General features: G+C 60.6%; 14 protein-coding genes across 41 annotated transcripts in view; 10 read left to right on the top strand and 4 right to left on the bottom strand.

Moving 5' to 3' along the window:
- The window catches only part of BAZ2A (bromodomain adjacent to zinc finger domain 2A), a 33858-nt gene extending 1323 nt beyond the window's left edge, over positions 1 to 32535 (top strand). The window contains exons 1-29 of one of the 4 annotated variants that reach the window (XM_073318969.1): positions 6301 to 6408; positions 11795 to 11932; positions 13668 to 14195; positions 14895 to 15080; positions 16192 to 16413; positions 17232 to 17420; positions 17533 to 17593; positions 17704 to 17812; positions 18021 to 18122; positions 18464 to 18680; positions 19322 to 19383; positions 19514 to 19579; positions 19684 to 19890; positions 20243 to 20497; positions 20708 to 20922; positions 22198 to 22272; positions 23263 to 23425; positions 23790 to 23849; positions 23984 to 24122; positions 24215 to 24768; positions 25303 to 25513; positions 25944 to 26099; positions 26182 to 26339; positions 26678 to 26961; positions 27333 to 27465; positions 27700 to 27846; positions 28121 to 28353; positions 28483 to 28626; positions 29090 to 32535. In XM_073318969.1, coding sequence (XP_073175070.1) covers positions 11797 to 11932; positions 13668 to 14195; positions 14895 to 15080; positions 16192 to 16413; positions 17232 to 17420; positions 17533 to 17593; positions 17704 to 17812; positions 18021 to 18122; positions 18464 to 18680; positions 19322 to 19383; positions 19514 to 19579; positions 19684 to 19890; positions 20243 to 20497; positions 20708 to 20922; positions 22198 to 22272; positions 23263 to 23425; positions 23790 to 23849; positions 23984 to 24122; positions 24215 to 24768; positions 25303 to 25513; positions 25944 to 26099; positions 26182 to 26339; positions 26678 to 26961; positions 27333 to 27465; positions 27700 to 27846; positions 28121 to 28353; positions 28483 to 28626; positions 29090 to 29258 — 5181 coding nt within the window. In that variant the 5' untranslated portion in view covers positions 6301 to 6408; positions 11795 to 11796 and the 3' untranslated portion in view covers positions 29259 to 32535. Of the gene's footprint in view, positions 1 to 6300; positions 6409 to 7221; positions 7321 to 11794; positions 11933 to 13667; positions 14196 to 14894; positions 15081 to 16191; positions 16414 to 17231; positions 17421 to 17532; positions 17594 to 17703; positions 17813 to 18020; positions 18123 to 18463; positions 18681 to 19321; positions 19384 to 19513; positions 19580 to 19683; positions 19891 to 20242; positions 20498 to 20707; positions 20923 to 22197; positions 22273 to 23262; positions 23426 to 23789; positions 23850 to 23983; positions 24123 to 24214; positions 24769 to 25302; positions 25514 to 25943; positions 26100 to 26181; positions 26340 to 26677; positions 26962 to 27332; positions 27466 to 27699; positions 27847 to 28120; positions 28354 to 28482; positions 28627 to 29089 lie in introns of those variants that run through there. The other 3 variants (XM_073318971.1, XM_073318970.1, XM_073318972.1) reach the window with 3 other exon arrangements.
- Positions 32536 to 37237: 4702 nt separating this feature from the next.
- On the bottom strand, positions 37238 to 64071 carry RBMS2 (RNA binding motif single stranded interacting protein 2). Of its 4 annotated transcripts, none has more exons than XM_073318974.1 (14): positions 63964 to 64071; positions 51674 to 51849; positions 49331 to 49389; positions 48788 to 48879; positions 47588 to 47745; positions 46922 to 47001; positions 46384 to 46493; positions 45217 to 45263; positions 44914 to 45007; positions 43687 to 43737; positions 42376 to 42486; positions 42214 to 42294; positions 41682 to 41768; positions 37239 to 40750 (listed from the first exon to the last, which is right to left on the bottom strand). In XM_073318974.1, the coding sequence occupies exons 1-13, from the start codon at positions 64027 to 64029 to the stop codon at positions 41688 to 41690; spliced, it is 1206 nt and encodes a 401-aa protein (XP_073175075.1). In that variant the 5' UTR covers positions 64030 to 64071; the 3' UTR covers positions 37239 to 40750; positions 41682 to 41687. The 4 variants fall into 4 exon arrangements, with proteins under 4 accessions (XP_073175074.1, XP_073175075.1, XP_073175077.1 ...); XM_073318976.1 differs by having other exon boundaries at positions 47588 to 47739; XM_073318975.1 differs by having other exon boundaries at positions 51674 to 51846.
- Positions 64072 to 79166: 15095 nt separating this feature from the next.
- Positions 79167 to 82838, bottom strand: SPRYD4 (SPRY domain containing 4). Its single transcript, XM_073318774.1, has 2 exons — positions 82667 to 82838; positions 79167 to 81174 (listed from the first exon to the last, which is right to left on the bottom strand). Exons 1-2 carry the CDS (start codon positions 82836 to 82838, stop codon positions 80627 to 80629), a joined length of 720 nt encoding a protein of 239 aa, XP_073174875.1. The 3' UTR covers positions 79167 to 80626.
- A 7091-nt stretch (positions 82839 to 89929) lies between these two features.
- LOC140901032 (aquaporin AQPAe.a-like) lies at positions 89930 to 93123 on the top strand. The gene is made up of 6 exons (XM_073319199.1): positions 89930 to 89944; positions 90974 to 91333; positions 91783 to 91947; positions 92035 to 92115; positions 92421 to 92516; positions 92908 to 93123. The coding sequence occupies exons 1-6, from the start codon at positions 89930 to 89932 to the stop codon at positions 93121 to 93123; spliced, it is 933 nt and encodes a 310-aa protein (XP_073175300.1).
- Positions 93124 to 96847: 3724 nt separating this feature from the next.
- Positions 96848 to 101274, top strand: MIP (major intrinsic protein of lens fiber). Its single transcript, XM_073318326.1, has 4 exons — positions 96848 to 97219; positions 99548 to 99712; positions 100295 to 100375; positions 101089 to 101274. Exons 1-4 carry the CDS (start codon positions 96848 to 96850, stop codon positions 101272 to 101274), a joined length of 804 nt encoding a protein of 267 aa, XP_073174427.1.
- A 6495-nt stretch (positions 101275 to 107769) lies between these two features.
- TIMELESS (timeless circadian regulator) lies at positions 107770 to 130275 on the top strand. Of its 5 annotated transcripts, none has more exons than XM_073318392.1 (30): positions 107770 to 107876; positions 113801 to 113941; positions 114443 to 114596; positions 115082 to 115196; positions 115735 to 115797; positions 116018 to 116119; positions 116509 to 116664; positions 117070 to 117203; positions 117626 to 117713; positions 117990 to 118166; positions 118445 to 118662; positions 119059 to 119162; positions 119603 to 119772; positions 121548 to 121676; positions 122208 to 122359; positions 122510 to 122607; positions 122977 to 123103; positions 123521 to 123722; positions 124144 to 124295; positions 124692 to 124777; positions 125340 to 125463; positions 125924 to 126006; positions 126187 to 126329; positions 126946 to 127153; positions 127597 to 127665; positions 128060 to 128178; positions 128387 to 128579; positions 128725 to 128782; positions 129132 to 129214; positions 129562 to 130275. In XM_073318392.1, exons 1-30 carry the CDS (start codon positions 107777 to 107779, stop codon positions 129663 to 129665), a joined length of 3852 nt encoding a protein of 1283 aa, XP_073174493.1. In that variant the 5' UTR covers positions 107770 to 107776; the 3' UTR covers positions 129666 to 130275. The 5 variants fall into 5 exon arrangements, with proteins under 5 accessions (XP_073174493.1, XP_073174492.1, XP_073174495.1 ...); XM_073318391.1 differs by having other exon boundaries at positions 117067 to 117203; XM_073318393.1 differs by lacking the exon at positions 107770 to 107876 and adding an exon at positions 108088 to 108183 and having other exon boundaries at positions 117067 to 117203.
- Positions 130276 to 130357: 82 nt separating this feature from the next.
- APOF (apolipoprotein F) lies at positions 130358 to 133280 on the top strand. 2 transcript variants are annotated; one of them, XM_073318397.1, is made up of 2 exons: positions 130358 to 130957; positions 131984 to 133280. In XM_073318397.1, exon 2 carries the CDS (start codon positions 132018 to 132020, stop codon positions 133140 to 133142), a length of 1125 nt encoding a protein of 374 aa, XP_073174498.1. In that variant the 5' UTR covers positions 130358 to 130957; positions 131984 to 132017; the 3' UTR covers positions 133143 to 133280. The 2 variants fall into 2 exon arrangements, with proteins under 2 accessions (XP_073174498.1, XP_073174497.1); XM_073318396.1 differs by having other exon boundaries at positions 131670 to 133280.
- Positions 133281 to 134929: 1649 nt separating this feature from the next.
- Positions 134930 to 154042, top strand: STAT2 (signal transducer and activator of transcription 2). Of its 3 annotated transcripts, none has more exons than XM_073318198.1 (24): positions 134930 to 134953; positions 139524 to 139687; positions 140088 to 140238; positions 140342 to 140440; positions 140749 to 140841; positions 141020 to 141098; positions 141621 to 141706; positions 142860 to 143020; positions 143578 to 143736; positions 144104 to 144196; positions 144459 to 144518; positions 144748 to 144768; positions 145242 to 145335; positions 145610 to 145666; positions 147239 to 147322; positions 147419 to 147517; positions 147779 to 147914; positions 149447 to 149496; positions 149562 to 149674; positions 150028 to 150167; positions 150551 to 150739; positions 150992 to 151049; positions 151378 to 151562; positions 151918 to 154042. In XM_073318198.1, exons 2-24 carry the CDS (start codon positions 139557 to 139559, stop codon positions 152055 to 152057), a joined length of 2478 nt encoding a protein of 825 aa, XP_073174299.1. In that variant the 5' UTR covers positions 134930 to 134953; positions 139524 to 139556; the 3' UTR covers positions 152058 to 154042. The 3 variants fall into 3 exon arrangements, with proteins under 3 accessions (XP_073174299.1, XP_073174297.1, XP_073174298.1); XM_073318196.1 differs by lacking the exon at positions 134930 to 134953 and adding an exon at positions 136102 to 136199; XM_073318197.1 differs by lacking the exon at positions 134930 to 134953 and adding an exon at positions 137251 to 137292.
- On the bottom strand, positions 154036 to 157743 carry IL23A (interleukin 23 subunit alpha). 2 transcript variants are annotated; one of them, XM_073318200.1, is made up of 4 exons: positions 157546 to 157743; positions 155188 to 155280; positions 154723 to 154866; positions 154036 to 154464 (listed from the first exon to the last, which is right to left on the bottom strand). In XM_073318200.1, exons 1-4 carry the CDS (start codon positions 157717 to 157719, stop codon positions 154312 to 154314), a joined length of 564 nt encoding a protein of 187 aa, XP_073174301.1. In that variant the 5' UTR covers positions 157720 to 157743; the 3' UTR covers positions 154036 to 154311. The 2 variants fall into 2 exon arrangements, with proteins under 2 accessions (XP_073174301.1, XP_073174302.1); XM_073318201.1 differs by having other exon boundaries at positions 154036 to 154461.
- A 7609-nt stretch (positions 157744 to 165352) lies between these two features.
- Positions 165353 to 188796, top strand: PAN2 (poly(A) specific ribonuclease subunit PAN2). 8 transcript variants are annotated; one of them, XM_073319155.1, is made up of 27 exons: positions 165353 to 165557; positions 167177 to 167289; positions 168598 to 168898; positions 171606 to 171775; positions 172162 to 172282; positions 172830 to 172907; positions 173649 to 173916; positions 174188 to 174530; positions 176464 to 176560; positions 177304 to 177423; positions 177977 to 178096; positions 178186 to 178314; positions 178603 to 178802; positions 179317 to 179459; positions 179960 to 180063; positions 180556 to 180654; positions 181343 to 181419; positions 182260 to 182401; positions 182895 to 183032; positions 183246 to 183305; positions 184208 to 184298; positions 185395 to 185552; positions 185757 to 185900; positions 186167 to 186346; positions 186642 to 186735; positions 187183 to 187380; positions 187679 to 188796. In XM_073319155.1, exons 3-27 carry the CDS (start codon positions 168617 to 168619, stop codon positions 187711 to 187713), a joined length of 3591 nt encoding a protein of 1196 aa, XP_073175256.1. In that variant the 5' UTR covers positions 165353 to 165557; positions 167177 to 167289; positions 168598 to 168616; the 3' UTR covers positions 187714 to 188796. The 8 variants fall into 8 exon arrangements, with proteins under 8 accessions (XP_073175256.1, XP_073175253.1, XP_073175254.1 ...); XM_073319152.1 differs by lacking the exon at positions 167177 to 167289; XM_073319153.1 differs by lacking the exons at positions 165353 to 165557; positions 167177 to 167289 and adding an exon at positions 166139 to 166181.
- An 83-nt stretch (positions 188797 to 188879) lies between these two features.
- CNPY2 (canopy FGF signaling regulator 2) lies at positions 188880 to 199956 on the top strand. Of its 3 annotated transcripts, XM_073319161.1 has the most exons (7): positions 188880 to 189599; positions 190294 to 190416; positions 193465 to 193589; positions 193957 to 194072; positions 194764 to 194961; positions 195377 to 195473; positions 198951 to 199956. In XM_073319161.1, exons 3-7 carry the CDS (start codon positions 193490 to 193492, stop codon positions 198992 to 198994), a joined length of 555 nt encoding a protein of 184 aa, XP_073175262.1. In that variant the 5' UTR covers positions 188880 to 189599; positions 190294 to 190416; positions 193465 to 193489; the 3' UTR covers positions 198995 to 199956. The 3 variants fall into 3 exon arrangements, with proteins under 3 accessions (XP_073175262.1, XP_073175260.1, XP_073175261.1); XM_073319159.1 differs by lacking the exons at positions 188880 to 189599; positions 190294 to 190416 and adding an exon at positions 191918 to 192003 and having other exon boundaries at positions 193388 to 193589; XM_073319160.1 differs by lacking the exons at positions 188880 to 189599; positions 190294 to 190416 and adding an exon at positions 191945 to 192003.
- Positions 199957 to 205443: 5487 nt separating this feature from the next.
- CS (citrate synthase) lies at positions 205444 to 221395 on the top strand. 3 transcript variants are annotated; one of them, XM_073319042.1, is made up of 12 exons: positions 210056 to 210213; positions 214454 to 214589; positions 215350 to 215400; positions 215704 to 215811; positions 216740 to 216805; positions 216891 to 217027; positions 217209 to 217392; positions 218233 to 218432; positions 219083 to 219212; positions 219305 to 219406; positions 219521 to 219730; positions 220116 to 221395. In XM_073319042.1, the coding sequence occupies exons 1-12, from the start codon at positions 210071 to 210073 to the stop codon at positions 220284 to 220286; spliced, it is 1638 nt and encodes a 545-aa protein (XP_073175143.1). In that variant the 5' UTR covers positions 210056 to 210070; the 3' UTR covers positions 220287 to 221395. The 3 variants fall into 3 exon arrangements, with proteins under 3 accessions (XP_073175145.1, XP_073175143.1, XP_073175144.1); XM_073319044.1 differs by lacking the exons at positions 210056 to 210213; positions 214454 to 214589 and adding an exon at positions 205444 to 205634; XM_073319043.1 differs by lacking the exon at positions 214454 to 214589 and having other exon boundaries at positions 210073 to 210213.
- Positions 221368 to 234467, bottom strand: COQ10A (coenzyme Q10A). Its single transcript, XM_073319049.1, has 5 exons — positions 234284 to 234467; positions 227885 to 228037; positions 227287 to 227479; positions 227044 to 227145; positions 221368 to 226447 (listed from the first exon to the last, which is right to left on the bottom strand). The coding sequence occupies exons 1-5, from the start codon at positions 234361 to 234363 to the stop codon at positions 226280 to 226282; spliced, it is 696 nt and encodes a 231-aa protein (XP_073175150.1). The 5' UTR covers positions 234364 to 234467; the 3' UTR covers positions 221368 to 226279.
- A 4183-nt stretch (positions 234468 to 238650) lies between these two features.
- Positions 238651 to 259575, top strand: LOC140900969 (uncharacterized). Of its 3 annotated transcripts, XM_073319046.1 has the most exons (10): positions 238654 to 238838; positions 245233 to 245316; positions 248272 to 248350; positions 249976 to 250046; positions 254758 to 254958; positions 255782 to 255869; positions 257434 to 257576; positions 258252 to 258464; positions 258671 to 258749; positions 259457 to 259575. In XM_073319046.1, the coding sequence occupies exons 1-10, from the start codon at positions 238812 to 238814 to the stop codon at positions 259573 to 259575; spliced, it is 1104 nt and encodes a 367-aa protein (XP_073175147.1). In that variant the 5' UTR covers positions 238654 to 238811. The 3 variants fall into 3 exon arrangements, with proteins under 3 accessions (XP_073175148.1, XP_073175149.1, XP_073175147.1); XM_073319047.1 differs by lacking the exon at positions 258671 to 258749 and having other exon boundaries at positions 238651 to 238838; positions 258809 to 259548; XM_073319048.1 differs by lacking the exon at positions 258671 to 258749 and having other exon boundaries at positions 238653 to 238838; positions 259457 to 259539.
- Positions 259576 to 269255: the final 9680 nt, after the last annotated feature.

Genomic DNA, 269255 nt, shown 5'->3' with positions numbered 1-269255 from the left:
CCTTCCTCAGTTTCCCCACTTGCACAACTGGGAGAACATTTGCCTGGTTCCCGGGGTAGGGGGTTAAAGTGGGAACCGTGGATCAGTGTGTGTTGAGGGCCCGGTCCGGAGGCTGTAGGGCTCTGGCTGGGCTGGGCTCTCTAGCTGGGTGGTGCCCGTTGCCTGAGCTAGGGTTTGCAAAGCACTCTGGTCCCGCTGGGTGGCAGGGGGAGGCCAGAGTGGAGGGTCTTGGCAGCTGGAGCGAAGCCTAGGCCTGGCTGTTTCTCCTCTTTCCCCGGGCGCACGGTGCAGGCGGCTCCCGGCAGCGTCTGGCTAGCCTGGGCCAGTGGGGACTGAGGTGCCGGGCAGGGCCGCAGGTATACGGTAGGGGAGCACCAGGGTCTCCGCTGGGCGCAGGGGGCTGGCTGATCCCCTCTCTCCAGCTGTTTCGTATTGACTGGCGAGTGATGCTGGAAGCTTCCTCCCTTGTCCTCTGCTGCTGCCTGGCAACTTGCGACCTTGTTAGCCTCGACCTCCACACTGTGAGAGGGGGTCTGGATGGGGGAGTGGGGGGCAGCATTTCTGGGGGTCTGCGTGGGGGGGTGAGCTAATGGTGCTGGGGTCCTACAGCCACGTGTTGCCCAGCAGGGAGATTATCCTGGGACCAGTGAAAGCCCTTTGCTCCCTGGAGATGCCGGTGGGGGTCAAATTTCTCCAGCAGGGAAGCTGGGTCCAGGGGCATGGCGCCCAGGGGGGTTGGGTGAAGTGGGAGCTGGGGCGAGGGGCAGAACTGGGGAGGAGGCATTGGAACCTGGGGCGTGAGAAACTGGCCTGGTGAAAGTCTTTGCACGGAAAAGTTTTGACCCACCGTGGCTCTGGGGGCTGGGGTGAGGGGGGTGAATCTGCCCGTGGGAAAATATTTTCACAGGAAAGCAAAGTTTCCGGGGGGGGGGTCAGCAATAAATAAATAAATACCCACACACACCGTGAAAACGCTTGTGCAAATTGTCCCTGGGAAGCGTGAGCTGCTTTGGCGCAGCTGTGGCAGGCGGGGGGGTGTTCCTGGGCGCATGGGGGTGGAGGGCGGGCGCGGCGTCTGACTCCTCGCGTGGCATCGGGCCAGGGCCTGCTGCCCGGCCTCGCTTGATGGGACCCCTCCGGGGTCTCCGTCTTTGTGGCTCCGTGCTAGGGACGGCCCGGAGGGGGCCTGTGTCCTCTTCCCCGGCTCCGCGTCCTTGGGAAGGAGAGCGTGCCGAGGCTGGAGGGGTCCGCGAAGGGCTCGCCCGGCCTGGCCTGGTCACGTTTCACGCTGCTGCTGCCCTGGGTCCCGTGTCCCTGATCGGTGGTGCCAGGAGTTGTCTGGGCAGATCGGTAATGGGGGAGCCCTGTCGTCCACCCCCCCCCTGCCCATCTCTCCCAGGGCCTGCCGGGACACAGTCAGGCGTCCCCCCTCCTGACTGGGGACGCGCCCGTGCTTGTCCTGGTGGTGATTCACGGGCAGAGCCAAGGAGCGGGCTGGCGAAGGCTTCCCGGCTGCCTGCTGATCACTGGTGGGAGGGGAAGTGCAGGGTGCTCTCCAGGGGTTGGGCGGGGGGGGGCTCCCCCCCACTGCCTGGCACAAGCGTTCGCCAAGCTTAGCCATCTGTTCCCCCTGCACCTTGCAGCCGCCTGGAGCGGCGCCCAGACCACAATGGCTCCTGGTTTTGTCTCTGATGGGGGGGGGTGTGACATGGGAGAGAGGGGAGGAGTTGGCAGCCACAGGCCAATCTGGAGGCAGCCCCCACTGCCTCTCCCCGCCCCCCATGCCCCTTGGACTTGTTAGCATCCTGCCCCCCACCCTGAACACCAGCCTGTGCCTTGCCCTGTCCAGATGCTCCCCGGGGGGTACAGGAATGGGGGTGGGGGGCAGCCGGTAACTTAGGGGGCAGGAAAGAAGCCCATGTGGCCAGATCATCTGATGGTTCTTCCCTGCCCCCCCTTGGGTGCTCCCCCAATCCCTCCTGGGGCTGAGCTGTCTCCAGCAGAGCATTAAAAGCCCCCTTGGCTATGGGGTGGTGGGACAAGGCCCTGTGTGTATTTGAGGGGGCCAGGTGAGAGTAGCTGGGGGGCTTGCACTCCTCCCCCAATCCTGGTCCCTTCTCCCTGCTGGGGGGGCCGGCGGCACATGATTTCCCCCCCCCCTTTCCAGTGCTTTGGCTGTTGGAGCCGGCTTGTGGCATTTTCCCCATGACAGAGGAGTTGGGGTGTGACGGGGTCCCCCACTCCGGCCTTCATCTGCTGCCTCCCAGGGTTGTGAGCTTGTCTCTGGGTGGGCTTGGCAACTGTGGGGGAGTCAGGGGGACATTGGGCAGGGGAGCTTGGGGAGGGGTTCTTGCAGTTGGGGCCACTGGGATGGTGGGTTGGGGGGCACTGGGATGGGGCGGAAGGTTCAGAACTGGCTGGAATTGAGCAGGAGAAAAGCAGAAGGGTTTAGAAATAGACCATCTCGGCAGCAGTGGGTGGGGTGGGAGTGGGGCCCTGGGCCGGCTAGCGGGAGCGATCCAGCTAGCCCCTCTTGGGGGAGGGCAGAGAGCCAGACCAGGCGCATGCAGGGTCCCTTCTCTCCCCACCCACTTCTGATTCCTACGCCTGCTTGGAGACGTGGCCAGGACTCCCCGATGGAGGGGGCGATCTGCACCCTTGGGTGGCACGGAGGCAGGAGAGGCGAGGGATGCTCAGCAGGCAGCCCCCCCCTCCCTTCTTCAACTGCTTTGGCTTCTGAGCCTGGAGGGCTGGAGGCTTCCCACAAGAGTGGGGATGAGATGGGGTGTGGGGGTCCAGGGAGAGCAGTGACGCAGGTGGGAGGGGCTGGAAGCCTTTCGCGGTGGGAGGGGAGCAGAGGTGGGAGTCGTCTCGTCCCACAGCCCTAGAGTCAAGGGGAGCTGATTGGCACCCCCTCCCTCAACGCTGCAGGTTGGAACCCCCCCGCTCCTTCCCCTTCAGCCTGTGGCCCTGGGAGCAGACGGGGGGAGCGGGGGGCTGGCTCAGTGAGGGATCCCCTGAGCGCTTGGGGGAGTGGCCCTGCTGGGGCGGCTCGGGGAGCTCGCCGGGCAGGACCATGTGCCCAGCTCTGTGCTTGGCAGGGCCCCCGCGCGTGAATGCGGAGGGGAGATCCCCTGCACCCCTCCCCGCCCAGATTTGCTCAGCCCACCAAGCCATGCTGGAGGCCTGCTCCATCCATCCACCCACCCCCCTCCCATGCTGGAACGCCCCCCCCTGCTTGGGATTACCACAGCTTCTCTCCTTAACCTACTTACGCCTCTGGCATCGGAGGCGAGCAAAGTCCCCCCCCCCCGCCCCCAACGGGAGCTGAGCACGGCTCTCGCTAATGGGGTTGCCTGGTGCGTCCCTCACCCCCGCAGGGAGGCAGGCTGGGGAGGGGAGGGGGTCTGGTTGAGCTGGGCTCTGCATGGCGATGGAGAGGGCGCTGGTGCAGCCCTGCCGGGGGCTGGGACCCCCCCCAGGGGCTGCGGAAAAGGGCAGCTGAGTGCCGCGTTCCTAGTGAGAGCTGGGGGGGCTGCAGCATGTGCTGGCCGGGCCGGCAAATGCCCGTGAGGCTCGGTGGCCTGGCCTGCTTGTGCCCACCTGGATTGTATTCGGGCTCCCTTCCTGAAGAGGGCAGGTGAGAGGGTGGGGGCGCAGGGGAGGGGAAGTAACTAATTGGCCATCGGGGGGTTCAAACTCTGTGTGATGAGTTTGATGTTCTCAGGTCCAGTCCCTGTGGATTCAGGAGCCGTCTCCTCCTCACTGTGTGACCGTTCCATCTTCCCCACTGTGTGTACCAGGCTGGTCTAGGCCAGTACGTAGACACCCCACCACCCAGCGGGTCTTAAGGTTCACGGGCCTTGGACTCGTCCTGCATCCTCCTGTCTGCCACAGGAAGCAGAGCTCGGGATGCAAGGCTGGGGGGCTGGGTGGGGTGGATGTGCTAGGACTCCTGGGTTATTTTCTTCGCCCTGACCTTCTGTGCTGCCTTGGGGGGGGGGGGGATGAGTCATTTCCCGGCTTGTGCCTCGGTTTCCCCACTTTGTAAAATGGGAGTGATGCCTGCCTCCCAGAGGGGCTGTGCTGATGGATTAGCTGGTAGCTCAGTGGAGTGCTTTGAGATCCTTGGGTGAGAGGCCTAGGGGAGGGCTGATGATGTTACCTAGCTGTCTGGCTGAGTCAGCATTCGGCACTGGGAGGAGCGGCTGAGGGGGGGGCTTGTGCCCGCTTACACTGTAAGATTTCTCCATCTCCGGCTGCCCGCTCCCTGCGTCCTCCCGGATCGGTGCGGCCGGTGGCTGTTTTGATCCATGCGTGTGCCCCTCCTGGTCCTCCACTTTCCCCCTGGAGCTGGGAGGGAGCCATCAGCAGCCCCAATCTGCTGACGCTACGGCAGATGGAAAGCTCAAGTCGCTGGCGTCTGGACCCGGCTCAGCAAAGCCAGGAGATGCATCCACTGGCCTCTCCCCAGAGGTCCAGCATCCATGCTGTCTTGCAAGGAGCTAGTCCGAGCTCCCACTTTGTGGGGCACGTTAGATGCAGGATGGGGCTTCGGATCCAGATTCTGATCCACAATGGGGGGAGCTAAACCCACCGCCCACCAAGGCTGGTTCCCGACTCTGCCCCTGGGGCTCATCTCTGACGTGGGGGTGCGGGGTCTGGCCTGGGGTTAGCTATGGAGATGAGCAGGCTGGGTTTGGGATTGATCGCTGTCCTGGGAGCTGGGCAGTGGGAATGAAGGATGCACCAGGGAGAGGCTGTAAATGCTCAGCATCTAGCCAACTTTCGCCCTCCCTGCTCTGCGCTACGCTTCGAGGGGCATCTTCTGTGCTTTCCTGAGCTCTGTGCGCGAGTGAGAGAGAGGTGAAAGGCGAACAGGGAGGCTCCCAGGGGGCCACGCATCTGGGAGTCTGGGGAGCTCGGATTTGGGGAGGGTGGAGTGAGGAAATGTAGTGCTGCGGAGGAGGATGGGTGGCATTGCCTAGTGATTAGAGCACAATATGGGGAGCCAGGACTCCTGGGTTCCGCTCCCAGCTCTGGGCAGAGAGCGGAGCCTAGTGATTAGAGCAAAGGTGGGGGGTTGTGATCCAAGACTCCTGGGTTCTGTTCCCTGCTGTGACTCCCTTGAGTGCCTCGGTCTCCCCTCTGCAAGGTGGGGCATGCTGGCCCTGACCCACTGTAAAGCGCCATGAGCTCTATGGAGGGGGACAGGGGGTCCCTTTGGGGGCAGGAGGGGAGCTGTGAGTTGGAGCTGAGTGGGGGTGTGTCTGAATAGAGGAGGGAGCTGAAGCTAAGAAGATGCCCCTACCTGAGGGTGGGTGGGGACTAGAGCTCTTCTAAGGAAGGGGAGATAACACCCCAGCAACCTGGGGGGAGGGGGCTGCCCCAAAGTCTCCCAGGCTGGCATCACACTGGGGAGTCCTACCATGGTGCCCCCCAACCCCCTTCTCCCTGTGTCCTCAGTGCCCTCTGCCCTTCTCGTCATCAGGACCTCTCCCACCCCGCTATCCGCTCCCTCTCTGTGTCCCTAGTGTCCTCCCTGGCACCCCCTCACCGTATCCTTGGGGACACCCCCATTCTCTTGTACTGAGCTTAAGGGGCTCAGCACTGGCACAGCCTGCCCCCGGGCAGCTACTGCCCCCCAATCCCTGCGGGAGGGGGGAAGGCAGTGCTAGGACCCAGCCTGGCCCCCCAATTGGGGGGGCGGGGAACAGGGCGGCGCTAGGACCCGGCGCCCCCGCCAATCCCCGAGGGGTGTGTGGGGGGGGGAACAGGGCGGCGCTAGGACCCGGCGCCCCCGCCAATCCCCAGGGGGGGTGTGGGGGGGAACAGGGCGGCGCTAGGGCCCGGGCGCCCCCGCCAATCCCCGGGGGGTGTGTGTGTGTGGGGGGGGAACAGGGCGGCGCTAGGACCCGGCCCCCCGCCAATCCCCGGGGGTGGGGGGGGAACAGGGCGGCGCTAGGACCCGGCCCCCCGCCAATCCCCGGGGGTGTGGGGGGGGGAACAGGGCGGCGCTAGGACCCGGCCCCCCGCCAATCCCCAGGGGTGTGTGGGGGGGGAACAGGGCGGCGCTAGGACCCGCCCCCCCGCCAATCCCCAGGGGTGTGTGGGGGGGGAACAGGGCGGCGCTAGGACCCGGCCCCCCGCCAATCCCCAGGGGTGTGTGGGGGGGGAACAGGGCGGCGCTAGGACCCGGCCCCCCGCCAATCCCCGGGGGTGGGGGGGGAGCAGGGCGGCGCTAGGACCCAGCTGCCCGCCCGGCCCCGCTTCCTGCCCAGCGCGGCTCCCCGGACCCGGCCACGCTGAGTCGGCCCCGAGCCCGGAGCCCGCAGCCCGGCCCGGGCCATGTGAGCGGGACCCGCCGCCGGGGCGCCGAGCCGGGCCCGGCACCGCCCGTCGCTCCAGGTCCGGGGGGGGGGGGCAGGGCGGGCGGGGGAGTGGGAGAGCCCCCCCCCGCAGCCTGGGGAGGGGATCCCCCCGGTGGCTGCTTTGGGGGGGCAGGGTTATGGGGGATCCCCCCGGTGGCTGGTTTGGGGGGGGCAGGGTTATGGGGATCCCCCTCTGGCTGGGTTGAGGAGGGCAGGGTTATGGGGGATCCCCCCTGTCGCTTGGCTGCGGGGGGGGCAAGGCTATGCGGGATTCCCTCTTTGGAGGGGGGGGATTCCCTGTGCGAGGTGGGTTTTGGGGTGCGGGGTAGAGCCCAGGAGCCCTGGCTCCCAGTTAGGGATCCCCCTGCGTAGGAAGGGGGAGGGGTGCAGCCCCCTGTGCCTGGCTTGGGATGTGGCTGTTGCGGGATCCCCTCGTGGTGTGGCTGGGGTGGAGGGGGGCGGGGAATGGATAGCTGGGGGGGGGTCTCCTATGTGTGGTTGGGGAGGGGGAATCTATGGGTATGTCTGTTGGGGTGGGAGAGTTCTGTGGCTGAGATCACAGGATAGCCAGGGGAGTCCCCGCTGTGTGGCCTGGGGGGGGATCCCCCAGCATTTTGGGGGGGGGGAATCCCCTGTGGGGTCCAGGGCTGTGTCACACATAAACACGGAGCCCCCGGTGCCAGCAGCCCTTTTCCTCTCCCCCCTGCAGGAAGTGGCCGGGAAATGGCAGCCGGGTTTGTTGCGTCTCTTGTTGTTTTTGAAATGTCCTTTTTTTTTTTTTTTTCTCCCCAACCCTATTTGGTTTCAGTTTCTGGACTTCCTGGAGCTTGGGAACCTGGGCCACAGCAGCCCCTTTCTGGCCGGCGGGGTCCATCTCTGCCTGTTAAAAATTACCTTCCAGGGTCCAAGGCAGTGTAAAAGCCCTATTTCAGAGCTCTCCCTTCCCCGAGTGAGTTAAAAAGCCCTTGGGGACAAGCCAAAACAGGGGGGAGGACCTTAAAACTGAACTCGGGAACTCGGGGGCTGCTGACGCTGGGCGTGTGTATTCGACGCTCTTGACTCCCCTGACTAGGCCTTTCTCACGCTTGTGTTTTATAGTTGGTTTCCCTCTTTCATTCGGTTCCCTTGTGGGTGAGGGAGGCCCAGACCCTGTCTGCACTGAATCCACCTCTGGCGGACCTTGCTGACGGGTAGAAGGCCTTGTCTGAACACACAAGACGTACCGCTTTAACTAGACCAGGAGAAACGTACAGTTCCCCTAGCGTCAATGCGTTTATCCCATGTAAACGGACAGGAAGGGGGGTGGACTATGCTGGGGTAATGGGGTTCATACCAAGGCTTGTACTGGGGTAACTGGATAGTCCCCCTACAAATCATGCACCCCTGACCAGACTTGGTTGTGCCAGGACAAAAGCCCTGGGTTGGCTGGGCCTAAAGCCATCTATTGTTCCTGAGCAGGGACCAGTTTTACAGGCTTGTCTAGACACAAGTTGTCCCAGTTTAATTTAAATCTGTGTAAACTGGTTTAGCTCCTGTGTGTGGACGCGGGTAATATATCGGTTTCAAACTGGTTACGTTGGTTCATTTGCGCCCATCCAGTTACCGATGTGAGTTATAAACGGATGGGAACCAATATAAGGAGGTGTGCGTAGGTTACGCTGGTTTAATGAAACTGGTTTAAAGAAACTGGTTTAAAATCACACCTTCGGTTAACCCTTTGTGGCTAGATAGGTCTGAAGTGGTTGGGGAAACACAAAGCAGGTGGTTGGCGCTGCTGCAAATGTCTCAATAGTCTGTTGCCATGTTGGCTTGGCTAAACCCCTGTGTTGGAGAGGCTGAAATCGAAAGCAAAGAACCCCCCTGTTTTTAATCGAAATGAAATCAACACAACAAACCACCCACCTGCGTTTCAATCGGCGTTGGGTTTAGCAAACCGGTGCTGCCTAGAATAATATAGGGCCTAAATTCTCGGCTGCCGTCTCTTGAAAGCTTCTGGCTGGTTCCGAGGTTCTGTGAGCGGCTCCGTGGGTTTCTAAGCATCCCGGTTCCCTGCCCACTGAATTGATCACAACTGCCTCCTAAGTACCCCCCACGCCCGTTCCTGCCTGTGATGTTTCTCATTTGCTCAGGATCTCCGGCTGGGTCCAGAATCCTCCTTGTTCTTGTCGCCACCTCTCCTGTGAAATGGTCGGCTGCAATGACAAGCCGTGGCCTAATTCTGTCTCCTGCCCAGGTGTGGGGAGGGTTGCTGGCCGGTTGGGGTGAGCGGCTCCCGCCCGGAAATGAGCCAAGGCCTGGGGTTGTTGGGATGGGATTTGCGGGTGTCTTGGGGTGTGGTGGGGAAGATACTGTTTGTTTCAAGGGAATCCGATGCTGCCCAGTCCTGTCCGTGCTGGGCTGTCGGCCGGGCTAGGCCCAAGGAGATGTCTGCTCAGCCCCCGCGCAGACAATCCGTTACCGACGGGGGAGGTCAGGGAGAGGCGTCTGGAAGCTGCCGGTGCCGGTACTGGCCTGCGATCAATACCCCATCGGGAGAATGACGCCCGCTTGCCTCCAGTGCTGCTCATCTGGGGAGGAGCTAACAAAGCAGCCAGCTCACGGCTACAGCCAATGTTCTCTCGCAGCCGCGGCTCCTGCTTTCAAACCCTGACCCTATTAGTCGAACCGCTCCCATCCTATTCATCTCCCTCCTCCCTCGCTGTAATTAATTCCCCATCTTCCCTGCTTTTATTTGGTTCCCTCTCAGCCAGGCTGCACTCACCCTCCTCCTCCTCCTGGCTGCTTTCCTAAGGCCAGGGTTCCTCCGCCCTGCGGTTAGCTACCTCGCCCTCCTGTCCCCAGCACCTCCCTTCACCTTGGCACCAGCCTGGCTTGTCCCCATGCTCTCAGAGCTGACCCTGCAGCAGTCACCTGTCTGGTTCCGGCTTCTCGGCTCCTCCTCTGGCCCTTAAAGGGCCAGAAACAGGTTTGCCAGCTAAAAAACTGCTGCCGGAAAGGGGTGGGTGTGTGTGGTGGTTTTGGGTTTTTTTTTTTGTTTTTTAATAACTGTCTGGCCCGGCTTTCCCAGTGCAGGCACAGGCTGGAGCCCTGTTCTTGTTGTGGCTTGTAGGAGCAATCAGAGCTAGGCGGTGATGCTCTGTGCGGTGGGGGACTCTTGGTGTGGCTGTGAAAGGGAGACGTGCCTCTGAAGGGGGGTGGGAGGGAAGGTCACTTTCTCGGCTGATCGCTAGTGAATGTGACCTGTGCCCCAGGGAGCAGCACGGACGGGGCGTCACGAAGCAATAGCGAGGGGGGTCCCCCGCCTGCGAGATGAGTTGCCTGCCGCTGAAATTTCCCGAGTTGGTGAATCAGACGCTGTTGTTATCCTGCGCTGACGGGGAGCAGCCCATCGGGCTCCTCCGGCCTGGGAGCATTGCAGCGAATGCCGCAGAGAGTGACGAAATCGCCGGTCTCTGTTTCGACACTCCGCGTCTGGCCTGCTGCTGCTTGCAAGGCCGTGGCCTCGGTGCGGCCCTTCGAGAACGGCTGCCGCTGGGCTCACGCCGTCCCTCGGCCCTGCTGTGTTAAACTCTCGCCTTGTAACTCAATGAGGCGGAGAGGAATCCACCGTGGCCTGCGTGGGGAACTGAGGTGGGAGACGTGGGTTCTCAACTGTCTCTGCTGCAGGATGACCTCAGACAAGTCACTTCCCCTCTCTGCGTCTCCTTTCCCTGAGCCCTGAAGGGTCCCCGGCCAAATCCTAGGCACACGCCCCATCTATAGTTGGGGTCTCTTGGGGATACCGTCATTCACATGCTAGAAAGCTACCGATGTCTGGGAGGGGGTTGGCGTTTGCTTTCCTTGGTGGCTAAGGCTGGTGCCTGGGTCAGGAGGGTTTTCTTCTGGAGCTGGGAGGAGGCAGAGACCAGAGCCGAGCGGCAGATACCCTGGAAGGCTTGTTCCAAAAGCCATCAAAGAGGAAATGAGCTGCAGTGCCGGAGGAATCGGTCGGGCTGAATTTCAGGGTTTTTTTCCCCCTGTCTTTTGTTTGCACCGCGGGTTGTCGGGTGTACGAATCCCCTGGAGACGCCCATGGGGAGTTGGAGATGATGGGAGGCCGGTGATTAGAGATGGGCAGGGGACTAGGACTTCTGGGTTCTCTTCTTGACTCTGGCTTGCTGTGTGGCCTTGGGGAAGCATGTCCATCTCTCTCTGCCCTGTCTGTGAAATGGGGCTAATCCACCCACTTGGAGAGAAGTGGTCTAGTCAATAAAAGGCTAATAGAAAGCAAGTTTTATTACTCTGCCCCAGACTTGGGGGCGCGGGGTGGGGCTGCCCTCCCTCTGGCAGGCCGGGGGTGGGCAGAGTGATGCATTTACTCCTTGTCCCCGTTCCTTTATACGGGGAGGCACTGGGGCAGCCGTCCAGACGTGTGGTTAGCCCTGGCCCTTTGTGTCCGCGACACAGCAACCGAAAGATACGACCCACGCGGGCTGGTGTGGTGGGTAGGTGTGTCTGGGAGGCGCCACTCAGGCAGGAGTGACCCGTCAGAAAGACGAGCGCCGAGCTAGCTGGGCTCTATGCCCTGGGATGACGTTCCCTGGCTTATTTCGGCCGGCTCGTCTCTTTCGCGTGGATCTTGGCAACAGGAAATGCTGTTCTTTCCCAGTGGGGCGCGTGAGCCCTGTGAAATGGGCAAACAGCTCCCGGCCTGGGAGGGGGGCGAGGATCTGTAACCGAAACGTGCCGGCCCGCTGGTGGGAAGATGCTAGAAGCAGTCCCGTGGGATTGCTCCAGCTACAGCCGAAAACTCTCCGCAGCCCTCTGCCGGACCCTGAGCCCTGGGAGCAGAAGCGGAGCGGCTGAGTTTAATGCAAAAACGAATCCGGGGCCGGGAGCACGTGAGATCTCTCGGTAGCCCCCTTCCCTCGGCGAAGCTCCCAACACAGCAGTGAAACGCCGTCTTACGCCAACGTTGGTTTGTTTGCCGGAGGGCTGCTGGCTGCTTGGGGCTGCTGCAGGGAGTTTTGTAGCCCTGAATGTTCCTGGTGATGGGAAGTGGGGACATGGCCCCTTTTCTCAGAGCCTCCATCTGTCAGCGTCACGCAGGCCGGGAACTTGCACCGTGGTTTCCGCGTCCACTTTCCTTCCACCGATTTGAGATTCGGTTGCTTTTGCACCCGTTCTGCCCCCTTCTGGGGGACGCGGGGGGGGCTCTTCATGCGCTGCTCTCCGGCTCAGCTTGTTTTCCATCCAACCTTCCCTCACCTCCACCCCCCTGTCAAGGAGCTTGGGTACAATATCCCCCACCTGGCCTTGATCCCTGCCTGGTGTCTGGGTGCATTATACCCAGTAGGCGGGGGGGGAGATCCTGTCCCCCCCGGGCAGCGGTTCCAGGTCGGGGCACTTTTAACCCTTTGGTGTCTCGTCTCTTCTCTCCTCAGAAATGGAAACGAACAACCATTTTAACTTCCCTGGCCTCCCCTCTGTCCCCACTGCCTCAGGACTGAAGCCCGCACCTTCCTCAGGGGACAGCCCCTACACTAACGGGTCTCCTATCAACTTCCCCCCGCAAGGGAAAGGTGAGTGCACGGAGGGGGGCTGGCCTCTGAGTGGGCTTGGACCCTTTGGCCTGTCCACCCTTCAGAAATAACCCTCTACTGGTCTCTAGCACCCTGGGGTGCTTAACAAACCGCAGTGACCACCCCCCACTCGTGCCAAGTCAGGGATCTCCACTGGCTGCACAGTGAGTCAGTGTCTGATGGGGGGGAAAAGAACCCAGGAGTCCTGGGTTTCAGGCCTGCTGCTCTCGCCCACTAGATCCCACTTCCCGCGCAAACCCTGCATCATTTTGACTGGTGCCTAGCGTCCTAGCAGCATGTGGTCAGCGGGTTCGCTGGGGGCTGGGATCCTGGACGCAGGGGCTGAGCCAGTCCCCAGGGAGGAGGGGGTGCACAGGCTAGGGCAGGACCCGATCCGGCCAGGCCATCCTCTGGGTGGTGATGCTTCCCTTGAGAGAGCAGGGGGTCCCAAGGAGTTTGGGGGGGAGGGGGTGCTGAGGGCACCCCCTGCTGGAGTGGACGGAGCCCCTGTGCAGCAGAAAGAAGGAAGCCGTGTCTAGACTCCTGTCCCTGGTCCATGGCCAGCCAACATGGGGGTTGGCGTTGGGTTCGCTTCAGCGGGAGCAGGACTGGACCATCTGGCTCAGGAGACCCAGGAGCTGAGAGCAGCAAGGTGGGGCTTGGAGGGGGCCGGTCGCCCGGTCTGCCCTGGGCCAGGGGATCCTCCTCCCAAGGAGGCAGCCACTGGAGAGGAACAGTTATCCCGGTTTGAAGGCAGCTGTGCCATGGGGCAGACACTGGGCTGGGCGCAGGAGAGGAACTCGGGTGGTGTGGGGGGGTGGGATTCTGGCTGGGTTGGAGTGGATTAGCGGGGGGGATGGGGCTCTGTTTGGGATTGCTTCATCCTAGAAAAGAAACGACTTGCCAGAACGGGTCTTTGCATGGATTTGGCTGGTCAGCTGATCTCGCCAGCAGCCCAGCCAAGGGCCAGCTAATCCCCGCGGGACTCCAGCGCTGGCTCGGACACCAGGGCCGCTCGGCAGGTTTCACCCGGACCTCCGCGTTCTCCCTCTCCTGGGGACGTTTGCCGGGGCAAGAGCCCCCACCCCCACCCCGGCTCGCAGCCCCCTGCGTTTGGAGCCAGAGCTGCCAAACTTCCCGCGTCCATGGCTCTGGGTGGCTCGGATGCCAACGGGCGGCTGGCCGCGTGGTTCCTGTCTACGGCGGGTCTCCGAGGCCTGCTGCTCCTGGGACAGAGAGGGTCCCAACATACGGGGCATAGTACCCTGCCGCAGCCCATGGGGAGACACCTGGGCAGCTGGGGAGAAATCAGACAAACCCTCCTACCTTCCCAAGGCCCCGCTTTGGGCTGGGTGACTTGCTTGCATGGGGCTGGGGGGTCAGTCTGCAGCCGGCCTCCTCAGCGCCCTCCACACTGTGATCTCTAGGGGGCTGAGGAACTGGACGGCAGGACCTCATCTGGGTTGGGCGAGGTGTTCCCCGTGGACAGCCCTTCTGTGGCTTCCTGTTCCCAGTTGCTGTCCCAGGCCTAGAGTTTCCGGGGTGGGGGGGTCTGTGCCCCACACGCTTTAAGCTCTCTCTGGGAAGATCCTTCATCCCTGCTGCACGCCTGCTGGCTTCCCGCCCTCGCCTAGGCTCTTCCCGCGGAGAGGAAGGCCGGGATCTCCCCCCAACCCCCCCAGTCCGTGTCCTCAGCACAGCCAATTAACCAACGGCTCTGCCTTTCCCTCGGCAGGCCTGAATGGCGACATGAACGGGAATGGCTTATCTACTGTATCTCACACTAGTACTTCAGGGACCTTCGCTTCTGCCGGGCACTCCCTCGACGCCTCCACCCTGCCCCACCCATACGACTATCTCTGGAACTACCCGCCGTACCAGCCCGGCGGCCTCAAGGAGACCCCCGGCGTCTCCCAGTTCTCCGGCCTCGGACAGTATCCGCTCAACGGCATCCTTGGGGGCGCCCGGCCGGCGTCCCCGGGGCACAACACTAACCCCCGGGGGGGCCAGGAGTTTTGGGCCAACGGCACCTCTGGCTCCATGGGGCTGAGCTTTGATTCGCAGGAGCTGTACGACTCCTTCCAGGATCAGAGCTTCGAGCTTGTGCCAAACGGCGCCAGTGGTTTCTACGCGGCCTCCCAGCCCTCCCCCATGCTGGGCACCGGCCCGGAGGGGTCCTTGGCGGCAAAGGAGATGCCGCCTGCCGGCGAGGAGACCAGCGCCGCACTCATGGGCAGCAAGGAACTGGAGGAAACGCAGCCGGGTGAGTGGGGGCAGGGGAGGGTCATGGTTAAATCAACCCCCCTGCCTCCCCCGCAAATCCCTGCTGTGGTGTAGAGCTGCCCTGAGACTGCTCCGAATTGGGCCCACTGCACTGCGTGCCAAGGGCTTTTTCAGCAGTGGTGGAGGGAGCCCAGCAGTGCTGCCTGGCTCCCTACCCACGTTCTGCACTTGCAGACACACACCTTCCCTCCCCCCCCCAACGTGCCCAGGGAATTCCCCAAGGGCAGGGGTTGGAGATCAAGCCCATGACCTGGGAGAGGGTAAGGAGGGGTGCGCCGGGTGGGAGGCTCCCCCTCCCAAAGGAGGGAGGAGACGAGTCGGCAAACTTGATGTGTTGCGAACAGGGCTGTGGAAAGCACGGTCTGGGGGGGTGGGGACCAGCAATTGTGCCATGGGGGAGGCTGTGGCATGAGCCCTGCTGAGCTGCCCATAACCAACATCCTGCCCCAGTCCAGGAGCTGCCCAGGCAGCATCTGCCTGGCTTGGCTGCCCGGGACCCAGGGCTGCTTACGGCAGCCCTATGCCAGCACCGGGGCCGCCCGGCGCTCCGCTCCTGAAGCGGGGTCCCTCCTGGGGTGCTGGGACTGTGGCGGGTGCCGACACCTGTGTCGGGAGGGGGACGGAAGGGTTGTGTTAACGTGTTCTCTTTGGGGTCGGGGGGGGGTCCGGTCGTGTCTAGACCTGCAAATGTGCAGCTACAACAGGTCCGGGACAGGTGTGGAACCGCTCAGCCAGGAAGCTTCCGTCTTGTCCCCGGACACCGCTGGGAGCTGCCTGGGTGACACCTCTGCCATCGCCGGTCCCCTGGCAGACCCTCCTCTCCTGAGCGAAGACCCCCTGGAGCCCTTCGAGTCGCTGGCTAGAGGTAGGGAGGCTGGCGGCCGGCCCGAGAGGGTGGACCCCCTTCCCCGGGAGGTTGGCCTGGGGCGTGAAATCGGCAGAGGGCGGGCGGGTGGGGGCGGTGATCTGGAGAGGGCGGGGTGGGCATCGCGGGTGGGCGAGTTTGCAGGTAACGTGAGCTGCCTTTTTCTCAACACTGGGCCCACTGGCGCGCCGTGCCCCGTCCGTGGGGAAGCTCCCAGGCCGGCCGGCTGCGGGACCAGAGCGAGCCGCTCGCTCGGGGGGCGTGAGGTATTCAGAGAGCCTCTTCGATCTGGGGTGAGGGGTGGAGGAAGTAAGGGGGCAGGTTCGTGAAACGGGCTGGATCTCGACCAATCAAAGGCTCTGTCGGCCTGCGCCCTGTTGCCCCGCTGGTGTTGCGGGTCTGGGGGGTCAGGCCGCTGGGAAGTCTGGCGCCGAGGGCGTCGCTGAAGCTGCTGACTATTTGCTGGGCCCCATCCCGGTCCTTGAAAAATGTCCCTTTCTGGTGCTGGCAAACTCTTCCCACCTCCCTTTGGCCCGCCAGTCGGCCCCAGCAACGGTGTCTGGTGTGGGCTGTGGGGCTGAGACCCCCAGGGACAGCGCTCCAGGTTCACGTGGTTTCTAAGTGCAAACTTCCTCCCCTAACCCTGTCAGGTCAGCACTGGGGACACACACTGCCTCTTATACCCCTCTGGCTGTGGAATCCCGCCCACTCGTAGGCGGAGTCATGAAATCTCTCCCAATAGGGGTGGGGTTACCGGGCCTGGCTTCCTTGTTTAAAGGGCCAGGCTTCCTTATACATAGTCACCCAGCCCAACTCGCTTCCGGGATGGTTATTACACAGCCATCTTGGGTTTCGGTTCCCAAAGGAGCCGGGGGCGTGGCTGGAGCCAGCGAAATCCGTTAACCCCTGGTGTGCTGGAGCCAGCGAAATCCGTTAACCCCTGGTGTGCTGGAATCACGGGAAGTGCGCTCAGTGTGGGTTTAACTTCCCAAGCAGACACCCACCCCACCCCAGCTGCTCCCCGGGCACGACCCTAACCACAATGGGGTGAACACTCGCCCCCCGGTAGGACGCGCCTAAGGCACCTTGCTCCGATTTCCCCACCCCGCAGACCCAGGGACCGGAGATCTCTACGAGATGGACAACTCCCAGCTGGTGAACGACAAGTCTTCTCTGGAGGCTGCTCCGGACATCTCGACCCTTGACTGCTCCGAGAGCCCCTCCCTGAACAACTCCAGCTCCTTCAGCCTGCTGCCGGACGACAGCCAGGCCCCCTCGTCGCTCTTCGTTAGCCCCGTCTCGCCCCCTGTCCTGGGGGAGGCCGTCTTGCAAGGTAGGGGGCGTCTCTGGTGCGGAACCGGCTTACAAGTGGCTGTAGGGCCAGACCGGGCTGCTTTTGCAAAGCGCACAGCTGGTGGGGACTACGTGTCCCAGCAGACGCTGCGTCATCTCCAGCCCAGTGGCTCAAACTTTCTTCCGGGGAGGTGGGCGCACGGCGTGGGGGGAATCCTGCCTAGTATTGTGTGTTACGGCAACGCCTGGGAGTCCGAGACCGGGGCCCCATGGTGCTGGGCGCTGTACGTACCCGAAAAAAGACAATCCCTGCCCCACAGAGCTTCCAAGCTCCGGTTAAGAGGTGGATACAGATGGCCGGCGTACCCCCAGGGAAGTGGGCCTGTGGAAAGCCGGGGGGTATTGAGTGGGGGGTTGGTTCTAAGGGCTCCAGCCAGGGGAGAAAAATCCCAGAGGAACCATGAAAAGCAGCAAGGCTCGGGGTCAGGATTTTAGCAGGGGGCATATTGGGAGCCCCAGTCTGGCAGCCGGCCTCTCCAGTTCTGCAGGGAGCGTGGCTCAGCGGTTACAGCAGAGGTGATGCGGCACCGGGGCTGCCGTCCCGGCTCGGCTGCAGACTCGCCGCATGACGTGACAGGGTTTGTTTCATCCTGTCACCCCCCTCCGCCCCGAAAGGGGAGTCCCAGGGCCTGCCCATGGGTGGGGGGGCAGAGACGAATCACTGGGATTGCCTCGAGTGGGGGGACACAGCATGGGGTGGCAGCCTGGCAAATAACCCCAGCAGACAGCGTATCCCCCGCTCCACCCCAGCTGGGGTGGTCCTGCCCCACGAATCTCTGTCCCTCCCTGGTGTTGCAGACAGCAGCTTAGACCTGCAGGACGGGGGCGACCCAGGGGAGGAGGATTCGGAGTCTCTGGAGCGCAGCCCCCCGCTGGAGCCAGAGTCCCCAGCCGCCTGTCTGGAGCAGGAGGAGGAGGAAGAGGAAGAAGTGGCTGAGGACAGCTGCCTGGAGGCTCCAGCCGCCCCGCTCAGTGCGTCAGCAAGGGGTAGGTGAGAAGCTGTTCACCCCCGGCTGTTCCAGCCCCTTCCCCTGCCCCCACCCTGGCCTGTAAGCGAGCAGCTGGCGCGCAGTGAGTGACTGGCCCCCTGTCTTGGCAGGCGAAGTCCCCCGCAGACGGATTGCCACGGTGGAGGAGGTTCGCTTCCCCCTGCAGCACGGGTAGGTGACGCCCCGCGCCCGGGGGCTGGTCCTGGAGCAATGCCGGGGTGGGGGACGGCCAGCGCTCCGCCCAGGTGGGGGACGGCCACTGACGGGCCTTTCCCGCGCAGGTGGAGGAGGGAAGTGCGGATCAAGAAGGGCAGCCACCGCTGGCAGGGGGAGACCTGGTACTACGGGCCCTGCGGCAAAAGGATGAAGCAGTTCCCGGAGGTGATCAAGGTAAACCTCTCTCCCCGTCAAGGACCAGGGTGGAATCCCTCGCCCGTGGCCGTCGGGAGGCTGGCGTGGCGGGTTGGAGCGGGCAGATCCCTGCTGCTGGGTGCCCCCATGACGATGCCCAGTGTCGGCCGGGGGGGGTTGCCCGTTGTGCTGCAGAGGGGGGTGTCCCGGTGCCTGATCAGCCCCATTTGCCTTGTCTCTCCCCCAGTACCTGAGCCGGAATGTGGTGCAGGACGTCCGGCGTGAACACTTCAGCTTCAGCCCCCGCATGCCCGTTGGCGACTTCTACGAGGAGCGGGACACGCCCGAGGTGGGCACCTTCCCTGGGGCGCAGGCTGCAGCCAGCTCTGCCTGGCCACGGGGCCTGTTCCTCTCTTGGGAGCGGGGTGGGTAGGGGCGGAGGCGAGCGCCCGTTTATTGGGGATGCGCCCGAGGCGCAGGGTTTGCAGGGCCCGGGGCCCCATGGCTTTCCCAGCTGGCAGGTCGGAGTCCCTCCCATGCTCCCCGGAGCCGCCCTGCCCGGCTGGTGCCCTCGCCACGGGCGAAAAGGAGACTTCCCCAGGGGCCCAGGCGAGCGGGCATTGGGGGGTCGGGTCAGGGCTTGGTGCGGAGACCCAGTGGTGATTTGCAGCTCCCCCCTCTCCCATGCAGGGCTTGCAGTGGGTGAAGCTGACCCAGGAGGAAATCCCCTCGCGCATCCAGGCCATCACGGGCAAGCGCGGGCGCCCCCGCAACGCGGAGAAGGAGAAGGCCAAGGCCAAGGAAGCGCCCAAGGTGAAGCGCGGCCGGGGCCGGCCCCCCAAGGCCAAGATGGCCGACTTGCTGAGCAAGACCGATGCCCGGCTCCTGAAGAAACTGGAAGCCCAAGGTACCCTGCCCCGCGTGTCATGCGGCCCCTTTGCTCTAAGGGAGCTCATCTACTGGCCCCAATGTGCCGGCCCATTCCCATTGATTTCAGAGCAGGGACGGGGCTGCTCAGCATCACTCTGGATCCGGCCCCACCCTCAACCCGCTGCATGCCCCAGCTGCAAAGGCACCATCCAGGGAGGAGTCCGGCTTAGACACTGCCAGCTGGAGGGCGTGAGCTTGGGCCTGCTCATTGCTGGGCCTAAAACTTCAGCCTCGCTAGTTCTGCCCAATCCGTTCCATTCAGTGCAACCCCTGGCCCGTCTCCCCCCCCCCCCGCAATTTGCTCCTGTCCCCCCCATCTCGGCACACGCTGCCGAGTCGAATGGCAGCTTCCAGGCAGCGTGCGCTCCCAGTGCCGCGTTTCTGGCCACCAGGAGACACGAATTCTCCGCCAGGTGACACCCACAGCTCGGACCTGCCCCCTCCAGCGGGGCGAGGGCCTGGAGAGGCCTGTGTGGCTGCTGGGGCACGGGAATCCAGGGCCAGGGAGCTGTGCCCAGCCTGGGAGTGGGGTTAGGGGTGCACGTTCCCCCCTGGCTGTGCCAGACTCCACCCTTGAGTCTTCTCTCTCCCCCGCCCCCCGCCCCCTCGAATTTGCAGAGGTGCTCAGCGACGAAGAGAAGCTGAAGATGAGCAAGATCAAGAAGAAGATGAGGCGAAAGGTACGAGCAGCACTGGGGAGGGCTCCCTGGTCCGTTTCCCCTCCATCTGGGGTACCCAGTCGGAGCTGGGAGGGTATCCCCCTCAGTCTGGGACTCCCCTCCCACCTGAGCTGGATTTCATCCCTTCTAGGCAAGGAACAAACAGAAACAGGAGGCCAAAGTGCCCAAGCCCAAGGAGGCCAAGAAGAAAGCCAAGGTGGGTGTGGAGGGCCCTGTTTGGGGGGGCAGGGGGGGACACACAGCTGGGGGAGGCTGCATCCCTGACTCGCCCCCGTGCCGGTCGCTCTGTCTGTCCCCCAGGCGAAGAAGGAGAAGGGGCGGCCGGAGAAGCCCAAGGAGAAGGGGCGGCCCAAGGAGAAGGGGCGGCCCAAGGAGAAGGCCAAGGCTGTGCGGAAGGTGGACAAGAACCTGCTGGCCCAGCGGCGGCTGGAGGAGCGGCGCCGGCAGCAGATGATCCTAGAGGAGATGAAGAAGCCCACGGAGGACATGTGTCTGGGCGACCATCAGGTTGGGTGAACCCCCTGGCGGGAGGGGGGAGATCAGGGCCCCACACCCCGAGGCTAGCGCCCGTCTGGCTCTGCAGCTTTGTGGGGAGCGTCCCCCAGCTGCCCCGGGCTCCCACGAGTGGGTCAGGTGTGGGCTCCCCGCAGGGCAAGGGCTGAGCGAGGCCCCCGCCATGCGGGGCATGGGGCCTGGTGCCTCTTGCGCTGGCCCTTTGGGGGTGGGGAGGCCAGTATCACACGCCTGTGTGTTGGGGGGCCGGGGGGAGGAAGAGAATCCATGCTGAAACCTGGTAGGGTCCTTGCTCCACCCACTAGGCCCCGCTGACCAGCCGCTCGTCTCTTCCCACCCCCCGCAGCCCCTGCCAGCCTTCTCCCGCATCCCTGGCCTGGTCCTGCCCAGCGGGGCCTTCTCCGACTGCCTCACCATCGTGGAGTTCCTGCACTCCTACGGCCGGGTGCTGGGCTTCGAGGTGCCCCGGGACGTCCCCAGCCTCTGCACCCTGCAGGAGGGGCTGTTCGGCGTGGACGACAGCCTGGGCGAGGTGCAGGATCTGCTGGTGCGGCTGCTCCAGGCCGCGCTCTACGACCCCGGCCTCCCTTCCTACTGCCAGGTACGTGGCCGAGCCCCCTGGACTCTGTCTGAACGAGGCGGGCGTGGGGCCGGGGAAACCCAGGTTCCGTTTCTTGCCCGGCCCCACTCTTCCTGCATGAGCTGGGGCATTGTGCAGCCAGGATCCCGCCTCCCCCGTATCCCAGCAAAGACCCTCCCCTGGCCCCTCCTCCGCTGCTTTAACGCCTCTCCTTCTCCTCCTCCCCCCCAGTCCCTGAAGATCCTCGGGGAGAAGGTGTCCGAGATCAGCCTGAACCGGGACACCGTCTCCGAGATCCTGCGCTGCTTCCTCATGGCCTATGGGGCCGACGCCGACCTATGCCACGGCCTGCGGACCAAGCCCTTCCAGGCGCTGCCCCCGGACCGCAAGGCAGCCATCCTGGCCTTCCTGGTCAACGAGCTCAATGGCAGTGCCCTCATCATCAAGTGAGGAGCGGGGGCTGGGTGGGGCCGCTTATGCCCTGCAGCCTTGGGGGGGTGGGGGCTAGAACCGGGAGCAAAACCCAGCTGTTGCCTCTCACAGGGTGATACAGGCCAGGGAGACCACATATCCCAGCGTGCATTGGGCCGCCGTGAGCCTAGGGCCGGTGCAGGCCAGGGAGACCACATATCCCAGCGTGCATTGGGCCGCCGTGAGCCTCGGGAATGGTGCAGCCCAGGGAGACCACATATCCCAGCGTGCATTGGGCCACCGTGAGCCTAGGGCCCGTGCAGGCCAGGGAGACCACATATCCCAGCATGCATTGGGCCGCCATGAGCCTAGGGCCGGTGCAGGCCAGGCAGACCACATATCCCAGCGTGCGTTGGGCCGCCGTGAGCCTCGGGAATGGTGCAGGCCAGGGAGACCACATATCTCAGCGTGCATTGCGCCGCCTTGAGCCTAGGGCCGGTGCAGGCCAGGGAGACCACATATACCAGCGTGCGTTGGGCCGCCGTGAGCCTCGGGAATGGTGCAGCCCAGGGAATCCACATATCCCAGCGTGCGTTGGGCCGCCGTGAGCCTTGGGAATGGTGCAGCCCAGGGAGACCACATATCCCAGCGTGCATTGGGCCACCGTGAGCCTAGGGCCGGTGCAGGCCAGGGAGACCACATATCCCAGCGTGCATTGGGCTGCCGTGAGCCTTGGGAATGGTGCAGCCCAGGGAGACCACATATCCAAGCAAAAAGAAAAGGAATACTTGTGGCACCTTAGAGACTAACACGGCCGCTACTCTGCTACATATCCCAGCATGCATTGGGCTGCATTGAGCCTGGGGAATGGTGCCGGATAGGGAGACTACATATCCCAGCGTGCATTAGGTTGCCTTGACCCTAGGAATGGTGCAGGTCAGGGAAACTAGATATCCTATCATGGTTTGAGCTAAGCGCTCAGTGGGCTTGTAGACAAGAAGTCCCAGAATGCAGTGCTGCCATCTGGCTCTGAGTGGGAAGCTTTGCTTCAATCCAGGTGGGAGTGTTGCATGCTGGGACTCGTAGTCTATGGGCTGTGCTCCGCCCGCCCCAGCCGTACACGCTCTGAACCGTTCCCGAGCACGTGATGGGCAGGGACTCAACGGGCTGGGCCTGGAGGTGAGATCCGGGCCTGGCACCCTGGTGGGTGTTGCTCCTTTGCCTTCCCCAGGGGGTGCGGGGCGGGGAGAGGTCTGGACGGGACTACTCTGCGGGTCTCCCCCTAACTCAATTCTGGGCTGTCCTTGCAGTGAAATCGACAAGACTCTGGAGAACATGTCCAACTACAGGAGGAATAAATGGATCATCGAGGGCAAGCTGCGCAGGTGGGTGCTCCTGAGGGCTTCGGGCGGCCGGCTGGGTCGGGGAGGAGGCTGGGAGCTGGCTGGGGGCGGAGTTTCTGGGCAATTGATTAACCAGATAATGTCAACTGACTGCCTATTATTCGACCAGAGTTAAATATTCCAGCGAGATGCCCTGAAGTAGGCGCTGACCTACCCTTGCGATTGCATCTTTCATCAGTTGGAACTTCATTTCAACACATTTTCCGTTCTGAGCTCGAGTAGCTCATCGTTTGGAATGAAGCACCAATGTCTAAGCTGGGATGCTCAGACCTCAGTGGTTCAGGAGCCAAATTAGCGCTCTGCATTGCCCAGCAGAGCCACCGCCGTGTGAATTCATTGGTCCATGGACTAGAGCGCTAGGTACTCCCTATTTAAAGAGTATCTAGTTTTTATTTCTATATGATTCTCACCCAGTCCGTCATTCTGCTGTATTATTCTTTCATCAACTGCAGTCGGTTAAGAACATAACAAAAGCATCCTGACGGGCTGATACTTTAGACGGGTCAATAATTAAGTCACACGGTGTTTTAATGTCGTGTGTCGCAGAGAGACGCGGGGGAGACACTGAAGAGCCACTTGCGGCTCTCGAGTCTGTCTGGGGATCGCTGATCTCGGGCGCAGCCTGCGGGAGGCCATGAACGCCTGTGGTTTATAGTTGGAATAAGTCAGTGCTTTAAAATATTGGGCAATTTTTGATTGATGAACTGACCGCCTATTTTAGGATCAGTTAAATGCCCAGCCTTACTTCTGGCAGAGAAATGTATGGGGTGGGGGCAGAGGGGCTCCAGGCGTCTTGGTGAACTGGAAGGAGGCTGTACGCTGCTGAATCCGCTCTGCGAGGGCAAAAACTGAGCTCCCGGCCTGTTGGATCCAAACTGTGCACCTGCCCTCCGCCCACGTGGGTACCCGAGGGGCGGAAGGGAGTCGGTGTCCCCGGCTGGTGCTCAGGACGCTCCCTGTGTGGCTCGGCAGGTTGAAAATCGCCCTGGCCAAGAAGACGGGCCGCCCGGAACCCGAGATCACGGGCCTGGACGAGGGGCCTAGGCGGCGCAGCTCCCGGCTCCCAGAGGAGACCAGGGGCCTGGAGACAGAGGAGGAAGAGAGCCGGGGCCGGAAATCCCGCAAGGATGAGGAGGTAGCTGCATGGCAGGGCCAGGCCCCAGGCGAGGGGAGTGGGGATGTTCGCCTCTGGCTTTTGGAGGCAGTGTCATTTTTAGGGGTTCAAGCAGAGGCAATGGGGGAGACAGGACTGCTGGGTTCTTGTCCCAGCTCTACCACTGGCCCGTGCAAGTCTCGTTCCCTGGTGCCTCAGTTTCCCCAGGGGCACCATAGGGGCGACAGCACGAGGGTGAACCAGAGCTGCTGATGTTGAAGGGGTTAAAGGAGGGACTGTCCTCTCTCTTCCCCCCCCCCCCATCCGCATTGGGGTCCCGTATGCAGAGCCGGAGGAAGGGGGTGGGCATTCACTCCTCCTGACTGTCCCATTTTTTCCCGCTCAGGCCAGCATTCCCGCAGCCAGCGTCCCCGAGCTGGAGAGACAGATCGAGAAGCTAGCCAAGGTAAGGCTGGCCAGTGTTGGGGTGGGGAGCTTCCGGCCTCTGGCTCTGGATCCCCCGGGACAGCCCCCAGCAGACGATACCTCCCCCCGGTTCACCCTCTCTGCCCTCTTTTCCTCCCCCCCCCACCCCCACAGAGGCAGATGTTTTTTCGGAAGAAGCTGCTTCACGCTTCGCAGACGCTGCGGGCCGCAGCACTGGGCCAGGACCGCTACCGCAGGCGGTACTGGGTCCTGCCCCACCTGGGCGGGATCTTCGTGGAGGGCTCCGAGGCAGGTGAGCTGAGTCGGGGGCCTCGTGGGGAGTGGGGGCTGTTGGAGCGGAGGGGCTTGCATGGCTCTGATCTCTTCCCACACCCCCACCTGCAGCTACGGAGGAGGGGCCCAAGGACACGGAGCAGGAGGAGGAGAAAGAGGTGGCCCCGGCGATCTCCCCAGTGAAGAAGGAACCGGTCACGGTGCCCATCCCTGGCCGGCCAAACTGCCCAGCCTCCCGGGCGCGGGGCCGGCCGCGGAAAAGCAAAGAGGAGCCGGCCCGGCCGGGCGGGCCCAAGCCCCCGCCCCTCAATGGGCTCCTGGAGGACTCAATGCCCCCCTGCCAGAGCCAGCACGACCTGAGCCAGTCGGCCTTCCTGTCCTGGCTGAGCCAGACGCAGTCGTCCCTACTCAACGGCTCAGTGCTCACCCCGGACAGCAGCCCCGGGAAGGGGGACCCCAGCCCCCCTGCCCCCGAGGTGCCCGCCCTGGAGGAGAGCTTCCCAGAGACAGCGGAGAAACGGGGGCCCTGGTTCAACCTACTGCCCAGGACTCCCTGCCATGCCGCTGCCCCCCTTGCTACCTCGGAGGAGGAGCCCCACTTGCGAGCAGCCCCCCAGCCTCACAGCCTTCACCCCGGGGACCAGCCCAAGGCCACGGGCAGGCAGGTGAGAGCTGGCAGGGTGCCTGGGGCCACTGCTGGAGTGGGCGCGAAAAGAGTTAATGGAATGGGACACGGGTGGGGGGGCCTAGCAATTTCCTTTGGCAGGCGCCTGACTCACTGTGCCCACAGGGTCAGCTGGCACTGCCAAAGGGACCCTCCCCTCTGGCCCCTGTAGGTGTCGCTCTAAGCAGGGCTGAAAAGCTGCCCCATCCTCTTCCCTTAGCCCCTGCGGCAGGATCTGGGCCCCAGGGAGGGGTCAGGGGAACTGGCTGGCGCCTGGCGGATCCACGGGGTGCCTGGGCTGAGGGTGTGGGGCTGAGTCCAGGGAGGAGTAGGGTGGTGGCTGTGAGGGGAGGAAGGGTGGGCAGGAGCACAGACGAGGCCCGTGGGAAATGAGGGGAGCCCTGTGACATGGGTCACTTGGATTCCGAGCCCCTGGGGGGCTGGAGGGACTGGCTCCGGGGGGGGGGGGGGGCGGCAGGGCTGGGGCGAGGGCTGTGCACCCGGCACCTCTCACCTGCGCTCTCTCTCCTCCCAGCCAAATGGCCCCGCGTCTCCCCCCTTCGCTTCCACGCCCGTCCACGCCAGCCCCAGGGTGCCCAGCACGTGCCCGAGGGGCCGGGGCGGACCCGAGAATGCCCAGGAGCCGCCGGGGCAACCCAAGCGCCGGGGCCGGCCCCCAACCAAGTTCTTCAAGCAGATTGAGCAGAAGTATCTCACCCAGCTGATGGCACAGCCCGTGCCCCCAGGTGAGGATCCCCCTGCAGCTGAGCAATGCCCCCAGCCCTGCTCTTCTCTTCTCCCCCGGGGCAGCCCAGTTCCCCACCTGCCACTTCCAGCATGGCTTTTTCCCCCAGTGCCACCCTCTCTGCCCATCCAGACTTTCCTTCCTTGCCTGGGGGAGGGTGGGTCTCCCTCTTGTGTCTTTCCCTCAGCCTGCCGTTCACTGGGGGCACCCAGCCTCGGGTGAAGCACAGGGTGGCAGGAGACCACGTTCGCCCACGTCTTGACAGAAGGCAGGGAGCTGGGTTTCGGTGCCAGCCAGGACTCCTGGGTCCCGTTCCCTGCCGTGCTGCGGGGTGGTGGGGATTGTCGGATCGTCTCCCGTTCCTTGCTGGGGTCCCCTTCCCCTGGGGTCCCCCCTCCCCCGGCTCAGCCGGCTCCCTCGCTACCTTGCAGAGATGCAGAGCGGCTGGTGGTGGCTCAAGGACCCGGAGGAGCTGGAGGCCATGGCCCGAGCGCTGCACCCGCGGGGGATCCGCGAGAAGGCCCTGCACAAGCATCTCACCAAGCACAAGGAGTATCTGCACGAGGTCTGCGCCCGCACCTCTGCTGGTGAGGCCGCGCCGGCAGGCGGGGGGAGGTGGGGGGGAGGGGGGAGGATGCCGGGCTGTAACCCTGCCTTTCTCCTGCTCAGATCCCATCTTCCAGCCCCAGGCCGCCGGCCCCCCCGTGTCTCAGGAAGCCTTGGCCCGGTGGTCCGTGACGGAGCGGGCCTACGAGATGGACCTCGCCCTCCTGCAGTGGGTGGAAGAGCTGGAGCAGCGGGTCCTGATGGCGGATCTGCAGATCCGGGTGAGGAGCCTGGCCCCCGCCCTGCGCCCCCCGCTCTAGCTTGGGAGAGCTAGAGGGTGCTGCGGTTTGCATGCCTCCTGGGTGCTGCAGGGTGCACCTGGTGCAGGGGATGGGGGCCCTGGCCCAGGCGGCTGCCCGGTCATTCCCGCGAACTCCTTCCCCGGGTCCGGCTGCCTTGCCCAGACTCCAGGGTCCCCCCGCGGGGCTGTGAGCTCAAGAGGTTGGCACCTGGACGAATGACCCCAAGGCAGCCCCAGGTGCTGCTGGGTAGCTGGTAAAGCCGGCTGGCATCCGTGCAGGGGATCCCGGCCCCCCTCTAAGGCTCTCCCTCCCCCCAGGGCTGGACGTGTCCGAGCCCCGACTCGGCCCGGGACGACCTGCAGTACTGCGAGCACAAGGTGGGGGCCCTGGAGGACATCACCCTCAAGAACCGGCGGGAGGGGTTGCCCCCGCGCCGGGAGGCCACCAACCCCCTGGACCTGGCCGTCCTGCGGCTGGCTGCGCTGGAGCAGAACATGGAACGCCGGTACCTGAAGGAGCCGCTGTGGCCCCCGCATGAGGTGGTGGTGGAGAAGGCCGTGCTGAGCAGCCCCGAGGCGCTGGACCTGGGCAGCACGGAGATGTAAGTGCCTGGCCCGTGAGGGGGCAACAGGGGCCTCCGGGACCAGACTCCAGAGCACAGGCTGGGAGCCCGGACTCCTGGGTTCTTCTCCTGGCTCTGGGATGGGGGTGGGGCCTAGTGGGTTAACGCAGGGAGTTGCTGGGTGCCAGGACTCCTGGGTTTTCTTCCTAGCCATGCCATTGCCTTGCTGTGTGGTTTGGGCGAATCCCTGTCTTTCCATGCCTATGTTTCCCTCTCTGGACAACCTGGTCAGTAGCCCCCTCCCCAGGGCTGGGTGCGGGGTGGCAGTGAGGGGTTACTTAGCATGTGACCAGCTCCCCGTCAGGGCATCCTCCATGTGCCAGACTGAGTGTCCGTCCGTGCCCCCCCAGCGCCTACGAGATCACTCCCCGGATGCGGACGTGGCGCCAGACCCTGGAGCGGTGCCGGAGTGCGGCCCAGGTCTCCCTGTGCATCTACCAGCTGGAGAAATCCATCGCCTGGGAGAAGTCGGTCAACAAAGTGGTAAGGGGTTGGGGTGGGGTCATGCAGGGAAGAGGTGGAACTCCCCGCTGCAGGAGGGAGAGTCGGGGCTGGAACTCTGTTGGGGGAGCCATGCTCCCAGTGCAGAGGCAGGGAGGGGGTCAGGGCTGGATGGGCCTAGTAGGGTGAGACATAAATGCCCGGCTGGGCTGGGCTCCTGTCGGGGGCTGGGGGCCTCTCTCAGCCTGCCCACCTCGCATTCCCCTCTCCCCCTAGACGTGCCTGGTGTGCCGAAAGGGGGACGATGACGAACACCTGCTGCTGTGTGATGGCTGCGACCGCGGCTGCCACCTCTACTGCCACCGGCCCAGGATGACGGAGGTGCCAGATGGGGACTGGTTCTGCTCCGTCTGCGTCTCCCAGGTACGCTCCCGTGGGAGCCCAGCTGGCCTTCGACCTGTGCATGGGCTGAGCCTGGCTGCCCCCCTCACTGAGATCTTTCTGAGGCCAGGTAATGCCCCCTCTCCCCTACCCCATTCTCAGCACGGTCCCCTGCTGGGAGCCAGGACTGCTGGGGGGTGGCTGTGTGACCTCGGAGGAGCGCCTCCCCTTGTGCCTCAGTTTCCCCAATGTGCGGGTTGTGGGAGGGAGTGACCGGTCCCAGCGGGTGACTCCCCCAGTCTCTCTTTCTTTGCAGGCAGGAGGCGAGTATTACGACGACCCCAGTTCGCCCAGGCGGGGCAAGAAGCGGAAAGGCGGGCGTCTTTTTGGGGGGGGCTTCCCGGAGGAGGAGGAGAGCCCCGGGCGCCGGGTCCTGCCGCGGAGGCGTGACACCCTGTCGGTGCCCCGCTACTCAGGGGAGGGCCTGTCCCCCTCCAAGCGGAGGAGACTGTCGCCACGGGGCCAGAGCAGCGACTTGACCTTCTGCGAGTACGTACCCTGGGGTGTGCCCCCCAGCTGGGGCGGGGCCTGATGAGGGGGGTCATGTGCATGTCCCAGCTGGGGGGCGGGAGGGACACTGTACACCCCAGTTTGGTATATGTCCCTTCCCTTCTGCAGGATCATCCTGATGGAGATGGAGTCTCAGGAGGATGCCTGGCCCTTCCTGGAGCCCGTCAACCCCCGGCTGGTGCCCGGCTACAGGAAAATCATCAAGAACCCCATGGACTTCGCCACCATGCGGACGCGGCTGCTGCGGGGCGAGTGAGTGCTGGGGTGGGGGGCTCTGCTCTCCTCCTGGGGAGCGGGGGACTCTCTGCGAGGAGCCAAAGGGAAGCATGGAGCTTGTGGGCTGGTGCTGTGCGACCCTCCCTGGGCCGCTTGGCCCCAAGGACTAAGAACCTACCTGCACCCATCTGGCTGTGTGGGGCTGGCACGGGGGCCTCTCCTCCTTCTTTCCAGGGGCTTGCAGGTCACTGCCCAGGTGTCGCTGGGCCAGAGGGGCAACTGCTGTTGTGGGGGGAGGATAGAGGGAAAGAGCCAGGATGGGGGATGGGGTGGGGGGTCAGGCAATGGGGGAGGGTGGCGGTTGTGGAGTCAGAGGGCAGGAGATCTGATCCTGGGAGCACAGGGGACCAGACACCCCGAGACTCTGTTCCCTGCTCTTGGAGGCTGCTGTGATCCGGGCGGGGGGCACTTGGGGGTGACTCAGTCCCTCTCCCCCCAGATACGTGAGCTGCGAGGAGTTCGCTGCCGACGCCACACGGGTGTTCGACAACTGCCAGACCTTCAACGAGGACGACTCGGAGGTGGGCAAGGCCGGGCGCGCCATGCGGAGCTTCTTCGAGAGCCGGTGGGAGGAATTTTATCAGGGAAAACACGCTCCTAACCCGTGAAGCGGGAGCCCGGGGCTTGTGTGGGGGGACGGAGCCCCCCTCCCTCCACGCTCCTGACCTGAGACCTGTCTCGTGCGGGGTGGGGTGGGGAGAGACACCCCGTCCCCCCTGCAAAAGAACTGACTCCCCAGGAGCCGATCTCGCTGCCTGCTGAATTCCCGACGGAGGCTGGTCCCGACGTGGCGTGGAAAAGGCCCCCCCACTCCCCCCACCACCAGGGGGCTTGGGGTAACGGGGCGTCTCCACGGTCCAGCTGCTCCCTTCCCCCCCACCCCACCCCCCAGCCACCCGGACTCACGGACTGTGTAAGCCAAAAAAGAAAGAAACCGGGCGATCGCTCGTCGGGTTCCTTTTCTACTTCGCCACCTCCCGACCCGGCAAACGAGGAAAGACCCCCCCCCTTGGCTGGGAGTATTTAATATAGCAATAGTTCGTAGTGAACGTGTATGAGGACAGTACCGCTGTGCGCTGTCCCTGAGGCATTAATGGCCAGTAAAGTGAACTCAACTCCTCGAGATTCGCGTCGAGCTTCACGCCCGGACCCGCTCGCAATGACACTGAGACGTGCTGCTTCCACACACCCCTCCCCCCTGCCTCGCTGCTTCCCTTCCGGGACCTTCCCATGCCTTCCTTCCCTCGCCCTTACCTTCCGGGACCTTCCCATGCCTTCCTTCCGGGACCTTTATACTACCTCCTTCTCTAACCCTAACCCTCTTCCAACCCCCCCCCCCCAAAAAAGGCCCCTCCCTCTCCCCCATCAGGCCCTACCCTGGCAGACCCTTTAGCAGCGGGTGTCCCTCTGTTGTGTCCCCCACCCACCCCCCTCTGGGTCAGAACCTTCTCTCCTGTTGGACTGTCCCTTCCCCCCACCCCTATTATCTGTGTGTGGGGGTCGGTGTCTGACACACCCACAGGGCCCTGGGCTGGGCTGGGCTGAGCATGGCCTGGAGCTGGAGCTGGGGGGGGGGCGGTGGTTCTGCGGGGGGGTTCCTTCCCTGCCTCTGCTCCTCAGCAAGAAACCCCCCAGCCCCAGTGCCCTGGGCTTGTTCATGGGATCCCAGCCTGACCTCGGACCCTGACTGTTTGTGCCCCTCCCCCGGGTGTAGGGCTTGTGGTGTTTCCTCTTCCTTCAGCCCCCCCTCGCTCCCCAAGCTGGTGGGTTTGCACTCCATGGGGGGGGCCCAGCCCCCCTACCCCCCTGTGTGCTCTTCGCAGGCAGCACGCATCCCCCCCTCGCCGTAGCAAAGAACCGGCAGGGGGAGCAGGGCAGGACCCCTCCCTTTGGGCTGGCGGCTGCCCCACAACGGGATGCGGGGGCCAAAGGGGTGGTCGACACCCCCCCCCCCAAGCCCCTGAATGGCTCAGCTGGCACCAAGGACTCCGCTGCCCCCAGTGTACAAGCCCCGCCCCCAGCTCATGGGAGGCCCCGCCTCTACTCAAGGCTACATTTCCCCCCCGCCCTCCCCAGCGCCGCCGCTCGCTGGGCCTGGGGGACCTTGGGGGGCCTTTGGTGAAGGTGCACTGGGGGCGCTGGCCAACCTCGCAACCTGCTCAGGGCAGGGGAAAGGCCCCTGGCTCCCGACACTGCAGGGAGCCCAGGCCCCTGGGTCCAAATGGAGAGTCTCTCCCTCTGCCCCGTGACCCCGTCCTTGGCTCGGGTGCGGGAGAGCTGGAGGTGAAGGCTTGCTTCTCTTCCCCCCCCCCCCCCCCAAATCCTCCCCAGCTGCCTAGGGGGGCTAGGCACCCAGCTTAAAATGAAGGGGGGTGGGCACTCGGTTGCTGCATGGATTAGCTGCAGCCTGCGCCCCCCACCTCCCCAGTATTGAGGGTAAAGTCTGCTGGTGAATGCTGGGGGTGGGGGCAGGGGCCGGCCAGGCCTTATCTAGGCAGGGGAGGCTGAGCTGGGTTCTGTCTAACCCCCCCGGCCTGTTCTGTTTGGAAATAACTCCCCCCGCCGATGGCCCCCATTAACCCTTTGCTCATTCACTCTGCGGCCCTTGCTGGTCTCCCCCAGGCCTTTCTGGAAAGTGGGGTCCCTTGCCCTTGCCCTTCCCAAGTCTTAAGCCAAGTCTGGGGATGGAGAGTCACGGAGCTGGAGTGATGGTGTGGTAATCAACCCCCTGGCTGCCCCCCAGCTCCTCAAACCACGATATTACGGGTACTCGCTTTGGGGCAGCTGGCGGGCGGGCCCCAGGGGAGCCCCCTTCAGAGTCCAGTCCGGCTGTGGGACAGCTGGGGCACCCCCCCCGCCCCCCCAGCCTGTCGTCACTCACCACAAGCACTGAAATCAACCAACCTACCTTGGGGGGGTGGGAAGCCCTGCGATGGAAGCAGCCTCTGTCATGCATTCCCCCACCCCCTGCCCCTCGTCTTTAAAAAGTAGCCTTGTTTCTATCAAATAACCTCAAACCCTTTTTATGTTGTTTTTTTGCTTTGAAAGAAGAGGTGGATTTGAAGTCTGTTTGAACTGACTTTATATTATGCATAAATATTTATATTTTATCTAAATAACGGCGCGGTAACAAACTTTTTTTGTTTTTTTTTGGGGGGGGGGTTGGTTTTTTTTACTATTTGGGAGCTGTCAGGTTTCTGTTTTGGTTTTTGTCATGGGCGAGTTTTAGAGTCTCTGTAAGGGTGTGGTGGTGTTGGTTTTTAAAAAAATTTTTTTTCCCTGATAAGACGCCCTGAATTGTAAACCCTCACCCTCCCTCTTAGCCCCTGCCATCCCCCCCCCCCCCCAAATTAATCCAGACGTGTCTGAAATCCCGCCAGTCCATGCTTCCTTACGGGGGATGCACCAGCGGGTAGAAATCCGTTCTGGACTAAGTAAGAGAAAGGGTAAGATGTGGAATATATTTTATTTTTTAACCCTTAATGAGTTGGCTTTGGAAATTACATTTTTTTGAGGGGGGGGGAGTCTAGAACTGGCCCTCCCTCTTCTCTCCCCCCCCCCATCTCTGTCTGATCAAACAGGAAGAACCAGCCGCCCTAAAAGAAAGATATTCTCACGTTCCCGGTACAAGGATCCGGACTGGCTCTCTTTTATATAGCCCAGCGTGGTGGTTCAGTGGCTTTTTGATAATGTACAGGTTTTGTGAATTTAAATTTCTTTCTTTCTATATTTTTAGGACCAATCTCATTTTTAATAAGGTTTAAAGGAAAAAAAAAATATTCTAGATTAACTCCTGTTTGTTGCCATGTGATGTTCCCACAAGTGCAGCCGTAGAGAGTGCTTGTCAAGTTGCGAGAATAAAAACAAACCCACGTTTGATAGAGACGGCGGCGTCAGGGGTGTTTCTGGTGGGGGCGGGCGGATGGGGGTGGGGGCAACAGCTCGGCTGGCTTTTCGGGGCCGAAGTTTGGCCTTCGTGTTGGGAAGGCGGAACGGGGATTAGGCAGAAGCCATGCCTAAGAGAGTTAGGAGCATGGAGTCAAAGGGATGTGAGCTGTAGGAAAAAATTCCTCCTCTCCCTGTGGTTCTCCCCCCCCCACCCCCCCCCAGTTTGGTAGGAGTAGAAGCTCCCTTCCCTCATTTTATTACAGGGCATTTAAAAATTCCCCGGGAGCCCCCTTCCGCGCTGAGCCATATCCTCCCTCTCCAGCCCCTGCTGGAAAATCTCATCCCCAGGCTTCACTAGCCGCACAAGGAAGCAGGCAAAGGACCATACGGCGGCCTTGCCCAGATCTTGCCCTGGTGTAACGGCTGGGGCCCGTTTTCTTCGCTCCTCCAGGCTGAGCACGGTTCCACGGGGTGCAAGGGGTGCGTAGCCCCGTCCCTAATTCCCTGGGGTGGGGCTTGGAGCACTCCCAGGGTGGGGCCTTGCACCAATACGCAGCTGGTGGGTAAATGAGGCTGTTACCGTTAGAAAACTCAGCTCAGCTGCCTAGGGGATTCAGGCACGCAGTCCAAGGAATGGAACGCAGGCCTCTTGCCCCCCCCCCCAGCTTCCTGTGCCCATGCGGCCAGGCGTTGGTGGCTCCCACCCATGTCCCTTTCGACTAGCCCCCGGGCCACTGGCAGGGGAGCTGCTGCTGCTGCAGAGGGGGCTGGCGGGCTGGCTGGCTGGCTGCCTGCACCCGCTGAGTCATGCCTGGGCAGCTGCTTCTGACGCATCTCCGCCGGCCTCCCTACCCGCCCCCTCGGCTTGGGAACGCAGGGAGGGAGCCTGGCAGCTCTGGTGCCGCAGGCCCCAGCTGCAGCCCCCTGGGCCGCGCGAGAAGGGCCTGGTTCCCGCTGCGGGCTCCCGTCTCTCCTGTGCTGAATTAACCCAGCTGGAGTAGGGGTGAGCCTGGGCCCTGCTGTGACATGAGCACGTTCGGTCTCAGACCGCTTCCAGAACAGCACCCGCTGCAGCGTAGCCCCAGGGTCCCGGCTGGTGAGCGCTGCCCTGGGGCGGGGGGCAGAGCCCATGCCGGGCTGCAGAGGAGTCTTGAATACACTGTCCCTAACCACCACCACCTCCCCCTCCTGCCAGAGTCACTGGCGCCTATTCTCAGCCTGTTCTTGGTACTGGGAGCATCGCCCAAGCAGGGGTGCTATGCAGGGCACTGCGGGGCAGCTCAGCATCTGGCCCTGACGTCCTGGGCTTCGACAGTTGCTCTGCCAGGGTTAAATGGTTTGTTTGTTTTCCTGGGCAAAAGATCCAACCGAAACCGCTGAGGAAACGGACACGCCCAAGCTAACGGTGCTCCAGCCTGGACGCGGCTGGGGCTCCAAGTCCCAGGCTGACTTGCTCACCCTGGGATGTGTTTCCTTACTCTGGACAAACCCTTTGCTGATAAACTGGCCCTGAATCCCTCACCCCCATGGCTTAAGAACAAAGAAACAGCCTCAGTGGATCAGCCCAATGGTTCAGCTAGTGCTGTATCCTGGCTCTGACAGCGGCCGGTGGCTGATACAGCGTCCCTTGGCAATGAGTTCCACAGGTTGTGCATCATGTGACTAACGTTGCCAGAGAGCGCCCCCTGGTGCTGGAAGCCAGAATTGCTGCAGCTGCACTAACCTACCGGGCCTTTCCCAGGCAACCGCCAAACCACAGAGGAGACTGAGCCAACTTTCCTTTTTTTTCTTTCCCACCTTTTTATTTAAAAACAAAAACTTCCCCATGAGCCGAGTGGGAGCTCCATCAGAGGCGGGGAGGGTGTGGGGACACAAGCCCGGCTGGAGCACAGAAGCGGGAAGAATACAAAACTAGAAACCTCGAGATTTTTTTTAAAAAAACCCAAAACTTAAAAACCTGTACAAAATGCTCCTTGGTATAAATTAAAGGGTGCTAACTCCTGGGGGGGGGGGGGGGGGCGGCGGGGCGGAAGCTGCACAGGGGGGATAGCAAAAGAGGTGGTTGGTTTAGTGTCCCCTTTCTCCAGCGGGACCCAGGCCCCTGCCCAGCAGTTATGGCCCCATGCAGGCACCTCCCTGCCTCGAGCCAGCGCTGGGGCTAGCCTGCAGCCCTCTGCTCAGCCCAAGCCGTGGCTGTCCTGGCGCTTGGCCCCCCACGCCCACACGTGTGACTTGGTGCCTGCGACGATGCCGAAGCAGGTGCTGGGATGCCCGCGGCCGCAGGGGTGGGGCCGGCGCCCACAGCTTGGGCAATGCGGGGCGGCTTCTGGGGCTCACAACTGCTGCATCTCAAGGCTCGGAGCTGCCAGTTTCAATCGGGGGGGGGGAAAGCAGCTGGCACAGGCTCAGCCCCGAGGCCTCACGGCTCCCCACCCTTTAACCTCAGGCGTGAGCCTGTTTTGTTTTTGGCGGCCCCTCTGGCCAGCATCCCCGGCCTGGCACCCAGCTCCAGCCTGCGCGGGATCTGCTTCCTCTGCTGGGATTAAACCCCAGACTGGGCTGGGCCCGAGGCACCAGCCTCCCGGCTGTGGCTTGCCGTCCCCAGCCGCCAGCCGCCCGGCTGTGGCTTGCCATCCCCAGCCGCCAGCCATGCCCATGGCCTGGTCTTTAATGCAAAAGGCTGTTTTATTCTCGCCCCCCCCGCCCCCCCCACCCATGTGGCATCCCAGCACCAAGGTGTCTCCCTCTCCCTCTTTGGTTAGCTCCCAGGGTGTGGGCCCAGGTGGGCCCCCCACTCCCCGCCCCAGGGAATGGAATAAAAAACAACCAGCGGGGCCCTGTCTGGCGACCAGGCACCCCTGTAATTAGCAGCAACATGAGGTTTGTGAAACCATGAATGCTCCCCCCAGGGGCGGGGTGGGGGGGGCCGGCGGAGCGTGGGGAATGGGCCGCGGCGTTTCACCGCCCGTCGGGGTGCGATGCGCTGGCGACGGGGCGAGGTAGCTGTGTAGCCAGGGGCAGGGAGCGCCGGCTGTAACAGCGAGCCGCAAGTGGGCCGCGGAGCCGGCTTCAGGAGCTCCCAGGGCTTCACTGGCGGGGGAGGCCAGGAATCCTGGGGGTGGGCTAGGGGGAGCCATGCTGGGGGGGTGCTAAGCTAGGAGCTGCCAGGCCTCAGGGACTGGCACAACTCACGGATGTGTGGGCAAGGGGTCGGGGGGGGAGGGTGTCTCTTGAGGATACAGGGATCCAACGTCAGGCCCAGGCTGTTCCTGGGGGAGATGAACGCTGGCCGCCCCGCGCTACACCCCGAAGTGCAGGGGCTGGATCTCAGGCAGGGGCCCATCAAGGCACAAGGCTCAAAATCCAGCAGGATTCCTGCCCATCCGGGTCCCTGCTCCGGCAGTGGGGCGGGAGGGGGCGAATGGCCTCTTAGTGCCCTGGCCTGACCACCAGCCAACTGGCCACCCCCCCTGCCTGCGCCAGGCACCCAGGATGGGACCCACCTGCAGGGGCCGGCCTTGGCCCATGGCTAGGCTAGGACTGCAGGGCCCTGTGCCCCCCAGCAGCCTGTGCCAGGGGAGACCCCACAGCCTGGTGCACCCCGAGGCCTGGAAGTGCTGGAGTGTGGCAGGGCCAGAGCTGAGACTAGCCCCCCCCCACTCCCCAACTGCTTAGACACCCCCCCACACTGCTCCCTCCCCCCTTCCTAGATACGACATGGGTCTGCCCCAAGACACCCCCCCACACGTCCTCCAATGAGTGGGCGAACAGAGGGGTGGGCCAAAGCAAGGCAAGGGGGTGGGGGGCAGGCAGGCCAGCCAGCAGCACCCCCGCACCCGAGGGGGCAGGAGACCCAGCTCAAGGCAGAGGGGTTGCTTTTAGGTTTCACTGCACTTTTTGTGGGTCCTCCACTGCTCCCCCGCCTGTTGAGGTCCATCCTGTTCCCTGACCCAGGCCTGGCCTCAGCTGCTTTGGTTGACACCTAGCATCTCCTGCTGCCTGGAGAGGGCCTGGGTGGGGGGGGCGGGGGTGCTGATGCTGCCCTGATGCTGTGGGGCGGCACCGGGGGGCCCGGGGCTCTTTGGTTAACGGGACAAAACAAAACACTGAACCTGGCTTGCTGGCCACCCCGCAGCTGGCCCAGGGCTGCAAGTCCCAGGTCTGGCCTGGCAGGGACTGGCAGGGGGTGGGTGCACACAAGGGGGGGCAGGGACAGGAGGTTTATTGACTGGGGGGGACTGGCTGAGGTGTTTGGGGGAGGTAACTAGCTGGGGAGGGTAGGGGGAGGTGTTACCAGGGCAACATATTGGCCTATTTCTACGAGCCCCTGCTGGAGGCGCCAGCTGCTCTGGGCACTTGGCAATTCTGGGGCTTCCCCCCCGGGCCCCCATGGACAGGACCCCCCCCCATCTCAGACGCAACCCGCAGGCCTGCGAGCTGGCAGGCAGGGGGTGTCCAGGGGCTGCACAACCAAATCACCCCAAAAAAGCAACTCCACAGAAAAAAAACCCCACACTTAAACCTTCCTCAAATCACCCGCCCCCCCCATGCCACACCAGTGCCCCCCCCATGCATTCACGTCACAAATCAATAAAATATTTTTAAAAAACCTGCATCAAACAATTTCAACCGAAGACACCGTCACGGCCAGCAACGCCAAACCCCCCCCCAGCACTAGTGTCAGCAGGACCCCCCCCCAAAGGTGGAACTTAACGCCCAGAACATGAGCAGCAAAACCCACAGCTGAGCCCCCCCCCCCAACCCCCCTGCACCGGCCAGGGGGCTGGGAAACGACCAGGGAATTTGTCTTCTATATTTTTTTTAAAAAAAGGAAACTTACCAAAAAAATTCATGAAAAAGAACAAAAATCTTCAAACGCAGCCATTGTGGGAGGGGGGCAGCCACAGCCTGCGGCTATCTTGGGGCTCCCCTGGGGCTCCAATCCCCCTCCCCACCCCGGGGGCCGAGATCGGCCCAGTGTGTCGGAGCCTGTCGGATTTCTGCACCGTTCCTGAGGCCCAAGAACCGGATGCCGCCAAGTCCCAGCGTGGCTTTGCTGCGCCCACGGGGCTCCCCGGGTCCCGGGTTCGAGCCCAGCAGCACCAGCACCAGGCACCGCAATGCAGATTAAGGCACCGCAGTTTGCACGGGGCGGGGCCAGGCGAGGCGCCAGACGCCTGTGGATTTGGGCATTTTGGAGGCCAACCCCCCTTGCCGATGGGCCCAGCGGGAAGCCGGGGCTTTTATTTAGAATGGGAGGGGCCCGTGGGCAAGAGCGGGGCTCAGCATGCATTATGTGGGGCAGCCTTTCTGCCCCCCTTTCCTCTGTGTTGGCACGTTTGGGCCTTAGTGTCTAGGGAGGAAAGAGAGAGCCAAGCTGCAGGGCCCCTCACCCTTCGGGGCTGGGGCTTGCCAGGCCAGTGCTGGGCCACCCCCAGGAACCTTGCAGCTGGGGGGGCGGAGGTAGCGTCTGCTGTTCCCCGCCCCACCCCAGGCTGGCTGGATGCCCCCCTGGCTTCCTGCTGTAGGGACGGCCATGCGGGCAGCCAAGGGGTGAACAAGAGATGGGGTGCTGGGGGGAGGGTGCATTGCCCCAGGGAGGAACGAACGGATCCCACCCTGGGGGAGATTGACCATTAAAGTCGGATCTCCTGGCCCAGGCCCCCCCAACCTTGCGGTGGGGACGTGTGTGCGCAGAGGAGCTTAAATTGCTCTCAGGTGCCTGTGGGGGGTTAACATTCAACTTGCCAGGCCCCAACCATTCTTCACCCCAACTGGAACAGGGAAGTGAAAACCCCTAACTGGTGTCCACCCCTCCGCCCCGCCCAGAATCGACTGGGAGGGGAGAGATGCGCTTCCCCCCCCCCCCACACACACACCATCTGCATAAATCGTCCATTGCGCCCTCTACAAACCCCTTGGCCGGGGCTGCCTTCTCCCTCCAACCCCGCGCCCCCCCATTCGTCTGCTTCTCTCACTACAACACAACTCACTCGCGCGTGCGATACGAACATCACTGATTGTCAGCTGCATAAGAGCTATTTTCTCCAAGGGGCAGGGCGGGCCAACCCCCCAGCCCAAGAGGGTTAGGACTGGGGTGGGGGGGTAGGGGTTCTGAAGGGGAGACGAGCAGGGATGCGGGGACCCCAAGTATGTCCCTCAGAGAAGGGGCCGGCCTGTCTGTTTCACAGTCTATCCAATGTAACAGATATTGGGGGGAGGGCAGGATTGTGCCAGCCTGGGGGGGGGTCTATCCAGTGGGGCAGGGGGAGGGTTTAGCACCATCTGGGGGGAAGGAATCACAGCAGAGCATTTCACAAAGGGCGGGGGCCGGGGGGGGGAAGTTGTTTTGAGAACGTGCGGATGAGTTTAAAGTGCCTGGTACCTTTAAGAGCTTGGTCTCCAGGTAAAAGAGATTTGGGGGTCGGGGATCGGGAGTGGGGGCGCGGCATTCTGGTTTATTGCACTTGTCCTGCCTCCTGCTATGGCGTGCGTAGGGTGGGGGGGGGGATCCAGGAGGGGCTGGGATGTGCATAGAAATGAGATCCCCATCTGCAGCAAGGGCAGCATCAGCTCTGCCCCCCCAACCCCCAAAAAGCCACCACCCAGCCCCCCCTTTTGGGAAGAAGGGGGGCAATCCAGCCACACCCAGAATCCAACCAACCCCCCCCACAAGCTTGGGTGCGGGGTGGAGCCCCATCGTCCTCCTGTGGCCTGTGCCGACCGGCTGTTCCTACCGCAGTGAAGAGCAGCGGGGGGGGTTGTGTGTCACCAGTCGGCTGTCCCCCCCCCCGTGCATGGATCCCAGTGGTGGGGGGGGCAGGGAGGTCACCACGACGGCAGAGTGGGGTCTGCTGGCACGGTCTGGAACGCGGGCAGCGAAGGCACTGTGTATCCCACAGGGCGGACGGGGCTGAGCCGGTGCCGGGTCCCCTCGGGCTTTCGGTGCGTAGGGAGGGGGGGCAGACCGTGGATTCCGTCGCCGGGGCGGAGAGTCCGGAAGCACAAGACGTCACTGGTGACGCAGAAAGCGGCACGAGGCTTTTGGAAGGGGGGCGAGGGCCGAGTCCGGAGTCCTGACCCAGGCGCGGGGCGAGTCCACGTCCGTAGCATCCAACAGGAAAGGACAGGGGCCGGAGCAGAGACCACGAATCCCCCCAGTCCAAGCTGGAGTCCAACACGTGCAGTAATCCTGTCCGGCGAAGCTCAAGCAGGGAGAAGATTAAGGATCCTAGAGGTTTCCTGGAGCTGTGTCCTGGCCCAGAGTTTGCGGCCAACTTTTCCCCTGCCCAAAATCCTGCCAGCCAGTGCCCGATGCAGCGTATCTCCCGCCTCATCCTCCCATTGGAAAGTCACGGATTCCTGCCAGGCTTGTCTCATTAGATCCTGGGTTTTTTTAGTGTTTCTTTTTTCTTTTCTTTTTTTTTTTTTAAAGACTTTTTCCTTTTTTATAAAACCCGGGAGAAAAAAAGCAAAAAAACAATACAATAAAACGTGGGGCTTTTTTTGTAGGTTTTTGCGGCGTGTTTTTTCTTTTCTTTTAAAGCAACCCCTTCCCCCCCCCGGGAAAAATTCTTTATCCTACAGTGGCATTGAGGCGTGGAGAAGCGTCCAGAGGGGAGCTGCGGGGGGGGTGGGAAACGGGCGGAATCCGTCGGGGAGCAGTACAACCAAAACCAAACCCCCCTCAAAATAAACCTGTTCAAACGTTGCATATTTTCCCTTTAAAAAAAAAGAAAAGAAAAAGAAAGGAACAAAAAAGTAATCCTTAATTGACAAAAGAAAACGACGATTGTCCCAGAGAGTTGAATCTGCAGCCTCTCCGCTCCAGGGCAGCCAGATCCACCCACCTGGATCAACCCTTTCCTTAAAGAACCACCCAGAAAAAAGGGGTTTCTCCAAAACAACAACAAAAAAATAAACCAAACACATTTGTTTTCCTCATATTAAAACAGGCCTCAGTCCGTCTGTCCGTCCGCATGGAGTGGATCTGGTGACCCAGCCCCCCCATTCCACTGCTTTGGTTCCTTGGTGAGCAGAGTCTATTGCCGGGTTTTTTTGTTTGTTTTTTTTACAAAACTGTTTTCTTTGCAAAAGAAAGAAACGAACGAAGAAAAAAAAATGGATTCGATCTTCTAGATGCAGCACAAATCAAAGAGGAGGTGGCGTTCTCCCTCGGGGCGAGTGCTCGGAGCAGAGACGCCTGGTCCAGCTGAAGAGGGAGAGAACGGTTCACTGATACGGGGGGTTGCAGTGAGCCGAGGGGATAGGCCCCATGTCCCATCCCCCTGAGCCAGCCAGTGTCCACCCTGGGGCTGGATCAGACCTGGCACCCCCTACAGGGGAAAGGCCCCGTGCCCCATTCCCTGACCCCAATGGCCAGCCAGCCTGCCCCCCTGGGGCCAGATTGGGGCTGGTGCCCCCTGCAGGGGAAAGGCCCCATGTCCCATTCCCTAACCCCAATGGCTGGCCAGATTGGGGCCAGCGCCCCCTACAGGAGAAAGGCCCCATGTCCCATTCCCTGTCCCCCATAGCCCACCAGTCCCCTGCCCTGGGGCCAGATTGCAGCCAGCGCCCCCTACAGGAGAAAGGCCCCATGCCCCATTCCCTGTCCCCCAGAGCCCACCAGTCCCCTGCCCTGGGGCCAGATTGCGGCTAGCGCCCCCTACAGGAGAAAGGCCCCATGTCCCATTCCCTGTCCCCCATAGCCCACCAGTCCCCTGCCCTGGGGCCAGATTGCGGCTAGCGCCCCCTACAGGAGAAAGGCCCCATGTCCCATTCCCTGTCCCCCATAGCCCACCAGTCCCCTGCCCTGGGGCCAGATTGCAGCCAGCGCCCCCTACAGGAGAAAGGCCCCATGTCCCATTCCCTGTCCCCCAGAGCCCACCAGTCCCCTGTCCCGGGGCCAGATTGCGGCCAGCGCCCCCTGCAGGAGAAAGGCCCCATGCCCCATTCCCTGTCCCTCATAGCCCACCAGTCCTCTGCCCTGGGGCCAGATTGGGGCCAGTGCCCCCTACAGGGAAAAGGCCCCATGTCCCATTCCCCCCCCCGCCAGCCAGTCTCCTACCCTGTGGCCAGATTGGGGCCAGCGCCACCAAGAGGGACAGGCTCTCATCCCTTGAGACCGCCCCCCCAGCCCTTACCTGCCGTTACTTGCTGTACTGATAGGAGTAGGCGGCGTGGTCTGACGGAGACTCGACAGCCACTTGGCTCTGCTGGCCGCTGTTCTCCTGAAAGGCAGCCAAGCCCAGGGAGCTTAGGGGGGTGGGTGGGAGTGGCCTCCCTGTTTGGCCCCTGCACCCCCTTCCTGACCAGCCTCTTTGCTCCAAGCCAATGCCCCGTGCTGACCTGATGCCAGCTGGAGACAGGCGTCCCCGCCACTTCCTGTCCTAGCCTGCCAGGGCAAGGTTGCTGTGTTGGCTGCTCAACAGCCGTCATACCCCACCCCAGAGGTGGCTGCATTTCAACGCAGGGTGCGTGATCCCCGGGTTCCTTACTGCTGCGTCAGCTGTCCAGCGGCTGCCACGTCCCACCCCAGAGGCGGCTGCCTTTCAGAGGTGGGTTGGGAGGCGTAGTGTGGCGAAGGGGGGAAGGGGAGATTAGAACCCGCAGCTGACGGATGTGGCAGGGGCTTGCCCCTCCAGCTGCGCCCCCGGCCTGGAACAGGGCCCTTACCTCAACTGAGATGCTGGAGGAAGGCACGGGCGTGTACTGAGGGATGTAAGCTCCTTGCAGGGCTGCTGCCGCTGGCATGTACTGGGGAGGGAGAGAGGAGAAGTCAGGGGGCGGCTGGTGCCCAGAGGAGCCCACGCCAGTGCCGGCGGACGGGGGCCTTACCGTGCCAGTGCTACTGAGGGAAAGGTGGCCCAGCTGCTGGGTCAAGGGGCCCATCATGGAGGCGGGCTGGATGGAAATGGTGTGGTCCATGGTCGGCGTCAGCACCGTCCCCTGAGGCAGAGAAGAGAGAGGTTGGAGAGCGGCCGGCGGGGCTGGGAGGAGAGAGACCTGGCAACAGGGGTGCTAAGCGCTACGGGAGCCGGTACGGCCAATCAGCACAGGGCCGGGGGCGGCGCCTGGGGCCACGGGAGCCGGTACGGCCAATCAGCACAGGGCCGGGGGCGGCGCCTGGGGCCACGGGAGCCGGTACGGCCAATCAGCACAGGGCCGGGGGCGGCGCCTGGGGCCACGGGAGCCGGTACGGCCAATCAGCACAGCGCCGGGGGCGGAGCCTGGGGCCACGGGAGCCGGTACGGCCAATCAACACAGGGCCGGGGGCGGCGCCTGGGGCCACGGGAGCCGGTACGGCCAATCAGCACAGCACCGGGGGCGGAGCCTGGGGCACGGGAGCCGGTACGGCCAATCAGCACAGGGCCGGGGGCGGCGCCTGGGGCCACGGGAGCCAGTACGGCCAATCAGCACAGGGCCGGGGGCGGCGCCTGGGGCCACGGGAGCCGGTACGGCCAATCAGCACAGCGCCGGGGGCGGAGCCTGGGGCCACGGGAGCCGGTACGGCCAATCAACACAGGGCCGGGGGCGGCGCCTGGGGCCACGGGAGCCGGTACGGCCAATCAGCACAGCACCGGGGGCGGAGCCTGGGGCACGGGAGCCGGTACGGCCAATCAGCACAGGGCCGGGGGCGGCGCCTGGGGCCACGGGAGCCAGTACGGCCAATCAGCACAGGGCCGGGGGCGGCGCCTGGGGCCACAGGAGCCAGTACGGCCAATCAGCACAGGGCCGGGGGCGGAGCCTGGGGCCACGGGAGCCGGTACGGCCAATCAGCACAGCGCCAGGGGCGGAGCCTGGGGCCACGGGAGCCGGTACGGCCAATCAGCACAGGGCCGGGGGCGGCGCCTGGGGCCAGCTGAGAACCGGGCACCACAAAGGCCCTTTCCCTGGTGGGAAGGCTGTACAGGAAATGATGTCAGAGACCACACAAGGGACAGGAAGTGATGCGTATAGTCAGTCAGTATCATTTCCTGTTGGCAATGAAATCCCGGTGAGCAACAGGAAGTGATGCATTTGGGCCCCACGGCTACCAGGAAGTGATGTCAGAGCATTGTCATTGGCCCCGCCCTGCAGCTGCCCCCCTCCCCGGGCCCGGAGACAGGGGAGCCGCCCCGAGGGGTGGGGGGCTGGGCCGGGCCTCACCGTGGGCTGCATGAGGTACGACTGGTGGTGCATCCAGGACGGGCTGTGAACCTGCGGGCGAAGAGGGGTGTCAGCGGGGCCCAGCTGGGGGGTCTCACCCCGACACGGCCCCCCAGCCCCCGGCGTGGCCCCCCCAGCCGGGAGTCTCACCCCGACACGGCCCCCCAGCCCCCGACACAACCCCCCAGCTGGGGGGTCTTACCCCGACACGGCCCCCCAGCCCCCGGCGTGGCCCCCCCAGCCGGGAGTCTCACCCCGACACGGCCCCCCAGCCCCCGACACAACCCCCCAGCTGGGGGGTCTTACCCCGACACGGCCCCCCAGCCCCCGGCGTGGCCCCCCCAGCCGGGAGTCTCACCCCGACACGGCCCCCCAGCCCCCGACACAACCCCCCAGCTGGGGGGTCTTACCCCGACACGGCCCCCCAGCCCCCGGCGTGGCCCCCCCAGCCGGGAGTCTCACCCCGACACGGCCCCCCAGCCCCCGACACAACCTCCCAGCTGGGGGTCTCACCCCGACACGGCCCCCCAGCCGCCGACGTGGCCCCCCAGCCAGGGGTCTTACTCCGACACGGCCCCCCAGCCCCCGACACGGCCCCCCAGCTGGGGGTCTCACCCCGACATGCCCCAACAGCCCCAGACACAACCTCCCAGCCAGGGGTCTCACCCCGACACGGCCCCCCAGCCGCCGACGTGGCCCCCCCAGCCGGGAGTCTCACCCCGACACGGCCCCCCCAGCCCCCGACACAACCTCCCAGCTGGGGGTCTCACCCCAACATGCCCCAACAGCCCCAGACACAACCTCCCAGCCAGGGGTCTCACCCCGACACAGCCCCCCAGCCGCCGACGTGGCCCCCCAGCCAGGGGTCTTACTCCGACACAGACCGCCAGCCCCTGACATGCCCCCCCAGCCCCCAACGTGGCCCCCCAGCTGGGGGTCTCACCCCGACATGCCCCAACAGCCCCAGACACAACCCCCCAGCCGGGGGTCTCACCCCGACCCAGCCCCCCAGCCCCCAACACAACCCCCCAGCCGAGGGGTCTCACTCCAACACAGCCTGCCAGCCACTGACACGGCTCCCCAGCAGAGGGATCACGCCCTGACAGGCCCCCTCAGCCTCAAACACAGCCCCCCAGCCGGGGATCACACCCCAACACAGCCACACAGGCCCTGACACGGCCCCCTTCCCCCTTGGCCAGGCCCCCAGCCGCCCCCCCGCGCTGGTACCTGGTAGGAGGACATGGGCGACGGGAGGTAAGGGGCGAGCGTGGTCTGAGCAATCATCCTATTGGGCGCCAGGCTGTAGGGGGTCGGGTAGAACCTGCGGGGGGAGGAGGGGGACGGGCGTCACGGGGTTAAACTCCACGGCGGGCGGCACAGAAGGGGGGAGAGGAGGCAACCCCCCCCCAACACACACAGGAGAATGGCCCTTACGGGGTTAAACTCCCCTGTGGGATGCACAGAAAGGGAGTGTGGCCCCCCCCAGCACACATAGGGGGGAATGAGGGGGGGAAGGACACAGGGACTCACCCGTTCTGCAGAGCCGTGGTGGGGTCGTAGGTCAAGGTCATGCCACTCTGTGGGGACACAACACCTGGCTCAGGCCTGCCCAGAAGCGCAGCCCCCCACCCCCAGTTACAGGAACCCCCCCATCCTGCCTCCACGACCCCCAAGGCAGCCACTGCCCTGCCACAGCATCTCAGGCACTGACCCCCCCACCACACCCCCCAGACGAGAAGGGGCTTATCAGCCCCACACACACGTCCATGTCTCCCCCCAATATGGTAGAGAGACCCCTCCGCCAGCTCATGGGTTGGGGGCACACCAGAGTTGCCAACTTTTTAGTTGCACAAAACCGAACACCCTTGCCCTGCCCCGCCCCTTCCCCGAGGCCCCGCCCCTGCCTCGCCCCTTCTCTGGGGCCCGATCCCCCATTCACTCCAGCCCCCCTCCCTCGGTCGCTTGCTCTCCCCCACCCTCACTCACTTCCACTGGGCTGGGGCAGAGGGTTGGGGTGCAGGAGGGAGTGAGGGCTCCGGGGTGCAGGAGGGGGCTCCAGGCTGGGGTGGGGAGTTAGGGTACAGGAGGGGTGTGGACTCTGGGAGGGAGTTAGGATACCGGTTCCGACATGGGAGCAGGGAGTTCAGGATGCAGGCTCCAGTCAGGCAGCGCTTACCTCCGTCTCCCCACCTGCCCTGGCTCTGCGCTGCTCCCAGAAGCGGCTGGCATGTCCGGCTCCTAGGCGGAGGGGCAGCCAGGCTGTGCACGCTGCCCGTGACGGCAGACCCCGCCCCCGCAGCTCCCATTGGCCGCAGTTCCCGGCCAATGGGAGCTGCGGAGCTAGCCCTGGGGCAGGGGCAGCACACGGAGCTTCCCTGATTGCCCCTGCGCCTGGGGGCCGGACATGCCAGCTGCTTCCGGGGAGCTGCGCAGAGCCAGGGCAGGTGGGGAGCCTGCTTAGCTCCGCTGCGCCGCCGACCAGACTTTTAACCAGGGTCCCTTTTCGACCGGGCGTTCTGGTCGAAACCCGGGCACCTGGCAACCCTGGGGCACACAACTGAACCCTAGGGAAGGGTTCCTGCAGCCCCTCCTCGGTCCAGGGCCAGAGAGCGGCGGGGGATCTCTCTGGAACAGGGGGAAAAGGGGGCCCCAGGCTGGACAAGGGGCCGATTCCCACCCCCCGGGAGCCGGTCTCACCGAGTCGCCGTCCCGCGGCCAGGCCCGCCCGTTCTGCACGTATTTCCCCTGGGGCTGGCGCTTCTTCTGCCCCCCATCGGCAAACTTGCAAAGCAGCGGATCTGAGGGGGCTGCCCAGAGACAGAGGCAGGCGTCAATCCCGACCCGCAGCCCCCCTGCTAGCCCAGCCCTGGGCTCCCCCCACGCTCTGCCGGGGACCCCCACTCCTGAGCCGCAGCCTTCCCTAGTCCCGACCCACAGCCCCTCTGCTAGCTGAGCCCTGGGCTCCCCCCACGCTCTTCCGGGGCCCCCAATCCTGACCCGCAGGCCCCCCTGCTCCCGATGCACAGCCCCCGTTCCCCACCCCCAGCTCTGCTGGTGCCCCTCACTCCCAACCCGCTGCCTCCTGCTGTCCCGAGTTCGGCCTGGCAGGAGTTAAACCTGGAAGGGAAGGGTCCCAACCCCCAGGAGAGTCACTATATAACAGCCCCTTGCCCGGCTCCCGCTGCCCGGGTTCCCTCTTGGGTGCCCCCCATCCCCGCAAGGCCCTGCCGCCCACCTGGGATCCCCGGGGGGGTCTTGATGTATTTCCCGTTGAAGTGGGTGATGATGGCTTCACACTTTTCTGTGGACTCCATTCTGGTGATGGGGGGGAGAGAAGGCCTGAGCCCAGCGCCAATGCCCCCCAGCGCCAACGCCCCCCTCCCCCTTCCGTGCCAACGACCCCAGCGCCAACGCCCCCCTCCCCCTCCCGTGCCAACGCCCCCAGCGCCAACGCCCCCCTCCCCCTCCAATGACCCCCAGCGCCAATGCCCCCCTCCCCCTCCCGTGCCAACGACCCCCAGCGCCAACGCCCCCTCCCCCTCCCGTGCCAACGCCCCCCAACGCCAACGCCCCCTCCCCCTCCCGTGCCAACGACCCCAGTGCCAATGCCCCCCTCCCGTGCCAACGACCCAGCGCCAACGCCCCTCCCCCTCCAATGACCCCCAGCGCCAACGCCCCCCTCCCCCTCCCGTGCCAATGACCCCCAGCGCCAACGCCCCCCTCCCCGCTCCCGTGCCACTCCAACAGCCACCCCCAGTTCCAACATCCCCCTCCCCATCCCACGCCGACAACCCCCAGCGCCAACGTCCCTGCGCCCACTATCCCTCCCCCCACCAACATCCCCATCTCCTCCCGTGCCAATGACCCCCCCCCAGGGGTGCCCCGGGCTGGGGGCTCTGACCTGGCGAAGCCAACACCGCGGCTGGTGCCGTTGGGGTCACGCAGGACGCGGGTGGAGATCACCTGCCCGAAGGGTTTCAGCATCCCTTCCAGCTCCTGCTCGTCCACGCTGAGCGGCAGGTTGGAGATGTACAGGTTCGTGGGGTCCTGCTCCTGTTGCTATGGAGACACAGCAGTGAGGGGCTGCCCAGCACCCCCCAAAGGGGCCCCCCAGGGTCTCCCCTCCCCTGAAATTGGCTTCTGTGTGGGGAATTACCTCCTCTCCCCCTGCCCCATGGGGCTACGGGTCAGGAGTGAGCTGCAGAGCTGGGGGGAGCCCAGGGCTGGGCTAGCAGGGGCTGTGGGTCGGGAGTGAGGGGCACCGGCAGAGTTGGGGGGAGCCCCGGGCTGGGCTAGCAGGGGCTGTGGGTCGGGAGTGAGGGGCACCGGCAGAGTTGGGGGGAGCCCCGGGCTGGGCTAGCAGGGGCTGCGGGTCGGGAGTGAGGGGCACCAGCAGAACTGGGGGAGCCCAGGGCTGGGCAGGCAGGGGGCTGTGGGTCGGGAGTGAGGGGCACCGGCAGAGCTGGAGGGAGCCCCGGGCTGGGCTAGCAGGGGCTGTGGGTCGGGAGTGAGGGGCACCGGCAGAGTTGGGGGGAGCCCCAGGCTGGGCTAGCAGGGGCTGTGGGTCGGGAGTGAGGGGCACCGGCAGAGTTGGGGGGAGCCCCGGGCTGGGCTAGCAGGGGCTGTGGGTCGGGAGTGAGGGGCACCGGCAGAGCTGGAGGGAGCTGGGCTCCCCGTCCTGGGACAACACCCCAAATTTCAGAACTTCTCCCTGTCCCGGGGCAGGACGGAAAGTCCAAATCTGGCCTGGGAAGAATCGTCCGCAGCTCCGGCCTGGCCTGAGATCAGGCCCCCCCCGCCCCCCAACCCTGGGCCGAGAGAGCCCCATGGCCCCAATTCTCCAGTCGACTTGGCGCCCCCCCAAAACCACCTGGGCAAAGCTGGTGCCCAACCAGCTGCAGGGCGAGTCACAAGCCTGCAAAGCAAGTGTCACATCCTTGGGGGGGCAGGGGACCCCCCAAGGTGGTGGGGGCCCGGGAAGGGAGCTCCTACAGCTGGAACCATTAACCCTTTCAGTGCTTTAGGAGGAGGCCAGTGGCTGGAACGCCCCCCCCCCAACACACACACACCCTCCACACCCCCTAACATCCGGGGCCCTTACCTTTGCCATCTGGGCCTGCACCCCGCTGGCCTTCAGCGCCGTCACAGCCTTCTGCGCCGCCGTGGGGCTGTCGAAATCGACAAAGCCGTAGCCTGCGAAAGAAGGAGGGGCTGTGAGGGGGGACCCAGATCTGGGGGGGGGGGCAGAGAGGGGGACCTAGCAGCCTCAGAGCAGAGTGTGTCTGTTGGATATTGAGGATATTGAGGAAGTTTTTTTGTCTTAAAGGGCTTTATGGGATATTTTGCTTCCCACCACCCTGCAACCCCCTCACCCAGCGCTGAGAGGAGGCCCTTTTGGGGTGGGGGCAGGCGCTGGGTATATGGGGACCCCTCGCCCAGCACTGAGATGCAGCTGGCTCTGGGGTGGGGCGCAGGGATAGGTTATACAGGATCCCTCGCCTGGCTCTGCGATGTGGCTGGGTCTGGGGTGAGGTGCAGGGGCTGGGTACATCGGGACCCTTTGCTGGAATTTATCCAGGGCCCAGACTCCAGGGGAAAGCAGCAGGGGGGTTCCCAGGCGCCGCTGTGGGGCACCGGGCCTCACCTTTGCACTTGTTGGTCGTCTTGTCCAGGATGGCTTTCGTGGAAACGATTTTGCCGTATCTGGGGGGGGGGTATGCCAAAGAGAGGAGTTACCATGGGCATGGGGCAGAGCGGCCAGCGGGACCCCCTAACGGGGCATCCCACAATGCCTGCCACCCCCAAACCTCACCCGGCATGGAGCCTGTGGCTGCCTCTGCAGGGGCTGGTTATACAGGGATCCCTCGCCTGGTGCTGAGATGCGGCTGCCTCTGGGGTGGGGCAGGGGGCTGTTTAACAGCCACGCTGATTTAGGCCAGGAAGTGAAGGCGAATCCTGCAGCCAGGGTGGGGACTGCGGATATTGGGGGCAGAGCTCGGGGAGCTTCAATAAACTTGGGGCGAATTCCCACTGGTGCCAGCTAAGAAAGATCCCCCAGCTGGGAAAGGGTTAAACGAGGAATTCCCAGGGGGCAGCCCTCCCCCTCTCCACAGGCCCCACTGAGCAGCTGCAAAGCCAGGGGTGCCATGGGCTGGGGATCCCCAGCAGGACAGTTTCCAGAACCCCCCCTCCAGCACTGGGGGTGAGGAGATTTCCCCTCCCCCAGGATGCCACAGCCAATGGGGGGGGCCTTTAAAGGGCAGATGCCTTCTGAGCCCCCCACCACCACCACAAGGCAGGGAAGGGAAACAGCCCATCCCCCCTTCGGGTCAGCCCGGCCGGATTTCCTGGCGGGGAGGGACCTGAGACAGGCAGGGTGGGGGAGGAAATCCGACCAGCTGCCGGACTGACCAAGTCCCTGGCGCTGCGCGGCACCGGGGGACCCCCTGAGCCCAAAGGCAGGGCAGAGAATGTGGCAGGGGCCCATGGCCCTGGATAGACACCAGCCATGGAAATGGGTGGTGGGGAAACTGAGGCGGGGGGGGAGGAGGAGTCAACAGCACAGTTGGGAAGAGAACCCAGGAGTCCTGGTTTCCATCCCTTCCTCCCCCTTCACTCTAACCACTAGCCTCTGCCCCCCTCCCATTTTACCTTTCCCCATGCCTCAGTTTCCCCATCTGCAAATTGGGGCCCAATTAGGGAGGCTGAATTAACCCTTCACAAACTGTGCGGGAGCTGGCAACCCCGCGCACCACAAGGGGGTGAAGCCATGTCACAGCGGGAGGAGCCAGGCCCTGGGAAATCAGGGTGTGATGTGAAACACCCTGTCCGTCCCCGTTCCCCCCCCCCAAATCCTGACCCATCCCTGAAGGAGTTACCCCCCCACCCCCCGCAGCTGAGAGCAGCTCCCAGAGCCCCTCCCCCCGCGAATTCCTGATCGGAACTGCACGGGCCTGCCAGGGCTGGCGTGGGCTCTGGGCCCCTTCCAGCATTCCCGGCCGGGGTGAGCTGAGGTTACGGCAGCGACAGCCCCCCCCGGCCCACGCCAGCTCCTGGGCCACTGCAGGGCCAGATCCACCCCCCATGGGCTGCTGCCCAGCAGGGCCCCCCATGCCCTCCGGAGCCCCTCATGTCCCCCCACCCCCGGCCAATGCAGAGATCCCGGGGGACAGTTTGACCCAGTCCCTGCTGGGCACTGGACTCAAAGCCCTTCCCAAAATGGGGCGATGGCCCCACGCCGCTGGGCCCAATCCCAGCTCACCAGGGGTTTTGGCAGAGCTGGGGGGGAGCCCAGGGCTGGGCTAGCAGGGGGCTGTGGGTCGGGAGTGAGGGGCACCGGCAGAGCTGGGGGGAGCCCAGGATGGATTCTTGTTCCCAAAGGAAACCAGTGGCTGCGGTGATCTGGGAATGCTGGGGGTGGGGGGGGGGAGACGTGTGGGGGGGTGTCTCTGGCTCCGTTCAGAGCCCCTGACAGAAGCAGCATTGGCGGGGGGGGGACGAGCCCCGGGGTTGCGGCCGCATCTCAGCCTCTGGCTAAGGTCTAAGGGAGCGTCCAGGGTACCCCATGTGCCCCACGTGGGACACCCCCTTGTCAGATCCCCCATCTCCCGCCCACCCCATTTGAGATAACCCCCTATCTCCCGCCCCCCCATGTCAGCTCACCCCCATCTCCCGCCCCCCCCACATCGGACACCCCCCATCTCCTGACCGTCAGACCCCCCATCTCCCGCCCCCCCACGTCAGACACCCCCGATCTCCTGCCCATCAGACTCCCCCATCTCCCGCGCCCCCCCCACATCGGACACCCCCCATCTCCTGCCCGTCAGACCCCCCCCCACCGTCCCCCATTTCCGCACCCTATCAGGGGGATGTGTCGGCCCCGTATCCCGCCCTGATGCCCCCCGGGGGGAACCCTCCCTCAGGGGTTCAGACCGACCCCCTCCCGGGAAGCAGCCAGCCCCCCGCCCGGCCCCTCCCCGCGCCGTACGGCTGGCACAGCTTGACGAGGTCCTGGTCGGTGGTGCCCGGGTGCAGGCCCCGGATGTACAGGTTGGTTTTGCTCAGCTGGTCCCCGCCGCCCCCGCCGCCCCCGCCCCCGCCGTTGTTGTTGCTGCCGCTGGGACTCGGGGGCGCCATCTGCTGGGCCACTGCCACATAAGGCTGCTGGGAGACAAGAGGGGGAGGAGCTGGTGAGCGGGGGGCGGGGCTCCCGAGGGACGTTGGTGCGGGAAGTGGGATCCGCGGCTGGCTGGCTCACGTTCCCCCTCCGGCTCTTTGAATCTTTCCTCCTGCCCCGGCCTACTTTCCTAATTCCCAGGGATCTCAGGGAGCCGCAGAGAGAGGCTAGCTGCCCCCTCCTTAGCGGGGAGGGGAGAGGGATGGGGTGGCAGGTTGGGGGCAGTGGACAGAGAGCAAAGGGAGCTTCCACTGAACCGAGGCCGGATTGTAACAACCCCCTGCCTCAGGCTGCTTCCAGAGCGCGCCGTTCCCCCCCCCCTCCCCGCGGTGCTGGGGACATGCAGCCACCCCTGGGGAGGAGCATGGCGGGGGGCTGAGATGCCAGGGTGACCCCTCACTGCGTTCCGTGACGCTCACAGGGGGGAGGGCAGGGCTGTGGGTTTCAGGGGCCAGCTTGGGCGCTGACTCTGGGGGTGCTCCGGGGCTGGAGCACCCACCGACAGCCCCCGCGATCTGCTGTTCAGCGGATCGCAGGAGGTGCTGGGGGGGGTGAGGGAGAAGACTGGGAGGATCAGGGCTGGAAAGAGGCGGGGGCTTGGAGGAAGGGGTGCAGTGGGGGCGGGGCACGGGGCAGAGCAGGGTGGGAAGGGGCAGGGCTGGGGCTTGGAGGAAGGGGTGGAGTGGGGTGGAACAGGAGGCGGGGTGGGGGTGGAGTGGGGGCTGGGTGTGGGCCAGAATGTGGGACGAGCACCCCCAGGATCTGAGTAAGTCAGCGCCTATAGGGGCCAGTTTAAACCATCCTAGGTACAGTCAATGGCATAAGGCTGGGGGGGGTCTGTGGGGGCTGAGTCTGAGGGGGTCGAACCTGAGGCTTCACCCCCCAAAACCATCCCCCCACCCCCGGAGACAAGTTCTGGGCTCCCCCCTGCAGCTTTGCCAGTGCCCCTCACGCCTGACCCACAGCCCCTCAGCCCTGGACTCCCCACACCCCGCTCCCCCCCCTTTGGTTGTCAGGACTCCTGGATTCTGATCCCAGCTCTGCCATGGCCCCGCCGTGCAACCCTGGATGAGTCCCTTCCCCCACCCGTGCCTCAGTTTCCCCATCTGCCCGGCTGCCTGGGGGAGTATGTTATTAGCACGGCCCTCGACTGGCTGGACCTGCTGGCTCCTCAGGTTTATCTCCCGGCGCAGGACGGCACGGGGAGGGAGGAAGCTGACTCAGCTGCGGCGGGAGGTTCCCCTGCGGAAACCCAGCCGGATTCCTCCAGGGCCACAGCCCCAGCCTCCAAAGCGCCCACCGGCCCCCAGCCCGGCCTCAAACCTTCCAGCCACGCTGAGCGCCCGCCACGAGCCCCGGGCCGCGCTCGCCCCCAGGGGGCGCTCTGGATGCCGGTGGAACCAGCACCCGTTTAAGGCGCCCGCCACCCTGCACAGCAGAGTCAACTGAGGGACTAAGGGATGGGGCCAAGGTCACCGTCCAGAATAGGCACCAGGAGCCCGGGCTCCCAGCCACCGGCCCACGTGCTCCTTGGGGTTCTGGTGACGCTGGTCGGCCGTTGCCCCGGGCCCCACCAGGACAGAGCCAGAGGGATGCGCCTGTCAGCACCTGGGGCGGAGGGGGGGGGCAGGATTCCTGGGGTGGGGGGGGATTCCTGGAGCAGAGCCTGGGGGGCGGGAACACACACACACACCCCTTGCTGAACTGCAGGCCCCGTGTTCAGTTCAGCCACAGGGCGAGCACAGGTGGGGAAATGCCCCCCACACACACACCCCCAGCTCCCGCCTGCCTGGAACCAACCCCAACTCTGGCCTGGAGGGAGGGCTCAGCCCCTAACCCCTGGGCCGCTGTCAAAGCCCTTCGCAGCTGGAACCCTATCCCCCGCCCCAGACCCAGCAGGGCAGGATGTGCACGGGGGGGGGAATGGAGGGGCCGTGCGATGCACGAGGAGAGCCAGAACGCTCGTGCCCCAGCGTGCAAGGGGCGTGCAATGCACATGTGGGGCCAGGGACAGCAACTCCCTACTCCCCAGGCTGGGCTGTGATTTGCTGAGTGAGGTCACGGGGGCGGGGGGGGGGGGATCCGCTTCGCCCTGTGTGGGCGTCGCTCCACATTGCAAAACCGCTGCAGTGTTCAGGAAGGGCTGGCTCAGAGCTCAGGAGAGGCCCAGGGTTGGGAGAGCAGGGGCTGCGGGTCGGGAGTGAGGGGCACCAGCAGAGCTGGGGGGAGCCCAGGGCTGGGTTAGCAGGGGCTGCCGGTCGGGAGTGAGGGGCACCGGCAGAGCTGGGGGGAGCCCCGGGCTGGGCTGGCAGGGAGCTGCGGGTCGGGAGTGAGGGGCAGAGCTGGGGGGAGCCCAGGGCTAGGACAGCAGGGGGCTGAGGGTCAGGAGTGAGGGGCACCGGCAGAGCTGGGTGGGGGGGAGCCCAGGGCTGGGCTAGCAGGGGGCTGGGGGTCGGGAGTGAGGGGCACCAGCCCCTCCCTGCCTCCACCTCAGCCCTCTGCCCCTGCACTCTCAGCCCTTCGCTCTCAGGCTCTGGCTGCTCCTGGGGCCATTGGACCCATGTGATCAAAGCTGCTCCGGTCAGCAGGAGGCCTGTGCTGGCCACGTCTGCCCAGCACCCAACGCTGATCCCACGGGAATGGTACCCCCGGCTTCCCTGGGCCCAGGCGCCGAGAGGCGTGGGACACGGCAGGGCCGCTCACCGTGAGGATCTCCCTCTGCGGAACCCGGCTCCCTGCTGGCAGCGGCACGGGGGGCTGGCCTCGGGGCAGAGCTTGGGGCTGGTCCAATGCTCCTCCCTGGGCAGCCGGTACCAGCCCAGCCCAGCCCGGCACGGGAGCGTCTCTGGGGCGCTCACCCCACTGACAGACGCGGCGTTGGAACTCACCCCAGAACGTGCAGGGCCTGCGTGCATGAGGCCCACAGCATTGGGGCCTCACGACAGCTACAAGTCTAGAACTCAGGCCCCCCTGCTCCGAAAGCCCCCAGCCCCACTGCGTTAATGGGGGACTCTCCAGCAGCACCAAGTAGTATGGGGTCTATGGTCCACCCGTGAGCAGTTCTCGTGCCATCCAGCAGAGGGCAGCGCCAGAGGCCCACATGCACGGGCTCATCAGCAAAACTTTGCTCTGCCCAGGGAGCCCAAAGCCCTTGGCAAATACTAATCTATCAACTCCTCCTTGTGAGTTACTGCTGGGGAAACTGAGGCACGGTGTGGGAAGGGGGTGGGAGGTGCCCGAAGTGAGTCCAGGGCCAGGTGGGAGCAGAGTCGCCTTCACAAAACCAGAGACAGAAATGAGTCTTTCTCAGGACACTAGGAGGGACCCCAAATTGAACAGGATCAGGGCCAGCGCCAGAGACCTGGGATGGGAAAGGGGCCCAGACAGGGTGAAACAGAACCAGGTCAGGGACGAATGTCAGAGGGGAAACGCCCACTTGAGTCTCCCTGACACCCCTTTCCTCATTTGAAGCTTTCCCGATGCACAAGAGAAGGTGATCCGTTTACTGAGCGGGGCGGAGAGCCAGGACTCCTGGGTTCTCACCCCACTTTGCTGCAGGATCTTGAGCAAGACATGTACGTGCCTCAGTTTCACACACACCCCCGTCCCAAGGATTTCTGCAGCCAGCCCACACCTTGTGGTTGAGCTACACCCAATCTTTGCGAAAGCCCCATCTCGAGGTACAGCCTTCCAAGTGACGGAGAAACCCCACATGCCTCGGGCAGCGGGTCCAAGGATCAGTTCCCCTCCCTGTTCACAACCTGGGCCCTACGTCTTGTTCGGGGGGGCTCTGGCTTCACCTCCCAGCCACCAGCTCTTGCTCTGCCTTTGCCGCCGAGACTGGAGGGCGGAAAACCCCCAGTCTCGGCCCAGCCAGCCACGAGGGGCAGGACACAGGTCCACGCAGGCAAGAAAAGAAACACGCTTCAAGCACATGACTTGGCCCCTGCCACGTTCTCAGCATCATGTTTGAACCTGGTTATTCTGAGAGGGTGGACGGGACACGAGCTCCTCTCCCCTCCGCTGCTCATTTCACTCCCGGGCTGCGGGAGCCGAGCACACGGTTTCCCCCAAAGCTGCCGGTGGCTTCAGAGAAGCCCAGGTGGTATGTCGGGGTGCAGCAGCGAGTGGACGGAGACAGCTGCCAGGGGAGGGGCGGGAGGTATGACTGAGTTGGTAGTTAAATGGGATGGGGGGGTGCCTGCGGGACGTGGAAAGCAACATGGTACAGCGGGCTAGTTTCACCCACATGGGGGGGCGGGGTAGTTCAAAAAGCCCAGGGGAGTTAGGTGCCAGACTCCTATTGTGTGTCTAACTCCCTTAACCCTTACCAGAATCCTGCCCTTAGGCCCCAGTATTGCAGCACCGTCCCCATAAAGCCGACAGGACTCTGCATCTGGGGGGAGGGCGTGGCCCAGAGACCCCCGGCCACGGCAGATCTCCCCCGTGCCAGAGACGCGGCGTGCCCAGGGCAACAGGAAGCATTAGAGGCGGGTGGGTTTGGAAGAACTGAGGCCACTAATGTAGGTGGGATTGAGAGCAACGGAGGGGGTGGGTTTGGTGAATCGAACGTTGGCAGAGGAAGGGACGTGTCAGGACACCTAGGTTCTCCCCAGCTCCAGGAGCAAGGTTGGTTTAGGGGCCTGGCTGTGAGGCTACCTGGGTTCTTCTCCCAGCAACACCATGGCCCCAGCCTGTGACCTCAGGCAAGTCCCCGCAGTCCCTGGATTTCCCCTCCCTTGTCTCTTCAGACTGGAAGCTCTCTGGGGCAGGGACCCTACGTACAGCGCCTTGCGCCACCAGCGGTTGGGCTGCTACCGCAATACACCCAGGGAAGGAGCGCCAGCCGGACAGAGAGTCTGAAACGGCACAACTTCTGCACCAGAGCTGCTCCGGAGTTTGTCAACCAAACCAGGGAAAACACCGGTTTGTGGCAACCGAAAGCATCCGTGGAAATGCGCCGGTTTTGATGCCGCGGGCTCCCGGGCCAGGGTAGGATTTCAGGTCAGAACCAGAGATGCGCCTCCGCCCCGGAATAGCCAACAGCCCAGTGATCAGAGCATGGCAATGCTGGAAACCCCGATTCCACTCCCTGCTCCGCCTGATGCAGACCTCTGCTTTCCCCAGGCGAGGGCCTTGACCACCAGGCCGTCGGGCCTGTGTTTGCCACTGGCCCAGCCCGTGTGTAATTATTGTACAAAGTGGAACAGCTCCAAGCAGGCAGCTGGAGAGAGGGCTAGCCTGGTGGAGCCCTAAGCTGGGATGTGCCGGCGAGATCGTCAGTTTTCCTCTGAGACGGTAAGAGCTTAACAAATACACGGTTATTGAAGGAACAGTCACCCCCTTGGCTTGGGTTCTTGGCCCGCCCCAGAGGTGAGTGGAATGGAATGATCTGAAGTATGTTGGTACAGCGCCGAGCTCGTAGGCACAAATTGCTTTTCCACCTTGGGGTTGCTTTAAAAAAAGTGGCGGGTCTCCATGTCTTGCCGACGCTCATGATCTTATCGCGAGCCTCACACTATCTGGTAAAAAGAGCAGGAGGACTCGTGGCACCTTATAGGCTAACACATTTATTAGAGCAGAAGCATTCGTGAGCTACAGCCCACTTCATCGGCGGCTGCTCTGAGCACTATCTGGTGTTTCTCTGAAAGACCCGGCTCCGGGAGCCGGAGGATCAGGCGAGAATCTCAGCTTTAATTGGGGGGGGGGGGAAAAAAACCCCAAAGAGTAAATTTCTAACCCTCCTGGTTGCAGGGAAAAACCCTGAAAATGTGACCTGAGTGTGACCCCCCCAGGGCTCAGACACAAGGAGGCTCTGAAGAAGAATTTGGATAAAATCTCCCTGACTTTCAAACCAAACTCATGATTTTGGAGGCTCAGGGTTGGCCCCTCCAGAGTGAAAACAGACCGGTCAGTTTCACACTCCCTTCCAGTCAGTTTCACTCTGGGGATCTCAGGCACTAGAGGGGGCCCTGAGAGGAAGGCAGGGTGGTGGGGAAGGCTCAGTTCTGGGCCAGGAGTCCAGCGAGCTCAGTTCAACTCCTGGTTCTGCCACCACGTCACGGCAGCTCCGTGCCTCAGTTTCCCCAGCTGCAAAACAGCGCTGACGCTGACCTCCTTTGCAAAGCTCTTGGAGATACAAGAATTCGGGGGTGGGGTGGGGGGTTTGCCATCGCTATTAAAACGCTGTTTCTGGAGGAAATATTTGTTCTGAGCTAAAGTTTGGTCAACGTCTCCGAGAATTTGAAAACAAAACCCACCAAAACCGATACAAAACTCACAAACGCGGGAGCCCAAATTTACTGTGACCGTTCCGAAAACCGAGATCACTGTGAAAAAGGGAGCTCCAAGCCACCGCTCCGGTCTGGGTTCACCCACCAGATCCTGCAGAGCCCCTCGCAGGAGTCAGTCGCAGAGGGACAGAACCCTCCAGTGATGCTGGACTAGGCCAGCAGGAGAATTGTCCCCTCTCTCTCTTCCGCCCCCCGCCCGCCACAGGAAATGGTTGGTGACATCACTAGTTATCACCACAACACATGCCTGGGCAGTGATGCCAGCTGGGTGTGGCTGATACCATGACATTCCTCAATGCATTTTTGTTTTTTTTCCCCTTCCAGTGCTACCTACATTTGCAGAGATTTATTGCGGGCTGAAGCTGCTGTTTGGCAGTGGGGCTGCAGGTCAGCCGGGGGTCATAGTCCCCAGCACCCACTGGCTGCGCCAGGTTTGCCAAAGAGTGGAGTTGCCAGGAAGCAATGCCCAGGAGCGGGCATTTTGTACAGTGCCTGGCATACCGGGGTGCCAGCCTATGGCGGGGACGCCTAGATGTTACCGTAAGACACCTAATAAATCACGTAAAGCGCCCCGCAATGGGGCCTTGACTGGAGCACCTGGGTGCTATCCTATTACCCCTAATTAATAATGATATTACAAGGGCAACATTTCACCATACAACTCCCAGTGCGACTCTCTCTCCGAGCCCCTCTTGAAAAACCCGACCACTTGTTTTCGCGCCTTGCTGAGATCTTTGCAAGCTCCAGGCCCGATCTGTGGGTGCGGGGCCTTTGGGAAGCTTGGCCTAGTTGATGTACCCCCAGCGCCCCGTCTCACACAGACGTTTATCCCCGCCAAAGCTCACGGCAGGTCTCAGGAGCGGGAAGGGAGGCACGTGGGGAAATTGGTGCAGGATCGAGGTTCGTTGGACAATTTTTTTTTTTAAACTAACAGAAACATTAAAAACTGTCAGGTATAAAACGAACAGCACCGAGCGCCGCTCCCACAGCATGTGACCGAGGGTGGGCAGGATCATTAACCTCATTTCACAGATGCGGAAGTTGAGGCACAGAGCAAGAAGCGACTTGCCCAAGATGCGAGGACCAGGCCTCCTGGATACCAGGCCATGCTTTACCACGAGGCCACACAGCCTCCCCGTTGCTCAGATTTCCATAGGGACACCTACACAGCCATGTTGTAATTATTCTGCTCAGAACTGGGGTCCCCCCGGGCGCCCCAACACCGCAATTCCTTTTTCAGGCGTGGGGCCTGCCGACTCAGACCCAGAGACCCTAGTCTGGCCTCCTGCATATCCAGGACCACACACCCACATGCCTGTACCAGACCCCGAACCTCTGGCTGTGTCACTGACATCCTCAGATCCTGGTTTCAAGACTCCAAGTTACAGAGAATCCACCATTGACACTAGTTGAAACCTGCAAGTGCCCCACGCTGCAGAGGAAGGCGAACCCCCCCACCACCACCACCAGGGTCTCTGCAAACCTGACCAGGAGGGAAATTCCTTCCTGACCCCAAATCTGGGGATCAGTTAGACCCGGAGCATGTGGGTGAGACCCACCAGCCAGACACTCAGGAAAGAATTCTCTGTCGTAACTCAGAGCCCTCCCCAGCCAGCGTCCCGTCCCCGGCCGGTGGAGATATTTGCTAATAGTTGCAGATCAGCTGCATGCCATTGTGGGCAGTCCCATCAGACCGTCCCCACCATAGACTTAGGTTTTGAGCCCCCCGCTCCCCTTGGCGGGCTGTTCACTCAGGTTACCCAGATAAGCCACTGGGGCAGAGGGGCCTGCTCCAGTGTATAGTGTCTAGTTCCCATTGGGCTCGCAGGAGCAGGTCAGGGCCCCGCTGACCCCAGGCAGCTCGCAAGCGAAAGCCTGTGGGCCCGAGGGTTTCATTTCAAAGCTAACAAGAGGGGCTGGTTCTTTAAACCATGATGTCAAATATCTCTGGGGCCGCTTCCCAGAGCTCTACCAGCCCACACCAAGCGCCATGGGGCCCTGGCCCACGAATGGGGCTCCTGGGTGCTACTATAATAGACCTAAATAATGCACAGCGCCTAGCACCATGGGGCCCTGGCCCATGACTGGGGTTCGTAGCTACGTCTATCCTACACACTAAAGGCTGGGCTCTGACTCAGGTTTGAGCCAAGCCCCACTTCCGTCCACATACAAATCAGTCTGGCTCAGGACCCAGGTCCTAGGACCTGCTGGAGCAGGGGAGTGGGGTCTGAACCGAGTCCCACTGTGATTTAGGTCCCAGCCCTGTCATTTCGCAGTGTGGACGCAGACCCAAGACAGAGGCGTGGATGCAGCGGTGTGGCTGGGAGCCGCGGTTCCAGCAAGCGTTAACCCAGGCGGGTGATGCAGTGCGGACGGATGACCCAGGAAGGGCTCGGAAGCACCGAATCCACAGAGCCGGGTTCCCAAAGCCATGTGGACATCCCAGGAGGCGCCACCCTCGTGCTAACGGACAACGAGGATCCCAGAAGAAGCGCCAGGAGGGCAGAGAGAGGTAAGAAACAGGCTCAGGGCACAGACTGGCCTGAGCCATCACAGGTCAAAGCTCCTGGAGGGGTCACGCTCTAGAAACGAGGAACCGCAGGAGAACAAGAGCGAGACGCGCCCCAGAACAGGAGCCAGGACCTTGCCTGGGAGGGGGAGACCCGGGGCCACATCCGAAGGCTTGTCTACACGTCCCGTGCAGCTGTGGTGTGTAGAGAAGACACTACCCACCCCAACGGGAAATCGGCGCGGTGAATTCACCGCCGCGAGAGGTGGGAGCTGTGCTGCTCACAGAAGCGCTCCTGCCAACAGAGCGCTGTCTACACTAGGTTGGTCTAACTGCATGGCTCAGGGATGTATGTTTCCCGTAGCGATGTAGTTACACCGACATAAATCTGTAGCGTAGACCACGCTGGAGTCTCCCCCATGCCCGGTACGTGCCCTGACCCCTGGGTTACTGTGTGGTCGCTTCCTCCCCCCAGTCCCCGAACATGGAATGGAAACAAATTTCAAAACCTCAACATTTCCCACAAAATGGAGTTTTTCTCCAACCAGCCCCGGTACTGACCCACCTGCTTTACGGCTTACACCAACCTCTTAGCGAGCCGGATGAGCCCAGAGTAGGGGACAGATTATCCCATGTGGGCTAAAGGCAGGATCTTACATCGTCCTCTAAAGCATCTGGTGCTGGCCCCCGTTGGAGACAGGACGCTAGGTGGCCCTGGAGTCTGAGCTGAGTTCCTGTCCACTCGAGATATTAGTTCTAGCTCGACCACAAGATATGGGCTGGGTGCAGGAACAGCAAGATCCTTTGGCCTCTGCTAGGCAGGATTATCTGGCCTTAAAAGTCTATGAAGCTATTAGTCGTGGTAGTTTTATGTAGCAGCTAGAAACTCCGCACCCGGGTCTGAGCCTCATCAACCTGGGCTGCCCAAAACAAAACAGTACCAGCCACCAAGCCACTGGACCCCTTTAAATACGCAAAATCAGTAAGTAGCATGTCTCAGCCCAAGAAATGGCCTAAATCGCAGAGCTCCCGGCAGAGTATTTCCACTCGTTCGAGATGAGTAACTCAGACGGTCAGCAAATTATGAGGCAAAAATTCCCCTAACTTCAGGGAAGACGTATTCTGACTCCCCGCGTCCCCAGCTGCATTACAGACGTCGGGGGTGGGGCTGTTTTGTGGCTGAGAACTGCCCACGTGGGGTGGAGTGGCTGCGTCTTCGGGCGGACCGTGTCCCCCAAAGATCCCGACTGGAAACCCAGTTCCAGATCCCGACTGGAAACCCAGATCTACAAAATCCCTGGACGACGCACTCGCACCCAGCAGCTCCTCCGCAAGGCCACCCACCACTCCAATGACAGTGCGGTGGCGTGCAACACAAACTCGCCCGCCTTGTTGCTCCCCCCCCTCCCCCTCCGCCCCACGGACGGTCACACACAGACTCACCCACACGACCCCCGTGCACGACCCCCGTGCACGACCATCGCACGCGCGCCACCGCGGACCCACTAGAGCAAACTCACCAGCACGTCGTCAGACTCACCGCCTCACACATCCGTACGGGATCTAGGTTACAGGCGCGCACCGCGGCCCCGAACGCACGCCGGGCACCCAGCAGCGCTTACAGGGAGACGCACCGGGCGGGCAAAGACAGACAGACGCCAAAAGCACCCAAAGCGCGTGCCGACACCCCCCCGGACGCTCCCGCCGACAGAAAAGGCTGGCTCAAGTACGCCGCGGACAACACAGGCTCTGATCCCCCAGGCTCGCCCACGCGAACCCGCCACGGGCCCACACGCTCCCCTGGAGAAAGTTCAGTGGGGTGGCAAGTGACAGATCTCGCACGCACAAAGGAATGATTTTAAATCTGCACAGCTGGCTTCTCGGAGCCCTCCACTTTCCTCCCCATCTCCTGCGGTCGTGACATTGGCAGCCTGACTCGGCGTGGACCCTAGGGGTGGGGGTGCGGGGGTGCGGACACTCGGGGTGGGTGACGGGGCCTGTCAGTCATGGCTTCTGGATGGGGAGTTCAGCCTGGCTGGCTGGAGCTGCAGACTCATCTCCAATGCTCAGGACATTAATGTCACGGGGACAAGAGGGGGTGGGGGGAATCCAAGGCATGGTCTGCAGAAGGGAGCCCCGAAAGGGCAGGGAGAGGTCTGGATTACAGAACCTCTGGGTGTAATCTGGGGTCCAAGGGGGGGGTCAAAAAACATGGGGGTGGTATTGGAGGCCCCCTGGTGCTGCATGAATCCCCGCCCCGTGGGACCGAAAGAGGCCAGCTGGTATGCGCTGCTATGGGGGGGGGGGTAAGGGCACAAGGGTTCTGCCCACCGGGGTGGCGCTGTGGGAGAAGAGGCTTGTGAAGGGCAGAGGGTCTCGCTGGGACTCAGAGACATGAGAATTCACCCGCCTGCCCCCCCCCGCGCCCCAGTCTGCTCTGCAGACAAGGAAACTGAGGCACAGAGGCTTGTCCCCCCCCCCCCCCCACAAGGTCACACTGCCAGCCAGTGGCAGAGCTGGGCATAGAACCCAGGAGTCCTGCTCCCCGTCACCCCCCACTCTAACTCACGAGACCCGACTCCAAATCCCAGATCTAATCCCAGCAAGACCCTAAACCCCCCAACTCTGACCCCAATGCCCAATAACACCCCCCTCGCGTTCTGCCTGGCACAAGGGGGACACAGCCCCTCCCCGACCCCTTCCACAGCGCCCCCCAGCTAGCCCCAGAGCCAGCCATAGCCAGAGGGAGGTGGGGAGCAGACGGGGGTTCCCCCGCTTGGCACCCACGTGCCTCCGTCCATGGGAATCTGGTGCCAGGCCTGGCCTGCCTGGGCTATTCACCCACCAATCAAACCCGTCTCCCCGAACACGGGGACCTCGCTCTGCCCCTGAACCCCGAGATGGAGGTCAGACCCCGCCACCCCCCAGCCCACCCCCACACTCCGGGGCTGGGGGTGGGGGGGACGCGGACGCAGCTCAGCCGGGCCCGGGCGCGGGGGGCGGTGGGGGGGGTGCCCGGAAAAGCGATTCGAGCAGCGCGGCGGGGGGAGGGGAGGGGAGGGGGGGCCCCAGATCTGCACCCTGGGCGGTGCGGCAAGGGGGGCGAGGTGGGGGGGGGGCTCAACTTCCCCAAGTGCAAAGGCTAACTCGGACTGGCCTGAGCCGGGCCCCGCGGCTCACTGGGGGGGTGCAGGGAGCGCGGGGGCCTGGGACCCCCCCCCACTTCTCCCCTCCCGGGGAGCCAAGGGCATTGGGGCGCGCTGGGGCGGGGGGGGGCCAGGCGGAGCCGCTTTTCCTACCTTCTTGCTGGTCTTATTGTAGCCAAATGTGGCGATGGCGGCCCGGGGCTGGACGGAAAGTAACATTTTCCTGCCTAATGTTACGGGCCTGGGAACGGGGCGGGGGGGGCCGCTGGAGGGGGGGGGAGACGGGGCTGCTGGCTGACGTCACACCCAGGGAAGCCAGCCTGGAATCCGGGGCTGGGATGACAACTTTCCACTGGGTCCTAGCGCCCCGGGGAAGGAGCGGCGCCCGAGGGAGGGGCTGGTTCTCCTCCCCGGCGGGGCGGGGGGGGGATCCCCAGCCCGGAAAGGGACCCAGTGAGGATCCTTCTAGTCTGACCTCCTGCACAGCACCGAGCACCGGCCCCCCGAAATAATGCCGGCCCCGGGGGCTACCAGCCCAAAGAATCAGTAGCCACTCGGCCCGGGGGGTGGCTGGGGTGTTGCCGAAGTTCTTGGTGTTGGGGGGACGGGTGTGGCCCTGGTTTCGGCTTTAGGAGAGTCGCAGGGAGAAATCAGGGTCCACCCCCCTCCCCCCCCCCTGCGTGCCAGGCGCTGCACGCACCCAGCTGCGGGAAGCCGGGCCCGGCGGCAGGGTGCGGAGGCGCAGGCCGGCGTTCAGGGCGCTGGGCCCGACGCCGCGTCTCCGGCTGGCCGCCCCGCGCTACTCGGGGAACTAGGGTGACCAGACAGCAAATGTGAAAAATCGGGATGGGTGGGGGAGGGGGGTAAGAGGAGCCTAGATAAGAAAAAGACCCCAAAATCGGGACTGTCCCTATAAAATCAGGACATCGGTCACCCTACAGGGAACAGCCCCACTGAGCAGGCCCAGACCCCCGGGAAGGCCTCTCACCCCTGCTCCAGCCAGCCCCCCTATTCCTGGCAGACCTTGGGGCATTGGGGCCTGCACTGACTGCCAGGGGAGAGCCTGGCCCCACTCCCTGGAGCAGAGCACCCCCTAGTGGTGCATGGGGCACTGACTGCCGAGGGAGAGCGCCCCCTACTGAGCCCCCGACTCATCTCCCATCCATGTGCTTCCGGACAAAGTAGCCCAGCACTTGCCCTGGGCAGGGCTGTCACCTGGGGCCTGGTGAGGGGCAGGTGGGTGCAGGGCAGCACCCCCTGCTGGCCAGCACTGGTGGGGGTGGTTAGACAGAGGGCAGTCCCAGCCTAACATCCCTGGGAGGGGGCAGGGTCTCCAGCTGGGGGGATATTCCTGGCAGGAACGGGGTCACCCTGGGGCCACCCACACCCTAGGAACTGTGTGAGCCGGTCTCAGCATCATCCCCCCAGGCCAGGAGGGGCTGTGCGAGCCGGTCTCAGCGTCGCCCCCTCTGGGCGGGGTCGTGCCATGCTGCCCCATCTGGGTGTTCCCTTGTGTGTCTTTCACATGAGTCACCGAGGGATGGGGAACGCTCGGGGCCATGGGGCCCCCAGCCCCCTGCTCTCTGTACTCGGGGATCACAAGGCCCCACCCAGGCCCAGACATCCAGAGACGTGGCGGGCGGGGACACCCAACTCAGGATGGGGACAGACTTAACCCTTCCCATGCTGCGTGTCACCTAGCTGCTCCGTGTGTCCCTCCCCGGGGGCTCATGGTCCCACCCCCAGCGCCTCCCTTTGCCAAGGATCCAGCTGCAGCCATCAGCATCCCCTGGAGTTCAGGGCGGGTGGGGGGGGGGTGATCTATGGACCAGATCCCCCTCCCCTGACTTCTCAGGAATAACCTGGTCAGCCCAGCGGCCATCACCCTGAGTCTCCTTCAGGCCTACTCCGGGCTCAACTCCAGTCCCGGCTGTCCCCAGTCCAGAGCTCCCATACGGCCCCCTTCCCCGCTGTCTGGGGTAGGGGTCCCCTGCATTGCCCTCTGCCCAGTGCGGAGCAGGGCCTGGACCCCTGACTGGGGCCGCTGGACGCTGCCAGAACACATCACAGAGTGCACTTGTGGGGCAGGCCTGGAAAATCTGGCCCTGTCATCTCTCTGCAGTTGTGACGCCAGGATGGCCCAAGCTGAGAGGACTGGCTGGGGCAAAGGGGGCAGGGACTGGGACACGGGGCCTTTCTCCTAGGGGCGCCAGCTCTGATCCGGCCCCAGGGTGGGAACTGGCTGGCTGGGGGGAGGGTCGGGGGGGACGGGAATGGGACATGGGGCCTTTCCCCTCTAGGGTGTGCTGGCCCCAAGGCAGCTGGCTCAGGAGGTGAGGAATTGGGCTGATCACACTGAGCTGCTGGGGGAACTGAGAAAAAACAGCAGCCCCCTGCCCAGCTTCACCCTGGAGCAAGCTGGTCCCCAGTCCACACCCATCCCTGCTCGCTGGGAGATCCTGGGCGGGGGAGGCAGGCTGGGAGCCCCCCTGCAGAACAGAACACAAGGGGCTCCCCCCGGGACAGGGCACCCACCCCAGCTCCTTTCACCTGGAGGAGCTTTACGGGCTCAGGGTGAGGTTTCATGGGGCAGTTGATTCCAGGTATTTGGGGTTGGATGCCCCCCCTCTCTCCTGCAAGGGGGGGGGGTGACTCTGGGGCTGGGGCCTGGAGGTGAGAGAAACATCATGCCAAGGGGAGGGGATGTAGAACCCAGCCCAGGCCCAGCTCCAGGGCTGGAACAAACAAAGGGCCCAGCTGCGGATGCTGCTCTGGGGAGGGGAGGGGGGCAGGGAGCCCTGGGGAGGGAGCAGCCGGGTCCCAGGGGAGCTGAGCTGCAGCGAAGAGAGGCAATTAGAGCCAGATGCCTGGCAAGGTGAGCTGGGAAGGAGAGAGAGAAAAGTATATAGGTGTGGAAACGGATGGCTAGCGGGGAGGGATGGGAGGATGGATAGAGAGTGGGGTGACGGATAAAGTCGGGGGGATGGAAATAGGGGTGTAGATGGAGGGATAGACAGGTGAATTAGAGGGTTGGATGGAAAGCTCTTCCCCAAGGGCAGGGAATCAGCAACCCTTATCTGACAGATGGGGAAACTGAGGTACGGAGTGGCCTGAGAGATTGGCTCCCCAAACCTCATCCAGTGAGTCTGTGACAGAAGGGAAGAAGTCAGGAATCCCATCTCCCTCTGCTCTAAGCACTAGGTCACAGACTCTTTGCTCCTCGCTATGGGGGAGCGGGGTGACAGCAGCCGCCTCCTCTCGCTCTGCAGCTCCACTTTGAGCCCTCTGGGGAGCTGGCGGGCCGGGCCTAGGCCCAGCCCCTGTTACAGTCACAGATGCCTCCTGCAGGGTAACCAGTCTCCAGCCCAGGCCACCAGGGACTAGATCCCAGGCCGGGATTTCCCTGCAGCTGCAGCAGGTGAAAGGCCAGGGCCCCACCCAGTCTGCAGCAGAGGCAGGTAGAGGCTCTCTCCCGCCCTCCCGAGGAGCGAGGAGGAAAACGTGGCCTGGAGTTGGAGGGTGGGCTCAAGCCCCCAAAGCGGATCTGGGATGCCTCGGGGCCTGGAGGACAGACAGATGGGGTAGGGGAGACAGGAGAATGCCCACGGGGCAGAACGGGCCAGGAGGTGGTGCTCCGAAATTGGGCCTTGGAAAGAAAGCAACTCAGAAAAATGCATGCAAATGTATGCGCCTGTTAGAACATGCCCCTCGGTGTGGCCCTCTCAGACCCCCCCCACTTTGGAGCATCCCCCCCCCACCAACCCAGGTGGGACAGCAGGACTGTCTGCCCCTTCCCTAGCTAGGCCCCAGGAAGATGGCACAAGGAGTGGGGGGCTGCCTGGGGTCAGCAGCGCATTCCTGGGCTCCCTACGCAGCTGGCCGGAGCCGGGAAACCGGATCTCCCTACACACACCAGGCCGGACCCTGAGCCAAGGGCCGGATTGTTTGTGAATTCCTCGCATAGCTCCCGGGCGAGGGGGGGCAGGGAAGAGGAAGGAGCTGACTGGGATCCGGGAGGCCCCCTAAGGGGAGGCGGGATGGGGAGCCCCCCCACAACACAGAATGCCGGGATGCCCAGCTCTCTGTCCCCAGTTGCCCCCCCCCAATAAGGCCTGGCCTGCTTTCTGGGGCGTGAGGGGGGGGGCTTTAAACCCCATCAGGGCTGCATAGGGTCACACGCCCCCCAGCCTTAGCTCAAGAGCTGATGGTGCGGGAGGCCACGTGGTCCCTGGGTGACCTAGGAGCAGGGGGCCTGCTCCAGTCCTCAGGCGAAGCCAGGGGGGGTTCCCCAAATGGCCTAACAAAGTGGGGGAGAGGTTGGATCTATTTGCTACAGGAGCCCCAAAGATCAAACCCAATTGGTCCTCAAGCTGATGGCAGACTGGGGGCGGGGGGACTGTGCCGGGGGAGTCAGGCTTTGCAGATTCCCCCTCTCCTTCTCTCCAATCTGCAGAGGGAGGACATGTGTGTGGAGAGGGTGGGGGGGGAGATGGAGCCGGGGCAGCAGCAGGTGCCTTGTTGTGGGGTGGGGGCTCAGGCTTTGGGACCCAGCTGGGGCATGGCCTCCCAGGGGGAGGAAACAGGCCGGAGTGACCTCTGCTGTCGTCATGGCCTCCGGGTTTTGCAGCCGTTGCTCCCTGCAGATGTGCTGGAGGCCGGCCAGCCATTCAGCAGGGGCCTGGCCGGGCAGGGAACATGTGGCCAGAGTGCAGGCCGAGCTCCAGCAAGGCCAACCCAGGGGGGGAGGGGGGGGAATGCCCTCTGCAGTGTCCCCCTCTGGCCGAGGCAGGGAACTGCACTGACGGGCACCCATGGGCTTACCCATGGCTTGGGGTGGGGGGGTTACTGTGGGAACCTTGGGGCTACAGCAGGGTCAGAGTGAATCCCCCTGCACCCAGCCCCAAACCCATGGTCTCCCCTGATGGGATGGGGGCCCATTGACACATGCCCTGCCAGGGGCCCAGAGCTGGGATTGCAGCCTGAGTCCATTCCAGATGGGCCCATTATGGAAAGGATTCCAGTCCAGAATTTCCCTGCCACCATGCCAGGCGGAGCCTAGAATCCAAACTCCACCCCCCTCCTGAGCCCGTAAATTCTCTGAGAGAGGGGAGGGGGGAAGATCCAACCTGGATCCTGGCACCCAGCTGGAATGGACTCTGCAGGACCATCCCAAAGGAGCCTAGGACATCAGCTCTGTTCTGTGGATGTGCTCATCCGGCATCAGGAGAGGCAGCGTGGGCCAGTGCGTAGGACACTAGATAGGCCTCAGGACTCCTGGGTTCTACTCCCAGCGCTACCACTGAGGGTGTCGGGGCAAGTCAGCCCTCCTGTGCCTATTTCCCCCCTCTGTATCAAATTCTTGCCCCCCCCCAATATCTTTCCTATCATCACTCAATGCCAGACATGGTGACAGCAGGGTTAAAATGGCACCCTTCTGCTCCAGGAACCCAGCCCCCAGCACCTGAGCTAAAGGAGACTCTTCATTCGTTGCTAGCAGTATAGGGCTTATGACACACACTTGCGCTGCTCTGATAATATCCAGCAGAGGGCAGTGACCCTTGATCACTACAGTACATCCCCATCTCCCTGCGAGGCTGGGTTAGCTCATGTTAGGAAACATGCTTTGCTGTACAAATGTTCAGCAGCCCTGCCCTCTGGGCGTCCCCAACCCAGAACACCTGGGTCCCTAGGCCAGGCAGTGAAACCAGATAAATCAGGTGAGTTCCTCCCTTCCCCTAGGGTGGCCCTTTGCCTGGCATAACCCAGCTGCTTTGCCCGGCTCTGTGGGCCCTGGGATGACTCTGGTGCCAGCATGGTGGAGCAGAGCGCTGGGCGCGGGCAAGACGGCATCCCGTTCTCATATGGGCATCGTTCCCCCGGCTGGCGAGATGCCCCATGGCTCAGAAACGACTTCCTGGGCCCGCAGGGCATCGTGATTCCTTTCCTGGCAGGCGGGGCAAACAGCGAGGGAGTTTGTGCCCTGTGCCCCTCTCCCACCCCACCCCAGGTCCTCCGCAGAACTGCCCCCTCCTGCCTGCAACCCAAGGGACACCAGCCTCTGGGCACTGAAATGAAGGAGGAATGCTGCCACCTAGTGGGGTGTCAAGGTATGCCCCACCTGGGCAGTAGGTGACACCAGAACGGCCGCACTGGGGTCAGACCAAAAGCCCATCAAGCCCAGTGTCCTGTCTGCCAACAGTGGCCAGTACCAGGTGCCCCAGAGGGAATGAACAGAACAGGGAATCATCAAGTGATCCAGCCCCTGTCGCCCATTCCCAGCTGCTGGCAATCAGATGGCACCATCCCCGCCCATCCTGGCTAATAGCCATTGATGGACCTATCCTCCATGAACTTCTCTAGTTCTTCTTTGAACCCTGTTATAGTCTTGGCCTTCACAACATCCTCAGGCAAGGAGTTCCACAGGTTGACTGTGCGTTGTGTGAAGAAATACTTCCTCTTGTTTGTTTTAAACCTGCTGCCTGTTAATTTAATTTGGTGACCCCTGGTTCTTGTGTTATGAGAAATGACACTTCCTTATTGACTTTCTCCACACCAGTCATGATTTTATAGCCCTCTATCATATCCCCCCTTAGACGTCTCTTTTCCAAGCTGAGAAGCCCCAGTCTTATTAATCTCTCCTCATACGGCAGCCATTCCAAACCCCTAGTGATTTTTGTTGCCCTTTTCTGAACCTTTCCCAATTCCAACAGATCTTTTTTGAGATGGCATGAGACGCCCACATCTGCAGGCAGTATTCACAATGTGGGCATCCCATGGATTTATAACACCCAGTGCATGGGGCTGCATTCCTGACCACTGTGGCTAATAGCCACTGGGGCGCCTCTCATCCATGAACGGAGCTCATTCCCTTTTGAACCCAGTTATACTTTCAGCCTTCACCACATCCCCTGGCAAGGAGTTCCACAGGCTGACCATGCTTGGGGTGAAGAAAATTTAAACCTGCTGCCTCTGGTGCGTGATGCGGGACCTACCTCCCATGATGCAAAAGGCTCTGTAAAAATCCACAGGGTTTTAGTTCCTCTAAGGAAACCCAAGAGTGGCAAATTAGTCCCCAGACCCCTGACTATTGGGTGGGGTGGGGGGGTGGGGTGTTAGGTCTCAGTCGCTAAACCAGAACCTGCCCCTCTGCAATGGGACTGCACGTCTGACGAGAACTGAAATCCCTAAGGGAAGGAAAGATGACCTTGCAGCAAAAAGCACTGAACTGAGCACCAGGACTCCTGGGGTCTGTTCCCAGTCTCTGCCCTTTCTTGGGTGGGAGTAATTCCTGACCTCCCTTGACAGGGAGAGGATGGGGACCACGGCCGGGCAGGATCAAGCAAGAGCCAAGCAAGCCTTCGATTCTTCTCTTCCGCCTCCCCCCTAAGCATAAAATTCACCAGCCAAACTGAGAGAGCAAACAGGGTAGGAGGTCTGGGTCTGAAATGAGCAGCGGCCGGCTGGTTTACTGGCTAGCCTGTATTGATGCAATAAATATTTACATGTGCATGAACCGGGGGCGTTTCAGAGCAGCCTGGAACCGTCAGGTGGCTGCGGTTAGAAAACTGACGTCTGGTTCCCATTAAACACCCAAGGCCCAAGCCAGACGGGCCTACATTTTTTACCCATGTGTTGTTACTCTGTGTTGCGCCTGGGTCATGTCCGGGGGCGGGCGGGCGTCACTCCTCAGGTGATGACACACAACTAGAACGGAGGAGAAGCTTGGTGAAGCTGCAGTGGTTGGTTATTGTGGGGTCACAGGAACCACTCCACTAGACCGGGAGTGATTTTCCCCCGGGATTCCTTACCCCTGGTCCATCTGCACCAGCATCCTGCCTCGGACAGGGACCAGAGCCAGCTGTGGGATAATCAAGCCCCTGCGAAGGTCTCATTCTAACCTCTAAGAGACTGGTTTCAATCCCGGAGCGTGAGGTTTTACCTCCCTTCCAAAAATCTGTGTTAGCATCAACTCTTCTAACTCCACTTTCAGAGGAGCAGCCGTGTTAGTCTGTATCCGCAGAAAGAACAGGAGGACTTGTGGCATCTTAGAGATTAACACATTTATCTGAGCATAAGTTTTCATGTTGTAGCTCACAAAAGCTTGTGCTCAAATAAATTTGTTAGTCTCTAAGGTGCCACAAGTCCTCCTTTTCTTTCTTCTAACTCCGGTTAGTCCTGTCCTCCCTCGAAACATCGCATCCCTCTTTGAGTCCTGCTAAATTCTTGGCCTCCATGTAGGGTGACCAGATGTCCCGATTTTTGGGTCTTTTTCTTATCTAGGCTCCTCTTACCCCCCACCCCCCGTCCCAATTTTTCACACTTGCTGCCTACCTCCAAGTCATCATGTGGCAGAGAGTTCCACAGACTAACTTTCCCCTTTCCCGCCCTGGCGTGCTCAGGATGTTCTACGCCGTCTGGCAGAGGGCTGGATGAGAACCCATGTAGAGCAGAATCCCGTTGCGGTGGGTGCGGCACGGCCTGCTAGTGGGAGACAGTTCATTGCCCTAAGGAGTTTACAAGCGAGAGGGGAAAGTGATGTGCCCAAGCCCCCGTCTCCCAAGCCCCCGTCCAGGGCTCTAGTCACTAGGACATGCTGCCACCACACACTAAAATGCCTTTAAGTCTGTCTCTCTATCCCGTTTATTCCCCCCTTCGGATAACAGCGCTTTGGGAAACCAGTGGCCTGGGTGGGTAGGGGGTTTTCCTTTGCTTGGATCAGAGTTTTACAGGCACGGATTTCCACACTACCCCCCTCGAGAGGCGTCAGCTCCACTCCTGAGACCTGATCCACGCAGGCAGGGCCCCAGCGGCACTCTCCATGGACCCATTTGCAGAATCGGGGCCTCTGGCCACACCTTGGCATGCTGTCTCCTCTGCCCGGCTGCACCCACCCGCTGTCTCATCTTATGCCAGGCCCGTGAGTGCCCCAGGGCAGGGCCTTTCCCCCGGTAGGTTGTCTGGGCAGCTCCCGGTACAGCGTATCCTGGACAGGCCCCTAATACAAACAGGCCACTAAGCAAAGGGACAGAGAGGGGAGCAGGGCTGGGGATGGCATGGGAGTGAGTGTCTGCCTCTCTGTCTTTCTTCTCCCCCTTGCAAGGAAATCACTAAGCAACACGCATTGAAAAGCAGAGATGCATCTAGATCCCAATACTGCACCCCTCCCCTTTGTGTTCCCTTTGGGATGGACCCCCCCAAGCACTGCCCCCTCTGGCCCCCTGGAGAGGGACCCCCCAAACATCTTAGCTGCATGCCTGCTTCTCCCATGTGACACAGGGAGACTGGAAAGGATGGGTGGGCTCCTGGATCCCCTCCCTCTATTCCCCATTGGGTCCCTCCCCTTCTCCCGCTAGCCCTTTCCCTCGCTGATAGGCCAGAGCCTGTGTCAGTCCCCACGCTTGGTTCCCCCCTTCCTACCTGCGCTGGGTACTTGTCACACAGCTGCTCCCAGCTCCCTTAAAGGGGCAGGAGACCTGGGTGGAGATGCCTCACACCCGAGCCCCCCTCCCCCAGATGCTCTTCACTCCAGGCTGAGAGACAGCCTCAGCCCTGTGCTTCATCAGGGCATCCCGGAGCCAGCTGGGGGCAGCGCCCCTGGAAGAAGAGATAGGGGGCTGGGGGATCCCCCCTCCTAGGTATGGCACAGCCAGTGGGCTCTGCGCTTCCCCTGCCCCAAAGGGATGGGAGGCAATGAACAGCAGCCCCCAGCAGCAGCAGAAGGATCAGTAGGGGGGTGCACGCATCTCCTGGCCAGGGTGGGTGCATGGGTGCAGTGCTGGGGGGGAGACTATGATTTTCCTTTCCCCCCTCCCATCCCAATTTAGTCCCTGGCCCTAAACATTCAGAGACTGTTGCTCTCTCTGGGGCTTGCGTCACTGGCTACTAAATATATCGCAATAGCTCTGTCTCGATGTCAAACATAGGCAGGGCCAGACCCCGCCCCCGGGATCCACACATTTCTGGCCTGTGTGCCCCCACCCCAATGGTAGGTCACTGTACGTGGGCACTGACATGGGAAGAAAATCCAAGGGATAAAGGAGCTCAGGAGAGCTGGCAGTTTCTCAAGGAGACAATATTCAAGGCACACCAGCAAACTCTCCCGCTGGGAAGGGACGAACAGGCAGAGGTCAATGGGGCTCCACCAGGAATCACAAAGGAATCCTACCAAAAGTGGAAACATGGCCCAATTGTTAAGGAGCAGCACAAAGGACTAGCACAAGCAGGGAGCAAAAGGCTAAACAAGTTACATCCAGCAAGCGACATAAAAGCCAGGAAGAGGAGGTTCTTTAAATCCATTAGGAGCAAGAGAAAGATGAAGGAAAGTGGAGGTTCTTTGCTCAGCAGGGAAGGAGAGCTAATAACTGACGACACCAAGAAGGCTGAGGGGTTTAACGCTTGTTTCGCTTCAGTCTTCACCAGGGTGGATTTGATCTAAATCAAATTGATTTAAATCATGATTTAATTCACTAGTCAGGAAGACTTGATGTAATCATGGTTTTCTACATAAAAGTGCTTTCTTGTTGGTTGTTATAACCTTAATACGTATTCTTCACAACTCAGCGAGAGATGTAGGATTCATTTTTAGAAGGTACACACTATACATTTTAAGTGATTTATTTTGAAAACTTTTCAGGTTAGTTTTACAGCTATATCAGAAAATGAACGATTGTTTGGTTATTTCATTTACCAAAGGTAATTGAAGCAGATATTTATGAAGTCATTGGGAGATGCACTGTCTCCAATTCAACAGGTTATTTATTTGGAGGATTTCCTTGCCATGCTGTATTAGGAGGAGAACATCACCAGACAGACAGTTAAATTGTTTTATTTAACAACAATGTTACATATTCTGGATTTTTTTTCTTCAACAGCAAACATATAATATTATAACAAAACAAGCATATGAATTTTTGAATTTAGTTAAACATTCAAGTTTTTTAAAATCAGGTTTGTTTTTGTTAAAATTGTTTTAAACTAAAATAGTTCAAGGAAATATTTAAAAAAAATAAATAAATGGATGAGGTCAGCCAGGCCAACATGAGAAACTTAAAATACTGGCTTCTGCAGCTAACTTAGTCGTCTTCACCTTCGTTCTCCTGTTTGTTCATAATCTGGAAAAGGAAAACCAGCTTTCCTGCTTCTTCAGGACCCAAACGATTTCTCCATTTGGAATGAACTAGTCCAAAGGAAGAAAATGTTCTTTCTACACTGGCAGAAGAAGCTACTGCTGTTAAAAGTGAGATGATCACTTCAACAGCCTCTGAATCCAAGTACTTGAGCGACTTCCACCAGTTCACTGGCATGACTTTCTTTAAAACATCATTAGCAAACATATATTTCTTGAATTGTTCGTATTCCCAAACTGGGTCTCTTTTACGGCCTGCTGCCATTATAGGTTTTCCCTTCTAGTGACATGGTATGTAGATCTCCAGTCAATGAAGGCCACACTCAGAAAGACCGCAAGATTTCTGGACTACGCTGCTCAAACAGTTTCACTTTTGTTTCTACTGCCTGTCCCTCCCTTCTCACATTTATCTCCAGACTTCTTCTCCATGTCCAGATCTATTCCGCCCCCAACAATCTTCTATTCATTGAACTTCTTGAAACTTTGCACTTTTAGAGAGAGGTAAGGGATTGCCTCTGTGTACACAAATGTGCAGAGGGACAATAGGGTTGAGGTCTGTTATTTCTCACCTCTGTATATTATTTATTTGAAAACATTTTTGCTGTTAACAAGCATGTTACCTCTGGAGACACAAACCCACAGTTTAAAAACTGCAAAACTAAGCATCTCTGATGGTATCTTCTAGACTGAGCACTGAATCCCGTTGGGTAAATAGAAAGATTAACCTAAATAATCTATACAGAAGCCTGTGGAGCCCCATAAGATTGGGTCCCTAATCCGTGAACCATTGGAACGCATTTACAAAACTTTTCTTAAACGTGACATGAATATTTTGTCTCATACTATAGAATTAGAATTTATAATCCCTATTCCATGATGAGAGATCTTTGAGCTATAATGTATCTTAATTAAAACGATCTTTAGACAGATTTTTCCCTCAAAAAGAATTTTATCAAAAAAATCCAATTTAAATAAAAAAATTCCAATTTTTTAAAAAATAACATTGATTTGTATCCACCCTCATCTTCACTAAAGACATTAATGGTGAGCAGATGCTCAACATGCTAAATAACAAGCCCGAACACGGAAACCCTAAGATACAGAATATTTCATTAATTTAAATGTATTCAAGTTGGCAGGGCCGGATGAAATTCGTCCTGGGCCACGTAAGGAACTAGCTGAAGCAATTATCTTCGACAACTCCTGGAGGACGGGGGTGGTCCCAAAGGACTGGAGATGGATAAACAGAGAACCTACCTTTATAAAGAGGGCCCTGGAGTGATAGACTAATCAGACTAACTTTGATACGACGAAAGATACTGGAACAAGTGATTAACCAATCCGTTTATAAACCAATTCATAGAGGACAACAGGGTTATAAGGACAAGCCAGCATGGATTTGTCAAGACCAACACATGCCAAACCAACCTAATTTCCTTCTTCGATGGGGTTACTGGCCTAATGGATGGGGGGAAGCAGTAGATGTGATAGAACTTGATTTTAGCAAGGCTTTTGGCATGGCCTCACATGACAGTCTCATAAACAAACTAAGGAAATCCAGTCTAGATTAAATTACTATAAAGTGGGTCCACGACTGGTTGAAAGACGGTACTCGGAGCAGTTATCAATGGTTTGCTATCAAACTGGGAGAGCGTATCTCCTGGGGTTCCCCTGGGGTCAGTCCTGGGTCTGGTTCTATTCAATATTTTCATTACTGACTTGGATAATAGAGTGGAGAGGATGCCTATAAAATTGGTGGATGCCACTGAGCTGGGAGGGGTTGTAGGCACTTTGGAGGACAGGATTAGAATTAAAAACAACCTTGACAAATGAGAGAATTGGTCTGAAATCAACAAGACGCAATTCAATAAAGACAAGTGCAAAGTACTACTTTAGGAAGGAAAAATCAAATGCACAACTCCAAACGGGGAAATAATTGGCCAGGCGGTCATACTGCTGAAAAGGAACTGGAGGTTCGAGTGGATCACAAGTTGAAGATGAGGAGTCCGGTGGCACCTTAAAGATTTATTTGGGCATAATCTTTCATGGGTAAAAAACCACTTCTTCAGATGCATGGAGTGAAAATTACAGCTGCGGGCATTATATACTGACACATGAAGAGAAGGGAGTTACCTCACAAGAGGAGAACCAGTGTTGACAGGGCCACTTCGATCAGGGTGGATGTGGTCCACTCCCAATAATAGATGAGGAGGTGTCAATTCCAGGAAAGGCAAAGCTGCTTTTGTAATGAGCCAGCCACTCCCAGTCCCTATTCAAGCGCAAATTAATGGTGTTAAATTTGCAAATTAATTTTAGTTCTGCAGTTTCTCTTTGAAGTCTGTTTCTGAAGGTTTTTTGTTCAAGTTTAGCTACTTTCAAATCTGTTATAGAATGGCCAGGGAGATTGAAGTGTTCTCCCTCTGGCTTTTGTATGTTACCATTCCTGATGTCCGATTTGCGTCCATTTATTCTTTTACGTAGGGACTGTCCGGTGTGGCCAACGTACATGGCAGAGGGCACTGCTGGCACGTGATGGCATATATCACATTAGTAGCCATGCAGGTGAATCTTCAATGAAGTTGAAGATGCAGCTGGAAGAGACTAATATCATTCTGAGCTGTATTAACAGGAGCATCATATGTAAGACACAGGAAGTAACTGTCCTGCTCTACTCAGCCCTGGGGAGGCCCCAACTGGAGAACCGTATCCAGTTCCAGGTGCCGCACGTTAAGAAAGAGGTGGATAAATTGGAGAGAGTCCAGAGAAGAGCAACAAAAATGATCAAAGGAAAGGTTGACCTGTGAGGAAAAGTTAAAATAACCGGGCAGGTTTGGTCTTGAGAAAAGCCGACTGAGGGAGTACCGGAGAACAGTCTGCAAATACGCTGAGGGCTGTTCTAATGAGGACAGTGACGAATTCTTCTCCACATCCACAGAAGGTAGAACAAGAAGCAACGGGCTTAATCTGCAGCAAGGGCAGTTTAGGGTGGACATTAGGAAAAACTTTTTAACTCTACAGATAGTTAAAGTCCCACTCAGGCTTCCAAGGGAGGTTGTGGAATCCCCACCTTGGAGGTTTTTAAGAGCAGATGGGACAAACAGCTGTCAGGGCTAGTCTAGGGTTATCTGGCCCTGCCTCAGCACAGGGGGCTGGATGCAATGACCTTGCGGTCCCTTCCAGCCCAGACTTTGTTTCTGGGGTAGGTCCCCTAAGATCAGCGTGTGGATTTGGGTTACCTCAATGATCGTTTTGTGGGTGCTGGTTATTTCTCTCCATAGTAGTCGGATCAGAGGGTCTCACTGCCTTCCCAGAGACCACCACGTACAGAGGAAGGGGGAAGCGCAGCTCCAGCAGAGAACAGCAGCTGGAGCAGTGGTTTAAAGCACGTCTTGGTAGCCCCACGACTTCTGATTCTTGCAGTTCTTGTGTAATACACACAGAGTCCCGTAGAGGCTTCTGCATGGCCAGATCTCTGACCAGGCCTGAACGCGCACTTTGATTGTGAGCTCCTTAGGGGCCGGAGTAGCTTTTTTGTTCTGTCTCTGCAGCACCTCGCACAACAGGCCCAGGACTGGCACTCCTAGTGCAACTGTAACACACCTAATAAATCCAAACAGAGGAGGGGAGGACTGGGGCCTTATTTGAGAGTAAGATTCTGGCTTTTGGAAGATGGACCACTACTGAACAGGGGGCTGCAGGTCAGGAGGGGCACCAGCAGAGCTGTGGGGGAAGCCCAGGGCTGGGCTAGCAGGGGGTTACGGGTTGGGAGTCAGGGGCACCAGCAGAGTTCATGGGAGCCCAGGATTGGGCTAGCAGGGGGCTGCGGGTCAGGAGTCAGGACACCAGCAGAGTTCATGGGAGCCCAGGATTGGGCTAGCAGGGGGCTGCGGGTCGGGAGTCAGGACACCAGCAGAGTTCATGGGAGCCCAGGATTGGGCTAGCAGGGGGCTGAGGGTCGGGAGTCAGGACACCAGCAGAGTTGAGGGGAGCCCAGGATTGGGCTAGCAGGGGGTTGTGGGTCGGGAGTCAGGGGCACCTGCAGAGTTGAGGGGAGCCTAGGGCTAGGAGAGCAGGGGGCTGCGGGTCAGGAGTGAGGAGCATCAGCAAAGCTGCGGGGGGGTGGGGCCCAGACAGACCAACCTGGCTGCATTTGGGCACGGTTTAGGGAGCGGCTGTTTTCGCTAGGAGTCCCCTCCTGACACACGGCGCAGAGAGAGGGGACGCACGCTGCTGAGGATTCTCCGGTTTATTACAGGGGAGGGGATTGGAAGACCCACCAATACACACAGTCAGCAAAGCACCGCCGGGGGGCTGGGTTTGTGTGAACGTAGCCGGATGCACCGGGGCTGCTGAGGGATGGGACCACATGCGGCTCTTCGGAGGTTAATATGCAGCTCCTCACATAGACACGGGCTGGAGCCACAGGCGCCGACTTTCCAGTGTGCTGGGGGGTGCTCACTGCTCAACCCCTGGCTCTGTCCCACTCCACTCCTTTCCCCAAGGCCCCTGCCCCTTCCCCGAGTCTGACGCGCCCTTGCTCCTCCCCCCCGAGCTTCCTGCACACCACAAAACAGCTGATCGTGGCGGGCAGGAGACACTGGGGGCGGGGGGGAGCTGACGTGTTACTGTGGCTCTTTGGCAATGCACATTGGTAAATTCTGGCTCCTTCTCAGCCCCAGGTTGGCCACCCCTGCCCTGAAGGATTGGGAAGGGGCAGTGGCAAAGTCCTTAATGGGTTGGGGGGTGAGGGGGTAACACTGTTCCCTCTCCCCCGGCTAAGCCAGACAAACCATGGCTGAGAGGAAAGCTACAGACACAAAGTCCCTGCCCAAACGTATTGCTCCTTCCTGGGTTTTTTCCCCTGCACCTAGGAACAGCCCTGTGGCTGCACTAAGCAACGGCGCCAGGATTCGTTTGCCCGCCCATCCCTGGGGCCTGCTGATTGGCTCCAGACAGTGGGGGGAAGCGACCACAGCTTTGGCGGGGATGCTGTGGGAGAAGAGGGAGCTTCTTAATAAAGAACGGCTTAATAAGCTGCGTCTTAATAAAGCACTTGTGGAAACGGAAGCGTAGCGGCCCTTGCCGACACAGGAGGGGAATGGCATCTGGATTTCCGGCTGGGTTCAGGTGCAGCCGCTGAAATGCACGACCGACCAGCTGAGAGCTGCTGCACCCGACTGCCCCCCCCCCGAGACAGAAGGGGGCGACAGTGACGCTTCTCTCCCTCCAGCAATGCCTCATGTCATTCAAATCCAAATCTGCCACCGGGAGCACTGATGGGGGAACAGGCACCGGGACCGGCAGGGCGTTTGGCACAGGAGTGGCAGATGGCCACAAAGCTCCTAAGGACTACCTAAGATGGAGAAGGGAAACAAGTCTGGGATTGCCTGATCTCCAGGGGCAGTGAGGGGCTTCTCTGCTCCAGGGCTGAGCCACAGATGTAGCAGGCAGAATCTTGGCCTGAGGACCCTGCTTTAGCTGAGCAGAAGAGCTGGAGTTGGTTCCTAGCTGGGGACTGAGAGGGGACTGCTCCTTCCCGAGGGGAAAGCAAGCTCTAGAGCTGCCTGGAGAGCACCCCCTCGGGGCTGAACAGGGTGAGGGGACTGACCAAATCCCTTTCTCTGCCTCACACTGAAGGAGGTTTCCCTACAGAAGGGCATGTCCAGACATCCCAGGCCCTGCGGTTGACCATTAACTGTCCTGGAGGTTCTTGGGCACATCCAACCCAGAATGAGTTAGCAGCTCCCCATCCCAGAGAGCAAACGCGGGCACCACGGGCCCCTGGAACTCCGTGGCCAGGGTATGGATGAACACCTGTTTGCCCACATCCACCAGGCTGAGTTTCCTGCCCTCGTAGTCCAGCAGCAGCCCCACGCGCTCAGGGTTGCCGATGTTGCTGATGGGGGTGGTTTCGTTGGCCAGCATGGCGTACCACCTGCGGTGGGAGTACGCAAACACCCAGGAGTGGTCGTCGTGCCCAATGCACCCTTCCCTGGAAATGTCCACATCAGCCACGCCGATACGGAACTGCTGCGAGCGCTTGACTGTCACTTCCCAGTAGTGCTGGCCGCTGGACACGGCAGCGTCCCCCAGCACCACAGCCCACTCCCGAAATCGCTCAGGGTTCTGGGGGACTTTGGTTGGGTCAATCCCCAGCATGCGGTAAATGACGCCGGTGTCTTTTTTGGAGAGATCCAGGCTGCTGTGAGCCGTTCGCTCATCTAGCTTGAAACTGATGTCTGCGGGAGAGGGGGAAAAAACAAGAAGAAGCTTTACTGAGAGCTCACAGAAAGAATCCACTAGGGCAGCAAATTCTTCCACTCCAAGATGACTAGAACCAAGATAATTCACATTAGTGGGCTGGGGTGAGGCAGTTAGGTTGTTGGTTTAAAGGGCACACAAAATAAAAATTATATTTTGGGGTCCTTTCCTGTTTTGCTAACACCTGACATTTTTAGGGTTAGTCACACCTGAGATCAGGGCCCCTTTGTGCAAGGCACCATACTGATGCAGTTAAAAGACAGACCCTGCTCTGAGTCTTACAGGCAGGTCACTTTTGAAAATCTCTCTTCTGCCCCATCAGTAGAATAAAGTTAATCGCAGTTCCCTCTCTCACAAGGGGCGTTGCAAGGATACATGCATTAATGATCACAGCATTGCCAGCTCTTGCAATTTCATCATGAGTCAAGAAACACCCCAATGTTGCTAAATGTCTTGGCTCCTGGAGTGAGCTGATTTACAGGAGCATCTCAGCTTCCCAGCAAAAAACATAGGAGTAAGTTTGTAACCTTCATAGGAGCAGGGAAAAGCATGAATCCTAAAGTAGGAGGCAGATCAAAAGAACCCAATGCCCATTTCTCTCAATTTGAAGCCAGTCTCTGGTATGGGGACCCCTGTGAGCACCCAGACAGGATCCCTGAGCCCCACCAGGCACTCATGCAAAGCAAATCACAGTAACTCATGTGAGATCTCGGATGTTCTTAAACAAAGCTTAACCGTGGGGCTGAGCTCAAAGTCCCTTTAAAAACAGCCGCCCCTGCAGCTGCTCTAATCTTTTCCATGGTGGGAGCCAAGTCTCAGCGAGGGGAGTGAGCTGGCCAGGAAGTGGGTTGCAGAGAAATGGGAGAAAGGTCAAGCTGCGAGTCTCAGGGGCTGGGAGGGGCCGTGCATCAGGGACTGGGAAATCACTTGACAAGGTCGCAGCAAACATTTGCAAAGGCAGCCCAGTTTGGGGGGGGGGACGACACCCACACACTGCCCCAGCAAGGAGAATGGGAGTTAGGGTCCCAATCCCAGAACGGGGGGGGGGGGGGGTGAAGAGTGCCAGAGAGCCGGTACCGGGCACAGGCCAGCTGGGGAAGAGAGAGGAGGCGGTGGGAGCGCAAGACCAGGGCAGCTCAGTGGTGAGGAAGTGATGCCATGCCACCCCTGAGCCAACCCAGGGGGGCAGCGCCAGCCCCCTAAGAGCCAGCCCCCACCCCAGGGGGGCAGTACCAGGAAAATGCCGGCCCCCGAGCTAGCCCCCTCAGCCCCCAGCCCCGGGGGCAGCGCCAGCCCCCGCTCCCCTCAGCCCCAGCCGCAGCGGGCACTTCAGCCCCCCAGGACTAGCGGGGGGGGGGCACCGCCAGGCCAGGCGGACCCCAGCCCCGGCGGGCCCAGGGGGCGGCTCTCCCCCCAGGGCGGCGGGGCGGGGCGGGGCTCCCGGGGGGCGGGGCTCCGGCCGGTGCCTACCCCTCCGGTGGGGGCCGCTGGCGCGAGCCCGCCCCACCCCGCGCAGGCCCCAGCCCGGCCGCCGCAGAGCGCTCAGCATGGGCGCCGCCATCTTGGAGGCGCGTGGGACAAGTCCCCGGCCTTCCCGCCTCACGTGACCCGGGCGGAAGTAGCCGGGCGGGGGCGCCGCCATCTTGGATGGGCCTGGCTTCCGCTGGAGCCTGGGAGGCGGGGCCGAGGCGTGACCCTTGACCCCCCACCTGCCAAAGGGGCGGGGCAAGTCCCTGCTCCAGAGCCCAGCTTGGGGGACTGGCTGGGGGGGCCTTGCCCTGGGGCCCGGACGCCTGGGTTCTCTCCCCAGCTCTGGGAGGGGTGTGGGGTTGAGTGGTCGGGGGGTGCTGGAGGGCCCGGACGCCTGGGTTCTCTCCCCAGCTCTGGGAGGGGTGTGGGGTTGAGTGGTCGGGGGCGCTGGGGGGCCCGGACACCTGGGTTCTAGTCCCAGGGCTCCCCCCTGTTCTCACAGAGCCAGAAGAGTTCCCAGAGGTCACCTACTACAGGACAGTCCCAGCAGAGAAAATAACAGAACGCCGCTAGCCATCACCTTCAGCCCCCAACTAAAACCCCTCCAACGCATCATCAAGGATCTACAACCTATCCTGAAGGAGGACCCATCACTCTCACGGATCTTGGGAGACAGGCCAGTCCTTGCCTACAGACTGCCCCCCAAGCTGAAGCAAATACTCACCAACAACCACACAACAGAACCACTAACCCAGGAACCTATCCTTGCAACAAAGCCCGTTGCCAACGGTGTCCACATATCTCTTCAGGGGACACCATCACAGGGCCTAATAACATCAGCCACACTATCAGAGGCTCGTTCACCTGCACATCCACCAATGTGATATATGCCATCATGTGCCAGCAATGCCCCTCTGCCATGTACATTGGTCAAACCAGACAGTCTCTACGTAAAAGAATAAATGGACACAAATCAGACGTCAAGAATTATAACATTCAAAAACCAGTTGGAGAACACTTCAATCTCTTTGGTCACGCGATTACAGACCTAAAAGTGGCAATTCTTCAACAAAAAAACTTTAAAAATAGACTCTAGCGAGAGACTGCTGAATTGGAATTAATTTGCAAACTGGATACAATTAACTTAGGCTTGAATAAAGACTGGGAGTGGATGTGTCATTACACAAAGTAAAACTATTTCCCCGTGTTTACTCCCCCACCCCCACTGTTCCTCACAGGTTCTTGTCAACTGCTGGAAATGGCCCACCTTGAATATCACTACAAAAGGTTCCCCACCTCACCCCACCACCCCGCCTGCTCTCCTGCTGGTAATAGCTCACCTTACCTGATCACTCTTGTTACCGTCTGTATGGTAACGCCCATTGTTTCATGTTCTCTGTGTATATAAAATCTCTCCACTGTATTTTCCACTACATGCATCCGATGAAGTGAGCTGTAGCTCTCGAAAGCTTATGCTCAAATAAATTTGTTAGTCTCTAAGGTGCAACAAGTCCTCCTTTTCTTTTTGTGGATACAGACTGACACGGCTGCTACTCTGAAACCTGTTCTCGCTCTGTGACTCTCTGTGCCCAGCTGCGGGGCAGGGCTGACCCCCAGAGCCCCGACCCAGGGTGGGTGGAGTAGGGCCCAGATATTTGCCGAGCTCCGTGTGGTCTGAAGGCCCCAGAGAAGTGCAAAGTGTTGTTATTACTATTCAGTACCTGTTGTAATCCACTGTAACGTCCCCGTGGTCCTCGACAGCCACCTCAACTGACTGTGCCGTAAAGAACAACTTGATTCTTATGGGTCTGACAGCAGCACCCCCAGTGTGCCAGGCGCTGCACAGACCTGGCCCCAACAAGGATCTCTCTGGCTAAGGTCACCTGGCCCCCCTCACCACAGTATCTGAGCCCCTCGTAGTCTTTAACATATGTACTCTCACAACACCCCTGGGAGGCGAGGCGGGGGTATTATCACCTTTGTACAGGTGGGGAAACTGAAGTGACCTGCCCAAGGTTGCACAGAGGGAGTCTGTGGCAGAACCTGGGTTTCCCAAGTCGCAGGCTGGGGCCCTAAGCACTGGCCCCTCCTTCCTCTCAGTCCAGAGACTATTCGGTCTAATCTAAGCGTATTCAGGAATTTATACAGCCTTTGTCGCCATCCTACCTGAGGAGGGCTGACTAAGCACCTGCGTAGAATAGAATCCTATTGTGCTGGGCGCTGTACACACCTATGCTGAGAAACAGCCCCTGGCCTTAACAAAGACTGGGAGGGGAAACTGAGACACGGGGTAGGGAAGTGACTTACGCACAGTCACACAGCAGGTCAGTGGTGACGTTGAAGCTGCAGACAGCAATTCCTTCTCACCTCTGGACATCACCTCTGGGGGTGCTCAACAGTTCAGTAATTAATGGAAACTGCAACCCTGCTGCTGCCTGGGGGCGGCCTTAGCTGCAAGAGCCACCAGCTGCTTCTTTTCACCGGGGGACCCAGCAAGAACAGGGCTGGGAGCCAGAGCCACTTACACTGTTCTCCACCACCGTGCTGTGGAATATTGGTACCAAGTAACGTTTCACCCACATCCCCTGTGTTACGAGCGAAGCCGCTGGAGATTTTTGTCGCGGGAGCTCTGTATTTCGGGCCTGATTCTCCATCATCCCAGATCTTGTACAGTCATTTAGACCAGTGCAAAGTGGGCATGAAATGTACAGCACAGGCCAGACCTTTCACCTTGTTCCCCCTGCGTTCAGCCCAATAACTTGGGTTTGGCTAAAGCACCTTCCAGAAAGGCAGCCAGTCTTGATCTGAGGACACTTGGTAATTTGTTCCAATGCTTTATCACCCTCCTTCTTTAAAAAACAAATGGGCCTGCTGCATTCTAATTTGCATTTGTCTGGTTTCAGTTACCAGTTGTTGGTTCTTGTTCTGCCTGTCTCCACTAGATGTCTGGTGTTATCTCCCTGCCAAGGTACTCATACACTGTAATCAGCTCACACTCCAGCTTCTCTCTGACCAGCCAAATAGAGTTTGCTCCTTAAACCTCTCACTGTTTTGTCAGGCATTGTTGTAGAGCTGTTCCTCTCCACGGACAAGCTCTGATTGATTAGGGGCAGGGGAGCACCTTAAATCATTTTGGTGGCTTTTTTCTGCACCCTCTCCAGTTTTTCAACACCTGTAACTTTCAGAAACGCGAATGATGTTTCCCTGCCAGCAGCAGGGAATCTCCAGCATACGTCTCCCAAATCAGAGCCCCCCGGAAGAACACCACCGTTCGTTCCACACGTGACCAGCATGCCAGCTCTCGTGATTTTGTCACGAGTCTCGTGATAATTACTGTTTTTGTTAAAGTCCTAGCGCCTGGAGTTGAGTGGAGATCCTGTGCTTGAGTTACCAGTATCTCTAAAGCCGGGAATCATAGAATCATAGAATATCAGGGTTGGAAGGGACCCCAGAAGGTCATCTAGTCCAACGCCCTGCTCGAAGCAGGACCAATTCCCAGTTAAATCATCCCAGCCAGGGCTTTGTCAAGCCTGACCTTAAAAACCTCTAAGGAAGGAGATTCTACCACCTCCCTAGGTAACGCATTCCAGTGTTTCACCACCCTCTTAGTGAAAAAGTTTTTCCTAATATCCAATCTAAACCTCCCCCACTGCAACTTGAGACCATTACTCCTCGTTCTGTCATCTGCTACCATTGAGAACAGTCTAGAGCCATCCTCTTTGGAACCCCCTTTCAGGTAGTTGAAAGCAGCTATCAAATCCCCCCTCATTCTTCTCTTCTGCAGGCTAAACAATCCCAGCTCCCTCAGCCTCTCCTCATAACTCATGTGTTCCAGACCCCTAATCATTTTTGTTGCCCTTCGCTGGACTCTCTCCAATTTATCCACATCCTTCTTGTAGCGTGGGGCCCAAAACTGGACACAGTACTCCAGATGAGGCCTCACCAATGCTGAATAGAGGGGAACGATCACGTCCCTCGATCTGCTCGCTATGCCCCTACTTATACATCCCAAAATGCCATTGGCCTTCTTGGCAACAAGGGCACACTGCTGACTCATATCCAGCTTCTCGTCCACTGTCACCCCTAGGTCCTTTTCCGCAGAACTGAAGGGTGTCTTTCATGTAGAGCGCCTCTCCCCTGCAAAAAAACCACCTCTGTTCCCCTCTGTCCTTCCTACACAGGGTTTTGTGGCTGGTGATTTTAATAGTCCAGTTGTGGGAATCATCCCATCAGGTTTCACGAATGCCACGTTTCTTTGCGTGAGTGAGAATCCGCGCAGGGACACATGACTGCACATGAAGGCACAGGGCCATGGAGAACCGGGCCTGGAGCGCCAGGCGATGGAATAATTGGATTCAGTGTTTTCACAGGCCCCACATATTTCAGTTACGAGAGGAAAGAAATCCCACAAGGAGCCCGGATCAAGGTCGGCCAAGCTCCATTCTGAGGGAGGTTTCTCCCTTGGCCCTTCCATGCCTGACCCCATTTATTCCCCTCCTTCTGCTCCTGGGGAGAGCGCTGCCCATCCAGTCACTGTCCCCCTGCGCTCTGCCTGGCTCAGGGCGGGAGATGAGGGCTGGACGGGCGTTTCATGCCCCAAACAGAACCAGCCCCTGGAACCGGGTGGTGCCCCCGACTGGCTGGAGCAGCACAGAGTTTATAGGGTGGGGGGAGGAGGGGACTGGTTTGTCCTGCCCCAGACCAGCAGGTCTCAGACCAGTCTCACCTCACCCCAGGGCTCCCAGAGGTGGGAGGAGAGACAGGGAGACAGGACAACGCGAACACCTGCCCCCTGGGCACAGCCCCGGGTGCTGCTGTGTGTGGGCAGCGGTGCCAGGGATCGGGGAAGAGCTGCTTAAAGGCGGCGGGGTGTGTGTGTGTGAGCCCCGGTGGGTGCTGGATAAAAGTGCGATGGGACAGCAGCACCCGCTCCATGCAAAGGGGGGAGGGGGGCTTCTCCCTGGTCCTCGCTGGGGGGGTGTCTCCATGGTTCCCTGGGGGGGGGGAGGGGCTCTTTGCACATAGCGCCTGGCTCTGGGGGGGGGACAAGGGGGTGTGTGTGCACAGGGGCGGGTGGAGGGTGGAGACGCCAACGACAGGGGCACCCACGTGGTGGCTGGGGCGGGCAGGGAGCTGGCACAGAGAGAGTAACGTCGGTGCCCACCCATGAGCGGGCCCCACGGGGAGGGCACGGCAAGGGCAGCCGCAGCAGGAGTGGGCAGCGGGGGGCTCTCGCTGGGCCGGCGTTTGATGCTGATGGGGCCTGACAGGGCCGCCCACCCAGCGTGGGTGTGTTTGGGGGGCGGGGGGGGGGCTGGAGTCCCAGCTGGGTGGCAGCGGGGGGGTAACGGGGGGGGCTTTGTTTCAGCTATTGAGGCCGCTGATTGTTCTGGCTCTTTGCAGCAAGTCAGCACACGCCGCGCAGAGAATGGCAGGAAGAATAGAGCGAACGCGGCACCGGCCGGGGTCAGCCCGGGGCCGCTGCACCCCCAGGTTTTGCTGAGCCAGGTGCTTTGGCTGTAAAGCCCCGCTGACTCCAGCTGGAGCTCTTGGGGGGCGGGCGGGGGGAGGCTCTGCTGAGCCAGCAACGCTGGGGGAGCAGTGCGGAGGGGAATTCTCCAGGGACGGCTCCAGTGGCTTTAGGGCCCTGGCCTCCAATTGAAGGGGGTTTACAGCCTAGGCGGCCCAGCGCTGTCCCCCTCCTGCACCGTACTGGTCTGCCGGACGGGAGGCCGGACTCCTGGCTTCCATCGCAGCTGCACCAATAGGACTTGCTTCCCCCGCGCCTCACTTTCCCTGTCTCTAAAATGGAGCAACTGAGCCCAGACACCTGCTCACCCACAGACCCAGGCGCCTGGTGACCCCAAGGACGCACCCCCCATGTGTTCTGGCGTCCAGGGGGGGGACCTTTCCCCATGCTCACCTAGGGCATTGGTGTTACTGCAGTCTCCAGAGGCCCCCGCTGTGATCGGTGCCCCCCCATGCTGGGGCTGGGCTCTGCGGGACTCGTGGTACACGGGTGTGCCAGCAGCGTGAGAGGAGACTCGCACCCGCAATCACAGGGCACCTGGCCCCATAGCCCCCCACTCCTTGCCTGCCTGATTCCATCCACACCTCCCCCTGCCTGCGCACACTCTCTGACACAGACGTTCACACTCACCGGTGCACACACTCCCATGTGCATTCGCTCCCCCACCTGCCCCACCCGGCCGTGCAGACCTGCTCCACGTAGCGTCACTCAGACGCTCTTTTTCATGCTGTCCGCGTTCACACTCATTTGCACGGTCGCCCCATGTATGCTTGTTTGCACACTTGCCATTCGCACACGCATTTGCACCCTCCCTTGTGCCTTCGCACAGCCAGTGGCACACTCGCCCTCCCTCCTGCCCCAGCTCCGCAGCCCCCCTTCCTCTCTCCTTTCATCTCTGGTAGGAGGGAGAATCCCAGCCCTGGACAACGTCCTCGGTCGTCCTGACAACCCCCTTCAGAAGGCCTTTGGTTCCTCTTTGAGATTCAAAGGGGCAGGTTGCCATGACACCCGCTGGTTTCCAGGCACCTGAGTCATCAACACCCCCCCCGCCCCGCTTTCAGGTTGGGGTCCTGCCCATCCCAGACCCCAAACTGCCCCCCCAGCCCTGCCCATCCCAGACCCCAACCCCCCACCCCACCCGGGCCCTGCCCATCCTGCACCCCAAACCCACCCCCTGGGGGCACACCCGGCTTTACCCACGGCCACAGGACATGCTTGGTCCTGTCAGTCCCCCCCCCCCAGGGCCCCCACTAAAGAAACTCTGGCAGTTTCTGCTCAGGAGAAGCCAACTTCAGGAATAGCGGGGGGGGGGGGGGCTGCAGGTCGGGAGTGAGGAGCATCAGCTGATGGGGGGCCTGGGGCAGGACTTGCAGGGGAATGTGGGGCATTGGCCATGCTGGGGGGAGCGGAGGAGCCCAGGGCTGGGGCTGTGAGCCAGGAGAGTGGCATGTGTGGGTGGGGGTTGGTTGCTGTGGGTTCGGTTAAGGAGACGGGGTGGGGGGTTCCCAGGAGCAGGTGCCCTGGAAACATGCTGCTGCCCCCTCTGCCCAGCGGGCCCCCTCGGGCTCTGCCCCGATGCCCCTCTGGCCCCTTGCTCAGCGCCGGTGGCTGCTGTACCTTTAAGAGGAGCCTGGCCGGGAGGGGCGGGAGGGGGGGTCTGAGGATCCCTGGAGGGAGAGCAGCGCAGCACCCTGTGTCTCCCAGAGCAGAGCCCTCGGGAGCCAGCCGGCAGCATGGCCATCGGCGAGGTAAGGGCTGCCCGCCTTGCCCTCACCCCAGCGGGCAGCTGAGCGGGCCCCTGGCTATGGGGCACCTGGGAAGTTTGGGAGAACTTCTCTGAACTCCCTGCTCATCCGTCCGCCCAGCCATCCGTATCCACCCACCTGCCCCGTCCATCCATCCGTCCATATTCACCCACCCACATCTGTCCATCTGTCCATATCCACCCCGCCCGCCCATCTGTCCGTCCATCCATACCTATCCACCCACCCCCATCCATCCATCTGTCTATATCCACCAACCCCCCCATGTCCGTCCGTCCAGCCATATCCACCCACACGCATCCATCCGTCCATATCCACCCACCCACCCGTGTCCATCCGTCTGTCCACATCCACCCACATGCATCTGTCCATCCATCCATATCCACCTATCCATTGGTATCCATCCATCCGTCTCCACCCAGCCACATCCATCTGTCTGTCCATCCATCCATATCTCTCCACCCATCTGCATCCATCCACCCATCCAGGGACAGGCTCGCTCTTTCTTTCTTTCTTTCTTTCTTTCTTTCTTTCTTTCTTTCTTTCTTTCTTTCTTTCTTTCTTTCTTTCTTTCTTTCTTTCTTTCTTTCCATACTCAGCTCCAGCTCCATTAGGACCATGGCTGGGTGGGGGGTTCCAGCATCCAAACCAACCCCCCCACAAACCAGGGGATTTGGTGCCTGAGACCAGCTCCTCCCTGACCCCACTAAGACCCATCCATCCCGGGCTCCGTGGAGGGACTGAGGTTGGTGAAGTGCATCTGTGCCAGGGGTCCCTGGCATGGGGGGGGCAAGATTGGAGGGGTCTGATCTGCTGGTTGATGGCTTAGTGATGGGAAGAGCTCACAGCCAGCCCCCTACACTGCCCCGTGACCTGCCCTCCCCACAGTGTCCCCTCTGCAGCCACGGTTCCAGACTCCCCGCTGCGCGTTGCCAGGGGACCAGACGCCCCCATATCTGTTGCCATGGTCCCCCCCCCGACCTGGTTGCTGATTGTGTGTCCCCCCCTCCCCAGGACCTGCGGAGCCGTCGGTTCTGGTGCTCCCTGCTGGCGGAGGCGGCTGGCACCCTGATCTTCGTCTGGCTGGTGCTGGGCGCCTCGTGCCCCAGCGGCCCCGGGCGCGTCACCGCCCCACCCGCACTGCAGCCGGCTCTGACGGCCGGGCTGGCGGCCCTGGGCCTGGCTCACTGCTTCGGCGAGGTCAGCGGGGCCCAGGCCAACCCGGCCCTCACCCTGGCCTTCCTCTGCACCCGCAAGCTGGATGCCCTGCACGGAGCCGCCTACATCCTGGCCCAGTGCCTGGGTGCCGTCCTGGCCTCGGCCGCCGTCTGCCTGGCGCTGCCCGCTGCAGCTGCCAGCCACCTCGTCACCAGGGTGAGTGTCCCAGCCTGGTCACAGGGGGCCCCACCCCGGCTGCCCCTCAGGCCCTGGGCTTTCTGGCACCTGCCTTCCAGGGGGACACCCTGACCCCCCCAGCTGCCCATTTGCAGTGCTGCCCTGACCCCCAATGGAAGTGTGGCCCCTCAACCGTGTGGGCAGGGCCACCTGTCAGACTCACACCTTCCCATGCCCCAGAAGCAGGGATCCCACCTTGACTGGATTCGACCCCCACTTCACTGTCCCCGCAGCCCAGTGGGGACCCCCCCAGACCTCTCGCTGCTGGGTCACCAGGACACCAACACAGCCCCTGATGCCCCCCAGGGGTGAACGCCCAACTGTGTCTGGTCCAGGGGCCACAGGCCCCCAGTTTCCCTGCTGCCCACGTGGCCTGAGGGCCGGGCCGGTGCCGGGTGTGAGCTGCCCTGTCTTGTTCCCGGGCCCAGGTGAGCAGCGAGGGGAACGCTGGGCAGGCGCTCGCCATGGAGACCTTCTCCACCTTCCAGCTGGCCTTCACCATCTTCGCCGTGGAGGACCAGCGGCGCCGAGGGGTGGGCGAGCCGGGAGGCCTGGCCATCGGCTTCTCCGTGACGGCTGGAGCGCTGGCTGCGGTAAGAGATACCCCTGCCCCAGAGGGAGGGCAAGGCTGGGCCGGCGGGGCCCTGCAATGTCCACTCACCACCCTGCTGTCTCTGCAGGGGACGTTCTCCGGGGGCAGCATGAACCCAGCCAGATCGCTGGGCCCAGCCGTCCTGACGGGCATCTGGGACCATCACTGGGTGAGCCAGGCTGGGGTGCATGGTGGGGAGGAGGGCAGGGGGTGCCCAGCCAGCAAAGGCCATGTTGGGTCCAGGACCTGGAGCTGAGCAGCCTGCAGTGGGCATGTGGGGAGCGTGGGGCCAGCCTGAGCCCATGTCCTGCCCCCCCCAGGTGTGTTAGATCAGCCCCTCGCTGGGCCCTGTCTGATCCCTGTCCCCCCCAAGGTGTACTGGATCTCTCTGGGCCCTGTCTGACCCCTGGCCTGTGCCCCACCCCAGGTGCACTGGATCTCCCTGGGCACTGTCTGATCCCTGTCCCACCCCAGGTGTACCGGATCTCCCTGGGCCCTGTCCCCCCCCAGGTGTACCGGATCTCACTGGGCCCTGTCCCACCCCAGGTGTACTGGATCTCGCTGGGCCCTGTCTGACCCCCGGCCTGTGCCCCACCCCAGGTGCAGTGGATCTCCCTGGGCCCTGTCTGATCCCTGTCCCCCCCCAGGTGTACCGGATCTCCCTGGGCCCTGTCCCCCCCAGGTGTACTGGATCTCACTGGGCCCTGTCTGATCCCTGTCCCCCCCCAGGTGTACCGGATCTCCCTGAGCCCTGTCTGACCCCTGGCCTGTCCCCCGCCCCAGGTGCACTGGATCTCCCTGGGCCCTGTCTGATCCCTGTCTCCCCCAGGTGTACTGGATCTCACTGGGCCCTGTCCCCCACCCCAGGTGCACTGGATCTCCCTGGGCCCTGTCTGACCCCTGTCCCCCACCCAGGTGTACTGGATCTCGCTGACCCCTGTCTCCCCCCACCCCCCCGCAGGTGTACTGGATCGGCCCCTCGCTGGGCGCGGTGCTGGCTGGCCTCTCCTACGAGTTCCTCTTTGCCTCCAGCGCCTCCCGGGAGAAGCTGGTTGCCTGCCTGACCTGCCGGGACATCGACATTGTGGAGACGGCCAGCGTGTCCCACTCCTCCCTCTCCACCACCCCGCAGGACACCGCCCGTGCCAAGCCACCCCGCAAGGGGGAGCAGCGCTGAGCCAGCATGACCTCCCCCGCCCCGTCCTGCCCACCAAGGACCTGCCAGCCTCCTTGAGCGACCCCCACTGTCATGATCCAGCCCACCCTCACCCCACCTGCTAGCCCCACTGAGTGACCCCTACCCCCAGTGCTGCTCCAGCACCGGTACCAGCTGCACCCAGCATCCACTGGTGGAGGCAGGGGACGGGCAAGACCAGGGCCAGTTCAGATCAGAACCCGCCACAGCTCAGTCCTGGGGCTCAGAGAAACAGGGCCACCGCTTTTGGATAGACAGCATAGCCTGTGCATAGAGTGGGGGGCTGGGAGCTAGGACTCCTGGGATCGATCCCTGGTTTTGAGAGGGGAGTGGTATCTAGTGGTTAGAGCAGGGAGGGCTGAGAGCCAGGACTCCTGCGTTCTATCTGCAGCAATGCTACTCACTCAGTACGTGACTGGCTGCTTTCTGTGCCTCAGTTTCCCCCTCTCAAAATGGCAGTGCCGCTCCCCTGACTCCTGGGGGGGCGCAAGGCACACTCTGTCCATGCTGGCACCGTGAGAGGGTTCGTTGTGAGTGAGGATAGCTCTGGCACGGTCCATGCCCACAGCCCTGGTGCTGGCTGGGAGCCTATCGGCTCCTCTGTACTGTTGATCATTATTGGCAGGCTCCTGCTTGGCTCCCAGGCTGGCAGCGGTGGGTGGCGTAGCCCAGCCTGGTTCACCGTATTGCTGTTCCTGCAGCCCCGTGGGGCACTGGGGCGCCCCAGACAGGGTGCCCCAAGGCAGCTGGGGCCAGGGCTGGGTGCTGCAGCCTGATCGCTGGGCACCACACGGACCCCATGGCCACCGAGCTCAAGGGCAAAACGGCCTCTGGCTTCGTGCCCCCCCCATTCGCAGTCTGGGTTTGCTCATAGGTCTGGACCCTCCCCTGCCCCACAGATACAGGCCACCCTGGCTACAGCAGTGCCCTCCCGCCCCCGGTTACTGCTGATCGCCCCCAGAACAAGCCAGCGGCACCACTTGGGAACGGGGCTCACCCCGCTCTGGCTGCAGCCGGCCACTTGTTCTCAGCGTCCCCTGGGCCCGCCTGGAGCGACCTGCTCCAGGTGTGATCCGTGGGGCAGAGGGCTCGGCAGGCCGGCGGGCCAAGGCAGGGCGGGGTCCAGTGCCTGGCAGCTGAAGCTGGAGGGGAATGAACCGTCGGGACGGATCGGGAGCTGCCCGGTAATCAGGGACGGGCCTGGCGCCGGGGCGGTGCTGGAGGGATGGACTGGGTTAGTTTCACAAGGGGCTGGCTGGGAAAACAAGCAGGCTTGAGATACCCCACGTCTCAGCAACCCCCTGGGCAGGGAGAGGGCCGGGAACGCAGGAGGGCGGAGGGGCTGAGGCAGGGGCTGGAAAGGGCACGTCGTCCGGGGGAATCTGGCTGGCACCCGCAGAGCTGGGTGGCCGAACGAGCGGCATGGCAGGGCCCGAGGGACAACAGCCGTGGGCGCGGCCTGGCAGTGGGTTTGACCCCCTTTCCCTCCACACACTGTAGCTGCTGCTCCGATTAAAGCCGGCTTTGGGTGAGCAGCTGCCTGGTCACTGTGCGTCAGGGCTCAGCCCGCCAAGGGGAGGGCTGCGGGGGCCGGGCCCGGCTGGACCTGCCCGAGGCAGGATGGATGCGCCAGGGGCCATAGCCTCAGGGCCCAGTCTGCAAGTGGGAGATTTGGGGGTGGTTCCGCCCGGGGTGGGGGGTAAAGGCCTAAGAAAAGACGCTGCGGGGGAGGGGGAGCAGAGGGGTAACTAGCCCTGCAACCATGACAACCATCGCTGGGGAGTCTTCACACCGTGCTTGGATGCCACCGGAGCAGGGACCAAAGTGCGAGAGCAGGGGGGCTGAGAGCCAGGACTCCTGGGTTCTGTCCCCAGGAGAGGGAGGGGAGTGGGGCTAGTGGGTAGAGCAGGGGGGCTGGGAGCCAGGACTCCTGAGTTTTGTCCCTGTCCCTGGCTCTGCCACAGACTTACTGCGTGTAACCTTGGGCAAGTCACTTTTCTAGTCTGTGTGCCTCAGTTTCCCTACTTGGAAATGAGGGAGAACAGCCCGGGGGGTTGTGGGTGCATAAAGCTTTTGAGGGGTGTTCAGCACCAGACACAAATAGCCCCCCCCCAGGTTCCCCCTTCCCAAATTCGAGCTAGAGTGGAGTGGCTGCGAGTGAGGGCAGGTTGGTTCCCATCCCCCCACCCCGGGTCTGACAGCCGAGGCCCGGCCGGGCGCTCGGTGCTGAGTGAAGCAAACCCATTATCCTGGCCGCTTGCAGGCCTGGCAGATTCTCACCCTCCTGCCCAATGGCACAGGCTCGGCTAATCCCCCGCGGCTTGGGGGAATTAGCTCCCGTTAAGCCAGCGCTGAGTAAACCTTCCTGGCAAACAACCGGGCCCATTGAATGGGCTGCAAAGTGCTGGAGAGACAAAATCCCGCCCTGGGGGGATGGGTAGAGGGAGCAGGGAGGGGCACAGCAGGGCCTGATCCTGCAGCCCCCAGGGAACTGATCCAGGGGGGGTGCTTCAGATGGGAATGGGGTTTGACCTCGTGACTCCAGCTTGGGCAGGGGATCCAGACAGTGGCGCGGGAAGGGCTCAGACCTAATCCTGGCCCCTCCTCTCAGGGTAACACCAGTCACCCAGTTCCTTGCCAGAACCCCACCTTGGCAGTCCCGAAGGTGCTGGGCACTGCTGGGGTGCAGAGAGCCCGCCTGGCTCAGGGGTTGGCAGGGCAGGGCAGGGGCAGCCCTCGGGGTTTTGTCGCCCGGGGCCAAGAGAAAAAAATCTTCCCAATTTGGTCCCTGCCAGATGCTGATGTGGTGCCCCCAACCCGCCACTGCTGGCAAGAGCCACCAAGACATGGCACGGGGCCACAGGGTGTAAGGAGGGCAGGACATACGAGGGGCGGGCAGCGTGCCCCCAGCCCCGTGCCATGGTCCCGGCAGCTGCTCTCCTGCCCCGAGAGGCCCAGGTATAACGCCTTGTTTCTCCTGGGCGATCGTGAGGAGCCAGCATGGCAGGAGACGGGGCCTGGCCCCCGGGCTGGGTCGTTCTGGTGTCCCAAGGGGCTCGGATGCCCCAGGATGGGGCCAGCAGCACTCCCCCCTCACGGTCTGGTGGTTCCCCAGAGCGATCTGTGCTGCCCCGACCACTGCTCCAGATAACCCAACCCCCTCGGCCCATCGCGGGCCCATAACGCCCCCTTTGCCTGGCACCTACCTCCCCCCACACTTTGCTGGAGGCCAGTGACAAGGAGACCCTGATTCCCCCACAGAATAGGAGAGGTGACTTGGGGGGCAGCTCTGTCCATCCCCCCAGCCCAGCCAGGGCGAAAGTCTTGAGCTCTGCCCCTTCTTTGGGTGGCGGGGAGCGGCTGAACTCTGGGTCGGCGGGACAGGAGGGCCCTTCCCAGGGTGGGGGGCAGAGGAGGGGTCCCTGAAAGATGTCCTCCCCCCCGATTCACCCCACCCCTGAGTCCCTTCCGCATCCTGTCCCTCCCTCTTGGCATCAGCTGGGGAGGGGGAGCCTTTATACAGCCGAGGGCGGCCCATCCCAGCTGCAGGCAATGAAGGAGTTAAGAGTCCCAGTCCCGAATCCCACCTCCTGGGCTGGACCAAGGGCCCCATATAAACCCCCCAGCTTGGGCGTCCCCTGTAGAAAGGAGCCAGAGCCGGTGGGGGCAGTGAGTTTGTAGGCGCCCGGCCCAGCCCGCGCCCCCCATGCCCCCCGCCATGTGGGAGGTGCGCTCCCCCTCTTTCTGGAGGGCCGTCTTCGCTGAGTTCTTCGCCACCATGATCTACGTCTTCTTTGGGCTGGGGGCCTCGCTGCGCTGGGGGGTCGGGCCCCTCAACGTGCTGCAAGTGGCCCTGGCCTTCGGGCTGGCCGCGGCCACCCTGGTGCAGGTGCTGGGCCACGTCAGCGGGGCCCACGTCAACCCAGCCGTCACCTTCGCCTTCCTGGTGGGCGCCCAGCTCTCCCTGCTCCGCGCCGTCTTCTACATGGTGGCCCAGGTGCTGGGCGGGGTGGCCGGGGCAGCCGTGCTCTACGGGCTCACGCCAGCTGCCATCCGCGGCAACTTGGCACTCAACACGGTAACCTGGAGGGGAATGGGGGGGCTCCTTGTTGCTGGGGGTGCCGGGATGGGGCTCAGGACCCTGGGGGGAAGGGGAGGGGCTCAGGAGGGGCTTGTCTCTGGGGGGGTTGGGCTGGGGTCGGACCAGGAGATGGGCTGGGAAAGGACCCCACAGTGGGGGTGAGGGGGACCCCAGATCCTGGGGGAGCAAGGGTCCTGACCTCATAATGCCAACATGAATAGATGGTTGGTTTATGGGGCTCAGACCCAGCCCCCCGCCCCATCTCCAGCGGCACGGGGACCAGAGCAGTGAGTCGCTCCCCATGCTGGGCACAGCCGTCGTCCCATCCCCGCCCGGACCTGCGGCTGCCTGCGCCACGAGCCGTGGGAGGAACGAGCACCCATGCCCCTCCATGTCACGTCGCCCCCCACAGCCCCACGGCAGCCACTGCTAGAGTCTGTGAAAGGGCCTGGCTTGGGGGCAGTCAGCAGCGTCAGGACACCTGGGTTCCCTCCCTGGCTCGGGAAGGAGAACCTAGTGGTGAGGGTGGAGGAGTGGTTCCCAAGGCAGGGAGTGATTTGGGGGTGCCAGGGCTGGGTGAGGTGAGGGTCCGCGCTAGAGGGCAGGGAGGATCCCTGGGGGCAGGGGGAGCTGTCTCCCAAGGCCGGCTTTGTGCCCCTAAGTTTATCTTCCTGGCCAGGCGAGACCCGACGGTCCCATGCCGGGACGTCCGGACAGCCTGAGAGCTGTGCAGGGAACTGAGCGCACGGGGCTTGGGAGACCCGAACCCAGCCGTGGGGCCTCTTCCCCCTTCAGGGCCTGCTGCAGCCACACACGGGGAAACTGACGGGCAGGAAGACAGCGGAGTAACGCTGCCCCCATAGCTGGGCTGCCGTCGCGCCCGTGGGGATCCCGAGCCCAGGGTCAGAGGGCCGAGAGTCACTCCGCACTCCAGAACAGCCGAGAGCCGTGCTGGCGCCACGACGGGGATAGAATCGCGCCACTGTCCCTGCGCGCCTCAGTTTCCCCGGGAGCCAAACCCTTCCTCTTCTGCTCCCAGCGCCAGCAGCCGGAGCAGGGACCTGCCTGCAGTTTTCAGCAGCTCCCCCAATAGATCTAGTAAAACTGCAGATCCCCGCTGATCAGGCGCTGTTCCCACCCAGTGTCTTCAGGAGACTGCAAAGCGGCTCAGTCCCCCTGCCAGGGTGCGGTGCCTCTGGCACCAGACAGAGCTGCTTATTCCGTGCGAGCAAGCGTGGCTGGACGGGCGGTGGTGGCTGCCTGGGAGAGTCCTGTCCTCCATTGACTTCATGTACAATTGTGTGTGTGTGTGAGAGAGAGAGGGAGAGACACGCTCACGCTGCCCTTTTCTGGATTGGCAGCGGAACTGCTCTGTAGTGTGTCCTAGCCCTTGTGCAGCTGACCGGTAGTGGAGATTCCCCTTAGCACGGCAGGATCTGAGCTGCGTCTCTGGGGAGCCCTGCATGGCCCATGGCGTTCAGCGTGGTGACGCTGGCGAAGTGGATTTGTCACTAGACCCTACCCCTCCCGCACCTTGATGCCCCTTTAAAGGCTGGGCCAGCGTGGGTCTCTGGGAGCTGTTTCCTCCTGTCCCCCCAGGGGGTGGGTTTCCCCCGCGCGCGGGGTCTCTCCTCCCGCCCTGTGCCGTCCACAGGACACTGGGTTCTGCTTGCCCGAGGGCTGGGGAAACTGTGGCCCCCGATGTCGCTGCAGGCTGTGGAGGGGCCTAACACCAGCACAGCCCCCGGCTCGATGAGCTCAGCTAGGGCCCCCCCCCGGGGCGTGGATGTGATATGCCCAGCCCAAGCGGCAGGCGCCCTCTGCAGCCAGCGTCTCCAGCCCCGGGAGGGTGAGTCCGCCCAGCAGCGCCCGCTGCGGACGGGGGCTGGAAGCGCGGCAGCGGGAGGGATCGCTCAGTGGTTTGAGCATTGGCCTGCTAAGCCCAGGGTTGTGAGCTCAATCCTTGAGGGGGGCCATTTAGGGATCTGGGGCAAAAATTGGGGATTGGTCCTGCTTTGAGCCGGGGGTTGGACTCGATGAGCTCCCGAGGGCCCTTCCAACCCTGATACTCGACGATTCTAAGCTGCTAACAGTGTCTGCAGCATTGGGACAGGGGGGTGCAGGAAACCTGGCCGGGTGTGGGCTAAGGGAGGTGTTGCTGCGAGGGGCACGGTACTGACCGGCGACATTCGATGGACCCCTACATGGAGGGAGAGCTGGAAACAGGGGCTACGCTGGGGAGGTTGCCCGCCCCGAGTGCTGGGACCGGCGCTGCTGATCCCAGCTGGATCCCTCTCTCTGTGTGTCGTTCCCCCATCTCTGCAGATCCACCCCGGCGTGACCCTGGCCCAAGCCACCACCGTCGAGATCTTCCTGACGCTGCAGTTCGTCCTCTGCTTCTTTGCCACGTGCGACGAGCGGCACGACGGGCGCGTGGGCTCAGTGGCGTTGGCCATCGGCTTCTCCCTCGCCCTGGGACACCTCTTCGGGGTAACGCACGCGGGCTCCCCCCGCCCCAAGACCTGGGGCCCTGCTCCGTGGGGACCTGGCAGGCCGTGCCCAGCCTGAGCCCAGCCCACTCATCTCCACTGCAAAGCGAAGACCCCCAGCCCAGGCCCAGAGGGCTCCAGGTGTTATGTAAATGAGGCAATACCCTAATTTGCATACGTACAACCATGCCTCCTGGCCTTTGCATAAAACCTCCCCCACCACCTCCCTATGACTGGGGGGTCAGGGCAGGGGCTATGCTATGACGTGGTCTGGGTCTCTGTGGTTGCATCCCCCGGCTCCCCCCTGGCAGCGGGGTCTTTGGGGTGCCAGACTCACCATAGAGACCCCCGGGGGGGGGCCTAGAAATGGCTATGACTATAGAGATGTGGGCTAGAGTGCCTCCGGGGGGGGGGAGAAGCCCTGGGCATAGCACCCAAAGTGACCTAATAAACCCTACAGCTGGGGACCCCCAACCCCCTCCCATGGGTGCTCCACTCCCCTGCCCCCACCCCTGGGCCAGCCAGCGCTGCGGGGGGGCTCGGATCTCGGGGGAACCTCACTTTCCCGCTGCCTCTCTTGCAGATGTACTACACGGGAGCCAGCATGAACCCCGCGCGGTCCTTTGCCCCTGCCGTCATCACCCGCAACTTTGCCAACCACTGGGTAAGGAGGGGGCAGCAGGGAGGGGTGTGCTGCTCCCCGCAGCCATTCTTTTGGGTCCACACCGGCCTTCGGACGTCCCTGGTGTCCTGGCCCGCTTCCCAAGATACCCTACCCTGAGGGTTCAACCGTCCTTCATGCCCTGGCCTGCATGCTCATGCAGCCATTAAACAGCTGCCATGTTCCACCCCAAAGGTGGCTGCATTTCATTGCTGGGTGGAACAATCCCTGTACAAACAGGTACCATGTCTCTCCCCAGAGGGGGCTGCAGATCAGTGCTGGGTGGAACAATCCCTGTATAAACAGCTGCCATGTCCGTCCCCAGAGGGGGCTGCATTACAGTGTGCTGCGCTGCTCCCTGCTGGGTGGACTGGGAACAGCTCACCCCTGTGTCTTGGGTCTCATCACGCCAGCTCAAGCAGCGTTTCAGAGCAGCGGGCTCTCCCCCCACCCCCACTACCATGAATTTCAGGGATGAAACAAGATGGGGAGATCTGGGTGTGTGGGGGGGCTGCTCCAGGGGACTGCAAAGGAAGGGGACAGAGAGAAATCCAGGGTGACAGGGAGGCTCCCGCAGCAGCGGGGTGGGGGTGGGGAGTGCGTGAAGGGACAGGAGGTCGAAGCAGGGGGTGGGGTGCGGGTTGTTCAGGGATGGACGAACCCCCCCCCCAAAGGCTCTGCCTAACCCCCGCGCCCCTTGTGCCTCCTCCCCCCAGGTGTACTGGGTTGGGCCCATCCTAGGGGCCACGCTGGCTGGCCTCCTCTACGACTTTGTCCTCTGCCCCCGGATGCGGGGCCTGGCCGAGCGGCTCGCCATCCTCAAAGGCGAGCAGGCGGCGGAAGGCCAGGCCCCCTCGGAGTCCCCCGGGGAGCCCATGGAGCTGAAAACGCAGGCACTATAAAGAGGAGCCCGGGCAGCGCCCCCCAGACACGCCGCGCCCCCGGGGCGGGGACGGAACCGGCGGCAAAGCCTGGCCCAGTATCCGGACTGTAGTTCTGACTGGCCGGTAGGAATCACAGCGGAGGGGAGATGGAAGGGACCGAATGTGCTGCGCTCGCTCACGGACGGCAAGGGGGGTCCGGGGGACCCAGGGGGCGGGCAGCAGGGAGGGGGTCTGGTATCTCTTTGTTGTTGTTGTTTTTTTAATTTAATTCTCTTTTTTTTTTTTTTTTTTGCTGTGATAAAACCTTGGAAATAATTGTACTTGGTGCTGGGGATGCCCCCCCCCCCATGGAACTGCCCCCAGTGTCCAGAACTGCCCCCATGTGTGGGTGCTTTTGTGTGTGCGACCAGGGGAGGGGGAAGGAAAGGGTTAAACTAGATCTATGCCCCCCCCCCCGTTTCCCTTACTTGCCCCCCTCCGGTGTGTCAATCCTGTCAGTGAATTTAATTCTCCACCCCCACAAAAAAAAACCCTCTTTGGAGGCAGTATAATCTAGCGGTTAGAGCGGGGGGGCTGGGTGTCAGGATTCCTGGGTTCTATTCCCAACTGAGTAAGGGGATTGAGGTCTACTGGGTTAATGTGGGGTGGGAGCTGGGAGTTCTCTCCCTGGTTCTGGCAAGGGAGTGGGATCTAGTGGTTACAGCAGGGGGGGGCTGGGAGTCAGGACTCCTGAGTTCTATGCCCAGCTCTCTTGTTGCCCTTGAGTGAGTCAGGCCCCTCCTGTGCCTCAGTTTCCCCCTCTGTCAATGGGGATAAGAACACTGCCCGGCCTCCCCGGGTTGGGTTGGGAACCTTTGTTCAGCAGTGTGTCGGGAGGAGCCTTCAAACTGAGCTTGGAGCCGGGATCTGTGGAGGCCGAACCCCAGCTCTGCCCCAATTCCGTTCTGCAGCCTTGGGCCAGTCACTTTGCCACCCCCCAGTCACTGTCCCTGCCTGTTAAATGGGGACGATGCTGTGGGAGGAGGTGGGCTTAGTCCCTGCCAGCAGGGAGGGAAGGGGGCTCAGACCCTGGCCTGCCAGAAGTGGCGTGAAAAGCATGCACTTCCCTTTAAGTGTTCCGCTGTGTGAACAGTTTGGGTTCTGTTCCCAGCTGTGCTGCTATCTCACGGTGGGCCTGGCCAGCGCCCTTTCGATGCCTCAGTTTCCCCGATCAGTAACTGGAGATTAAGGCTACGTCCCTACCTCACAGGGTGTGTGTTCGTAAAACCCTGACACCGAGGAGGCCTGCTAGCTCTGCCCCTCCCCACGCTGCCCACAGCCCCCTTGAGCAAACAGACCTTTTGGGGGCCCTGTGTCCCAGCCCCGCTGATTCCCCCAGCCGCCACCCCTTACTCCAGCTCTGCACGCTGTAGGAAACCTGCAGGAGCGACGGTACAAGGAGCCCAAACAGTCGTAGCGACAGGCTGAGTGGGTGGGGGGAAGCAGCAGATGTGATATATCTTGTCTGGAGTAAAGCTTTTGACGCAGTCCCATGTGACATTCTCGTGAGCAGCCTAGGGAGCAGTGGTCAACATGAAACTACCAGACAAAAGACAGACAGGCCCCAGAGAGTAGACATCAATGGTTCGCTGGGGGGCGCAGCTAGGGGGTCCCGCTGGGGCCAGTCCTGGCTCCGGTCCTTGTCAATATTTTCATGAACGGCTTGGATAATGGGGCAGAGAGTGTGCTTATCAAATCTGCCGACAACTCCAAGCTGGGGGCGGGGGGGCGGCAAGGCTGGGGCTGCAATTCAAACTGAGCTCGAGACGTCGGAGGACTGGGCTGAGAACAAGATGAAATTCCACGAAGACAAGGGCAAAGGAGGAGAAATCGAACGCACTGCTATGAAAGGGGACTTGGCGGCTGGACGGGCGTGGGGGTCACAGGTCGAAGGTGAGCCAGCGGCGGGATGCCGCTGCGGAAAAGGCGATTGTCACTCGGGTGTGTTAACAGGAGCCTCGGCTGTGGACAAACTAGAGTGAGTCCAGGGAGAGCAGCAAAACTGAGCCAAGGGTTAGAAACCCAGATCTACAAGGAAAGGTTAAAACTCCGGGTTTGATCTTGAGAAAAGTCCACCGAGGTGGGAGCTGGTACGTTTTTTTCAGGACTGTTCTGCCGAGCCTGGGGATCTCCATGTCCGCCAAAGGCAGGACAAGAAGCAAGGGGCTCAATCTGCAGCACGGGCGATTTAGGGCAGATAGTAGGAAAAGTTTTCCAACTCTCTGGAACCGGCTTGCAGGGAGGCTGGGGAATCCCCGTCACTGGAGGCTTTTAAGCACAGGTGGGACACGCACCTGTCAGGGCAGGTCTCTAGGGTCACTGGGCCCTGCCTCAGCATGGGCTGGATGAGCTGGTTTCTCGCGTGCTTCGTATATCTCCGTCTTCCCACGCCCAGCCCCGCTCGCTCTCCATGGGCACCCGCCCCTCTGCCTGCATCTCCTGTGCTTTGTCTTACCGGGCGTGGCTTTCACCCCGCCCTGGGGTCCTGCTGGCTCTAATGCCCTCCTGAGGCGCCCAAACCCCACCTGCCCCTGGAACCATGGCTGCAGCGCCCCTTAGTGGCAGAGACGAGACAGGGCGCCGCTGGGATTCCTTAGTGAGGCAGCTGGACAGAGACAAAGACCTGGGGGTTCCCTCCGGCTGCCAGGTGCCACCCTGCCCGAGGCCTGTGTCTTGTGGGGCACTTACAAATGTTCGCGGAGGAATGATACATCAGTGGCTATGAGCCAAGAACATCAGGGACACAAGCCCATATGTTCCGGGTATCAGCTCGGACTGCCAGAAGCTGGGACTGGCTGACGAGGGATGGATCAGTCAAAATTGCCCTGTTCTGTTCACGCCCGCTGAAGCGGCTGGCACCGGCCACGGGCAGAGGCAGGACACTGGACTGGATGGAGCATTGCTCTGCCCCAGTGTGGCCGTTCCTAGGCCGGATTGGATGCTTCGCGCTGGGTCACGGGGCTGGGTCAATGAGGAGCCAGGGGCCTTGAATCCACACTCGGGGCAAATGGGCGCAGCTGCCTTTAAAACGCTGACCCTAGAACGGCCCTGTCCATTGCGAGGCTGGAATGAGTTGTAGTTTTGTTTTCAATGCCAGTCGGGACTCAGGTCTCTCCAAGGCCTGGCCTGGCCTGAGGGAAAGGGGCTGTGGATCCTAGCAGAGATAGGGCCGGATCCTGCTTTTACCAGTGTGCATCTGGAGTAGCTCCACTGAGCGAATCCGGGGCAGAAACAGGTCTCCTCGGTCAGTCAGCCCCTGCAGGAGTTAGGGCAGCCGGTAGCGTCTGTACCTGGTGCTCTGGAATTGGGGCTGCAACAATAGCATGGCTGGGGGGGGGAGCCCCATAGGGCTGCAGCTGCTCCCTCCCTGCACAAGACTGGGTGGTGGGGGTGGGGATGCTGGGCTTGACACTAGACCCCACCTCCAGGGCCACAAGCCCCAGGCAGATTGTCCTGCAGACTGCTGGAGCTGGGGTCCCTGCTAAGGGGTCTCGCAGAAACCACCCCCTCCATTAACCCTTTCCATGCCAGCCCCCAGGTCCCAGTGCATCCCCAACCGGCTCCAAATGGGCATGCGACAGTTTTGCACGCCCAATTTTGCATGGGTCCAGAGATCGACACAAGGGGCAGGGCAGGGTGAGAATCGGGCCCAGGCATAAAGCATGGGGGGGGGGGGGAGAGTTACACACGGGGAGGCGGGCTGGCGTGAGTGACACGCTGAAGGACTTGCCCCTGGCCCTCTCCCCCCTCAGCATGGCTTTGTGGGGGGGGAGAGAGCAAGGGGACTACTGGGCTCCGTTTAGACCCATGTGCATGCAGTGGTCTGATCCCTTAAAGCCATAGCACCGCATTTCATCCCAGGGCATCCCTGCCCACCCACCCCAACACCGGCCAAGCTCCCTGAGCCAGAAGGGGCAGCACCGGGAATGCTCTGAGCTCGGCTTCCTGCCAGCGGGGCTTGTGTTTGTTCAGTTTCCTTTTCAAATAAAAAAGAATGAACTGAAAAAACAAAACAAAACAGGGAATAAAAGTGCCGTGTGGAAAGAATGACACCCGCCCCCCCTGCACTGGTCAAGCCACACCCCGGGCTATAGGAGTCCAGCTGCCCCCTCTCCTCCCATCACCTTCCCTCTGGATTTTGCACCAGCAAAATGGAAGTTAGGTGCCTAAATACCTTGGGCAATCTGGGCCTTAGCATCTCTGTGCCTCAATTTCACATCTGGGATAACAGCCCTGCCCCACTTTACAGGGGCATTTGCAATGACCAATGCTTTAAAGATACTATGGGTAGTGGTGGGGGGCCAGATAAATACCATAGATAGCTACTGGGTTACTCCTTTGGGAATTCTGTGCCACTGTGCACACGCAGAATTCATGTCCCCCTGCAGATTGCTTTGCTTCTCCGCAGAAAAGTGCCTTTCTGACGGGGATGCAAAGGGAAGCCGCAAGAACGGTCATGTGCCCCTCCCCAGCAGAGTGAGTGCAACATTTTGGGTGCCCGGAGCAGCTAGCACAGAGGTAAATCACTGCAGGGGGGCAGGGATGGGGACACCCCTGCTGGTGGCTCCTATCCTGTGCTGGTCTCAGCTGCTAGTCCTGGCTAGGCCGGGGGTGAACGGGACTTCTTCTTCCCCTGCAACGAGTGGTCGGGCCGGGTCAGACCCACCCCCAGAAACCTCCCCCGGCTACAGGAAGCTCCAACCCCTGCATCTGCTTCCTGCCCACATCGCTCCTCAGTTGCGGGGGGAGAGGTCACCATACAGGGAGTGCACCCTGTCTGCCCAGCCCTCATGCATCCAGACCCCCCCGTACCCAGATTCCCCACACCCAGAACTCCCCACTGAGCCCCCTGCACCCGAACCCTCACCTCACTGATCCTCGCCCCGTCCAGAGTCCCTCTGCGCCCAGACCCCACCGCTGAGTCCCGCCCCCTGCATCTGGATCACCCCAATGAGTCTCCCATAACTGAACCCACACCCCACTGAGGCCCAACCAACTGCATCCAGATTTCCACCACACCAAGCCCGAGTCTCACAACACCTGGACGCCTCCCACTGAGCCCTCCACACCCAGACACCCCCCCTGCGCTGAGCCCTTCACACCCAGACCTCCCCCCCCCGCTGAGCTCCAAACACCTTCACTTGGACCCCTCCGCAGAGTCCCATTCCTCTTGCACCTGGAACCCTCTAATGAGCCCCTGTGCATCCAGATCTCCCCCGCGCCCGGACCCCCCAAAGAGCTGCCTGCACACAAATTGCCTCACCCAGAACCCTCTCACCCCACGCCTGGATCCCCCCACACTAAGCCCCTCCACACTTGGATCTTGCTGGGCTGAGCCTGCCTGCCCCACACCTAGATCAGGGGCCAGGGCTGGGCTTGTGTGCAAGACTCTGTCCCTCTCCTTTGCTATCTTGGTGCACCTGGCACAGAGGGGCAGGGCCTCGTGGGGGGTGTCAAGGCCAGGTGCAGCCTCACCACTGAGTCTATGTGTGTGTGTGTGGGGGGGACTATAGGTTGATTTGCCACCTCTGTGCAGCCAGTGACCATTCTCCTTGCACACTCATCTCCTCTTGCACACTTACCTACCACTGCCACACGGGAGGCTCCACATTTATTTATTGATAAATAAAATATGCAGAATTGTAAACTATTGTGCCCTGCATTTTAATTTTTTTTGGTGCAGAATTCCCGCAGGTGTAAACCTTACCCCTCCTGGCAAACTCTCCTCGCACGCTTATCTCCCCCAGCACATTCTCCTTTCACAGTCAAACCCCTTGCACTCACATCCTCCTCATTGCACACACATATCTCCTGGCACACACACATCTCCTAGGACACAACACTTGCACACTCATCTCCTCTTGTACAATTGCCTATCACAGCACATACCCCTTGCACGGTCATCTTTCCTAGTAAAAAAACCTTGCACACACACCACCGTTCTCCTTGCACGCTCATCTCCCCTTGCACACTCACCTCTCCCAGCACGCACACACACACAGCCCTTGCCCAGGCACGCTCATCCTTGCACGCCCCACGCGCTTTACTCTGCCTGGGGCTCTGGAGCAGCCCATTCCTGGGGTAGGGGTGTGCATTCACACATCCCCCTTCAAGGTGGTTCGCTCCATAATCCTGGGCCTCAGGAGGGAGGGGACTGGCCGGCTCTGTGCGGCTCTTAAAAGGGGCAGTGGCGTTATCCCGCTTTGTGGTCCCCACAGAAAGGGAGACCCTGATGGGGGCATCCAGAGCGACCTCCCCTCCCGGGCCGGGGAGGGCAGGACTCCTGGGTTGTGATCCCAGCTCCGGGAGGGGAGTGGGAGCTAGTGGTTAAAGCAGGAGGGGGAGCCAGTACTCCTGGGTTCTTCTATCCCCGGCTCTAAGATGAGGCCCCTCCCCTTGTCCGTGCCTCAGTTTCCCCCCCCCCCCGGGGGAAACTCGCTGCTTTGCCCAGCCGGGCGGAGCTCGCAGCTCCGATTTGCACATGCCAAGCTGGAGGGGGGCGGCTGTTGTTGCCCTTTTAAGGCCTGGCCGGGTTTCGGCGCCATCCGAGGCTCGGTGCCGCCGCGGGAGCCCCGGGCCGGGTAGGGGAGCGCGGGGGGCACCGGGCTTGGGGGGGCTGAGCCCGGGGTTTGGGGAGTTCCGGGGGGGGCTGAGCCGGGGTTGGGGGGGGCACCGGGATGGGAGGGCTGAGCCGGGGTCCGGGGGGGGTTCCGGGGGGGGGCTGAGCCGGGGTTTGTGCAGAGATTTTGGGGGGTAGATTTCTGGGGGGGTTGAACCAGGGTCTGTGCATTCAGATCACGAGGCGCTGGTGGCAAGAACTGGTCCGTATTTTTCCTCCCGGCCTGATCATCAGCTGCCCTCCTCCCCCCCAGAGGTGGCTGCCTTCTGGTGGGTGCCCCCGTGCGCGCCTAGCAGTGGACTGTGTTGTGGGGGTGGGGGTCAGCCTGGGAGCCAGACCCTGCAGCTGCCGAGGGCTTTTGCCTGGTGCCCAGCGCCCGGCGGGGAGGCGGGGACGATTTAGGGTCCCCAGCAAGAGCGGACACCTCGGTAACGATTTCCAGCCAGTCCCTGGTTTTTCCAGCGCTGGGTCGGGGTGGGGAGACCCTCCCCATAAATCCTGAACCCCAAGTTCTCCGGCTGCTGGATGAGAGCAGGAGTTTCCCAGCCGCCTCCCGGGGCCCTCGAGCGAGCGGCGCTGGGCTCTCTGGGGCCCAGGGCTTGGAGCCCAGAGCACGTGTCCCCAGCACGTGCTGGGTCGGGTTCCCTTGACGCTGCCTGGGGCCCCCGGGGAACTGAGCTCCCTGGGTGTCCCCCCGCGCCGGCCCGCTGACGCTCACCACGGCTCGAAGCGGGCTGTGGGGGCCGTGGCCCCAGCAGAAGGTGGCTGAGCCTTAGGGCCGGGCCCTGTGCAGCGGGGGTCTCTGTGAGGTTCATCTAAACCGGAGCATTGCCGGGGCGAAGTCTGGGAGAGAGTGATTGGTTTCACAGCCCGTGGCCCTGCGTGGCAGAAGGAATCCACGTAACCAGACAGGTCCCCCCTCCCCATCCCAAATGGGGATTGTTTGCATCCTTTATTATTTCATAATTTACTGGAGCGTCATCAAAACGCGGCTTTCCTCCCGGCTCTGGGGGGCGATCTGGCTCCGCTGGGCTCCCACAACCAGTCTGTGCCCTCCCTCCCTCCCTCCTGGGCAAAGGATCCCGCTTCCCCATGCCCTAAAGACCAATCAATTCTGGGCCCCTTGACCAGTCGGGGCAGCAAATTCCAGAGGCTGGGAAGCATGCGAGGAAGCGGGGGGATAAATCTGGCAGTGCTGGTTCTGTCTTGGGCCTGGTTCTGGTTCTGTCTGGGCTGGCAGCTGGCCAGCTGTGGGTCCCCTGGGTGTCTGGGGCCCTGGCTCCTTGCTCTCCAGGCCTGTTTGCAGATGCTGCTCTCTCCCCCCCCCCCCCTTTGCTGGCAACAGCTCTGCCCTGCAGGGAGGGATGGAGGGGGGTGAATACATGGAGCTAATTTAAACACCCCCCTATGACGAAGTGGGACTGTTCTTAATGTTTCCTCTGAATATTGTGGGGGTGCCTCAGTTTCCCCTAGCAGTTCTTAAGTATCTAGGTGGTGGGGTAAGTGTGTATGATCATTGCAGAGCCCTAGAAGGGAGGTGTGTGCAGGGGTCTGGACACAGAGAATGGCCAAGGCCCTGTTTCCTGGCAACTGATGGCCTGGGCCTTCCCCCCTGCAAGGGTTGGAGAACAAAGGAATCGGGTGACCTCCTGGCCATGGAAAGGGACAAAGCCCCGAGGCGGGGGGGGGAGGGGGGCTGGAGAGTGAGCTAGTTGGGGGCTAGCTGGGGACGAGGAGTGAAGTGCAGTTATCTGGCTCACTGCCCCCCAAAATGGACCCAGCTGTGGGGTCCTGTTCTCTGCACCTACAGGCTCTGTGTTAGACCATGTCCCTGTCGTCTAATAAACCTTCTGTGTTACTGGCAGGCTGAGAGTCATGTCTGGCTGCGGAGTTTGGGGGCAGGACCCTCTGGCTTCCCCAGGAGCCCGCCTGGGCGGACTCGCTGTGGGAAGCGCAGGGAGGGGCCGAGGAGGCTGAATGCTCTGAGGTCAGACCCAGGAAGGTGGAAGCCGTGAGAGCTGTTTGCCCTGCAGACAGGCTGCTCAGAGAGGAGACTTCCCCAGAGTCCCTGCGGCTTCATAGGGAGCAGTTCCAGAGCATCGCCCAGGGACTCCGTTACACCCCCCTCCTCCTCAATTCAGCCCCCCAAAGCTGGTCTGGCCTCTGGATAGTCAAGGAGCCAGTGCCATGAGCTGCTGCAAGGGAGCCACTAGTGGACAGCCCCAGTGGACTGCTGGGGGCAGTTTCTTCCTGACCACCAGTTTGCTACATGCCCTGGAGCTGCCAGGTTGCTGGGCCTCCGAGAATGGGAAGTTCTCCTCTCCTTGTCCTCAGGAGTGGCTCCCCCTGGCTAGCCGCTGCCCCGTGGGCACGGGGTCCCGGCTGCATGGGGAAGCTGCCCCAGTGTAAACCCGTCTTTTTAAAAACCGGTTCCGTTTCAGCGGCGGGTGGGCCCTCCGATCTCGGTTCTGCTGAAGCGTGTCCCCAGAGGGTTTGGACGGAACTGGTGCCGGAAGCGGCTCTTGGCCCGGAACCAGAGCATCCTTCCAGGGGCTGGTGCCCGTTTACCTAACCTGCTTCGAGGCAGTGCAAGGTTTTCTCGTGGCAAAGGGAACTGGCCGGGGAGGCAGCTGGGTGGGGAGGCAGCGGAGAAGGGGTCCAGATAGGAGCGGTCTCCCGTGGCCAGGGGCGGGGAGGGGGCTGCTGAGCAGGCTGGCTGCCGTGGAGCTGGGCCCATGTGCAGCGGTGACGTCCGTGGCTCTGGTGCCTCGTGACCCATTTATTTCAGCCTTTGTTAACGGAGCCGGGCTGGGGATGTGAGGCCGGGGGGGGGCAGCGTGTGAGGAGAGCATCCAGCCCAGCTAGGTCCCTTACACAGCACCACATCGCTGAGAGGTGCCGTCTGTCACGATCATTCCCCCCCTCGCTGCTCCCCCGAGGCAGCAGAGGGCTGATTGTGGGGGGCTGGGAGCCTCTGGTGGGCTGAGGGGTAATTGACAAAGCAGGGAAGTGGAAACTGAGGCCAGCTAGATGTTAGAGGGCACCCCCCCCCCATCCAACTTTGCTTTTCCCCACTAGAAATGTCGGGTCAGGTCCCTAGGAATTGCCCTCACCCCAGCTGGAGCAGCCCACTAGGGGAAACTGAGGCTGGCTTTCTCAACAGGGGGATTGGTGAGGCTCCCTGGGAAAGGGGTGGGGCCCTGGCACCAGCCCAACCCTTCTACATGGGGGTCGGAAGAGCTGGAGGCCCTAGGGGGGGCAGAATGCCACGGCTTTCCGGGGGTACCTCTGAAACCCCCAGCCTTGAGCTGGAGGAGGCTCTGGGCCAGGGGAGCACCCGGGGCAGGCTGGTGTCTCAGCTGCTCTCCGGGGCTCAGACTGAAGTAGGAGGTAGGTGACCATCACCCAGCTGTTGTCTGTCTCGCTGCCTCATGGGGTGATTTAACTGGGGAGGAGGGGCTGGTCTAGTAGCTAGAGTGTGTGGGGGGCTGAGAGTCAGGACTCCTGGGTTCTCTTCCCACCTGTGTTCTGCTGAACTTTCCACAAATCCCTTCAGCTCCCTAAAGCGGGCGTAAATCCCCTCGCTGGGGGGGGTCGGCCGGTCTGTCCCCTTCCCAAAGCTCTCCAGGCTGGCACCGGTGCCTTTTGCCTGACTCCCCGGGCGCTGGGTGCCGCGGGCCGGCCCTGGCATGGGGCATCAGGCTGTGGTGTGCGCAGCCAATGGGTGAAATACCAATCGTCTGGCCATGGGGAGGGGATGTCTCTGCTCCCTGACACAGTGACCCGGTTTAGCGTGGCCGGCCCCTCCCGGGCTGGCCTGGCCCCGCTAGGACAGCGGCTGGGAAATGGGTTCGCGCTTGGGGGAAGTGGAGCAGTTGCATAAGTGAGTTAGGTGATGTGCGAGCTCCCGGGGGCGATGCCGGAAGCGGGGGGCAGGGAGGGAGGGGACGCAATGGCTTTTTTAGGGCGGGCGCCAGCAGCAGAGAGTTAATCTGCCAGGATCCGTAGGGCAGGTAGGGGTGTGGGCCAGTGCGGACTGGCGGAGCGTGAGCCCCGGGGCGGGGGAACCGGCTGGACTGGAAGCAGAAAGGGGGTTGCAGGGAAAGGAGGCATGGCCCCCGGGGGCGGGGAGGATCCTGGAGCAAACGCTGCTCCAGACTGTGCAGCTTTTCTGCTGGTCCCTCGGCCCAGCCTGGCTCTGGTGGTCAAGGGCTCCGGTTGCTTCCCTCCTGGGCCCTTAGGGGTGCACACCTGTACTGGAGAGAAGGGGGGCTGTTCCCCTGGGGGGGGTGTTGCTGCTGTTTGGGCCACCTACCTCCCCTGCCCGTTGTCGGGGGGGCTGCCTTGGGTTGGAGCTCAGCAAAGGGAGGTGATGATGGGTATAAACCAGCCCTGGCCAGGCTGCATCAGCCAGGGAGCCGTCCGGCTCGGTATCCCGTCTCCGCTGAGGGCAGGAGCAAAGGGCCCTGCAGGGGCAGCTGCCCCAGGGGCCGTTTCCTTCTGACCCTGGTAGTTAGTGGGTGGATTGTGTCCTGGAGCATGAATGTTTCTAGCCTGGCCAAAGCTCTTGGCTGTTTTTTAATGCCCGGTCCCGCTCCGTGCGTGACCTCGGTGATCTCCTGTGGCTGAGAGTTCCACAGGCTCGCAGTGCTTTGGGGATGGGGTAGGGAATAAATAGCCTTTCCTGTTCGCACGTTTGAATTTCCCTGTTTGAAGGACAGCCAGGTTGTGACACACATAACTAACAGCTAGGCCCCCAGCTCTGGGCAGGGAGTGAGGGGGTTGAGTGGGCAGAGTGCGGGACTGGGAGCCAGGACTCCTGGGTTCTTCCCTGGACTCCTTGTGTGATCTCAGGCAAGTCGCTTCCTCTCTCGGGGCACTGTGTCACGGTAGCACCTGGCTGGGGACGGGGAAGCATCCTGCCCCCAAACCACTGGACTGTGGGAACTGGCGGGTACCATGCTCCGGGCCTGTCGCGTCTGTGGGGACGCTTCTAACTTGGGGCGGGGGGTTGTTCTGCTGCTGGGCCCCAGCGCGGGGGAGGATAGGGGAAGCTGGAGGGGCTAGTGGGGCAGGTGAGAGGCTGGGGGTGGCATGGCACGAGCTGCAGGTGCCTTGTGCCCCCAGGCTGCAGCTCTCTGAGTGGGAAACTGAAGAAGCCTTGATGTTCGGGGGGGGCCCTGTCCTGGTCTCCAACCTTCTCCCTGCCAGCTGCCACGTGTCTCCATCTGCCAGGGAGCTGGCTCCGCGTTGCTTAGCGAGCCACCTGAGCCCGCTGCTTTCGTCCTGGTCTCTAGGGCACCGGGCCCTGCTTCCATAGCAATTCCCCCGCCGGCAGCTGGGCCGTGGGGGGAGGGCTCTGCCCCAGAGACGGGTGCCGTGGGCTGGTCCCCCAGGCTCCTGCTCGCCACTCATTCCAGTGCTCGGCAGCTCCCCAGTGCCTGCCTGTGCGACCATGTCCCATTCTCAGCTGGGTCTTCGCTTGCTGCTGGGTTCACAGGGAGCGGGGTCTAGTGGTTAGAGCAGGGGGGGCTGTCAGCCAGGACTCCTGGGATCCGTCCCTGGCTCTGGGAGGGGAGTGGGGTCTAGTGGTTGGTGTGGGGGTTGGGAGTTGGGATTCTTGAGTTCTACACCCTAGCTGTGCTCCTGGATTGCTGCATGACCCTTGATATGTCACTTAATCTTGCTTTGCCTCAGTTTCCCCACTTGGTCATGGAGGGAGAGTGATTCCCCCCGCCCGCCCCAACCCCTCATGACTGCTGGCGAAGGGCTCGGAGACCCTGGGGCGGCTGGTGCTGTCGATGTGCGAAGTGCTGGAGTGAGGGGTGGGACTGGCGGCTCCCGGCCTGGGGTGTGCGGGAGGCCTCACTGGCTCTGTCCTTGCAGATTTCGCTCTCTGTCCGCTTCCTCTTCTGGCCGGGCCGGGATTTATGGACTTGTACATGATGAATTGCGAGCTCCTGGCAACGTGCAGCGCTCTGGGCTACTTGGAGGGGGACGTCTACCACAAGGAGCCCGACTGCTTGGGTACGCCAGCAAGGGGCCAGCCTGGAATGGGGGGCTGACTGTCACTGAGGCTGTGGGGGGGCCAGTCCCTGGGTGGGAAGATCCTTGGCTCACGAGGCCGACCCGGGAGGGGATGGGTGGGTTCCTGATTTGGAGCTGCCCCCCAGGACTCCTGGGTTCCAGTCCCCTCTCCTCTCCGTGCCTTGCTTTCACCAGTAAGGGGGTGCTGACCGACCCTTCCCCCCATTTCCCCCCAGCATCACTGGGTGCTTGAGATCCTTCTTAAAAAGGTAGTGACCCCCAGCTCTGCCCTTCCCCAGACCTCGAAGGGAGAAGCGCCCCGCCTGAAGGGTGTTTCAAAGCGGCTTTCGTCCCAGCCACTGTGTGGTCCCATTCGATGCGCCCAGCTCTGGCGGGAGGAAACCGGCTGCTTGTGTGGGCAGGGCTGGGACTCTGCGTGCATGGGACAGAGAAGCCAGGCTGGGTGCTTGTGTGAGTCACGCCCTCTGCTCCCCCCCACAGAGAGCGTGAAGGATTTGATCCGCTATCTGCGCTACGAAGATGAGACACGGGATGTTCGCCAGCAGCTGGGCGCGGCCCAGATCCTGCAGAATGACCTGCTGCCCCTCATCGCCCAGTACCCGCAGGACAAGCTGCTCTTTGACGCTGTCGTCAGGTATGGCCCCACGGTGTCCACTCCCAGCCTGCGGGCTTCTCCGCCCGGCCCAGCATCAAGTCCCGTGGCTAGCGTCCTTCCAGGGGGTGGGGTTTTATAGCTACAGTGTCCATGCTGCTCTGGGCTCATATCCGAGGAGGCAGATGCAGGAAGCTGTAGGATCCTGTGGCGGGTAGTTCCGCAGCCTGGGACAACCTGTCTCCCCCACGTGGGAGCCTTGCCTGGGTCCCGAGGAGCAGAACTGTCTGCCCCAGTCCCAATTCTGGAGCTCCGGGGGTGGGGAGGCGGCGGCGGTGTGGAGGGCTGGGCTGGGAGAGGAAGTCGCACCCCTGGGTGCGTGAGCTGGGATTGAACCTGGGACCTCAGTCTAAATGGGTGCTAGCGGCCCAAGGCTGCAGCAAGCTTGTTGGCCTCGAGGGGAAGGGTCTGCCAGAGGCTCCTGCCATGTCTGTGTCCCTGTCCCCGCCCCCGTCTCCCCCGCACAGGCTAATGGTGAACTTGACCCAGCCGGCCCTGCTCTGCTTCGGCAAAGTCCCGCACGACCCCGGCTCCCGGCACTGCTTCCTGCAGGTTGTGTCCTACCTGCAGGCCTACAAAGAGGTGAGGCTGCCTGCCCTCTTTCCCCCCCGCCTCCCCTGGGATAACAGGGCTGTGGGGAAGGGGGGCAGCTGCCCCCATCCCAGTGAGGGGGTGAGCCAAGATCACCCTGTTAATTAAAAGTAGCCACCTGTCCCAGTCTGACACAGGGCTGAGTGGGTGGGGGACGGTCACAGAGATCCATGGGTTTTTCCAGTCCTGGATGCCCCCTTTGTGCCACCAGGTGGAGCGGGGCGGGGCCTCTGGGATTTGGAATGACTGGGAAATCCGTGTCCAGGTGCCCGGAGCTAAAATTGCCCTTCTCCGCCCCGTGGCTGGCTGCTTCCCCCCCAGAGCTGGCCGCCTTTTCCCGGGGCTGCCTGCGTGCCCGGAGCTGGAGGGGTGGGTGCAAGGCCTGTCTGCTCTTAGGCTTCCCCTGCTGGCTCCGCGTCAGCCACCACCCCCCGGCATCCCGGGGCCATACCCCTCCCGCCCCATGCCACAGGGGGCACTCTTCTCCCGGCGCCAGCCCCTTGCCCTCATGCCGGGTTCTCCCCGCCAGGCTTTCGCCAGTGAGAAGGTGTTTGGGGTGCTGAGCGAGAAGCTCTACAACCTGCTGCAGCTGGTAAGTGTGGCCCCGGCCTGCGGGGCCAGGGGTGGGCTGGGCTGGGGGCGGCAAGGGGATTTTGGCACCCAGCCAGTTGCCATGGGAGTCAAGTGCCAATCCAAGCCGTGGAGCTTGGGCCCCAAACCTGCCTCCGGGGGCCGGGATGAGCTGGGAGGCAGCAGGTTTCGGGGGGCCCCTGTCACGTTCCGTCAGTTGCTTTCTCACTGGTCCCCGCCAGGACTGGGAACAGAGGCAGGAAGAGGACAACCTGCTGGTCGAGAGAATTCTGCTGCTGGTGCGGAATGTGCTTCATATCCCCGTGGACCCCGAGGAGGAGAAGGTATTGGGGGGGGCTGTGGGGAGGCTGATCCCCCTGGTGGGCAGGGGAGGGGTCTCCGTCTCCTTGCCACGTGCGGCTGGCGAATGGCCAGGAGCCCTGGTGTGAGGAAGAGGCCTGGGGGGAGCTGCCCCCACGGGAGGCAGGGCGGAGGGGGCTTGTCATCTCTTGCACCCGGTTCTCATCCCCCGGAGCCGCGTGGGGGGCGGGTCGCGAATTCCGGGATCTCCCCGCTAGAATGCCGTGCCCCCAGGGAAGGGTGTGGGGTGAAGCCAGGCTCCACTCTTGTGCGGCTTGAGCTCCCCCCCCAGAGGGCCGGGTGGCAGCCAGGGGAGGCTGGACCCTGGGGCCGAGCCCCCACGCTCAGCCCCACACCCTTCCCTGCGTGCCAGAGTGTGGATGACGACGCCAGCACCCACGACCGGGTGCTCTGGGCCATGCACGTCAGCGGCATGGACGACCTGCTCAAGTTCCTGGCCAGCTCCTCGGCCGAGCAGCAGTGGGCCCTGCACGTGCTGGAGATCGTCTCTCTGATGTTCCGGGACCAGGTGAGCCCGGGCGGGGAGCAGGGGGCCCGAGACAGGAGGGCGACCCCCCCTGCTGCCCCCCTGGGTTGGGAGCTGGCTGGATTAATCCACTTCCGGGGGGTGGGGGTGGGAAGCGATGTATATTTTGCAGGGGAGGGCCATACGGCAGCCAGCTGTGCCAAGGGGCTGGGGGACGACCCCTTCGTGCATGGGGGTGTTGGCGTCTCCCCAAGAGGCTCAGCATGGAGCCCCTGGCTGCTGGCCTCACCACCCCACCTGCAAGGGCTCTCAGTAGGGCCTGGTGCCTTCACCCTAACCCCCACCACGCCCCCCCAGGCCGGTGCAGCCGTGCCCGCTGGGATATGTAGTCCCCCAGGCCGGTCCCCATCGTAGGACGGGGAGGTCACCAGCCTGCTGTCCCAGCAGGATCCGGAGCAGCTGGCGGCCACGGGGCAGGCCCGCCCGGCCAAGGAGCAGGCGGCAGACGTGAGGGACCTGGAGCTGCTGCGGCAGAGGGAGCTGGCGGAGAGGAAGAGCCGGGTCTTCCAACGAGGGAGCAGGTGAGCTGGGGGCTGCGGCTCCCCTCGGAGGAGTGGGCTCGACACCAACCTGGCCACATGGGTTTGGGGCTCCACACGCCATCTAGATCTCCATGGCGTGCTGTTTGTCCGGTGGGCAGCCGCTAGCAGGGGGCTGCGGGTCGGGTTTAGGGGGGAGCCCAGGGCTGGGGTAGGAGGGGGCTGCAGGTCAGGGTTGAGGGGCGTGAGCAGAGCTGTGGGGAGGGGGGAGCCCAGGGCTGGCCTAGCGGGGGGCTGTGGGTCGGGGTTGAGGGGCACCGAGTTTTGCTGAAGCTGCTCGGGCCCACCCTTCTCATGCCCCTCAGGTGGGAGGGCACCACGCTCCTGTGGGCCAGAGGCTGCTGCCTTCTGGGGGCCGCTGCAGCTCACCTCCTTCCCGCTCACCCCAACCCCTCTCCCCCCAGGCACTCCCGGTTCGGCGGCTCCTATGTGGTCCAGGGGCTGAAATCCATCGGCGACAGGGACCTCGTGTTCCACAAGGGGCTGCACAACGTAGGTGCCTCCCCTCGACGCCTGGCCGGCCTTACCGGGGAGAGGGGAGCTGTGTGTATGTTGGGGCGGGGAGGGCGGTGACAGATCGGGGAGCTCTCTCTTGGGGGCTGAGGAAGTAGCAGGGCCGGAGGAAGGCAGCAGAGACTGTTCCAAGGCTGTTTGGATCCCACGTGCCCCACGGCTGGGACATAGGCCGGACCCTGTGGATCCGTGACAGAGCGATCGGGCTGGGTGGGGGGGGTGGTCCTCTCCTCACTCTTCTCCCCCCCCCCGCAGCTGAAGGACCATAGCCACGACCTGGGCAAGGAGCCACGGCGGGTCCCGAAGCGCAGGCAGCCGGCCCGGGAGGCAGAGCCATGCCGGCGCTCGGCCCTCAACGTCCGCCTCTTCCTGCGGGAGTTCTGCGGGGACTTCCTGGAGAGCTGCTACAATCCCCTCATGCACCTGGTCAAGGTGAGCCCGGACGGCGGTCGCAGCAGCACCGGGCACCCCCCGGCCCCGCCTGCCGGACGGGCGCAGCTGGGAGCCTCTGACCCCAGGCGGAGCAGCGTCCCCTGGCTTCTGGGGGGGCAGAGATGCAGGGGGCGAGGGGGGCAGCTCCGGGGTTGGCGATTCAGCATCACTATCTTCAATCCCGTCAGCGCCCCTGAAGCTGCATGGGAGGGTCTCTTGGTGGGGGGCTGGACAGGAGGGTCCCTGCTGGCCCCCCACCAACCTATATGCGCTCCCAGGACCAGCTGCTCCGGGAGAAGAGCCAGCAACACGACGAGACCTACTACCTGTGGGCCATGGCCTTCTTCATGGCCTTCAACCGCGGCCGGCACTTCCGGCCCGAGCTGGTGTCCGAGACGGTCAGCGTCCGCGCCTTCCACTTCATCGAGCAGAATCTCACCGCCTATTACGAGGCCATGCTCCTGGACAAGAAGGAGGCCACGTCGTGGGCCAGGCGGTGAGCAGGGGGCCTGGCTGCCCCTCTCCACCAGGCCTGGGGGGCGCTGAATGGGACCGGAAAGGCCCTGTGCAGGGAGGGACGGCGGTTTAGTGGTTAGAGCTGGGGGCTGGGAGCCAGGACTCCTGCATTCTATCCCTCGTTCTGGGAGGGAGCATATAGTGGGTTAGAGAAGAGGGAAGGGCTAGGAGCCAGGACGCCTGGGTTCTTTCCCCAGCTCTCAACTCCGGGGGTCCTTGGTTGACTCCCTTCACCCTCTGCCTGCCACATTACCCTCCCCTGGGGGGCCAGGGATGCTGTGTCCTGCCCCCCCCACCTGAGCTAGGTGCCAAGTGCTGCTGGCCAAGCAGGGGGTGGGGAGGGCACTCTCCTGACCAGCCTCTGCTCCGTGCCCAGAATGCACCTGGCCCTGAAGGCCTACCGGGAGCTCCTGACAACGGTTCAGGAGATGGATCGCTCCCCAGACGAGGCCGTGCGGGACAGCAGCAGGATCATTAAGAGTGAGTGCAAGACCGCTCACCCCCCCAGGGGCCAGTCCGCACCCCCCCAGGGCACTCAGCGCTGCTCCCACATCGCAGGCCTGGGCCTTGGAGCCAGCTGGGGGGGGGTTGCTCTCAACTGGGGCTCCCCAGCTATGATATGGGGCGACACGGTCATGGTGGCCCTGGGGCCGGATCGGGGCCAGTCCCGGCCCTGGGGCCAGATCAGAGCTGGCACCCCCTAGAGGAGAAAGTCCCGGTGCCCCATCTCCTACCCCCCTGAGCCAGCCAGTCCCCTGCCCTGCAACCAGATTGGGGACAGTGCCCTCTAGAGGGAACCCCCCCCTTCCCCTAGGCTGCCCAGACCCAGCCCCAGCCTGTGTCATCCCACTTGCCTGGTGGGCACTGCTCTCTCGCTCTTCCGTGCTGTGACACGTGTTTTCCCCCCCTTCCCCCCTCAGATAACATCTTCTACCTGATGGAGTACCGGGAGCTCTTCCTCGCTCTCTTCCGCAAGTTCGAGGAGAGCCGCCAGCCCCGCTCCTTCCTGCGGGACCTGGTGGAGACCACCCACCTCTTCCTCAAGATGCTGGAGGCCTTCTGCCGGGGCAGGAACAACCTGGTGGTGCAGGTAGCCGGTGGGGTGGGGCCAGGCTGGGCTGGGGGGAGGTGCTTCGGGGGTGTTGTGTCTGGGGTGGGGGGTGTTACCAGATTTGCCCGTTACTTTGGGGTACGCTCATTTATTAGGGTCACTCTTTTGGGGGGGAGGGGTCTGTAATTTGTGTTCTCATATGGAGCTCCTTGACCGAGATCACACCCCACCCCACCCCGAGTGGACTGGGTCCATCAGCACTCTCATGCTGACCCCCTTATATGTCCCTGGACTCGGTGGCTGGGCCGAGCAGCACTTCCAAGCTGCCACTCTCGTATACCCCAGGTTCAGCACGTCCCTATCCCCACTTTCACGTCACGATTGTTCTGGTAGTGACCCACTTGATGAGCAAACCCCACACTCTTTTTGGGCGTTACAGGGATCTTTAGCTTAGGTAAGAGAAGCGTGGCTTCAGAGTAAATGGGGAAGCTAAAAACACAAAAGAGTAAAGTTCTGAGAGAGAGAGAGAGAGAGAGAGGGGAAACAACCAGCTTAACCATAAAAGTTATTTATTGAATAATAGTGATAACCACACAAGGAGAGCCTAAACCAACATAACAGTTACATTATTAGTGATTACAAAAGTCAGATACAGAAAACTATACCTGATCACACAAGTCAGGGTTAAAAAGTTATACCTGAGGTAGAAATGAAAACAGAGAGAGAGCTGGGGTCTCACCACCCCATGAGGCTTGAACTGGTCATGGTTCCCAGGTGATGGTGGTAGGTCAGGATCCTGAGTGCTGGAGACAGGCAGAGCCCCCAGTACGATCAGTCCGGAGACAATGAAGTCCCAGTGGAACTGATGCAGAGTTTGGATCCAGGCATGAGAAAACTGACTGGAGTGTGCGTCGGGGTTTTTGTAGGGAAACAGCCATGGTTCAAGGGAGAACAGAGATTTGTTTATAGGTAAACGCATGACTCAAGGGCTTTCTCTAGGCTAGACAATAGGGGCTGATCACTGGCTCTGAGTGGTGGTCCTTCCAGGGAGCTCCCAATGTAATTAGGCTGCTTCAGTATTTTGGATATCAGTCAAGGATTCATGTCTAGAATTGGTCTGATAACTGCTGAGCTGGGTGTGTGCAGGCGTGGGTTCGTTCACATCTGGGGCAGAGATCCCCCATCATGCAGGGCTTCCCTGCTTTTCTGGTCCCAGAGTTCAGTGCGGTTCTTGCCTTGGAATCTCTGTTCTCCGTTCTGTCTGCTAATGGAGATGCCTCCCTATCCCATCTTCGATGCAGATGAGGCTAGGGCAGTTGCCTTAATCCTGTCACGAGGGGTCTAGGTGTGTCTCCCAGCGCCCTTCACTGCTCTCTGCAAGTCTTTTCCCTGATCGGTTTTGGCTCAAGCAGACACTTTGGGGCGGGGGGTGTCCTTCCTGAGTCACAGGCTGGATACTGCGCCCTGGTTCCCCAAGAACACAGAGCTGACTGGTATCAGGGCACCTGCTTATTTGCCCCCCTTGGACAGGGGGAGGTGCCCCTGATCTGACACAGGGCCATGCTAACCCCTCTCTCCCGCCCGGGTGGGTACAGGGGGAGCGGGGCTGGCCCCTGGTTTGGCCCAGAGCTCCCCATTTCCCGCCCAGCTGTGGCCAGTTTTCCCTTACCTCACGTGGCCAGCAGGGGGCGCCAGAAGCTCGGCTTCCTGTGTGCCTCGGGCAGGGGGTTTGGGTCCGTGCAGCCTGGGGTCTGCCAGCCGTTTTGGGGGGAGCATTGGGGGGGGCCTCTCACCACGCCGTCTCCTCCCTGCAGAGCAAAAGAGTGAGGAGGAAGAAGCAGCCCCGGGCCGGCCGGGCAGCCCCCCCAGCACAGCCCCGCGCCCCCCAGGAGCTGGAGGAGCTGTGGCCCAGCCTGGCGGAGCAGCTCGGCGCCTGTGCCCAGGTAGGAGGGGGCAGCAGCTGGGGTCCCTGCAGGGTCTGGGTCGGGGCTGCCCTGCGGGACCGGGCCCAGCGTGGCTTGGGCATCACCGGGAGCGTGGCCTTGTGGGCCTGTCGCATGCACAGGCCACGCCCCTCAGGGGCCACGCTAGGTGGCAGGGGAGTCTGTGGGGACCCCCCCTGGCGTGGGCATCTGGGGCAACCCTGAAAGGGCAGCTGTATCCTCATCGTGTTTGGGGGGCAGGACGGGCCCCCAGGGGCCACGGTTGGCTGAATCCGTGGGGCAGGAGCGCTGCTTTGGTGGAGGGGGTGCTGCTCTGGGGGCCCAAGCCCAGTGGGGGTATGGGGCCTGGTTCAGTGGAGGCAGGTGGCATTCTGTGGGGGCTGGGCTCAGGGGGCAGATGCCCCCCTGAATGGGGCCAGCCCCCCAGTGGGACATGGTGCTGTTCTGTGGCACTTCCCTGGGCAGGGCTGGATCTGGCCCCTCCCTGCCAGGCGCTGAGTCACCCCAGCCTCCCCCCCACTTCTCTGCCAGGGGGCTGAGCCCCTCCCGGAAGATGTGGTCCCCTTCGACGCCGCCTCGGAGACCCCGGTGGAGGAGCAGCGAGCGGAGGCCATGGTGCGCATCCAGGACAGCCTGCTGGGCCACCAGGCGCCGGCCGCCCTGACCCTGCTCCGCTCCGCCAGGTACGGCGCCGGCCCCACTGGGCGTGGTGGGCTGGGGTGGGGTGGGGACCCCATGCCCTGGCCGGGGGGAGCCCCGGCCAACGGGGCGTGCGGGGGGGGCCTCTCACTTCCCCGGCGCCCCGGCTCGACCTGCCTGTGTCCCTTTCCCAGGGAGGTGTGGCCCGAACAGGACGTGTTCGGCTCCCCGCAGGCGGCCCTGGAGGAGGAGATCCAGCTGCTGAGACAGATTCTCTTCGCTCCTCTTCCTCGTGAGTATCCTTGCCTGGGGGCAGGGGTCGTTTGGGGGGGGGCTCCTCTCCCATCACCCCAATGCCCCGCACCCCACACACACACAGTCTGACGGCTCCAGCCTGGCCCCCAGCTGCAGTTCGCGTTTCCCTCCGGACGCAGCTGGCTGGCTCTGTCCAGCCATTCCGCCCCGGCCCCTCCCCGCTCAGCTGGGAGCCCCGTGTCCGCTTAACCTCCGAGTGCCTAGGCTGGGTGTGGGCAGGGGTGGTGATGGGTGGGCAGCCCCAGGGTAAGGAGCCGGCTGCGTGTGCTGTCATCGACTCCCTGGGAGGCCTCCCGTGTCTGGTGGCGCCGCGTCCCCGTCATCCCGGGGTGTCTGGACATCGCAGGGCAAGCGGCGCCCGAGGTCGAGGAGCCGGGGGAGGAGGAGGAGGAGGAGGAAGAGGAGGTGGAGGAAGAACTGGCATCTGTCCAGGTGTCAGAAAAAGAGTTCAACTTCCTGGATTATCTGAAACGGTGAGGGGGGCGCGGCGGGGAGGTCGGGTCAGGGCTGCAGGGCTGGGACACGCTCTCTCCAGGAGTCCAGCGGGGCTCACGAGCCCCCCGCCATGGAGGTCGAGGTGCCCTGGATCCGAACGCTGGGCGCACTGAGCCCCCAGGCTGGGCAGAACGTCTCCGGGCTGGCAGATGCTGTCACCGTGCGGGGTGACTCTTGAGTATGTGGAGGGACCTGTGGGGCAGGCAGGACTCCTGGCTTCTATTCCTGGCTCTGTGTGGCATTGAGCAAGTCGTTTCCCTGCTCTGTGCCTTGGTTTCCCCATTGGGTACAGGGAGGCTGAGCCCTGCTGCTTGTGTGTGGGGAAGGGGTGTCAAAGGGGCCCCGTCCCTCGGCTGAGCCGTCCCACCTGTATGTCGGGGGCTGGGGGGGGCCAGGTTTGCCAGCGCCAGCGTGGTCAAGGCCTACGTCCTGCTGCTCCGGGGCTACCGACAGAACAGCGCCCACACCAACCACTGCGTGGCCAAGATGCTTCATCGCATCGCCTACGACCTCAAGATGGAGGCACTGCTCTTCCAGCTCTCCGTCTTCTGCATCTTCAACCGCCTGCTCAGCGACCCCTCGGCCACGACCTACAAGGTGAGGGGCCCCGGGGCAGGGCCCTCCCTTTGCCAGGCTACGCCTGCGTCGCCAACCTGCCAGCAGGGAACGGCCAAGGCCGAGAAGAGGGGCCTCGAACCTCCACGCTCCCGTGTCAGTTAGAGCAGCCTTGGGGCTGCTCTGAGCTAAGCCCTGCTCCCTGCAGGCCCAGGGAAGCAGAGAATACCCGTGATGCGGTGCATAATCTTCCTCTCCCCTCTGTCACGTGCTCTGTGCTAGCCCATTGCGCTCCAGCTATGGAGATAACAGACCTACTACTGCTGCCCCCTAAGGGAGCTCCTCTGTTGGCTCAAGCGGTCCAGGCCCATGCGTTCAGTCCAGAAGGTTCCCAGTTTGGTGCTGGGGAAAGGGGGGGTGTTTATGGTGCCGCGAGGCCTCTAACCTTCCCCTGCCTCCCCAGGAGCTAGTGACCTTTGCCAAGTACGTCCTGGGCAAGTTCTTTGCCCTGGCAGCGACCAACAAGAAGGTCTATGTGGAGTTGCTGTTCTGGAAGAGCACGGCCACCGTGCGAGAGATGACGGAGGGCTACGGCTCTCTGCAGGAAGGAGAGGAGTGAGTCTGGGTTGGGGGCTGCCAGCCGGAAGGAGGCCCTGGGACAGGGTGGCGGTGAAGGGTCTAAGCCCCCTCTTCGTTACCCGTATTCTTGGCCTGGACCTGCTGCTACTTAGAGCAGCCTTGGGGCTGCTCTAGCTTATGCTGTGCTAGGGCAGGGGAAGTGCTGACACCGGCTGCACACAGTCCCCAGGAAGCCCTGCGCACGGGGGTGGCTCTCAGGGGAGGGACATTGGCACCCCATTTAAGGCCAGATTGCAGGACGGTGACCCTATGGCCGGGCGTCCCTCCTTCCCCACCCCACATGCTGCAGGTGGCTAGAGCCCTGGGGTCCCAGCTGGGGATGGCAGGGTCTCCGACTCCAGCAGCACCTCACTGGGTCTCTGCTTCCCCCAGCTCTGGTGCCCGGAGGGCCCCCAAGTGGACACTGCAGGAGGAGGAGGAGCTGCGGGAGCTGTACCTGAAATACAAGGGAGTGGAAGGTACCAGCTGTCTTGTTAATGACCTGCCAGGGCCTCTGGGTTCTGGGGAGTTGCCCAAGACTCACTGGGCCAAGCCAGGACTCCTGGGTTCCCTCTCAGCTCTGAGAGGGGAGTGGGGGCTAGTGGTTGGAACAGTGAGGCCTGGAACTCAGAACTCCCAGGTTCTATCCCTGGCTTTGCCACGTTGACCGTGAACTACTTTACCCTTCCCTGTGCCTCAGTTTCCCCCATCTGTACAGCAAGGGCTCTGTGACGTACCGGGGCACAGTCCAGACTAATGTGGGGGCGCTATCACCCCTGCCCTGCAACCTGGGGTGCCTCACAACGCCTTGCTGTGGTAGCTGCCACAGGGCCTCTCACAAACCTCCAGGCTACCAGCCGCCCCGTGTCTGCCTGTAACTGCAGCCTGCCAGTCACATGCCAAGGCAGCCCATGTACGAGGTGGATGATGGGGGGGCGGGGGTGACTAAAGGGGTCCCAGGCTTCCAGCCCTGCTCCGGGGTTGGGGGACAGGGAGTTGGGGGGCGCCGTTTCTCGTAATCGCGCCCTGGCCTCTCCCCAGGTGCGGACGTCATCGGCAGCATCCTCGCACACCTGCGGGCTCCCAGCCGGACCCGGAAACAGGTCATCAAGCAGCTGGTGCGGCTGGGGCTGGCCGAGAGCGTGAAAGATTTCCCGCGGGAGAGGTGGGTGCCCCCCGCACCACTCGGGAGCTGAACAGCAGGGCTTGGGGGGGGGGGCCAAGGGGGAGCCCCGAGCCAGTCACAAAGTGAAAAGAACCCCGGTGTCCGTGCACAACCCAGACCTTGATTCGGGGACTCTGTGTGGCAGGGACAGTAAATCCCCTGCTCTCTGCATGGGGGGCAGGGGGGTATCCAAGGGGAGGTGGGCACTGTGGGGCTGGGGGGGGGGGGGGGACTCGGAGCCAGGACTCCTGGGTTCTAGTCCTGCCTCTGGGAGGGGCGAGGGGTCTAGTAGTGGGGGGGGGGTGGAGGGCTGGGAGCCAGGACTCCTGGGTTCCATTCTCGGCTGATCCCCTGTGACCGTAGGGGAGTCCCTCCCTGTCCCAGCGCGGTGTGATCCGCGGTTGGGGGGCGCGGGGGCGGGGAGTCCCTCCTGCCCCTGAGTGCCCGTGTTCTGGCCCAGGAAGGGGACGCGCCTCGTGCTGTGGACGGAGGAGCAAGAGCTGGAGCTGCAGCGGCTCTTCGAGGAGTTCCAGGGCGCAGAGGGTGAGCGGGGACCGCAGGGGGCTGCCCCGGGGGGCAGAACAGGGGGTGGGAGCAGATTGATTTGGGGGGGGGGCCTCTGATCAGCTGGGGCTCATTAACCTCCTCACCCCCTCATATCTCTGCGCCCAGTGTGATAAAGGGGCTCTCCAGCCTGATGCAGAATCTCTCCCCCCCCGGCAGATATCCTGGGTAACATCATGAAGCACCTCACGGCCAAGCGCTCCAAAGCCCGCGTCGTGGAGAAGCTGCTGAGCCTGGGGCTGGTGGCAGAGCGCAAGGAGCTGTACAAAAAACGCAAGAGGAAGCCTGGCTTGCCTGGCATGGTATGGCACTGTGTGTGTGTGTGTGGGGGGGGGGGGGTTGCCCCTGCTGGGAGGGGCAGTCAGTGGGTTCCCCCTTGCACCCAGGTCTTTGTGCTCACCTGGCTGTGTAGAACCATTCACCTCCCGTTTGTGTGGGATGTGTTTCCGTGGGGCTGAGGCCCATGGGGGGGGCTCTGAGGGCACCCCCCTGCCCTGGGGATCCCTTCCCCAGTGGGTGAGGTTGCTCATTCCTCAGCCGAGAAGATAGCTCCCTGCTCAGCAGCCTTCTCTGGCTTCTCTGGAGGGTCCCCGAGCACTTTATAGACCTGCTCCCCGAGGGCGGGCTCCGAATTGTGCGCACAGGGAAACTGAGGCACAGAGCTGGGGCTGTGACTCACATGTTGAATCAGTGGCAGATCTGGGGATAGAACCCAGGAGTCCTAGCTCCCAAGGCCGTGCCCCGCCCCTCCCCCCCCGGCTCTAGCCCACTGGACCCTACTCCTTTGTGATCAGATGCAGCTGAGTCTGGGCCGGGCACCCTCTCATACCCAGCTCTCCCCCTCCTCCCCCTGATGGAGCCTGGGCGGGACCCCCCACCCTTTCCATATGACTTTACCATCGCTCCCATCCCTTCCAGAGCGAGGACAGATCCCCATGGGGTGCAGCTGGCCGGGAGGACCCTGCGGAGGAGGAAGAGGAGGAGAGCGACAGTGAGGAGGAGGAGGCCTGGGAGGAAGGGGGCGCAGGCAACAGGGCCACGGAAGGGCCCAGGGAGCAGGGCACTGAGAACCAGGCGGCGCCGGAGCAGGACGTGCAGGGCCTGGCGCGCCACCTGAGGCAGGGAGGTGAGGAGAGCGCTGGCTCCCCCAGTGGCGGCAGGGGGGACTGCACTTGTGAGTGCCTCCTGCTGGCTTGGGGGGCATGTGGGCCGCTGCTTGGCTTGAGCGGATGGGGGCCACTGGGCCTCTGTTGGGGGTGGGATGGGGAGCAGTGAATGCTGGCTGCCTCGGCTCCCCAGCCCAGACACACAGGGGTTAAGGCCTCTGCCCGCACTGGCCCCCCAACCCCAGAGAATGCAGCCCCACGGCTCCTTAAAGGGGCCCCGTCCGCGTTCAGCCTGACCCCGTCTCCCCCGGGAGCTCTGGGCCAGGGCTGACCTGGCCCCACTGCCTGCTGGGAACCCTGGCTTGTGAATTTCCAGCTCGGTGCGGCGTTGTGTGTCTCCTCCCCCCCCCCCGCCCCTTTCCTGGGGGCCATCTCTCACCCCCGCCCTCCCTTGTGCCCGCAGGCCTGGCGGGCTCCTTGCTGTGGCTTCAGAACTGCCTGAACCGAGCGGCCGAGGACCGGGAGGAAGACGGTTAGTGGCGGGGGGGGCAGGATCGGTGCTGGGAGGGCGGCCCCGGGCATGGCCCTGCTGCACTCGGGAGGTGCTGGCGGTTTCTCCCCGGACTCCGCACGGAAGGTCCTGGGGGGACGGCTGGTGAATGGGATCTGTTCCCTCCTGGGGGTGAAATGGGGCACCCCAATACCGGCTGGAGTGAGAGGCTCCTTGGGGCCAGCCCGGGGCATCGGGAGGGGATCCATGTGCATCTCTCCCCTACGCTGCGCCCACGTGGGCCCCCCGAACCCTCCCGGCACTAGCGCCCCCACTTGGCGTTGCCCGGTTTCGAAGGATCCCGCAGCTGTAGCCCCGACCCCCCAAACCCCCATGTGTGGGGCGCGTTCATCCTCACGGCGCCCCCTGTCCCCAGGCACCACCCAGCCCGTGCCCTTGGTGCCACTCTTGGAGGAGAACGAGGACGCCATGGAGAACCAGGGGTTCCAGAAGCTGCTGCGGAAGGTCGGGGTTCGGGCCCCAGCTAACGAGCAGGTAATTACCTCCCCGCCCCAACACACACAAGGCGTTGTGAGGGGGGCTGGCTTGTGCCCTGGAGGGAGGGGAAAGGATTTTTTGTGGGGGGGTCCAATCCAAGTAGTGGGGAGAGAGGGACATGGGCATAAGCACTGGGACCCCCCCCACCTGAGTGCCCCCTTCAGCCTGTGCTTGGCACTAATGCCCCACCCCCGCCCCCCTGCAGGAATCCTTCTGGCGCATCCCGGCCAAGCTGAGCCCCGAGCGGCTCCGGTGCCTGGCTGCCTCTGTTGCGCAGGAGGAGCCTGAGGAGGAGGAAGGCTCCCCGGGGGGGCCGGACGCCGGCCCGGAGCAGAGAGCCCCGGCCCTGCAGACCTTGCGGCTGGCCAGGAGGAAGAGAGGGGCCCCAGCCTTGCCAGGTGAGCGATGAGTGCGGGGGTTGGCCTTGGAGGCTGCCCCAGGAGGCAGGGGACCGGCTGGGCAGTGGGGTGGGGGTACAGGTGTGTTGTTCAGTCCACACGCTCTCTCTCTCTCTGATGCTTTCACTTTCTTGTCCCATTTCAGAGGAGGAAACGCCTGGCTCCGAGCAGCCCCCAGTTTCCCCAGGGTCTGATCTGCAGAGGTGAGAGTCAGGGGTGGTAACCTAACCCCCTTCCCGGGCTCTATGCCTACACAGGACTCCTGGGTTCTGTCCCTGGCTCTGGGAGGGCAAGTGGGGCCTGGTGGGTTGGAGCGAGTGGGAACTGGGAGCCAGGACTCCTGGGTTCTGTTTGTGTCTCTGCCTCTGACTTCTTATTGCGGGGCAGGGACATCCTAAGGCAGTGCCTCAGTTTCCCTATCTCTAACAGGTAATGATGTCCTATCCAGGGGGGTTGAAGTCTAGTGTTCACAAAGCACTGGGCTGGGTTGGAGCGGAGAGCTGGGGGTGGGAGGTGCTGGGGTTGCCCCTAATCCTTTCCCCATCATTGCAGGGTCTGTACCGTCCAGTCGCAGCTGGGCCCCAAGCGGAGCCGTGTGATCCACAGCGACGACGACGAGGACCCCGAAATCCAAGGTCTCCGAGCGCCTCCCTCTGCCCATCCCTGCAGCCTGGCTGGCCCTGGGTGCACGAGGCCCCCCTGCCCCCCATGCACACAGGATGGGGGATGGGCACTGTTGGCAGTTGCCATCCTGGGGCAACCCAGGGGCAGAGCCAAGTGGGGCCCCAGGTGCCTCCTGCTCTGGCAGGGGCAGGAGGGGGAGGAATAGCCCCTGGCTGAGTAAGATGGGCCACTCCTGGGAGGCTGAGGGAGAGGGGGGTCGCCCTGAGGGGCAGAGAGATGGGGGTTCAGCTGAGGGGGCTGAGCCGGGAGGGGTGTGGGGGACTCAGCCCTGAGGTCCCTTGTCTGTTCTTCCTTTCAGCTGAGGCACCAGCTCAGCCGGACCCCACCTCGGACAGGGAGGGGACATGGCCCCCCCGCCGGAGGAAGCGCCTGCGGATTGAGGAGGAGGAGGAGGAAGATTAAAGGACCCTGGCCGGACCCGCCCCCCCCAGGCGAATGCTCCTCCAGGCTGCTCTCCACGTGCTGGGCTATGCTTCAGACACTCCCCTCCACCCGTTGCTTATTGGCCGCACAGAGACTGGGCTAGGCCGTGTCCGGCTGGGTGGGCCCTGGGTCCCTGTGCTCCTGTCTAGAAGAGCCAGAGCGAGCCAGCCAGGGAGGGCCTGTGTGCGGTGTCTGGTACGGGGGTCTGGATCTGCTGGGCCAGCATCTTGGCAGCCTGGCAGGGTGGGGCCTCTGGCAGATCAGTGGGGCTGGACCAGCCATCACCCCGGCTCGCTCAGGGGAGGGGCTGGTGTAGTGGGGGAGTGTCCCACCTTCTCCCCCGGCTCATTAGCCAGCTCCCAACCCCTGCTGCCACCTGCTTTCATGCTTTTCGGCTGCCTGCTGGGTACCCAAGGGCATTAACTCCCCTTGCCCCCCGCCCCCGGCTCCGGGAGCTCTCCCCATCTCATTCCTATTCCCCAGCCCCCTTTGTCGTTTGACTTCCAGCAGGAGTTAGCAAACAAACCAGGGGCTGGGTGTTGTGTCATTGCGAATGGGCAAAGGCCAAAATAAAACGGGCTCAACCTTCCCTCTTGTCTCCCTTCTGCAGTGGTGGGGGGTGGGCCAGGGCTGCTGGGCGTGGAGGGGACAGGGTGTCAGGACTCCTGGGTTCTGGCCCCATATGCGGGAGGGGAGCAGAGCCCTGTTATTCTCACCCCGGCTCAGGTCTCCCCTCCCTACACTGTCCTCAGCCCCTAGGATGGTTCTCCTCTCCCCCCCATGCCTGCAGTGTCTGCTACCCTAGAGCCAGCTGGGAGGGGCCCTGGCCCAGCCTGGTGACATTGCACAGGGGAGAGGGGTCTTTGACTTCTTTTTACCAACAGCTACAAAAACAAGGTGAACAGAGGCCCTGGCGTGAGCTCAGCCAGGGCAGGGACAACACCCGCGCCGGCCTCACCCAGCTCCCGTGGTCCCTGCTGCCCTCCCCTCCCAGCCCCGTGGTCCCTGCCTGCCCAGCGGTCACCCTGCCAGGGCAGGGTCACCCTGCTGCAGAGAGAGCATGTGGGGGCTGCAGAGGGGAAAGCTGTCACGCCTGTCCCTGGAAGGGGGGAGCAGGGGCCCGAGGCTGTTGCAATCAGCTGCCTGATAAGGGATCACCTGGTCTGGAGACCTCCCCCAGGTGGGCTATAAAAGGAGCCAGGCAGGCTCTGGGCCAGGCATCCTGCCATCCCTCCCGGCGCCCAGGAGCTCCTGATCTCGTCTGTGCCCAGGTGAGTGGAGGCTGTAACCACCCCCCTGCCTCAGAGGTTTGTCCCCACTGCTCTCGCTGCCTGAGGCTGCTGAGGCCCGGGGGGGCTGCACGTTTACACAAGGCCTTTGCACCAGGGTTGGTTGCCAAACCCCAGCAGGGACCGGTGGGGAGCAGCTCTGTCATTGGGGGCTGGGGGGGACTGCTATCGGTGTGCAAATCCATGCCACTGAGCTGGGCGTGGGGGGAAATGCCCTGTTTGCCCATAGGGGCGGAGGACTGGAGGCTGCCTGTGTCAATCAGACATGTTGAGCTGGAGGGGGCCTGTGTGGCTGAGCTTGGGGTGGGGGGGCATTTTCCCCTTGCCCTGGGCTGCTGATGGTGGGGGCTCTTCTCCTCCAATCTCAGGCAGCTCAGTGGGAATGGCCAAATTGGTGCCCACCAGCTTCACTGTTTCCTGGGGCGGGAAGAGAATTCCTCCCTGGTGCATTGTCCGTCCCACCCCCCCCAGGTTAGTGCAGCTGCTGCAACACGGGGAAATGAGGACCTGCTTTGCTGTCTGAAGCCCCCCCCGCCCCCGTGCTTGGCTCCCGGGGCTCGGCCTATGGGCACCCTTGGGAATTCAAAGGGACTGCGGGTGCTCCTCAATCCCAACCTCCAGCCACCTGCTCTCCCAGGACTGGACTCCCCTGTGATAATGATGCCTGATTCTTCGCTTGCATGTCCCACTGCAGATCTCAAAGTGCTTTTCAGTGGGGAAACTGAGGCCCAGGCCCAGGCAGAGCTGGAAATAGAAGCCAGGCCTCCCAAGTTCCAGGCCAGCGCTGTGTCTACTAGGCCATGCTGCCCCCCCCCCAGCTCTGCGGTCACCCTGACCCGCAGTCTCCTATCCCAGCCAGGCACTGCACATTTGAACCCTGGTCTCCAGAAGCCAAAGGCTGGTCCCTTGAGCCCAGTTGTGGGAGTAGCTGGCATCCCCTGCCAGAAGATCCCCTGCTGCAGGGAGGGGCTCCGGAGTCTTGTGTCTGTGACGTGTCCTCTTCAGCAGGGTCTGTGCTGCGCCCCCGAAAGACCGGCCCGCCATGCAACAGCCAGTTCTCCACTTCTGCCTGCTCCTGCTGTGCCATGAGCTACAGGGCCTCCAGCTGCCCGCCACACCGGGAGGCGCTGCTGGGACCGTCAAGCCCCCAGGGATGGAAGTGGCCTCCCTCCCCGCTTCTCCCGGTGCACCCAGCTCCCATCAGGCTGCTGCCAGGGTGCTGCTTGACTCCCTCCCAGGGCGGCTTCCCCAGCCAGGGCTCCCACGGGTGGGGGTCTCCTGCCAGGATTTGCTGCCCGAGGCCCTGGAGGGTTTCTCCCAGCTCCCGCCGCTGCCCCAGACCCTCATCATCGGGGCCTTAGCCCTCTCCCTTCAAGGGGCCGGCTGCCCCCGCCAGGCCAAGGGGCTGGTGCTGCGGCTCTATGGGACGGTGGGGGTGGATGATGCCAACGCACTGCTGCTGGGGATAGCAGGACTCCCGGGAACCCCCAGGAGAGGTGGGACCCCCCTGCTCTTCAACAGGGATCAGCTGGCAGGTGCGGGCCCCTGGCGTTGCTCGGGCCTGGCCCGGCTTGACAGCTCCCTGCTGTTGGGCCCGGTGGTCAGCACCCACGGCGCCTTCCCAGCTGCCGCCGTGGCCTGCCACAGGCTGGGGTCTGCCTGCGCCGGCGTGACCTCCAACGGGACCGCCTCCTTCTCGGTGATTGGACAGCCTGGCGCCTACTCCCGGCCAGGCCACGGGGCCCAGGCCTGGCTCCACCGGTGCCGCTGGGCAGGAAGGAACCGGCGCGGGAGCCCGGAGGCCTGCAGCAGCAAGCAGGAGCGGAAGGTGCATGGCTTGCTGGAGTGGGTGCCCCTGGTCAGCACTTACTACAACATGGGCACCAGCATCTACTACGCCTTCCAGAACTGCACGGAGCTGGCCAAGGAGCGGGGCCTCGAGGCGGCCCTGGACCTGAGCTACGACGTCCTCCTGGGGCTCGTGGGCGGGCCAGCGGGCAGCTTGGGCCTCGGCATAGGCATGGGTCTGAAGCCGGCCATCAAAGTGGGGGTGCGGTCTCTGATCAGCTACTTCCGGCAGGTGGAGCCGTCCGACGCCCTGCCCATGAGCTCCTCCAGCCCCGTCACCACGGCCAGCTCCTTCGTGCCGCCATCGGTCTGGGTGTGAATAAAGCGGGGCGCTGCCCATTCCTTGAGCTCAGTGCTGGTGTCCATGATGGGGGGGTTCCGGGGAGGGGAGCTGGCTCACAGCCAGCCCAGCTTCATGCCCAGCTGTGGCCTCCATGTGCAATGAGTTTGGTGGGTCTCAGCTCTGGCCCTGGTGGCTGGCTCTCTCAGCCACAGTGGGCACGGTGGCTGGAGTCTCTCCGGCCAATTTCCAGCTCCCTAGGTGGTGCTCTGGGGAGGAGGGAAGGACCCCATCCGCCACTTGCCAACTCAGCATGAGCGCCTGTGCATGACCTTGATAAGGGGCATGTGATCTCCGGCCAGGGGTTAGCCTGACCCAGGGCAGCCAGCTGCCACGAGTTGAGTCTAAAGATCAGCAGGTCTCAAAGGTGCTGGGTGGCCAATATTCTCCAGATATCATCATATCACATAGAAGATTAGGGTTGGAAGAGACCTCAGGAGGTCATCTAGGATAAGGAGGTTTTAGTACCGTTATATAAGGCACTGGTGAGACCTCACCTGGAATACTGTGTGCAGTTCTGGTCTCCCATGTTTAAGAAGGATGAATTCAAACTGGAACAGGTACAGAGAAGGGCTACTAGGATGATCCGAGGAATGGAAAACTTGTCTTATGAAAGGAGACTCAGGGAGCTTGGCTTGTTTAGCCTAACTAAAAGAAGGTTGAGGGGAGATATGATTGCTCTCTATAAATATATCAGAGGGATAAATACCAGAGAGGGAGAGGAATTATTTAAACTCAGTACCAATGTGGACACAAGAACAAATGGATATAAACTGGCCACTAGGAAATTTAGATTAGAAATTAGACGAAGGTTTCTAACCATCAGAGGAGTGAAATTTTGGAATAGCCTTCCGAGGGAAGTAGTGGGGGCAAAAGATCTATCTTGCTTTAAGATTAAACTCGATAAGTTTATGGAGGAGATGGTATGATGGGATAACATGGTTTTGGTAATTAAATATTCATGGTAAATAGGCCCAATGGCCTGTGATGGGTTTTTAGATGGGGTAAGATCCAAGTTACCCGGGAAAGAATTTTCTGTAGTATCTGGCTGATGAATCTTGCCCATATGCTCAGGGTTTAGCTGATCGCCATATTTGGGGTCGGGAAGGAATTTTCCTCCAGGGCAGATTGGAAGGCCCTGGAGGTTTTTCGCCTTCCTCTGTAGCATGGGGCACGGGTCACTTGCTGGAGGATTCTCTGCTCCTTGAGGTCTTCAAACTACAATTTGAGGACTTCAATAGCACAGATATAGGTGTGAGGTCTTTTTTAGGAGTGGTGGGTGAAGTTCTGTGGCCTGCATTGTGCAGGAGGTCAGACTAGATGATCATAATGGTCCCTTCTGACCTAAATATCTATGAATCTATGAATCTATGAATCTAGTCCAACCTCCTGCTCAAAGCAGGACCAATCCCCAACTAAATCATCTCAGCCAGGGCTTTGTCAAGGGCCTTAGAAACCTCTAAGGAAGGAGATTCCAGCACCTCCCCAGGTAACCCATTCCAGTGCTTCACACCCCTCCTTGTGAAATAGTGTTTCCTGATATCCAACCTAAACCTCCCCCACTGCAACTTGAGTCATGAAAGACCCTGGGGTCAAATCGTCTCCTGCAGCCTGCCCAGTCCAGCCTCGGCCTGGCTAATGCAGCTCGGCATTCGCAGGGTTTTGTTACCAGCCAGGAAAGTGCAGGCTAGTAATTACAGCGGGGCAGTCGGAGCCAGGACTTCTGGGTTCTGGCCCTAACTTGGGCCCGTTTGTCAAGTGCTTTGAGATCCATGGCTGACCAGCACTAGGTACGCAAGGGCAGGGCTTGAAAGCAGTCGGCTGCCAGATCCCCCCACCAGCAGGCAGGTGAACTCTGGCTGCAGGCGAGCAGGGGAAGGTCCTGGCCCCTTGATTTGGTGCCTGGGCCCGGTGCAGTGCATGGGCTCCGGGCGTCCCTGCTCCTCCCTCCCTCTCCTTCCCCTTCCCCTTCCCACTCCCACCCTTCCTCTCCCTGCTCCCCCTTCCCCTCCCCTCCCTGCTCCCCACCTCCACCCTTCCCCTCTTTCCCCTCCCTTCTTCCCCCACCCCTTCCCCTTCCCACTCCCATCCTTCCTCTCCCTGCTCCCCCTTCCCCTCCCCTCCCTGCTCCCCACCTCCACCCTTCCCCTCTTTCCCCTCCCTTCTTCCCCCACCCCTTCCCCTTCCCACTCCCACCTCCACCCTTCCTCTCCCTGCTCCCCCTTCCCCTCCCCTCCCTGCTCCCCACCTCCACCCTTCCTCTCCCTGCTCCCCCTTCCCCTCCCCTCCCTGCTCCCCACCTCCACCCTTCCTCTCCCTGCTCCCCCTTCCCCTCCCCTCCCTGCTCCCCACTCCCCACCTCCACCCTTCCCCTCCCTGCTCCCCACCTCCACCCTTCCTCTCCCTGCTCCCCCTTCCCCTCCCCTCCCTGCTCCCCACTCCCCACCTCCACCCTTCCCCTCCCTGCTCCCCACCTCCACCCTTCCTCTCCCTGCTCCCCCTTCCCCTCCGCTCCCCGCTCCCCACTCCCCACCTCCACCCTTCCCCTCCCTGCTCCCCACCTCCACCCTTCCTCTCCCTGCTCCCCCTTCCCCTCCCCTCCCTGCTCCCCACCTCCACCCTTCCCCTCTTTCCCCTCCCTTCTTCCCCCACCCCTTCCCCTTCCCCTTCCCACTCCCACCCTTCCTCTCCCTGCTCCCCCTTCCCCTCCCCTCCCCTCCCTGCTCCCCACCTCCACCCTTCCCCTCTTTCCCCTCCCTGCTCCCCCCACCCCTTCTTCTCTAGGCCACGCCCCCTATCCCAGTCCCCGCCTCCCGGGTGACGTGATTTCTGGGAAGTCGGTCGGCCTGCTCCTGCTTTGGGCTCGGCTTTTCCGCCCGGCGCCTCCCCTCCCACCGCTGCCGTCTCCACCAACCAGCGCCGGGCAGGGGGCGGGGTCTCCTCCCAGACACGGAAGAGGGGCTCCTCTGGGCGGCGGGAGGGCAGTGTGGTGCCCGGCACTGCATCCTGTAGGGACCTGGGAGCTGGTCCGGCGAGGTGAGGGGGGCGGGGCTGGCTCTGGGGGGCCCGGCACTGGGGAGCTTGGGGGAGGGGTATCTGGGGGGCACTGGGGACTTTGGGGGCGGGGCAGGGGAGCAGAGGGGAGGGGTTTCTGGGGGGCACTGCGGCGTTAGGGGGCAGGGGAGGGGTTTCTGGGGGGCACTGGGGAGTTTGGGGGTGGGGGGACAGGGGAGGGGTATCTGGGGGGCACTGGGGACTTTGGGGGCGGGGCAGGGGAGCAGAGGGGAGGGGTTCTGGGGGCACTGCGGCGTTAGAGGGGAGGGGTTTCTGGGGGGCACTGGGGAGTTTGGGGGTGGGGGGACAGGGGAGGGGTTTCTGGGGGGCACTGGGGAGTTTGGGGGCGGGGGGCAGGGGAGGGGTTTCTGGGGGACGCAGGGGAGCTTGGGTGTTTCTGGGGGGCATGGGGGAGCTGGGGAGGGTTCTGGGGGCACTGGGGAATTTGGGGGCAGGGGAGCTGGGGGCACTGGAGAGTTTGGGGGCAGGGGAGGGGTTTCTGGGGGCACTGGGGAGTTTGGGGGCAGGGTTTCTGGGGGGCACAGGGGAGCTTGGGGGGTTTCTGGGGGGCACGGGAGAGCTGGGGAGGGTTCTGGGGGGCACGGGGGAGTTTGAGGCAGTGCAGTGGAGGGCTGCTCTCAGTGCCAGCTGATGAGTCTTTCAGCACCAGTGAAAGCCCACCCCGTGGCGGGGGGGGGCAGGGCTGGCTGTCATGGTGCCCTTCCCCACGGGGCAGGAGCCTCCTGGCCAATGTTACCCCCCACCCTCCCTTCCCTTCCCTTCCCCAGGTCCCCCTACCTGTTTTGAGCCCCTGTGGGGAAGGGGGCGGGACGAGGCTGCCATGGCGGGTAGGGGTGTCATGGCATGGCCAGGGCAAGGTGGCGCTGCTCTGGGCAGCGGCTGGCACCCGCCACCCCCTGGTGCGTAAGGCCCTGAGCAGAGCAGAAGTCCCCAGTGGGGCAGAGATAAGAAAAGTGCCCCCGGGGGATCAGGGAACTGAGTCTAGTTCAGTTTCCTTCTCCCCCAGGCTTCGGGTGATGCAGCTGGCGACGCTGCCCGGCTCTGGCTGTGCACGGTGAGATCCCACCCATGGTGGGCAGCTGGGTGCCCCCCGCAGGGCCCCTCCCTAGCAGCCCCCGGCTTCCCTTTGGGGAGCTCGCTGGGGAATCCCAAACGCCAATAAATGAGCCCCATTTCGCGGCCGGGTAGCTGGGACGGTCTGTCACAAAGCCGGCTCTGAACTCCTCGCCCGAGCCCCTAGGTAGGGGCAGAAATCCGCCTGGCGCTGCCCAGCTGCACCGAATCCCTCCTCTGCCCACCCCAAAGGGTTTAACCCCACGGGAGCCAAGCCCGGAGGGGAGCCGGCTGCGGGGGGAGCCAGTCTGGGGGGGTCCGAGGAGGAGAGGACGGGGCTCGTGCTCAGGCCCGGGGGGCCTGGGGTGACAGAGTCTTGGAGGCCAGAAAGTCCCATGGGGTCATCGACTGGGCTCGTGTCTAGTCAGGCCCAGGCCTGTCCCCTCCCTGGTGGATCGGCATAGAGGAACAAGGCACCTCAGGGCTCTGAACACGATTTGGGTCTTGCTAGGCAGGGTGTGTCGGGGGTGTGTGTTGGGAAATGGCTGCAAGTGCTGCGGGTGCCAAGCTGTCGGGAGCTAGGCCAGCGGAAGGAGTTCTGGCACGGAAGTTAATAACGGAACTAGGGGGCATTTAGTGAGTTGCCCTTGACCCGGCCTGTTTCCTGCAGCCCCTGCTAGCCGAACCCTGGGCTCCCCCACAGTTCCAGTGAGCCGCTTCTGGCTGAAAGCCCCCAAGACTCCCAAGGATTTGTGCTGTTCATGCCTTTAAAGAGACAAACGTTTTCCAGCTCCACGGGGGCCCCAAAGTGAGCGTCTGGCTTTGCAGAAGGCCCGCAGACCCCCCTGAGTCAGGGCCAGTTGCGGGTGCTTTGCCGTAACTGGAGCACTCATTTCCCCGGCTCCCCCAAGACGTCCCAGCGTTAGGCCCCAGCACTCGGGGGCATAGGGCCTGTTGGGTCCCGGGGCTGCAGCTGGGGGCACATGGTTTGTTTTGGTACCATCTGCACCTGAGTCTTCTCTCCTAGTTTCACATCCACATGCTGCTGTTCGGTCGAGTTCTCGAACGCCCACGTGAACGAACCCAGGCTGGGGGCGGGGGTGGCAGCCCCTGCTGGCAGCGGTGGGGCGTCCCGGCCTCCAGGCCCCTACGGGCAAAGTGATAGGGAGACTGGAACGACCTGGGGGGCATCGGGTGCCCTCTGCCAACTACGCCAAATCACTCTGCGGCTTTGAATCCACCTGGGGGTTCCTTTTATGCTGGGCTGGCATCCAGGGCTGGGCTAGCAGGGGGCTGTGGGTCGGGAGTGAGGGGCACTGGCAGACCTGCAGGTGGGAGGAGCCCGGGCTGGATTCTTGCCCCTAAAGGAAACTAGTGTCTGTTTTGAGCTGGGAGTGCTGGGGGGGATGTCTACAGCACCCCCTTTCCGTACAGAGCTGAGTCTGGTTCAGTGGCACCGTGGGATCAGGGCCTGCGGGGAGAGCTGGGTTAGAGCCACCGGGCCAGCGTCTGATCCTGGCAAGGCAACAGCGGCTGTTTCCCATGGTGGCTGCGGAGCCGGGAACGGTGGAGGCGCCAGGCATGGTCCTCCCCGTGAGTCAGGGACATGGGGCCTTTCCCCTGTAGGGGACGCTGGCTCCGATCTGGCCCCAGGGCGGGGACTGGCTTGCTGGGGGGGGGGAATGGGGCATGGGGCCTTTCCTCTCTAGGGGGCACTGGCTCTGATTCGGCCCCAGGGTGGGGGCGGGGCGGGGGCTGGCTGGCTGGCTGGGGGTGGGGGGGATGGGAATGCCAACCACCAGAATAAAGCAGCACTAAAGGAGCGGCATCCACCAGCCAGGAGCAGCGGCCCCAGATGTGGTGAGCGGGGGAGGGTTCTGCCACATCTGGGCCTCTCTGTGGTTCTAAGAACGGCGGGTGTGGGGGGCTCAGCAGCCCCATGCCCCCAGCAGCTCGGGCAGCAGGCTCCAGGGAGGCAGGGGTTCAGCGGTGGCACAAAGGCATTTGCAGGTTTGTCCCTGGAGGGGAGCCAGGCCCTGACCCCTGGGGAGCCCGCACGCCAGTCCCCACCCTGGGGCTGGATCGGAGCCGGCACCCCTGAGAGGGGAAGGGCCCCGTGTCCCAGCCCCTGGCTCTGTTTCTGTGGCCCGGGGTCCTCCTCTTGCTGGTTTCCTGGGCTGGGTGTGAAGGCCCTCCCCCCAGCTCACCTGCTGCCCTGGTTTGCCTTCCCAGAGGAGGGGCTGAGACGCCAGGGCGGGCCCCACCATGGCCCAGTGGCAGGAGGTCCAGCTGCTGGAGAAGGCCTACCTGGAGAAGGTGCACGAGCTGTACTCGGAGGACCACCTGCCCATGGAAGTACGGCAATACCTGGCCCCCTGGCTCGAAGACCAGGACTGGTAACTGCGGGGCTGGGGAGGGAAGGGTTAACCGGGGGGGGGGGGAAGTCGGCAGCTGGGATCCCCAGGCACAGGGGTTGTCTCAGCTGCAAGGGGGGGCTCTGATTTGGGGGCTCGGGGGTAGGGGAAAGATCTCCCCCCACCCCCGATATGAGGGAAGGGAGAGCAGGAGAAGGCGGGTGGGTCTCCAGGAATTGGCTCAGCTGTGGGCTCCCCCAGAGCATGCAGTCAACGACCCCTGGGTGCCTCTCCTGGCGTGGCCCCATGGGTCCCCCGTTGGACTTGTGGGGAACAGGCAGGAAAGGGACAGCGCCCCCCACCCCCCCTGGGTCAGTGTGGGATCGTCTGGGAGCTGGCCGTGGCTGGGGCTCTGCAGTGCGCCCCCTTGTTCCTGCCCCAGGAGCCGGGCGGCCGAGCCCCACTCTGCCGAAGCCCACATGCTCTTCCACACCCTGCTGGCCCTGCTGGACGACCAGTACAGCCGCTTCGGGACCCGCACGGAGGACTTCGTGCTCAAGCACAATCTCCGCAAGTCCAAGCTCAACTTGCAGGTAAGGAGCGGGGCGCTGGGGGGGGTGGGGGGTGCTGGCCTGCGGGGGGGGGCAGGGTGCTTTACCCGGCCCCACTGACCCACCCCCCCACGTTCTCTTCCAGGCCAAGTACCAGGAGTGCCCGGAGCAGCTGGCCAATGTCATTGCCAACCTGCTGCGGGAGGAAAAGGCCATTCTGAACCGGGGGCTCGCAGCCCAGCAGGCAAGCCGGGGGCGGGGCTTATGGTACCCCCCCCACCTGGCTTCCCGCAGCACAGCGCCCCCTAGTGCCATGTGAGGGCATCGGGGTCAGCACTGACTGCAAGGGGAGAGCACACCCAACTTGGCTTGGAGCTCCCTGGCACCGCAAATGGGGAGAGCCTCCTCCTCGGCTAACTGCCGTGAGGCCCTCTTCTCCCCCCAGCATGGGCCTGCAGCTGGCTCTGTCTGGGGGGTGGGGTGGGGATCCCAGCCTGGGGCACGGCGCCTGTGAGGCTAAAAGGGGCCTGTCCCTTGTGCGCCCCCCTGCAGGCTGCAGCTCAGCCGACCTCCAGTGCCCCGATGGAGACAGACCGGCAGCAGAAGATCGAGCGGCGCCTGGTGGAGACCAGGGCAGCGGTGCAGGTGGGTACGGCCCGACTATCACGTATGGGGCCTGGTGTGCTGCCCCCTTCTCTGCCCGGAGCTGGGGTTGAACCTGCGACCAGGTGGCTCCATCCCCCTAGGGCCCAGATGCTGTCCCAGTGCCCGGGCCCCAGGCGCTCCCTGCCCCTGAACCGGTTCCCTTGGCGCTCCCCCGCAGGAGCTGGATCGCGAAGTGCGGCACCTGGAGGAGCTGCAGGACACCTTCGACTTCCGCTATAAGATGCACCGAATGGTTGGTGAGGAGCTGAGCCTGGCAGGGCCTGGAGGCCGCAGAGTGGCAGGACCCGGCTGGCTGGTGGAGAGGGGTGTAATGGGGCTGAGCAGCACTGGGGGCTAGGGGTAGTCAGGGGGGTGGGGGATCCCCTCTGCCTGCTGTACCCCAGCGTGCTGGAGCGGCCAGGCTGGGGGCGCTGGAGAGCACGGCGGGTGTAGATCTTTGATTTTCCCTTTAAATAAGGGCAGAGCCGGGCCCCGGGAGGGGCTGGGGGGTGACTCAGAGAGGAGAGCTCCTCCCCAGAGCCAGCGCTGCCCTGCCTGCCCCAGGGCTGCGCGAGTGGGCTGAGGCCTCCTGTTCTGCGGGCTGGGGTTCAGCAGGGGGCGCTCTCCCCTTGGAGTCAGCGCTGCCCCTGTTCCAGCTAGGGGGCGGGAGGCTCAGCAGGGGGCGCTGTGCGGCTCTAGGGGGCAGGTTCTGACCCCATGGCTGCCGTTCCTGTTCCCCCCCGCCCCACCCTCACTGCGCCCTGTCGCCATCTCCCCAGCAAACGGCGCTCCCGCCAGCCCCGAGCTGGCCCGCCAGACGGAGCAGCTGCAGGCCATGCTGAACAACCTGGACCGGAGCCGCAAGGTGAGGCTCCACACGGGGCCAGCCCCTTGCTTGGGGGGCAGTCCTAGCGGGGCTCCGTGGGTCCCTGGAGCAGCTGGGTCAAGGTGGCAGTCATCCCTTCCCCACCACACACACCTTCTCTGGGGGCTGGTTTCCTGGGTCCCTTCCCCACTGGGTCTTGTCCGGCCGTGCCTCAGTTTCCCAGGAGCTGCCTCCTAGCCGGCCTGGGCTCAATGTTGAGCTGGGAGCTGTGCACAGCCGGTCGCCCCAGGGGGGCTGGTATCTTCCCCATGGGGTTCTCCCTGTCGTCCTTCCCCCCCCCCCACTGCACCCCCATTGTACTTAAAGTACTGCACAGGGTCTGTTCAGGGGGAATAAGGCAAAGCGTCACATTTCTTGATAATACATGTATCCATCAGCCCTGTGTCATACGCAAATGATAGATATCTCTCACACACTCACTCACTCTGTCTTGTTGTTGTTACCAATGACTTGCTCCCTTTAACTTCACTGGCCAGGTGAGTTAGATGGGGGCGGGGTGGAGCTGGGCGACCGGATCGATGCTCCCATGTTGACAAGACGAGACCCGGGGTCCTCTCGAAGACACTTCACATTTATAGCAGCTTCCCCCTCCTGCAAATCTGACCCAGATGCAAAATCTGTGTCCGTGTCCCTTGGTCCTTTGTGCTGCTCCCTTCTGGGCCTCGTCCCGATGCTGTTCAAAGAGGGTGTCTTCAAAAGAAGAAGCTGGCTTCTAACCCCCCAAGGCCGTCACTATGTCGGCTCTTCTTTAGTGAGCCCACTTGACAAGTTGTGTTGGCCTGGGGTCTGGCTTCCATCCCCACTCCAACCGTTGCAGTTGTCTGGAGGTGCTGCCTTCCTCGCCTGGGCAATTGATTAAAAAGGGGGGGTGGGGGGGATCTTGTTCTATTCCGAGCAAAAAGACTTTTTTTTAACATTATACCAGGGCTCAATTTAAAGTTTGCTCTATAAGGATCTGATACAAAGTTGTAGGAAAATAGAGGCATAACACAAAGTCATATGAAAGTTATGTGAAGATGCTTAATGCAGAGATTTATCTCACCCCCCTGCCCTCCCCCAGCTGAGCTAGCAGGAGCCGGTGGGGCAGGGCCTGGGGCCCCTCGTGGGTCGCCCGGGGTCACAACGGACACAGTCTCTCTGGCAGGATGTGCTGGCCCGGGCGCAGGAGCTGCTGGGCCGTTGTGAGACGCTGCGGGATTTCCTGCTGGAGGAGCTGGCCGAGTGGAAGGAGCGGCAACGGAGGGCCTGCCTCGGGGCAGCCTGCGACACCAGCCTGAGCCACCTGCAGACCTGGTAGGGGGCGATTGGGGGATGCTGCACCCCCCCTTGGGAGTCTGGGACCCTTCCACCAGCTGAGCGCAAACCCCCAGCTGGCTGTACGGTCTGCAATTCGAGGTCCCCAAGCCAGGGACAAGGGTGAACCCCCCGGTGTCCCAGCCAGCCCCTGGGGCTCTGCAGCCTGTCTCCCCACCTGGGCGAGCCTCCCTCTGCACAGATGGTCCGTGATTGCCCCAATATTCAGGTGACTCCCCATCCCAAAGGACCAGGCACGTCCCCCACGTCCATCGGCCCCTAGATCCGGTCCCAGCGCCGGCGGTTTTAGCCAGTCCTGTCCGAAAGGATCCTGCCGTTGCTTAGGGAAGAGAAACGAGCGAGCGATTGCCTGGGGGGAAGCGGGTCACGCGGGCGGACACCGACACAGCCGTCCCCTTAGTCCCCCTGGGCTGGCTCACCGGGCGTCTCTCGGCCGCCTTGTGCGTATCCCGCTGGGTGACGCGGCTCCCCGGCCGGCCACGCGTCCCAGAGGGGTCCCCCCACCCCGGGCTGACCCGGCTCCTCTCCGCCTGCAGGTTCACGGCGGCGGCCGAGGTGCTGTTCCAGCTCTGGCACATCCTGCGGGCCCTGGGTGACCAGCACGCCAAGCTCACCTACCTGCATGACCCGCTGGAGACGCAGCGGCCCCTGCTGGAGAGCCGGCTGCAGGAGCACCTCTCCTGCCTCTTGAGGAGGTGCTGGGGGCTGTGCCCAGGGGAGGGGAGCTGGGGGGCCTGCCCCATAGGAACCTGAGCGGCGGGGGGCTGGCGCACGGAGGAGCAGGGGCTGCCCTTAGGAGCCAGGGAGGGGGTGGGATGATGCGTGGAGGAGTGGGGGGCTGCCCCTAGGTGCATGGGGGGCTGGTACACGCAAGGAGCAAGGAGGGTTGGTGGGGGGGGCGGCCCCACAGATGCATGGGGGAGGGGCTCCTTGGTGCAGAGACCTGGCCTGCTCAGGCCAGAGGAGAGGGGGGGTTATTGGGCTATGTGGTATTTGGGGGGGGGTGGAATTGAAGCGAGTTGGGGGGCACCTTGCGGAGCTAACGCCTCCCCCACCCCCCAGTGCCTTCGTGGTGGAAATCCAGCCCATCATGCCTTTCCCCAACCAGAGGCCCCTGGTTCTGAAAACTGGCAGCAAGTTCTCCGTCCGCGCCAGGTGAGCCCCACCCCCCTCACCCCAGCCCGTGGTGCCCCGCCTGTCCCCAACCATCCTGCGTGGGGGGGCTGGCGCTTACTCCACAGCCTTCCCCCCAGGGGCGGGTCCCTGCTTCTGCCCCTGGCAGGATGGGCCCTGTTGGGAGCAGGTGCTAGAGGCTGAGGGGCGCTGAGCCCTGGGGGCAGCATGCCCCCCCTTCCCCCATGCAGGCCATGTGCCCTGCTAGTCCAGTGGCCAGGGCGACAGGCTCTTCTCCCCGCAGGCTCCTGGTCAAGCTGCAGGATCGAAGCCATCGGCTGGAGGCGAAAATCATCCTTGACCAGTGAGTCAAGTCCCCCCCCATTCCCCCTCGTGAGGGCCTTAACCCCCTTCCCCCTGGGGCCTGGAGGCAGCCCAGTTGCAAGGCAGGGGGTGGGGGCCGGGGGTACAGGGAGCTCTGGCTGGGGGAGGGAGACAAGGAAACCCTGGTTGGGGCTGGGGGAGCCCAGGGTGGGGCAGGGTCCCCGGTGAACCAGTTGATTACTGATGGTGTCCTGTCTTTCCTCCTGCAGGCATCCCCCCGATGTGAAAGGGTGAGAACCAGGCCAGAACCTAGGAGAAACCTGCGGGGATGGACGGACTGGGACATGGGGCCTTTCCCCTCTAGGGGGTGCTGGCTCCCATCTGGCCCCAGGGCAGGGACTGGCTGGCTTGGGGGCAGGTGGGGGAACGGGGCCTTTCCTTTCTAGGGGGCACCAGCCCTGATCTGGCCCCAGGGCAAGAGGCAGGGATCCAGTTTGTTCCCGGCACCAGCTCTGCTCCAGCCAAGGTGCCCGGGGCTGAGAGCTGCCCTCTGGCCAGCAGTGCCCCCCATACGCTTGGCCTAGGGCTCTTACCCAAGAGAGCCTGGAGAGAGAGCATTTACTGGGCGTCCACCATCGGGGTCTCTGGCCCTGCCCCGCCCAGCGCCTTACTCCCATATGACGGCCAGGACTCGAACCCGGGTCTCTGAGCCAGCGCGGCACGACCGCCCTCACGGCCCCGCCCCTCTCGCTTCTCCCCGCAGGTTCCGGAAGTTCAACATCTTGACATCCACCAGCAAGACGCTGGTCCAGGACGATCCGCAGATGGAGGGGCTGGTCTGCGACTTCCGGCACATAGTATGGGCCAAGCGTGGGGGCCCGGACACCGGGGTTCCCAGCTTGGGGAGGGGGTGGGATGGGGAGCCCGGACTCCTGGGTTCTCAGTGGACTGGGGAGCAGAGGGCGGGTGGGGTGCGGAGCTTGGATGCCTGGGTTCTCAGCTTGGGGAGTGGGAGTGGGGAGCCAGGACTCTGAGGTGGGGGAGCCTTTGGCCCCGTGGCCCCCCTGCTGCGGGCTGGGCTGGGTGGGCAGGGGCCAAGAGCTGACTTCCCCCCCCCCCTCTCCTTTGCAGTCACTGAAGGACCAGAGGGCCGGGGCCTCGGGCAAAGGCAGCAAAGGTGCCAGCGAGGTGGGTTTCCTGCATGTGCCCTGCTGGCCAGTGGCAGCCCTGGCTCTGTGGATGAGGGGAAAGCGGTGGACGTGTTGTTCCTTGACTTTAGCAAAGCTTTTGACACTGTCTCCCACAGTATTCTTGCCAGCAAGTTAAAGAAGTATGGGCTGGATGAATGGACTATAAAGGTGGATAGAAAGTTGGCTAGATTGTCGGGCTCAACGGGTAGTGATCAATGGCTCCATGTCTAGTTGGCAGCCGGTGTCAAGTGGAGTGCCCCAATGGTCAGTCCTCGGGCCGGTTTTGTTCACTATCTTCATAAATGATCTGGAGGATGGTGTGGATTGCACCCTCAGCAAGTTTGCAGATAACACTAAACTGGGAGGAGAGGTAGATACGCTGGAGGGTAGGGATAGGATACAGAGGGACCTAGACAAATTAGAGGATTGGGCCAAAAGCAATCTGATGAGGTTCAACAAGGACAAGTGCAGAGTCCTGCACTTAGGACGGAAGAATCCCATGCCCCGCTACAGACTAGGGACCGAATGGCTCGGCAGCAGTTCTGCAGAAAAGGACCTAGGGGTGGCAGTGGACAAGAAGCTGGGTATGAGTCAACAGTGTGCCCTTGCTGCCAAGAAGGCCAATGGCATTTTGGGATGTATACGTAGGGGCATTGCCAGCAGATCAAGGGACATGATCGTTCCCCTCTATTCGGCACTGGTGAGGCCTCATCTGGAGGACTGTGTCCAGTTTTGGGCCCCACGCTACAAGAAGGACGTAGAAAAATTGGAAAATGTCCGGCGGAGGGCAACAAAAGTGATTAGGGGACTGGAACACATGACTTATGAGGAGAGGCTGAGGGAGCTGGGATTGTTTAGTCTGCGGAAGAGAAGAATGAGGGGGGATTTGATAGCTGCTTTCAACTACCTGAAAGGGGGTTCCAAAGAGGATGGATCTAGACTGTTCTCACTAGTTCCAGATGACAGAACGAGGAGTAATGGTCTCAAGTTGCAGTGGGGGAGATTTAGGTTGGATATTAGGAAAAACTTTTTTCACTAGGAGGGTGGTGAAGCACTGGAATGGGTTACGTAGGGAGGTGGTGGAATCTCCTTCCTTAGAAGTTTTTAAGGTCAGGCTTGACAAAGCCCTGGCTGGGATGATTTAGTTGGGGATTGGTCCTGCTTTGAGCAGGGGGTTGGACTAGATGACCTCCTGAGGTCCCTTCCAACCCTGATATTCTATGATTCTGTGACCAGCCCCAGGGCAGAGCTGGGTGGGGGAGGAGAGCTGGCCCTGGGTTTATTGGTGACCGCCCCCCCCATGCTGCCCCCTGCCGCCCCAGATGGGTCTCACTGCTGCCCCTGGAGGTGCCCAGCCCCGCTTCAGACCCTCTGGGTTATGGCTTCCCTTAACAAACCTGGACCCAGTGCGGTCACCCCTCTGCGGGGACCCCCTGGGAGGCACTGAAATGCCGGGGGGGCCAAACCCCCGCGGGGTCAGGGGCAGGCCATCCCGTGTGGCCAAGAGGGGTCTGGGGCCGGGTGGGGTTGGGACCCTGGCTGACCCCCCCCTCCCCCGTCTCTGTTGCAGGGCCTGCCGGCTGTCACGGAGGAGCTGCACCTCATCACATTCACACTGGACTATAAGTACCAGGATCTGGTGCTGGAGCTGCAGGTGGGCGAGGGGAGGGCCTGAGCGGGGGCGGAGGGGGCATGGGGAGGGTGGTCTTGTTCCCTCCCCCGCTGACGGCTCTCCTCTTCCCCCCCACAGACATCGACCCTGCCTGTGGTGATCATCTCCAGCAACAGCCAGTTCTCCAGCGCCTGGGCCTCTGTGCTCTGGTTCAACATGCTCAGCCCAGACCCTAAGGTGAGGGGCTCCCCCCCCACACCCCAGCAGGCCAGCGGCACAGCTGCTCTGCGCAGTTGGGGACTGTGGGGGGCCGGGGTCAGGACACCACAGTGGGAGGAGGGCCTCTCTTCCCCACACGCGGTTCGGCCCAGATGTGGGGGTCCCCTGTGGCCCATATGCCCCCCCCATGCTGCTCCAGCAGCGGGGCCTGGCGGGGCCCCAATCTGGTTACGGGGCGCCCCAGCCCCTCCCCCTCTAACCCCCGCTCTCTCCCCGCAGAACCAGCTGTTCTTCTCCGCGCCGCCGGCTGCCTCCTGGGCCCAGCTGGCCCAGGTGCTGAGCTGGCAGTTCTCAGTCGCCACCAAACGCGGGCTGGACGAGGACCAGCTGCACATGCTGGCGGAAAAGCTCTTTGGTAATGGCCCCCCCCCCGAGCGACAATGGGGAGGGGGGGGGAGTCAGCACCTGGCTAGCACCCCTATCGGCTACAAAGCAGACTCCCCTGGGCGGGAAAGGCCCAGGCCTGTCCCAGCCGTAGCCCCTCACCGGGGTCTCTGGGCAGCGCTGAGGGGAGGGTGAGTCTAAAGGGAAGACCCCCAAGTCCACGGGGCTCAGAGCAGCTGGGCCAGACCCCCTGGCCTCTGTGCTGCCCCCTCCCACATGTGTGGAGCGTGCAGCGAGGGTGGGAGGAATGGCACAGGGCGGGCAAGGACGCCTGGGTTCTCCTCCCAGGTCTGACCTTGGGGGAGTCGCTTCTCCTTCCTGTACCCCACTTTCCCCTCTGCAGTGTCGGGGGGGCAATTTTGACGGGATCCCCGGGGTGCAGCCTGGGACTGTGGGACCCCAGATTAGTGGGTTCAGGGGTATCTCCCACAATGCCGTGCTGGTGACAAGCAGCAAACCCCTCCAGGCGTTCAGCACAACGGCATGTGGGGCCCCCCCACCCAGCTAGACTGTGTGGCTGCTCCCAGAGCCCCTCGTGAATCACACAGGGAGAGGCACCAGCCGAATCCGCCCAGCTCCCAGCCTTGCACCCCAGGAATATACCATCCTGCTCTGCTCAAGACAAGCTGTGCCAATTTATTTATTGGCTCCCCACTTCATCGATGGAAAGTGGGCGTACGCCAGCCTTTGCAAACCCCCTACCAAACACCCCAGGCAAACTCACTGGTAAAGATAAACAGTTGAACAAGTTTATTGACGACAAAAGAGATCTTAAGTGATAGGCAAAAAGTCAGGGTTCGTTACCAAGAGAAAATCAAACGCTGGATATAGCCGTTCATAGTATGCAGATTTCACCCCTGAAACTTGGGCCAGTCTCCTCTGCTGGAGTCTTCAGTCTTCTGAGCATCCTTGTTGCTGGCAGCGTAGGTGGGGGCAGGAGAAAGGCCCAGCATGGCCCCCCCCTTCTGTTTTGTACCCTTAGTCCAGGTGCTTGGAGAACGCAAGTCCAGCCATGTCTGGGGGGCGTTGCTGAGTCCCCAGGTGAAGCAGTACCCGAGTGTCTCCCCTGTGCTGTGTCACTGAATTGTAACTTCTCTGCTGGACAATGGCTGGTGATGTCCCTTCAGCACCCACCCGGGTGTTCGTTCCCCCCCTTGTCGTTGTCTCTGGGGAGTTGGCATCTCCCACAGCATGTTCTAGTGACAACCCCACAACACAACTCTGGTTTCCTAGGCACTGACGATACCCACACGTTTAACTGGAACAGTGGCTTTCTGCAGCTCGTAACCTTGCCCCGATCCCTCCCATGGCCTGCTTTCTACACAATATCCCCATTCAGTGTCGATGCGGAATATGGGGGTTACAGGGCGCTCCCCCGAGTATAGAAAGTCACAGCGATGGTCCCTGCTGGGGGGGGGGGGGGGATGAGGACCCCACAGAAGCTGTGTTAATTCACCCTGCAAACATCTCCCCCCATTTTCTTCCCCCACCCCCATCTTAAAGGGCTGGAAGCCACCCCCGCCAGCACTCTGACCTGGGCCAGGTTCGCCAAGGTAAGCGGCTGCTGAGTGACTGGTCCCCGGTCCCCCCCCCCCGCCCCTGGAATCCCCCCCCTCAGCCTTTCGCCTCCTCTCTGCTGCAGGACAACCCACCCGTCTTCTCCTTCTGGACCTGGTTGGACGGGATCCTGAGCCTGATCCAAGAACACCTGGCTCAGCTCTGGAAGGACGGGTAGGGGCTGGCTGGTAGGGGCTGGCTGGGAGGGGAGGGGGATGATCTGAGCAGCGCATGGGGTGCCTACTCCCCTGTGTGGTCAGACCCAGAACTACAGCTCCCCCCCCCCCCCCCCGGTTTTCCCCAGACCCTGAACCTGGGGCCAGCGCAGCCCTTTATGGGGGTTTGAGTGGAAGGGGCAGAGGAGGGTTTAAGGGAGCAGCTTCCCCCCCGCCCCGGTAAAGGGGATAGGGGCTGTGCAGCCCTGGCGGAGTGAGGACCCCAGGTGCTGAGCGTGGTGGGGAGGGGGCGCCGGGGGGCCTCCGCTGGGGGCCCTGCCAGCAGCTGACCCGGGCTCCGCTCCCCTCCAGGCACATCATGGGCTTCGTGAGCCGCAAGCGGGAGCGGCAGCTGCTGAAGAGGAAGCAGATGGGCACCTTCCTGCTGCGTTTCAGTGAGAGCAGCCGCGATGGCGGCATCACCTGCAGCTGGGTGGAGCCCGGGGAGAAAGGTGGGTCTGCCCCAGGGCGCGGCCCCCTGCTCCCCAGGTCTGGAGCCAGGCTCTTCTGGCGCCAGGCACTTGCACTGGGGAAGAGAACCCAGGAGTCCGGGCTCCCAGCCCCCCTTCCTCAAACCCCTGGACTCGACTCCCATCCCACAGCTGGGAAGAGAACCCAGGAGTCTGGGCTCCCAGGCCCCTGCACCCCTCACTGGATGCCAGTTATCGTGGGGCAGGGGCAGTGTTACCTAATGGTTGGATTGGAGCATTGTGAATCTGGACTCCTGGGTTCTCCTCCCGGCCCTGGAAGACCTTGGTGCAGCCTGTCCTGTCTCTGGGGCTCTCCCTTGCAGTGACACACCCCTCCCCTCGCTGAGCTGACCCCCCCCCCCCAGGTCAGCCCAAGGTCCGTTCCGTGGAGCCCTACACCAAGGTGGAGCTGAAGTCGCTGGAGCTGCCGGACATCATCCATGACTACCAGCTGGTGGCTGCCGAGAACATCCCCGAGAACCCCCTCAAGTTCCTGTACCCCAGCACGCCACGGGACGAGGCCTTCGGGAAGTACTACACCGAGAGGAGGGAAGGTACCGGCCGGTCGCCTCCCCCCGCGGGCCCTGCTAGCCCAGCCCTGGGTTCCCCCCGCCCCACCCACAGCTGTTCCAGTGCCCCTCACTCCTCCCAGCCCCGGCACAACATTCCTCACCTAGGCCACAGGTAGAATTGGTGACCAGCTGGTTTGGTAGTGGGGGTTGGGAGGGTCTTTCGGGGGGGGGCAGGGGCGTGTTTCTACCTGGCTCCCCTCTCTCTGACCCCTCTGTTCTCCTTTCTCCCACCAGTGGACCTGCTGGAGCAGAAGAAATACCTGAACCAGCGTCTGATCAGAGTGTCCTCCAGGTGAGGGAGCCGGACGCCGGAGTCCCTGTGTGCTGGCCTGCCCCAGCCCTTCACAGGAAGTACCTGATTTCTCCCCCACCCCATCCAAGGACCCAGCCCCTCTCCCTGGCCGGGCTGCCCCACTGACCGCAGGAGTTCCCCTGGGGCACTCCCAGCTACACCCTCTCCCCTCCCTAGTCTCTGCTACGCAGCCCTTCAAATCCCCCCACCCGCACCCCTGCAGAGCGGCTCGAGATGGGCCTGGGTCTTGGGGGCTGGGTGGGGTTGCCCCATTCCTGAGAGCTCCCCACCACACCCTCACGAAGCCAGGCACCCCCTCTCTTCCTAGGCAGCCCAGTGAGCCGTGGCTCCCGGAGGGCATGGTGGAGGCCTCCCCTGCAGCTGCGGGGCCGGGGCCCGATCCGCTGGAGGTGCTGGAGCTGGGGACCGATCAGCTGGAGCTTGGAGCCAGTGGGCTGGAGGTGCTGGAGGCTCTGGAGCAGGAACTGGACCTGATGAGGTTTGATTCGGCTGGTGAGTCTCCAGTTCCCGCCCTGGGGGAGGGCACTTGGCACCAAGAGGGTGGGGGGAGTAAAGAGGCCAAACCCCTCCCCCCAGCTCTGCCGGTGCCCCTCACTCCCGACCCGCGGGCCCCTACGCTCCCAGCCCTGGCTGTGTCCCATTTCCCCAGGCCCTGCGGCCCCCGGCTCCCCATGAGCAATGTTCCCTCTAATTTTTGACAGGCCCTGTGCGCAAAAAATGTCTTCTGTGCAAATTGTTGTGGGCGCCGTGTTTCGCCGGGTGCGCGGGGTTTCGGGTCCGTGCGCGTCCACACGGGCACAGCTTCGAGGGAACCGTGCCCATGAGCCCGGCTCCCCTTCTCTTGCAGGCTCCAACATGCTCCGAGGCGGAGACCCCTACCTGCCCCTGCCGGACGACGTGCCCCCCCCGGTGCTGCCTGGCAACACCTTGTTCCTGGGGGCCAACGACTTCCCCCCGCTCCAGGTCGACTCCAAGGACTTCCAGTGACAGCGTCTCCCACTGCTGCCCCGTCACTGCGGGGACTCGGAGGCCAGGGCCTTTTCCTGAGCCCCACTGTGTATTGGGGGGTGGCCCTGGCTCCGCCCTCTCCCGGTCTTCTGGTTAGACCTCGGGGCACCAGTGAGGCCAAGGGGGTCTGGCCCAATCCCAGCCCATCCTGTCCATGGGAGGTGAAAGCCCCTGGACTCTGGGTGTGGGGCTCTCAGCCTGAGCCTACAGCTGGGTGCCTTGCCCTAGGTCCTCGCAGGTGTGGGGGGGAGTTTTACCATAGCACCCAGGAGTCTGGGAGGAGTGGAGCCACCCTGTGAACTCCCCCCCTGGTGTAGCCATGTCTCCCCGTCCTGCTCGGGCTGGAGCCCTGGGGCCTCTCGTTGGCATGGAGGTGGGGGGCTGTGGTTGTTGGGCCTTCCTGGCTAGGGGGGTTCTGACCTTAGTGCTGAGGGTGTGGGTGGCTTTGCCCCCCGGGGGCCGTGAGACAAACTCTCTCTCTCTCTCTTGTAAATAAACCTCCCCTGCCCTAGCTCACTGTGGGGGGGGGGCCCCTCCGGGAGGGGAGGGAATCCCCTGAACTGTCTGTCCCCGTTATGTGGGGGCCCTGTGTGGGCCACACCCTCCTGCTGCCAGGGGCTGTTGTGCTCTGTGTGGCCACCAGAGGGCACCACTCCCTCTCCTACTGTTCCCACCACTCTCTTCTCCCCCCCCTGCCGACAGATTACAGGGGAGGGGGGTCCCCCCACCTGGAGGGGAGCTACTGGCCCTTCGCTGAAGCGGAGCTCTGCTCCCCCTAGGCCAGGAGCAGGGCCCTGGCTGGCTCCTGAGGCCCCCATGCTGGGCTGGTTCCAGGGCAGGGGGGCCTGGAGCTGGAAGTGGGGAGGAGCTAGGAGGGGTGTGTGCGTGTGTTACCAGGTGGGGGCCCCCCCAGGGGGTGCACTAGGGGCTGGGACTGGCTTGAGGCTTCCCAGGGCATCCAAGCTGGGACCAGACCCCAGGCGTTCTGCCCCTCACTCCATCCGTGTCCCCCCTGCCCCTCAACCATGCTGCTTCCTCCCGAGGGGGTGTGGGGGCGAGCAGAGCAGGGAGGACGATGCTCCTGGTGCCTGCCGCCGGGCAGAAGCCCCTTCCCCTAGAACTGCCCTGGGGTGGAGGGATAGCTCAGTGGTTTGAGCATTGGCCTGCTAAACCCAGAGTTGTGAGTTCAATCCTTGAGGGGGCCCTATAGGGATCTGGAGCAAAAATTGGGGATTGGTCCTGCTTTGAGCAGGGGCTTGGTACTAGATGACCTCCTGAAGGCCCTTCCAACCCTGATATTCTGTGGGAGAGACTCTGGCCCATTCCTGGGGAGCTGCTGCTGGGGGGCTGGGGTGGGGTGGGGTGGGGGGTCTCTGAGATTGTACTGTCCTGATCTGCGTGGCCCAAGAGGGCCGTAGCCCTTGCAATCCCCTGCTCCCCCACCCCGGTGCCAGCCACGTGGCTGGGAATTGTTCATAATATTTTGTATGACAACTGTGTGTGCCTCAGTTTCTCTATGTGCTGCATCGTTAACTAGGTATGCGGTAGGGGAAAGGTTTACTCCTTGCAACGACCCAGGCGTGACTGATGCCTGGCTGGTGGGGCCTGGGCCCCTTGCCCCAGAAGACAACGGCCCAGACATTTGGATCCTAGCAACTAACAACCCCAGTCGGCCGATCCTCTGCAGAAAGCCGGCCAGGTGGGACCAGCTGGAGAACAAAGAGCCGAGGAGGAGAAGGGCCAGGTGCAGAGGTTTGCCCAGGAACAGAAGAAAGGACTGAGGTGGGCCAGGGGCCCCTGTTAAGTGCGGGCTTGTGGAAGCCGCAGACTCTTCGGGGCTGGGGCTGAGGGTGTTGGGCCCTGGCCTGACCCATGAGGACTTTCCTGGGACGTTCCCCTTCTCTGTGCTGCCCCAAGGGCTTTCTAGCCGTATAATAAACCCCCCGAACACCCCAAGGCATAGACCGGTCTGTACACGTCAAACCTTTTACTAGGCACTTGCGGCTGGGGAGCCGATAAATAACATAAATAGCCACCCGGTGGGGGCATAAATACACAGCGGCTGCTCATAAATAACCCGCTGGCCGGGCAATAAATACGGGGTTACAACAACCATAAGAGTCCAGAAGTGGGGCTGGGCTCGCTGCACCGGCCGGGCGGACAGGAGCCGGGGGTCCACTGGGGCTGGGGTGCAGTCGGCTCCGTCGCTCCTGGATAAATGCTCCCCCTCAGCTTAGTGGGTGGCCGCGCTGTGGGCAAAGACCCGCGCCATCACGGCCGAGAAGGAGCAGAGCTGGCGGAGGATCCGGTGCTGGATCAGGGGCCGTTCCCAGGGCTGGCTGTGCGGCGGTGGGGTTCCCGACCCCTCGGCGAAGCTGCCGATCTGCTGGGCGAAAGGACAGCGGGGTTAGGCTGGGCCCTGGCCCAGGAGGTAGAACCCCCCCCTCCCCCCCCCCCGCCAGGCACAGGCCTTGGGAGATGGCACTGGGCGCTTGGTGGCACCCAGGCCTGGAGGGGGCCAACAGGGGCTCCTGGCTACCGCTGGGGGGTTATTCCCCACACCCCCTGCTGCCCCGCGTGGGCCCCAGTTCCCCCACCCCCAGCCCAGCGGCTGGTGGACCCCAGGCCACGGGGCCCCTCTCACCTGGACGAGGCTGGTCAGCTGGACCAGGGCCCCCTGCAGCGCGGCCATGGGGCTGTCAGCTGGGCCCCTCAGCTCGTCAAAGACGTCGGAGCCCAGCAGGGCGCGGTAACGCCGCAGGGCCTCGTGGATCCGGCGCAGGCAGCTCTGGGGGCGGGAGGGGGGCATGAGGGGGTTTTGGGGGGGTCCCCCACATCCCTGCTGCTCCCCACCCACAGCTAGGGACTTGTTCCCGAGTCCAGGGGGATTGGGGCTGGGGGAGACCCCGGCCCAGCTATGGGGGAAGGTCAGCAGCCCTTCCCCCCCCCGAGGTCCCCCTCATTATTGAGGGGGGCTGAATGATTATTTTCTACATCTCTCTCCTTCCCTGCCCCCCAGCTCACACGTCTGCCCTTCCCTCTCTGCCCCCAGCTCACCTGTCTGTCCCCCCCCCCCATCCCCCACCCGCGGGGCCCATCCGGTTGGTACCTGGTCAGAGCCCAGCTTGTCGGGATCGCAGTTGTCGCTGCATCGGATCTTGGGGGTCAGGTCCTCGCTGGGCTTCTCCTCCACCAGGTGCATCTGGTTGGGAGCAGCAGAGCTGGGGGTCAGCGCGGCCTGGCCCTGGGGGGCAGCTGCCCTCCCCCACAGCCCTTCACTTCCATCCATTGCCCCCCACCCCGTCCACAGCCCCCCCCTCCATCCATCACCCCAGGTGCCCCCATAGCCCCCATGTCCATCCATTGCCTGAGCCATCACCCCAGCTGGCCCCTCACATCCCCCCACTTCCATCCATTGACCCAGTCACTCCCCCCAGCCCCTCCCTCCATCCATCAGCCCGGCCGCCCCCACACCTCCATCCATCGCTCCAGACGTCCCCCCGCCCCCCATTCAGCTGCTGCACCCTACTCTGTGCACCTGCCCCTGCTCGCCCCCCCACTCCCCACACGCATGGGCCCAAGGCTCAGGGGGTCACCCCCTAGAGAGATGCAATACCAGACCCTGTCCCCCAGTTGGCCCAGGCTGGTGCTCCCCAGCCCCTGAGATCCCAGGAAAGGCCCAGCTCAGAACTGGGATAGGCCCATGCGCTGGGTTTTTTAGACACGTTGTGAATTTCTGGAGCTGCTTCCTGGAAGGGGGGAGGAATCGCCCTCAGGGACGTCCCTGAGCGGCCAGGTGAGGGGCTGGCGGGGAGCCCTGACTCGTCCCAAAGGGCCTAATGGGGCACCAACCCCCAAATACCCCTGCCCTAAAGGAAACGGGGCCCTGCAGCTGTCTGTCCCTCTGTCACTGGGCACGGCCCGCCCGCAGCCTGTCCACATACACCCCGTCTGTCCGTCCGTCACTGGACATGTCCCGCCCGCAGCCTGTCCCCATACACCCCGTCTGTCCGTCCATCACTGGACATTTCCTGTTCCCCCGCCCCCTGCCTGTCCACATACACCCCGTCTGTCCGTCCATCACTGGACATGTCCCGTTCCCCCGCCCCCTGCCTGTCCACATACACCCCGTCTGTCCATCCGTCACTGGACATGCCCCCCCCCCGCCTGTCCACATACACCCTGTCTGTCCGTCAATCACTGGATACGTCCTGCCTGCAGCCTGTCAACGTACACCCCATCTGTCCGTCCGTCACTGGACATGTCCCACTCCCCCGCCCCCTGCCTGTCCACATACACCCCGTCTGTCCGTCCGTCACTGGACATGTCCCGCCCGCAGCCTGTCCACATACACCCTGTCTGTCTGTCTGTCACTGGACATGCCCCCCCCCCCCCCGCCTGTCCACATACACCCCGTCTGCCCGCAGCCTGTCCACATACACCCTGTCTGTCTGTCTGTCACTGGACATGCCCCCCCCCCGCCTGTCCACATACACCCCGTCTGTCCGTCCATCACTGGACATGTCCCATCCCACCCCACCTCCCGTCCACATACACCCCATCTGTCCGTCCATCACTGGACACGTCCTGCCTGCAGCCTGTCCACATACACCCCGTCTGTCCGTCCGTCACTGGACATGTCCCATCCCACCCCACCTCCCGTCCACATACACCCCATCTGTCCGTCCATCACTGGACATGTCCTGCCCGTAGCCTGTCCCCATACACCCCGTCTGTCCGTCCGTCACTGGACATTTCCTGTTCCCCCGCCCCCCTCCCCCCGCCTGTCCACATACACCCCGTCTGTCTGCCATCACTGGACATGTCCCGCCCGCAGCCTGTCCACATACACCCTGTCTGTCCGTCCGTCACTGGACACGTCCAGCTCCTCCCCCACCCCCCGCCTGTCCACATACACCCCATCTGTCTGTCCGTCCCTGGACATGTCCCGCCTGCAGCCTGTCCACGTACACCCCGTCTGTCCGTCCGTCCCTGGACATGTCCCGCCTGCAGCCTGTCCACGTACACCCCGTCTGTCCGTCCGTTCCTGGACACGTCCCGCCTGCAGCCTGTCCACGTACACCCTGTCTGTCCGTCCGTCACTGGACACGTCCCGCCCGCAGCCTGTCCACGTACACCCCGTCTGTCCGTCCGTCACTGGACACGTCCCACCCCCCCACCCCCCAGCCTGTCCACACCCCCTCCTGGGGGCTGCCCAGACAGCAGCCAGGCAAGTGCCCCCAGCTGGCTCAGCTCTGCCTGCCCTGCAGGGGTCAAGCCCATCCCCGTGGCCTCAGCACTTCCCAGGCTTTATCCTCTCAAGCCCCATGTGCAGGGCAGAGCCGTCTGCTGGCTGGGACCCTGGAGCCCCCCCACCACACATCTGCCTCCAGCCGGCAGGGGCTCCCCTGCCCCCCTCTCTGGCCCCCCGTACACCCCCCGTCAGTCCCTGCCCGGCCCCGCTCACCAAGCTCATGTGGCCCTCTATGTCCCAGGCCAGCTTGTTGACCCGGCTGGAGAAATCCCTGCAGAGCTGCCAGTCGGGGCCGGGTGCCCCCGGCAGGACCCTCCCCCGGGACGCAGCCAGCAGCCCCAAGAAGCAGAGGAGGGCGCCGGGCCAGTGGCTCCTGAGGCTCTGCATGTTGCCGGGTTGCCCTGGGTTGGTGTGTGGGGCGCTGGGCTGGGCCCCGGCTATTTATGGCTCTGCAGGTGACTCAACGGGCAGGTGGGGTTTCCCCTGGGGCGGCAGGTAGCACCCCCGAGGGATGGTGTCAGTGGCTGAGCACGATGTCATCACCGCCTGGGCCGGTTACTGCGAAATCGCTGCCTCCCCGCGAAAGCAGAAGCGATACTGGGGGGTGGGTGGGGGGGAGCGGGACCCAGGGATCACGCCAGCTCCTCGGCTCCCTGTGGCTCTCCACCGAGAGCGACACCTGATCTAGGGCGGGGAGGGGGGCAACACCGGGCAGCTCCCAAATCCCCCTTTGCGACCCCCTCCCCAAACCCAAACCCAACAAACTCCCAGGTATTTTCTTACCGCTGAGTATGTCATCCCAGAGTCAGCAACGGGCGCCAGACCCCCGGAGTCCTGGCCCGAGCGTCCTGCTCTAAGTACTAGACCCCACTGCCCTCCCAGAGTCCTGGCTCCCAGCCCCCCAGTTCTAATCCACCAGACCCCCCCCACCTCCCAGAGCTGGGGCCAGAACCCAGGAGTCCTGGCTCCCAGCTTCCCGACTCTAACCACCAGACCCCCAGCCCCTCCCAGAGCTGGGGAAAGAACCCAGGAGTCCTGGCTCCCAGGCCCTGGACTCTAACTCACGAGACCCCACTTCTCTCCCAGAGCTGGGGAAAGAACCCAGGAGTCCTGATTCCTGGGTTCCTGTACTGACCACTGGACCCTCCTGCTCCCTCTCAACTCACCCAGTTGTGCGCCCACCTTTGCTGAGCTTGTCAGGCCTCAGTTTCCCTGGCACAGACAACTATTGGCAGGGCGCCCTGTTATTTGGGAGGGATGTGGTTGAGAACCCCAGCGATCAGGCGGGCAGGGGCACTGGGCTGATTGCGTGAATGTCTCCCCAAGGCAACAAACGTCAACCCACAGTAACCCCCTTTGCAATGCTCACTGCCCAGCGTGGGGCGGGCCAGGAGTGGAGGGGGCTCTCCCATGGGGAAGGGAGTTGGCGGGGGGGGCTCATCCCACCAGCGGGGAGCTGCGCTCAGTTTAATTTCAAACCAAGGAGGAATGAGAAAAAACCATTGAGGGAGGGGGCAAAGGGCATTGCCTTGGGGGGGGATGCAAAGAGATGGGGCCCAGGGAAGGGTGGGGGGGCAAAGGGATGGGGCCTGAGGGGATGGCGCGTGCTGAAAGGATGGGGTCTGGGCCGGGCGGGGCAAAGGGATGGGGCCCAGAGGGGGTAGAGGGGCGAAGGGACGGGGCCCGGGCGGTGGGTCCAGGGGTCGAAGGGACAGGGCCGAGAGGGGGTGGGGGGGGCGCCCTTGAGCAGGTGGCCAGGGGGCGAAGGGACGGGGCCTGGGGAGATGGCGGGTGCTGAAGGGATAGGGTCTGGGCTGGGGTGGGCAAAGGGATGGGGCCCAGAGGGGGTGGGAGGTGAAGGTATGGAGTCCATGGGGACAGGGGGAAAAGGGACAGGACCCAGAGGGGGTGGGGGGGCCCAGGGGCAGGGGCGAAGGGATGGATTTACTGGGGGGGGCAGCAAAGTGGCAGGGCCCTGGGGGCAGGGTGTCCTGGGGCGCCGGGGGGATGACACCTCCCCTGGTGAGAGGGATCTGAGAGCCACATGGCTGGTGGCTGGCACTGGATGGGGTGGGGGGGCTCAGGACGATACCATCTCAGAGACACACCCCCCCCGAGCCCCCGGGCCCCCCCACAGGCCGCTCTGCCTTCACGCTGCCCTGGGACCCCAGCTGATGCCTGGGGGGGGACCCGACCTAGCCGTACAATGCGGGGATGTGGGGGTTAGGGCTTTCCCCCCCCGCAGAGGCAAGTGGGGCTGGTGGGGGGAGCAGAGCACTCAGTCTATGGGGGGGATGCCTGCTGAGCATGGCGGGGGGGGGGAGCTGGAGACACCCCCCCAGTGAGCCGGGCATTCCAGGCCTGTCACAATCCAGGAATCCTGGGCGCCCGCCTGGCGAGGAAAACACAGCGGGGCCGGCGTCCGTCGGGGGCGGGCGAGGGCAGAATGGGAAGGAGACACTTCCTCCCGCGGCAGCTGCCAGGATGGGGGGGGGACAGGTTCCCCTGGAACCATGGGCAGGTGAGGCGCCAGGGACCGGCCTTCGGGCACCTGGGCACGGCCGGGGCCAGGCACTGGCTCCGGGTCCTTGGGGGGCCTTGGGAGGGCGAGGGAGGGGGAAATCTGTGGGGGGGGGAAGCACAGGGCAAACACCAAGGCAGTGCGGGGTGGGGGGAGAAGAGGGAGCACAGGGAGGAGGCTCATGGGGGGGCTGGGGGTGAGAGGAGGATCACGGGGGGTGGAGGGGCAAGGCGGCATGAGTGGGTCAGGGAGGGGATGGGGAGCATGGGGGGCAGAGGGGTGAGGGGGGCGTACAGGGGCATAGGGCGGGGAAGGGGCACATGGAGGGGCTGAGGGGTTAGAGGGGGGAGCACAGGGAGGGGAGGGAAGGGGGCAAGGCGGCATGAGTGGGTCAGGGAGGGGATGGGGAGCATGGGGGGGCAGAGGGGTGAGGGGGGCGTACAGGGGCACAGGGAGGGGAGGGGGCACATGGAGGGGCTGAGGGGTTAGAGGGGGGAGCACAGGGAGGGGAGGGGGCAAGGCGGCATGAGTGGGTCAGGGAGGGGATGGGGAGCATGGGGGGCAGAGGGGTGAGGGGGGCGTACAGGGGCACAGGGCAGGGAGGGGGCACATGGAGGGGCTGAGGGGTTAGAGTGGGAGCACAGGGAGGGGAGGGGGCAAGGCGGCATGAGTGGGTCAGGGAGGGGATGGGGGGCAGAGGGGTGAGGGAGGCGTACAGGGGCACAGGGAGGGGAGGGGGCACATGGAGGGGCTGAGGGGTTAGAGGGGGGAGCACAGGGAGGGGAGGGGGCAAGGCGGCATGAGTGGGTCAGGGAGGGGATGGGGAGCATGGGGGGCAGAGGGGTGAGGGAGGCGTACAGGGGCACAGGGAGGGGAGGGGGCGCATAGGGGGGCTGAGGGGTTAGACGGGGAGCACGGGGGGTGCATGGGGGGGCTGAGGGGTTAGAGGGGGAGCACAGGGAGGGGAGGGGGTACATGGGGGGCTGGAGGTGAAAGGGGGCTCATGGGGCCTGAGGGGTGAGGGGGGGCTTCAGAGGGCACAGGGAGCGGAGGGGGAGCATGCGGGGGCAGAGGGGGGAGCATGGGGGACACAGGGAGGGGAGGGGAGGGGAGCACGATGGGCCCACAGCAGTGCCAGGCGGGAGCCTGTTGTCCGGCCGGGCTGGGTGCAGAGGGCTCGGCTGCCCCCCATGCCCCCCCCCTCCCTCCCAGGCCCCCACCCTGCCCAGCCTCACGCCCTCGCCCGTCAGCACACGCCTTGCCCTCAGCTGCCCGCTGCCGTGTGCCGGCCACCCCACAATCGGGGGGACCCGGGGGGGGGGCTCGGCCCAGCGTACCTCGCCCCCGCCCTCCCTGCCAGGCTGGCGCCCGGCCAGAAAGGAATTCTCCCGGGGAGGCCCCTGCCTTGCCACGCGGTGGCTTTGGTGCTTTGGCGGCCCCGTGTCATGGCAGGGCAAGTGGCCACAGCTGGCACCACCAGGGGCTTCCCCCTTGGTGCTGGAACCCCTGAGGCTGCCGCAGCCAGGGAGAGCCTCGAGGGAAAGAGTGGGAGGAAAAACACCCGCCTTCCTAGAAACCCAGCCGCCCTGCCAGGAGTGTCCAGCCCCTGCGCGCGGCGGGGCGGGGGGGGGGGGAAGGGGAGACCCCTGCCCCCCCACTCCAAACCGCCACAGCCCCGTCCCCTTGCCAGCACCCGCCCCCTTGGCCCCCAACGGCACCCGGCTACGTGCTGGCCGCCCCAAGCTCTGGGGAGGGACCGGGAGCAGGGGCAGGGAGCAAGGATTCGTTAGCACTGCGGGTAGGGGGCTGCTGTGCTGAGCAGCACCGGCCTTGCGATGTTTCCTTGCCAGCTGGCAGGGCCCCAGGAGCCAGCGAGCGCCGCTCAGGTGCGGGGTGTAGGGGGGGGGAGAGGGGAGGGCGCAGCTGACGGATCTCATGGGATTTCCAAGTGGCACGCAGCGAAACCCAGCCCCTCCCCACCCGCCGGGCGCAGCAATCCCGCATTGCACAGGACCGTACTGCACGCAGCTGTGAAATCCACGGATTGCAACACAGCCCTTCCCGAGCCCCGCAGGGACGAGGTGCCAGCTGGAACGAGACCCGGGGGATGGGCCAAGGGGGAGTTTTCTCTTCCCAGGGACTCTCCCAGGCTTTGCCCTCCCACGCGCTATCTCAGAGTAAACCCCACTCTGGGCGGTGGGGCAGCAGTCGTGAAATGGGTCTGGCCTAAACGGCCCGCCATCCTGGCCTTGGGGCAGGGACAGAACTGAGGAGGGCGGGGCCAGGCCTTGAACCCCTCGGGGCTCCCTGTATTCTGGGGCCTGCCCGGCCCCCCACCCAGAGCAGCCGCAGGGCCGTGGTGCAAAAGGGGAAATGGGATGTTATAGTAGAATGACTTCCCTCTCTGGGTTTTTATCAATGGGCTCGCTGATCTCGGCAGGCATGGAGGGGGAAAGCAGGGGGAATGCTATGAGGCTAGGGAAGTGCGTAACCTCGACCTTGCGCCATCGGCCCGGGGCAAGGCTGGAACGCCAGCATGGCCCGGCACATTGGTGCCGGGGCTGGGCGGAGTGGGCTGGATAGCTAGATGGGCCTATAGGGAGATACAGATTAGAGGTGTATGGGGTAAGAGAGAGAAACTGGCTCTTTGCGACCAGAACCCGACCAGCCTGTGGGGTGGGGTCTGACCTGGCCCCTGCGTGACACCACCACTGCCCACCCCCCAGCCTGGAGCCCCTGGGGCTGTGCTGTCCCCCCCACCCTAGAGTGCCTGCTTTCGCTGGCGGCGCTTGGGGTCCACAGTGAGTTTTCTGGCACCTGCTTCTGCTTTCGGTGTGGCCAGGATCGGTGGGGCTGAAGAGAGGGAGAGGAGTAGAGAGAGGGAAAGTGGGCGATGGCTGGAGTGGGACTTATGGAGACCGGTGATGGAGACAAGAATATCTAGAATAACCATGGGAGGGATTAAAGCCATTAATCAGTGCTCTGGCTGTGCTATAAAGCCCCCAGCTCCAGGGCAGGACCTGGCCTTTACTCTAGGGCGGGGCAGGGATAAGGAGGAACCTTCCCCTGGAGGCCAGTGTCCCAGAACCCTCTCCTACTGGGTGTCTTGCACCTCGCTCTCGGACACGGGTTACCAGGCCAGCTGGGCCCTTCGCTCAGATCCGCCACAGCACCCAGACACAACTCACTGAACCTGTTGCTTTGATCCAATAGACGGGTGAGTGACACGTCTCTGGGGGCAGCTCCAGCCAGAGCCTGTCCCATAGAGTCATCCTGGAGTTTCCTGCCTCCCTGGTCTGTCAGGTGGGGGGATTCCCTGGTTTCTCTGTGGGCCAGGAGATCCAGCAGCCTAGAGACACGGGAAACCCAGCCGGCAGGAAGGTCCTCAAGGTATTTAGGCACCTAACTCCTATACACCTTTGAGGACCAGGGCCTCAGAGCTAAGGACACCCTTGCCTTTGTCCCTCGGAGCAGCTCTTTTCATCCGAGCAGGTCCAGGGGGCAGCAGGGCAGGCAGGATGTGGTCTGAAATCGGACAAGGTGTCAGGGATGCACACAGCTAGGGAAACTAGGCCAGCAAAATCCAGTGCACAGCCACAGATTGGTGTCAGGCAAAGAAGGCATTGCATCTCTCCCAGCAGACGGGTTCCAGTGTGGAGCGAACCACAAGGCAGGTGTGGAAGGAGGAGGGGCTGGTATGTTCAGAGCCGCGCTTGTCGGCTGTTTGCCTTCGGCCCAAAAGGCTCCTGGATTTACAACCTAGATTTACAGTTTGCAACTGACGACGCCTATCAAATATTCTGTACAACTCTCGATTCAGGGCAGCCCTAGGGCCGGTGAGATCCAGGGGGTCAGTGGCCCTTTCTGGCTGGAAACTATGAATCATTGGAATGAACAATGAACACAGTCTAATAGAGCACAGCACAGAATGTTAAACGCAGAAGACAAGTTCTAAAGCTGCCTTCCAGGGTCACCAAGGAGATCTCATCCTTCTTGACACTCGGGTGGCTAACGCCCATGGGAGTTAAAGCCCTCTGAGGATCCGGCCCTCGGTACCTGCCACCGGTTGACAGAAAGCAGAGATTTCCTAGGAACTTCCTTAATTGGCTTGAACATTTTGTGTCAGTAAATAAATAACCAGAAGCCCTGACGTGTTCTCCGGGCGCCGTGTGTATGGAAGGAATTGTAAATAAGTGTCTCCCAAAAATGAAGGCAAGTTTGTAACAACCAAAATTTAGACTAATAACTAAATACATTGATTAATAACTACGTACACATCACTAGTGAGGTCCCTCCTCTCCCTCTGGGGCATGACACCCCTGGGGGTGGGGAACAGCTGTCGGGAGTTACCAACAATCGGCCTCATTGTATCGCTAAAAGGGAAGGGATGGGAAGGGGGTCCCAGGATGGAAAAGGTGGCAAACCACCACCTTAGAGCAACAAACCTGGGTTCCTTCTGAAGTCCTAGACATGTCCTTGGAAGCTGGGATGGATGCTGGGTTTTTTCAGGGGTTTGAGAGACCTAAGGGGCCAGCGCATGAGCTCAGCTCTGCTGGTGACTTTGAAGGCGCCACTCTGGGTTTACAGCAGTGTCAATGAGGATGAGAATCTGGCTCAAGAAGGGTCGCGACCTAGAGCGGCCGCGAGAGGCTAGTGAGAGGCTGCTCATTTTAATAGCCCATCTCTCTGCCTGGTAAAGGTGTCTTTGGGTGGATGTGACGAGCTGCTCGGTTGATAGGGGACATGATTAGATAGATAGATTGATGGGTGTGTCTGGAGATAGATAGATAGATAGATAGCTGGGTGTGCATGGGGATGGATGGGTAGATAGATAGATTAGACTGAGATCCTTCACAGGACCAGATATGGGCGATTTACGTCCCAGGGACCAGGTGAGAAATTTGCCCCACGCTGTGCCTCAAGGCTGCCCTGGAGAGGCAACCTCTAGAGGGCAAGTTTGGCATTCATGGCCCATTCATCCCCTGACCACTTTGCTGGGAAGAAGGGTGGAGGGCTGATGGGTGTTAATTCAATGGTGGGTAATTGTTAGGGGGACATGACTGAGACCCACCAAACTCATGTCACAGGGGGCTCCCAGCTCGGATTTTGGCAGTAAGGACGGCCCCATGAGATGCTGCCTTCTGGACTTGCTGTGGGTTTCATGCTCCCTGGGGCTCCCCCATCTCGCCTTCCAGGGACGTTTTTGTTTGGGGGGGGGGGTTATATATAGTTAAATGCCACTATCCTGGAAAAAAATATAGAAATGGAAAGTTACTGGGGCATGGGAGAGCTGGGGAGGGCTCTGGGGATGAGGGTGCTGCTGGCCCTTTAAGTCTTATCGGACTCGCAGCCGTTAATCGAGGGGCTCGGCTCGCTCTGTCCCCTCCGCCCGCCCGTCCTGTTCTCTCTACCAAGCTTGCGCAGGCCGCTCCAACCTGTTATTCCCGCCTCCGCCTCTCTCTGATTGGCTCTCGCCCCTGAGCGTGCCCTCTCATTGGTAGCCGCGCCTGCCAGGCGAGGGAAACGCTTAGCCCGAGGAGTGGTTGAGCGGGCGGAGCCAGAGGGGCTGGAAGTTGCCATGGCGGCGGCTTCGGCCCGGGCGGGGGGCGCAGCGACCGGTGGCGGCGGCGGCGGCTGCTGAGAGAGAGAGAGAGAGAGAGCCGGGGCCATTTACCCGCCACCGCAGAGCAGAGGAGGATTCTGGGTAAAGCCCCCCCCCGGGCAGAGGGCTGTGGGTAATTTGGCTGCAGAGCAGAGGAGGATTCTGGGTAAAGCCCCCCCCCCGGGCAGAGGGCTGTGGGTAATTTGGCTGCAGAGCAGAGGAGGATTCTGGGTAAAGCCCCCCCCCGGGCAGAGGGCTGTGGGTAATTTGGCTGCAGAGCAGAGGAGGATTCTGGGTAACGCACCCCCCGGGCAGAGGGCTGTGGGTAATTTGGCTGCAGAGCAGAGGAGGATTCTGGGTAACGCACCCCCGGGCAGAGGGTTGTGGGTAATTTGGCTGCAGAGCAGAGGAGGATTCTGGGTAACGCACCCCCGGGCAGAGGGCTGTGGGTTATTTGGCTGCAGAGCAGAGGAGGATTCTGGGTAAAGCCCCCCCCCGGGCAGAGGGCTGTGGGTTATTTGGCTGCAGAGGATTCTGGATAACGCACCCCCCGGGCAGAGGGCTGTGGGTAATTTGGCTGCAGAGCAGAGGAGGATTCTGGGTAACGCACCCCCGGGCAGAGGGCTGTGGGTAATTTGGCTGCAGAGCAGAGGAGGATTCTGGATAACGCACCCCCCGGGCAGAGGGCTGTGGGTAATTTGGCTGCAGAGCAGAGGAGGATTCTGGGTAACGCACCCCCCGGGCAGAGGGCTGTGGGTTATTTGGCTGCAGAGGATTCTGGGTAACATACCCCCCCCCCGGGCAGAGGGCTGTGGGTTATTTGGCTGCAGAGGATTCTGGGTAACATACCCCCCCGGGCAGAGGGTTGTGGGTAACCTGGCAGCAGAAGCAGGATTCTGAGTAAATGAGCAGAGGCTTCTGGGTAAGAATCACTTTTCTCCATCTCCACATTTGTAACTGAGATTTCAGCACTGGGTTATAAGCCCCTTTCAGCGTCCAAAGGTAGGGTTGAGCCTGGCAGGTCTGTGGCCTGTTGCGGAAGGGTAGGGGAGCTGATGTGTAATGAGCAGTTTGTCGTTGATTCTCAGCAGGCAGGTGGCCATGTTCTAGTTACCCTGTATCCTCGCTGCCCGCCTCAGCGGAGGGACCAAGTACTGACAAGGCCTGGGAACCAAATGGACCTTTGCAGAAGGGGCTTGTGTGTGGCTGGAGCAGCATTGCCAGCTGCTTGTGCTCCAGTAAGGGGAATCAGGTCACATGCTTCAGGATCTGATCCACTCCCTCTCCAGGGTCAGGAAGCAATCGCTACCTACCTCTGCTGTCCAGCCTTGCCCAGCTGAATCCCACTCCCCTGCTGCAGTAACTAGGCTGCTCTCAGTTAGATGCAGTGACTCTTTATTGTTACAAGGTCTGCCAACGTCTAACCAAGGTCCTCTGGTGTCTGTCAAAGAGCCAGATTCAGTATTGTGCTATGGCCCACTGGTACAAAGGCATCTTGGCGATACCCCTGGCACAGACAGCACCTGTGCCCGGCACAAACCAACCTTGGCACTATCTCTGCAGCAGGCTGGGTCCAGGGGCCGCTGTGGAGTGGATTTAGGCCAGAGGAGGCAGGGGATGTGGTGGGGAGGAGGAGTCATGGCTGGGGTGGAATGGGCCCAACAGGAGTGCAGGTTACCCTTGATTGTGCCAAGGGCCTAGCTGCCTCTCCTCCACCTCAGTGCAGAGCTGAATACCATTCCCAGAGCACTCTGGGCCCTTAATGACAGAAGGGCAAAGAACCCCTCGCTAAAGGACTTGTCATCATCTATCACTCATAGATTTCATATTAGAGGTGAGCTAAATACTTACCCTTCCTAGAGACCTCATAGGCCTTTTCCATTCTGATGCCCATAATGCTATATTTATTCCTAGGGGAATTCTGCGCTACTGCACATGCGCAGAATTTATGCCCCCCGCAGATTTCTTTGCTTCCCTGCAGAAAAATGATGAGGAAGCAAAGGGAAGCCACAAAAGCAGTCATGCGACCCTCCCCAGCAGTATGTTTTGGGTGCCCAGGGCAGCCGGCAGAGAGGTAAATCATTGTGGGGGAGGGGGCAGGACTGGGGAAGACCCAGCTGGTGGCTCTTACCCTGCACTGGGCTCAGCTGCTAGTCCCAGCTGGGCTGGAGAGGACCGGGCTTCCTATTCCCCTATGCAGCATCCAGGGTTTATCAGACCCACCCTCAGATTTCTCCCCCGGCTGTAGGAATCTCTGCAAACTCCCCCTCCCCCATGCTTCCTGCACCCATTGCTCCTGAGCTGGAGGGGGAGGGATCCCTGTACAGGGAACTGTTCCCACATCCACCCAACCCCTGTGCATCCAGACCGCCTGATACCTAGACACTCCCGCCAAGCCTCAGCCCACTTGCACCCAGACACCTCCCCCCCCCGATGAGCTCCACTCTCCCTGCACCAGGACCACCCTGATGAGCCACTGGCACCCGGATCCCCACCCTACTGAGCCCTGACCAGCTGCACCTGGATCCCCACCCCACTGAGCCCCACTCCTCCAGCATCTGGACCCCCCACTGAGCTCCCCACACTCAGACCCCCCTGCCGAGCTCTATCCCCCACACACCCAGACCCCCCCGCTGAGCCCCAACCACCTTCACCTGCCTCCCCCCCATGCAGAGTCCCATTACTGTTGCACCCAGATTGCCCCACACCGAACCCTCTCAACCCACACCTGGATCCCCCTACGCTAAGCCCCTCCACACTTGGATCCTGCTTTGTGAGCCTGCCTGCTTAGACCTGCACCTGGCACGGAGGGGCAGAGCCCTTGGGTGTTTCTGGGGCAAGCCCAGTCCTTGCCCTGTGTCAGGGTCGGGTGGAGCCTCACCGCTGAGTCCGTATCTTGGGGATGGGGAGGAGCTGCACGGTGATCTCCGACCTCTGTGCAGCCAGTGGCCTGTGCTCCCCAATGCCATGCTGGAGCCTCCACATTTATTTGACAAATAACATTTGCAGAATTTTGCAGAATCTTAAAATACTGTGCGCAGAATTTTTATTTTTTTGGTGCAGAATTCTTAATTTTTTGGCACAGAATGCCCTCAGGGGTAGATATTAGTTGCTAAGAACACAGGGGCCTTTTGTTTTAAAGGGAGACATCCAGTTTCACCATGAATTTTGAAGGTCTCGACCCTGCCCTTGCGGAGTATGCACCTGCTCTCCACCCAGCCCTGGATCCAGTCTTGGACCCTCACCTCAACCCTGCCCTGCTGCAGAATGTGGAGCTGGATCCGGAGGGGGTGCCATTGGAGGGCATCCCGGTGCCGGAGTCGGTGCACATCATGGAGGGCATGTACTCGGAGCTGCACACCGTGGTCTCTGAGGTGGGGGTACCCGTCTCCGTCTCCCATTTCGATCTGCACGAAGAGATGCTCTGGGTGGGGAACCATGGGGTAGGTGATGCTTGGGGTTCCCTGTGGGACAGCCACCTTGGGGAAGGGGGTTGCTGTGGTTTGGATTAGTCACTTGTCTGCTCTGATTTTATGGGCTGTAAGGTTTTTGTTTCCTCCATGTGTCTTGGGCCATTTTCCAACGAGGGAAATGACTGAAGGATTCTTCTGGGATGTGGGGATAAAGGCGAGGGTGTGAGACTCAAAACAGAGGGGCTGATCTCTTCTCCTTATGTTTGTCGGGCGGTGAGTGGATGAACCGGTGAGACAGATGAGAATCCCTCTCTGGATACTGGAGTAGAATGTGGGATGTAGGGCTGGAAGGGACCTTATTGAATCCAGTCCCCTGCTATCACAGGCTACCCCATTGTAAGAGTCTTTGTACCAGAATAGACCAACGCTCTGTCTAGTCTGGTAGCCCTTCCTCCCTGCCGTACCACGACACAGCATTGGTCCATTCCACCTCCCTGCTGTAGTGCAACAGACCATTTTATCCTCCCTCTGTCCCTCACCCCCGTTCTGTCATGTTGTCTGACTTCCTGTGGTGCCCCTAATCATTTCAATACCTGATTTATAGCCTTGACCCCATCTGCATGCCATCCCCCACTCATTCCCTCTGCCCTGCTGACTCCAGCCACCCTCCTCTCCAGAAGGGTTACTTTTCCCGAGTGTGGCAGCAGCAGCAGTCTGGGCTGGTCCGCCTGCCTCACTGATTCTTCATCCCCCCTTTATTAGAATGTGGCTGAGTGCCCATCCTTGTACGCACTCTTCTACCAGAGAGTCCCATTCCTTCTCCCTTTCCCTGGCACCCCTCCGGTACCCACGGTTCACACTTCCTCTGCCCGCTTTCTCATTGTAACGTCCCTGCTGCTGCAGCAGCTGAGGGTCGGGCGCGTTTTTTAAAGGGGTGACTTGATCACAGTCTGTAAGTACCTAGGTGGGGAAAAAATATTTGATGATGGGCTCTTCAGGCAGGCAGACAGAGGTTAAGGCAATCCAGCGTCTGGATGCTGCAGCTAGACAGGAACGTAAGAACATCAGAATGGCCACACTGGGTCAGACCAAAGGTCCATCCATCCCAGTATCCTGTCTACAGACAGTGGCCAATGCCAGATGCCCCAGAGGGAGTGAACCTAACAGGTAACGATCTAGTATCAGGGGGTAGCCGTGTTAGTCTGTATCCACAAAAACAACAAGGAGTCTGTTGGCACCTGAAAGACTAACAGATTTATTTGAGCATAAGATCTCATGGGTAAAAACCCCACTTCTTCAGATGCATGGAGTGAAAATTACAGATGCAGACATAAATATACTGACACATGAAGATAATGATCTAGTGATCTCTCTCCTGCCATCCAGCTCCACCCTCTGACAAACAGAGGCTGGGGACACCATTCCTTACCCGTCCTGGCTAATATCCATTAATCGACTTAACCTCCATGAATTTACCCAGTTCTCTTTTAAGCCCTGTTATAGACCTAGCCTTCACAACCTCCTCAGGCAAGGAGTTCCACAGGTTGACTGTGCGCTGAGTGAAGAAGAACTTCCTTTTATTTGTTTTAAACCTGCTGCCCATTAATTTCATTTGGTGGCCCCTAGTTCTTATATTATGAGAACAAGTAAATAACTTTTCCTTATTCACTTTCTCCGCACCATTCATGATTTTATAGACCTCTATCATATCCCCCCTTAGTCTCCTCTTTTCCAAGCTGAAAAGTCCTGGCCTGTTTAATCTCTCCTCATATGGGACCTGTTCCAAACCCCTAATCATTTTAGTTGCCCTTTTCTGAACCTTTTCTAATGCCAGTATATCTTTTTTGAGATGAGGGGACCATATCTGTACGGAGTATTCAAGATGTGGGCGTATCATGGATTTATATAAAGGCAATAAGATATTCTCTGTCTTATTCTCTATCCCTTTTTTAATAATTCCTAACATCCCATTTGCTTTTTTGACTGCCGCTGCACACTGCGTGGATGTCTTCAGAGAACTATCCACGATGACTCCAAGATCTTTCTCCTGATTAGTTGTAGCTAAATTAGCCCCCATCATATTGTATAAAGAAAAGGAGGACTTGTGGCACCTTAGAGACTAACCAATTTATTTGAGCATGAGCTTTCGTGAGCTACAGCTCACCTGTCATCATATTGTATGTGTAATTGGGGTTATTTTTTCCAATATGTATTACTTTAAATTTATCCACATTAAATTTCATTTGCCATTTTGTTGCCCAATCACTTAGTTTTGTGAGATCTTTTCGAAATTCTTCACAGTCTGCTTTGGTCTTAACTATCTTGAGCAGTTAGTATCATCTGCAAACTTTGCCCCTTCACTGTTTACCCCTTTCTCCAGATCATTTATGAATAGGTTAAATAGGATAGGAATGCACACATTCTGAACAGTGAAGTTAATTATCCACTGGAACAACTCGCCAAGGGTCGTGATGGAATCTCCATCCCTGGCAATTTTGAAATCCAGGTTGGATGTTGTTCTAAAACGCATGCTCTGGTTCAGAGAGGAATGAGTTCAGGGCAGTCCTGTGGCCTGTGCTAGCTGGGAGCTCAGACTCGATGATCACAGTGGGCCCGTCTGGCCTTGGAATCCGTGCATCGGTGGCATCAAACTGCATTGTGTTAGCGTGAGGATGATGAGGTGTTGCGTGTTCAAGAGTCCACCCCAGGCCGGCCTTTCCTTTCCGCTTTATTTCAGGGTCACGCCACCTCGTTCTTCGGCCCGGCCCTGGAGCGCTATTCCTCCTTCCAGGTGAGCAGCAGCGATGACATCCGTCAGATCCAGAGCCTGGAGAACGGCGTCCTCTTCCTGACCAAGACGAACCTCAAGTATATGTCCCGGGGGGGCCTGACCATCTTCGACTACCTGTGAGTTTCCTCCACAGGGCGACAGCCTGGCTGTGCTGACAGAGAAGGAAAGCCTCATGCTGGCCCCATAAGGATCCTCTCTAGGCCGAGGAGGGAGCCCCGTTCAGTCCTTGGCCTAACGGTGATGTGACATGGGCACTAGGAACTCCTGCAGCTCCCTTTGCACAGGGGAAGGGAAAAAGCTCCCATACCAACACTGACCTGGTCCGGAGTCGAACCAACTTGGACCGAGTCTGTGCTGGGGGGGAGGCGTGCCCACCCCCCTCTGCACGTGGCCCTGCTGGGGGGAGGTGCACGAATCAGTGTGTGTCTGAGGGCAGGAGGGAGGCCTGGGGTGCCCAGAGCCGAGCAGGAGAATGAGGTTTTGTTCTCTCCCTTTCCGTCAGCATGGACGAGAGCGAGGATGTGCACAGCCTGCTGCTGACAAACAGCAGCACCCTGCTGATCGGGGGGCTGCAGAACCACGTGATCGAGATCGACCTCAACACTGTCCAGGAGACCCAGAAGGTACCAACGGCCTCTGTTTGTGGGCCTGATCCTGAGGGGAACTGAGCACCCTGGCCTCCCATTGGCATGCATGGGAGAGGCAGGTGCCTGGCGCCCCTTGGGACTCTGGCCCCGCTGGGTTTGGGGGGGTATAGCAGGGAGAGATCTCTCTGACTCCTATTCTGACATATTCAGCTTGTCCCAGAAGGGCAGCGGGGAGGGGTACCACATGCCTCCTGCTAATGCAGAGGCTGCTGCTGGGCAAGAACCTCTCAACGACCCTTTGTCTGCAGATCCCTGACCCCTGTGTGCAGGCTGGTTAACGAATAAGGAGTGCTAGCCCCACTAAACAGCAGGGAAAACTGAGGTACAGAGAGGGGTCTGTGACAGAGGGAGGGTTAGAACCTAGGAGCCCTGTCCCCAGCTTTAACCACTAGTTCACGCTGCCTTCCCCCTGGGCTGTGATCAGGCTCTGGTTTCTGTGCTGCCAGGTTCACAGCCCCGGAGGCCAGCTGCCCTCTCCTCTGAGGGTGAGTATCTCCTCCTCTCTTCACCCTTTCCTTTCCAGTACACTGTGGAGGTGCCCAGCGTCACCATCCTGAGGCAGTCCAACCGCTTCTTCTTCTGCGGACACACAACGGGGAAGGTACCCGCAGCCCTGCTCCTGCCTGTTGAGTCTTCTCCCAGCCAGGGACTCTGACCAAGGAGCTCGAGCCATCTGTGAACAGGATGATGGAACGTGGCTGCCTGCCATAGGAGGGACCGGACTTGCTGACCCCGGAGTTCCCTTCCAGGGCTGCGTGTCCAGCTCTGGCATAACAAAGCGCTGTCTCCTCTCAGCTGCTCGGGGCAGGCGGCTAAATCTGGGTCACCAGGAGACTGAAGTGAGAGGAGTGTATGTTGCTATGGCACTACTCCCCCCGAAGGGCACCAAAGCACTTCACACAGTGGCCTTCCCGCATCCTCTGGCAGGGGGCAGCAGGTGATGGTGGAGAGAGGGCTGAGATGCTGAGTCTGAGCCCTGCTCCCGTGCCAGGCAATCATGGAAGTTCCCATGTATTCAGTCTGTCTTGGCTACTGATCTGCCCCCATCGCCGTAATGTCAGCACCTCACCATGGGTACTGTGTCCTCACAGGGCTCTTACCCCTGAGGTGCAGATGGACACAGAGAGGCTAAGGGACTTGCCCATGGTCGCAAAGGCCCAGGAAGTCTGGGGTGGATCAGGGCCTTGAACCCCAGTCTCCCAAGTCCTATGCTAATGCTCTAACCACTGGCCCTTCCTTCCTCTCCTGTTTGTCCCCCTGTGATCTCCTGGGGCTAAACAGCCCCCAAGGGCCCCCCTGCCTCTGTTCCTATTACCAGTGCTTCCTTTGTGCCACCCCCTAGGTGTCCCTGCGGGACCTGCGCACCTTCGCGGCGGAACATGAGTTCGACGCCTACTCGGGCAGCCTGTCGGATTTCGACGTCCACGGCAACCTGCTGGTGACATGCGGCTTCTCCAGTCGCATGAACGGCCTGGCCTGCGACCGCTTCCTGAAGGTGTACGACCTGCGCATGATGCGGGCCATCACCCCGCTGCAGGTCCACGTGGACCCCCTCTTCCTCAGGTTCGTCCCCACCTACACCTCCCGGCTGGCCATCATCTCCCAGACAGGTAGGCGGTTCACCTTGGGCTCCCTAGCCCTTGGGTTTTATCTGGATCCTGGGGAACCACAGGTTCGAATCCAGCAAGGTCCGTCTCAGCCCTTGTCTGGCAGCTCAGCGGAGTGTCTTGCAGAGCTTAGAGAAGGGATCCTTGTGTGTCTGGTCTGTAAAGTGAGGTGGGATCTCTGGATGGAAGCCAGTATAGGGCCTTATCAGTGAGAGACTTGCTGGGAGTTCTGTGCTCTGCCCCCTCCCTGAAGCCTCTCTGCTCTTCCCGTCAGGTCAGTGCCAGTTCTGTGAGCCCACAGGCCTTGCCAACCCCGCTGACATCTTCCACGTCAACACGGTGGGGCAGCTGATCATGACCTTTGACGTGTCGGCCAGCAAGCAGGCCATGGTGTTTGGCGACTCGGAGGGCTGCGTCCACCTCTGGGCCGATTCGCCCGAGGTCACCTTCAACGCCTACTCCCGGGAGACTGACTTTGCCCTGCCCTGCATGGTAGACACCCTGCCTCACCTGGACTGGAACCAGGACCTCATGCCCCTTTCCCTGATCCCCGTGCCACTGACCAGCGAAACACTGCTGTCAGACTGGCCTGCTGCCAACTCTGCCCCTGCGCCCAGGTAACTCATCAGGGCTCTCGCAAAAAGCATGTAACTAGCCTGTACAGCGCAGAGCTTCCCGAGATGGCAGCCCTGTCACTTCAGACTTGGTTCCCTTTAGCTCTCCTGAGCCAGGCAGGATTGGGCCAGGTCAGGTATTGAAGGAGAAAGAGTAGGGGGCTTCAAGAAGTGGTATTGACCAGGGTGGATTTGATTGAAATCAAATTGATTTAAATCATGATTTAAATCACTAGTCAGGAAGGCTTGATTTAATCATGGTTTTCTACATAAAAGTGCATTCTCGTTGGTTGTTATAACCTTAATCTATATTCTTCATAACTCAGAGAGAGATGTAGGATTCATTTTAGAAGGTACACACTATACATTTTGAAACAGATATTTATTTTGAAAACTTTTCAGATTAGTTTTACAGCTATATGAGAAAATGAAGGATTGTTTGGTTATTTCATTTACCAAAGGTAATTGAAGCAGATATTTATGAAGTCATTGGGAGATGAACTGTCTCCATTTCAACAGGTTAATCATTAATATTTGGAGGATTTTCTTGCCATGCTGGATTAGGAGGAGAACATCACCAGACAGATATTTAAATAGTTTTATTTAACTAAAACAACAACGTTAAGTATTCTGGATTTTTTTTTTCTTCAATAGCAAAAATATAATATTGTAACAAAACAAGCATATGTCCCTCGCATCTCACATTTTATCTCTAGACTTCTTCTCCTGTCCAGATCTATTCCGCCCCCAACAATCTTCTATTAGTTGAACTTTTTGAAACTTTGCGCTTTTAGAGAGAGGTAAGGGATTGACTCTGTGTACACAAATTTGCAGAGGACAATAGAGTTGAGGTCTGTTATTTCTCACCCCTCTCTCTCTCTCTCTATTTATTTATTTTATTTTAAAACATTTTTGCTGTTAACAAGCATGTTACCTCTGGAGACACACATCCATAGTTTGAGAACTGCAAAACTAAGCATCTCTGATGGTATCTTCTAGACTGAGCACTGAGTCCCGTTGGGTAGATAGAAAGATTAACCTAAATAATCTCCACAGAATCTCTGGAACCCCATAAGATTGGGTCCCTAATCCGTGAACTATTGGAACTCATTTACAAAACTTTTCTTAAACATTACATGAACATATTGTCTCATACTACAGAATTAGAATTTATAATCCCTATTCCATGATGAGAGATCTTTGAGCTATAATGTATCTTAATTAAAACGATCTTTAGACAGGTTTTTCCCTCAAAAAGAATTTTATCAAAAAACTCCGATTTAAATAAAAAAAATCATTGATTTTTATCCACCCTCGTATTGACGATCCAAGAGGAGACATTCCCTCTGGAGTCCATACCAAACCAGTGCCCCACCGTTATGCTAGGGGCTGCTGCTGCGTTGATGAGTTGTAGTTCTGAGGTCCTGGTTGCTTGTGGTCATGGGAAATCCCATGGCACTTCCTCAAGAATCAGGGTGGTGCCCTGGGCTTCCTGGTCAAATTCCAATTTGTGTAATTACATTCTGTGTATCTAAATATCCCCTTCCCCATTTGGCCGGCTTTAGTATTCTTCTTTGGCCCTGTCCTAAATTGCTGTACAGTGCAGCTGCTGCGTTCCACCCCATAGGCAGCTGACTGGATGCTGCAGTAAGTTAAACGCCATGCTCCACTTGGTGGTCTGGTGGCGATTCGCCATGACACCGAACCCCTCACCCATTAGCCCCCTTGCTGGCCTTGGCTATAGAGAAGCCAAGGGTTGAATGCATTCCAGGGAACAGTCCTGTCATCACTTTGGGTGGGAAGGTGGGAGCCAGTGCCTGGGGTGGAAGTTCGTACAGCTGCTCTCTCTGTTCCGTGAACAAATACAGGACTCGAGTGACCAGGGCTGTCAACCCAGCACCTCTGGCTGGTCTTTGAGTTGTGCTGTGTTTTGTAGGCGGGCCCCACCTGTAGACCCCGAGATCCTGCGCACCATGAAGAAAGTGGGCTTCATCGGCTATGCGCCAAACCCAAGGACCAAGCTCCGGAACCAGGTGTGCGTGCGCGCGCATGGGGGTTTGAGTGCTCAGCCTTTTTCTGCCAGCTTGGGAGACTGCCGTGATCTCGTGTTGCTGAGCGTTGTTTGAACAGCTGCTGTGTTTCACCCCAGAGGGGGCTGCGTTTCAGTGGCGGGTGAGGTCAGCTCTGTGTGTTAATGTGGAATGGGATTCGAAACAAGTTACTGGTCTCGATGCTGGGGTAGATGAGGGAAGTTCTGCATCCCGGGCTATACAGGGGCTCTGACGAGATAATCTAAGGTCCTTTCTGGCCTTCACCATCATGTACCAGTCACAGATGTTTTCTTCTGCAATGTAACAGCGTGACCTGGCCTCTAAGGGAGGGGAGAGAATACCCAGGGGCAGACCAGCACAAGAGAGTTCTGGGCGCAGTTAGTATGTGCTCCATACTATGAAAAGGTCTGAGGACCCCAATGCCGGGGGTTCCCTAAACCAACCCTTGGCAGACCACTGCTCTGTGTTGTTTGCATCAGCAGTTCCAGAACAGTTTAAAACAACACCAAGAATAAGAAGAGGAATGAGGAGCTTTGTCTAGGTGAAGGGAAGTGTCCTTTCCCTCTTTTGCTTTAGTCCTTCGCTCCGTTGGTTGATCTGGGCCCCGGACCCAGCTCGGGGGCCGGGCAAGGTTATGTGTTGTTTGTTTCGCTGGATGCTTGCTCCAGACAGACTCGGCCTCAGCATTAAGCTGCTTTGTCCCTTTTCCTTCCTGCCTCCCTCAGATCCCGTATCGGCTGAAAGAGCTGGACAACGAGTTTGACAGTTTCAGCCAGGTCCCTGAATCCCCAATTGGCCGGGAAGAGGAACCTCACCTGTACATGGTGGCAAAGAAATACAGGAAGGTCTGACTCGCAACATCTGCCAGAGGGGCTTGGGGCTACGAGGGAGTGGAGGGGCAGGTGAAGATGTAATGAGCTGTCACAGGAAGGATCAGCCAGATTTGGGTAGAACAGAGCTAGTGCCCCAAGGGTCATGTGTGAACAGCCCAGAAAGGCAGCCTCCAGCCCATGCGGCTCAGTGGGGTGGCCCAGCTCCCGCCCCGCAAGATCCCTTGCTGTCCCAAGGTGCCTATACAGACAGCGGGTCCCCCTCCAGGCAGGAGGGTAAAAGAGTGGGCTGGAGTCAGCATTTCTCACTCGTGGTTTGATCCTGAGTGGTGCTGGGTGCCTGGGAGAGGTTCACATTGACTGTCCTGGGGGTCTGACTCGTGATGTGTTTAGAATCGCTTGTGATTGTGAGTGCTTGTGTATTGGGGTGCGCTCGTGTCAACGCGTGTGTATTCACTGAATGCTCCCGCACACACAAGTGCTTGTGCAGGTGATTGTGTGTTGGTGCAACAGACCAGCTCGGGGCCAAGGTTTTCGCTTGTCTCTGAGGATTCCCTTCTCTGTCCAGGTCACAATCAAATACTCCAAGCTGGGCCTGGAGGACTTCGACTTCAAGCATTACAACAAGACCCTGTTTGCTGGCCTGGAGCCCCACATCCCCAACGCCTACTGCAACTGCATGATCCAGGTGAGACTGGCACCCAGCCCCTCCCCCGCCAGGGCTTGCTGCGGCCTTCCAGCGCACCCCCCTCACTCGCCCTGCTGCCGCCTCCCCAGGTCCTGTATTTCCTGGAGCCCGTCCGCTGCCTGGTCCAGAACCACCTGTGCCAGAAGGAGTTCTGCCTGGGCTGTGAACTGGGCTTTCTCTTCCACATGCTGGACTTGTCCCGGGGGGACCCGTGCCAGGTACGTGGGGAGCAGATGCCAAGCAGCAGGGCTGTTGGGGAAGGGGAGGGTGCTTCTTGAACAGGGTCTTGGGCTGTGACTGTGACTTGGGGCTGCACCGGCAGGGACTCGGGGGAAGCAGCCGGCAGCGTCTCGCTTTGCTGGCGGATGAGATCCCCAGGGGTTTAGGGGCAGAGAGGGAGGGCACTTGGCACCATGCGGAAGGGACCACGTTAAGGAATTTGGGTAATGCCATCTCTCTCGTCCCCCCCCACCTGCCCCAATGCTCCAATCCTTCCCTTCCCACAGGGAAGCAACTTCCTGCGTGCCTTCCGCACCATCCCAGAGGCGTCCGCCTTGGGCCTGATCCTGGCCGACTCCGATGAGGCCACGGGCAAAGTGAACCTGGGCCGGTTGATCCAGAGCTGGAACCGCTTCATCCTGACGCAGCTTCACCAGGAGACCCAGGAGCAGGAGGCACCGCAGGCCTATCGGGGTGTCGGCAGCAGGTAACCCCTTCCCCCTGCACCCGCTGCTTGCTGGGCTAGGAGTGGGGGCACACCGCCCGGGGGTGGGGTCTGTCTCCTTCCTTAGAGGCTGTATCGGGGGGGGCCCAGTCAGCCAGAGTCTGGTGTGGAACAGGCTGCGGCAGCTGGGCACAGTGCTGGCTCTCCCACAGCCCGTGCTGGTCCAATCCCGGGCACAGAGCCAGAAGTGGACCCAGGCCACCGTGGGTCTGACCCATCCTATTCACTAACCCCTGACCTCTTGTCACCCCTCTGCGGCTGCCCAGGGGGGTGACTGGCCGTGTCACCACTGAGAGCTACCACTGAGTCGGCTCCAAACCCACGCCCACTCCTTTGGGTTTTCCAGGATCCTGTTGGCAGCTGCCACCTTCAAGTGCCCGGCCCAGGAAGGGCATGTAAGGGCTTAATGCCACGCTCTCGCCCTGTTGGGCCTCGAAAGACTCCTGAATTATCAGCCCCCACCCCCGCTGACCCGGACGTGCTTCGTTTGCTCCAGCAGCTTTGGGTCGTCGGGGGACTCGGTGATCGGGCAGCTCTGCAGCTGCGAGGTGGAGAACTCCAGCATGTGCCGCTGTGGGAAAGAGACGGTGCGAGTCTCCTCCACGCTGCTCTTCACGCTCTCCTACCCCGAGAGCAACGGTAACCTTGAGGGGCGAGGGGTACGTGGAGAGGGCTGGGGGGAGCGGGACCAGGAGTGGATGGTGGCTACCTTACGTCTTGTAAACCAGGGCACAGCTGAGGCTGGCTCGATCTTCCTTGGGTTCAGAAGGCCGAGGGGGACTTTTATCCCCCATCCTGGTGGGCCCCACCTTTAGCAGATTGCTGTCCCCACTGTACAGACACCTCTGGCCAATGAAAACACTCATCACCTGCTGCGCCAGCCTTTATCAGCACAGGCAGCTGGGGCCCAGCATGCTCTGTCCTGCAGTGATCCCACTCCAGCTGTCCGGTCACCCGTGAATCACTTCCAGCTCCGGGGACAGAGTTTGCCTGGGCTTTGTTGCTCCTGAGGAATGGGTCAGAGCCCTTGTCCGGAGTCTGGCAGGTTGAATTTACATCTGGACTCAATCTCTAGGGATTCCTCTTTTGATAAAATGAAATTGTTCTCCTCCCCCCACCCCCGCCACATCTGCCCTCAGATAAAACCAAAGATTATGAGTTTGCCCAGATCTTAAAGAGGAGCATCTGTCTGGAGCAGAACACCCAGGCCTGGTGCGAGAACTGTGAGAAGTACCAGCCCACGGTGAGTTTGGGAGGTGGCCACTCGCTGCCTGCATATCCCCTTCATTGTGGGCATCAGCTGGGCAGGGGTGGAGGGGTGGAGCTGGCGAAAGGTCCCTTCTCCATTAGCCTGGGCGATAATCTCCCAAGGGAAGCGGGGAAAGCCCTGTCTCAGACTGGACATTGCAGAGAACAGTCCAGCATCTGGGGGACTAGATGGGAGCAGTCCGGAGGGGCTAGACTGGGAGCTGAGTTCTGAGCCTAGCACCAAGCCTGACGCTGGCACGGCAGCTTCAGGCAAGCCACTTCCCTGCTCCGTGCCTCAGTTTCCATCTCTGTGAACACGGCTAATGCTGACCTACCTGCAAGGGGAGTAGGCAGCTCAGTGGGCGGAGCCTTTGGCAGAGGAAATTGACAGACAGAGGCGCAGTACTAGTCTGTTTCCCATCTTCCCTTCAGGGCCACTGGCAATGCCCCTCACCCACCCGCCCTCTTTCTGTCTGTCCTAATAAAGGTCCAAACACGGAACATCCGCTGCTTGCCCGATGTCTTAGTCATTAACTGCGAAGTGAACAGCTCCAAGGAGGCCGATTTCTGGAAGACACAGGCGGAGGTAGGGGAAATGTTGTTTGGTTGAGTGCAGGCCGGTCTGTTCTCTTGACAGCTGCAGGTCACTCTGTGCCCAGCTCGGTGCAGGATCTGCTGGCAGTTTGTCCACAGTGCGGTCACTGGGTGCGACTGCAGGAGCCTTCATCTAGCTAGCTCAGGGGCTGGAGTAGCAAAGTAGCAGCGCGGACTGGTGGCCCAACTAATTGCCCAGGGCCTTGGCCAACGGGTACAGTCTGGGCTGCAGCGTCCCCTGCAGCACCTTCCTCGCTAGTGCGGCTCTGTCGACACGAGCTGCCGTTGCTTCCTGTGGCTGTCGGACAGACATACCCTTAGAGGGGTTTTCTTTGATCGTTATTCAGCAGCGTGAACTTTCCAAGGATCCATAAATCTTATTCCTAACCTGTCCTCGTTACCTTTGAAAGATCCGCTTGTGGGTGATCAGCCTCTGAGCATTATCTGTGTACTCGAATTCCAAACACGGTTCCCACACCTTCTAAACGCCTCTTTACTCTGCCGTAAGGCTGTCTGCATTTTGTCCACTGAAATGATTTCCCACGTTTTGTTTCTCCGTGCCACTAATGTCGGGGGCTCTGTGCTTTCCCAAAGGCCAGCTGTCACCAGCTACACATTCGTTTCAGAAGCCTGTCTCCTGGCTCCTTTGCTGATGCTTTTGATCTGTGTTTTGTTGCCAGTATGCCTTTAAAAAAACAGTGATGAGGAAAGGAGGCCTCGAAATCCCCAAGAGCAAAGAGATCTCTCTTGGAGAATGGTAGGTACTTGCTGGCAGAGGACAAATGGGCTTTTGTCCATCTTAGAAGTTTTGCCATCTGGATCCTTCCCATGGCCTCGGAGAACTTGGTGCTGTTTCTCATTTGACAGTGATTTCGTCTTGCCTGTCTACAGCACCTTACGTCCCAAAACGCTTTTTAAACTGAACCACAAACAATGCACACTGAAATGCAGCCACCTCTGGGCTGAGATGCAGCAGCTGCTTAACAGCACTGAGCAGCACCACCCAACAGTATAGGAAATGCATGAAGTGAGGAATCTGCCCAAGGAAATTGTGGGAGCAGAATGTAATTCATGTTTGCAGGCTTAAGCCCTGTGTAACGCTGTGTTGTTAACATTTACCTCCACTGGACTGGCCAGACACCGAGGGAAAAGTGCCCTGCGATCCTTTCTGACCATTAGCATCGGGACCTTGGCTTTACATCTCCCCTGTGAGGGCCCCATAACCTTCAGCAGCCTGAAGTCACCCTCTGGCATCAGTGGAGTTACACCAGGGGTGAATTTGGCCCAGAGGCAGAGCTTCTGCTGCCTGTTCCACTCCCTTGGTCTCTTGCAGACTAGGCAGGGCAGACTAGATTTCCTGGTGATCACCCTCCTTCACTGCTTTGACCATCTTCGATTGGCACCATCTAGCCTCTCTCCCAAGAGGTCAGGACCGGATCCTTAGCTGGTGTAAATCAGTGCAGCTCTGTGGACTTCACTGGCACCATGCCGGTTTACCCCAGCTGGGGATCCGGCCCTCAGTGTCCGAAACTCCCAGAACCTCTCCCCTCCCTCCTGTGTTCAAGGTCTGGAATTCCCTGTTGTCCTTTCCTGGCAGGAAGGACCTGGGGAACGCCGAGGCGGGGCACTCGTACACCTCCATCGAAGAGCTGAAGAACATCTGGATTCCCCATTCCATCCGGATGAAACTGACCAAGAACAAGGAGCTGGATGTCTGCAACTGGAACGAAAGCAATGAGGTAATGCGTTCCCTGGCTCTGCTGGGGTCGAAAGTCCGTCAGGCAAGGTCAAGGGCAGAGAGAGGGAACTGCTGACCGTGGCCACGCTTGTATGGGGAGCCAGCGGGCTCCCCCCAGCACGAGGGGGTTGGAGTGCCTGGAAGGTTGAGGATGGAGTGGAGATGGAACTCACTCACCGAAGTGGGTCCCTCTTAGCCAGGGGCCTGCGTGCTGGGGAGCAGAGCTGTGGAGGCCTGAGTCACCTTTCGCTGGTGCCACGGGACCGCTTTGCCCCCACTGGCCTGATGGCAGAACTTGGGCACGGTTGGGAGCGGCTCTGGCTTTGCCAGGCTCTGCGGGTTTGTGTTGCAGCCGTGGGAGCTGCCTCTGCCAAGGTGATTTCCCTTGACCCATTGCACAGGCTTCCCCTGTCCTGAGCTGCATCCATCCTGGCCCAGGTCAGCCAGTTCTCAGCAGATTCACATAACCGCCGGGGGTGGGTTCTTCCTTGCAGCTCAGCTCATCCGATGACCAGGACTCAACCTACACGTACGACCTGATGGCCACCGTTGTCCACATTCTGGACTCCCGCACTGGGGGCAGCCTGGTGGGGCACATCAAAGTAGGGGAGACGTATCACCAAAGGAAAGAGGTGAGTGGGCGAGCCCACCTCTCTCCCAGCCGCTCACTCAGACCCCAGCCCCACCCTGGGGGAACCTCCTCTTGGCTGGGTTCTTTCCCATGAGTGTCTCAGGAAGGGGGATGTGTTCCAGAGGGGATAGTGCCTGGGCCCCTGGGTAACAACTAAGAAATACAGTGCCTGACGCAAGGTTACGGACCAACCCTGCCTCTCTCTCACCCCCAGGGGGTCACACACCAGCAGTGGTATCTCTTCAATGACTTCCTCATCGAGCCGGTGGACAAGGTAAGGAGTCTCATTCCGGGGGCAGCCCGAGAATCAGAATTGTGGCACCGTGCGACCGGTCTGGCCAGGGAGGCAGCGTGGTCTAGTGTGCAGTTCACTGGTCTGGGGCTCAGGGTACCTGGGTTCTCTTCCCAGCTCTGCCACTAACTTGCTGGGTGACCTTGGGCAGTCACGTCCCTGCTCCGTGCCTCAATTTCTGCATCTACGAAGCAGGAATAACGCTCCTGACCTCCACTTTCAGATCTGCTGAGGAGAAGAGCTAGGAGTTGTAGTTAGGCCAAGCCAGGTGTAGTGCTCGGGAGATCCTGGTTCAGGCTCAGTCCTGGCTCTCCTGCTCCTGGTGCCAAAGAGGCAGCGGGATCAGCCCACAGCGGCCGGGGGAGAGGCTGCTGCTGCTGCTCAGCGCTGCTGGTTGTGTGTTTTACCGAATGCTGCTGCTGGGATGTGAAGGGGGAGGGGAAAGGCATAGATTTGGGCTTCCACCAGCCATCAGCCCCCGTGGCTGTAAGTTGTCCTGTCTCCAGCTGCCCAGCGTGAGACCTGCCCATTCCCAGCTGGCCACAGAGACGATGCCCACGCTCCTCATCGAAGGGTACCAGGGAGAGAGCCAAAAGGAAACCTAGACCCCTGTGTAGCCCACGTGGGTGGTGGGGGGGAAGATGGGTCCGGGACAGGGACGGAGAGCGCCCCCTGTTGTGATTCTGCTGGCGGGAGAGCTGGATTTAACCCTCCCCCCCCCAATTCATAGAATCCTCTGTAGCATGTGGGCGCTTAAACCTTGTTACGTTCTGCTCTGTCCTGCTTTGTGGGTTTTGGGGGGAGGAAGGCCTTCTCGGAGCTCAGCCCCTGCCGGGCCAAGGCCCCCCGAGTTGTCCATACACATGTCCCTCCCTCTGTCGCAGTGTGAGGCGGTGCAGTTTGACATGAGCTGGAAGGTGCCTGCCATCCTGTACTACGCGCGAAGGAACCTCCATGCCAAGTACAACCTGACCAGTGAGTGTCCGTGCGGGCGCAGGGCGGGGTTACGCGTCTGGGCCGCATGTGTGGAGCCCTGGGGCTTGCCTTCGCTGCCCCGTTCTGCTCGGGTTACCCCACTGGGGTGAGAGCAGCCACAGAGTGGAGCAGCAGCTGAGAGGTTGTGTTAAGGTGATTGCCTGTAAGTGTGTCCCTGCTGTCTAATGAGCTCTGCCCTGCCTGACCAGCCAGATCCAGTTTAAAGCACCACTTCCCTCGAGCTAGAGATTTGTGTGTGGAGGGGAGTTGGGTTAGGGGCAACCCCTGGGTCATTCATGCGAAGGACAAGCCCCTAGCGAGAGGACATTAGGGGTAGCCCAGAACCAGGAAGTGAAACTGACCAGTCCAGCTCCACCCTCCCAGTGAGATGCGGCACAAGGAGTAAACAAAGCATCCTGTATGGTGGGAAGGGGGCCAGACCCCTGCTGGTGCAAATCAGCATCGGTGACTTCAGGGGACCTACGTCGTTTTCACATTCTCTCATGTGTTCAACGATCCCCTAGAACGGCTTCTGCCAAGAGACAAAGAATGGTCTCTAAAGGCCCCCGGAGCAGGGCAGGTCTGTTGGCTGCAGGGGGGAGCCACCCCACCGAGAGCCTCCCTTGTCCTGTCCACGTGGGCTGGGCCCCCTCAGTTGGGCACGAAGCTCTGCGTGCTGGGTTCGCTACCATAGATATTGATGCCTTTTCTGTCTGTGCACCTGGTTCTCCCAGCCCTGGTTTGTGGCTGGTCGAGGGCGGGAGACCCGGCCGGGGCCATACAGGCAAGGCAGCTGGAATTTCTGTGTCCATCTAGGCCCCAGCTCCACACCCCCTCTGGTAGGGCCGTATCATCAGCACCCTCAGAAGCTTGTGTGTGACCCCTTAGAAACAGGTGCTGATTTTTGGATGGAGGACGACGGTCTCTGGCCCTTTCCCTCTGGAGGGCATCGTCTCCTTCACATGCTCCAGCTGCTCTGAGTGCCAGGCAGCACATGGGATCCCAGCCTGGCCTTTTCTGCTGTGAATCCAGCAGCCAAGCGCCCCATCTGACGGAGCATTCTCTCTTCTCCACCCTTCCCCCTACTACCTCCAAGTCAAGAACCCGATCGAGGCTAGCGTGCTGCTGGCCGAGGCGTCCCTGGCTCGCAAGCAACGCAAGTGCCATGCCACCTTCATCCCGCTCATGCTGAACGAGATGCCCCAGGTGGGCGACCTGGTGGGGCTGGACGCCGAGTTCGTCACGCTTAACGAGGTAGAGGCCGCAGCCGGGATGGACGCTGGTGTTTGGATGAGGGGGGTCGGGAAGGGGCCGGGTCTGGAGCCATTCTGCTGGGGTCTAGCAGTGGCCAGAAGAAAGGGCCATGGGAATTCCTGATGGCTGAGGCCTGGCTCCCTGGGGATGGGGCAGTGAGGGCTGGGGGGCTTCCTCTGCCAACGGCTCCTTTGACCTGTGCAGGAAGAGGCAGAGCTGCGCAGTGACGGCACCAAATCCACCATCAAGCCCAGCCAGATGTCCGTGGCTAGGATCACGTGCGTGCGAGGCCAGGGCCCCAATGAGGGCATTCCCTTCATCGATGACTACATCTCCACCCAGGAGCAGGTACCTGCCCCTGCCCCTGCCCTGCCCTGCCCCACTCCAAGGGGGGGGCGGCCACCTGCCTCACCGTGGGCTTCCTGGCTGAGGGGGGCTCCCCTGACACTGCCTGCCCCACACCAGGAAGTCACTGCTCCCCCCGCCCCCACTACAGTCACCAGGTGGTCCCCGGCCCTCTACCCACCAGCCAAGTCACCAGCCTCTCCTTGCCCTGCAGTCACCAGCACACACCCCCACACACGCCCTGTGATCACCAGCCCCTCATCTTGCAGGTGGTGGATTACCTGACCCAGTACTCAGGAATCAAGCCGGGCGACCTGGATGCCAAGATCTCCTCCAAGCACCTCACCACACTTAAGTCCACCTACCTGAAGCTGCGGTTCCTCATCGATGTCGGGGTGAAATTCGTGGGCCACGGGCTGCAGAAGGACTTCCGGGTCATCAACCTCATGGTGACTTTCCCTTTGTAAAAGCCCGGGACATTTCTCAGCCCCTGCAGCAAACGCACCTTCAATTCCCTTCCTAAGTGGAACTTTCCTCTCTCCCACTGGGGGCGTGCTCACAGAACCCGGGGTAGGGGGATACGGGTGAAGGACTGAGCAGTGTGATTGCCAGGGGAGGTGGAGTTGTGTCTGGGGTAGGGGTGATGATGGTGTGTGGGGGACAGGTTGGGGGTGGGCTGTGTGGGCGGGATGGAGGAACTAACCCTGCGTAACCTAGGTGGTCAGATTCTCTCTGCTCTGCCAGGTGCCCAAGGACCAGGTGATTGACACCGTGTATCTGTTCCACATGCCGAGGAAGAGGATGATTTCTCTGCGCTTCCTTGCCTGGTACTTCCTGGGTTAGTGGAAACGCCTAGATCGCGACTGGCCCAGCCAGGCAGGGCTGCACCGGAGCCCCAGATGGACGCCGGCCCCATGGCCTGGGTACAGGGCAGCACTGGCTGCTTGTGGTGTCACTCAGAGACGAAGGGCACCTCCAGCCCCACCCTGCTTCTGGAACTCTGAGCTGGTCTGGAACTGGGGACGGGGGCTGCTGCTGTGGGTCGGGATCGAGGGGCATCAGTAGAGCTGTGTGTGGGGAGGGCAGGACAGGAGGGGCTGGGGTTGAGATTCGGCCCATCAGCAGAGCTGGATGGGGATGAGAGCAGGGGGCTCCTAGTCAGGACTGAGGGACAGTGACCCCCTGTATTCATCAGCAGGAGGGGGAGGAAATCCCCTTGTGTGGGTTGGGAATCGGGGCGGGGGCTGTAGTGCCCTCTCTGACGAACCCTCCCTGCATCCCCCAGACCTGAAGATCCAGGGCGAGACTCACGACAGCATCGAGGACGCTCGGACGGCCCTGCAGCTCTACAGGAAGTACCTGGAGCTGAGCAAGAACGCCACGGAGCCGGACGACTTCCGCAAGGTGCTCAAGGGCCTCTACGAGAAGGGCCGCAAGATGGACTGGAAGGTGCCAGAGCAAGACAGCCAGAGCAGCCCCAAAAGTAAGGTGCCGCCCCTCCTCTCTGTGCTCGCAGGTCTCCCTCCATTGCAGAGCGGAGACCGAACCTGCAGCGCTCAGCGGGGTGAGATCCCACAGCGGCAGGCAGGAGCAAGCGTCCGCCCGCTCTGCTCCTCTCGCTGCAGCTCCGTGCTAGGCGCCTCCAGAGCCCTGGATTCTGTCCGAACACGGGGCGGTGACTCTAGGCAGCTCCCCGCTCCTGTGCGCCCCTCCCGCTGCACCGGGGCGTGGGGCCTGGCGCGAGCCCCTTGGTGACCCGCACGTATTTGTGTTTCTGGCAGATGCTGCGGTGTTCCCGGCCGTGCTAACACTCTGACCTGGTGAGACCCCGCTCTGTCCCGCTGCGTGTTCTCCCAGGAAGGACTCTCCTCCACTCAGCCCCGAGCTCTGACCGCTCTGTGACCGCAGATCACACAGAAAGACAAATGTGGATTTCAAAACAAGGGACGAGGCTGATTTTCAGCTGGCAGCCAGGCGCTCACCAGGGAGCCTGACCCCATGCAGGAGCTGGTCTACCTGCTGGCCAGGATCCCCCTTCACAGACCGTCACTGCTGGGATGGCTCCAGAGGGCCACATCTGCCTCCAAATCTCCAGCCAGCTGCCCCGTCGCCCTTCCAAGCAGGGACAGCTGACGCACCATCGCACGTGCACACGTCACTTCCACAAGCGCGCTCAGGCCCTGCCGTGCTGGGGCGATCGGCCCATCTCCCTTGGTGCTGCGGCCAGGCACTAGGCCCCTGGGCTTTTAGGGTGTTTTATATAAAAGCTGTGTGAAACAGGGAGGGGTGGGGATTGGCATCCAGAATTTGCTTTGCTAGAGGGCCCCCCCGATTGGGCGTGTTGCTGTGTCGTCTCGTTACCAGCCTGTTGCTTTGCTGAGGGGTGGATTGTTGAGGCAGGCCTGGTTGCCACCTCCTTGAAGACTGGCTGGATAAACTCCTGGAGCGTTAATGCCAGCAGGACCGGAGCTGCTCAGCGAGTTCCCTGAGCACCTCCCAGACTGTGACCGGCCCCAGCCCAGTGCCCGCTCCGGTGATAATGTCAAGTGGATGAGCGGCAGGACAAAGAAGCCCTGAACTCGCATCGTCCCGCCATCAGCACCAAGAGGCACTGGTGTGTAGGGATGCCGGGCTGTACAGGGATGCCAGTCAGAGCAGCAGCACGAGGATCTGCTCCATCCACGCTGGGCTGGCAGGATCCCACGTCGATCCCAGCTGGGACTTGGCCCTGGGATCAGTGGAGTGGCCCCTGCTTCGCCCCAGGGCTGGCTCTGTCCCCTTTGCACCCTCTGGTCTTTTTAACTCCCCCTCCCCTTGTATTCTGCAAGGTCTGAGGTGCGCTCGGCGATCTCTGGCATGTACCGAATACATAAAGTGGCCAGCCGGTACCTTCAGCATCTGCCTGTGGACCTGTCTCCTCCTTTCTCATTGGTTGGTGGTTCTGCCCTGGCCTTTGCCCACTGCTGATCCCAAAGTGCTTCACCAGGCTCCTCCCCCCGATGTTACCCTCGCCTCGGACAGACGAGGTTGGGGGAGTCACTTATCCCCCTAGGTCATGCTGTGAGTCAGAAATTGAACTCAGAATCCTGCTCCAGCCACTTGACCACGCTGCCTCTGCTGTAGCAGCCAGAACAACGTAAGGGGGCGTGTAATGAGTGGCTACAGCTGTGTTCACGCCCAGGCCTCTGTGTTTGTCTGCACTGGGGGGTTGTGCAGACCCCTCATGTGGAGAACGTGCACGGGTGTGAAGAATGCCTGGCTCTGTGCTCCACGTGGCTGCCTTGGTTCCAGTGACCCCTGTGCGGAGGAGCCCTGGCATTCCTGCTTTGAAGACATCCCGGTCGGGCGAGTCCTGCCCCTGCCATGGCCGGGAGAGTAACAGCTTGGGTCTGGGACCCTCCGTGGCTCGCGCTGCGAACACGGGGATGGGAATTCCTGCTCAAAACAGCCCCCGTCTCCGCGGACATTCAGAGCAGCGCACAGGGAGCCAGCCTGCCAGCTCCCAGCTGAGAAAGGATCCATCCCCACAAACAGCCCACAGTGCTTCCCCGAGGTGACAATCCCTGTCCCCACCACCACCAACTGGGCGACCGGTGCCTTTAAGGTCAATGGGACGAGATGCTCCCCAGCGCGTGGAGTGAAGCCCCCCTTGGGGTGGGGGGGAACTGAAGCGCAGAGGAAGGAGTGGGGAGACGTTTACAGGTGAGCCAGCGAGTCTGAGGTTAGGGGAGGCTCTTCCAGACCTCACGGTCTGCAGAGCAGGAGGCCCCCCCTCATAGGCGGGGGGGGGGCAAGGAGAGGGAGCTGGTGCAAATCTCCCAGAGTTTAAGAACCAGGAAGCAGGGCTGAGCTGGCTGGGAGGTGATGCAGCCACCTCGGGGGGGACAGATCTTGAACAGTGTCCAGCGCAGAAGCAAGGAGAACAAGACTCCTGCATGCAATTAAAATTGGAGGGGGGGCAACGAGTTCAGAATGTTGTCACCAGTGCTGGACTTTGGCCAGGCCAGCGGGGTTAGCACCTGTGGAAAGCCCAGCAGCCCGGTTGGGTTTTTGCATTTCCCTGGAAACACGCCACCTCACAGCATCCTGGGGCATGACTCAAAGGGAGGCAAGGAATCACCTACTGACTCAGCAGCTTCCCACCATCCCTGGGTTTTCCCCACTGGTCTCCCCTCCCCGGTTAGCTCCCGAGCTGGGACAGCCACCAGCTCGGTTGGGGGGGCTGGGGGCGTGGATGGCTCCAGACCCCCTGCCCCAGCTGGAGCTGCTACGGTCCCTAATGAACTAAGGTGGCTCTGGGCACATGGCTGGGGACTGTTGGCAGGAAGTTTTTTGCTGAGACAGCGAGGTTTTGTGTCTGTCACCTTGGTTAATGCAGTCACTCTGACATGGGCAGGGGGCAGCCGAGCGCGGCGGAACGCTCTGTGTCTCTCCCAGGACAGAGACGCTGCAGACCCACCTGACAGCAGGAGCGTCAACCTGCCTCGAGCATCCCGGATCGCTGCATCAGAACATGGCGGTGAGCCTCTGGCCTGTCTCCTGAATTAGAAGCCCCTTAAAAATGGGGACAAGAACCCCCCCAGTTTTAGTTCCTGGGGGGGCCCCTGTCTCCAGTGCATTGGGGCTGCGTGATCTAACCCTGCATGGGGAGCCCAGTGCCCCGGTTGGTGTATTAGCCGGCGAGCAACAGCACCTGGCTGCCCTGCCCGGAGATTCAGGAGCGGCTATAGCCCAGGGCTCCCAGGGGGGAGCACGTCCCCCCAAAAACTGGCTGCTCTCAATGCAGAGGAGGCAAAGTGCGTGGGGATGATCGACTCCAGCACAGCCAGGGCAGAGTCATTGCCAGGGCTCCCTAGTCCCCTCTCCTGCTGCATTGGCACTCGCTAGCCATGGAGCATCCTGGAGACTGGAGTGGGCACAGACAACAGGGACCAAGGAAAAGGAGGAAGTCTAGTCATTGGCGCAGACTGGCTGGGAGCCAGGACTTCTGGGTTTTGGTGGTGGCTCAGGGCAGGGAGTGGGGTCTAGTGGTTAGAGCAGAGGGGCTGGGAGCCAGAGTTCAGCGATCCAGCTTGATCTGCTGCCAGGAGGTGCCCACTTCCTTCCTCATGACCTCAGAGCAGGGCTGTGCCCCCATGTCCCCCCCAGCTGCAACCCCCACGCCCCCCCCAGCCCCACACCCCCTATACCCTTCCCCCAGGTGCAACCCCCACGCCCCCTCCCTAGTCCCACACCCCCCTATGCCCTCCCCTCAGCTGCAACCCCCACAGCCTCTATACCCTTCCCCCAGCTGCAACCCCCACGCCCCCTCCCTAGCCCCCACACCCCCTATAGCCTCCCCTCAGTTGCAACCCCCACGCCCCTTCCCTAGCCCCCACACCCCCTATACCCTCCCCTCAGCTGCAACCCGAACGCCCCCTCCCAGCCCCCCGTCCCCCTATACCCTTCCCCCAGCTGCAACCCTCATGCCCCCTATACCCTCCCCTCAGCTGCAACCCGCACGCCCACTATACCCTTCCCCCAGCTGCAACCCCCCCGCCCCCTCCCAGCCCCCCTATACCCTTCCCCCAGCTGCAACCCCCCCGCCCCCTCCCAGCCCCCCTATACCCTTCCCCCAGCTGCAACCTGCACGCCCCCTCCCAGCCCCCCGCCCCCCTATACCCTTCCTGCAGCTGCAACCTGCACGCCCCCTCCCAGCCCCAGGGGTCGGTCCCTCCGCCCAGCTGTGTAACTTCCCTGCCCCGCCCATCCGCGCAGGCCCCGCCCCTTGCCGGGCTGCTGCTCGCGTGGAACCCAACGCCACGCGAGCTGGGGCCTCGCTGTGCGCCCGGGGTCCTGCCGCCGCCTTAGCTGCCCTTAGCGGTGCCTGTGCCCGGCCGCCCCGCCGGAGGGGCCCTGGCAGCCGCTGCCGGAGCAGGAGCCGGAGCAGGAGCCGGAGCCGGCCCGGCCCCGCCCCTCACCGGATCCCCGGACTGGGGTGGCGGCGGCGGCGGGAGCGGGAGCGCGGCGGGGCAGGCGGGCGGCGGGGCAGCCCCGGGGGGCGGGGCTCGGGAGCGGGCGGACTCAGCGCCCGCCGGGGAAGCGGCGGGGCCGGGACAGGTCTCAGGTGCGGGGCTCTAAGGGGTCCCTGTAGGGTGGGGGGGCCCTTTCGGGGAGAGGGGTCCCGGTGGGGGGCTCTAGAGGGGAGAGGGGGCCCTGTAGGGTGGGGGGGCCCTGTAGGGTGTGGGGCGGGGCTCTAGAGGGGAGAGGGGGCCCTGTAGGGTGTGGGGCGGGGCTCTAGAGGGGAGAGGGGGCCCTGTAGGGTGGGGGGGCCCTGGGGGGGGGCTCTATAGGGAAGAGGGGGCCCTGTAGGGTGTGTGGGGGGGCCCTGTAGGGTGTATGGGGGACTCCAGAGGGGAGAGGGGTTCCTATCGGGTGTGGGGGGGCCCTGGGTGAGGGGGCCCTTTCGGGGAGAGGGGTCCCTATAGGGTGTGGGGGGGCCCTGGGTGGGGGGGCTCGAGAGGGGGCCCTGTAGGTGTATGGGAGGACCTGAGTCTAGGGTGCTCTAAGGGAGTGTGTGAGGGGGGCTCTAGAGAGGAGCGCGGGTCTTTATACAGGGTTCTATAGGGTGTATAGGGGCATCTGGGTTGGGGAGTCCCTATAGGGATCTCTGTAGGGTGTATGGGGGTCCTGGGCGTAGTGGGTATCTAGGGACGTAACAGGGAGCTAGAGAGGTCTCTTTGGGGACCTCTGGGGGATACTGAGGGGGCAGAGTGTGGGGGGTGCTGGCAGGAAGTGGGGCACACTGGGGAGTAGGTTACAGAACCATGGAAAGAGAGTGTCAGCTGGCCCCCCAAGGCTCCATGATGGGCTGCTGTTCCCTTCTGTCCTGGGGGGATGCTGTGACTCCCCGGTGCCCATCAGCCCCAGGGCTGGTGGAGGGGACCTGTGGGCACTTTCTCCATCTCGCTAGGTTCTGTAGGGGAAGGGCCACTGACCGATCCCAGTAACCAGCAAAGAGCAGCTACAAACTGCCAAACCCTGTGGCCTCCGGCCCGCCGCACAGTCCCTGTTTTGTGCTCACAACCTGAGCCCAGCAGACAAACAGCTGCTCCTTGGAGGACCGCTTTGAAACAGGGAACGATTGTGCCACAGAGCCCTTGGCACTGTAAATGCTGGCCCGGCATGATGGGTTGAGCTGTTCGGGCAGGAAAGAGCAATTCCTAGGGCAAATCTACCGGGGGGGTTAAACAGGATCTGATAGGGTGGGAATTTTAAATGCTGTAGTTATATCTCTGTTACTCTGCTGTAGCAGGGTCCTTTCTGGTTTAAGCTAAATCAAAGAGAGCCATTTTCAGGCTGGCGTAAGCATGGAGGTTATAATAGTATACCAGTAAAATCAGACCAGTGTTCGACATGGCTCCCAGGTAGACAAGCCCCTAAAGGGGCTGCTGTCGGAACCGGGAGGGATTCGCTGTAGCAGAAGCAGAATTTGCTTTGGGTTTCCACAGAGCGCCTGCTGGACCCCTCGTGGCTGAAAGGAGGAGCTGTGATCTGGAAGCACTGAATCCTTTTGGCCTCTCTGCAGGTCACTGTGCCAGCCTGCGGGGAAGATGAATGGCTGGGTTTCTCACACGCTCTGCCTGTCCGTCATCCTGGTGTCCCTGTTGAACAGTGTCCTTGCTTGGAGTAGTCAGGATCTCCATTGTGGAGGTAAAGGGAGCATTTCCAGCTCGGTTGCTGTGTGACAATCGTGCCCCATGCCTCAGTTTCCCTATCAGCCAAATGGGGATCGGGTTAGTTAACGCTAAGTAAGTGCAGATTATTGTTAGAGGAGCAGATCCTCTCTCAGGCTCTGACTCCCATTGGGCTAGGCACAGTGCAGACCCTGAGAAGGAAACCATCTTGTTAGTGACTGTATCAGGGTTAGTTGTTGCTCCCAGACGGACGGTGCACTGTTGAACTGTTGTTTCTGACCTGCCCAGGGCTGCAGAGGGCAGGCTGGGTAACAGCCGTTTGCTTCTCTCCATCTGATTCACCATGTTGACTAATGCAACTGATTTGTCTCTCTCCTCTCTAGCTTGTCGGGCCCTGGTGGACGAGCTGGAGTGGGAGATCTCCCAGGTGGATCCCAAGAAAACCATCCAGATGGGGTCGTTCCGTATCAACCCGGACGGCAGCCAGTCGGTTGTGGAGGTAGGGTGTCTTGCACTTACCCAGCCGGGTACCTCTCTCCAGCCCTGGGGCGGCAGGAATCTCTGAAAGATCAGGTTTAAGAGAGGGGAAGGGTGGATGGTAAATTGACAATAAAGCCCTGCTGGAAGTAGCAGCCACGTGTTGTGGGGAGAGGGATGGAGAAGGGAGTGGGTCCTGAAGATCCCATTTCATTAATTTTCCTCCCCTAGAAAGACTCCAAGGGGGGCTGAGGCACCCACTGGGTGCTGTTAACCGCGGAAGGGGGGTTCCTCTTCTGATTGGCGGCACTGGAATGTGAAGCCAGTTTGTGAGGGCTGAGAATGGCTTCTCTGTAGTAGCGGCTCTTGCCCTAGGGAAGCAGCGTTGGCTGATGTAGCAGGGGGCTGGCACCCAGGACCCCTGGGCTTTTCTGTTCTCTGGAGAATTTGTGGGCAGGGGGTGGGACTGGGAGTGGGGACTCCTGGGTTCTGTGCAGAGCTGCCCCCCTGGCTCGCTGCGTGACCTCGGCCGAGTCGTTTTGCCTCTGTGTAGAGAGCGGATGGCACCGTCGCCGTTCCCAGGGCGGCTCGGCCAACGCTTGCAAACCACGGTTATGACCGTGTTGGGGCTCAGGTGCTGCGGCTGTCTCGTGGGTGAGTGGCACGGTGAATGCACTTGGCGCAGCCTGTCAGATCACTGTGGTTCTGCCCAGGTGCCCTACGCCAGATCCGAAGCTCACCTGACGGAGCTGCTGGAGCGGGTCTGTGAGAAGATGAAAGAGTATGGGGAGAAGGTGGATCCCTCCACCCACCGGAAAAGCTACGTCCGCGTGATCTCCCATGACGGGACCAAGATGGACCTTTCTGAGACCAAAATGGACGGGGACGTGACGTCCCGCCTGAAGTTTGCGGTGAGTGCAGAGGCGCTGGGCGTACGTGGGGCTCCCCTGACGGAGCTCAGCTGCCAGTTGAAGGGGGGACCTTGATGACTTTTGACTCTCAGCTGCAGTAGCCCCCGCCGTGCTGGTGCTGGGTGGGAGACACCAGGCTGCTCTCACTAGCCACACCCTAGTGCTTAACCCTGACCCCTCTTCCTGGACTGCAGAGCGCTGACATCCCCCCTGCAGCCTGACCACTGTGCTTTGCCACCGCAGAGCAGGCCATGGACTGGTGGGGCTGCTGTTTCTGTGGCTGGGGCTGTGTCGAGCAGGGCCCAGCTGTGGTGTCTCCTCTCTGTCACTGTTGCCGTTGCTGCCCCGGGTGACCCGCTCAGTGCTAGGGGAGGCAGGATGCAGGTTTTCTGACCCTCTCCGGACCCTGTTGCAGTGCGAGAGCATCGCCGAGGAGTATGAAGATGAGCTCATTGAATTCTTCTCCCATGAGACCGACAACGTCAAGGATCGGCTCTGCAGCAAACGGACCGGTAAGCGAGGGTCCCCTGCTGCTTGGGGTGGGAGGCTAGTCAGCCAGGGAACATAAGAACAGCCAGACTGGGTCAGACCAATTGTCCATCCAGCCCAGTATCCTGTCTACCGACAGTGGCTCATTCCAGGTGCTTCAGAGGGAATGAACAGAACAGGGAATCCTCAAGTGATCCATCCCCGCTCGCCCATTCCCAGCTTCTGGCAAACAGAGGCTAGGGACACTTCAGAGTATAGTTTTGCTAATAGCCATTGATGGACCTATCCTCCATGAACTTATCTTTTTTTAACCCTGGTATACTGGCCTTCACAACATCCTCTGGCAAGGAGTTCCACAGGTTGACTGTGCGTTGGGTGAAGAAATACCTTTTTTTTGTTCGTTTTAAACAAACGGAGCCTGGAGGCTTTCGCTCACCTCTAGATGGCTGCCTGGAGGCCAAGCCCAGTCAGCTGTCACCACTCTAGGAGCGAAATACACCCTTGAACAGGGCAGAAGCCATTGCCAGGGCGCAAGGAAGCGGGGTGCTGCCACATAAAGTATTTAGCCTGGATACCATGGCTGGTCCCCTGTACTCAATCAGTGTTATTCCCCACTTCCCGTCATGCACCGGTGCTGCAGCATTGCTGGAACAGGGTGACTGCTGCGCTCCAGCCCAGAGGAAGCTGCCTTCCAGCGATGGGGAAAGTGTTCCCTCTGCACCAGGGTCCATAAGCTTCACTGAGTCGTGGAATCACCCACTCCTGAGGCCTGGGAAGGCAGCATGGTGTTGGACTCCTCCGTGTCACCTTCCCACAACTGCACCTTCCTTGGCCAGTTCTTTTCCCCCCAAGATGTCGATTTAAGGCACCCCCCTTAGGCTTTTTTTTTTTTTTTTAATTTGGACAGTCTCCTGTTTTATGCTGGTTCTCGGAATCAGTGAGTTCATTAAACAACCAAAACAAGAAGCATGCCGCTGAGCTGCGGTGACTGCTGAAAGCTGTGGGGCTTGCAGGTCTGTTCTGATTGATGATCACATGGACGAGGTGCTGGGCTGGGACTCAGGAGACGTGGGTTCAATTCCTGGCTCTGCTGTAGACCCCGTGCAACCTTGGTTGAGTCACTTCACCACTCTGTGCCTCGGTTTCCCCATCTGTAACACAGGGATACCACCTCTCTGTCGTAGAGTGCTGGCTAACTCCCCAGATACTCTATTGAGCGCTGTAGAGAAGCCATTACAAAAAAACTATTCATAAACCAGAAGAAAAGTAAGAAAGGAAGTAATGATACTTAGCTGTTACCCAGCGCGTTTCGTGCGTAGACCTCAAAGCCCTTCACAAAGGACAGCCAGGGCCATTAGCCCATTTTATAGATGAGGAAACTGAGGCAGAGTTACGTTGACTTGCCCAGGGTCCCCCAGCAGATCAGCGGCTGGGCTGGGAATAGGGCTGAGGTCTCCTGATTCCCCGTGTAGTGCCCTACTCACTGGACCCTGCTGCTCCAGGCTCTTATCCTGCAGCCGCTGGCTCGCTTTCTGTCAGGAAACCGTTTCAGGTAGGCTGCGACTGGTCCACTGATGGGGTCTGAGTCTAACTTCCACTGTCTTATGCATTTGTCAGTAACTTGCCCTCCCATCCCCTGGCCTCTCCTCGCCCTTGGAGTGTCAAACCCCCTCCAGAGACCTGTTGGGGATCTGGTGCGAGTGCTCTGCAGGAGTGTCCCGGCTCCGTGGGCTCGCTGCTCCCACCAAGGGCAGCAAGTCAGAATGTCATGCTTCCTTTTCTAACTGCCTGCAACTTTTTTGGGAAACTCCAGCTTGTGCCAAGCGTTCCTGAGGCAGGGCCAAGGGACAGCGGCTCCTCACACAACCAGCCCAACCTCCTTTGCGCCAGAGATTCTCATTGGCTGCCAAAAGCAGTAACGGGATTGGAGCAGCCAATTGCTGGGTGCTATTCAGGGACTGGTCTCCCCATCCCGCTAAGTTATTTTTGGATGGCAGCCCTGGGTGCCGCCTGACCTTTGTTCGTTCTTGTCCAAGCTGTTGGAAAGGGACTCTGGCTTTACACCTCTGTCCTCTGATCTCCCTGGACCTGCACACCTGATCGCTCTGCATGCCACAGCGATGTGTCAGTCTTCAGCAGAGAGCGCCTTCCATCTGCCCTGTCTGGGTCACAGGCCGACCTCAACAGCTCTGTTCAAACAGCCGCATTTTTCATTAGCCACTAACCAAAGTGTGTGTGTGTGTGTGAGAGAGAGAGAGAGAAGTGGTCCCTCCTCCAGTCACTGCTGTGCCAGCCAGTCCCTGTTCTCTGGCTGGCAGCCAGATCTTTCAGTTCTCACCTGAGCAACAGCCTTGTCCTGGGGCTGCACATCCAGGCGGCCCCTTACCTGCTCTGTGCTTCAGTAAATGGCTGAGAGTCAGAGGTTGGTCTCCTGTGCCCTCCATCTCTAAGAGGGATGATCTGCCTCTGGAAAAATGAACGAGAGTTAAACTCCGGGTCTTAAATTGTTGACCCCATGGCCCCTTTTACAAGCGTCAGGATGTTAACCCGGTGTCCTGGCCCCCTCCCAACTAGGCAATTATTTTCCACTGACCTACTGCTCCGTTTCATTCACATACAGACTGCTGCTTTCCTTTCAAGACCGAGGCCACTGTGTGATACTGTACCATGTTGAACAGCTGCTGCATCCCACCCTAGAGGTGGCTGCATTTCAGTGAGGATGAAATTATCCTCCAGGTAGATTAAGTGCTTTGGTGTGAAAGATGCTAGAAATGCTGTGGTCAACAAAGCGGCTGTGAGCGGGTCTGTGGTGTTTGGAATAATACAGACTGAGGAGCATGTGGGAATCGTCTCACACATTAAAAGGGACAAGGAAGCTGCAGACTTCCCAGGCCATGAGCTGCTAAGCCAGTTGGAAAGGGACATGCTTATGGTAGCTGCTGTCTGTTTCCTACAGTTGGATAGAAATGTTACTGAAGATCTGATTTGGAAACCGAATCAGCTTGAGGACTGCCAGCAAAATACTTAGACTGTAAACTCTGGGGCAGAGCCAGTTGTCTTCAGATGTAGGAAACTATCACAAAGGGACCTGATCCCTGCTTCCAGGTGCTACCGTAATGTAAATAATACAGGGACATTCAGTGAGATCGAAAGGTACAAATTCCTAGCTGAGAAAAGGAAGTACACACCGCACAGTTAGCTGGTGGAACTCACTGTCACAAGACCTGACTGAGGCCAAAAACAAGATTCCGAAAGGGATTAGACATTTGACATGCTACAGAGACCAGCCAGAGAGAGGTTAGAGCCAGTTCCGTAAGGAGCGTGAGCCCTGCTGCTTCACTGCACAAACCAACCTCTAACTCGCAGGGGGTGGGGCAGGGGGGTCAGGAGGAGATTGTCCCACAACTGTCTCCTGCAGGGTTCTTATCCTTTCTCTGGACCTCGGCTCTGATCCAGTCTGGTAAGTCCCTTGTTCTAACGGCTTGTGCTCCTATGCGTAGATCTGTGCGACCATGCCCTGAACATCCCCCACGATGAGCTGTGAAGTGCGAAGGCCTGGATCAAACTGGACATCCCCTGCAGTGGACTCCTCCCCTACCTGCCAGCATTGCCCTGGGAACCTCGCTGGGTGTCCCCTGGAAACCCCAAACTATGCCTGGGGAGGAAAGCAGGACAGAAACTTCCTTCAGAGGGAAAGACGTTGTCCTTCTCCTGCCCCTCGGGATCGCTTGACTTCCCATCTGCTTTTAGGCTGTCGATGTTTCCTCCCTCATCCCTTCCCCGAGGAGATGGACAGATGTGCCTGTAGAGTCCTGAGTCTGGATTTGACCCCTCCTCCCCCTGCCCACCTACTCTGGTGCTTTTACGTCTTATTTATTTTGGTTGTCTTGGGGTGGGAGTGTCAGCTGATGGGAAGAGGAAAGGGGGCCAGGAACCGGGTTCTGCTCCAGCTCTGAGAGGAGATGCTCTCTGGGGGGCAGAGCCAGGCATGGGCATCAGGACTTTGAGCTGTAGAAGGGCTGGTGGAGTGAGACCTCCCGGGTTTTATTCTGAGCAGCAATGTGTTCTAGGGGCTACAGTGCTAGAGCTGGAGTCAGGACTCTGGTTCTGGTCTGGCTCTGCCACTGTCTCACCGTGACCTTGGGCAACTCACTTCTCTGTGGCTGTTCTGAAGGGCCCAGGGGAAGGGGACCGCACAGAGACTTCTCCACCGTCATCCGTCCAAAGGGGACACTTCCAGCCACCAGCAGCAGGAGCAATGAGTATTGAGCTCAAATGACAGCCGGCGAAGACACGGCCGAGTCGGCGCTCTGCTAGCAGCCTCTGCACGCGCAGGGTGGAGGGATCCAGTTTTCCAAGGGGAGTTGTACTACTTTGAAGGGCTTGTTTTTAAATGTCTCAGGTCTGTTTCCTGAGGACTTCTTTCTAGGCTGCAGATTGCTGTGGTCTCCGTCAGAGGGCAGTAGAATAAACCTCTGGCCACACTGCAGTTGGAACTGCTTGCAATGGTCCTGTTTCCCTGTGCAATGAGGGGTAGGGGTGATTAGTCTGAGCAGTGGGTTCTGAAGGGCCCTATGGCACTTAGTTCATGGGACAGTTTTCAGCACTGTATCCCTGTCCACGCCAGCCAGGGCTAGCAGCGGGAAGCTGTTAGCAGCTTCAAGTATCCTGTGGCAGCGTAGCGAATACCGAGGCGAGGGTAGTACCAGTGTTAGGCAATGCCACAGACCAGCGATTTGCTCCTGCTCCAGGCATGGGCGACAGCTACCATCTTGGGCAACAGCGGGGCTTAAACCAGGGCTCTCCAGAGCCAGAAGTCTCTACAGCTTGAGCTAAAGAGGCAGGCATGGCAGCTGAGACCCGAATCCTCTGTGCAGTAGGGGATGTCGCGCACACAGGAGGGGCTAAGTCCCAGGGCAAAGGTGCTGGCTCTGTGGAACGTTTCTTGAAGGGGTTGGGGAGGTGCAGGGCTTCTGCAGCTTTACTGGCAATCAGCTGCTTTAATGGCTGTTAAGTGACACACACACCCCTGGTGCCCAGGCTGAGGAGGGGGTGCCCCTGCCACCCCATCCTTGCTGGGGGTGACCGAGTGAAAGCTGCTGCTAATGGGCCTCCAAAGGACCAGCTCTGACCAGGGGCCTGTGATGAACATGGAAAAACTCAGGCACATATGACCTTTCCCTGGCCAGTGGGGCAGATGCCCAGGGTCATGTTCACCAGGGCAGGTAACAAGGGTCCCTTGGTCCAGTTTTCACTGGAAGTGAACATGGCTGAAGCAGAAGGAGCTTGGGGTTGGGGGTTTTTTTGCCTTTGGGACCTACTGCACCAGCCCGACCCTCCATTTGTGCCTTGTTCCTGGAGTGGGGGAATGCAGGCCCTGACCCCCCTAGTCCCACTTCCTCCCTGTCCCCTCCCCTTTGCTCACTGCTCCAGCTCAGCTGCTGGCATTAACTTGACCCTCCCCTGCTGGAGGGGCTTGCTGGGCTGACGAGGTGTGGGCTCCACAAGGAGTTTAACAACCTCATGTTCCAGGCTGGGCCTCCCCCTTTGTCAGCAACGCACATAAAGGCAATGAGCCTTTCACCGTGGCCAGTGGCTGCCCTAAATCATTTGAAGCAATAGGCTTCTCAGTGCTTGGCTGCTCAGTGTGGGGTAATTGCCTGCTAGAGTAGGGGCCCTTGGAAATGACAGGACTCCCAGGGGCATTGCACAGCCCTGTGCTGGCTCGGGGTTGTGGCTGCACCATCAGCCACAATTTGGAGTGGCTCTATAGGGCCTCTGGGCTGGTGCCTTCAGTTCCTGGCTGTTCAGGGAAGGGTTGAGCAAAGGAAAAAGTCCTTCCAGAGGCCAGTCCTGGGAGGAGCTCTCTTGCTATTAACCTTGAACAATAGCCAAGGTTGTCTACGCAGCTGTTGTGCACATTTGCCTGCCTGCCTGAGGGTTAGCACTAGATCTGAGCAGCCCCAGCTCGGGTCGCTTTGACCTGCTTGCGGAAGGGGTGGTGGTGTTCAGCAGCTCTGCTCTCCAGAGGTGCTGGCCTGACTCGCACCCGAGCCAAGTGTCTGTCTGCAATCGCATCTGGGCATGGAGTGAGGCTCGCCCACCCATGCAGGCTCAGTGACCCTTCCAAGGCTGTTTATGCCCTCATTTCCCCAGAGAGCTTAGCCAGTGCCAGATGCTCAGCAGTTTAGCACTTTGCACCCATAAAACAATAGTTTAGTGTTAGCATTCAACACCCCAGTTCCCCGAGAGCCTTTTTCCTCTCTGGACTGACAGCAGGTCGCTATGGTCCCTGAGCAGCTCTCTTCCTCCCTGGTTTGCTGCCGTAGTGTCAGCTGTGATTGTGGGCTCTACCACTTTTCTATGCCTGCTGATGGATGCGGGGGAAGATGACTTCTACCAGCAGCATGTCCAATGCTCCCTGACCTCGCCACAGGGGCCTGCCCCCTGTCTCTTGTCAATGGCTCCTGTCCTGCTCTCTCAACTGCCAAGTTTAAGCAAATATTTGAGACATGAACAAATATTGACCCTTCCACACACCAGAAACGACCCTTTTCCTGAGAGAGCGTGTGACTCAGGAGACAAGGAGTAGGTTGCCGCATGTTTCACTGCAAGGTCATCAGGCCAGGGCACCAGGGATTGAAAGTCAAGACCAGCTGATGGGAGCTCTGGGCATGGATCTGGTGGCTCTCAGCCAAGGTCCTAATGGGGCAGGTCTCGCTGTCACAGAAACCTTCCCCTGGCTGGCGGAGAGGATAAGGTCTGAATGGGCCATGGAGATTTAACTCTCCCCACCCACCTCCAGCAGTCGGGTCGTTCCAGCCCCCAGCTTGTGTGTGTAGCCTGCCCTTCCTCTGCCCATGGTTCCAAGGTTGCCAATCACCTCCCACTCCAGCAGCCTTTTGCTGAACCTCCCACCCTGCCCTGCTTCCATTGTCTCATGATCAGTGACCCAAGTTCTTTTTTGGCCTCTCCCCTTTTCAGGAGCTCCTTGCCCAAATACACCAGCTGGCTTTGGCGGCCCAGGATGGACTGAGAAATTAATAGAGAAAACTTCATAGCTCCAACTATTTAACCCGCTAATCCAGCAACCCCAGCAGGGCAGGGGGTTCAGCATGTCTTATAGCATGTGCTAGTAGCCGGCACTGAAATCACCGTCTTGGGGGAACGCAGATCCCCGTCAGCTCGGGGAATTACCCCTCTTATGCAGAGGAGGAAACTGAGGCACAGAGAGACAAACCAGTAGCAAAGGCAACAGCAGAGTTAGGGACAGAAGCCGAGTCCTGGCTCTCTAGACCCCACTCCTGGCTATAAATCCGATAGAGAGGGCTCAGACTCGCATCAGGATCAAGCCCACGCCCCACCTTGCTTTACTCAGTGAGTGTTGGGAAAACCCAGGGCGGGTCCTTATGGAGTCCTAGGAGTTGGAGACCAGATCATCCACAATCTAGGTAGGCCCAGAAAGAGCAGTTGTCCTCTCCCTTTGTCTCCCCAGGCCCTCAGCGTCAGACGCTCTCAGCTGTGGTCAGAGGCCACAATAAAAAGCTTCTGCACAGAAGGGTGCTACAAACATTCCCTGGGGGAGAGGAAATTTGGAAGGGTCCTGCTGGAGTGGGAGATCAGTAGGTGGGTGCAGCAGAGGTGAAGTAGCCTCGCAGCAAGTGGAATACCAAACCTGATGGTTTGATCCAGGACAGCAGTGGAGTACACTGGGCTAGACAGAGGCCAGCAGTCAGATCTGTAACTGCAGGAGACTTAACGATTTATGATACCTCATTTCCCCTCCCCACCAACCCTCTGTCCTGTCATGTGTCTGCCACATGCAGCGTATCAGACCATATGGGCAGTGCCCTTGGTGTCATCTCAGTGCATTGCCCAGCTTAGCACTGAGCCGCAGCGTGCTCACTGGCTGATGCAGACTCTGCTCGGCACCACTAAGGACAATGCACTCAGGAAACCCCAGTCCCAGCTGCATCGGTCCAGGGGAGGAGAATCCCCGAATGCCTCCGAGCTCAGGTGAGTTGCTGAAAATCAAGCTGTGATTTTTCCAGCCTCAGATGGGGACTTGCACTCGGGACCCTAGAAATGGGGCTTCGCGCTCTGTTCTCCAGGCGAGCATGTGACTCAGGAGTCATGTGTGCATGGAAAGGAGACTGCTTGGACTCCAGCCTGTTCTCCCAAAGCTGTGCTGGCTCTGAGGGCTGCAGCTTTCAGTCCATAAGCTGGGCACACGTGGCACTGAAGATGCAGGGAGGAACAGGCACCAGTTACATTTGTAGAGTCTGAGCCGTAAGGACCATATTGATAACTTACCAGAAGCCAGACAAAACTGCGTGCTCCAGAATTAAATGTCTTCAAACTTAGTTCTTTCTCATCTTTGTATCTTGGCTGATTTTCCATTGCAGTTATTCCACTTTATCCAACTCCAGCGGTTACGGGCCAAAGGGTGAATCTTGGCTGCATTTTAGGACTATGTGACACAGCGGGCCTACTCTCATATAAGTCCGTGTTGCTGGGATATGGAGCTAGTGCAGGTCTGACTTTAGCTCCCCAAATATGGGCCTATATTTTTAGAGACAAAGGCTGTGAATTCTTTTCCCATGCTGCTAGTGATTAACTGGCCACCTTGGAGAGCATTACCTGAAGGTTACTCAGAGACTGCCTCTAGACAGCATTGTAAGGAGTGTCGTTACCTGTCCTGGTTTTTTTCCAGCTTTGGCCTTGATTCAATCAGTGTGCTCCAAGTTTTGCAGGGCATTGGTGGGAGGCGCAGGAGGAAAGGGATTATCCCCAAATGATGTGAGAAATTCCCTGTCAGAGGGGGTTGAGGCGTGGCGTGATGACATCACCACACGAGGACATCATGTGACACAACATCTTGCATTTTGACACGACAGGCACTTCAGCACCACGACCGAGTGATATCCGCAGGTGCTGCCCCGTGGCATCTCGCTGTGTCTCCCATAATGCTTTGCCACCATATCCTCACACGACGCCATTGTGCGTCTCAGCGCCACAGCGAGGCTCTGAGGGGATGCCGTGTCATCTGCCGGGCCACAGCGAGGCTCTGAGGCGACACCGTGTCATGTGCCGGGCCACAGCGAGGCTCTGAGGCGACACCGTGTCATCTGCCGGGCCACAGCGAGGCTCTGAGGCTCCACCTTGATACTTCATCTTGATGTCATGATGCCCTGAGGCGATGCCATGTCATTCACTGAGACACGGCCAGGCCCCGAGGCCACGCCGTGCCGTTGGCCGCCCCGTGGCCAGGCTCTGAGGCCACGCCGTGCCGTTGGCCGCCCCGTTGGCCGCCCCGTGGCCAGGCTCTGAGGCCACGCCATGCCGTTGGCTGCCCCGTGGCCAGGCCCCGAAGCCACACCGTGCCATTGGCCCCCCCAGGGCCAGGCTCCAAGGCCACGCCATGCCGTTGGCCCCCCCGTGGCCAGGCTCTGAGGCCACACCGTGCCGTTGGCCGCCTCACAGCCAGGCCCCAAAGCCACGCCGTGCCATTGGCCCCCCCATGGCCAGGCTCCAAGGCCACGCCGTGCCATTGGCCCCCCCATGGCCAGGCTCCGTGCCGTTGGCCCCCCCCGTGGCCAGGCTCCAAGGCCACGCCGTGCCGTTGGCCGCCCCGTGGCCAGGCCCCGAGGCCACGCCGTGGCCAGGCCGTATGACTCGGCCCGTTCCGGGCTGAACTGAATATACGTTGCCCCTTCCACCCTCCAGCCCAGCCCGCGTGGGGGAGGGGAGGGGGCAAGTCCCATTGGGTTACACTGAGTTTTCAGGCATTTGCTTTGGCCACCTATACCCAGTCCCCTCCCCCCGCCCACCCCCGCGAAGGCCCCGCCCCTCTCGCCACCCCGCCCAATAGCCGAGCGCGGCGCGGCCGCGCGGGGGCGTGGCTATGCTAACGACCTCCCCGCCGGGGGGGCGCCGTAGCCGCCAGCGCGCTCCACTCCCGCCTCCCCCCCCACTCGCTGTCGCGCTCGCGAGGACCCCTCCTCCTCCCCCCCCCACCCCGTGGGCGCCGCTCCCTCCTCGGCCTCCTTCTTCAACCTTGGTCCCCGCCGGCCCAGGCCCCCCGCGCCCGGCGGCTGCAGCACCCGGCTCCCCGCCGCGCCCGGACCCCGGCTCCGCTCGCCATGACCTTACTGCGGGCGGCCGCGCGCCTGCTGGGCGCCAAGGTGGGCTCGCGCCCGGGGCCGCGCGGGGGGGGGCCGTGGCGGGGGGGGGCCGCTCCCTGGGTTCCCAGGGGCCCCCGCGTGCATGGGAGGGGGGCTGAGCCGTGCTCCAGGCCGCCCCCCCTCCACACGGAGTTTGTGGGTGATTTCCCCCCCCCGCTGCAGACACGCACCCCTCCCCCCTGGTGTGTGTCGGTGGGGGGGGGCCCTGCACGCAGCGCATGGCCGCTCTGCTGCCCCCATCTCTGGGGAGCCGGCTGCCCCCCCCCCCGAAAGGCTGAGCTCTCCCCTTCCTGCTCCGGGCTTTGAGGGGCGTAAAGGGCCATGGAGCCCCCCCCCCCCCTCTAAGCTCTGTGCCCCCCCGGCCGGCCCACCGCCACTGAGGCCGAAGGGCTGACTGGGAGTTAGGGGCCGGGGACCTTAGGGGCTAGGCTGGGCTTTCCAAGGGGCCGTAGGGTGACCAGACCGCCCATGTGAAAAGTCGGGACGGGGGTGGGGGTAATAGGTGCCTGTATAAGAAAAAAGCCCCCCCCAAAATCGGGACATCTGGTCACACTAGCTCCATGCAGCCCGGTGGGCCCCAGCGGGGTGTAGGGTCCGTGGGGGGAAGCCGATCTCCCCGGGCCCGGTAACTGCTGGGCGGCCTGGCCCAGTTGGAAAAGTTCCGTTTCTCGCACCGCATTCGGAGGGGCGCCCGGAAGAGGTGCTAAATGGTACCCGCAGCGTTCCCTGTGAGCCGAACGAAGCCGTCTTCTGCGGGCCTGGTCCTGTGCTGGGGTTCCTTGGGCTCCTGGTAGCGGAGCGGGAGGAAGGCTCTCTGACGGGAGAGGGGCAAGGGGGGTGAGGCCGTATCTGTTATTGGACCAACTTCTGTTGGTGAGAGAGACCAGCTTCTGAGCCGCACGGAGCCCTTCTTCAGGTCAAATTCAGCCAGCGTGACTTGGACTCCCAGCCAGTTGAGTTTCATCACAGCCCACTTGAGCAGCTTACTGAGTAACGCTTTTATGTTTGGATTAGTTTGACTTGCTCCCAGCGTTTCCAAGGGTGTTCTACTTGGCTCCTTCGCGGTGTTTAATCGCCGAGGATCAAAAATGCCAAGCGGGGAGCTGTTTGGGGCCTGGCTGCTGCGGGGGGGTGGGATCGGAAGTTTCGTCTGCACAGCCAGGCAAGTGAGCAGAGGAAGCAGAGCGACCAGTCCTAGAAGGCTAAAATTAGCACATTCTTCAGTCTTTGAAACAAAAGCCAAATGAGCCAAGCTTATGGTGACCGGGGTAAACCCTTCAGCTTTATTCTTCTAATCCTGTCTCTCCTTGGGTCTTGCTTTCAGTTGGTTGCAAAAGGAGGGGGAAATACCACCTTTGTTAATGTACAGGGGTGTCCCTGCACTCCTTGGGAGTAATTGCACCTTCCTCACTGCTAATTCTGTTACGTCTGTGTCGGGTGATTTAATGTAATACCTGAATGCTGAGCATGAGAACAGAATATCAAGCGTGATCGGGGTGGGGATGTGACTGGAAAAACGCTGGAAGCAGCAGTTGTATCCAGCTGTTTAAGATGTGGCATATGTTCATAGTTTCTGTCTACAGGTGCCTGGATTTTGCCCATCTGAGTGCCACATTAACATCTTGCCAGGAGACTCTCCGCCCTCCCTGACAGTCACCCATTGCAGCTGCCTGTCTTTAATACAGAGGTATGACCTCTGGAAGGAAGGCCCAGGCCTGCAGTGCTCCATCTTGATCCAAGTGGCCTGGCTGCATTGCATGCTGGGAGCCATAGTTTTGGGCTCTCTCTCTCTCAAAGATGGAGGAGGCCGCAGTGTAGAAGCCTGGGATACTTTGGCTGCCCTGGCCTACTAAGACCTCACAGGTGAGGAAAGCAAGAACTTGGATGAGATTTGCTAGCGACCAGTCGTGCGTATCCCACAACGTCAGGCACCAGCAGAAATGGCTCAGGATCTCATTCCTCGTTAGCTTGTGTTCTGTGCGGACAACTCCTGTATGGCCTGATTAGGAGCTGGCAGCTTTTAAATGCCAAACAGAATGTGGGAGGGGGAGATAAAAAAACGTGTCTGCAGTTGAGTAACTGTTCATAGAATCATAGAATATCAGGGTTGGAAGGGACCTCAGGAGGTTATCTAGACCAACCCCCTGCTCAAAGCAGGACCAGTCCCCAATTTTTGCCCCAGATCCCTAAATGGCCCCCTCAAGGATTGAACTCACAACCCTGGGTTTAGCGGGTCAATGCTCAAACCACTGAGCTATGACCCCTGTTGTAAAAACCCCACCTGTTCTTGAGCAACTAAACACCTGTAGGCCTGAGACACCTGCCCAGCACCTCCTGGGTCTGAATTTGCTCTGCTTTGCTAACACAGCTTTGTGGCTTTACCCTCCCCACTCTCCTTCCCCACTTAGGCAAGTCCTTGAATAGTTACATAATTCCTGGAAATTAACCTCTGAGGCAGGTTTGTACTCAGGAGATGCAATTTCGCCCAGTGAATAGGACGCTGGGGTGGGAGCCATGGGCCCTGGCTTTGCCACTGACTTGCTGTGTAACCTTGAGCAAGTCACTTCCCCTTTCAGTGTCTTGGCTTTTTTCCCCTTCCCACCCATATCTGTCTAGATTGTGCTGTAAGAGCCAACGGGCCTCTCAGCACTACAAATAGATCACCCTAACCTTCCCTGGGGAATGTTCTCCGGAGCGTGCCAGGTCCCTCTGTGGCAGTCACCCGAGGAGCTGGAAAGCGGTGAGATAACAGCACTATTTAGCACCCAGGGCTGCACAACTGGGAACTGGGCTCGAACTCTCCACCTGTGAGCTCCTTCGGTCGGAGCGTGCATTGTCGTGGCTGGTCCTCCTGCGGCCTGGCAATGTGGAAATCCATTGGGAGGAGGGATGAGACGCTTGGGGGGGGGGGGGGAGTGTAGGAGGGGATGAATAAGAGGACTGGGCAGGAGTCAAACTGAAGCTCGGAAAGCTAAACCTTGCCAGCTAGCCTGTGGTGTGTGTGAGGTCTCTGACTGTGCATAATTTAGTGGGTAAACTCCCCTGTGGGCCTTCTGACCGTAATCTGATGTTGCCACCTCTCCACCAATCATTCCTCCCCTGGAATTGCAATAGTGGGGTTCTGTCACCAGGAAAAGGTTAAAATGACGTTTGGCTGCTTTAGCCTTGTGATCTCCCATTGGACTGGGAGTGCTGGGCTAAAGGTCAGGCTCTGGAAGAGGAGAGCGGTGTTTCCAACAAGAATTCAGAGTTACCAGTCCAGGGACTCAAATTCAAAGGCAGCCTCTGACACTTTAAACATCTGTACAAGGAAAGGGGGTGAAAATGAAGCCATGGCCAACAGCGCAATGATCCTTCCTGGGGGTCTGGACTATATGGGATTGGAGGTCGCAGGGCTCTGCGAAGAGGTTTGGACTTCAAGCTCCATGGCCTTGGCAGAAGACGTGCGCCCTGCATTAGGAAGGCGGTGCCTGCCAGAGGGCTGTCTGCAGCTGTTGGGTCGCGGGTTCCAGCTGTGAGCTGACACTGTCCGCCATGCTGCCTTATGGAATTTGACCTTGGGATTCCCAGCAGAGCTTGGGATGGAACCCAGGAGTGCCGGCTCCTAGTCCCCTTGCTCTAAACTATGTGGCTGGCCCTGCCATATGCAGACCAGCAACGCATGGCCAGGCTACGTGCGAGGTGGGCGTACAAAGAACGCTCCTGTGGCCCTAGGAGATGTCCGTCTCCTATCCTTGTTGGGGGAGCAGGCTCTGTTCTAACTGTCCTATTGTACTGTCAGGATTCACACGGAAGGGGACTGAGCTCAGATATACTTACAATTCCTCTTTGCCTTTTAACTGGAACCAGAAACTAATTATCAGTGGTAACCATAACAGCCCTGAGTGTTTCCTGCTGATGTGATCACTTTAATCCTCTTAGCGAACCACGCCCTGGGCCTGAAAAGACTCCTCTGTAGGCCGCAAGTGGTCCCATTTCACACACCCCACTCTGTCCCTTGCGGCCTTCTACGCCGGCACTATCTTTCCGTCCAGTGACGCTATCGGAGCTTCTGAGATCCACCTGCAACGTGGTTCTTGTTGTGTGGATTTGACTGATGTCCGAGAAACAGCCTGGGCTAGTGGGTAGGGCACCAGACTCGGAGTCTGGAAACCTGAATTCTGTTCCCAACTCTGTCGCTTTAATCTCTGAAGCACTGTGTTGCTCTGGAACTGTCTGAAACCCTGAATAACGATAAATCCCTTAATTGGAGAGGGTTGGAAACGGGTCTCCCCTCCTGCTCCTCTACCCGTTCCTCTGGGAACCTGCCCCTTGCAGGGTGGACTGAGCAAAACAGGCTGCGGACTTGCTTGTTTTACCACTGCCCTGGATTTCCTTGCTTAACTCCTCAGAAGGTGACGGCTGCTGCCCTGTCCTTTTGTTGCCCTGCTGCGCTGATGGATTGCTCCATACAATGCTCAGCCCTGCAGCTGCTGCTTGCTCCAGGTGTGTCATCTCCTGTACCCATCCTGGGGAGGAGCGGGGAGTGGGCTGGTCCATTCAGGTCTTGGCGTCTCGGCAGCGACTGCCCACAAAGGAGGTCAGTTGGAGTGCGTCGTGCCGCGGGGCTAAATCTTTGCAATAAAGCAGCCTCTGGGTGGAGGTCTTTGGGGGTGGGGGTGGGGGTGCTGGGCGTGGGGGAGTTGGCCCAGAACACGTTCCTATTCAGCTAATTCTGGCTCCCCCATAATGAGACATCTGTGACTCTTTCGGCTTCTTGTGTCGCTCAGCTGGTTGGAAAGAGAACTAGGAAACCGGTGCAAAGCTCAGTGTTATTAGCTGCTCTGGTTGACAGCGAGAATGGAGTTTCATTCCTAGTTCAATCTGGGTTTTGTGGGTCTATCGCTTTGTGCCATCTGCTCAGCTCACCCAGCCTTTGCAGCAGGGCTCTGAAACTGCCGAATCTTCCCAGCCAGCAGGACCGAGCAGGGGGAAATATGAGTCACTTCATAGCTATGCCAGCGCCCTCCCTCAGGGACCTTGTGTGTGTCACAGAATCCACTGTCTGGTGTGGGGGGGACCGAGTCACAGCACGTGGGGACACAGGTCTGTCCCATCAAACTGCAGCATGGCTGAGTAGCTGGGCCAACGGCAGCAGCTGACCCAGGGTAGGAGGCAGCTTTGTCTAATTGCTAAAGCAGGGCATTGAGTCAGAGCCAGGCTTCTATTCCCTGCTCTGCCCTGACTGGAAATGTGACTTCAGACCAGGCCCTTCCTGGCTGTGATGTGGGTGGATATTACCCCCCCACACCCTGAGAGCCCCGGGATGGAGCTAGCTGCAAGCTGTTTAAAACTAGCTGTGCCAATGTGGTGTGCCCCCCACTCCAGTGGCTTGAGCCCAAGGGTCACCCTCCCGCTTTCTTGCTGGAGGAGACACCCAAGGAGGAAGCTGTCTCCAGGCTAACATTGTGCTTGACACTGGCGTGGCCTGTGGTGTATCTGCAGTGCAAGACTTTGCACTATGCCTGGCGGGTGAATCACTGACGGGGACCTGTTCCAGGCTAGCAGGGAGGGCTGGGCTCAGACTGGGACGTGGCTCTTTGTCCCAGTGTTCACCAACAACTGCATGACACTGGATGGAGGGAAGCCGGGGGCTGCCCCCTCTCTGGCTGTTTGCGTTTGATCCTCAGGTGAGATTGCAGGGCCCTCCGGCCCCGCCAGTGTTGACAGGGCCGGATGGCAGCCCTCTCCCAAGGCTAAACATGCTTGCGTTCGTGCTGAGCTGGGGTCGTGTCTGTTGGGCTGTTTTGCAAGGCCAAGCGTAGGCTGGGTGTGAGGGACGGTATCTGGAGTTCCCTGGGGCTGCCAATGGAACCATCCACTCCTTAGCGTGGAGCACAGCCGGTGTTGGTCTTGCTGCTGGGACTGAACGAGATGTAAACCCAAGAGGCCCCGAGCAGCACGGCACAAAGGGACGACTAGCGTAGCCTGCAGATGCGTCCAGTCTCCTGGCTTTGTGACCCCCTTTGTCAGTTCCAGCCTCTTGGTGTGTTTCAGTGGGTCGCCTTTCAGGCTGAGCTAGACCAGCGCAGAACCTCGATCCTTTAAATAAAAGCACCTGTTTGCATAAGAGGGTGAGCTCCGGGCTAGGAGCCAGACTCCGGGCTCTGTTCCCCACACTGCCGCGTCACCTCTGCGTCAGTCACCCCGTCTGTAAGGAGAGAGAGCGCACTTGACGGCTGTTGTAAGGTTAGACGTGAGGATGGTGTTGCTACGAACGTCGTCAAGGAGAGAAGTTTGCTTCTCATAGCGAAGGGAATATCTGGGTCACGGCTGCTTCTATCCACCCGCTGTCTGCAAATATAACCCGCACCGGCTCCCTTGTGCAGAGGTCAGAGTGCCTCCAGGTCTGGGGCGGGATGTTTGCTGCTTCCATACACCCTGTGCGGCCTGTTCTGGGACCCACGCCACTGGTTTGAAAGCATTTTCGGTTTGCTCAGAACAACCTCCCTGAACTTGGGCATCTGATCTGGGACCAGCTGCTCCCATTCCAAGAGGAAACCAGACTAAGTTATTCCACCTGAGTTCTCCTGTTCAGCCAGTAGATCGGAGCAGCCCGGTGGGAATACTGCCACGTCTCGGTGTTGTGTCCCTCCTGGCAACTCGCAGTAGTCTGGTGTCAGACCCTTCTGGTCCGCACTGACAGCGGCTGGATATTGAGTCCTGGGTTTCTAGATACTAACTGGCCAAAAGTGATTCCTCCTTTGGGCAGCCGAGTTAAGAGCTGCCTCCGTCCAAGCTGAGGTTTGCTTCTTGGTCTCCCCGCAGTGTGGGTGCAGTTAGATTGGCACAGAAGGAAATAAGCGATACTGGTTGCCCCCCCACCCCCCACCACCACTTGGGTTGTACTGACAGACCTACCCTGGTGGAAAACCAGCATGTTAGGCCAGGCCTAACCTGTCTGCAGTGGGGAGAGAAGACAGGCACAGAGTGAAACTTTCAGCTTCCATCCTCCCTCTCCATTTACAGCCCAGTGGAGGCTAGACTCTCTGTACCTCTCCCCGCCTAGAGCAGTGGTACTCAAAGTTCAGTGCACCACGATCCCCTTCGGACAGCAAAAATCACTACATGACATGGGGGGGCCCTCAGGCTTTGGCTTCAGCCCCAGGCCCCAGCAAGTCTAATGCTGGCCCTGGTGACCCCATTATAATGCAGTCGTGACCCGCTTTGGGGTCCTGACCCACGTTTTGGGACCTGCTGGCCTAGAGCCTAGGGTGACTTGACCCACCACATGGTCTCAATATCTGCTTTAGCATAGGGTCTCTGGAAGTGTCCCAAAGTGCTGCTTATCTTCCCTGGTGTTCGCTTGGACCTGGGAGCAGATAAGCTCCTGAGGCAGGTTCCCACCCTCTCTTGCCTTGGAGAGGACAAACCTTGGTCCCATCTGTTCTGAATGGTCAGCATAAGCCCCTGCCTGCTGCTCTGAACTTGTTTCGGGAATGGCTGATTTGTCTGTCCCCCATGTTGCAAAGCATCTCCCAGTGCTCGGTCAGGGCTGGGAGAGGTTAATGCTTGGGCTGGGAGATGTCCACAGAATGTGTGACTCCCTAAGGGGCACTCACGGACCCAGGGCAGTCTCTTTCACATGCAGAAAGTGCTGGGCTGGCTACAAGGGAAAACATGCTAAACTAGTTAGGCGGGGAAAATGCCACTTTTCCCGTGCAGGCCAGCTATGAGGCCTGGCTTCCTGGGCTCAGAAGCCGTCCCCGGATGCTCCGCACCAGAGCAGGAGCGTTGAGTCCAGGCAACAAGACTGGAGCTTCTAAAAGCTCTGCCCTAGGAGTTACTGTGGGGCAGGAGCTCGCAATCCGTGGTCCCTTCTGGTCTTGGAATTGATGACTTCCACCTGGCTCCTCCTTGGAATTTACCTTCCACCTCCCTGGATCCCAGGTGGCTCCAGTTTTCCATATTGTTACTTTCACCGCTGTGTGAAAGTTCCTCTGCACTGTGACCCAGCTGCTGTTTTCCACCCCAGAAGTGGCTCCCTCTTAGGGCAAGTCTACACTAAAACGCTGCATCGGTGCTGCTGTAGGAGGGCTCGGTAGCTATGGCAATGGGAGAAGCTCTCCTGCCGACCTAGTGCTGGCTACACGGGGCGGGGGGTACGTCGATATAGTGACATTGCTCGGGGTGTGGATCCCCGCCCCTGAGTGACGAAGTTACACTGATACAGGTCTGTAGCGTAGACCAGATCTAAGTGGCTGCTGATGTTATCCCAGTGTCAGTTTCTAAAGCCCTTGGACCCCCGTTCACACACAAGGCGTGGCATGCATGTTGAGATGTTTGCATAGCTGGGATTATTCCACTGTTCTCTGCAACTCTTGCTCTTCCCATAGCTGCAGCACAAACCCATGGCTGTACAGCCCCGTGGCTGGGTCTGCACAGCTTCGGACCAGGTACTGCAGGTGCATGGAAGGCATGACTGGGTTGCGTCCATGGCTAGGCATGTTCCTCCGTCATGGACGGTGGGAGATACCCATTAACTGTGCCTGAGCCCCACTCGGTCCCCGATTCCTGGCTCAGCAAGAATCTGCTTAGGAAAGTGGCTGAAAACTGAAGGGAGGGGCGTTACTAGTGACTCAGTGTGCTAGAATAAGTGAAGGAACCCGCATCTCATTAGCCAGCTCCTGAACGTAACTAGCCTTGTGTTGGGGGCCACTTTGTGTCATTTAAAGGCAGCATTTCAGTCCCTGAGTGATGTGCTCCGAGGGTAAACGGCAGCTTCCGGAAAGATTTTAATTTTTCTCCATAAGCATGTGTCTGCATTTTACTAAACCCAGGCGATGTTCTGCTAACTGGTCCCTACATGGGCAATGGGCAGCCCTGATCTCTGGTGCTCAGCTGTTACCCTGCAGTGTTGAAGGGCCCAGCCGGTCTCTCTCTCCCTGCTCCGATTGCTCCGGATGCAGCCTGCAGGTATTCAAGGCCACTCACCCAGCAGGATTGGCTGGTTCTGAACCCGTGTGGTGCCCTCCCCCCACCCATGCCTACGCCAAGCCAGGAGTGACTCATGCTGCTCTCTCAGGGACCTGACGGAGTGCAGCTGTAACTGACAGCAATGATCCCGCTCCCTCCCCTGCCAGCTCTTGCCAAGCATTGTGCGGATGCTGCTGACGCGCTAGTGGGGGTGTGGCGAGGGCATGCCCCTAACGGGAGCGTGGTGGATTCATTCACTCTCTCCAGATGGAGCGAGAGGTGGAAGCGGCTTTCCTGGTGTGTGATCCGTGCAAAGCAAAACGAAATGCCCCGTTTCCTCCTGGCCTGGCATTGCTGATCCAGAGAGGAGGCGGTGGAATTTAAATGTGTTGTCTTTGTCCGGTGCACCCACCTCCTGGACAAACTGCTCTGGCTCCAATAACTCCCTGAACTGGAGCTCTGCTTCCGCATTCCCACTCTGACTCCGGCTCTTACTTGGCTCCCAATCAGTGACCTGCTCAGAGCTGAGCTGTCTGATTCTCCTGCTTGCAGCAGAGAGTGCAGAGGGAAATATTGGGATGGGGGGGCGTGGGGGGGGTGGAGCCATGAGGACACCCTGGTATGATTGTTTCCCTGGTGGTGTCAGCCAGGTGATACTGACCTGCCTAGCGCAACGCTGCCGTAGGCTGTGGGTCTTACGCTCCATGTCGCTGCCAGGCTAATGCATAAGAGGCCCCTCTCTCTCTCTCTCTCTCTGCAGAATGCACCATGTATATTCTTCGCTACCCGACACGCCAGCTCTACTTCCACGGTAAGTAGAGACCTCTGCCTCTCGCCTCGGGGGGTGCACATCTGGGGAGAACTGTCCTTGGCTTCTCCAGTTCAGCGGCTCCAGCACCGCTCACGTCCTCGCCCCAGAGGGAAACCGTCCCAGAGCCGCAGTCCTAATCCCGTTGCTTATAGGTCGCTGTCTGGCCTCCTTTGGAGGGATTTCTGTGCAACACAAACCAGAGATCCTGACCGGCTCCGAGGCGCAACGGTTAGCGATGCTCAGCTCCGCCATGGCATTAGTGCTGCCCTCACCAGCTTGTTTGCTTCTCCCCCCAACCGCCAGAACCTGAAGGACGTCCTTTCCAACTTGGTTCCCAAGGAGCAGTCAAGAATCAAGAGCTTCAGGCAACAATACGGCAACACGGTCATCGGGCAAGTCACTGTGGAGATGGTGAGTGTGGCCGGCACGGGCCGGCGCTGGAGGGATGGCTCATGGAGAGCCAGCTCAGTTGGGGCTGGCGCTGGGTGGCGTGGGCACCTCCTTGATCTCGCTCACCGTCAAGGGAGTGACCTATCCCCACGAACCCCTGCGTCAGGCCGCCGGACTCGCCCAGTGTCGCCCCCTCCCTACCTCGCTGGGTCAGTTCCGCGGGCTCCCTTTCTTCCTGGATGGGCCCCCTGGGGGGTGTGATCTGGTGCCCCGCCCTGGTGGCGGCCAGTCGCTGCTGCGTCGAAGCAGTGTGGAAGACCCCTTGCTTTGCAGTGGCCCAGAAACACTGCTCTGGGCTGGGCACTCTCTCCTGCCCATCGCTTGGTGCCTGGAAATCGAGGCGCCATTGCCCTGCCCTTGGCAAGCCCAGTGTGAGATGGGAGCTACCCAGGCCCGGTGTGGACGTGGGGACCGTGGCTGCCCAGAGGCCTCCCCTGGTTCATAGGGTGCAGGCTGGCGGCCCCGCAGAGGCGGCTGGGGCTGTTGCACTAACACAGCTGGGCCTTTAGCTCGGGCAGGAGACGCTTGTGGCGTTTAGCTCCAACCATCGGGGCTGCCGGAGACCCAGCCAGGCTGTTCAGAGCAGCCCTGGGGTCCGCGTGAAGCAGAGGGAGCTGTCCAGCAGCGTCTCTGCCAGCAGCCTCCCGCCAGGCCCGAGCCCAGGCCAGCAGAGGAGCGGGGCTGAGGGGAGAACGGAGCCCTGGCTTCAGGCAGCCGACTGGGTGAAATCAGCGCTGGTGCCGAGAGGGGCTGCTCCGCTCCCCGGCAGCGGGGAGCAAACTCCGGCCATTAGCGCCAGCCCTGCCAGGTTAAAGGTGGCCTGGCTGCGGGAGAGGGAGCGTTGCTCCGCTGAACCCCGCTAACTGCCTCCTGGCTCTGTCCCTTCCAGATCTATGGCGGGATGAGAGGCATGAAGGGGCTAATATACGAAACCTCTGTCCTGGACCCCGATGAGGTAAGGCCTTCCCCGCCCCCCCACCACCCCCCCAGGCCGCCCCCTGCCCTCAGAGACTGATTCCCTTCTCCACCCTTCTCTCCAGGGCATCCGCTTCCGTGGGTACAGCATCCCCGAGTGCCAGAAGCTGCTGCCCAAAGCCCCGGGAGGGGAGGAGCCCCTGCCTGAGGGCCTCTTCTGGCTGCTGCTTACCGGAGACATCCCCACTGCGGAACAGGTGAGGTGGGGGGCTCTGGCCGTGGCTTTGGGGTCCGTGACTTAAGGCCCAAACTCTCATGGCCTCGCCAATGCTGCTGCAGCCTGTTCTCTGCGCCACACCTGGCCTGGCCCGGCAACCCCTCTGTGCTGCGTCAGGCAGTGGATCCCCGGCTAACCCCGTGGCGCGTTTCCTCCCGCAGGTGAGCTGGGTCTCCCAAGAGTGGGCCAAGCGAGCGGCTCTGCCCTCCCACGTGGTGACCATGCTGGACAACTTCCCTACCAACCTGCACCCCATGTCCCAGCTCAGCGCCGCCATCACGGCCCTCAACAGCGAGAGCAACTTCGCCCGGGCCTACTCCGAGGGCATCAGCCGGGCCAAGTACTGGGAGGTAGGGGGCTAGGCCAGGCCCAGCTGGCCCTCCCTGCTGCCCACGTTTGGGCCACAGAGAGCGTCCAGGCTGCGGCTCCCAGCGTGGCGTCTGGCCTGCAGCCGGCGAGAGCCAACCTCCCGACACCAGTGGCTGGAAGCTCGAGGGGCGGCGTGGGTGGATCTGGGGCCAGGGCACAGCGGGCTGTGCCGCTGACTCCCTCTGGGGCCTTGCCCGAGTTAGTTTGCCCACCTGTACAATGGGGCTAGTGCTGGGCTGGAGGATGGAGCGACGTTTGCACAGGGCCGGCTGCGCTTGTCCCTGTAAGGCAGGCGAGCTGGTTTCCTCTCGGCCCAACCCCCACCCCATGGCATCCGAGCCGAGAGTCTCTGGCTGTGTACCGGTGTACTGGCTGGCCTGTCTGGGCGGGTGAGTCTGCTACTCCCTGTAATTCCCATGGCTGCTCCTTCTCACTGCCCTCCAGCAGCTGTCCCTGCCCTTTACCATCCGTCTGAACTACCCAATTTCCCCTGCACCTGGCACGGTTGGCACCTCCCCTCCCCCGCCCGCGGCTGGGTAAAGCGATCTGCTCACCCAGGGTGGCGCGGTCAGGGGCCTGGCTCTCCATTTCCTGCTCAGAGCACTGGGACATGTTGGGATTTACAAAGGTGTGATTTTAAATCCCCAGCTATAGACATGGGCTGCCACGTCACTGAAATGCAGCCACCTCTGGGGTGGGACAAGGCAGCCTTCGAACAGCAAACCCTGCGCTGAGCCGGGACAGCGCGCGTGGCTGTGAACGGCCCAAGGATGCTGCGCCACTGGGCTCAGTGAGCAGCCCGCCTTCTCCCGTCCCTGCAGTTCATCTACGAGGACGCCATGGACCTGATCGCCAAGCTGCCTTGCATCGCCGCCAAGATCTACCGCAACCTGTACCGCGAGGGCAGCAGCATCGGGGCCATCGACCCCAGCCTGGACTGGTCCCATAACTTCACCAACATGCTGGGCTACACCGACCCCCAGTTCATCGAGCTCATGCGGCTCTACCTCACCATCCACAGGTGAGACCCCTCCGGGGGGCTGCGGCTGGGAGCAAGGCTGGCGTGGCGGACGCTACGTGGGGACGCCCTAGAGAGAGGCAGGGGCGTCCCCGCGTGGGAGGAGGAGGCCGAACTCCAGAGCCCTGCAAACAACGCAGCGGGGAGCCCCTGCCCCGCTCGGCAGAGCTCGGACGGGCCAGGCTCCAAGCAGGCAGGGGTGGAACTGGGGCGGGGCTCTGAAGGCTGCAACTGCTTTCCAGGGGGGCTGGATCCAGCCTCTCCATCCCACCCCCCACCCCCGAGAACAGCCGCTACCGGGCCGGAGCTCTGGCCAAGGGATCCCTCCCCCACAGAGGGGGCAGGGTGTCAGTGCGCTGGGCATGCAGGGGCTGTGCCAGGCAGTTTGGGCCCCTCTGAGCCACCATCCCTGCCAGCTTGGCACAGAGAGGCAGGGGCTGGAGACGGGTGTCCCTTAGAGCAGAAGGGGCCAGGTCAGGGAAGCAGCCGTCCCTACTGACCATGGCTCTGAGCCACCTGCACTGTCCTAGGGCCGCTGCTGCCCCCTGCTGGTTGGGAAGTTGGAGCTGCTCAGTGGGCCGGGTGGGCTGGCAGTCCCCCGGGTCAGGCAGTAGGTCGGCTGCTGCCCTCTGCTAACGGTCTCCTCTCTGCAGCGATCACGAGGGCGGGAACGTCAGCGCCCACACCAGCCACCTCGTGGGCAGCGCCCTCTCTGACCCATACCTCGCTTTTGCCGCAGCCATGAACGGCCTGGCTGGGCCGCTGCACGGCCTCGCCAATCAGGTAGGGGTCGCATCGGCTGGGGGCGGGGAAAGGGAGAGGGGGACACGGTCCCGGCCTTACCCCCGTGCCCTCTCTCTCGGCGCGTCTTGCAGGAGGTCCTGGGGTGGCTGACGAACCTGCAGAAGGAACTGGGCCCGGACGTGTCTGACGAGAAGCTGCGAGATTTCATCTGGAACACGCTGAACTCGGGCCGGGTGAGTCCCCCTGGGCGGCGGGAGCAGTGCTGAGTCTGGGCGGCTGCCCCCACTGGGAACGTGGGTCATGACCCCCCCAGTCAGTGCTAACCTTAGGCCCTCCTGTCGCTGCAGGTGGTCCCTGGCTATGGCCACGCCGTGCTGAGGAAGACGGACCCCCGCTACACCTGCCAGAGGGAGTTCGCCCTCAAGCACCTCCCCAAGGACCCCATGTTCAGACTAGTGGCACAGCTCTACAAGATTGTCCCCAACGTGCTCCTGGAGCAGGGCAAGGCCAAGAACCCCTGGCCCAATGTGGACGCGCACAGCGGGGTGCTGCTCCAGGTAAGGCGCTGGCCTGGGGGCTGCTAGTGGGGGACGGGACTCCCCACCAAGCCGGGTCTGGCTAGGCACCCTGCTCTGACCTGGCCCCTCCAGCCCCTCCTCCCCGGGCTCAGCAGTCCCCAGACTCTGAGTCCCCTGTGGCGTGGTGTCCGGGCTGAACTTCCTGCTCCTCCCCAGACACAGCCTGGCACTGGGGCTCTGACCGCCCCGGAGCCAGGACATCTCAGCCACTCAGAGGGCAGCCCTGCCCCCCGGCCATCACTCCCCAGTGACCACATCCCCTGAGCATCTCCCAGGCCCAGACCCTGGGGCTGCCCCTGCGGGCAGAGGCCGGACTGCTCGGCACTGGCCTGAACACCCTGCTCCACTCCTCTCCCCTCTGCAGTATTACGGCATGAAGGAGATGAAGTACTACACTGTGCTGTTTGGCATCTCGCGGGCCCTGGGTGTCCTGGCCCAGCTCATCTGGAGCCGGGCGCTCGGCTTCCCGCTGGAGAGACCCAAGTCCATGAGCACGGACGGCGTCATGCAGCTCGTGGGCGTCAAATCGGGTTAAAGAAAGGGATGGGGGGAGGGGGAGCCCGCGCTTGCCAGTTGTCCAGGGGACGTTTAAAGAGACAGTACACCTTTTCCCTTCCAAGGGCCTCGGCCAGACGCTAGAATTAAACCTTTCTCTGAGGCACTGACCGTAAGTTTCAGGTTATTTATGGTGTAAATTTAAGATTAAAACAATCAGCCCCCTGCCCCTCCCCTCTCCCCCCACCGCCATTAGCGGCACCTCTGTTAAACTCCTGATCCAACCAGAGCCCAGCAGCTCCCCTGGGAACCCCCGGCACGGGTTGGAAACCTGCATGGCTTTCTAGGCCAGCCCGCGCTATTCCCCGGCCAGGAGAGGAGGGTCCTTTCCCAATCATGTTGTACCGTACTGAGCGCTGCCTTGTCCATGGCGCAGACAAGCTCCTAGGCCCAGATCAAACCAGCTTCCTTCTGCTTGCTTAGTCCCTGACCCAGGGCCAGCTGTGGGGTGTGGGGTTGGCATGTGAATGCTTGAATCACTTCCTTTACCTTTGGTCCTCCTCCTCCTACCACCTTGAGTCTTGGGCCCCAATCTGCAGGCTCCATCTGGGGCATCTCTGGACTTTTCCTCCTCCAAGGGGCGGGGGCAGGGGCATCCTCGATGTACACTGGGGGGTTGGATCCTGCCACACTGGCATTGCTGGCTGAGACTGTCTCCTTGCTCCTAGCAGGGGGCAGGTCTTCCCGTGAGCCCCACGGCTGCCGAGGGGGAGAGTGGGGCAGGGGAAAGGCTTCCCTGGGAAAGTCTGCGAGTGGGTTTCCCTCTACGTGGCGTCCATGCCAGAGCCGTGGGGCTTAGCCTGGCCAAGCGAGGACGTGATTTTCTGAGCAGCCATCGGTAGCCGTGGGGCAGTGTTGCTAGCCACCTTCTTTTGAGCAGTTGCAGTGCAAAAGTGAACCTGGCTCCTGTCCTTTCTCCCGAGGAAGGACGCGATACACTCCTCCCCTGCCCCAGTTCTCTGTGTGTTTTGTGTGAATTCTCGTGTCCCCTAACCGCCCCCAGGGCGCTGGGTGGGCTCCGGCCGTGGCCTGGCGCGGCCTGCGGGTGGCTCTGTACAAAATGCAAAATAAATGTTTTTATTAACAAAACTGCTTCCCCGGTGTGTCATAGGCGCCAGCGGGTGGGATGCAGCCTGGGCCTGCCCACGGGGCGGGGGGGTGCCCCACTGCTGGGGAGGGGCCCTGGGGTTAGGACCCTCAGCTTAGGTGTGATTTCCCCGAGTGGTTCTGTGCCTTATGCCACCAGCCAGGCCCTGAGCAGCGCGGCACGCCCCCCCCCCCCCCCCCCGCACCTGCAGCCCCAGGGAAAGGGGGGGCCGGGGCAGCCTCTGGAAATGAGCAGTGCTGGGCTGAGTCCAGGGGCCATGTCCCTCATGGCCACAGGAGGGCGCCATTACCCTTCCCAAGGCTGCGTGGAAGGAGCCTCCTTCCCCTGGCAGCCCTGGGCCTGGGTGGGCCGCCTTGCCTGGCAGCTGGCCCTGGCCGAGAACAGCGTGGGCCTGGCATTAGGGCCTGGAAGTTAGGAGCTCAAATACTGCCCCCAGCAGCCAGGGCCAGTTGCTAACCTGGGGGGGGCAGGATGTAACTGACTGCCCACCAGCCCAGCCTAGGGTTAGCAGAGCTGCCCCCTGCCTGAGCAGAGGTCCTTGCTCCACCCCCAGCCTTTCCTGGCCTGCCCCACAGGGCAGCTTGGGGCCAGTTCCAACAGCCAGTTGTGTGCTGGGGCGGGGGGGAAGCTGGTGCCACCCCCCCAATCCTGCAGGAAGGGGGGGGCTTCTGTTGCCCAGGGGCCCCCAGCCATCTTTCCACAGCTGCTAAGCCCCTAAGGGGGTCCCCACAACTCCCCCGTTCCCTGCTTCCAGGGGTTGTGACTCATCCCAGGGTCCAAGCAAAGCTGCCTTTTCCACACACACACACACCCCCAACCCCCGTGAAGCTGGGCCAAGGGCAGCTGTGGAGGCTGAACGGGGCTCCCCACGTGAAACAGGCGCGTCTCGCCCAGCATGGGGAGGAACACGAGCAGCCGGTCCCAGCTCTTGTTAGGCTGGGCCTGGAAAGCCACGGGCCTGCCCTGCAGCCAGGCCTGGGCCTGCCGCGCTGCCAGGGGCCGGTGCTTTCCCCAGTCCCCGCTCCATGCCCCGATGGGCACTGGGGGAACGATGCTCCCAGAAGGTGCCTATGGGGGCAGGGGCAAGCTGGGGCCAGGTGATGCCAGAAGAGCCAACCCCAGTGCCAGGGCGAGGTGTCAGCCCTGCAGCTGCTGCCATGTCTGGCATTTCAGAGGGCAGAGCCTGAGCACTGGGGCAGGAAGGGCCCAGGAGCAGCCCCCACCACCCCAGCTTGGAGGGAGGCACCATGCCCTTCACCCAAACCCAGCTCAGCAGCCGGCCTTTGGCTGGGATTTAATGCAGCCTGAGTTGCGGCATTAGGGCTGGGGGCGTGTGCATCAGGTGGGGGCTGAGCTGGGGGAATTGCACACAGCAGGGCTGTTGCATTTGTCCCGGCCCAAAATGTTTCCTGTCTGCCGGCTTGTCTCTGTCTCCCCTCATGGCTAAGGTGGGCCAAGGACCCTCCAGCTGCGGCAGGCCCCGCACATGGGCTCAGCTTTCCCCGTGCCATGGCTCCGTCTCGTGGCAGACGGCCAGGATGCGACAGCAGCGGATCCATTGCTCATGTTGGTGCTGCCCCCATCGCGCTCGGACCCCAGTGGGGCTGGGGAGTAGCCTGCTGGCCCCAACACAGAATGAGCCTGGGCGAGGTCGAGACCCCCTGCGCTGAGGGGAGGAGTCCTGCCTGGAGATGGGGGCTGGGGAGACCCACACCACAGAAGCCACCACCCCAAGAGTTGGATTTGCACCCAGGGCTGAGCCCTGCTGGTAGGTGCCGAGCGATGCAATCCAGCCCCCTCCTCACTCCCTGCTGGGGGGCTGCCCTGCCAGGCACGCTCCGTCCCCCAGCCTGCTTTGCTGCCGGCAGCCCTTAGGGAGCACCTCCAGCTGGTGAGGGCCTGGGCAGCTGCTGGGGAGTCTGGGACGTGGCCCGCTGTGCCCCACTGTGCAGTGGGTGCCCGGGGCCAGGGAGTGCTGGGCACAAGGGCAGATGAGGGGCAAAGCCAGGTGCAGCCATGCTGAGCGGAAAGGGCCTGGCCAGCAGCGGGCCCACAGGGCGGGCTCCACTTACCCTCTGCCCCGAGTCCAGCCAGGGTGGCCCGCAGGAGACAACCTCTCGGGTGATACTAACCTGCAGAACCCAGCCCCGGAGCCACCACAGACACCCCAAAGGAGGCGGCGATCCCACTTGCCAAATGCTTTTTATTGGCCTAAAAAACCCACTTCTCTGGGCAGAACATTTCTACAGTCTCTTGGATGGAGACCAAAGTCCCACGCAGCGCACAGAGGGGGCGGCTGCGGCCCAGCCCCAAATGGAGGCTGGGGGGGTTTCCCCCTCACCCCTGCATCAGATTGATACACCCCCCTCATGTGCATTTCTCTCGTGAGCCAGCTGAGGCCATGAGGGGCAGAGGGCAGCCTGGGGGTCAGGCTGATAAGGTAGCAGGGCAGAAGGCACGGCTCAGGGCAGGGCCCAGCTGCAGCCCTTGATCAACATCTCCTGGCCCCAGGGAGCGATTTGGAGACGGGGAAGCGGGTGAGGGAGCCCGGCTGGAAGCAAAGGATTAAGGGTGGGGCAGGGATTCAGGCAAGAGGCCTGGAGCAGATGAGACATTCGCCTGTGGGCAGGCCCCAGGGCTGCTGCTGGCCCCCCCCGCCCATGCAGTCAGCCCCTCGGGGGGCCAGGGCCCCTCATGGGGCAGCACACACCCCAGGGCAAGTTGGCACCTGGAGGGGAGGAGGTGATTCTGCTGCAATGGGTGCAGGGTCTCAGGGGGCAGAGGAGGAGGTTCCTGGCTCAGAGCGAGGGGCTGGCTACCCCCCAGTTCTGGAGACAGGCAGGTCCCCTCAGAGGCCATTCAAGCCCTCACTGTGGTAATGAATCCTGTGCCGGGGGCATTCGGGCTGAATGAGAAGCGGGTCCCAACCGCCCCCTGGGCTCCTCCCCCTTCCATCACTGCCGTGACCCACCTGCTGCCACGCTCAGGGCATGGGCCCCGCTGCCAGCTCCCCCCAGAACCCGAGGGGGAAGCTCTGAAAGCACTCTGCGCCTGGCCTCTCGTGCGAGGCCAACGTGCAGCAGCCGGGATCCTTCCCCCACTCTGTGCACAGTTACTGCTGTGCCAGCCCAATGCGGCAGGACCCACGCCGGGCCCTGGGGCCAGTGATTCTGCCCTCCTCCCCCGCCCGCACGTGCAAAGCGTGTCTTGTATGTAACGCCGGCTCCTTTGCACAGCAGGGGGGCCGGGGCGCAGAGTCTGCGGCGAAGCAGGCCTCGCAGCGCTGGGCCTGGGGGCGTGGGGAGGGAGCCAGGCTCTGCTCCCCACTAGCCAGCAGCTCCCATGGGGACAGAGGTGGCCGCACGGGCTGGCTGTGGTGTGGGCCACACTTTGAGCTAAGCTGCAGCTGCTTTTCAAGGTGACAGGGCCCTTTCTAGGCAGGATCCTCTCCCTGCCCCAGCACTCTGCACGCTCCATGACCTTCCTCCCCTGGCGGAGGACAATGGGGCTCTGTTCACTTATCTCCCGCACCAGCCACGGGGCACGCTCCCCAGACAGAGCTGCTGTGTGCCTGGGCTGGGGGGGGGTGGGGTGAACAGCAGTGTTCTCACCCCCTCCCTGCCCTGTTCACCACATGGCTGGGGCACAGCCAGAGGAGCAGTGCTGGCCAAGGACAGCTCCGCTGTGGGGCCGCAGCCCCTGGGAACTGGGGCCCTGCTCCCCCTGCCTAAAGCCTTCCACTGCCAGCCAGAGGGGAACCCCTCCTGCACACATCTCCAGCTCCTGATGATGCCCCACGAAGCCTCCAAGCTTGCTCCATCCTGGGTCCCTCAGTCCTTATTTCCCGCCCGCGCGGCTCTCCCCAGGGAGACGGGGCCCAGGAGCCCGAGCAGCCACCGGGGCCTCCTTCTTGGGCGAGAGCCGGGGCAGCACTATGGGGGCCAGGTGTAGCCCTGCCATCTCCCTCCCCAGGGAGTGCTCCCGCCATACAGGGCGAGCTCAGCGGGATCCCACCTGCCAGGCTCGTGGAGCAGCTGCCAGCTGAGTCCCACACTGCCCTCCTGGCACTTGCCCCTCGCCCTGCCCTGCCCGGATTGCCCATTCCCGCTCTCTGCCGGGGCGCCAACCAGGCTGCGTCCACGCCCCCGCCCCCTTCCGCAGGCCCCGGATAATGCAACACTTGCTCTCAGCACTCGCTTCCAGACCAAATGTGACTCCCCTCTTGCTCCCGCCTTCCTAAGAGTTGGCGGGCAGCTACTGTTATGTTTGCTCGGCCCTTTGGCTGTGCTCAGCACCCCCTGGGATGGGGAGAAGTTTCTGATCCGTTCCACACACCCCACCCCGCAAAGGACCGCAGGCAGGCGAGCCGAGACCCTGATCGTCCAGTCCACGTGCGCATCGCCAGGGCCCCGCCCCTCTCCCCAAGGCCTGGGGGAAAGGCAGTCCGACCAAGGGGGGGCTGGCACACGCAGGCCTGCTGGTTTGTGCTGCGAGGGCTGCGCAGAGGGAAGGACGAGGATTCCTGCAGATCAGCAAGGGGCAGGGATTGCTCTTCCCTGCTCGGAGGGATTTTAAACAAGACCCCCCACCCCCAAAATAAAATACATTTAAAATAAAGTTAGCTACAAAAATATGGAGCCCGGCGGGCAGGTGTGGTTCTTCTGTGCAAGATGGCAGGCCTGGGGGACGCTCCGGGGCAGCCAGACCCAGCCACTCCGGGTACGTCCCCATTCTCGGCACAGCAGATAAATTAGAGAGACCGTCAGGAGAGGTGAAATCAAATAAATAGTTAAAAAGGCGGCGGGAGGCACTTGGACGCCCTGCCCGCCGCCCCGACAGAGTCTGCACATGCGGCCCCGACCCCCTCACGTTTGGTGAACTTCGTGAAACATGAGCTCCCGGGGGATGCGCGTCTCCGGCCCGAAGTTCTTAGCCGCCCGCCGCTCGAAAGCGGCCACCATCTGCTTGACCACCTCGTCGAAGAAGACCGTGGCAAGCTGCGAGTGCAGCAGGGAGCGGAACTCGAAGGAGATCTGGGGAGGACAGAGAGACGAGGGGCTGGCAGAGCAGGTCAGGCCAGGACAGAGCCCTCCCCTGAAACAAAGGGCTGGGGGACAGGGGCTGCCGGGCTGCCCATGTTCTGCAACACCCAGCGGGGAACCTGCCATCATCGGCAGCACGCAGCGAATAGTCACCTCCACACAAAGCCCACGGCCCAGGTGGGGAAACTGAGGCTGAGAGGCTCACACAGCAAGTCACTGACAGAGCCAGGAGGAGAACCCAGGAGTCCTGACTCCCCGCTCCACCAGGCCCTGCCTCTCAGACAAATGTGCCCAAGTGGAACATTTGCTCTTGCTTCTCTCTCCCTCAAGACACGAAGAGCAATCGCTCGCTCGGTGGCTGACGGCAGCATTTCGCGCCCTGCTTACCTCCCGGCTCAGCCTCCTCCTGGAGGCTAATAACCTGGGGACTGGTGCTTCTAACCCGTCCATTACACAGCATGGGCTGGCTGGCAGCCACCTCTCTGGTCCATCCCCAGTGGATTCACTGTAGAGATGGCCCCGCATGGCGACAGGGCGAAGGTTGTGGGAGGACCCCTTGGACGGGGCAGGCCAGGGGTGGGGCTTACCGAGAAATCCACTGTGCAGGTGCGGGGGTAGCCTGGGATGCCAGGGCTGAAGCGCCAGCTGGTCTCCAGATGGTTGAAGAGCCTCCCATCAGTGCAGATGGCCTGAGAAGGGACAGCAGGAGCGTCAGTCGAGGGGCCTTGCTACCAGAGCACTGGGAAGCCAGGCTCCCTGGGCGGCTGAGTGCCCCCAACCCCGCACATCCCTCATGCTGAGAATCCCTGGGCGCTCCCCGGCAGCCTCACCTTGACAAGGTGTGGGCGCACCAGGGTGACAATGGACGTGTATCGCTCCAGGACGGGCGGGAAGCCCACTTCCAGCTGAGCCTTCACGTGGCCTGTGCGCTTGGAGACCACCACCGACTTCTTGCACCAGGGGACAAAGTGCTTGTAGTCATCCACGTTGGACACCACCTCGTACATTTCCTGCATGGAGTACCTGCCGGGGGGAGACATCTGGGCTGACTCAGAGCTGCCGTCCTGCAGGCACAGGGCAGCGCGGGGGCTCGGGGACGGGCTAGGGAACCATTTGCCTCTGCGGCGCCGGTTCAAAGCCAGCTCAACTCCACTGCCCCCAGCAGCTGGTGCCATCCATGGCCCCCCCCCCACAATGTGAAATGAGTTTCATGGGTCTCAATCCGGTTCGGGGTGCACGCATCACGTCACAGACAGGTCAAGGGTTGACTGAGGCCTGGAGACCAAACTCCCCTTTTGCCACCAGCGCTGGGGCAAGCAGGTGAAGGACACAGCATGCTGGAGAATGCAGGGCAAGCCCCTAGCGCACTCATTCCAGCCCCGCCTTCACCCCATCCCCCCCTGGGGGAACACAGCCAATGCCACTTACCCTATAATCCTCCGCTCCGAATACTCCTTCCTTTTGTTGGTGAAAGGCCCCGTGAGATTGATGAACGTCCGGCTGTGCTGGGTCCAGTCCAGGCTGTTTAGTGCCCAAGGCACCCGGCTCAGCAGAATCCCACAGAGAGACACGGCCCTGCAACTGGAAACGGGTCGGGATTAGCAGAGACCGACCGGAGCTGGCTTGGCCAGGCAGAGGAAAGGAGTGAGGGCTACTCCCTTTGGAGAGGTCACCTGATGCTGAGAGTAGCTAAGCTCAAGGCCACTAAACGCAGAGAGGGGCTGAGGGAGACGAAGCGGACGAAACACCCTCCCCAGCCAGGGACAAGGGAATTCCCTCTCGCATGCCAATCCCATTCCCCTGGGGATCTCTCGGCCCCTAAGTGCTGCACGGCCAAGCTGCATGCTGCGATCTTTTCACCGCTCCCATGCAGCCACCGCTGGGTTGGCACCTGGCAGCGGTTTAGTGACACAGCAACTCTACCAACTAGTTTGTGGCAAGGAGCGACGCCGACTCCCATATCACAGTGAAGACTCCGCCTGCTCCCACCAAGGGGCTGTTTAATGAGCTACTCCTGGGGGAATTATGCACCACATCACATGCGCAGAATTTATGTCCCCCGCAGATTTCTTTGTTTCCCTGCAGAAAAATGACTTTCTGATGGGGAAGCAAAGGGAAGCCACAAAAGCAGTCATGCAACCTGCCTCATCAGTATGTTTCAGGTGCCCAGAGCAGCCGGCAGAGAGGTAAATCACTGTGTGGGGGCGGGGGGGGGGGGGCGCTGGGGAAGACCCAGCTGTGTGGCTCCTACCCTGCACCGGGCTCAGCTGCTAATCCCAGCTGGGCTGGGGAGGATGGAACTTCCTCTGCCCACCACCCAGGGCCATGTCAGACCCACCCCCAGATTTCTCCCCCAGCTATAGGAAACGCTGCAAACTCCCCCCTCCCCCACCACACTTCCTGCACCCATCACTCCTGAGCTGCAGGGGGAGGGATCTCTGTACAGGGAACTGCTCCCGCATCTGTCCAACTCCTGTGTATCCAGACCCCCTCATACCCAGACCCTCCTGCCGAGCCTCACCCCCCTCACACCCAGAACCCCCCCCCGCGACAACAAGCCCCACTCCCCCTGCACCTGGACCACCCCGACAAGCCACGCACACCTGGATCCCCACTGTACCAACCCCACTCCCTCAGCATCTGGACCCCACCACTGAGCCCCCCACACCCAGACCCCCCTGCCAAGCTCTATCCCCCCACAGCCAGACCCCCCCGCCCCGAGCCCCAAACACCTTCACCTGGACCCTCCCGGCAGAGTTCCATTACCGTTGCACCCAGAGTCCCCCAACAAGCCCCTGTGCATCCAGATCCTCCCACACCTGGATCCCCCAATGAGCCACATGCACCCAGATTGCCCCACACAGAACCTTCTCAATCCACACCTGGATCCCCCCCACACTAAGCCCCTCCACACTTGGATCCTGCCTTGCTGAGCCTGCCTGCGCACACCTGGTGCACTTGGCATGGAGGGGCAGGGCCCTGGATGTTTCTGGGGCAGGCCCAGTCCTTGCACTGTGTCAGGGTCGAGTGCAGCCTCACCGCTGAGTCTGTGTCTCGGGAGAGCTGCAGAGTGATCTCCCACCTCTGTGCAGCTAGTGGCCTGTGCTCCCCAATGCCATGCTGGAGCCTCCACATTTATTTGACAAATAAAATTTGCAAAATTTTGCAGAATTTGAAAATATTGTGGGCAGCATTGTTATTTTTTTGGTGCAGAATTTTTAATTTTTTGGCGCAGAATGCCCTCAGGAGTAATGAGCACAAGTGACCCAGACCTGAGCTTTGAAGTCTGATCATCTGACAGACGGCACTGGGCGGGAGCTCTGGGATCAGCACTGTCCCCGAGGGGAGAGCGTCCCCTGCTCTATCACTCACCCAGCTCCCTGCAGCACAGTGCCGGAGCGGGGTCAGCCCTGGCTCAGACGAGAGCTTGCTCCCACTAGCTCACTTGCCCTGCTCCCAGCCAGCAGTTCATGGCCTCAAACAAGCCCCCCATGGTAGGGCAGGGCGAGCGGCTGGCGGGGAGGCCTAGCGGCTGGCGGGCAGGCCTGGCTCTCCTGCAGGCCTCTACGCTCAGACACAGTGGCAATTTACTTCACCTCCTGCTTGTGCTCACTCAGATCTTTGTGGAGGCAGCTGGGGAGGGCTCCAAGGGCTCCCACCGAGAGAGACCCTGACCTTCTCCCTGCTGCAGATCACCTGCTGCTGAGTCAAGAGGCAGGCGGCCCCTCCCCTGTGCCCAGCCGGCCTTATGCAACAGCTGCCATTAACCTGCCCATCAGGAGGGCAGCTCAGAGCAGGAGGAGGAGGAGGAGAGATTCATTCACAGGAACAGCACTCAGCTGAGCTGGCTGAAAGCCAGTAAGGAGTGGCAAGCCCTTGGAGCCTGGAACCAGATGGGACATGGGGGGCGGGTGCCACTGGGAAGGGCCCGCTATGAGGCACAGGGACCACGCTTGCCCATCTCCTTAGTCAGGGTGGCTGGTGAAACACAGGGCACCCTGCTGAGCTCTGCCCTCCTCCGCGTCAATATGGAGCACCGGTGCTGTGAACACTGGAACCGATGTGGGGGCAGAGGGTATCTGGATTTCTTGAGAAGGAGGGTGGCAGGGGAAGCAACGTGCCACCCTGGCAGGTTTCCTCGGCTCTCCCGCAGGCCCTGTAATATCACCCTGCTGGCACCAGTGACCCATCGCTGCGTAACCATACCCGTCGGCTATGCTGCCAAGCAGAGATTTCAGGAGGAGGAGCGGTAGCCAGCGTTCTAAACCCTGGCAGGATGTCACAAGGCCCAGAGGCTTGGTTTGCCCTGCCCTGTCTGGACATTAGCAATGCCTGGCGCTTTCTGAAAGAGCAGCGATTGGCCAAGATTTCCTCTTGGATCCACAGCCCTGGCTGCTGCTTCCCCAGCATGGCCGCCTTTCAGCGGTCTTCGGCGGCTCTGGTATCTTTGGATGAAAGGCGCTCTGGCAAAACTGGGTCATTGACAGTAACTATGGGCTGGTTAGGACCTATTTATGCTGGGTTCTTTGGGTTCTTCTCCATGACCCTTGCAAGGCGAGTCAGTGTTATCTCCAATTGATAGATGGGGAAACTAAGGTACTGACTGAAAACAGGACTTATCTGCCAATGTCACGCAGCCTGTCAGAGGCATAGCTCACTACCCAGGTCATGCCTCTAATTCCCTTGTATCCCATTCGGAGTTTATCCTCTGGACCTCGCCCCCTGATGAAATTTCAGCTGGTGCTTTTGTTCCTTGATCCCCACAGCCTGGCACGCCAACCAGAGACAAGAGGAGAATCACAAACACAGACGGGAAGCCAGCAACATGTGACCTCTCTCCCGCAAACAGTCCAGAGGCAGTTAACAGCCCTCGCACCCTTGCCATTGGAATGTTTGTGCACACCAGGAGCAGGCTTCCGCTCGTTTCATTGGCAGGCTGGGGATCAGACCCACCCTCAGCAGGGTCCCGCTTTGAGCTGCACTGGTGGCGTGGTTGGCCTCCCACAACAGCCTGGACAGACAGTTGATTTCCCAAAACCCCCAAGTCAGCTTTGACGATCCAGAGTGAGACTGTGAACACTCCCCCTTCTTCCCCACTTGACACAGGTGCTGGAGCCAGCAACAGACCACTCAGTGCTTTACAAACACTCGCTGGTCGTCACTGCCCCTTCTGTGCAGGAGGTGACTATGCCCAGCTGGGGAGACTGAGGCACAGGGCGGCAATGCGACTCACCCACGACCAGGAATAGAACCCAGGAGTTCCTGACTCCCAGCCCACAGTTCAGACTGGTCGGGTTTTATCCCATTGGTTAAATGCCAACAAACAAAAAGTCCTGAAGTTCACAACCTCCCAGCAAGCTTCTGAACCGGCTGGAAGGGTGGCAATTGGACATTATAAAGACAGTAGGAACGAGATTCAATCCTGCCTTCAGGAAGTTCCTTCCAACATCCCGGCAGCTTCCACTCAGCACAATCAGGTCACATTCCATCGTCACTGGAAACTTTCCACTCAGGCTGTTCACTTGGATCTATAAATATATGTGTCTGAAAACGGGTCACTCACCCTCTTCCCCAGAGGCACAAGCAGAGGGGAAAGGTCTTTCTTTTCCAGTGTTCTGGGGCCACTCCAGGCTCAGATAGCCCGATGCCCCCTCTCCTTCCAGCGCAGAGGAAAGTGCAATGGACGTTGCTGGGGGTTTGGATTCGGTATCGCATCTGAGATCTACATGAGCCTAGAGATCGCCTGGGCCCCCTCAGCCCTGCCTGAGTGGATGGACAGACTCTCCAGGGGACAGACTCCAAGCTCAGAGCCATATCTATGCCTGACGCTGTGCAGCAGAAGAAGAATTCATGCAGCAAAGAGCACAGCCGTCAGCTATTTGTGCTTTGCCAGCCTTCCCATATTGTGTCTCAAAGCAAACACACGCAAATATTGCCTGCAAGGTGCCACCTCCTGTTATTTATTCTGTGCAGATGCATAGGAGAGGACTGCTGCCCTGAGGAACACGGCATCTCTTATACCCAACACGCCAGTGACGAGCAGCCGCCCTGGCCCCGTTTCAAAGCTGTGCACAACGCCACTTAAACTCTCTCCACTCCAAGCTCTGGGAGCGTCCCCTGTGCTAACGGAGGGATCTGAACTTGAAAAGCACCTACACTTATACCCCAGCTCCCACCTGCCAAGAAGCAGGACTGCTCTGCCAGCCCCAGGTATTGCTGACAGACCAATGCATTGTAGCAACTTCCTGGCACGGCACCTCCCACCAGAGGTCATCGCTGGAGGAGGTGCACGCCCTCAAGACTTCCAGGCCTTTTGAAAGGGAGGACATTCATTTGCAAAGCCTGGGCAAGAGGTGACACTGAATTCAGACCATCAAGTCAAGTTAACATCGTGTTTTCCGACTGAAGAGAGACTTTTACAAACTGCCATCTCTGGCAATCGCCCATTAACTAGCACCTGATTGCAGGGTTGCAGCCATGCGATTAGAAACTTGCAAAGGAGGTCAGCTGCTGAATCTGGATCCTATTTCCTCTTCCTGCAAAGCAGGACACTCTCTGGAAGGCTCATTACAAGTTATCATAACATCTTCCATTGCTAAAAAATCCAGCACCAACCTCCCCTACCCTGAAGGGTAAACCTAAAGGGCTGGTGCCATCCAGCAAACCCCAGGGGCTAGGGCTAGACCCATCCTTGCTTTAGTGATGCTAGATCCCATTTAGACCCAGCAAGTTTTACTAAGCCAGTGGTTGCCTGTGCGTGGTGCCTGGTCCATAGATCACCCATGGCCTATCAAGCCCTTGCAGCTAGTCTTCAGCCAGCTAAGGCGTTTTACTGGGGTGTTGCCAAGGGTCTGCAGCCAGCTAGCTGCTCACATCTGGCTCTTTGGTTCCAGATGCTAAATTCCATTAAAAGAAGCGAAGTGTCCGGGAAGAATTCCCCTCGCGTCACCGCTTCCTACGGACAACCACTGAAGTTGCCGTAGAGACGCTGGGAGGGGAGCAGTCCACAAGAGCATCTCTCTGGCAACAGGTGCCCCGGGGTGTGGGCCGGGTCCCCCGAACTTAAAACACCAGCTTCTCTATCCAACCCAGCCCAAGCCCCCACAGGACGTGAGCGGCCCTGGCCGGGTCCCCACTGCCTCTTCCGGCGCACCCAATGCAGCATAAAAGTGTCTCCCTCCCATAGACCCCCCTCTCTGGGCTCCTCCCCCCAGAAACCCCCCTCTCCTCCTCCATGGCCCCTCCCCCCAGAAACCCCCTCTTAGGGCCCTGGCCCCTCCCCCCAGAACCCCCCTCTCCGCCCCCATGGCTCCTCCCCCCAGAAACCCCCCCTCTCCGCCCCCATGGCCCCTCCCCCCAGAAACCCCCTCTTAGGGCCCTGGTCCCTCCCCCAGAAACCCCCCTCTCCGCCCCCATGGCCCCTCCCCCCAGAAACCCCCCTCTCCGCCCCCATGGCCCCTCCCCCCAGAAACCCCCTCTTAGGGCCCTGGTCCCTCCCCCCAGAAACCCCCCTCTCCGCCCCCATGGCTCCTCCCCCCAGAAACCCCCCTCTCCGCCCCCATGGCCCCTCCCCCCAGAAACCCCCCTCTCCGCCCCATGGCTCCTCCCCCCAGAAACCCCCACTCTGGGCTCCTCCCCGCAGAAACCCCCCCTCTCCTCCTCCATAGCCCCTCCCCCCAGAGACCCCCTCTTAGGGCCCTGGCCCCCATGGCCCCTCCCACTCTGGGCCCCTCCCCATAGCCCCCCCTCTGCCCCCATAGCCCCTCCCCCCAGAGGCTCCCTCCACGAACCCCCACTCTGGGCCCCTCCCCCCGGCGGCCCGCTCACCTGCCAGGCGGGGGCGCTCCCGGCCGCAGCCCCTGGCGCGCCCCCAGCCGCAGCAGCGCGCGCAGCCGCCTGGCCGCCATGGGGGAGGGGTCTGGGCTCCGCGCTCCGTCCGCCGCAGACACCGGCTCCGCCGCGCTGGACTCCCCCCTCCCCCACGACGTCACCGCGTCACTATAGAGCCGACCGCGTCACAGCCAGGGGGCGGGGCGAGACGGCACAGGGAGCTGGGCGGGAACCGGCAGGGCGGGGCGTACCGGTGCCGTGGTGCGTCATGGGGGTTGTAGTTTCCGGCGTTTTTAAGGTCTGGGCGCCTGCGCTCTGCCGCCCGGGGGCTTCATGGGAATTGTAGTCCCGCCGCCCTGAGGCGCCATTGGCGTTGTAGTGACGGCCCAGGTGCCTGATGGGAATTGTAGTCCAACTGTCAGGCAGGGCGGGTCCTGTGATCAAGGCAGCCAGCAGCCCGTGGCCAATAGGCTGATGGGATGCAAAGTGACCTCATGCATCACGTCATAGCACGACACATTTGCATCATCGCCCCAGGATGCATCACCCTGCCGCATCATCCCATGGCAACAGGGCCTCGTGGCCCCCCTGCGCCATGCCCCCACACGTCACCGCCCCGTGCCCTGCTGGGACACAGCAGCACATGCTCATACGTCGTCCTGACCTCACACCGTGACATCGTCGTGCTGCAACCCGACATCACGCCTCACTGCCCTAGGGGGTCGTCCCGCAACGTGGCACTGCCCCGCGGCATGTCGCCACGCTGCTGGCTTTCCCCCAACGTGTCAATCCACCCCGGGGAAAAGCTCACCGCGTTCAAATGTCACCTGTCACAATGACACGTTTTGACAGGGCATTCCAATGTTGTCATATGAAAGCTGACGACATGGAACTGAGCATAAAATTTATCACAGCTCATCAAAATATCATCATGTCATCATGATTACTTATTATTTGTATTTTCACAATGGGTAGGAACTCCAGTCATGGACTAAGGCACATCAGGACATTGCTGTGGCTCAACGCAACGTCATCAACCTCAGGATGCTCATCATTGTATACCATCCTCTGATCACACCAAGAAGCCATGTCATGACATCACAACACAACATCATCACACCTCAAACCAACATAATATTATAATGACCTTTTCCCCAAAGTGAGTTTTGGACCCAGGGGCTTTCTTGCAGGATCCTAGAAATCACCCTAAAAAAGTGGCCCTGTCAAATCACTTATCCATGTTGGATCTTTCTTTGACTAAAATCATAGTAAAATACACTTACTGCTGGACTCTGGTTTTGCACCGTGAATCTCAAAGTGTTTTACAGACTAATACTGAAATCAAAGTCTCAGAGTCCTCTTGACAGGGTTCAAATTATGATGCCCATTTTATAGATGGGGAAATTGGGGCACAGAAAAGTTAAGCAACCTGCCCAAAGTAAGCCTGTGTCACCGCCATGAACAGAACCCAGGAGTCCTGATTCCTAGATCTATGCCTTAGCCACAAGCTTAAGCAATATATCATGGGACTGATTGGCAGTTATTGTCTAAACAGTTCCAGCTGTCCCTCTATTTTCATCATCACAATGGTCCCTTTTGATCTTGAAATCTATGAATCATCTCCCTAATTCCATCTTCTTTTGGGGAAGCCAGTTACAAAAAACTCCTCAAATCCCAGCTCTCAGAGAATTGTGCTAGGAACCCCCCCAGTTTTGCTTCCTTTGCGGACAAGGTGAGAGGAGTAGAGGTTACTCCACAAAGCCCATACTGTACAAACGACTGGCAAACGGTTGTGAGTAGTACACTGTAAAACACAAGTCCAGTGATCTTGTGCTGCCATGAAAGGTCTAGTTCCACTGCTTCCTCCTTCAGGTAAATATTTCACTGGCGAAAATGTCAACAGCTGCTCTTTATGGCTTTTCAGCTCTATGATTTCACCTTGATTTCACTATTAGGTAACACTTGGCTAATTGCAGGTCCAAAGCCATGATAAAAATAGCCCTGCTACCCTATCAACAGCACAAACACAGTCTCCTGGCTCCTGCTCTGAACTCAGTTCAACCAGGGATCAAAAGTAGAGCCCGTAGTGAAGATGCCACATTAGCCCCCAGCCTACGTCCTCTCCACACTCCATAGCAGTCAAGGTAAATATGTCTCTGGATGTTATTTCAAGACATGGAGGTAGCAATTTAAAGCGGTGCCCTGTTGTCCCTCCCAAACAGTGACAGACTGGAAAATTAAATATAAACACCTCGTAACTGCAGAAAACAATTATTCAGCTCATCTTGTTGCACCGATCATTTCTTTGTTTAAACAAGTCCTTTTCTTCAAGGGGCTCCCAAAAGTTGCCCTGACAAAAGCCAGATTAGCAGCTTCTTAAATCCATCCTGATCTTTAGCTGGCTGGTGGAGACTACAGATCCCAACATGCAATGCTCCACATCAAGCTAAGCCTCATAGCCACATGGCCCACTGGAACCTGTAGTGTCCCCAAGGTCAAGTGGTAAAGATTTGTGAGCCTCTTTGGGGGCCTTGGTTCTGGCGGGTTTCGGATGCACATGAGGTAGCTATCAGAGTCATCCAGAAATGCTTATGTGAGGTTCCATGCAGCACCCTTTTGTTATTATGATTCATTATTTGTTAAGCAAAGACAATGTGTTAGGCGCTGTATAAAATACAGGTCTCAAAACAATCCCTAGCCTGACGAGCCAACGATATAACAGCCCAATCCTGAAAACATCTTCAGGGGCAATGCTTGCTTCCATGAGCAGACCTACCGAGTGCATAGGTGGAAGAATTTACACCTGGGAGTGTGTGTTTGCAGGATTGGGACCTAAAAGACAGGCACAGAAATGAGAGCAGCCACTAACTGCATAGCCCAGAGGAGGGAATGGATTTTAGTTTTGTTTAACAGTTAATTTCTTGTGGGCATGATGGAAGCAATGGGATTTTAGGAGGCACCTGAATGAAGAGATCTGAGTTCTACACTACATAATCATAATGGTCCCTTCTGGCCCTGAAGTCTATGAGATTCACTTCACTATGCGACCCTCTCTCTCTGTCTCAGCAGAGAGCCAAGTCCATGTAGAACACAGATCTCCTGATTCCCAGACCTATGCGTTAGCCAGAAACGACCAACCTTTTCTCTCCGAGGCCTGGTTTACACTAGAAAATAGTACTGGCATAGCTATGTTGGTTAGTAGGATGAAAAAAATCACACCGCTAGCCAATATGCCTGTGCTGGCAAAAGCTCTAATGTAGACACAGTTATAGCAGCAACAAAAAATATTCCATTCGGAGGACAGGTGGAAGAACTCTTCTGCCGGAATCAGCTGTGTCTCCACCAGGGGGTGCCAGTATATCTGTATCAGCAAACGTTTTAAGTGTAGACAAGGCCTGAGAGGCAGCTTGGTCCAGAAGATCAGACACTGGGCTAGCGAGGGAGACCTGGATTCTGTTCCCAGCCATCCTAACTCCCTGCATGACCTTGTGTGAGATGTTTCATCTCTCCATTTCCCTTCTATCCTTTATCTGCCTTGTCTAGACTCGAATTCTTTGGAGCAGGGATTGTCTCTTACCCAGTGTTTGTCCAGTAACTAGCACAATGAGATCTCAGCTGGGGCTTCCACGTCACAACAACAAAAGAATCTGAGACCACCCTTACAACAAACTGATTTGTTTAGTCTGAGTACTAAGTACAAGTTGGTGGCTCCTTGGCTAATGGGTGCTTTAGAAGCGCAAAGAAGTAATGTAATAACTCGATCAACTATTCATTCTTCTGATTATTTAATTTACAGTGGCCACGTGGGCCACGAAGCCATCACTAAATGATCGTAGAGCCACATGGTTGCTATCATGGGTGGGCAGCGCAGTCCCTCACCTGATTCTCTTCCGCCGGCCCTTGGAGAACGTCGTCGAGGCACCGAGCCCCGCCGACGGGATCTAGCGGTTTGCTCACCCGTCTCAGCCCGGACCCGATGCCGGTGGGGTCGATGGATGGAATCGGCCGGAGGGAAACTCCCGGGCCCAGGTGGGAAAGTGGCTCTCGCCTGCCCTGCCCCGAGGATGAGGGCGACGGCGAGGGCCCGCACCCCAGGGTGAGCAGGCCCGGGGGGGGGGCGGCCCTCAGGGGTCTGCCCCCCCACACCCCCGTCTCAGGGAGGGTCTCCAGGAGGCCCCGGCCCCCAGCTCCCCACCCCTTGTGAGGGGGGAACGTGGGGCCCAGACCCACTGGGGAGCTCCAGGGGGCCCCGGTCTCCCACCCCGCAGGGATCCCTGGGCCGGGCCCTGAGGGCATCCGAGGGCCCCCCGTTCAGGGAGCTCCCCCGGGCCCGGCTCCCCCCGCCCCGGGCGCTGCCTGGGGCCGTGGCCGGGGCTCCCCGGCAGGGGTCGCTGCGGCGGCGGCCTCCCTCCCGCGCTGGGCGGGCTCAGTCCCTCCCCGCCCCGCAGCCGCCGGAGCCGGAGCCGCCGCGGCCGGAGCCTGATGCCGGGAGCTCGGCGCTGAGGCGGGGGGCCCGGGCCCGGAGATGGGGATTCTCAGCATCACGGAGCAGGTACCGGGGCCGCCGCCTCGTCCCGCCCCGCTCCGCCCGGCCCGGCCCGGCCCGGCCCGCTACGCGAGCCCGGGGATCTGCGGCCTAGTGCGGAGCCGCCCCTCGGGGCCCGGCCGCGCCCCTCCCCCCCCGGCTCCGGCCCGGCCCCCCCGCGCCCCCCCCGCCGCCCAGCCCGGGGAGGGGACCGAGCCGAGCCGAGCCGGGCTCCGCGCTGCCTGCTTCCCGCCCGAGGAGACGGAGCCCGGCCCCGCCTCTGCCCCCGGGGCCCCCATCCACCCCCCGCCTCTGCCCCCGGGGCCCCCATCCACCCCCCGCCTCTGCCCCCCCAAACCCGCCCCCCGCCTCTGCCCCCGGGGCCCCCATCCACCCCCCGCCTCTGCCCCCCCAAACCCAACCCCCCGCCTCTGCCCCCGGGGCCCCCATCCACCCCCCGCCTCTGCCCCCGGGGCCCCCATCCACCCCCCGCCTCTGCCCCCCCAAACCCAACCCCCGCCTCTGCCCCCGGGGCCCCCATCCACCCCCCGCCTCTGCCCCCCCAAACCCAACCCCCCGCCTCTGCCCCCGGGGCCCCCATCCACCCCCCGCCTCTGCCCCCCCAAACCCAACCCCCCGCCTCTGCCCCCGGGGCCCCCATCCACCCCCCGTCTCTGCCCCCCGGGCCCCCATCCACCCCCCCGCCTCTGCCCCGGGGCCCCCATCCACCCCCCCGCCTCTGCCCCCCCAAACCCGCCCCCCGCCTCTGCCCCCGGGGCCCCCATCCACCCCCCGCCTCTGCCCCCGGGGCCCCCATCCACCCCCCGCCTCTGCCCCCCCAAACCCGCCCCCCGCCTCTGCCCCCCCAAACCCGCCCCCCGCCTCTGCCCCCGGGGCCCCCATCCACCCCCCCGCCTCTGCCCCCCCAAACCCGCCCCCCGCCTCTGCCCCCGGGGCCCCCATCCACCCCCCGCCTCTGCCCCCCCAAACCCGCCCCCCGCCTCTGCCCCCGGGGCCCCCATCCACCCCCCGCCTCTGCCCCCCCAAACCCAACCCCCCGCCTCTGCCCCCGGGGCCCCCATCCACCCCCCGCCTCTGCCCCCCCAAACCCGCCCCCCGCCTCTGCCCCCGGGGCCCCCATCCACCCCCCCGCCTCTGCCCCCCCAAACCCGCCCCCGCCTCTGCCCCCGGGGCCCCCATCCACCCCCCGCCTCTGCCCCCCCAAACCCGCCCCCCGTCTCTGCCCCCGGGCCCCCATCCACCCCCCGCCTCTGCCCCCCCAAACCCAACCCCCCGTCTCTGCCCCCGGGGCCCCCATCCACCCCCCGCCTCTGCCCCCCCAAACCCGCCCCCCGCCTCTGCCCCCGGGGCCCCCATCCACCCCCCGCCTCTGCCCCCGGGGCCCCCATCCACCCCCCCGCCTCTGCCCCCCCAAACCCGCCCCCCGCCTCTGCCCCCGGGGCCCCCATCCACCCCCCGCCTCTGCCCCCCCAAACCCAACCCCCCGCCTCTGCCCCCGGGGCCCCCATCCACCCCCCCGCCTCTGCCCCCCCAAACCCGCCCCCCGTCTCTGCCCCCGGGCCCCCATCCACCCCCCGCCTCTGCCCCCCCAAACCCAACCCCCCGTCTCTGCCCCCGGGGCCCCCATCCACCCCCCGCCTCTGCCCCCCCAAACCCGCCCCCCGCCTCTGCCCCCGGGGCCCCCATCCACCCCCCCGCCTCTGCCCCCCCAAACCCAACCCCTGTCTCTGCCCCCGGGCCCCCATCCACCCCCCGCCTCTGCCCCCCCAAACCCGCCCCCCGTCTCTGCCTCCGGGGCCCCCATCCACCCCCCCGCCTCTGCCCCCCCAAACCCAACCCCCCGCCTCTGCCCCCGGGGCCCCCATCCACCCCCCGCCTCTGCCCCCCCAAACCCAACCCCCCGCCTCTGCCCCCGGGGCCCCCATCCACCCCCCCGCCTCTGCCCCCCCAAACCCGCCCCCTGTCTCTGCCCCCGGGCCCCCATCCACCCCCCGCCTCTGCCCCCCCAAACCCAACCCCCCGCCTCTGCCCCCGGGGCCCCCATCCACCCCCCCGCCTCTGCCCCCCCAAACCCGCCCCCCGTCTCTGCCCCCGGGGCCCCCATCCACCCCCCGCCTCTGCCCCCCCAAACCCAACCCCCCGCCTCTGCCCCCGGGGCCCCCATCCACCCCCCCGCCTCTGCCCCCCCAAACCCGCCCCCCGCCTCTGCCCCCGGGGCCCCCATCCACCCCCCGCCTCTGCCCCCCCAAACCCGCCCCCCGTCTCTGCCCCCGGGGCCCCCATCCAGCCCCCGCCTCTGCCCCCCCCAACCCGCCCCCCGTCTCTGCCCCCGGGCCCCCATCCGCCCCCGCCCCCCCAAACCCGCCCCCCGTCTCTGTCCCCGGGGCCCCCATCCACCCCCCCGCCTCTGCCCCCCCAAACCCGCCCCCCGTCTCTGCCCCCGGGGCCCCCATCCACCCCCCGCCTCTGCCCCCCCAAACCCGCCCCCCGCCTCTGCCCCCGGGGCCCCCATCCACCCCCCCGCCTCTGCCCCCTCAAACCCACCCCCCGTCTCTGCCCCCGGGGCCCCCATCCACCCCCCCCGCCTCTGCCCCCTCAAACCCGCCCCCCGTCTCTGCCCCCGGGGCCCCCTTCCACCCCCCCGCCTCTGCCCCCCCCAAAACCTCCCCCGTCTCTGCCCCTGGAGCCTCCATCCACCCCCCGCCTCTGCACCCCCAAACCCACCCCCCCATTTCTGCCCCTGGGGCCTCCATCCACACCCTCTCTGCCCCCCCCAACCGGCCTCCGCCCCCGGCGCCCCCATCCACCCCCCCGCCTCTGCCCCCCCCAAAACCTCCCCCGTCTCTGCCCCCGGGGCCCCCTTCCACCTCCCGCCTCTGCACCCCCAAACCCGCCCCCCCGTCTCTGCCACCGGGGCCCCCATCCGCCCCCCACCTCTGCCCCCCCAAACCCACCCACCGTTTCTGCCCCCGGAGCCCCCATCCACCCCCTGCCTCTGCCCCCCCCAAACCGCCCCCGTCTCTGCCCCCGGGCCCCCATCCACCCCCCCACGTCTGTCCCCCCCTAAACCTGCCCCCCTAGCCCCCATCTCTGCCCCTGGGGCCCCCATCAACCCCCCCACCTCTGCCCCCCCAACTCCCACCGGCCCCTGTCTTTGCCTTCAGCCCCTGGGGCCCCCATCCACCCCCCGGCCCCCATCTCTGCCTTCCACCCTCCCCTTTTCCCCCCATTCAAACCCACCCCCCCAGCCCCCGTCTCTGTCCCCCATCTCTGCCTTCAGCCCCCCCTTTTCCCCCATCCAAACCCGCCCTCCCGGCCCCCATCCACCCCCCCACTGCTGCCCCCCCAACCCACCCCCCACCTCTGGCCCCTGTCTCTGCTCCCCGCTCCCCATCTCTGCCGTCAGCCCCTGGGGCCCCTATCTCTACCTTTGGGGCCCCCATCCACCCCCCCACCACTGCCCCCCATCCAAATCCGTCCCCCATGTCTGCCTTCGGCCGCCCCCGATCCAGCCCCGCCCCCCTTCTGGCCCCCGTTCCTCTGCCTTTGGCCCCCCTGGGTCCCTATCTGCTCCCGCCCCCATCTCCGCAGCTTGCCCCCATGTCTGCCCCCACGCTTTTTGCCCCCCACCCTCCCTGCACCAATTTTTTACCCCTTTTCAACCCACTTCCCTATTTCCCTAGCGCCAGCCTCTCTTTGCCCCCAAGCTCTGCCCCCCTCTCCACCCACCTAGGCCTGCCCGCATCTTTGCGCCCCCCCCACATATTGGTGTCCCCCATCTGCTCCCTGCCTCCTGGCTTCCCTGTTCCCATCTCCTTCCTACCCCCTTACTCCCCCCATCAACCTCTTTATCCCCCCGAAGCCTGGATAGGATTTTAGCCTCCCCATCTTCATTCCCTGCCTGTCTCCCTCGACATCCCCTCATCTCCCTTTCAGCCCTTGTCGGGCCAGAGGGGAGGGCTTGATTTGGCACCACCCGCCGTGTGGACCCCACATTCACAAGTTAGGGGGTGATTCATCTCACACCCCACTTTCATCACTGGGGGGGGGCTGCCCCTGTGCTGTTTTATACCCTGCCATTTCCCTGGGTGTGATGAGGCTTTTCCCATCCACCCTGTTGTCACCGGAGGTATTATGTGATTCAGCTTCCCTACATATGGGGGGAGGGGGTTGTACCCCACTTTCCTTGGGCATGGATGTGAGTCAGTCCTGTCTGCACCGCAGATGACTTGTCACAACCCCCAAATCAGCAGGGCTGCCTGTTTGATCCCTGTAGGTACCCCAACTCCCCCACGGGGGCCGGGGGGAAGGAAGAGTGGCTATTCAGATGGCCATCGCCACATACAATTTCCATAGAAGGGTCAAGTTTCAACCATCTCCGTTTTGGGAGGGGTATGAATGAAACCTCCCAGCCCCAAGGAGCCTGGTTCTATTTTCCCCTTCCTGTCGTGTATGGACTTCACTTTCCTAAGGCAGAGTATTATTGAGACACAGTTGTTCTTCGCTTGTCAGCCCCATTACTCCCTGGATGACGCCCAGCACCTCCCTCTAATCCCCCAAATACCCCACTGGCCCGCAAACATCTCATCTTTAACCCCCTGATTTGACATGAGCCCTCTAGGTTCCTACCGACAGTAATGATTTCTGAGATCCGGGCTGCTGACTCCTCCAAGCCAAATATTTACCCCTCCTGTGGTCCCTTGCGCTGTTGCAATCTCACTGATAGGCTGGGTGTTTAAAGCCTCACATGGTGGGGAGAGAAGGGAACAGGGGAGTAACTTTTTTTTTTTTTTTTGGGTAACCAAAACATTCAGCTTCCCTTGTGAATGGTGGGTGGGTGTGTCCGTCCCAGCATTGCTTGCAAGCTCCGCTGAAGTTCGTGCAGGGCATAATTATCGGTCTGTGCATCTCTTTTTTTTTTTTTTTTGGAAATGTCTAACACTGGATGCGGAGTCCACTGCATTCCACACGAATGACTCGCTCATTCCCTCTGACCGGGGATATGTTCCCCTACCTTTCGCTGCTTTCATGCACATGTTCAGATGGAGAGGGGAGAGGGAATCTGGAGTGAGCTGGGTAGCAGGGGTGTGTCGGCATTTTCTTGCTATAGCCAAATCTTATGGCAGCTGAAGGTAGACCCAGAAGTTGTGCCGGGAGAGGTGAAGAGGGTTTGGCTGTTACCGTGCAGTGTAAGATTTGAGAGGAGAGACCCGCTCTAGGCCGTGTTCACCCTCTTGCTATTGAGGACGATCCGTACGTGGGTTCTGAAAAGAGAGTGTCTTTGGGTTCAGGGCCTGCCCCTCTCGCTGAGTGAGCCCCGAGCTCTAGCTTTCCTGAGTATTTGCTCGTAGGGTGCTTTATCCTGTTGGGAGCGGATGGCTCAGGGGATTTGGGAGAGGGATGCAGTGTCTTTCCCCACTAAGCACTTGTTAACATTCAGGCTAGGTAAGAAGTGTAGGAATTGCCAGACTGGACCAGACCCTGTCATCCATCGAGCCAGTATTTTGTCTCAGACAGTGGCCAGCACCGGCCGCTTCAAAGGAAGTTGCAAGAAGCCCTGGGGAAGGCAGATGTGGGATAATCTACCCCTGACGAAGGTCTCATCCCAATAATTAGAGAGTGGTTTAAGCCATGAAGCTTGAAGGTTTATATCCCTTCCTAAACGAGTTTTGTTGTCATTATAACTTCTTATAAACGGCCAATCCCTCTTTGAGTCTTACAAAGTCTTTGGCCTCCACAACAAAGCAATCAAAAGCCGTTGCCAGCTGTTGAGCGTGGCCCCTGTGTGAAATGGGTTTGGGTCTCGGTCCAGTTCCCAGTGGGCAAGTGTCCACATCAGGAAAACCACCACAACAGGCAGCAGTTGGTCCTCTTCTTGGCCGAGAAGCTAAGATTCCCACTGATATCTGGCCAGGATCAGGGACTAAATGGGTGCCCCCCGCCATCATGTAGTCTTTCCAGGCCCTTGGGTGGGGTGCAAAACTTCATCTCATGGCTTTATTCCCTAGACTGGATAACCTGGCAGTTTCCATCAACATTCACTTCGCTTCAGTTTTTTAATCCTTGCAGAAGCAGAGCAGTATCTCTCTCTTTTTTATTTTTTTAAACAGAAATTGACTTGTATAAATATCAAAAGCCTTTAGCTGCAAGGAGTGGGGAAGAATTCCTGTCAGAGGCTACAGCTGGGCCTGTCTCCACAGCTGCAGTTCACTAGAATGGCTCAGTAGATGTTGCATTTGCTATAGAAGCAGGAGACCCAAACAAACACAGGTGGCATGAGGTGACTAACTTGTCGGGCTGGTCTTGGGGTATATGAATGATGTTGCCAGCCACCCTCCTGTCCCTGTCCTTGCACATTCATTTTACCTGCTTCACAGCTTGATTGTCTTTCTCTTTGCAGCCGCCTCTGGTCCAAGCCATCTTCAACCGCGATATAGAGGAGGTGCGGTCATTACTGAACCAGAAAGAGAATATCAATATATTGGTGAGTGCTGGAACAGCAGCTGCCTGGCCTAGCTTCGCACACTGATGCTCCTGTCTCAAACTGAACTGTCCTTCTGTGTTTTGCCTCTGAAATATGCTTGTGTTTTCAAAGCAGAGAGGGCTGAACTGTTATGCTTCTGGTAAGCGGGTGAGAATCTTTTCTGCAGCGTGATCCAGTGATTAGAGTAGGCAGCTTGGAGGCAAGGCTCCTGGATTCTGTTCCTGGCTTTGCAACTTTGGCTCAGATTTTTAAAGGTATTTAGGGGTTGCAACACCTAACTGACATAGGCTTCGAAGGCAGGCCTTGGGAGGCCCAAATATCTTTAAGAATCTGGGCCTTTGTACCCTGGCCTCCCTCTCCCCATCTGTAAAATGGGGTTAATGGTATATCCTAGTCACTGGGAGACTTACCTGCTATTTATAAAGTGTTCGGACAGTGCAGTGTCTTGTCGGTTTTCTGCTCTTCATTCGAAGGCTGCAGGTAAACGAAGGGCAGTGAATTGGGACTAGCTTGGTTGCATCCCCAGCATCCCTTGCTGTCCTATGGAACAGAGGTCCAGTATAGTCTGATGAGAGCATGGCTCAGCTGTCTGTGTTGAGGCTGGCCTGATTGGTGGAGCAGAGCTAATGTCCCAAGGAATACAGATGCACTTTCACTGCCCCTCTTTTAAATTTGGCTGCGGAGTACACCTGAGCAGGGTGCGGATGGACGAAATGCAGCCTTGCAGATGCTACCACCTGGCTGTTCTCACCTTGGATAAGGAGGTGTGGCTTGCCAGGCCCAGAATGCTGTGGTCCAGATTGAGTTGTTCGGCGGCGTTGGCCCTGTGGATGAAGATGCCACATTGAATGCTGCAGCCTGCAGTCTTCAGACCACACCCTGTCTTCAGGACGAATAGTAGCTGCCAGTGTGTTTGCTCTCTTGCCAGTTAGATGCATCCTTCTAGCTCCTGGTAACGCTTATTTTGGGTGCCCTTTCTTCAGAGGCCTCCTGGGTTGATCGTGACCCGTGATGTAACCTGAATAGCCAGCTCTGAGAAAGAGTGTAAAATCCGCATGCAAATGTTCCAATCAGACTTGGATGCAAACGCTCCCTTAATCTGGCTTACAAGATTCCTCCGAACAAACTGGTGGCAGGTGCATGGCTGAGAGAGGTGTCTCCGTCTGTCCAGTAGGCTGGTGAATAGATTCCAAGGCCAGAAAGGGGGACCACTGCCATTATCTGGTCTGACCTCCTGAATAACACAGGCCAGAGAGCTACCCTGAAACACTTACTGCTTGGTCTAGAGCGGATCCAACCTCGATTTAAAAACTGCCACTGACAGAGAGTCCACCACGACCCTTAGTAAATTATCCTCGTGATGACCCTCCCTGTTACCGAACAATGACTGGGTCAGCCTAGCTGTCTGTCAGTGTGTGGCACTGGGAGATTGGCGCTAGGTCAGTGACTAGTTGCTCTTTTAGACTGTTTGTCTAGGTCAGTGTCATGGGTTCTGTGTAAGTGGCTGAGTCTGGTTCAGCATCTTACTCTCTGATAGGCTCTGGGGCATTAATGAGGTTTCCCTGCATGCTGCTCCAAGCTGTGCTCTGGCCTAGAATTGTTTTCCCTGCATGCTCTTGGCCATTGCATTTAATGCCTCAGCCTCCTTCTGTCCATGCTGCAGCATGCATGGGGTTAGCACTGCTGTGTACCCTGAAAGAATAGTGCACAGAGCAGCATGGGTCTGGGTCGAGCATTGTGGACTCCGTGCTGGCTCAGAGGGGAGGCCCAGCACTGGTTTTGGTGCCAGCCACTGGGACTAATGATTAGATCGTATCTTGACATGTTACAAAGGGATCAGGAGACTTTGTTCCGTGGCTGCCTCGTTCAGGGACGTGATAATTCTGTAGGGAGTTGATCACGCTCATCCTTTCTCTAAAATGCCTTTGCTCTGTTGCTTGAAAAATAAGAGAGTGATTAACCCTTAACGCACATATCTCTTTGCGTGCTGATTTCACTTGGGAATGCGATTGGCCGGTTTCGCTTTCTGCTTCTCCAGGTTGTTTGTGCCAGTCCTACCAGTTGTTTTCTTGATTCTCTCTCCTTTTTTTTTTTTTTTAATTAATGGGGAAAAAAATACAACTTTCATTAAATGCAACTAAAATGTGGGACCTAAAACTCTCTTCTGTGCCAATCTAACCCACTTGCTGTTTGCTGAGACTGAGCCAAATGCCTCAAGGCAGAGGTTACCCAGGGCCCAGCACCAAGTGAAGAAAACTGATCCTATCTAAGCTGTGCTTCCTGCACCTTTCTAGCCTCTCCCAGTCATTTGGGCTTGGTGCATTTTGGGAGTTGCTCCTGCAAGCTTTTATTGTTGTTGGTATTTGACATAGAATGACGGGGTGTATGAAGGGCATGCATGCGGAGCACTTTGGGGTAATAGTGCTTGGTGGTTTTATAAACCTTTCATGTAGGGATCTCCAAGTGCTCTGCAAACCTTCATTAAGCTTTACAACCCTGCGAGCTAGATACCATCTCTCTTTAGGGAAGCTGGAGCAGGGAGGAAGTGAAGTGACTTGTCCAAGGTCACAGAGCGAGTTAGTGACAGAGCTAGAAATTAGCCACCTGAGCGTCCTGGCTCCCAGCCCCCGGCTCTAACCACTAGACCCCATTCACCTCCCCAAACTGGGACTAGAACCCTGGATTCCTGGCTCCAAGCCCCTACTCTACCTGACAGATACACTTCAGTGCACCCTGAAGTGGACTAAGGTGTGAAAGGTAGTCCATTGCTTCCCCACCAGGCTGTCTGTTATTGCTGGTCCTAAGCAGACGCCTCCATCCACTCAGACTTACCCAGATGTACTCAGGGCAGGAAGCAACATTTTGGTCTTTCAGGTGCGGAAAGTTGGATGGGGAAGGAGCTGTGTTTGCTGTGTGGATAGTTGCATTACGGCCTTTTCTTATCTCCCTGTGCAGGACCAAGAACGACGAACCCCACTGCATGCTGCTGCCTACTTAGGAGATGTCCCAATCATTGAGCTCCTAATACTGTCAGGTAAGACCTGCAGCTGTCTCTGCCCAGTACAGCCGGCTGCATGGATGTCCTCAGGTTTAGCTGGCCTGGCCCTCCTGTGGGTCTAGCGCAGAAAGGCTGCTGCTCAAGGCATAGGGTACAAGGGTTTTTCATCCACAGGAGAGTTGGTGCTTGAGTCACAAGGGAAATGTCATTAGTTGCTCTCACCCAGATCCCAAGAGGAGGTTTGTGCAAATCTTAAAACAACCTGCAACTGAAATTTTGGGGGTTAGGGGGCTGCAGATTGGGATTGAGGGGCACCAACAGACCTGGTGGGGGGAGCAGTGAATTGGGATTGAGGGGCAACGGCAGAGTTCGGGGGAGCCTACGGCAGTAATAATGGGGGGCTGTGGGTTAGGATTGGGGGGCATTGACAGAGTTCTATGTGGGGAGCCCAGAGCTGGGATAGCAGGGACTGGGGGTCAGGAGTGAAGGGTAGTGACGGAACCTCGAACTGCAGGAGTGGAGTGGGGAGCCGCAGATCTGGATCATTTGCCGGGTGTGGGATGAGGACTGGAGAATTTTGCTCAGCATCTGCCTGCTGCGTACTTGGCTCTAACCCAAGTTACCAGCCCCTCTATTTTCCTCTGAAACTGCTCAAATCTACATCCAGGCTCGCTCTCCACACACCATAGATGGGCGAAAAAAGGCCCCTAATCTGGAATTCCTAGAATTCCCCTAATCTGGAAGGCCTCCTAATCTGGAGCATTGTCATTGCTCCCTCTAGATGCCCTTGACTTGTCAGCAGTTTGCTGGTGGCGTGGAAGAGCCCCTAGTGATCCTAGACCAGCCCTGACAGACGTGTTTCACGTGGCTTTCAGGGCAGGGCAGCTCTGTGCAGCAGAGCTGGGGCAGCTGGGTTTTGCTGGTCCTAGGCTGGCACAGAGCCAGCAGGGCAGGGACTCCTGCAGTGCGGCTCTGGTCTCCTTCACCTGTACACAGAGGCACAGCTGACAAAGACCTACAGATTCCAGTATAAAATGCACCATCTTTGTCTGAGCAGCCTCCTTTTAGATCAAGATGACGAACTGCATTCTGGGACTGGTAGTCTTGTGGCCACTGAGCTCAAGGTGGAGCAGTGTGTGCTGGGAAATGTAGTTTTTTCCATCTAGCTCAGCGCTGCTGTCCCTCTGCCGGGCTAGCTTAGGCCCCTGGTGCCGGAGGGCGCCTTGTAGCATCTAAACTAAGGCTGGAGCCACACTACAGCAGCATGACTGCAGAAAGGCAGCTGTGCCTTCACAGCACCACTGTCTAGACCTTTCCTGCAGTGACAGGCGGGGCTTGCGGATGTCGGTAGAATTCTTCCATCGGCCCCGTTGTGTCTACAGTGCGGTTTCGATGGGCTTAACTACTGGCTCAGAGGCGAGAATTTTTCACACCCCTGAGCACTGTAGCTATGTTGACCTAACTTTTAAGAGTAGACCGGCCCTAAAGCTCGATACGGTTCCTTCTTTAACAGCAGAAATTGACGTGCTGTCTCCCCAAGCAGATACAGCAGTGGGTGTTTAAAAACAGGGACGGTGCCTTGGAGCATGTGGCAGTCTTGTACCCTGGCAGTGCCCCTTGCGCAGATGCGTTCACCTCCCCTTTCTGCTCCGTCTCCTCAGGTGCTAACGTAAATGCGAAGGACACTGTTTGGCTAACCCCGCTGCATCGGGCCGCAGCTTCTCGCAATGAGGTAGGTGCCCTTGCGAGCCTTGCAGTAATGAATCGGTCCGTCTCCTCTGGGCTCCTTTTTGAGTAACCGTTTTCTTTCCCGTGCTTTCTGCATGCCTGCTTGGATTCTGGCTGAGAGCCCGGGGGGGGGTGGATGTTCTCTTTCGACGCAGTTAAAGGACCATTCAGACCCCATAATAATTTGAAAAATAGAAAACAGAACTGGGAAAGACCCGTAATATTCCCTTTACTCCACCCCCAATACATGGGTTCTCCCTACAGTATCTTCCCGTTGGGCTTTGACTCGCTTTAAATGCCCCAAGTGATGGGGCTCCCACCCCTTTCTTTTAGGAGATGACGCCGCAGCCTAATGGATCTTACTGTCAGGAAGTATTTCCTGATATTCAGCCTTCCCTGGGCTTAACTTCACTTTATTAATTGTAATAATACTCCTGGGACCACCCTAGCCAATTCCCCTCCCACCGTGTTGCTTACACCTTTCAACTAGTATCACGTCCGCCCCCTCTGAGGGCTCACTTCTGCAGTCACGTCTGGGCACGTAAGTTTCTTTGCAGGCAGTGGCAGTTCTGTGTGCAGCAGGCCCCTGGGGAGGGCCCCCAATAATGTTGTTTAGCCAAGGTATGTATAGTTAAATCTTTCCTCACGTGCAGCTCTCTGCATCGATTTCCAGCGTGTTCCTGTGACAATGATAAAGGTCAAGCACAATTCCCCCCATGGATGAACAGAAATGAATCTGTCAGCGTGCACAATACAGAAAGGTGGCAGCTGACATCATGGGCAGCAGAACAGGCTGGAGGTGCCAGGCTATACAGTGACTCCTGAGTTTTAAAAAAGGGGCTTTTGTACCAGGCGAATATTCCCTGGCATCCCACATGCTAGCTACTGATGGGAGTTTCTCTTGTATGCCAGGAATAGCAATTAGTTGTCTCAGAATTTCTTCTTCCTACTTTCTCCGTGCCCCATCCTTTCTGCAGTTCCGTGAGCAAGTGTTGTCGAGCGCTTGCCTTCCCCACTCAAATGTCCCCTGCGAAACTTAAGCAAAGATTTAAAACTTTGAACCGAAACATCGTGAAATTGCCACTTTATTCTCAGTTCCTTTCGGTGCTGGTCCCCAAGAGATCTGTACCCGGAGTGAAACGTCAGAGCTGCTTCATCGCGAGCCAGTTCGGTCCAGTTCTGGGCAGAGATGCGCTGAAATGGGGGCTTTTATTTTGGTCACAGGGTTGTGACATGGATGGCAGAGGTTGGCTAAACAAATATAGAATCATAGGATCATAGAACTGGAAGGGACCTCGAGAGGTCATCTAGTCCAGTCGCCTGCACTCATGGCAGGACTGCGTATTATCTAGACCATCCTTGACAAGTGTTTGTCCAACCTGCTCTTAAAAATTTCCAGTGATGGCCATTCCACAACCTCCCTGGGCAATTTATTCCTGTGCTTAACCACCCTGACAGGAAATTTTTCCTAATGTCCAGCCTAAACCTTCCTTGGTGCAGTGGAAGCCAATTGACGTAAGGACAGCTTGAGGGAGAGCAGAGCATTGTGGTCAAGCGGCTGGAGCAGGGGACTGGAAAGCTGAACCTTGTCACTACCTTGCTATGTGAACTTTGGCAAGCTGCTTTGTCCCTCTGTGTCCTTGTCTTGGCTGCGTCTGGAATAGGGATAGTAGCCAGCCTACCTTTTGGGGGGGTTGTGGGGTCCAAAGCCCTTTGAGATGAGCTAGAGAAAGGCAGAACTCCACGGCAAAGAGGAAGAACCCCACGAGTCCTGGGCAGCAGGACAATTCCTGTTAATCGTATTAGAACAGAGGAGGAGTGGGGTGTGTCTCAAAGGCACCGAAGGCATTTAGGAGCACAAATCCCACTGGCCCTCAATGGAACTTGAGCATCTAAATCTCTTAGGTGCTTTTGAAGATCCCCCCCAGAACCTATCCCAGCGCTGCGGGGGATATTTCCAGGCAGGCAATCGCAACCCTGTTCTGGGCCCTGGCTTTGGATTTGAGGGCTGCAGTGCATGTTATGGGTGTGCTGGGGTCTCTCTTGTCCCCACCCCACCATTGCTCCGTTGGAGTGCCTCGCTCTCTGCTCTCAGTCAGGCCCCTTGGAAGGAGCCTTTCTGCTCTGCACACCAGTGCTCCCTGGAGGGAATCTGCCCAGAAAAGTGTTTAACTTCTTTGTTCTCCCCTAGAGCCAGTTAACTTGTGTAATGGCTTTTCTCTGCTACCCCCATGGCTTTAAGCCATTTCCAGCAGCTGAGCAGCCTAACCTAAGCCATCTCCCTTGCCTTTGTCCCCTTCCTTACCCCTACACACTTAGGAAGTGTTGCATTCCTGCTCAAGATCAGCTGGCCCCATGGGAAATGGGGTTGTGGTGTATTGTCCTTGGAAAGCGGGGGGAATGAGGATAAAATTTAGGTCAGTGGGTCACATGGGTCTGCGCCTGCGATCCTCACACCTCATGAGTCACTAGAGAATGCTCATTAACTGCAAGATCACAGGGCTCAGTGCCGGGGATTTCGCGCTGGGGAAGTGTGTCAGATCAGGCCTGTCTTTAGCCTTCGAATGGGCCGTACAGGCAACAGCAGGGCAGGTTTCCCCCATGCGCCACATACTCCCCCGTGTGACTTTTTGGAGGGGCCTTCTTAAGGGGTGAGAGGGGAGTCTGGTCTCCAGGAGGGCAGCTGCTGCTGTGATTTGGAAGGTGGCTGGTTGCCCTCTGGGAGCTACACCGAGAAGCTCCATGCAAGGGCCACCAAACAGTTCAAGAGCCTTTTGGTCGCTCCTGAGCTGGGCTGGATTCAAACCTGCCACCTAGACAGTCCGTGGCCCACACTGAGCCCGCCACCCCCCCCCAGCACAATTCCACCATCAAAAGCCTCGTGCAAAGGAGTGTTTTTTCCTTGGCCAGTGCCCATGTGAGGGCACAAAGCAGCATTCTGGGACGCGTGCTCCATCTGCATGCTCCCAAGGCTCCTGTGAGCTGCCAGCCCTGGGATGAGGAAGAACGAGTGGATCTCGTCAGAGCCAGGGACTCAGGTTGGAGTTGGAGGCATGGAGAGGTCTCTGCTGTTCCCTGCTGAAGAGGAACATGCTCTCTGTTCTAGATGCATCCCTCTTGCATGCTTACAGTTTGGAGAAGCAAACCTGAAGTGGAACCATTCAGTGCCACCCCTTGAGGTGGGCAGAGGGGTCTCTAGAGGAACATGCCAGCTGCTCCCTGCATGAAGGCGGATGTATCTGACTTCAGATTCCCCAAGGGGCTTGGCTGGAAAATGGAGCTTTAAAAAGCATCACATTTTGTAGCTTCCGCGCCTGATTTCAGGGCCTTGATCATTCACATGTCCCACTGTCTGGGTCCAGTAGGTTGGTTCAGTGGTTTAGCCAGCTGTCTGAGATGCTTTTTCAAGGACGTATATCTTCCTTTCTCAGCAGGGGCTTTGGGTCAGGGGCAACATCCTTTCCTCTTACTGGAATGGCTTAGTGACAATAAGTTAACCCTCCCTTTGAGGCTTGTCACTGACCAGTCGGAGTTGCTCTAGGGTGAGATAGGCACAATCTTGAGAAGGCCTGGCTGCCCACAGTGTAAGGCTTAGATGTCCTGGTAAGCCAAAGAGACTTAGGCACCCAGCACACATTGAAATTCCATCTGGTGGGGGGCGGGTAGGGGCCTTTGAAGACCCCAGCCTGGGCCCCCTCAGTGTTCTGTTTGTGGGATCTTATCGTTTGTGGCTATCATCGGTGACTGCTTGTGGCTTCGTCTAGATTTTAGTGGTTTTAAAAAAGAAAAATCACGCAAAGAAATGAGGGACTAATACGAGTATCGACAGCTAGTGCCTGGTACAGCGCCCACTGCCCAGCCAAGTCTGCCAGCTAGCACCCCAGTCCTGAAGGGCAAACCTTGACTCACAGCCCTTCCGGTCCCAGGCTGCTTCTGGGTAGGCGCAATTGGGCTGAATTGTCAGAGCAGTGTTCTTGGAGGTGCGGATAGAATTCACCCTAGAGATGAGCCCATCACAGGCTGCTCAGCTGCTTCGGCCCCAGCTACGCTAGGAAAACGGGTGTGTTTCACACGTGGTAGCCAGCACACTTAACATCCTTGTGGAGAAAAGGCACATGATAGCTTTCTGGGTGTCAGCCAGGTAACACATGTTAAGCTACAACTTGCCCTGTCTGCACTAGGGTTTTGTACCATCCTAGCTAACGTGTGATCGTTACAACCAGTTTTAAAACACTGCCATGCCTTATTGTCCTACTGGACACAGGGCCGGAGGGTCAGTCTCACTCCCCGACAGAGCCACCCTTCTGCAGCAGGCTACGTCTCAGCAGCGTGGCATTGAAAGGGGAAGATGACGGGCAAGGAGCTGCCCAAACTGGCAGCCATGGTGATGAGTGCAGTGCACAAAACCAACCACATCACAGCCTTCCCACACCAGCTTGGCCCGCCGGGTCTACAGCCCTGGGCACCAATATCCAACAGCTGTGATCAAGATGATGCATTGCATACTGGGAGTTGTAGTCCCTGGGCGAGCTGTGGGCCGCCATTACCGATCTAAGAGGCGGGTAGGGTAACCAGACTCATTGCTAGTGATGAACCTGCCCCTTCACTCCTGGCTGCTTGGTTTAATTTCAAGACCGAATGGTGCTGCTTAGCTCCCGAGGCTTTGTCTGCCCCCACCAGCGTGGAGTACAGCCACCCTTTCTCTGTCCTGGCAGAAGGCACTTAACCTCCTCCTGAAGCACTCGGCGGACGTCAACGCCCGCGATAAGTACTGGCAAACACCGCTCCACATTGCCGCTGCCAACAGAGCCACCAAGTGCGCGGAGGCCATCATCCCCCTGCTGAGCAGCGTCAACGTGGCGGATCGCACAGGCCGCACGGCGCTGCACCACGCCGTGCACAGCGGCCACATTGAGGTGAGCGGGGTGCTGGGAGCATCACTCCCGGTGCGCACGTGCGTTTTCCTCCCTGAGGGGGTGCGGGCGGCTGGTCCGGAGGGAGGAGTCGCTCGGGACTTGGGGGTTCTCAGTCTGGCTCTGTGACCTTGGCATCTCAGCCTCCTTGTCTGTGAAGTGAGGGTGATCTCTCGAGGGAAGAGACTATGTGGAACTGACGCAGTGACCGACAAGCTCGGGACTCTGGCCAAGTTGCTTTGTTTGCAGCCGTCTGTCCGCCTTTTGGCTTGGGAGCTCTTTGGAGCAGGGCCTGTGTTCCATGCTGTGTGTGCAGCGCCTGGCACAGTGGGGCCCTGCGGCTGATCAGAGCCTGGAGGCATTACCAGAATACAGACAAGGGGAGCCATGAAGCCTTGCTAAGCTGCAGGCTAGAGGGGGCAAGTGCTTCGTCCTTAGGTGCATGCGCTCTGGGCAGGATCCTCAGACAGGGCAGTGGGGAGCCGGGGGTTGGCAGGGAGAGAAATCATCTACCATGGACACGCAGCATGCAGCATCTGTTCCCTGCCCTCCGAACCCACCCGTCATGCCAGCACGCCCGTCTGGAGGGAGCCCTCTCTGGTATGACTGACCTCCTCTGGCCACATCGCCGGCTGGGCATGTTCAGCCAGCCAGGCTGGGGCTGCCGTTACTCCTAGGAAACGTTTAAATTGCAGCAGCGCCTGGAGGCCATCTGGGCCCCATCGCTCCAGGTGCTGCAGAAAGCGCAAGGCTCTCATGGGTGCCGGGGTGGGGGTGGCAGAATTTGGTGGGAGCCGTTCCTCTAACTGCTTCCTCTCTCCTCCAGATGGTGAACTTGCTCTTAAACAAGGGGGCCAGCCTGAGCACGTGTGACAAGAAGGAGCGACAGCCCATCCATTGGGCAGCCTTCCTAGGTACATCTCCCTCTTGCCTTGCCCCTCTCTCCCTTTGTTAGCTGGCCCTGTTCTGATACAGGTACTTCCCAGTTCCCCAGCATCCGCTTTTTGGACTCTTCTGCAGGTACAGCTAGTGACACAGGCAATGAGTCTGGGGGGGTCTCACGGCTGTGGGTGTTCTCCCTTTCCCCCCGTCTCACCAATTCTGCACATAGTACCCCAAAACTGTTCCCTCCTCCTGCAGCTGCGAGCTCTTCGGGTGTCATTCCGCACCTGGGCTGGCATACTCGGGCCTGACTCCGTGTGACTGTTCGTTCGGCAGCCAGGGCTCCAGATCGCTCTTGTCCCGGGCCTGGGTGCGTTTGGCATCACATGGCTTACCATGTGGCCTGGGATGATTTAATTGGGGATTGGTCCTGCTTTGAGCAGGGGGTTGGACTAGATGACCTCCTGAGGTCCCTTCCAACCCTGATATTCTATGACTCTTTGAGAAGGACAAAGCCAGCTGAGATCTGGCAGGCACGGTGGGAGGAGAATCCTCCTCTGGACTCTCCCATCAGCGTGTGGTTGCAGGGGGGTGGGGGAGATGCTGGACTTGGGAGGGCACGTAGCACCTTTCGGATGCAAAAAACGTTATGAAGGTGTAACGGGATAGCCTGCCCGGGGGGGGGGGGGGGGGGGGGGGCAGCCAGCCTTGATTGGTCAGGCCACTTGTGCCACACAAAGCTATCTCCTGGCCTCAGGAACAGGACTCCCTGGGGTCAGGTGATGGCCTGTTACGCCCTGGGCCTCGTAAAAGGGCAGAGAACTCAAGCTGGTGGGGAAGACCACAGGGAGCAAGCTGGGCTTCTGGGGAAAGCCCTGAATTAGGGGCTGGGAGGACTCCAGGGAAGCAGCCTGGCCATCAAGACTCCAGCCCTGAAAGGCAGCCCAGAGGGAGTGATGGGAAACTGAGGCAGGGGGTGCTACAGGGCAGGTACGCCCTGTGACATAACACCTCTTCTCTCCTCTGTAACTTATGGGGGAACAAAGTCTGGGCAGTGACCGTCAGGGGGAAGGCTTGTGCCACTTGTTACGCTGCCGTCAGGCCCCGGTCCTGCTGCCATTAGCAGGCCGTGGCCAGGGACAGGGCGCTGCACGGGGGGGGCGGTGCTAATACCACACCAGTGCTGCGCAGATGGGGGAAAGCAGGTCCCCTCCCACGGCTGGCGTCAAGGGTACAGCCTGTGGGATTGCCTGGCAGGAGGACTGAACTGCAGGGAGTTACAGCATTTCAACGCGGGGATATGGAGGCTAGACAAAGCTCTCGATCCACTTATCAATCCCTGCCTATCCCACGTGGAGCAAGTGAAGTCAAGCTAAGACATTTCTATCTGAATTGCCTTATTAGCAAGCTTCAGGGCATGGTTGGGGGACGGGGAATCTTTCCCCCTCTGGGTCACCCGTGGAACACGATGGCGGGTCCCAGTCTGGTGGCTGTGTATCGACCCCGATCCCCCGTCGCCACCGACTCGGTCGCGGTGGTTGGGACTCGCCGGCCGCTGAGGTGCTGCAGCCCTGAGTTCCGGTTTCCTTGGCTCAGGGCATTTGGAAGTTCTGAAGCTGCTGGTGGCCCGGGGAGCTGACGTCACGTGCAAGGATAAGAAGGGTTACACCTTGCTCCACACCGCGGCAGCCAGTGGCCAGGTCGAGGTCGTGAAGCACCTGCTGAGGCTGGGAGTCGAGGTGAGGCCAACGGCGGCTTGGCAAACGAACGTGGCCAATTCCAGTCCAGCGCCACTGCGCGACTCGGGCTCCTCTTGCTCTGTGGACTCTAAGGAAGGCACTGGGTGTAGGCAGACGCTGGGAGGTGTCCCAGGAGAGCGTGCAGCGTTTCCAGCCATGTTAGTACTTGGGTGGGTGACTGCCAAGGAAATCTGTGGGGGTGCTGGAAACTCTCTGGCTGTCGTGGGGGTAGTGAGTGGGCATTCTCACCCGCTGAGGTGGCGCAGATCCCAGCGGGATGCTGCTGGACGTGAAGCTAGAGAGGGAAAACTGAGGCTCTGGTCACTTGTGCTTTCCCCAGGAGTTAGGGGAGTTAACGCCATTGTCCTATGCAAATTCCCCCTGGAATGAATAGCGTTTGGCCCTTGTTTCAGTTGGATTTGGGACTTTTCTTCACCTCCTGTGCTGAGCAGTCGGCATTTGCTCCTGTTCCTGTGATGACTTGAAGGGGTCCCTGGGAACGGTGGGTGGGTGACTCGTTGGGCATGGATGGGGAATGTGTGGAGGAGAGCAGGGATTGATGGCTTCTGGTTCTCTGTAGAGTGGGCTTCCCTCCCCCCTCCTTTTTCTTGGCCAATCCCAGTGCATCCTTACCCAAGATCCCCTGAAGTCTCTTGGCTCTGTTCGTTCCTGCAGATCGATGAACCCAATTGCCTTGGGAACACTGCACTTCACATCGCCTGTTACATGGGCCAGGACGCCGTGGCCAATGAGCTGGTCAACTACGGCGCCAACGTCAATCAGCCCAACGAGAAGGGCTTCACCCCTCTGCACTTTGCTGCCGTCTCCACCAATGGGGCCCTTTGCCTGGAGCTCCTTGTGAACAATGGAGCCGACGTGAACTTTCAGGTACACCGGCTGGGGCCGGACCATGCAGACAAGATGTGCGGGGGTGGCAGGCGGATGAACTCAGTGGGGTGTGAGGAGTTCAGAACCCAGACACATGGGATCTTCCAGGGGCGGATGGAACTTTCACCCCTCGATTGCCGAGTTCGGGGACAGTTTGTCACCAGCTGGCTAGTTTCCCCCCTCCCCCTCCCTCTCTCTCTCTGCAGAGTAAGGAAGGGAAGAGCCCTTTGCACATGGCTGCCATTCACGGACGGTTTACGCGTTCTCAGATCCTCATACAGAACGGTAAGTGTCTCGCTGGACGCTGAGCTAATGTTCTTCTCCTACCATGTGTTTCACTCCAGCTCTCTCACCAGCCGGTGCCTCCCGAGCACCCCATCCCTCTCTTCTTTGTCAGTGTTTAATAGCATCTTCCAGGGGAATGAAGTGCCCTGCCTCCCCGCCAAAATCAGCTCTGGTCCCCAGCTGATCAGCCGTACCCCTCTCCGGTCGGCAGCACGGGGAGACGTATGCTAGGTCTAGATCTTAGATCTCATGGAGCACCAAGCTGAAATTCCAGCCGCATGGAAGCTCAGAGCCAAAGAACCGTCAGCGCTTCTAGATCCTGCCTCAAGAGGCAATCTTCCTCTGAGTCCAGTGCCAGCTGCTGTCTCGGCTGCTGTGGCCAGGGCTGAACCGGGGACTGCCCGAGCCAAATGCGGGACCTGCTACAGCTTGAGCTAAAGAGCCCGGGCTCCCTCGCTGGGGCTGCACTGGACTCAGACGCTTCGCAGATCAGGCATCGGAGGTGTGCGTGGGTGTGGGGAGCTGGGGCTGTAACACACGCTCATCCGAGGGTTACGGCAGCAGTTACATTGGGCCTTCTGCCTGGAGAACGGCAGCGTGACGCTGTCTCGGTGCAGTGCTCCACAGCCCTCCGTGGGGAGCAAGTCTTGGGCTGCCTGGGCCAGGAACTCCCCACTGAGCCGGCTGCCTCTTGCTTTCTTTTCTAGGCAGTGAGATAGACTGTGCTGACAAATATGGCAATACCCCCCTCCATGTTGCTGCTAGATACGGCCACGAGCTGCTAATTAGTACTTTGATGACGAATGGTGCTGACACTGCAAGGTGAGGAGGCCTCCAGGCTGAAACCCCCTCTCGCTGGGGCCTGACGATGAGGGAGGTGCACTCGGGCAGAGAGCAGGGGGCGGGCTCATACAGTATTGACGTGAGGGATTCTGGGTTTTTTTGCCTTTCTCTGAAGCATCAGTGATTCTCCGTGGCTGGAGACAGGAGCGGTTAGACAGGAGGCAGAGCAGAGGAGCCTTCTTAGCTCCCGGCTGGTGGATCTTGCTCATGTGCCCAGGGTCAAACCAATCGCCAGATTTGGGGCAGGGGAGTAATTTCCCCCCAGGTCAGATTGGCAGGGACTTTGGAGCGTTTTCGCCTTCCTCTGCAGCATGGCACCCGGCTTGCTTGCTGGATCATCACTCATGTCTCCCCTATGGGCCTTGGGCGTGGGTAGCCCTTCGTGCCACAGGCAGAGAACTGGAGACGCTGGTTGATTTTCCGGAGGACTGAAATGTTTTGATCTAACTATAGTCACTGGGCTTGATGTAGGGCTCTGTGGGTGGACCTGCATGGCCTGCGTTTAGACAGGAGCTCAGACTAGGTCATCTCACGGTCCTGTCTAGCTTTGGGCTCTGCTGCTGTGCGGGAGGAAATTTGCTGAGCGTAGGGAGGGCTGACCGGGAGACCCTGCAGGCTGACGTGGGGTAGGATTCCTTCTCCGTGCACGCTGCGCTCCTGGCCACCGTCAGGGGGCCAGGAGGAAGGACTGTCCGCTCGCTGGGGCTATGGCTTCAGAGGGCAGCGAGCTGTGACCTTTTCTTTCCTATCTGCCCTCTCTCCCTCTCGGCAGGCGTGGAATCCATGACATGTTCCCTCTGCACTTAGCTGTTCTCTTTGGATTTTCAGACTGTTGTCGTAAGCTACTTTCCTCAGGTGAGCAAAGCCTGCAGTGGCTTGGGGAGAGGAGAGGGGGGCATGTTGGGTGGGGAGGGAGCTGGCGAGTTCTCTCCTGACCTGCCGCCTCCTGCCCCGCAGGTCAGCTGTACAGCATCGTCTCCTCGCTGAGCAACGAGCACGTGCTGTCCGCGGGTTTCGATATCAACACACCTGACAACCTTGGGAGGACGTGCCTCCATGCTGCTGCTTCCGGAGGGTGAGTCCCTGCCCCAGGGCATGGCCAGGCATCGCGCCGGGCTGACCGGCCAGCCCTCTAGGGAGAGGCGACCAGCTGCTTTTGCCCTGTCACAGGGACATAAAGTTCATTAGCCCCTGTGCGTACCACAGTGTGTAATGTAGGCGGTGTGATCCAGTGGTCAGGACACGATTGGGGATCAGCTCATCTGGGTTCCGTTCCCAGCTCTGGGAGGGAAATGGGGGCTAGTGTCCAAAGCAGGGCCTAGGAGCTGAGCCTTTTGATTCCTGGTTCCGCTGTGAACGTGCCGTGCCTCTGGGCAAGTCACTTACCTTTGTTCCTCAGTTTCCCCATGTTTAAAATGGTTCCCTGTCTCCCGGGGGTACTGTAAGGGGTAATCAGGTCATGTTTGTAAAGCACTCTGAAGAGTGTCAATGCGAAGTATTAGTAACTAACGAATTGTATTTCCTCGGTGTGTTTAGTTCGCGGGGCCCACTACAGTTCGATTTCATGCCATTGCAGAGTGATATCACAGAGCTGAAGGAGAACGCTTAGCACTGCAGAGCGGGTTGCACAGCTCTCATCTCAGCGGGGGAGGAGGGGCTCATGGAAGTGGTGCTTTTCCTCTGCTCAATCAGCAAGTCGGGCTAAGCAGGGAACAGCAGTCAGGGTCGTAGAAATCCAATGCCTAGATCATGCTAGCGGCAGAGGTCAAGTTTTATTACCCGTCGCTGCCTGGCTGGAATACCTAGATATAATTCCCAGTGGCTGCAGAGCAGCAAGAAGAGAGAAATTGAGGCACGAGCGTGTTCCGTGGAGAGCTAGAGAGTTGCTAGTGATAAGGGCAGCCCTCAGTACAGTGGGTCGTCTAGGCACCACGCCAGTAGGGACAGGCAGGGCGCTCGATTGTGCTCTCTCCTCTTACAAATGTGAAAGTGGGCTGTCGGCAGAGTGTAGGCAGAGCAGTCCTAGAGGGGCGACGCTGACGATAAGAGGGACGGCGTTCAGGTTCTGCGTGGTTCACCCCAGGCCCCTCTCAGCAGGTGTCCTCTCTGGTCCCTCTGCAGGAACGTTGAATGTCTTAATTTGCTGTTGAGCAGCGGTGCTGACTTGAGGAGGAGAGATAAATTTGGAAGGTAAGTCCTGATGGCAGCACACCCATGTGAAGGTGCAGAGAGAAGCGCTTTGTGAACAATCGCGCCCCCAGGGCTGGGGGACAGAGAACCAGGCGTTAAGGGCGAATCTGTCTTCAGCCGAGCCCCTTTGGCTGGGAAGATCTGCGCTGAAGGTGCTCGCAGAGCAGAAGTCACCCATATTCATGTCCCCTCCTCCCCCCACTATGGGAGCCCAGCTCTGCTTCTTGGGGAGTTGCTGCTGACCCAAGGGGGAGCTGTTTAGCTTGGGGGGGTTGCATATTGCTGTGCCGTGTGTGTGTGTCAGTCAGCCCTGGCTGCTGCCCAGCGGCAGCTGTCTCTGCAGAGTCTTGCATTGTGAGGCCGCTGTCTCCTTGGGTTTGTAGCCCCTCTGCCTAGCAGCCGGTGTTCCTCACCCCATTTTCTGCTCTCCTCCCCAGGACTCCATTGCACTACGCAGCTGCCAACGGCAGCTATCAGTGTACGGTGACGCTGGTCACCGCCGGAGCCAGTATTAACGAGATGGACTGTAAAGGCTGCACTCCCTTACACTATGCTGCTGCTTCGGATACGTACAGGAGGTAGGAAAGCCCCGAGGGACCTGCCTCCTATAGCAGCTGATGCTGGATACCACAGGGCAGGGCCTAACCAGGATGGTCCGTGGTACTTCCTGATTGGAACGGGTACCCAGCTGTTCCCTGGCTCCCGCCAGCTGGTGGGAAGTGGTGCCTGGTGGCTTCTAAAGAGGAGGAGTGTTGCATAGAGTGTAAGGGAAAGGAAGGATAGGCCAGTGGCTATCTGTGGGCTCCTGGGGTCTACTCCCAGCTCTGCTGTGGGATGTTAGCAAGTCACTTCCCCTCTGGGCGTATGAAATAAGGATGATGCTGACTTGCCGCTGAGGAGGAGGGTTACTTAGGACCAACAACTCTTGGTCCTAAGATGGTAGAAACAAATCGCTGATGAAGAACAAAGCCCCCTGCTTATGCTGCTGGGCCCACGTGCTGCAGAATATGGTTCTGCTATGAAGGCAGCAGGAAACGGGTCCAAAAGAACCGACATTCACCCTAGCGTGGCGGCAGGAGAGGGCAGAACCGAGGCTCGTCCAGGGCGGTGTGGCTGCTGCTGCAGGGAGTGGGTCTGGACCTGGCTTTCCAAGAGCGGAACGCGTCCGGGCGTTTGCGAGCTGGCTGGGGTCGCTTCAATTTCCCCATCCCCCTCGCTTGCTTTGTCTCAGCCAGCTGACGCAGGCTTGTGATCTTTCAGAGCGGAGACTCATTCAGGAAACAGCCATGACACTGACGAGGAGCCACTGAAGGAGTCCAGAGTGAAGGAGGCATTCTTGTGAGTGGCCGATCTCAACCCCCTGCTTGAGGATAACATTTGTCGTCTGTCCCATCTTGCCGTTTCACTGCCGTCCCATGGCATGGGTGGAACCCTGTCATTTTCCCCACCCGCTCTCAGCTGAGTGGCACCCTCCGAGCCAGCGAGCTGGGGGCATCTCCAGCAGGCATTGGAGTGACTGACTTTTAATAAGGATCTGCCCTTGGATCAAAAGTGCCTTGAGGCAGATCCAGTCCTCACTAGCTGGGGTACCAGGGCATGGCGCTCTCATTGCCATTAAGGGGAATTTCAGGGGGGGCACTGAGTCCTTTTCGTGTCCCGTGTGCTGAGCAGCAAAGATCTGGCATTTGCACAGAATCTGTGCTGGCTGCTTAGACCTGGCCCGGCAGGCGCGTCCATGGGAGCGTATGTCTGACCACCTCCTCTCCCCGTGCTTGTTGCAGTTGTTTAGAGTTCTTACTGGATAATGGTGCGGACGCGTCACTCCGGGACAAGCAGGGATACACCGCTGTCCACTATGCAGCTGCCTACGGCAACAGACAGAACCTCGAGCTGGTAAGCAGGCTGGGGGTGGGTGGCAGTCGAAGCCGCCTGGTGCCCTTTGGCTTACAGGAGACTCGAATGAGGAGTCCTCCCAGGGAGAAATAGGGGGGAAGTTTCTGCTCAGCCTCCGCAGCCGAATCTGGGAGTCTGGCAGAAGGCTTCTGGGGAGTGGACGGGGGCAAGTGCAGCAGCCAAATATGCGGGGGGGCAGAGCTGTGTGACGAGGGAGGAAGGAACTGGGATTATGCTGTAGGTTTAAAAACCCTTTGGGCTCCTAGTCCCCCTCCCTCGGATCTGGCTGAGGAGGGAAACCCATGCTTGCCAGCTTGCCAGTTCCCCCAAAAAAGATGAGATGAGAGCAGAGAGGAGACTTGGTGACTGGTGCACACAGATGTGCATGGATTTCAGGCCAGCTGCCAAAGACAGGATGGTAGCCTCAGCCGAGGAGCCGCAGGCCAGTGAGCGACTGCACTGGGCTGCTGTGGTGCTGCTGGGCATCTCAAAAACACACGGAGATGCTCTCCTGGAAGACGGCATTGGAAGGCCATTTTTAAACACCCGTGACGAAGGAATCCATTTGGGGTGCACCAATGCACAGGGCAAGCACCCTTCTAAAAGGAATCAGACTCAAATATCTGTGCCCTCAATCCCAACCTCGTTAGTGAAATCAATGGGGAGATCTACCCCATTAAAGGAATTTCTCCATTCCGGGTTCCCAGCATGTGGCTTTGGTGGAGTCGGGGGCTGGTTTCCAACATCCCAGATGCTCCCCACAAGCAACTAGTGGCGTTGTCCGTGGAGGCCAGAATGGAGGAGCAGGACAACCTGAAGAGTTTACCGTGGCTTGTTTTGTTGCAGCTCCTGGAAATGTCTTTTAACTGCCTGGAGGACGTGGAAAGCACCATTCCAGTCAGCCCTTTGCACTTAGCTGTAAGTTTATCTATTGTTGACCTTTGACCCATGACCTGAGCTCAGGTGATCAGGAAAATAAACATCTGTATCTTAGACCGAGTTCACATGCTGCCTGAATTAGTGCAAATGAAACTAAAGATCTCTTGCGAGTAGGAATAAGCAAAGAAACTTGAAGATTATTTGAAAATAGGCTTGGGAGTGAGCCTGCAGCCTGGATCTGAGGCCTGGTGGTATAACAGTTTGCATACGGCCACCTTAGGTCTAATAGAAGCTAGCATTAGTAAGTAACCTTGGGTTAGAAGATATCTTGTGCTGTAAAGGTTTTATTTAGCCAGACTCGTTAACTGCACTGTATAGAGAAAGTCTGTCTCCACAAAGGCTCGCAATCTCCAAACTGGGCAGCAGAAATGGCAAATACGGACAAAAGGCCAAGACTTAATCAAATACGGTCTCGGACATAGGTGGGTGTAGAGAATAGGTTCCTAAAGAGAGAATCAAACCCGCCCCACAGTAGGATCTCGGGTTGGCAGGGTGGTGACAACCTTCACACTTCATCTCACCTTCAGGGGAACCCACAGGCCCAGGAGTTGGTGAGTGGAAGTGACACAGTGTCTGCCAGTATTCTTGTCTTGTTTCCTAGTCTGTGATTTTTGGCTTACACAGATTGCGGTGTTAATAAAACTCGTAAAGTCCCTGTGGGTCATACCAATGGAGAGGATCTCCATTAATCTCTAAGTAGCCACCAAAGACCGCACCTGCTCCTAGTGCATTTTGCACCCCAAATTAAACTAAAGGCTACACTGTCCTGACATCGCTCCTGAAGAAACAAGGTTGGCTTTGCTGCCAGTGATGCCATGTGCGCAGTAGGGCTAAGCACACTGGAAAGGGCTTCCTGCCTGATCATGGGGTGTCAAGCTCTGAAACAGTGGCTGCTGTTCCATGGTTAAGCACCGATATTGTGCTCTGCCGTCTGAGACACGAAAGGAGGGGAATTTGCAGTCTAGACCAATGTCAGCAGGTTGTATCCCCTTCTCCATTGTCTTGTGGGCAGCTGGGCAATGTCTCAATTTTTTTAAGCTTGGCTAATTTTTCAAGGTTTCTTCGTAAAGATTCAGGGCTTCAGGCCAGAAGAATCATAGAATCATAGAATATCAGGGTTGGAAGGGACCCCTGAAGGTCATCTAGTCCAACCCCCTGCTCGAAGCAGGACCAATTCCCAGTTAAATCATCCCAGCCAGGGCTTTGTCAAGCCTGACCTTAAAAACCTCCAAGGAAGGAGATTCTACCACCTCCCTAGGTAACGCATTCCAGTGTTTCACCACCCTCTTAGTGAAAAAGTTTTTCCTAATATCCAATCTAAACCTCCTCCACTGCAACTTGAGACCATTACTTCTCATCCATTAGATCATCTAGTCTGGCCCCTCATGGGCCACAGAAATTATCCCCATTACCCCTGTATTGAACCCAATAATTCATGCTGGCAGTACGAATTCGTTTTGATCGTTTTCGAACGAGAATAGCTTATTTCGAATTAGTATCGTGTTGCATTTACACAGCAGCAGTGGACAAGTTACACACAAGGGAAACAAGGGCACATGTCAGCATATTGCAACTGCCGGGCAGTCGTATGCTACTGTGCCAGCCGCTGGGGCAAGAGTGGGAGGCATAAGCAATCTGGACAGCAGCAGGAGGACAATGGGGTATTTCACTGTCCCTTCCATAGCATGCACCTTGGCAGTTCCCTAGGCACTGGCCGGGGTGGTGGGAGCGTGGTCGGCGTGGTATTGAGCTTTCGTTATAACGGTGGTAGAGAATTTTTACTGCCCCTTCCTCCTGGACAACGTGTGTCTGGCTCCCTTTCCTAAGGGGACGTGCTCTATGTTGCCTGCAGGCCTATAACGGTCACTGTGAAGCCCTAAAGACACTTGCCGAAACCCTCGTGAACCTTGATGTGCGGGACCACAAAGGGCGGACTGCGCTGTACCTTGCCACGGAGAGGGGCTCCACGGAGTGCGTGGAGGTGCTCACCAGCCACGGTGCTTCCGCCCTTGTGAAGGAGAAGAAGAAAAAGTGGACGCCGCTCCATGCTGCAGGTGGGAGTGGAAAGGCATCTCTGCTGGGTTGGTCAGTGGATTGAGCACCACAAATCTCAGGCAGGACTCTTTGCTGCGGAGTCAGCCCTTCAGAGCCCAGGCCTCCCCCTGCCTTACCCACAACGGGGCCACAGACAGCCTGCTTGGCTCAGAGTGACTTAACATGGCTCCTATTGAGGTCATGAAAGGGGAGGTGGCAGGGTAACTGGCCCCTTCAAGCAGGAGCGGGGTCCTGTGACCAATTATCTGTTGCCCCAGAGGGCCTACAGGAGTACCTGGGCCTTCTAAAAGAGGAAGCTGTGGCTTGATCTGTAGACTCATAGTCATAGAAATGTTGGGCTGGAAGGGACCTCAAGGGGTCATAAAGTCCAGCCCCCTGCGCTGAGGCAGGACCAAGTAAATCCTAGACCTGTCCTGACAACTGTTTGTCCCACCTGTGCTTAAAACCGCCCCAGTGACGTGGATTTCACAATCTCCCCTGGAAGCCCACTCCAGAGCTTAACTCCCTTTAGAGTTAGTAAGTTTTTCCTAACGTCTAACCTAAATCTCCCTTACTGCAGATAAAGCCCACTGCTTCTTGTCCTACCTCCAGTGGACATGGACAACAATTGATCACCGTCCTCATTAGAACAGCCTTCAGCATATCTGTAGACTGTTAACAGGTTCCCCCAAAGGGCAGGTCTACACTACTGCTTACTTCGATTTAAAGTACATCACTCCGGGGCAGGAAAAAGACCCCCCTGAGCGACGCAAGTTTTGTGCTTTCCACATTGGTGGAGATGCTCTCCCACTGACACAGCTTACGCTTCTCGACGAAGTGGAGTGGTCATGCCAATGGGAGAGCACTCTCCTGTCAGCATAGTGCATCTTAGACTTGCCCTCAGTTTTCTCAGAACTAAACATCCCCAGTTTTAACCTTTCCTTATTGTTCTGGTTTTCTAAATCTTAAATCATTTTTGCTGCTCTCCTCTGGACTCTCTAGCTTGTCCACATCTTTCTTAGAGTGTGGCGCCCAGGGCGGGACACAGTCCAGCTGAGACCTCACCGGTGCCGAGTAGAGCAGGACAGTTACTTCTTGTGTCTGACCTAAGACACTCCTGTTAATACACTCTGGATTGAGATTAGTCCTTTTTCTCAGTTGCATCACATTGTTGACTCGTATTCAATTTGTGATACGCTCTAACCCTCCAATATTTTTCCACAGTACTCCTTCCTAGGCAGTCATTTCCCATTTTGTACGTGTGCAACTGATTGTTCCTTCCCAAGTGTAATACTTCGCCCCTTGTCTTTATTGAATTTCATCATCTTGATTTCAGACAAATTCTCCATTTTATGTTGTTTTGAATTCTAATCCTGTCCATCAAAGTGCTTCCAACCCCTCCCAGCTGGGTGTCACCCACAAATCTTCTAAGCATATTCTCCACTCTATTGTCCAAGTCATTAATGAAAATATTGTCTAGTACCGGACCAGGACTGACCCCGATGGGAACCCACTAAAGATGCCTTTGTAGTTTGACAGTGAACCATTGATAACTGCTTTCCAAGAACAGTCTTTCAACCGAATGGGCACCCACTTTATAGTAGTTTAGACCACATCTCCCTAGTTTGCTTGTGAGAGTGTCATGCAAGACTGTGTTAAAAGCCCTACTAAAATCAAGGTATATCAAGTCTACTGCTTCCCCATGGCCAGTAACACTGTGTATGTCTCTGTAACTCCTCCCTCCCTTGTGTGTCTCACAGCTGCCTACGGGAACACAGATTCCCTACACCTTCTGATTGACAACGGGGACAGGGCGGATATCACCGACGTTATGGACATCCATGGCCAGTGAGTCCATTCTGGTTTCTCCGTAATATCTGTTGTCTGCATGAGGATATCCTTCCTGACCCAGAGCAGTGCGTGGCATGCCAAATGGCCGCATAGAACAATCAGTGATGGTCCCCTGAGGATCTTCCCAAAGTGCTTTGCAAAGAATTAAACCTCCCAACACCCCTCCAGCCTATCTTACAGAAGGGGAAACTGAGGCAAGAAAAAGGACTCATTCAAGGTCATGCAGCAAATCGGAGGCAGTGCTGGGAATAAAGCTCAGGACTCCCAGTCCTCCTGCTCCAAGCCCCACCTTTCCTGCTGTCACCCTAGATAGCACTGTCCTCCCAGAGCTCATATAGAACCCAGGAGTCCTGACTCCCAGCACCCCTGCGCTCTCATCCCTAGACATCACTGACCTCCCAGAGCTGGGGTAGAACCCAGGAGTCCTGTAAAACAGGGATTTAAACTTGCAAATGTTCACTGCCCTTCCCAAGCCAACATCCTTCTCCTGTGCTCCCCCAATCATCCCGCAGAACCCCACTGATGCTGGCGATCATGAACGGCCACGTCGACTGCGTCCATCTGTTGCTGGAGAAGGGATCCACAGCAGACGCAGCAGACAGGAGAGGCAGGACTGCGCTGCACCGAGGGGTGAGTGAGCGTGACGGAGCTCAATGCGGGCCCTGGGATTTCTCTCACTGGGTTTCCTGCTAGTCGCTTTGTCCTAGGAAGGGCTGGTGACACCAACACTCTCCATTATAAGACCCCGTGTTCAGT

Source organism: Lepidochelys kempii, chromosome 20 (genome assembly GCF_965140265.1).
Source record: "Lepidochelys kempii isolate rLepKem1 chromosome 20, rLepKem1.hap2, whole genome shotgun sequence".
Taxonomy (NCBI): domain Eukaryota; kingdom Metazoa; phylum Chordata; order Testudines; family Cheloniidae; genus Lepidochelys; species Lepidochelys kempii.
The sequence above is the reverse complement of the archived record's forward strand: the minus strand, read 5'-3'. Positions and strand labels throughout refer to the sequence as shown.

Excerpts from the sequence above, each read along its gene's own strand:
- TIMELESS (XM_073318391.1), top strand. The coding sequence starts at position 107,777 with ATGCCAAGCTGGAGGGGGGCGGCTGTTGTTGCCCTTTTAAGGCCTGGC. Across the intron at positions 124,296-124,691 it reads TCTCTGCAGGAAGGAGAGGA|CTCTGGTGCCCGGAGGGCCC; the intron begins GTGAGTCTGGGT and ends TGCTTCCCCCAG. Across the intron at positions 126,330-126,945 it reads AGCCTGGCTTGCCTGGCATG|AGCGAGGACAGATCCCCATG; the intron begins GTATGGCACTGT and ends CATCCCTTCCAG.
- CNPY2 (XM_073319161.1), top strand. The coding sequence starts at position 193,490 with ATGAATGGCTGGGTTTCTCACACGCTCTGCCTGTCCGTCATCCTGGTG. Across the intron at positions 193,590-193,956 it reads TCAGGATCTCCATTGTGGAG|CTTGTCGGGCCCTGGTGGAC; the intron begins GTAAAGGGAGCA and ends TCTCCTCTCTAG. Across the intron at positions 194,962-195,376 it reads CGTCCCGCCTGAAGTTTGCG|TGCGAGAGCATCGCCGAGGA; the intron begins GTGAGTGCAGAG and ends ACCCTGTTGCAG.
- IL23A (XM_073318200.1), bottom strand. The coding sequence starts at position 157,719 with ATGCAGAGCCTCAGGAGCCACTGGCCCGGCGCCCTCCTCTGCTTCTTG. Across the intron at positions 155,281-157,545 it reads TAGAGGGCCACATGAGCTTG|ATGCACCTGGTGGAGGAGAA; the intron begins GTGAGCGGGGCC and ends GCTCCCAACCAG. Across the intron at positions 154,867-155,187 it reads ACAAGCTGGGCTCTGACCAG|AGCTGCCTGCGCCGGATCCA; the intron begins GTACCAACCGGA and ends TCCCGCCCCCAG.
- LOC140900969 (XM_073319046.1), top strand. The coding sequence starts at position 238,812 with ATGGGGATTCTCAGCATCACGGAGCAG. Across the intron at positions 255,870-257,433 it reads CCATTGGGCAGCCTTCCTAG|GGCATTTGGAAGTTCTGAAG; the intron begins GTACATCTCCCT and ends TCCTTGGCTCAG. Across the intron at positions 257,577-258,251 it reads TGCTGAGGCTGGGAGTCGAG|ATCGATGAACCCAATTGCCT; the intron begins GTGAGGCCAACG and ends TCGTTCCTGCAG.
- STAT2 (XM_073318198.1), top strand. The coding sequence starts at position 139,557 with ATGGCCCAGTGGCAGGAGGTCCAGCTGCTGGAGAAGGCCTACCTGGAG. Across the intron at positions 140,441-140,748 it reads GGGGGCTCGCAGCCCAGCAG|GCTGCAGCTCAGCCGACCTC; the intron begins GCAAGCCGGGGG and ends GCCCCCCTGCAG. Across the intron at positions 144,519-144,747 it reads GCGAAAATCATCCTTGACCA|GCATCCCCCCGATGTGAAAG; the intron begins GTGAGTCAAGTC and ends TTCCTCCTGCAG.
- LOC140901032 (XM_073319199.1), top strand. Across the intron at positions 91,334-91,782 it reads CCAGCCACCTCGTCACCAGG|GTGAGCAGCGAGGGGAACGC; the intron begins GTGAGTGTCCCA and ends TCCCGGGCCCAG. Across the intron at positions 92,116-92,420 it reads GCATCTGGGACCATCACTGG|GTGTACCGGATCTCCCTGGG; the intron begins GTGAGCCAGGCT and ends GTCCCACCCCAG.
- COQ10A (XM_073319049.1), bottom strand. The coding sequence starts at position 234,363 with ATGGCGGCCAGGCGGCTGCGCGCGCTGCTGCGGCTGGGGGCGCGCCAG. Across the intron at positions 227,480-227,884 it reads TCGGAGCGGAGGATTATAGG|GTACTCCATGCAGGAAATGT; the intron begins GTAAGTGGCATT and ends TCCCCCCGGCAG. Across the intron at positions 227,146-227,286 it reads TGCGCCCACACCTTGTCAAG|GCCATCTGCACTGATGGGAG; the intron begins GTGAGGCTGCCG and ends GTCCCTTCTCAG.
- CS (XM_073319042.1), top strand. The coding sequence starts at position 210,071 with ATGGATTGCTCCATACAATGCTCAGCCCTGCAGCTGCTGCTTGCTCCA. Across the intron at positions 214,590-215,349 it reads GCTCCGGATGCAGCCTGCAG|AATGCACCATGTATATTCTT; the intron begins GTATTCAAGGCC and ends CTCTCTCTGCAG. Across the intron at positions 216,806-216,890 it reads CTGTCCTGGACCCCGATGAG|GGCATCCGCTTCCGTGGGTA; the intron begins GTAAGGCCTTCC and ends CCTTCTCTCCAG.
- SPRYD4 (XM_073318774.1), bottom strand. The coding sequence starts at position 82,838 with ATGGCGGCGCCCCCGCCCGGCTACTTCCGCCCGGGTCACGTGAGGCGG. Across the intron at positions 81,175-82,666 it reads CAGCGGCCCCCACCGGAGGG|ACATCAGTTTCAAGCTAGAT; the intron begins GTAGGCACCGGC and ends CCTCTCCCGCAG.
- PAN2 (XM_073319150.1), top strand. The coding sequence starts at position 167,342 with ATGCCCATAATGCTATATTTATTCCTAGGGGAATTCTGCGCTACTGCA. Across the intron at positions 172,283-172,829 it reads CTGTCCAGGAGACCCAGAAG|TACACTGTGGAGGTGCCCAG; the intron begins GTACCAACGGCC and ends TTTCCTTTCCAG. Across the intron at positions 183,033-183,245 it reads CGTATCACCAAAGGAAAGAG|GGGGTCACACACCAGCAGTG; the intron begins GTGAGTGGGCGA and ends TCTCACCCCCAG.
- MIP (XM_073318326.1), top strand. The coding sequence starts at position 96,848 with ATGCCCCCCGCCATGTGGGAGGTGCGCTCCCCCTCTTTCTGGAGGGCC. Across the intron at positions 97,220-99,547 it reads GCAACTTGGCACTCAACACG|ATCCACCCCGGCGTGACCCT; the intron begins GTAACCTGGAGG and ends CCATCTCTGCAG. Across the intron at positions 99,713-100,294 it reads CCCTGGGACACCTCTTCGGG|ATGTACTACACGGGAGCCAG; the intron begins GTAACGCACGCG and ends CCTCTCTTGCAG.
- RBMS2 (XM_073318973.1), bottom strand. The coding sequence starts at position 64,029 with ATGTTACTTTCCGTCCAGCCCCGGGCCGCCATCGCCACATTTGGCTAC. Across the intron at positions 47,002-47,587 it reads CGCGGTGTTGGCTTCGCCAG|AATGGAGTCCACAGAAAAGT; the intron begins GTCAGAGCCCCC and ends CCCCATCACCAG. Across the intron at positions 43,738-44,913 it reads CGCCCATGTCCTCCTACCAG|GTTCACAGCCCGTCCTGGAT; the intron begins GTACCAGCGCGG and ends CTTCGCCCGCAG.
- APOF (XM_073318397.1), top strand. The coding sequence starts at position 132,018 with ATGCAACAGCCAGTTCTCCACTTCTGCCTGCTCCTGCTGTGCCATGAG.